This window comes from Sarcophilus harrisii, chromosome 5 (genome assembly GCF_902635505.1).
Source record: "Sarcophilus harrisii chromosome 5, mSarHar1.11, whole genome shotgun sequence".
NCBI classification, from domain to species: Eukaryota; Metazoa; Chordata; class Mammalia; order Dasyuromorphia; family Dasyuridae; genus Sarcophilus; species Sarcophilus harrisii.
Window position 1 is genome coordinate 266,710,924 of NC_045430.1, and position 249,757 is coordinate 266,960,680.

The 249,757-nt window shown below is 37.9% G+C and overlaps 1 protein-coding gene across 1 annotated transcript; it reads right to left on the reverse strand.

Moving 5' to 3' along the window:
- Window positions 1–9,951: 9,951 nt before the first annotated feature.
- Window positions 9,952–216,141, reverse strand: GADL1 (glutamate decarboxylase like 1). The gene is made up of 15 exons (XM_031940417.1): window positions 215,957–216,141; window positions 185,615–185,787; window positions 181,895–182,021; window positions 175,018–175,108; window positions 171,827–171,933; window positions 168,577–168,692; window positions 156,416–156,495; window positions 156,245–156,299; window positions 149,940–150,056; window positions 142,898–142,962; window positions 142,518–142,599; window positions 108,392–108,591; window positions 100,090–100,141; window positions 91,800–91,889; window positions 9,952–13,149 (listed from the first exon to the last, which is right to left on the reverse strand). Exons 1-15 carry the CDS (start codon window positions 215,961–215,963, stop codon window positions 12,976–12,978), a joined length of 1,536 nt encoding a protein of 511 aa, XP_031796277.1. The 5' UTR covers window positions 215,964–216,141; the 3' UTR covers window positions 9,952–12,975.
- Between the last annotated feature and the right edge of the window lie 33,616 nt (window positions 216,142–249,757).

Genomic DNA, 249,757 nt, shown 5'->3' on the forward strand with positions numbered 1-249,757 from the left:
GAGGGAAGGAATTAATAGGGGAACCAAGAAAAGCTTGCTGTAGAAAGTAGGACTTCAGGTGAAGGAGAGAATTGCATGCACAGGGAATGGCCAGTGAAAATGCCCAGTTGGAGAGGAACAGTAAGGGACCTAGTCTTATTGTATCTAACTGACAACACCTTTCCAGGATCCTTGCTGGGTCTTATCTAGGTCACACCCATTAACACTGGGGACCCAAAGGACTTAGTCCTGGATGTTCTTCCACTTGTAAACCTATCCACCTGTATGTTATTTCACTTGTAGATCTCATTAGCTCCCAAATAATCAATATGATGATTCTTAAATCTATTTATAAGGTAATTAATGTATTTGAAGGACAATCCTGCTTTGAACTTCCTCATCTTCCCTATTTGCCTTCCCTACCCTGGAGAAATTTCCATCTTGAAATAAGGAAGGAAACAAGCATTTATTAAACACTTATTTTCCAGGCACTAAATTGAGTACAGTATAACTATTATCTCATTTGATCTTCATAGAAATTCTGGAAGGGAGATGCTATTATTATCCCCATTTGGCAAAAACCAAGGCAAGCAGAGGCTATGTAATTTGTCCAGTCATAAACCTGCTCAGTATCTACGGGTTTCTGGCTCTGTCTCTTTCATTTCAAGTAATCCCCTAACTTCTCCCAGCCTCAGTTTCTTCATCTGTAACAAGAAGAGGTTAGACTACATGACCTCTAAGGTCCTGTCCAGCTCACAATTTACGATTCTATGATTCTTAGAGGGATGAAATGTATTCTCCTTGGCTCTAAAGACTGGAGCTAGGGACAATGAGTGGAAGTCTCGGGGAGGCTAATTAAGATAATGCTCAGTGAAAGTTTCCTGTCAATGAGAGCTCACCAGAGGGGGAATGGGCTACCTTGGGGAAGAAGCCAATTTGCCCTCACTAATAGTCCTCAAGCAACAGCTTCCTCTGGTCTCTGAGCTCTCCTGTCTCATCCATTCCTCATCTCTATCCTTGAGCAAATAATCTGATTAAACTCATTGTACATATGTGATAATTTGAGGAAGTCCTTGGAGCTCCTTAGGGTTTTGAGCTACATGTGTCATTTCACTAAGTCTTTCTGGGAAAAGTACTTCAAACACATCAGTAATTGACTCTTTGGTCTTTCTGGTGTGTTTGCACGAATTAAATTACATTTTAAAAATGTACAAAACAGGGGTAGCTAGTCGGTACAATGGATAGACTATCAGCCCTAAAGTCAGGAGGACCTGAGTTCAAATCTGGCCTCAGTTATTAGCTGTATGACACTGAGGAAATCACTTAATCCCAATTGACTCTGAAAAGCAAGATAAAATTAACATTAAAAAAATGCATGAGCCAGTACAGATGACAGAAAGACAGAGAGACAGAGACAAAGAGATGGGGGAAGGGCTGTTGTGCTGATGGTAATGGCTAAGGAGGATGCAATGAAGAAGCCATACTTTCTTTCCAAGAGAAAAGAGACATGATAGGTCCTTCCAACCTAATCTCTTTGGACATTCTCCACCTTCTCTATGCATTTCCTAAAAAGTGACGCCATCAACTGGATAAATTAATTTAGAACTATCCTGACATGGGCAATATAGATACAACAAAATTACAATACAACACAATATAATATAATGTACTCAACATATTACAAATATTATTCATGATATTATTACTTGTAGTACTAAAAACATATGTAACCTAATTCCATGGGGAATCACTTTCATAATTCAACTGGGGACACTTGGAATTCTTGTCTCCTGGCTCTTGAACTCTCAATCTCTCCATCTGTCAGACTAAAGAAGTAGAGAAGCAACATCTCCCATTTTGGAAAGCAATGCTGCTGATGGCTTTCCCTCCCTGGTGCTGGGAACTGAGATCCCAGATACCTTTCTTGTGCCATAGAATAAATGTACTATTCATAGGCCGCCTTTAAGTACAGGTTGCTCTTGAATATTAATCATTTAAAATCCCTGTTCTTTAAACAGGTGCTCTTCTATGAGAGCTGTTCCAGACCAGACCAGTGGGGATTTGTTGTAATGAATGCATTCCTGAAGCATTGTGTGTAATTTTTGTAAATCAAATTATATTTCCTCAGTGGTTTAGATTATAAGTTCTCAGATGTGCTCCCATAGGAAAACTAAAATAGGCCCTGAGCCATCATAAAAATAATCCTCTTTGAGAATGTGGCAAATTAACAGAAAACCAGTAATTTTGTAATAACATTATTAAATACTGCATGGAAGAGACAGGCAGGCCCCAACATATGAACAGTTTGTATTCCAAAAATCCAGCTGTTAAATGGATTGTTTGGAAGTCAGACCACATTTTCCCCTAGAAGTAATCTTACAAGTGGTGGTTACATTACTAGAATGGTCCAAAAAATATATTTAACCCAGAATACACCTGTACTCACATGGTATTACAGTATTACTCATGGCATTATTATTACGTGTTAGTATTAGCCATACGTAGCATGATTCTATGGAGAAGCATGTTTATAATTCAACTGGAGACACTTGGTCGAATTGTCACCTGATTCCTGAACTCTAAATTTCTCTATCAGGCAATGAGAGTAGAGAAGCTATACCTATAACAAGCCAGTGATGCTTACTGATTATCTGGCATAAGGCAAGGACTTCATTGGGGAAGAGGATGGAGAGGGCAAATAGGTTGAAAGCTGGTGAGGAACCACACAATCTCAGAATTGCAAAGGACCTCGGTTGCCAAGTCCGACCCAAATATGATGGAGGATGCCCTTTATAATATAGCCAGCAAATAATTATCCTCCTTTTGCCTAGACAGCGAGTAAAAATCCATTGCCTCCTGATATAGCTCATGGCACTTTTGAATATCTTTAACTGTTGTGTGCTTCAAGACTTCAATGGTTCTCCAAACGCATCCTTGTGGGAATATTCTCCGGTGATGTGAATCTGGACCCATCTCCATCAATACTATCTCATCCTGTGCAATCTTTACCCACATCCTTTCCACAGAAGGTCTGTCCAATGTTCTACTGTATTATTTAAAAACTTGATACCAGTGTAACCTGCTTAGGACTAAGCTACTTCCTTAGTGGCAGAATTCAAACTCAGATCTTCTTGACTCTGACTCAACTATCGAAGCACTGTGCCATTAAGCAGCCACTCATAGTGGCATCTAGATCTCCTAGGATCTCCTAGATCAGTAGTATTAAATTCAAACAGAAACAGTGGCCACTAAAGCACACATAAGAATCCCTCCAGGTGCTTATTGACTTGGGAAACCACGTATTAACATTATCTATGTTTCGTTGTATCTTTATTCATTTTATTCAATATTTACCAACATTTTGATCTGGTTTGCCTTGATTCATATGGCATCTGAGGTTGCATTTTGGAGCATGTGGGTCACGTTGATACCTCTGTCCTAGGAAACCTATTTTATATTAGTTCTTGTAGTAAAGTCATAATTGGCCATATGTTGTGACCCAAGTTACATTTCTCCAATATTCACTGCCATTTTCCTTCTATCAAGCTTAAACCTCTTCCATTATATGTTCCATTTCTTCTTCCTCGTTCTCTCAAGGTTCAAGGAAAACAAGTTTGCTGCCTCTTCCACTTGACAGTACTTTAAATACTTGCAGCCAACTATCATTTAATCCCTTATGTCTTCTCTTTTTAAGGATAATCATTTTTAGTTCCATCAGTGGATCCTCAAATGACATGACCTCAAGCCTTTTATAAGGGTTGCATTTATTTGGATGTTCTTCAGCTTCTTACTGTTCTTGCTAAATTTTCTATCTAGATATGAAGACAATATTTCAGATATGTCCTGGCCAGAACGAAGCATTGTGCAACTCTGGTCTCCCCCTGCAGATACAGTTATTATCATACAATTTAGGATTATTTTTGTTTCTATCTTGTTTTTTTGGTCTGTTTTGCTTGACATTTCAAACTTAGGGTTCCTTTTTTCACACAAACTGCTGTGTAGGTACTCTTTTACATCTTGTACTTCAGAAGCTGACTTTTTGAATCTTGCACTTTTCTCTCTTCTTGAATTGAATCTTGTTATCTTTAACCCAATCATTTGAACCTGTTGAGAACTTTTTGTTTTTGACTTGACTTAACGTATTAGCTATCCCAGCTACAATGGGGTTATCTGTAGATCTGATAAGCATTTCTTCTATACCTTTAACCCAGTCAATGATAAAAATCAGCAAACTGGTTAATAGTATGGGCCAATCTCCAAACCCTGGGAGACTTCATTACATAGTTCCTTCCATACTGACATTAAGCTATTTTAATAACAATTCTGGGGGTCCAATCACTCAACCAGGTCCTAATCCACCTATCTCTACTGTCAGGGAGCCCATATTTTTCCATCTCTTTAATAAGGATAAGAGAGGTATTGTCAAACGCTGTGCTGAAATCTGGAGAAACTCTATTGAGAGAACATTTCCTCAATCTGCTGGTCTAATAACCCTGTCAACCAATAAATGAAATTAGTCTGGCATGACTTACTCTCAATGCAACCAGGCTGGCTCTTTCTAATAAAACTGCTGAAAAATCTAATAGTGTAGCAAGCCCTGAACATGTGGCATAATACAGGAGTGCCCAATTTAAATCTGTTGGGTTCTAAAAGTTAATATGTGAAGGAGCAGATGAGAAGTGGGGTGGCAAAAGGAAGGCTGGGAAGTGGAGCTCCAGAGTCTAAGAGCAATGGGGTCAAGTTCTCCTTCCAAGGCAAACTATTCTCTCTGCTCAGCTCTTGACGGGCCTATTTCAGTAGTCTCCTGATTAATCTGTCTGCTTCCAGTCTTCCCCCTCTTCAATGGAAGAAGTTGCCAAATGGATATTTCCAAAGCATGCACTCTAACCTAACACTCCTATGACTCAAGAAGCTTCCCTGCCTCCTTCTTACTGCTAAGATAAAATGCTATTTTTTCTGTTTGTCATTTAAAACCCTTCATGATTTGCTTCCAACTAATCTTCCCACCCTTATTCCCTATTGTTCCCCTTTACATACTCTGTGTTCCAGCCAAATAGATCCACCTGCTTCTCCCCAAGGCATCACATCTTCCTTCCTGCCTTTGTATAGCTCAGGACCAACCCACATCATTCTCCAGCCTCCAGAAGCTTCGTCCATATTTACCCATAAGTCTCCCTGTAGGGGTCCATTCAATGAACTGGAGGCTTCTTTTAAAATTGTTGTTTACATCTGTGTTGGCTGCCAAAAAGCAAGTCTCCTGTGTGATCTAGTTCAAATGACCTCTGCCATCTTCTACAAAAAACCTTTCACAATCTTCTCCATTATTAACAGTACTCCACACCCCTACTCCCATTCCTTTGTGCAGGGATTATAATGGATTTCATTAAAATAAAATTCAAAAAGATCTCTCAAATGAATGAAATTCCTGTGTCAATATAGGTGTGCACCTTCTCTCTAAGTCATACTTTTGGAGAATTTCCCAGGGCACTGAAAGTTTAAGTAACTTGTCTGAGGTCAGTCAGAATCATCTCTTGAACCCAGGACTACTTGCCTCTGAGAGCACTTGTCCAGACACTACTTATTCATGTGCATGTGAAATGTAAGTTCTGTGAGAGCAGGATCTGCTTCATTTGTGTCTGTGTATCCCCAATGCTTAGCATATTGCCTCTCATATGATGGGCATGTAATAAACTCTTAATGAATTTAATTTAGTTGAATGTCCTATTTTTTTTGAAAATTAAGACTTCTTTTCCTCCTCTTCTTCCTCTCCTCCTCTTTTTCCTTTTCTTTCTTCTCCTTTTTTTCTCTTGCTTTTCTTTCTCCTCTTTCTCTTCCTCCTCTTCCAACTTCTCTTCCTCCTCCTCTTCCTCTTTCCCCATTTTTACTTCTCTTCTTTTTCTTCTTCCTCCTCCTTCTCTTCTTCCACCTGCCCTCCTTTTTCTTGTCTTCCTCTTCCTCCTTCTCCTCCTCCTTTCCCTCCTCCTTCTTCTCCTCTTCTTTCTCCTTCTTTTTCCTTTTTATCTTTCCTCTTCTTTTCCTCCTACTCCTTGTCCTCCTTTTCTTTCTCCTCCTCCTGGCTCTTCTCCTTTTTCTTCTCCTTCTCCTCCTCTTCTTCCTTATTCTCCTCCTCTTTTTCCTTCTTTTTCCTCTCCTCCTTTTCCATCCGTCCCCTTCCTTTTACTTTTGCTCCTCTTCCTCCTCCTTCTCCTTCTTCTCCTCCTCTTCTTCCTCCTTTTCCTCCTCCTCCTTGTCCTTTTCCTCCTTTTCCTCCTTCTCCTCTTCCTTTTATTTTTCCTCCTTTTCCTTCTATTTTTCCTCTTCCTTCCTCTATTTACCCTCAGGTTTCATAAGAAAATCTCTCCAGAATTTTTGTAGGAAAAGAACTGAGGTCAAAGGTATCTATTTTTAAGAGCAAAACCAGCCTTGCATTAATAGCTCCTTTAGAAGGAGGGAAGGCTGGCTTGACTCTTCAGAGACTGCTGGGATTCAAAGTGTTTGCTCGTCTACTGAAGCAAGGGAAGGTTTCAGGGCTTGGGACTGGGTTGAGTGAATAGAGTGAAAGGAGGACAATATAAAGGGTTGAAGAGGATGGCCATGTGGTAGACCTTACTCCTTTTTCCTGCCATCCTTCAGTGGGGTGTGATGGGTACCCATTTCCAGGCAGTTCCTATAAAAGAATAGGTTAACCTGATTTATCATGCGTAAGCCAGTTCTGTGAATTTCAGTGTCCTTTTGTTCATGGCACGAAAGTAAAGGGCAGTTCTGGGATCCATATGGGAGAGAGTGATCATAGGATCATTGATGAAGAGATGCAGATTGGCTATCATCCTTCCCCCTCAAAGAACACTAAAACATCACTGTGTCAGGGTTAAGGTACACTGTGTGCATCTCTGGCTGATCAGACAAACAGGAGCTCAGAAGGCTCTACCACCCGTCGCTATAAATGGAGATGTCTGTACATTTGTGCATCTCATGTTTCTTTTGAGCTACTGCAGTTCTGTTTTGCTCAGAGAGCACAGCACCTTCTTTGATGGGGGCACACCATGTGTGACAGCCCTGCACTCACATCTTCCATGTCTCATGGGAGATTTTGAGAGACCTGGGAAAATCAAGGAGCCTTTGAGGTCATCTAATCCAATGCCCTTGTCTTAATGATGCAAAAACTGAAGCCAAGAGGTCGAACTAGTTTATTCGAGGTCAAATAGTGTCAGAGGCAGGATTCAAATCCTGCCTCTGAATTGAAGTGTATTCCAGGGAGTGTATTCCAGGCATGGGATAATCTGAACAAAGCCACAGAGATGGGATAGTGTGGACAAAGAATAGCAAGTAATGAATGTGGCTGTGTGACCTTGAGCAAATGATTTCATTCTTTTTTTAAGTGATAATGGGATTGGATGAAGTCCCATCCTTGACCTAAAGTGCTGAGTTCCCCAGACTGCACCAGGGTTTAGCCTAGTCCTTATAGTATAATCTCACATAAGGTTTAAAGATTAAAATCAGATTGAAACCAGAGTTAGAGCAGGAAGCTCCTCTGCAGCAAGAAAAACTAGCATAAGCAGCATCACAAATGGCATACACTAGTTTTCTAATTACCTATCTTTAACAAGACAGCGCCTTGCATGAGCAGTAATGCTCCTGACCCAGTTTTCCTTCCTTTTTTCTTCATGGAAACGGCACATTTTGAGGGGAGATCTTTATCAATCCTATATGCATATTTTAAAACATCCTTTTATTCTAAGATGTCTCCAATTCTCTTGTCTATCTCACATCCCCAAATTGGCAATTACTTGTCAGGGACTGCTGCAAATTGTAGCCTGTCAGGATGGTAGGGGGAAAATTTGGAAAATCCAGTATACAAGTCTAAATAGTGTAGGATTTAATGCTGAATAGACAAATTCAGATGAGAAGTCTGCTCTGGAAGATGCTTTAAAATTGTCCCTATTTACTCCTCTGGGATCATGATTGCTGAGCGAGTGGCAGATGGGGAGTGAGGCACAATTTCCACCTGTCAGAAAAAATTAATAGTCTTTCAGGTACTGCCTCATGCCTGGGTGTCAGTGTTATAATACGATATTCTCCCCTTTGCTAAGCTGCTTCCTGATCCCAAATAATTCTGCAATCAAAAAAAAAAAAAAAAAAATGAAGAAATACTTACGTATTGGGAGCTCCAACAGAAATTCAAAAACTGTTTGGTTTAGTCATATCTCCTAATCATTGAAAGGAAACTGAGCAGTGACATGCCAGATGACACTCTTTCCAAGGAGGACATAACTGACATGTTGACTCTTTCATTCCCTACCTGCTTTTTAATTCTTTTCGACTTAAAAATCACATTCAGTTTCCATTTTGAACCATTCCATTTAGTGTCACAAGACTGGTGGTGGTTGGGGAGGATGTGGAATCCATTCATTTCAAGTAGCTATTGTTTTTACTTCTCCCTAAGATCAACCTGCCATCCTTGAAGAGGTACGACTGCTTCCAGGGATCCATGCTTTTACTGTTGAATTTCCCCATCTCCCACTGTTATGCCAAAGTTCCCTTTTAATGGGGTGACCAGTTCCTCCAATTGTCCTATTTTGTAATTCTGCCTTAGGCTATAACCGTCCCCTCTTAATGGTTGAGATAAAGGTTTTATAGACATTCCTTAATGTTTGACAAGATAAAGGTTTATCCATTTCAGATGTCATTAGAATATCAGTAATGTCATTGTACTTGTTATTCCATAAAAGGCTTGCTGTCCGGGGGAGACTCTTTGAGTTGATAGTCTCCTCTAGCCCTGGGATCAACATGGTTGCCTTGGTCCCAGTATTTCTCTCCATTTAATAAATTATTGAATTGGTCTCTAATCTCTGTCTTGCTCAGTTTCTTTGGCATTACACCACCTGATAATTCAGAAAGATTAGAGTAAAAAAGATTTTAGAACTTCAAGGGTCTTTGATTCAATTCATTAAGGTCAAATTGTTGAGAATACAGGCAAAAAATGAAACAAGAAGCCATTCTACTGCCCCATAGTAGAAAACAATAGTACCTAGACAGACACACACCACTAAGGCAAGCAGAAAAGGCCTCTTGTAAGAGGTATCACTTGAACTGTGCCTTAAAAGGAACTAAGAATGGAGAGATAGAACACCTGAAACATGAGGATGAACTCTGAAAAGTCAGAGAAATGGGAGATGGAATATGGGAAATGTTGCTCAATCACTAAATCAATAAACATTGATTAAATGACTAGTCAGGCACTGTGCAAAGTGCTGGGGATACAAAAAGGGACAAAAGACAGTTCCTGTCTTTAAGGACTTACAATCCATTGAGGAGAATAATATACAAACAAATTTTTACAAAGGAAGTTCTATACTGGATAAACAGGAATTAATTTACAGAGGGCAGTGCTACAATGAAGAGACATTGGGAAAGGCTTCCTGTAGAAGAAAGAGTTTTAGTGGAGACTTAAACAAAGCCAAGGAAGTCAGTAGTCAGCTTGGAGGGAGGAAAGTGCTCCAGGCATGGGGAATAACCAGTGAAAATGCCCAGAGCCCAGAAATGGAAGGTCTTGTCTGGAAAAGTCAGGAGGCCCATGTCATTGGATCAAAGAGTTCATGTAGGAGAATATGATGTAAGAAATTAGAAAATTGGGACTAGATTACAAAGGTAAACTTTGAATGCCAAAAAGGCTCCTGGGGGCCATAGAAAGCCATTAGAATTTATGGAGTTTACTGGGAGGGGGGGATAGGGAAGAAATAACATGCTCAGCTTTTAGGAATTTTAGTGGTGGCAAAGAATTGGAAAATGAGTAGATGTTCATCAATTGAGAAATGGCTCAATACACTGGCTGAATAAGTTATGGTAGATGAATGTAATGGAATATTGTTTTTCTATAAGGATGAACAGGTTGATTTCAGGCTTTAGTGGCTGAATTGAGGATGAATTAGGATGGGTGAGGCTTGAGACAGGCAGATCCTCCCAGAACAAGAGAGTTCAAGTCCTCAATTTTACAGAGGAAGCAACTGATTATAATGCTAAAGAGGTAGCAGAATTGGAACAAGAATTCAGCTTTATTGACAAGCAGGTCAGCTCATGACAACCCAAAAAAAAAGACAAACACATATTTTGTTTCTCTTGTTTAATTTTATTCAAATCAACTACAAGACAAGAAGTCTCATGTCTCTACTGCTAAAATGGCAGCCTAGTCCATGGGGGATGTTATGGTATATAAATGCTAAAATTTAGTAAACAGTAGATGACAGAAAAAAAAAAAAGTCAGATGAAAAATTTATGCTCTAATATTCATTTTGCATCATGAGGATGCAAATGTCGATTTACAGGAATATTATGTGCAGACTTAAAAAAAAAAAACCTCTTGTTCATGTTGTTGTTTAAATGAAAACAAATACAAACCATGTCATCATCCCATAGCTAGTAAGCATCTATCAAAATTTAGAGGCATGTTGGTAAACGTATCTTAACCATTCTGACATAATGGAAACATAAGACAGAAACAAGATGCTAAAATGAAAAATAGTAATGTTAAATATAAAAGAGAAATTCTTGATATCGGTTGTTGGATTTTCAAAGCCTACAATGATAGTACAGACTGTTTTGGATAACGCTGTCCTATCAACAATCTTATGAATACATTTTCAACTAAACCCCACTAAAAAGTCATAAATCCTATGTGTCAATCTGTCTGGCCATCCATCCATCCATAGCCTAGTTCCTAAGTAACATCATTTCACCTTACATTGTGTTTTGAAAAGAATCAATTAGTGTTAGATGGAGTATGTCTACTTAATTTTTGTCTTAAGGGAAAGAAACAGATTAGGTAAAATGCTAATACTTTTACCCCTTTCAATTCTTAAGCTTTTGGGGCAATATAACCCAGATCTATAAAAAATGGGAACACAATTCCAATACAGCCAATCTACCTAGAAGAGAGCTATAGTATGGCTTAGTATGACAAACTATGTATCTAAAGGGCCTAATTCTGTTCAGTCCTTTATCAAGGAAAATTCATAGAGAAAGCTAGAATTAGGCTTATAGATGGGATCAAGATTTTCCACTCCCAGGAACGACTGTGAAGGCATTTTAGTCTTTTGGTGAAGAGCTCCTGTTTTTATTTTTATCTATTATCTTCTGCCCACAATAAATTACTGGTATTTTGGAGCTCGTAAATGGGAATGTTGTACAACACTGGACATGTCAATTGAAGGCATTAAAGCACTTCATTTAGAGACAATTTTCAGTACTTGAGATGTGAAAGAGAAAAGAATGCATTGGTCATTGCTATCTTGATGAACAAACTAGGCACAAACAAGAAAACTTCTGCTTTCAGCTTCTCAGCTACTCACAGCATGGGAAAATGAATAATAAATAATATATGACCACATTGTTTAGTTTGCTCTTTAGCCTTCATAAAAACACACAACGATTATTTCAAAGCAAACTGACCACCAAAAGAAGAGAAAGTTGGAAGATAACAATTCACAGAACTCCTAAAACAAAAGGACTTTTTTTTTGCTAAGGATAATTTGCTAAAATGGCAGGATCTTCCAAAAGGATCATGTATCAATAGAATAAAAGCTCTTTGAGGTCAAAAACTAATTTTTTAATATTTTTGTTCCCAGCGCTTAGCACAGTGCCTAACATATAATAAGCACTTAATAAATCCTTGTTAAAAGGATGGATGGAATCCTTGTAGAGCTGTGTTATCCATAAATGGTGGCAACAAAACCAACCTCTGTGAATATGTGATAAGGAACAGTCTTGGGGATTAATGAAAATCTGTTATTGCCTTCCTTCTAGTGGCTTCAAGATATTTGATAGTCATTTAATTTCATGACCAAGGTTTTAACTTTTGAGACTTAAGTTAGGTCTAGCCTCTTGTTCCTATCCAAAGCGGTATCAGTGTGAAAAAAGGGCTGGGATTGGGTAAAACCCCAGATGTGACATTTACCCTCTCCAAACCTCTGTTTCTTCATTTGTAAAATCGATATAATATTTGCACTACCAATCTCAAAGTGCTTTATAAGCATTAAAACATGATATCAATGTGAATTAACGATTTTGTTTCTTAAGTGGCCCTCACCCTCTCAGGAGAGGAAGATGAACATTGTCTCATTGGTTCCTTTGTTTTATGGTGTAGAAGTAGATTCATATGGCTGGATTAAGCCAAAGCAAAATAATAGGATTTAGAGCAAAATAAGAATGTGGTCCAAGAAGACAAGGATGAAAGAACATTTCTGGGGTTGTTAATCTTTGATAGAAAAAAAAATCCAATAATAATATATGGCCTACTAAGTAATTTGAAAGTTTTTTTTTTTTTTTAATCCATAGGGAGATTAGATCAGTACCATGTTGAATTCCAATAATTTGCACAATCAGTCCATATAAAAAGATCTCTCTTTCACATAAACCTCTTTCATCATTCCTCTTTTAAAAAAAAAAAATAGCTTTAACATGCTTCTAGGGCCACCAAAGATCTAGGTGAGAGCTATCTATAAGGAGTCTATTTTTAGAGGAACCGGAGCAAGCTCAAACTCCCGGCTGGACAATGCCCAGCTTGTCTCTCATCTACTCCAAAGCTCCTCTAAACTGTTAAGTGTGAATCATTGATGATTATGAGGCATAAGAATCAAAATTCCTACATTTAGGAGTTCCTTGAATCCTTTAAAGAGGGGATGGCTGCTTAATACCCAGGAAGCTTGCTTTCCTCCACCCTCTGAGAATACTCCTCCCAGACAACCTTCCTAAAGAAGGTGTCCAAATCACAAGAGCAGCACTGATGCTATTTTCATTCTTCTGTTGCTCTTGCTTTTCTAGACTTTGGAGGTTTTTGAGGCACTTTTAAGATGTACTCTAAGCAATTCGATTTTAAAGTTACTACAGCATTTCCTAATGAGCATCTGAAGAACAACACATCTATAATAAGGCCCCAGATGTTCTTCATTGGGAAACTTCTGCTCAGTGCGATTTGTGCTCTGGGGCCTTTCTGAGCAATGGCTACATGTCTCTACCTAGGAGGTCAATCTCATCGAGGAGGAAGTCCATGTCCTCACGGCTCACTTGGGGGCTGATCACTACTTGACGGAAGAAGTTAACTCTTCCCTGATGTGGCTGGTAGCCCAGCATCACGCTTCCCTTCTTCATCATCCTCTCTTTGATGGCAGGGGCAACCTGAAAGTAGCAAAAAGGAAGAAAACAATAAAGCAAACGTTAAAGCTAGAAACTTCTAATCGTTTTGGAATACCTATCCTGGGTAGACCACTGTCCTCCCATGTTTTCTGCACTAGAAAGAAAGGAAGGAAGGAAGGAAGGAAGGAAGGAAAAAAGAAAGAAAGAAAGAAAGGAAGGAAGGAAGAAAGAAAGAAAGAAAGAAAGAAAGAAAAGAAAGGAAAGAAAGGAAAGAAAGAAAGGAAGGAAGGAAGGATGGAAGGAAGGAAGGAAGGAAGGAAGGAAGGAAGGAAGGAAGGAAGGAAGGAAGGAAGACATAATTTTTACTTTTGAGTGGCTTCTCTTAAACCCACAGAATCACACTTTGGAAAGAATCTTTTTTTTTTCCCTGAGGCAATTGGAATTAAGTGACTTGCCCAGGGTCACACAGCTAGGAAATGTTAAGTGTCTGAGATCACATTTGAACTCAGGTCCTCCTGACTTCAGGACTATTGCTCTATCCACTGTGCCATCTAGCTACCCTTAAAAGGAATCTTTTAAATAAGTATCAGGTCATATATTTATTTTTAAAAGCCACTTTCATAAATTTAAGGTAGAGATGATGATAATTCCTATGAAAACAATCCAGAAGTTTTAGGAGAGTCAACATGAGCCAACAGAATGAAATGAAAGGGGGAGACATTAAAGTTAATCTCAAACTACACTTAGAGGTATGGTGTCCAGGAGAGGATCAGTGATACTCTGTGTTGTTGACCTCAATTGGACCATTGTTTTCCATTCTAGGTGCCACATTTTAGGAAGGACATTGACAAATGTCAGTGACATGTCCAGAGCAGGAAGAGCTGGATGATAAAAAGAAAAAAGGTATAAGATCACAACATATTAGGATCAGTCAAAGAATGGGAGTTGTTTAGCCTGGAGAAGAATGAATTGGGAAGGAAACATATTTAACAGTGAGTTAGCATTCATATAGAACACAACAACAGACATGTCCTTTGACTACTGACATTAGACAAGGGGTAAAAAGAAAGGGAAGTTTTCTCACCAAAGATAATCACCGTAATCATGGACGTGATCTAGAACAGAATCTTACTTGAAGAGGAATAACCTGTTTATAATGGCGAAGTCTTCCAGGACTCGTGAATGAGATCTAAAACCACTCAAATGAGTTTGGTCTACTTATCTATCTGGGAAAAACCAATCGAATAAAAAATGGCTTGTCTGGATATTGATATGTAATTGGATAGAGTACCCACAATGATAAAATTACATTGAAGTTAAATGTGTGAATATATATATATATATATATATATGTACCTCCACACACATCCATATATATGTATGTATATATGCTGAGAATAAGCTTCCAAATTACTGACTAGAAGATATCCCCAGTTGGTAACTGAACCAAACAGTTACCATTTGAAACACGCTCCCTTGATCTATGTTAATTTATATCCTCCATAAAGCAAGAGATACCAACAATGAAAAATAGGGTTACAAAAAGTGAAAAGTGAAACAACCCAATTTCTTTGGCATTAATTTTTCTACCAGGCACCCACATGACAAAGGTCCCAGCAGTCAATTCCCAGGCCATTCATTCAGATACAAGTGTTTCATAGTGACATGATATTTTTAATAAATTACTGAGCCCTTCAAAGCTTGGAGCCCACGTCACTGTTATGGATGCTGTCTATATCCCTGGCTTACAGTCAGTTTTGCATTCTAAGCAGGCATGTTCTTGGCTTCAGCCTAATTTGTTTCTGCCTATTCCTGTTTGTCTTTTCCACGAGCTTACCTTTTCAGAAAATGTTGGATTTTTTTTTTTTTTACCTTATTCCAAGAACCTCAGAATTTTAATTACAGTCCACAATATGTCCGCACTATGAAATGAATTCATTATCATAATGAACAGTGTCAGTTATAATTTTTTCTTCTAAACAAAAAAAGGAAGATCTCATCTGAGAATTGAAACAAAAAAACAAAAGAGAGAAACAGAGATGGGGGAGGGAGGGAGGGAGAGAGAGAGAGAAAGAGAGAGAGAGAGAGAGAGGAAAAGAGGGAGAAGGAGAGAGAAAAAGAGACACAGAGAGAAAGACAGAGTAATAGAGATAGAGACAGAAACAGAGAAGTAGAGAGAGACAGAGACAGAGAGACAAAGAGGGAAGGAGGGAGTGTGGAAGGGAGCAAGGGAGAGAGACAGAGACAGAGAGACATAGATTCAGAGGCAGAGACAGAGAAACAGAGAAGAGAAAAAGAACAGGGAGAAGAAATAGAGAGAAAGAGAGTTAAAAGGATCATTGGAATTGGATGCTTCAGTAAAAGGGGACAGTATTATAGACAGATAGATGAATAGACAGCTAGAATATTTATTAAGCAATTATCACATGCAGGTAGTGTGCTAAGTACAAATACAAGCATACAAAGCAGGCTCCCCCCTCCAGTCTTTCCCATCATTCTCCATACAGCTTCCAAGATGATATTTGTAAAACCCTTGTCTGACCTGACCACTGCTGTGCTCAAAACATCCTTTCTACAAAGGAGTGATTTTCTTGTGCCGCTCCCCTGAGTTAGCACAGTGGATAGAAGGGGGGGGGGAGGGGGAAGGGGGGTTGCCAACAGGACATGAGTTCAAGTTTCCTCTGCCATTCACCATCTGTATAACCTCTGACAAGTCATTTTACCTGGTCTGGTATCAGTTTCCTTATTTATAAAAAAACAGGGTCAGCTCAGAGTACTTCTATGTTTACTTCGATATCTAAATGATAAAATTCTTTAGGCATTTGGAGTTTCATCCATGTGGATATTCCTATCAACATTCAGGAATCAACAATTTTGATCCTAGATCAAAATCTGGGATTCTGATTTTAGAACTGAGTAGTTTATCAACCACTCATGTGAACTTCAACAAGTCACATTCTCTCTGACCTTAGTTTCTTCACCTATAAAATGAAATTGTTAGATTAAGTAGCCTCCAGGTCTTTTTGAGTTCTACATCTATAAAACCCTGAAATCCTAAGCATCGTGTTGGTGTTTATTCAAATAAAACAACCTTCTATAGCTTGGTAGATCAACCCCATAAGCTGGTGGGTCCCCCCAAATACATCACATAGTGACCAATCTCGTGGTGACGACCCTCTTGAAACTGCTCTAGGCTGGTTCTCAGACAACATCAGTCCAATTTTGCATCTGACTGTAATGGGCTGAGGCTTGAGTTGATGCACTGAGGTCCCAAGCACGTGAGGCTAAATAGTAATTGGATTATACTCTATTAATATACATGCTTGGAGAAAGAATGGCCCCCGCCCACTTTCTGTGCAAGCCCTGATGTGTTGTATAGGAAATGACGATTTTGGTGGGTGGAGGCAGAGAGACAGGAAGAGAAGCTGGGAGAGATTTGGCCTGGGTTCTATGCTCCTAGCTGCTGGTCGTGTGGCTGCTGGCCTAGCTAGCTTCTTGACTCAGCTACACACATTGCTATTGTCCATTCTCTTCTACCTCCGATCTTTCTTCACTGAGAATAAAGATTGACGATTTTCCCCTAACCTGAATTCCTGACTCCGGCTGATTTTAAAATACGCGGTCTTCACATCTGACCTATACGCTTCTCAACTTGGTAGGATCAATCTACATGGTACTCAATAAGTGCAGAAACCTTTGAGAGCCTGTAAAACTCTTGAAAAATACAGTCCTATGAATATGTTAGAATTTGAACTTGGGTCTGGATAGAATCACTAATCCATCCTTGTCCTGGAAAGACAAGGGACTGCCCAGTGCCTTTTTTTTTTTTTTAACATACTTCAGGAAAGTGATCTCAATTCCTTTTATCCATTAATTTATTTAATGCAAATTCCCCCCACCCCTCAGTTATAAGCACCCTACTTAATATAGTGTCCCAGACTGAAGCTCTCACTAAATATCAGTTGAATTGCTATGGAGTTCTGAACACCATAGTCGGAGGTGGAAAGATTTTAATCTAATTGGAAAGATAAACAACACAAACAAATTAGAGATAGCAACACAGAATCTCAAAGGCCTTCTAGTCTAAGCTGATAAAGAATCCCCTTTGTAACCCAGTGAACAAGAGGGCATCTGTCTAAAGCCCACCAGGTTGGTGGAGGAACCCATTCCTCAGAGCATCATGATGGATGTTGGAAGAGATGCCCAACTGTAGATGAAACTGGAATTTACAGTCAAATATAGGAAATTTATAAATATGAGTGAACACATAGGTATGTGGGTGACGGATGCTGCTGAGAGAAGGCAATTATGAGGGTGGTCAAGTATAATTCAGTGAAGAAGGTGAAAAGTCAATGTCCTCTCAGTAACAATCGAATTCAATAAGCATTTTAAAATTTATTTTATTTTTAATTTATGAAATAAAACAAGCATTTCTGTAACACAGTATAATAAAAATGTTTGTATGTGAAACTTCCAATCTATTATGTACAACTTACTGTTCCTTTGAAATATATACTAAAGACTTAGTGTAAATTTCTTTTTTTTTCTTCCTTCCCTGCCTGCCCTGCCCTAGGGAAAGTTAACATTAAACACAAATATGGGGGGGGGGGGGGGGGGATGGTTAAAATCATTCTATACAAACTTCTATTTATCTGTCCTTGCTCTGGATGCAGATAGCATCTTACTTTATAGTTAATTTGGATATTTATATAGAGAAAATGATTTTTATTAAGCACCTGCTAGGGACAAGATAAGAGGTAGTCTTGCTCACTGAATAGAGTGCTGGCTTTGCAGTTAAGAAGTTTGAATCTTACTAATTGTGTAATTCTGAGCAAACTAATTTACATCTCTGGGTCTCGGTTTCCTCATCTATGAAGTGATAGGTTGGACTTGAAAGCACCTAAGGTCTTTTCACATTGTAAATCTAGGATTCGATCATCAGTATTGAAGGGAGTTTCCATATTGGGAAAAAACCTCCCTAAACTGATGGAAATCACAGGCAAAGTGAAAAAAAAAAAAAAACCCTAGATATTGGGGTGACAAGAAAATAAGAAAGTTTCTCCCCCCCCCAAGGTGTTTATAGGATGCACACTAGTGCCCATTTTTTTATGATCAGAAAAGGTATTGGATACGGCAAAATTTAGACCAATTAAAACATGAGAAAGTTGAATGTCTTTGTACTGGCCAATCACAAAAGATCATTACACGATAATAATTTAAAGAAAGTCAGAGGCTTTTGTGGCCATCTAGTCCACTCCGTATCCCCTGCCCCCAGTTCACAGATTAAGGAACTGAGTCTCAGATCAGCTCATGACAATCCAAACTCACAGTTAGTAAGTAGGGCTTCCCATTCAGAAAATATGAGGGCCAGCTCATGGGCAGGCAACTTGGGACATTTTTTTTTCCTCTAATTAAAATGTTTATTTTAGTTGACAACAGGATTAGATCACACTTGTACCAGATGCCGTATTCATACAAGGAAGGCATCTATATGTACAAACAAGATGCAGACCCCGGAATTCAGACCTCCACAGAGCATGTAGAGCCCGAGAAAGCAATTTGGCAGAAATGAGATTGCTTTTCCACCTCACCAATTACTCTACGCCTGGTTTTCCCTCATATTGTAAATCAAATTCTTCTTGTGTACTTCAAGGGACAGGTCCCCGCATTTTGAGGGGAGAAAGTTACTGAATCTCCATGGGATGGTTCAGTCTTCATCTCTGTATCTCCATCATTTTCTCCAAGGTTATAATTTGTAACAGTCAGGCTCTGACAATAACTGTGCTCCTGTGAAAAACATCCCGCCACCTCCCAAGGGAGTTCCACCTTATGTGCACAAAGTTTTATTGGACTTTTAAAGCTGCTTAATTCTGCAAAACAAAAAATAAATAAATAAATAAATAAAAGTCTCTTACTAAGTAAGAAAGAATCATTGACAATGAGTGAATGGCTCAGCAGTAACCTGACCAACTCAAGCTTTGGGGGTAAGACATCATTAAAATGGACATTGAAAAATATAAATAAGATAGACTTCTTTCCTCATGGGGTGGTTGGAAGAATCATATAGGACTGTGTATTAGATCTAGAGCTAGAAGGGATCTTTAGAAGATTTTCATGTCCAACCCCTCCATTTTATAGAAGAAGAAATTAAGACATAGAATTGAATTAAACATAGATTCTTGATCTAGAGTTAAAAGGGAACTTAGTGGGTCTCTCTGTGCAATATCCTCATTTTACAAATAAGAACTTCAGACCAACTGGCTTGCCCAAGCATTTACTTGAAGTCGTTAAGTGAAAAAAGTAGCATTTGAACCCATAGACTATCCAGTGCTTTTTCCATTGCTCCATCTTGCCTCCCAATGTCAGAGTTAGGATCTCATCCAGATTTCCTAACTTTAGGTCTCCTGACTTTTCCCATGATTCCATGGTACCTCCTTCTACAGCCTAGAAGAAGTATGGAAGTGAAGTCTCTATAGCCCATGATAGTTTATTCCCCTTATACTTATTTCTCACACACACCCCCTTCTCCTCAATGATCTGGGGATTCTGAGTTGGCTCCATTTTCCCATGAGGGTTTTAGGAGTATCTGATACTCCTAATTGAGATGATTCAACACTTCAAACCTTTGCCACCGTGCAAAAATCTGGTCAAAAATCATTTCAGCAAGTCAGTTTTAAATAGAATTTGGAATGGAATAAATACTAAGATGTCACAGAAAGAACTGTTAGTATAAAAACACACCCCCCCCCAAAAAAAAAAAAAAAATCTGTGATACATTCTATACAAGAACATCCAGAGCCTGGGGGAAATGGGACCAGGCTTAGAAAGAACATATGGCAGAGGGAAAACTCTCAGCTTGCGGGTGCTGGAAGCTACTTTCTAGGGGCACTCAGGAAATTCCCTTTAGGCACAATCTGTTTTCTTTGCTGAGAGTCCAACCTTTGGGCTCCTAATATACTCGGGACTGGGAATGACTCAATCAATTTTTGGCTCTCAATACACTTAACCTGACTGGGCAAGCACTACCAGTGATCCAGGGATAGAACAAGAATACTGAGGACAAAATGGAAGGTCCACTATCCTCTGAAACCTTTGAAGCTCCCAAGGTCCTCTTCCTGTCACTGGGAGAAGAGGGAAAGGAGACCAGGTCAAAGCCAAAGCCCAAGCCACTCCTTTCCCTCTCTGGAAGCAGATAGAAAGGCAAAGAAGGATTTTATGAAGCAGGTTTGAGGGGAGTGCATCTAGGCCTGGGGCACTCTGAGGTATGAAAGGTGGAACTGTCTGACTGATCGGCAGAGCCCATAAAGGAAGCAAGGGAAGGAATGGAGGAGAGACGAAAGGGGCTTTTAAACAGACGATGTCAAAATCAGTCCTGTGACTTAGGAAGCTGTTGGGGTATGGGGGGCAGTGTGCTCCCCTGATCTCTGCTTGTGGAGAAGTGGACTGTTTGAGCTTAGGGGTTCTGAGCTGCCGTGATGGCTAAAGTTGAATGGCTACACACACTATGGCACTGATATGGTGAAGTCTGGGAGTTGGGGACCATTGGTCTGCCCAAGAAGGATCAAATAGGCCTAGAAAAAAAGAGCTTTGAAGTGGGTCTCAGGGTGGTCACCACTTTCTAAGTGAGCTAAGGAGCTAAGGAGACCTAGTCTCAAAGGGAAAAAATAGGTTTTTTAGGGGATAGCTCTCAGGAGAACAGTTTGGAGAGTTCATATTGGGTAGTATTATATCGCACACAGAGTCCTGCACATAGTAGGAACTTAATGAAAATGTGAACAAATGATAATAAGTATCAAACACAGCCAGGCCTCTGCTTTAGCACTCAAGATAATTGTCAAGAAGAAGAAAGGAAAAGAAGGAGGAGAGACGGAAAGATGGAAGGAGAGACAGACAGACAGAGAGGAGGAGAGGGCGGAAAGGAAGGAGGGAGACATCCATGCTTTTCCTTTTAGAAACCCAAACCAGGCCCTAGTGATTTATCCGCTGTCTGCCCAAACTGGGTCATCAAACGGGCCAGTGTTTGCACTTTTGGACTTGCTAATGTTCCTATCGCCAAAACCTCTCAGAAAACCCAAACAAATTTTGCTTTTGTCTAGACTCTGTTCTGGGCCCACATCCCTAAACCACTAATGAATTTTTGTCCAAGAGGATGGCCTGCTTCTTCCTCTTGGGCTGCCTCTGCCCCTGTCCCTGAGCTGAGCACTAAAGACCCTCGGCAGGGAACCCAAGGCCCTGTGGATGCATCTCAGAGATGCTGGAACATCCCAAGGTGATTTGAACATGTTCTCTGTTACTATTTTGAAAGCAAAGTTCTGTTTGTTTATTTCCTTTTGAGTTTCAAGTCTTATGGAATTTAATTCCATTTCTCTGTCTTTTCTCCAAGCCCCAGGAGTTACCATAACAACAACAACAGCAGCACACTACACAGCCATGTATATGAAGAGACAGTATAGCTTAGTAAACAAAATGCCAGACAGAGTCAGAACAAGTTGAGGTCCAAGTCCCACATTTGGAGTTATCCTTAGCAAGTCTTTTGCCTGCATTTCAGTTGTTTTGTTCCAACTCTACCTCAGATAGCCTATTTTACTCTTTAAAGTGGCTATCATTCAAACAACTCTTCATCCCTCCCTTCCTCCCTCCCTTCTTCCTCCTCTTTTTTCTTTCTTTCTTTTCTTTCTTTCTTTCTCTCTCTCTCTCTTTCTTTCTTTATTTTCTTTTCTTTCTTCCTTCTTTCCTTCCTTCCTTCCTTTCTTCCTTCCTTCCTTCCTTCCTTTCTTCCTTCCTTCCTTTCTTTCTTTCTCTGTCCTCAACTTCATTCTTTCTGTGTCTACACCCAGCCTGTCTCCATCTCTTATCTACCCCCTCTTCTTTTCTCTGTCATTGTCTTTGTCATCCTTTTGCTGGCTCTCTCTACTCATACCTGAACCATCACAGGAGCTTGATGGAGGGATTACCCATTTTTCAAGTCTCTCCTCACTTCAGCCCATTCTCCATTCAGGTGTCAAAAGAATCATCCCAAAGCACAGACTCCACTGTGTGCCATCTTCTCTCTATCTCACTCTATAAACTTTTATAGCTACTTATCCTAGCCAAGACTCAAATCTTCTCTGGCTATTAAGTTCTTTCCTAACCTAGTTTCTTTCTACCTTTTCAGGGTCCTTTTTCCATATTTCCCTCCAAAATCCAGTAACTCTGATCTCTGTATTCCTTCTTGCACTCCATACTTTCTGTATTTCCCAAGTCTGTCTATTTTCACTATCTCCTGTGCCTGGAATATTCTCCCTCCTCATCTCCTCCTTGGGACTTCCCCAGCTTCCTTCAAAGCTCAGCTAGAAGTTCATATTCTACAAGAAGCTTTCCTGTGTGTTAGTGCTGTTAGTGCTAGCTAGTGTGTTAGTGTTAGTGTTAGTGCTCGCTGAAATTCTCTCCACTTTACCATTTGTACATGGCTGTTTGCATGGAGTCGCCTCTGTTAGAATGTAAGCTCCTTGAGGGCAGAGAATCTGTTTTTCTTTAGATCCTCACTTAGCACATAGTAAACATTTAATAAATACTTGTCAACTCACCGACTGAGGATTCAGAAAGGAATCAAGAAAGGAATGAGGATTTAAAAAAAGATCTAGAAAAAGTGTTATCTGGATTGAGGATCCAGAAAAGAATCTAAAAAGGAAGGGAAGATCCAGGAGGAAGGATCCAGAAAGAATCTAGAAAAGGGTAAGAATAGAAAAAGGGTACAAATAACATAGTATACGAGCATGTCTCTGTCTCTCTGCTTCTCTCTCTCTCTCTCTCTCTCTCTCTCTCTCTCTTTCAACAAGAGGTGCACATATAACTAGGATGTGATGAGGGACGATGAGCCCAATTCCTCCTGACTGGGGCCATCTTTCTTTCCATTTTGCTAGGCTATCAACCAACTAACAAGCATTTGTTAAGTCCCAATTATGGTAATAATAGACATTATATATATATATATATATATATATATATATATATAATAGACATATAATAGATAACTTAGGTATATAAAGATAAAAACGGGAAATAATTCCTATTCTGAAGTAATTTACATTTTAATGAAGAATACAAGTTCATATAGAAATGTATATACAGAAAAAACATACAGAGTCAATACAAATCATAGTAACTAAGATTTACATGGCACCTATTATATGCCAGACACTGTGCTGAGCACTACAAATATGATTTCATTTTATTCTTACAACAACCTTGGAAGTAAGTATCATTATTATCCCCATTTTACAGATGAGGTAACTGAGGCAACTAGGAGTAAAATAATTTGTATAGGATTATATAGCTTGTAAGTATCTGAGGCCAAATTAGAATTCAGATCTTCCTCACTATATAATTAATTGTGCTTACAAGGTAGATAGAGGAGATAGAAGCACAGGATATCTAGATAGTCTGGTTATCTACTATTTCTCCTCATTATGTTCCTTTATTTTTCAAAAGGGACAAAATAAGTATACTTTCTCTTTTCAAAATAAAAGAATTGATTTCTATCAAGAAAGAAATACTGAAAAAAATTCATTTTAAAGTTCTTATCTTCCAATAATTCATTCAGAAGACGGTGATGAATGAAACACAAAGCACCTTCAGAAAGCAATCCTATTTTTAAAATGCCTAATAATATAGAAAAAGAAATCCACCTTCAGACATTTGGAATGATTTTTCTACTGTCAATGACTTTTATGCCATTGACAGACTCAGTATGATGCTACATGGATTAATGTTCATAGTCATTCTCTGCTATATGTTGTTCACCAGTCCAGACCACAGCACAGGAATGAGACTGTGTTCATACTGACTAGATTAAAAGCAGTAGAGAGAGGCGGGAAGGAAGTGCAAATGAGTTTTTCTTTGCCCCCTTTTAAAAAGTAGATCTACAGACTTCATATCTACTTTGTGCCAATGGCAGAGAAGTGGTTTTCCTGGAAGTGATTAGTAACTTCAGTAAAAAGGGTTTTAATAATAGGATGGACCAATGATCCACTCACAACATTGAATGGAAAGCATGCTCTTAGAAAACAATAATTTTTTCAATATTGAATGCTCCAGGATAAGAATTGACTTCTGTTTCTCCCTTCTTTCTTTCCATTACATGGCAGGCTCTTCTCTCTCCCACAGCTGGATTTATCATTTATATCTCCTGAACGTTCTCTCTCTGTATCTTTCTATCTTTCTATCTCTGTGTGTGTGTGTCTCTGTCTCTCTCTGATTCTGTCTCTCTGTCTGTCTCTGTCTCTCTCTCTGTTTTTCTCTCTGCATGTCTTTCTCTATGTGTGTGTCTCTATTTGTCTGTCTCTGTGTTTCTCTCTCTGTTTTTCTCTCTTTCTGTATTGCTCTCTCTCTCTCTCTCTCTCAATCTCATGATTTCAACAAGAGGTCTCTCTCTCTCTCTCTCTCTCTCTCTCTCTCTCTCTCTCTCTCTCATGATTTCAACAAGAGGTGCATGTAACAAGTCTCAAGAAAACTGCTAGTCTGTAAGCCATGAAATCACATCCAGCTGTGGAACCATTTCTGGTTCTGAGAATCTGGAAAATGTGCAAAGCTATAGCAAGCCACGCCTTCCCAAGATGGAGATGTCTACCTAGTCTCCTTGGAGTACTTTTGAAAATGAAACACAGAAGAGTCCTAAAATGAAAAATCACCTCCTTGGCCAATGCCAAGGCATGGGGGGGGGGCGTAAACAATTTGGACTCCTCCAAAGCCTCCCCAACAGTCAGCATCACACTGAAGGTTTACAGAATAGAAACAAATGATAGGCATCTCAATAAACCAAATGATGCGGGCTATATATCCAAGACAACTGAAATGAGCACTCATAAAAATAAACCAAACTGAACCAAAAGCTTTAGCTTGTGAACCGGGAACAGTAAAAGCTTTACACACTCAATAAAGCAAAAACTTAATCCTCACTTGGATAGCAGGAAGTGGGGAAGTCACTAGTGTTGTCTCTGGAATAAAGAGAGATGCATCTTCCCAAGGACTGCCCAGAGCCAGAGAGAGAAGGGGCTCTTAGCAACTCCAGAGGCTCAGAAAATATTAGTCAAATCAATTCACGTTTAATTAAGTGCCTACTATGTGCCAGGCATTCTGTTCAGTGATGGGATACAACCAAGGGCAAAACAATCATCCTTGCTCTCAAGGAGTTTAAAGTCTAAGGAACTAGAAGAGAACTTGGTAAATGTGGAGTTCAACTTTTCTGAAATTAACTTACCTGGGAGACACTTGTAAGTTTAAAATTTGACAAAGATTTAAATAGTGCCTTCTGCATTTTAGGCATTAGGGGAAGCAAGCATAAAATACAATACTAGCCCACAGCCTCCAGCAGCCACCATTCTGTTGTCCATGTACACAAATAAATAAGCACAAAGCAATTTCAGAAGACACAGAACATTGGCGATTGAGGAGAGTGAACAGAAAAAGCAGGGAATCTTAGAGAATTAGAACCAGGTAAAAGACAGGAGGGAGAAGATTACAGGCATGGGGAATGTGTCATTTTTGCTGTTTCCCATGTCTAGAATGTTCTTCCCTTAAGGGAATTACAAAGAGGTCAGCCTAGTTTGAAATTAGGGGACCTAAGAGGAAGGATTCTGGGAAGGTGGCAGAGGAGATGGGTAAATTTCAAGCTCTCCCAATTTCCCCCACATACAGAACAAATTGGCACCTCAGGATGAAAATGGACTTGAAAAATCAAGACGACTTGGTGCAGAATAGGGGTCCTCCAGATATAATCTGAGAAGATCTGAAGAAAGACCCAGGCTGGGGATTAGCCAGTATGAAGTACAAAAACCTCCAGAATTGCTCTCAAGAAACATCAAGTGGGGGGCCTGGGGGCTAGCCAGGTGTGGCTGGAGCCTCAGCAGGAATCACAGAGACTTTCACCTTCCTGATTGTATGAGAAGTTGGGGTGTGAATCTAGAACAACTGCGGAAATCTCAGCTGATTAGGAATACCAAGCCCAGCTATGTTTCTGAGACATGGCCCTGGAGGAGAAGGAACCAGCACACCAGGAGTGCAGAGGTCATGGGGCAGGGATGCTGCTGGCTGTGGCCATTTGCAGAAGGGGAGAGCTCTTGGTTTAGGATTCCAAGCCAGAGGGGGAGAATTGAAGTGAAGCTAGAGGCACCATTACCCCACCCCACAATTAGAGGTACTTACACTAATTTTTCTTACTAGAAAAAAAAAGTGAATTGGGAAAGAAGAAAAAGCCCCACCATAGAAACTTACTATGGGAACAGGAAAGACAAAGGTTCATATTCAGAGAAGGAAACTGAAGTAAAAAAGTTTTTTCTCTATTTCTACTCATATGAAAAGATGCTCCAAGTCATTATTAATCACAGAAATGCAAATTAAGACAACTCTAAGATACCACTACACACCTGTCAGATTGGCTAAGATGACAGGAAAAAATAATGATGATTATTGGAGGGGATGCGGGAAAACTGGGACATTGATGCATTGTTGGTGGGGTTGTGAACGAATCCAACCATTCTGGAGAGTAGTTTGGAACTATGCTCAAAAAGTTATCAAACTGTGCATACCCTTTGATCCAGCAGTGTTACTACTGGGCTTATACCCCAAAGAGATCATAAAGAAGGGAAAGGGACCTGTATGTGCACAAATGTTTGTGGCAGTCCTCTTTGTAGTGGCTAGAAACTGGAAACTGAATGGATGCCCATCAGTTGGAGAATGGCTGAATAAATTGTGGTATATGAATATTATGAAATATTATTGTTCTGTAAGAAATGACCAACAGGATGATTTCAGAAAGACCCGGAGAGACTTACACGAACTGAGGCTGAGTGAAATGAGCAGGACCAGGAGATCATTATATACTTCAACAACAATACTATATGATGACCAGTTCTGATGGACCTGGCCATCCTCAGCAATGAGATCAACCAAATCATTTCTGAGATCAACCAAATCATTTCCAATGGAGCAGTAATGAACTGAACCAGCTACGCCCAGAGAAAGAACTCTGGGAGATGACTAAAAACCATTACATTGAATTCCCAATCCCTCTATTTATGCCCACCTGCATTTTTGATTTCCTTCACAAGCTAATTGTACAATATTTCAGAGTCTGATTCTTTTTGTACAGCAAAATAACGGTTTGGTCATGTATACTTATTGTGTATCTAATTTATATTTTAATATATTTAACATTTACTGGTCATCCTGCCATCTGGGGGAGGGAGTGGGGGGTAAGAGGTGAAAAATTGGAACAAGAGGTTTGGCAATTGTTAATGCTGTAAAGTTACCCATGCATATAACCTGTAAATAAAAGGCTATTAAATTTTAAAAAAAAGTTTTTTCTACTCCAAAGAGTAATGTTAAATGACTCCATGCCCAGAAAGAATTTATAGAAGAATTCAAAAAAATAATTTAGAATTCAAATGAGAGACATTGAGGAAAAGATAAAAATTAAAAAAACCATACAAGGAAAAAAAAAAGATTATGGGGAAAAAAGTTAAATAACTAGAAAAGGAGACACAAAGTCTTAAGGATGAAAATAACTCTTTGAAAATTAGAATTGGGCAAGGGAAAGCCAGTGAAACTATAAGAGACTAATAAATAACAAAACAGAATGTAAAGAATGAAACCATAAAACGAATGTGAAACATAAGAAAAACAGCAGATCTGGGAAACAGATCAAGAAGAGAAAATATAAGAATAATTGGTCTACCTGAAAGTTGTGACAAAAAAAGAACATTGACACAAGAACGCAGGAAATAATACAAGAAAATTGTCCTAGAGTGATAGAATGGGAGGGAAAAGTAGAAATAGAAAAAAATTTATCAAACACTCCCTCAAAGAAAGCTTTTATGGAAAACACATAGGAATATCATTGCCAAATTTTTTTAAATTCTCAAATCAAAGAGAAAATTCTGCAAGAAACAAGAAAAAATATTTCAAATACGCTGGAGCTACAATTAGAATTGTACCAAACTTAGCAGCAGCCACAATAAAAGAACGCAGGTCCTGGAGTCATATATACCAGCAATCAAAAGAACTAGGCCTATGGCCAAAAATGATCATATCCAGAAAAATTATATATAATGTTCAATGAAAAAAATGACATTTAACGAACTTGCAGAATTCTAGAGATTTTCTTTCAATCAAACCTGAACTTAATAGAAAATTTAATATATAAGAGCCTATATCAAAAATCAACTTCAAAAAACTTAACATGGACAAATTATTTGTGTTTTTAATGTGGAAATATATACCATATGGTTAAGATTGACTTCAGCAACTGAGTAGCTCAAAAGAAAGATTGGGGATGAGTTGAGTATGATCTGACTCTAAAAAGCAAAACTGTCTAGGAAAAAAATCAAAATAGTAATAATGTTATACAAAAGAGGTACAGAGGAAGAACAGACACAGAGGCATTAGAGGGAGGAGAAGGGCTTGAAGTTATAAAAACCTACTCAAATTGAGAACGGGTTAAATAGGCAACACTACATATATACCATGAAGGGTATAGCACCCTCCAAAATCTATAAAGAAATAAGGAGAGAGGGATGGACGGAGGGGGAAGCAAAGGATGGGGAAAGAAGACAAGAAAGTGATCCATAGGTGAAGGGAGGTTAAGTAATAGGAAGGCTAAAAGTTAAGGAGCAGAATTAAAGCAGAAGAGTTAGCAGGGATGGGAAAGAAGAGATATACATAAACATCACAGCAAGGATCAGGAATAGAATTTATTAGGAAAAAATGTACAGCTACTAATCATTGATCTTAGACAAAGTCAAATTTAAATATTCAATCAGGACAAAAAATATATATTATGTATATCAGCCGTACTAATATTGCTTTAGAAGTATTTTTACATATTGGTAAATGTGTATGTGTGTATATATGCATCTGAGTATATGTAGATATATATGCATGTTGCTCTGTATATGTGTATATAGAAATATAGATATGTGTATGTCTGTGGTGGGTGTGAATATACATTCACAAATATGTATGTATATATATGTGTGTGTGTGTGTGTGTGTGTGTGTGTGTGTGTGTATGTGGGGGGCAGGTGTATCTGTGTATGTGTATGTACTATAGCTATATAAGTATATACAAATATATCTGTGCTTAACTATAATCTGCTTGGAGAGGTGGGAGAATGAAAAGAAAAAGAATACAATGAAAACAAAAACAGGAGAGAACAAAAGAACAACCTATGAGAAGACAAAGAAAAGATGGACACTCATGTATAACTTCTTCTAATATTATACATCCTTTCTTGAACTAGTAATTTATTGTTATATATTTTGAATCCTCCCTAATGTTCTTCTGGATACATGACAATATTCTGTTTGTTGTTGTTGTTGTTGTGTTATTTTCCTTTTTTGTTTTTCTTTTTACTATTCTGTTTTTGAAAATATAACAATAAAAATAAAAATTTAAATTTAAAAAGAAAAACAATTGTGGTTCTTAGAGAAGTCTAATAAAATATATTTTAAAAAGGTAGGTATCGGCCAGGGTTGTGGAGAACTCAGGCTGAGTTATCCAAGAAGCAGTTGGGAATCAGTGAAGATTTTTGAGAGATAGAATGATATGGTCAAATTTTGTTAATTAGTAATTAACATTAGCACATATAATGTAAATATTATAAATATAATAAATATTCCTATATACTAATTTGTTATCTGTGGAGAGTATGGATTAGAGAGGGGAGAGATTGAGATCAGGATCTTTCAAGTTCCAGCACAACCTTCTCTTACTCTCTAAGCCTCTCCTCTGACATGACCTTGCATTTACTCTGTATAAATCTCATATGCAGTTATTTCATAATTATAGCATACATATACTATGCAAAGCCATTATCTTATATCACACACATTATCTTATATCTTATTCGATTCTCACAAAAACCCTTTGAAGTATATGCTATTGCTATCCTCATTTTATAAATAAAATGAGGCAAACAGAGGTTAAATGACTTGCTACTAAGTATATGATTTTCATTTATGTCTTCCAGATGCCAAGTCCAAAATTGTACTACAATACCCATATACCCATTGCTTATTATTGTTGTTGTTGTTTAAATATTATTTTTCCCATTATTAGACTGTAAACTCCTTGAGGGAAGGAACAATGCTTTTGCCTCATTTGGAGAAAGGTAGCTGATTCTTGAGTAAATAGAAGGGAATGGGGGTAAGATGGACTGCCCGCATCAAAATTTATTTGAATTTCCTTGATTTTCCCTCAAACATCCGAAATTACCATTTCTCTCCCATATTTCCTAAATACTCAAGATGTTTTTGACTCTATGGATAAACTGTTTTGAAGGAAATGTTTACAAGATCAATATTTTGGGGTGACTCAGAAGCATAGCAAGGCTTGGCTTGCTGGTTAAATGGATGGGTTAAAGGAGATGGAATGAACAGTGATGACTCTGGGTCAAGGAAAGCCTCTGAGAAACACCAGTCATCTCTGGGCCCATGTCAATCAAAGTAAATTTTAAGCTCCAAAATCAATTTTGAGAAGACTTAGATATTGAACCATTTTCCAAGCTTGTCCTATGCATGGATGATTCCGGAACAGATTTCTTGGGCCATTGGTTCAAAGCTGAATCCAGCATATTGATGAAGTTGTATTTGAAAAATCCTCACAGCACCAATCTCATTGAGTTTCTGAAACCACCTCCATTTGTGCGAAACATGAGAAAAGTACACCTCGGAAGTCAGTACCATATGCTACTCCAGGTGAGTTGATGTCTCTTTGAAATAATTTTTCAGAGTCTGGAAAGCCACATAAATGACATTTTTCTACTCATATGAGTGGATTATTACCTCATGGCTTCCTGAAATAATCTCTTCATCTCTAAAAAACAGTTCTAACTCAGTTTAGAAAAATAACCTATAATATCCTCTGCAACTTCACTGTACTCTAAGTGAAATAGCCAGAAATTTCCACCTTTAATAGGGACCTTTAATCTTATTTTTCACAAAGCATTCTATTTTCTTTAAAAAGGAACTTTCCGTTTATCATCACAACCAGGCTTTATGTCCTACCATATGCTCTGCAACATGTGGAAGATGGTGATTTTTCAATAACCCTGTGCCTTACTATAGTGGGTACCTAGTAATAGATGTGAGATCAAAACAATCTACTTGACCTTTTTTTAAAAACTTATCTGTAGGACTTGCTGTTGTTGTCTCTGACACCTTGTACGCCTTGCCATGAAAAAGAAATATGTAAGGATGCAGAAGGAAGATAAGAATTTGATTAAGTTTCAATGTAGGTGTGAAAAAGCCAGCCAAATCAATAGATGGGTGGTGAAAGAGTGGCAACAAACAATTTTTGGAATCGAGATACAAATGGCAAACAACCATGTAAAATGCTCCCAAAAAATCCAAATGAAATTGTAAAGGGCGGAAACTCTGAGATGATGCACTGAGGTCGGACAACAAAGCATTTAAGGCTAATTACCGATTGGACAATATTCTAGATAAGGAGGATATGAAAAGATTTGCATTTTCAGTGCCCAGCATTAACTTAGCTGAGTCTTATAAAATATATGAATGGACAGTTTTGCCACAGGGAATGAAAAACAGCCCTACTATGTGTCAAATGTACGTTGCTGCTGCTCTTACTCCAATAAGAAAAGCATTTCCAAAAGTAATGTTATTATTACATTATATGGATGACATATTGGGATGTGCACCTGAGGAGCAAATGTTAGAAGCATGTCTACAAAAGACCATAGAAACACTAAAGAACTACAAATTGTACATAGCTCCAGAAAAAATTCAAAGACATGCTCCTTTTCAATATTTAGGATATGAAGTATCCTAAGGGTATATGAAGTATACCCTAAGGTGCTTACAGTACAAAAACTTTCCTTAAGAACAGAGAAGCTAAACACCTTAAATGACTTTCAGAAATGGATAGGAGATATCCAATGGATGTGTCCAATGTTAGGCTTGACTACCTATCAATCACAACCATTATATGACATTTTAAGGGGAGACAGTGCCTTAAACTCACCATGTCAGCTTACAAAAGAAGCTCAAGAGGCTTTGAGAGAAGTTGAACTGGCTTTATCCATTGTGGTTGAAAGAGTCACTCAAAAACCCTTGGAAATATCAGTATTTGCTTCACAAGAGGCACTCACAGCAGTCCTTCATCACGGAGACAGTGTGATAGAATGGGTGAACCTCCCAGCACAACCAGAACAAAGCCTTACTCCTTACCCAGTGCTTGTGGTTAGAATTTTATTAAAGGCCATTAAGCGAGCAGTATAATTATCTGGGATAAGACCTGACAAGATATACACCTTTTATACTAATGCACAAATTACTGTATGCTGTGAAACCATCTCAAAGTGGAAAATTTTATTAGCCATTGGTCCAATTTTCACACACAGGTCTCCATTAAAGATAACCAGGCTATTACATAATTGGCGATGGATTCTTGAAGAAAAAGTTTCTAAAGTTCCTCTTAAAGGACCAACTATCTTTACAGATGCATCCAAACATAATATTTGTGCGGTATAATCCCGTGACTTAATTATAAAGAGAGTAGTCAGAACTCCTTTTCAATCCACTCAGCAGAATGAATTGTATGCAGTGATTCTAGCTCTTACTTATTATCCAGGAGATATAAATATAATATCTGATTTGGCCTATTCAGTAGCTGTGGTACAAAAAATCGCCACAGCCCAAATAAAATTTGCAGCCTCTAATATATATATATATATATATATATATATATATATATATATATATATATATATCAGCTCTTTAAGGAACTTCAAGAGCAAGTGAGAAAGCATCCAGGCAAGATTTATATCTTGCATGTCTACTCTCATAGTGGACTTCCAGATCCCATTTTTGATGGTAATTCAAAGGCAGATAACCTTCTAACTATGTTGGTCAATACTCCTTTATTCCAAGAAGCCCAGGAGTCTCATTCTAAATACCATCAGGCTGCTTGAGCTTTATGTTTCCAATTTGGAATAACAAGAGAGGAAGCTAGGAGCATAGTAAAAGCCTGTATGGCTTGCCTTCCTTTCCATGCTCCTACACTGCCTCCAGGGAAGAACCCTTGTGGTTTGAGACCCAGTGAAATTTGGCAAATGGATGTGACCCATTATAAATCTTTTGGTCGCCTGTCTTTTATCCATGTTGTGCTAGATACCTTTTCAGGATTCACTTTTGTAATAACAGCAGCAAAAGAGACAGCCCGAGTGGTCACTGAATTCCTTATACAAGCATTTGCAATCATGGGTGTGCCACAAGCAATAAAAACAGAGAATGGACCTGCATATACTTCTAAACATTTTGCACACTTTTGTGCACAGTATATAAGATTTTACACATCACTGGTATACCCTTTAATCCTCAAGGACAGGCAATAGTAGAGAGGAGAAACAGAGACATTGACACTTCTCCAAAAACAAAAGAAAGGGGGAGCCACAGGTAACCCTAGAGAACTTCTAAATCTAGTCCTTTATACTATTAACTTCTTGATTTTTGACAAAGATGCACTGGCTCCGGCAGATAGGTTTTATAACCCACCAGAAGGGCAGTGTCCAGTGCGAGTGGCTCCACTATTTTTAGATAATTGCCAGGTGATGTGGAGGTGGAGAGACCCAGAAAGTGGTGAATGGAAGAAACCAGATAGATTAACTGCTTGGGGGAGAAGATTTACTTGTATCTCCACAGATGGAGAAGGAATCAGATGGGTGCCAATGAGCTGTATTTGCCTTGTCCATCGCAGAGAGATGGAACAGACCCTTGAAACTAAGGAGAAGACCCAAGAAACATAGGGTAGTTCTGTCGCTGACTATGTGCACCACTGAAAGAGCCTGGCAGTTATGGCATTTGACTCATGGACATCAAAAATTGTTGGACTTCAAAACCCTCAGGAATCATTGGATTCTCTGAGAAATGATAAGACTGTTGCAAGACTTCAAAATCTGCAGGAATCACTGGATTCCCTAAAACATCAAAAGACTGTTGTAGGACTTCAAAAACTTGCAGGGATCATTGGATTCCCTGATATGTGAAGCAATGGATTGGTTTTGTACTACCTCTTGGCTTCTGAAGAAGGTTTACGTGTGACTGTTGTTTACATACCCTCCTTCTAGGACTTCTGGAAATCTCTTACAACACCATGTTGACTTATATTGTTTGTTATATCACGACTTGCATATACAATTCATGTTTGTTACACCATATTGAGCCTGCACTGGCTGTGGGGAGGGGCATCACTAATAGCCTGTGTGTTATTGATATGAGGTTGTGTAATACCTCCCATGCTGATGGGTTTGTGCATACCTGTTTCTAATAAGACCCTTCAGCCCAGAAACCAGCTAGCAATCCCCACTTCCCTTTGGTGCTTTTCATCTCCCTTCCTGAGCTATCAGGGAGGATGTGATCTTCTCCTTTTTAGTGCTTTCCTCTCCCTCCCTGAGAAGTCAGGAGGCATGATCACCTCCTTTTTGGGCTTCTCACCTTCCTGAGAAGTTAGGGATGGCGTGACCACCTGTGTTCTAAAGCAAAAGAAAGTGGGAGATGTAGAGGGCTGAAACTCTGAGTTGATGCACTGAGGTCGGACAATCGAACACTTAAGGCTAATTACCAATTGGACAATATTCTATTAGCATATGCTTGGAAAATGGCCCTTCCCACTATTCTGTGCTGGTTCAATCTTTTGGTGTATACAGAGAATTGTGGGAAGGATTGGGGGCGGAGTAAGACGAAGAGAAGGAAGGTCGTGGAGATCCTGTGTCCATCCTGTTCACTTCTACCCCTAAAGACCAAGAAGAAAGACCAAGGACTTTTGCTTATCCTGACTCCAGCTAATTCTGGGGCATTCAAGATGTTAACTTGGTCTTCACATAACACAACTCTCATTTCATCCTTTACCCTCAAAACATGGAAATTGCCAGTGCTGGAGGGGATAGATAAAAATTAACATATTAGTATACTGATGGTGGAGCCATGAATTGATCTAACTATTCTGGAAAATAATTTGGAACTCCATTAGAAATGAGACTAAACTGTTCAGATCCTGTATCCTAGCAACACCACTACTGAGCATTTACCCTCAAAGACGTTGGTAATGAGGGGCGGGAAGTCCCATATATACCAAAATATTTACAATGGATTTTTTTCGCATGTATAAGAACAAAAACTTAAAACTCAAGTGGTAGTTATAGACTCAGGAATGGTTGAACAAACTGTGGTATATGAATACTCTTATTATGCTACAAGTAAAGGTGGTTAAGAATAATGTTGATGAATTTGGGAAGTCTTAAATAAGCTAGAGCAGAACAAAATAAACAGAGCCAAGAGAACAATGCACGCTGTGACAAAATATGGCTATATCTAGGCCAAGTTCTATTGTGTTAGTGCCAATGAGTATAATAACTTATGGAAAGATTCACGAAAAAGCATCACAACGAATATAGTGATCAGAGAATCAATGATGATCTATTTCTTTTTGTTCTTGGGAGATGGGTGATAGAATACAGGGAAGAAATGAGCATATACTATCAGATATATCATTTAGTCAAATATATGTTTTTGTTATAAGTGAATATTCTATGGAGAGGAGAGGTAATATTAAGATTGGCAACATTTTTTTTTAAAGTAAAGTAGTCAGGGCAGCTGGATGGCGCAGTGGTTAGAGCACCAGCCCTGAAGTCAGGAGGACCTGAGTTCAAATCTGGTTTTAGACACTTAACACTTCCTACCCATGTGACCCTAGGCAAGTCACTTAATGCCAACTGCCTCAGAAAAATAAACAAATAAATAATAATTTTTAAAAAGTAGAGCAGTGAAGTGAAAGCTTTTCACAAATTCTCATCTCCCTAGCAATACCCATCAGTCAAAAAATTTTGAGTCACAGTTCTCCAATATGGTTGCATAGCAAGACATAACTATGAGATAAGATAGGTGAGGAGCATCCCTAATGACGCTCTATGCTTCTTTTTTAGAGGTTCTTTGTTCTGATGTGGAGTCCAAGTCTCACCTTCAGCTTCAGTCATCCTCACTTTGCATGATCCTTGGGGAACTCAGGAAATGGTTGTGAATTCAATTATAACTAGTCTTCCATGAGCTGGACTTGGAGGACGAACATCCAAAGGTGATACCAGTAAATCTGTGATCTTGCTGATAAGGGTATTCTCTCCAAGGTGGCAACCTAGCAACATCTTCCACCTTCTCATTCTGTGTTTCCCTCATCCACATTTTTCCTCAACTCCTAAAAATGTTCACTCAAATATTTTGCATGAGATTTGAAGGATCAGTGTTCACCATCAACCTCCCTAAATACAACCCCTATTCAGTTGATATTCCCATCTGCTTGGCTTAATGTTGATAGAACGAAGTTCTCATGCTATGTATTATGGGAAACCGTCCCTGATTTAAGTGGAGGTCAATTTCACGATTTATTGAATTCAGAGTGAGAGGTCAAGTTTGACTTCAAAGGGGAATGAGTTTTGATATTTAGCTTCAGCAGATGTTGTTCTCTGTATTATTAAATCTACTCAAGCCTCAATGATTAGGGTCAGATGTATTTATGAGCATAGCTGCCAGCATTTTCCATCTGTACCATGCAGGTCATAATTATTATAGTTCAGATAATTAAAACTCAGGATATTACATAAATCTCAATGCCACCAGGAAGAAAATATTTATTTTTCAAATAAATTTTCTACCTCATTTAACATTTTAAATTACTTTCCCTAGGCTTCTTATACAGGGCTTACCCTATCCCACCATCCTTTTCCACCCCCTCTTTTCATTTCTTCTGCTTTTTCCAGTGTCAAAAAGATGACAGAGTTTCCTGAGGCTTTTCTTTGCATGGTTGGATGATGTGAGGGAAGCCTCCTCCAGTTCTAGTTGTTATGTGGTAGTCTTTCTATGAGGGTATTTGAAAATGTTTCCTTCATTCATGGGGGCAGCAAACAGTAGCAGCCAGGCTCTTTCTTAATAGCCATGGTACTAGGTACCCAGGAGATCTCTAACAGAAACAAAAGGTCAGAGTTCAATCTAGGATAAGGCAATCTGGGATAATTCTCTGGGCCCCTTTACAAGGAGATAATGGGACACTTAGAGTACTAGATATCCTGCCTCTGGCACTTATTATCCATGTGACCTTTGGTTCCTCACTTGTGAAATGAAAGGTCATTTGCGAAGAAGAAAGGTCACAATAAAAGCTGGTTGAAGGAGAACTCCCTAAGGGAAATTAATGATATTTGTAGTTTTGATATCATCAACATTCCTACCACATAGAAGAAAATGCAACATGATGTATTGAATAAGAGATGGTCTTAAAATGCAGAAGGAACATTAGAAGTTCTTGAGTAAGGGATTGTTTTATTTTTTCTATTTGTATCTAGAACAGTGTCTTAGCATGCGGGAGGTCCTCAATAAATGTTCATTGACAAATTTCTATTTTCATTTTAATTGGATCCTCACTGCAGCAAGGAAATCTTTTTATACTTTTCTAATTACTTCACTATCCCACTCACTATCACAGTTTTCCCAAACTTTTTGATCCCTTCTTACATGGCTCTCCTTTTGTACCTTTCAGCTGATGACTTTGCCTCATAATTCATTAAAAAAAAATAAGGCCATTCATTGGGAGCTCTTTCTTAAGCTCTTCCCCTTTCCTCATCTCAAATCACTCCGATGTCTTCGGTCATTATCTCCACCATCACCTTGTAGGAATTGAAGAGATGGCCCTTCTCCTTGCTAAGGCAAACCTCTCTATATGCACAAATGATCCATTCCATCCCATCTTCCATAGCAGTTTGCTCCCCTGTGATTTCTAACCCCCCTTTTCTTTAATCCGTCCTTTTCTCTACTACTTACAAACATTCCCATGCCTCCCCTATCCTCAAAAGACTGTCACTTGATACCTACCCTTACTACCTAGCATCCATTATCTCTGCTCCCTTTTGTGGCTAAACTCTGAGAAAGTTATCTCCAAAGAGTAATTTCACTCCATCTCCTCTCATTCTCTTAACTCCCTACACCTACACTCTGGCTTCTGACATCACCATTCAACTGAAGCAGGTTTCTCCAAAGTTACCAGCGATGGCTTAATGGTCAGATCCCATGACCACTCAATTGGAATCTTTGACTTCTCTGCAGCCTCTGATACTGTCAACCTCCCTCTTTCTTGATATTCTTTCTCTCTAGGTTGCTTGGACATTACTGTGTCCTGGTTCTTCTGCTGCCTGACAACTCCTTCTCATTTTCCTATACTGGATCTTTGTTCAGGCCATACTCACTAATGGGAGGCATCTATTAGGGTTCTATCTTTGACCCATCCTTTAGTCTTCTACCTCTATACTATTTCACTTGGTGATTTTGCAACTCACACAAATTCAATTATCTCAATGCTGATGATTTTTAAATCTACTTATTCCAAACAGCCTCTCTCTTGATCATCAGTCTTCTATCCCCAATTGCTTATTAGACATTTACAACTCCATGTACTCTAGACATCTTAAACTCAATATATTCCAAATTAAATTCAATATCTTTTTGCTACTCTTTCAACTCTCCTCTATTTTTAACTTCCCTCTTACTGTCAAGAGTGTTAATATTTTCCCAGTCACTTAAGCTTACAGTCTCTCTGTCTCTCTTTTCCTCCAACTCTGTCTCTGTCTATCTCTGTGTATGTCTCTGTCGCCATCTGTTTCTGTTTCTGTCTCTCAGTGTGTCTTTGTCTCTGTCTATCTCCATCTATCTCCATCTCTCTGTCTCCCTTTCCCCTTCTTCCTCCTCTTTCCCCTTCTCTTCCCTTCTCTCTCTCTCTCTTTTTGTCTCTGTTTGTCTCTCTGTGTTTCTCTGTCTCTTTCTCTGCTTCTCTGAATCTGTCTCTTTTTTTCTCTGTGTCTGTCTCAGTCTCTCTCTCTCTCTCTCTCTCTCTCTCTCTCTCTCTCTCTCTCTCTGTCTTCTCTCTCTGTCTTCTCTCTCTCTGTCTTCTCTGTGTGTCTTCTCTCTCTCTCCTCTTTCTCTCTTTCTCCCTCTCTCTCTCCCCTCCCTGCTGATTAGGTTCTCTGCCTCAAGTTTTTTTTTTCCCATCCTATTCTATCCTCTTTCACTCAACTTCAAATTAGCCTTCCTAAAGCACAAATCTGATCAAAACTAAAATGGTTCGCTATTACTTTCAGGATTCAAATATAAAATCCTTTGTTTAGTATTCAAAGTCTTTGACCCCTTCCCACCTTTCTTATCTTCTTACATCTAGCTCCTTCATTCCATATATTCTTCATTCCAGTGACATTAATAAAAGACTCTATCCCCTGACTCCTTGTGTTTTCCCTAGTTGTCCCCCCTGACTGGAATACTGTCCTTTTTCATCTCTGCTTCCTAGTTTCCTTCAAGTCCTGCTAAAATCCCATCTTTGAAAGAAAGTCTTTTCCAGTCCTGTTTTTTGAAGATTGATTATCTTTGATTCATTTGCAGAGATCATTGTCCATTGGTGTTTACATCTTGTCTCTCCCATTAAACTGTGAGCTCCTCTTTAAAATTTCTTTGTCATGTCACTGTTATCATAGTGTCTAAAACCGTGGTCCAGGCACTTCTCTCTTGCCTCAGTTTCCTTACCCAGTAACTAGAAAACAAGAACTGCTTAATAAATGTTTATTAACTGACTATTGACTCATATTGACAGACTGAAGCAGATCTTGATTCTTGGTCCCATTCTGGAGATATGGCCATGAAAAACATTTACCACCTCAGGGGCCAAGCTAAGTTGAAGATGAGTTGCTGGTCTGCATTGGTAGAAGGAATATAGATGCTGAGATTTCAAAAAAAAATTACTACACAAGTAATATGTGCTGAGTCTTGTCCTAAGTGCAAGGGATGCAAAAATAGGAAAGTAAGACAGTCCTTGTCCTCAAGGAACTTAAGTTCTAATGGAGGAAGAGAATACATAAAGAAAAGATAGAGAAGAGAGAGATTACTGTACAGTCTGGAAACAGCCAAAATCTTGCAGCTCTGTTTCCAAGCGAAAAACTACCAGAGTCATCTTATAAAATGACTACAGTGTGCCAGGATGTGACTAACACACATACACACACACACACACACACACACACACACACACACATATGCATGGACCTTGGTCATTGTTAAAATTATAGCTGTCATGTACATATATGTATGCACACATGTGAAATAATATCTTTATACATGTATAATGTATGCACATATGGCATATATGCTTGTGAATGTGTGGCTATAACATTGGCAAACCATTTTATGAACACTATCTCATTTAAGCCTTACAACTAATCTGTGAAGAAGTTTTTATTATCTCTAGTTTATGGATGAAACAGTTGAGTCTAAGACTTTTAGAGAAATTCCACAATTTGCTTGGATTTGAAGTCAGGAGTTCCTATCTACTTATATGATGAAGCTTCTTTCTTGAATTAACATGTTTAGAAATTCTTTAGGTGAGATTTTATCACTTTACTTGCTCAATTTTTACATTTTCCTCTATAATTTTGAGGTTCCTTTTATCTTAAAATCAACTATGTGACCTGTAGATATAAGGATGCCAGAAAAACATCAGGGCAGGAATCCTAAGAATTCATCTGACCGACTGCCCCCTTTCCCCCCACCCCGGTATCATTCTCTGTGACCAGTGATGTGTTTCACCACTCCCGAGGTAAGGAATTCAGGATAATGAAAATGGGTCAAAGCCGCATGAAATAGGTACAATGGATTCTGGGAAACCCTTAAGAAAATGCCTGACAGAGAAGGGGTATTGTCAGTCATGTTTCATGCTTTCTTTTCTTATTTCTCTACTATTTTTGCAACAGAATATGGCACTTGTTTGCAGGATGGATTGGAAAAGGAAAAAAATGAGGCAAAGGATCCTATTTATTTAACAAAAGAGGAAAGAGACCAGAAAAAAGAGCCTGGACTAAAATCATAACTCTGAATCTTGGGACTGAGACTCATATAGTCATTTATTCCAATGTATAAATGGCCAAGAATATTCTCAACGGCATTTCCAAAAAGGGGCCATCCAGCCTTTGCCTGCAGGTATTCAAAGTGAAAGAACCTGCTCCTTCCCAAGAGAGTCCAAGGCAGGCCATTCTGCTTTGGTACTCGGGAAACTCGATCTCTAAAAACTAATTTCAATTTGTTCCTTTGCAAGTTGCATTCAACCTACCTAGTTTTGCTTTCTGAAGTCAAGAAGAACATCTCTTGTCATCTTATAAAATGACTACAGTCATTTATGATGTGACTAACACACACACACACACACATATATGTATATTTATATATATTTGTATTTATACACACACACACATACATACATACATATATAGATGTTTGTGTGTCTATGGTATATATGTGTGTATGTGTGTGTGTGTATGGTAAACATATATAAAATATGCATATATGGTATATACCATATACACATATATGTATATATATATGTGTGTGTGTATATATATATGTATATATATACATATGTATGTATATATATGTATGTGCATGTATGTATGCATATAAATAATATACTATATATATTAAAACACATATAATTATATATTAAATTATACAATGACAAATAATTGTTTACATAATTATATATGATATAATATGATAATTATATAATACATATAATATGAATAATGTATACATATATTCTAAATTAACCAGTATTTTTTCTCCCTGCCATATTTCAAATTGAAATCTTTTATTCTTCAAGTTGGGGTAAAATAAAAAGGAAAATCAAACTCTAGCAACAAATATGCATGTAAATCACAGGGTTTATGAGTCTTTCTTATGCCCTTTATATTTTCCACAATGATAAATCTGAGTTCATGCCTTGACCATCAATCACGCCCACCTTATAGGGGACTTGATTTTGCTCTGTCTCTACTGTCCTAGACAGCTAAGAAGATCTGTCATGAAGAATAAGCTGGCAGTCATATCCCAGGTTCTTGGCTGTCTGAGACTTTTCCAGTTGGCCACATAACCTACAAACCTTGTGTGTGTGTGATTAATTCCGTGCCAAGCCTTGACCTTAATTTTCTGTCTCCCTGAAGGTTGACATAGATGAGTCAACTGTGGCAACATCTTTCAAAAATACAGAGTTGGCTGCTTATCCAAAGCAATGCAAGTATGGGGAGGAAGGCTGAGGGGCAGTCAGTAATTGCATGGATTAGGTTGTTGTTATTGTCGTTCAATCATTTCAATCATGTCTGACTCCTCGTGACCCCATTTGGGCTTTTCTTGGCAAAGATATTTAGTAGTTTGTCATTTCCTTCTCTAGCTCATTTTATAGATGAGAAACTGAGGCAAACAGGGTGAAGGAACACAGGAAAATAAATTTTTTTCTAACTCCAGGCCCAGTACTCTATCCACTCTGCTATCTAGCTAACCATAGATCATAATTTTGGCTAAAGTTGAATAAACATCTATGTATTAATTTACTTAGACTAAGAGTTTACAAATATTTCCTTTTCTGCTAGTTCCCATCTCCCCCCGTACTGATCAATAATCACCCCTAAGTTAGATATTTTTAGTCAACTTTTAACAAAGAAATGTTAGATTCATTTTTTTTTTTTTTTTTTTTTTTTTTTGCCTTAAAAGATTTTTCTAGTGAGAGGATCCAAAAATTGCCTTGGTACATTATTCCCCTTATTAGCAACAACTCCGGTCATCAAAATATGAGGATTCTGATGATGGAAGGGTTTATCAGAAAGAGAGGGACCCCACAAATTTTCAATCATGCCATCGGATTCTGTAAATAGTCCCGACTCCCTCCACACCCATCAAGACTACCAACAAAAGCATGTCTACAGGTCACATCAGGACTGCAGACCTATGAGGCTAGATTGACTTCCTCCATTAAGGAATTCAAATAAATTTATTCCTAATTCACACCAGCAGCCTGGTTACCAGAGACCACTAATGATGGGCTCTGTGAATATTTCATACAGACTATATTGAGCTATTGAATGGCGGTAAGGAGGTTCACCACAGTGGAAGCTACAATTATTACAGCTCTGTGACAAAATGAAAACCACAGTCAGAGACAGAGAGGTAGAAAGGACCTGACAGATCATCTAGTCTACCTCTCTTATTTTTCTGTATGAAGAAACTGAGGGCCGACCAAACAATAAGCATTTAAAGAAGGCCTGCTCTGTGTCAGGTAATTATGGGGGACACACTTGAAATGAATACAAGAGTCTTTGTCCTCAAGGAGATTATATTTCATCAAAGGGGACATATATGTAAACATAAAATAAATACAAATGTTGTTGTTGTTTTTTTTTTTTTTTTTTTTTTGAGGGTGGGGGGAAGAAGGGAGGCATTAGCAATAATTATCCACATTATCCAAAACCAAATGAATTGTCCAAAGTCACACATGGAATAGCTGGTCAAAGTAGAATTTTAACCAACAGGTTCTAGTAATCTTGCATAGGTTCATAGCTATAAAAATGAAAGGGACCTTGGAGGCCATCAACTCCAAACTCTCTTTTTATACATGAGGAGCCTAGATGTGTAATAGTTTGTCCAAGATCACACAGTTAATAAATGGTAGGGGCAGCATTCAATCCCAGCTCACGTTTGAATCAAATTTCTGTTCACTTTCCATCTGAGCCAGCCACATCGCCTCCTAGTCTGTGAATCATTTTGCAAGTACAACTCAAGACTTATAGAAAATTGTAGTCCCAGAGCTTTTATAATAAGTTAATATGATAAAACCATAGTTACTGGGAATTCTCATTGTTCACACCTGAGCACCGCGAAAGAGCAAGGTCATGTCCAGTGAGATCTTGTCTGAGCAGCAGGAAAGAAATTCAAGGAAAAAATTAGCCAAGCTGGGCAAAGACATAGGTTACATATTCTCTCTTTAATCTAAGCACGGCTATGGGTCTCGCATATGGTGTATGGATTGAATTTGATCACCATCTAGTGAAAGAATTAAGTAAGTGCACAAATGAGTAGGAGTGATAGCATGTGTCTAATATGGTGGTGGACGGGCTAAAGTTGTATTTCCAACTTTTTCAGGACAACCGAAACAACCAAGCCAAGAATGATCAAGTTGGGGCCAAAGTAAAACCAAAAAGACTCATGTGGGTTTGGATTGGATCCAGTCTGTCATGATCATTCATGTCTTTTGCAATTTGATGATTGTATTTGCTTTATAAGAACCATGCAGGCTGGAAACCTTAAGAGTGAAATACTGGGCCAAACACCCATTTTCCTGGGGTTCAGAAGTAGTGCCAATGGACCAGCTCTGAGAAAGTACCTTGAGAAAGTTGAAAAGAATGAAAAATTTACAGTCTGAGGACATGGGTTAGAATCTGGGGTTCAATTACTAATTAGCTCTATAAATGATCTGAACAGGTAAAAGTCTTGGATTTATATTACTCTGCTCCAAGGCAAAGTTAACTTTTCTTTCAAAGTTCTGGTCATTGGTTATTTCTATATGCTACTTAGAGTTGTTCCAAAGTGAATCGCACTGTCCTAGAGAATAATAACATAGAATAGAAAATAGTTTCTCCTCCTCGTAAGAGTTCTCACAAAGGCTGGGAAGCCTTTTGTCAAAGATGTGAAATGGCAGATTGTCTTTCTACGGGTATGACTTGGATGGCTTGGCTCTCAGATCCCTTCCAACTTTGAGATCCTGTTACATATAGAAGAGAGATGCTCTTGGCACTTGCCACTTCAAACACCTGTGTTTGTTATCAAGCTTCCAAGATTTTGAATGACTGGCATAGTTTGATAATTCATAGGCAGGATCTTATGTACCTTAGTCTTTTGTGCTGATCCTAGCTTCCTATTGTGGGACTGACAGGAAAGTTTTCATCCAGCTCTACTACCTCTCCTTTCAGGTCAGGGCTTCTTGTATGTATATACATATACCCCCCAAGGGTACATATGCATTATGGACTCCTTGGACAGCCTGATGAAGTTATGCAGTCTTCAGAATGTTTGTAAATGCAAAAGGAAAATTCATGGGATTACAAAGGAAAGCAATGGTATTGAATACACTCTATCTGTATGTATTGTGTATTTGTGTTTTTTAAAAGTTCACTGATTGTAGGTTCAAGCAAATCTATTGCTAAAAACAACATGGCAGTCACCAAACCTCAAGTCACTTGCCCTAATCATTAAAAAAATAACATATTATTAAGTCTACCAATCTTGCAATTTGCTTTCTCTCACCAGTTGCTAAGTTCCTTATCCTCTATTCTCCAACCTTTCTGATACATGGCTAATTAACATTTAAAATAACTTTACTAAACTCCATTAAGTGACCCCTACCTAAAGCTAGCTCTTTCTAGTTTCTAAGGTGAATTTTACAAGGGATATTCTTAAAGGAGCCAAAACTTTTTACTCGATTTAAACATTTTGAACATACAGAACAAATTCATCTCTAACCATGTTTATAAGCAGTTTCTTTGCAAATCCACATGAACTCTGCAATTGGTAACCCACTTTATACAATTAACTCTGGGAGATGCTTTCTTGCTAGTCTAAATCTTTAAAGATGATAGAAAAATCAAAGTCATAAATTGGGAAAGGAGCAGAGATTGAGTTTCAAGTTAATTTTCAGTCTCCTAGGGTACACCCTTATTCCCCCCAATTCCCCCAAAAAAGTATACTTAAAAGGGTAGAGTTGAACTGACAACTCTATTTTGTTATTTATAGATATGTAAATAATGCATATTGAACTTCGAGAATCCAAACAAAGCATACTGTGTGAAGTTTACTAAAGTAGGAATGATCAATATGATAGCTAACATATATCTATACATACATATTTAGAAATACAGATAGTATACACATATATATGCATATATACATATATATAACTATGTATGTGAAATCTAAACACATAGATAATTATTTATTTATATGTTATATGTTATATATAGCACATATGAATTACATAATTGATATAATATTATTTTGACCATACCTACTTCAGATATCACCAAAAAGATCAGAATGCTGTAAATAAATGACTAGTGGCTGACCAGAGAACTACTAGGAATCTATTTAAACACTGTTATAAGCAATTTCCCTGCAACTCCAAGAGGATTCTGCAAGGGCAACTTCTTTAATCCAATTAAGGGAGGGATGGCAAAGGAGAAAGGATGCTCACTTAACAGTCTAATCTTTGATCCCTTGGAAATTTTGCCCAGATCATGGAAGTGGCAAAGAGGGTAGATGTGACTCATAGGTCTACCATTCCCTGTCTTTGGGATTGTGGGAAGAGAAGCTCTGCGGAACAGAAGGAGAGGGAACCACATGGGAACCCAAAGAGGAGCAACCAGAGGACAGCTGCTATGAGCAAAGGACTCTGGGATTCTTGAAGCCAAGACAGTGTAATTGAATCATATACGAGACACAGATAGACTCTGAACTGGTAAAACCAGTTAGGATTCAAGATTAGGGCTTCCAGTATTTTATTTCTCTTTTCTCCTTTCCCTCATTTTCTTGTAAGAGGATGAGCCTGATGTCTCCCCGCCCTACCCATCTCAGATGCAGGTTTACTCTGCTTCTTAAGTTTCCTTTCCATACTATGTTCAAATGTTTATTTAGCCTCTTATTCCAGTAGTTATAACTAAAGTATCAACCATTCTACATTGCTGATCAGTACATATTGTTATTGGAATTTAGCTGAGAGTGGCTGAGAGCATCCCAGAAAAGTAGAGAGACTGAAGGATTTTGCCAGAACACAATCTTTGGCTGGGGGCTCAGAATCATAGAATGTTGAATTATTTTTCCAGGATAGCGAATGTACTTATAACCTGGTACCTCTAGGCAAAAAGTTAATGACAGAAAGACCAGATAGGCTGGCATTGAGGCTAGGCTCCTCCCATTTTTCCTGAGTTTGGCTTAAAAGGAAAGCCATTCTTGAAGGGGAAGGGACTGGAGAGAATTCATTTTCATAGGAAAGTAATAGCTTGGCCCACCAAGAGGCAGGAAGTATGTGAGTTAAGAATGACTGACAGCCCTGCCTGCCGGCCAACCACCTTAGCATGCATCACCTGCTAGATAGATACAAAATAAAAAGTAATTTGGAGAAAGGTACAGGAAGCTCTGACAGTTAGAACACCTGATTAGGTGAGTATTCATGCAGAAGATGGCAATTAAGCAAAGTATGGAAGAGTGGGGATGCCAGTTTTGTTGGACTCTTTTAATTGGGATAGTATTGAATAATTCTCGATAGTACTAATTATACTGATATGAAAAATGTGTGAAGAGACTTAAAAATATAATAAGGCCAGAAAGGTAGTTTGGAATCAGGTCATCAGTCCTTAGAAGCCAATCAGAAGAGTCTTTTTAATTCTAAGGGGGATCTTCTATAGAGCAAATGCTCCCCAATCTTTTCCTAACATTGCCACTATATGGGCGATTACAAGATAAACCAGAAACCCAAAGCACCCAAGTGTTATTACATGATTCACTTAAATAGGTAAATGTAATAAGTGAGAGCTTTATCTTCCTCAGTATAATTCCTTTTAGGTTTGATTCTAGTTTATTTTTATCGAAAATTTGACTATACATCTTCCCCTCAATATAATTCCTTTTAGGTTTGATCCTAGTTTGTTTCTATCAATAATTTGACTAATTTTTAGTTACTTAATGCGTGTTAAATGGAATTCACTGGATCTCAGTTTATTTGTAAAATTAGAGGCTTAGGAGAGACAGTCTCCGAGCTCCTTTGCAAAGGATGGCACAATTTCGTGCACAATTTCCAAACTGGGAGGGAACTAAGTCATCATGGAGTCCAAGGTCAGTCAGTGATCAGTAGACATTTATCAACCTGCTGCTGTGTGACAGGTACTGTGCTATGTCCTGAGGATGTCAAATTGAGGAAGAATATCTCTTCCCACATCAGTGTTCAGTAATCTTTGCCTGAAAGACCTCCAGTGAAATGAGAATCCTTACTCCCTTTCAATTTTGGGAAAGCTCTCATATTCAGGTATTGTTTCCCTGCCCTTAATCCTAAATCTGCCTCATTTTACTCTTGACTCCTGACTTAGTCAATTAGTTAATAAACATTTTTAAACACTTACTATGTGCTTATGCTAAACAAAGTCCTGGGAATATGTTGCCCTCATGGAGCTCATACTCTAATGGGAAGACAACATACATAATAACTATGTAGAAACAAGCTTCTGGATCCTCCTCCTCCCCTTCTCCATTTCTTTTTCTTTCTTCTTCTCTCTTTTACTTCCTCCTCCTCCTCTTCCTCTTTCTCCTCCTTTTCCTCTCCTCTTTTTCTTCTTTCTTCCCCTCTCCTCTCCTTCTTCTCCCCTTCTTCCTTTTCCTCCTTCCTTCTCTACCTCCATCCCTTAACAAAAGCAGGATATAGCATGAGGTCAAGGACGAGATGTACCCAAAGGGCAGGCTGGTACCATGAGGCTCTGCAATGGAGCCCAAAGTGTGTGTGTGTGGCGAGGGTGTCCTGGGCTCTTGAAGCCCGTTTCTTTCAAGATTTTTTGTCATTTCTTCTTCCTTAACATACAAAAAGGTTCCAGATGAAGGAGCTGAAGCAAATAACATGGAGTTTCTCACAAAGCTTCCCCTCAGAATTTCAGGGTTATTACTAAGGACCATTTTTTCCTTCTTTTCTCTTCTCAATTTAAAGAGGACCAGCACCTTCTTAATTCAAAGGAGACCAGACAGAACCATTTTAATCCTCTTTCTACACAATAACCTTTCAGGTGCTTAAAGACAACTATGATCCAGCACTCTAAGCCTTCTCTTTTCCAGGCTAAAATTCCCAGTTCCCTCAGTGGAACCGCATAAAATCCAGACACAAAGCTCTCTCCTGTCCCATCATCCCTTCTCAGGCTGGCCAGGTGGCCTTCCTGAATAGGGGCGCCTGGATTAAACTGAAGCAGTTAATGAGTTGTTACCTCTCCAGCCATTCTGTGACCCAGATCCTAGGGCTACCTCACGTAGCTGCCTCAGAGAGTCATTGCTCTTATTTACAATGGAAACAGGCCTCCGGCTGCCTCGGGGGTCTCCAGTCCCTAAGCCCCGGCCCAGCGTGGAGGCTCCAGACCTGAAGGACAACCACTGACCTTTGCAATAAAGGAATAAACTCAGAAATGGTGAGAGGGGACAGGAAAAGAGCTGTTTCCCAGAGAGACAAACACAATGCACCACAGGCCCTTTCTTACAAATCTCCGAGGCAGTGGCCACATCTCTGGGAGACTGGACTACTCTGGAAAGGAATGGAAAGGTTTGGAGGGGAGAGGGGGAAGATTTCTCCCAAAGTCAGATCTGGCAACCACAGGGCCCAGCATCCATTAAAGGGATCTAAACTAATTAGACTCCGCAACAGATTTCTGCTGTACTGGCTCCCCCCAATGGCCTCCTTGTCTCATTGCTGGGCTGGGCTTTGAAGGAGAGCCCCCTCAGGAGAATGGCAGCCAGATTTGGGCAGTGGCAGGGAGAAGCTTTAGGGACCCAAGCCCCACCGCTCCTTTCTCCAATGCTCTCTTCTCCCTCCTCTGCCTTTTCCTCCTCCTCCTCCTCTTTCTACACCTTCTTTTCTCCCTGTCCTCCTTGTTTCCCTCTCCCTCTTCTCCTTCCTTTTCTCTTTGTCTTCTGTTTTTCTTTCTTTCTCCTCTTCCCCTTTCTCCTCCCCCTTTTCACCCTGTCTTCCTCCTCTTTTTCCTCTTCCTCTTCTTCTTGTCTTTTTTCTTTCTCCTCCCCCTTTTCCCCTATTTTACTCCTCATCTTCCTACTCTTCCTCTTCCCTTTGCCTTCTTTTTCTCTCTCCTCTTATACTTTCTCCTTCCCTCTTCCTCCCTGTCTTCCTCCTCTTCTCCCTCTTCCTTCTTTTTTCTTTCTTCTCTACTCCTTTCTCCTTACCTTTTCTGCCCTGTCTGCCTCCTATTTCCCTCTTCCTTTTCTCATTGTCTTTTTTCTTTCTTTCTCCTCCTCTTTTTCCCTATCTTCCTCCACCTCACCTTCCTCCTCCTTTTCTTCTCTCTTCCTCTTCCCTTTGTCTTTTTTCTTCTCCTCTTACCCTCTATCTTTCCCTTTTGTCCATCTCCTCCTCTTCTTCCTCCTCTTCTTTTTGTCTTCTTTCTTTCTTCCCTTCCTCTTCCTTTCCCTCCTCCTTTTTCCTCCCCCTTTTCTCCCTGTCCTCCTCTTCTTCCTCTTCTCTTTGTCTTCTTTCTTTCTCCCCTTCCTCTTTCTTCTCCCCCTTTTCACCCTGTCTTCCTCCTCTTCTCCTCCTTCCTCTTCTCTCTTTTTTCTTTCTTTCTCCTCTACTCCTTTCTCCTTACCCTTTTTGCCCTGTCTTCCTCCTATTTTCCCTCTTCCTCTTCTCTTCTCATTATCTTTTTTCTTTCTTTCTCCTCCCCTTTTCTCCCTATCTTCCTCCTCCTCACCTTCCTCCTCTTCTTCTCCCTCTTCCTCTTCCCTTTGTCTTTTTTCTTCTCCTTTTACCCTTTCTCTTCCCCCTTTTCTCCATCTCCTCTTCTTCTTTTGTCTCTTTCTTTCTCCTCCTCCCCTTTTTCCTCCTCCTTTTTCTCCTCCCTATCTTTCTCCTTGTTTTCTTCTTCAACTTCTTCTTTCCTCTCTCCCCTTTTTTATGTTTCTCACTCTCCCCCTTCCTCCTCTTTTTCTCCCTCCCCTCTGCTCATCCTCTTTCTCTTTGTCCTCCTCCCCACCTCCTCCAAGCCTAGACAAGAGCATGGGATAGTACAATGAGGCCGAGGATGTCATGCATCTAAAGGGCAGGCTGAGATCTAAGCAGACGATGCCGTGAAGTTCCGTAAGGGAGCCCAGAGTAGGAAGAATGTGTCACGGACTCTTGAAGCCTATTTCCTTCAAGATTTATATCATTTCTTCTTCCTTAACTCACAAAGAGGCCCAAGTGAGCAAATGATATGGAGTTCTCACAAAGCTTCCTCTCAGAATTTCAGGAGTAATATGGACTCTGAACTACCTTGGATTTGTAAGCCTCTTAACCTTTCCTGGTCTCCGTTTCTTTATTGGTAAAATGTGTTTGCTCATAATTCCCAAGGTCCCTTCCATATCTGAATTTGTGGTTATAATATCCTAAGATTCTGAGCAGACTATTTTTGTCTTCCCCCATTTTATTTTCTTCATCTTTCACAAAAGGGGGTTGCACTCTATGACCATTCACATCCCTTCATCTCTAAATCTGATTTTACTCTTCCCACAAAAAAAGCAGAATTTTGTACAGAGTTTTATGATTAATAAAGTCACTTATGTACAGATTCATTTAATAATGATAGTAACAAGCATTTATTTAAGTGCTTCATCATTTACAAATCATTTTATTTGCCATTTTATTTGATCCTCAGAACAATCCACCAAGACAGTACAATTATTATCCCTGTTGTATAAATGAAACTATTTAAATTGATATAGATTTAGTGATCTGCCCAAGGTCACACAGCTATTAAGTGTTTGAAGGAGGATTCAAACTGTTTTCTTGATTCCAAGTGAAATGCTTTAATCTACAGCATCACCTAGATACCCAAACAACCCTTTGAGAAAGGCAGTATGGGTATCATTGTTTCCACTTTGTAAGTAAAGTACGAACAGGGAAGTGGATAGAGCACTAACCCAGAGTCTGGAAGGCTTAAATCCAAGTCCATCCTCAGACACTGACCCTGTGGACCCAGACAAGTCAGTTAGCATCTGTTCCCTTATTTTCCTCATCTATAAAATGGGGATTACAGCACTTTCCACCCGAGTTTGTTATGAGGATCAAATGATATAATATGAATGTTACTATGTATATGATAGCTAAAATTATTAATAAGGAAACTGAGTTGAAGGTAATTTATGACCTAAATGAGAGAAATAATATTTGAATCCATGGTCCCTTTTATTATGCAATGTTTGTTCCCATCTGTCACAGCAGAGCTGAGTTCAAATGCAGGTATTACTACTTTTTTGGTTGTATGATCCTTTTAATCTCTCTAATCATCAGTTCCCTCATCTAAAAACTAAAAATAGTATATGAAGTACATTGTGATCCCTCATAGGCTCTTTATATACCAAAATAAACTAGCAATAAATTTTATAATAGCAAAGACCTAGAAACAAAGTGGATACTTATCAACTGGGGACTGGCTGATGTGGTATAAGAATAGAATGAAACATGGTTGCACTCTATGAAATGAAGACCATGAGGAATAGAGAGAAGCATAGGAAGATTCATGTGAACTGATACATAGAGAAGAAGCAGAACCAGGGGAATTATATACAACATAGTAATATAGATGAAGACAACATTGAAAGTCACCAACTATGATTAATTGCAAGGTCTGATGGAGGCTACAGAGAAGAGATTACGAAACATTTCCCTCTCCCCAGTGAGAGAGGGCAATGGTATTTATGGGTTGTGATATGGTTGTTCTTTCTGATATGCTTTGAAGTTAAAATTCTTGGGAATCAGATGAAAGGTTGTGTATAGTAAGATCACTCTTTCATGAATATTACCATGTCGATTTAGGATCATGTAGGCTTTTATTTAGATTCTTTAAATCACTGGAACAATTCTGAGAACAGAAAGTAAATATTTGATTTACGTCTCTTTTTCTCTTTCATGTTTCTCTCTTAACCTCTTCTTCACAGATAATCAATTCCCACTTCACAGTGACTCGGGGTGTAAATTCCACAACTGACAATACAAGGTCCTTCTTAAGAGGATAAAGGATTCAAGGGAGTGATTTTCTCAAAAGGAGGCAGTAGAAAGTGACAAAGATGATAAATGGGTTGTTTCAAAAAGAAACCTTGCCACACCTTTAGAACTCACCCATAATTTTCTTCTGAGCTTAAGTTCTGTATTTGATTATGTTTTAGACCATCATTTTTCTTTGAGAAGACTGAATGTCAGAAAAAAGAGATGTTTAAACGATCTAAATGGAGAGAAAGGAAATAGGAGTCTTCATTCACCTTGATTGACTAAGATGATTATTTCCAGAGGCCTGCAGAAATAATACCAAAATCCATAAGACCAAGGGAAAAGAGTACAAGTAAGAGAACAGAGGGTGGAAGACCATAGAATTCATCTTTGGCTTCTGAATCATTCTATTCCAATTAATTTCTTTCCAATTAATTTAGAACACTTTCCAATATGAAGTATAAACTAGACGAGAGGTTTCTGACTCAGAGTGTGGGAACTCTGTCTGAGGACAAAAAAGTGACAATAGTTACATTGCTAATAACTGTGGATTAGGAAAATACATAGTGACAAAAAGTTATTGAAAATCCAGTAGTACTTTTAAGTGAAATTCTGCTTCCTTAATCACAACAGTACTTATATATATTGGAAATTAGGATGTGTGAACATGTTGTAAAAGTACATTTGCCTGTTTATGGATTCAAAGTTCCTTTATAAGAGCTTACCAATGTGTCCATTTTCCTCTTCTCATATGATTGCTATTCTACTTAAGGCCCTCATTACTTCTTCTGTCCTAGCCTTCTATTAACTTCCCTCTTATAAGTTTTCTTCCCCTTCTACAATTCATAGGCCAGGTAATTGCCATAATTATCCTTATATCAGTCCCTTTCCTTTTAGTCTTTCTTCTCCAATCCACAATCTAGGTGGCCACCAAATGAATGGTTATATTAGGCAAAGCTTGGCCGTGACATTCTTATGTTCAAAAACTTGTGTTGATTCCCCCTTTCCACCCAAATAAAATATAGCCTCTTTGTCCTAGCATTAATGGCCCTCTATCGTCTGACTTCCATCCTGCCATTCCAGCTTTATTTGATACTACTCCCTTTAATGAAATATAATTAATATCACACCTCTTATTAGTTACTCTTCCTAATTCAGTATCTCATCTTCCTTCTCTGTGCTTTTATGCAATGTGTTCCCATACCTCCTCGTCACCTCTAAAAATCCTCGACTTGCTTCATCTATTTTGGCAAGCCTTGTTGATGCCCCTAGATGTCAGTTATCACAAATCCTTTGATTTTCTTTCTATTATACTGGCTTCTGCAGGAATGGACATTTCTTGACAGGAGGGATTGTTTTATTGTCTGGTTTTATAATCACAGAGCCTAGCATAGTGTCTGTCACGTAGTACCTGCCTAATAAATGTTCGTCAATTGATTGATTAAGAGAAGAGATTGGTTTGGTTTTTCAGTTGTAACCACAGTGGCTGGCATAATGCCTTGTATATAAAAATGGAAACCAAAGTAGTGATTTCAATAGCATTTGGAGGCCTCAGGTAAAAGAAAAAAATCTTCCTTTTCCAACATGGAATCAAAGTTTTTCTGCAATTTATAATCTTACAGAGCTGCCTAAAACACTGAGGGTTAAACAATTGCTCAGAATCACAGAACCATGTATCACAGGCTGAACTGGAACACAGCTTTTATTAATTTGAAGGATGTCTCTCTATCTTCCTTGCCATGTTTTCTTTTCTTGGCTATAGTAATTACTTAATAAAGAGTTTATTGAGTTATCTCCACTATGCTTCTTAGCTTGGAAACTACCAAACAGAAGGACTGTATTGTAAAAGGGTTCAGAAACAAAGGGAACACTGTCATTTGTCTGTGATGTTAGTTCTTTTTAAAGATGACCATTAATAACAAATAGTATATTTATTGCTCATTGGTGACATGAAGAACTTACTTTCCCTTCAATTTCAGACTTACTAATAATTTTATAAAATAAATTTTCAGAAATATCTACAAAGACTCCTTTTATCACTGCTAAAAGTGGAAGGAGATCATTAGGATTGTATGAACTGAGACAATTTCAGTTTGTATCATACGTTAATTATCTAGCAATACCAAAAGGAGCATCTCTCTTTCCAGGAATCCTTACTTTAATTAAATTTTTCCTAGTCCTTAATTCAACTGTCCAAATCTCATTTATTATATTTGCATACAATTTGATTCCAGTTTCTTTTTGTTTAGTTTTTAATTTTGTCTGATGGGCTTCCAAGATGATCAACTTCCATAATTAATTTACCCCCCCAAAAATGCTCAAAAATATTGACAGATTCTTAACACGGGAAGGAACCTTGGAGATCACCCTATTAGAGATTATTTATTCTTTACTTAAAGACTTCTTGTAAGAAGTAACAACCCACCCACCAAAATAGCTATTTGGTCTAGTTTGATTATATTATTATGTTCTGATTATAAGTGTGTTTTTTTCTGACATGTAACAGAAACTTGCTATTCAAAAATGTCTAACAATCGATCCAAATTCTCTTCTTGGGGACACGCAGACCAAGTCTAAGCCTTTTTGCCAAAGGACAGCTCTTGAAATAATTGATGATGGCTACATTTTTCTTCTCCATGGTAAACATTCCTAGTTCCTTCAAGTTCTTCCCCTATGGTTTCTGGTTTGCTCACTATCTTGGCAATTCTTGTCCAGAAGTGTTATAAAATGCTGCAGATGTTAGACTTCTTATAAAGAGCTGCTCTCTCCCTTCACTTCTGAATCTCTCACACTTTACCTATCTTTGGAAGCTATCTCAACAAAGCTAACTGAGGTCTCTTTGTCCATTTGGCCATTTTGATCATGAATCTTCCGCTGTTGTGGTGATTCATAGACTTTTTTGGGGGACACCCATCCTGGCTCGGTCTCTCTGAGCATTCTGCAAAGGTTGAATGGTTGCTGCTTGTGCCCTAGGCTAATAAAGTTAATATCCAATGCTTTCAAAGAAAATAAAAGAAATAAGCAAGATGGTCTTTAATGCTTCACTCCAGCTTCCTCTCTCTCTTTCATCATGGGTCACTGGTCAAGTAGGATATGGATGGCATGAAGGTGGTTCTTTTCTTCCCTTGAGGTGCATACAAGAGCCAAAATACTGAATTGTTTTTTTTTTATTTACAAAGAAATCTCTTTTGGCTCGAACAAATTGGGAAATCACTGTTGCCAAGTGATTCGACCTCTCAAATTCTTGCAAGAAAACTAGCAGCTTTGTGTCTCTTGTGAGATCTCATTAAGCAAAGGTGGTGACCATTTAAAATACCAGACTCCTGAAGGAGAAAAGAAATAGGAGAGTGGCTGTGGAGGGAGCCTTGATGATAATAGGCACAGTCACAGAAGTCTGGTAGCATGAAAAATCCACAACCTAGCTTTAATAGTGAAGCTGACAGATGATAAAGAGTATATTACCTCGACAGCTAAATATTTAAGCTTCATGGAGTGGAAGATATTAGACTATAAATGGGCCAAGAATTAAAAAAAAGAGGGGGGAATGATGAAATTATACTGCAAACATAAAACCTCCACTGCTGGAGAGTTCTGGTTTTTAAAAAGCCAGAGCTGACAGAGCAAATTAAGCCATGAGCTGTTGACTATGTTTAACGGAGATAAACTGGCAAATGGAGAAGACATAATTATCTAGCATGTTTTCTTCTAAAAATGAATTCTAACTTTGTTAGGAGAGGACAGCCATCACATCTTCCATTTTTTTATCCTTCTTTGCAAAAATAACAAGTTTCAGGTATTCATGCAAATTAAATATATATATATATATTACATAAATGCATGTATACATATATTTCACATATTGTCCAACGACTGCAGTAATGGGCAATTCCTTTAAAACTGATGCCCTTTCTTTGGTAAAACATGTAGGGATAAAGGTATTCAGTCATTCACTATCCAGAAGGCTTTGTGTTTCTTTATTTTGAAATGATCAGACTACATTTTGGGACATGTCAGGTTTCAGTAACTTGATATTTCATATCAAGCTTGTTTTGTTCATCGATCTTACTAGTGTGGATTTCCTCCATTCTTCATCCTTCATGATATAGACTGTAACTCATCCAATCTTACCTATTCAAATCTTACCCATGTTCTAATATAAGTTGGCAAAAAGGTATCTATTCAAAGTTTCTTGTGACATATGACCAAATCAGTTTATATATATGTATGTATGTATATATGTATATATATGTATGTATGTATGTATATGTATGTATATGTGAGGATGTCCACGAATGACATAGTAGAGTAGAGCCCTAGACTTGGAATCAGGAAGACCAGCTGAAATTTTGTTTTGGATTCTATGCTAATTAGCTTCATCATAATGCTGAGCAAATCCCTTAATGTCTTTGGATCTCAATTTCCCATATTAGAGTCAAAAATCTCTCCGATACTTTCCTAGTCAAACTTATGACCCTCTGATGTTTTATGAGAGGTACTCTGTAGTTCCTTATTTGCTCTCCATCATCTTCTCTCCCATGGGAGAGCAGACACTCTGCTCTCCCATGGTCCTCTGAGTGACACAATTTTTTAATTCTTAGGATACTGTGATATTCTAAGAGTCACAGGCATTTAACAACAGTGGTGGAAGATTACTTGATCTTCAATGACTTAAAGTTTGTAGTGTTTAACAGACACGATCTCAAAGTTTCAAAGTGATTTTGTCAAACAATGTTTAACAACTGACTCTCCAAAAATTATGAATAATTCAATTTTAAATTTAATCTGTACTGCTAACATTATCTCCATTATTTTATTAAATCTAGGCAATCCACAAAACAATAAATAAAGCCATGGTTTGTAAAATTTGCTGAGATTCCCAAGGCACACATATTAAAAATTTAACAATCAGCTCTCATGAACTCAATGAATTGATTTTAGACTACTACTGTACAGCTGGCAAATGTCAGAAGTCGGAATTGATTCTAAGTCTTCCTGGTTCTGGATAAGTCATCAAGCCATTAAGTCTCACTTTCCTCACCTTTTAAAGATGTGGGAAGGAGGTTGGAATTATCAAGCTCTAAGGGGTTTTCTGGCTCTAATATTTGACACCACATTCACAGTCCTCTAGTTACTATGCCAAATGGTTTAACTATTTTGTTGATAAAATCTGTCTCAGAAGAGATATTTAATAAACATCTGTTGATTTAAAGATGTTTTATGGAGAAAGTCACACTATGGAACCATAGTGTTTTACTAATGGTTCCCAAAGTAAAGGTGTGCATAGGTGTGCATATGTGCATATATATATATGCATATATGTACATGTATATGCATATACATAAACATACTTACACCTACAGATGCATATACACATTTATATTACATGCTATATACATATACATGCATATGTATCCACATGCATGTGTTTATGAAATATGTATAATACACATACATATGTATTTATATATTATATACTACATACACTTTTGTAAAAAATAAAAGAAGAAGGTTTCATTATCTTTGGCAATTTGTTAATGTGGGCAATTTGGCAATTGGCATATTTGACAATACTAACACAACTCTTGGTCAGGAACAGCAGACCATTATCAAGGGTCTTATTTAGAATATTTTCTCATAAGCCAGTGAGAGGGTCTTAATTCCAGCAATTCAGTCCTGGCTCAGTAGAGGAGCAAATCAGGTTGTTTCCTAAAAAAAAAAGCAGACAAAGCTACCCCCTACAAACACAAGGGGCCCCCCGTGCTCAAAGGCAAGGCTCAGAGCCACATAGGAAGCTTGAGACAGCATCCACTTTGCCCCAGGAGCAGAGTTTCAACTACAAAAGAAAAAGAAAGAAAGCGAGCAAGAAACAGAAAAGAACCTTGATCACAAAAAACTATTATAGTAACAGGGAAGACCAAAACACCAACTCAAACAAGGATGAAATGTCCACAGAGGAAATCTCAAAGAATGATATAAATTGGTCTCAAACCCAAAGAGGCTTCTTGGAAGTACTCATAAAAGACTTTAAAAGAAAAACAAAAGAAGTAAAGGAAAAAATGAGAAAAGAAATGTGGCATTTGAGAGAGTCAACAGCTTGGAAAAGGAAGAAAAAAAATTGACTGAAGAAAACAATCCTTAAAAATACAATTGGTCAAGTGCAAAAAAAAAAAAAAAAAAAATGGCCAAGTAGTACTACTACTACACCTTCAAAAGTATAATTTACCAAATGAAAAAAGAGATACAAAAGCTAACTGAAGAAAATCACACATTAAAAACTAGAATGGGGCATATGGAAACTAATGACTCTATGAGAGCAAGAATCTGTCAAACAAACTAAAAAGAATGGAAGAAAAAATGGAAGAAAATGTGAAATGCCTCATTGGAAAAACAGCTGACCTGGAAAATAGATCCAGAAGAGACAATTTGACCTGCCTGAAGACCATGACCAAAAAAAGAGCCTTGATAGCATTCATTAAGGAAAATAGCCCCAATATTCTAGAAACAGAGGGGGAAATCCTCAGTGAAAGAATCCATCAATAATCTTTGGGAAAGAGACGACAAAGAAAATCTCAAAGAACATTGTTGCAAAACTCTAGAACTACAATCTCAAGGAAAATTACTGCAAGCTTCCAGACAAAAACAATTAAAATATCAAGGAACAACAATTAGGATTACCCAGGATCTGACAGCTTCTACAATAAAGGATCAAAGGGCCTGGAATACCATATTCCAGAAGGCAATTGATGTGGGGTTACAACCAAGAATTAACTACCCAAAGAGACATATATACATGTATGCACAATCATATTTCAGAGAAGCAATGAATCTTCAATGAAGTGAGAGAGTTTCAATCATTTCTATAGAACATATTTTCATTCTGAAAGGCAAAATAACTCTAGGAAAGACAGGGAAAACTACAAAGGGCTTTATTGGCATGTATAAACCTGTATTAAGTCAAGTAGAAAGTTGTTTCTTTTATACCTTTGATAATCTTTAGTCTTAGAGATTTAAAGCAACATATCCCATCTCTCCACTTTAGAGAATTCTTCAGATCAGGTTACATTTCTCCCAGAACATGTCATGTGGAATCTGCAATGGTAGCCCCATGCTTATGGAAAGGAAGTTGTTGTGGGCAGCAGGGTGAAACCACAATAGTCTGTCTGCTTTGCACACAGTAGGTGCTTTAGGCATGTTTGCTGAATTGACCACTGTTGACCACTGAATTTCTCTTCTGTTGCTTCATGGGGGTATAGAGGGCCATAGATTTATGCCCAGGAGGTTCCTTAGATATTATATGTAAAGAATTTAGTTAGAAGGGATCTATAAGGTCCCAGATTCAAGATAGAAAGAACTTGGGAGCTCAAAGGGTCAGGAAGGTCCTTTAAAGGTCCTAGATTTGGATCTTGGAAAGGATTTTAGAGGCCCGTAATCTAATTCCTTTTTCTGCAGATGAGGACTGGCACCATAGAGGTTATCTGAGACCATATGTAGAGAGCAGGTAAAACCCATGTTTGGAACCAAGCAGTATCATCATAGAACTAAAGCTAAACAAACTTCAAAGTCTTCTTATTTTGCAGGTAAGGAAATAGGCTGAAAGACTTTTTAGTGTCACAGAGCTTGCATATATCTGAGGCAGGATTTGACTACCTCATTCTCAGTTCTCCGACTTTAAATCTATTTATGTTTCCATAGAACTATGCCGCCTTCCCAACTCCATTTTACAGGAAAGGAAACTGAAACTTAGAAAGCTTAAGGTGACTTGTAGGAAACATTAGAGCTAGAATTATATCCCAGGTCTCCTAGATCCAAATGAAGTCCTTCTGTTGTTAATGGCACTGCGTGGTGGCAGAGTTCTTTGGTAAGGATCTCCTTTTACTTTGTGCTACAGCATAAAAACAAAGAAAAAATAATAGCACATTTTGTTTCTTACTAGACTCAAAGGTAATGATATTCACTGCCTAGATATCTTAGAATAGTGCAGACAAAACTGCTTCAGTCTCTTCAGTGAGATTTATTTATTCTCTCTCTCTCTCTCTCTCTCTTTCTCTCTCTCTCTCTCTCTCTCTCTCTCTCGGCATACTGCACTGAAGAAAATATCAAGGGCTCACATGCCTTTCTGTAGTTTGTTTTTTTTTTTTTTAAATCCAGTACCTAAATCAATATTCCTTGTCTGACCTTTAAAAAATTAGCCAATAAGAGGAGGGGAAATGAAGTTAATTAGAAGAAATGGAAAGAAGACTAGATCAGGGAAAGGAATGGAATTAGAGAATATTCTGGGAATAGTCATTCTGTAGTTTGACCATTGAGTCTTTCCTCCTTCTCTCCTCTCTTCCTTCCCTCCCTCCCTCCCTCCCTTCCTTCTTTCCTTCCTTCCTTCCTTCTTTCTTTCCTTCCTTCCTTCCTCCTTTACCTTCTGAAATTTGCCTTCTCATCCTGAAGATTCAGGAATCTCTGATCAATGCAGGGAGAGGAAGGGTTATACAAATTACTCCATATTCCTTTTTGGTAGTTTTGAAAAAATCTGATGGGGAAATGAGTGAAAGCTACATAAGGAGTCATGTAACAAATACTGCTATAATTGCTAACTATTATCGTTATTGCTATTACTCCTACTGCTGTAGCTGCTACCACTACTATTGCTGCTGCTGCTTTTGCCACTATTACTAATTATAATAATACTATTGCTACTACTACTATTACTACTATTATTACTACTGCTACTACTGTTGCTGCTGCTGATGACTCTACTGCTGCTGCTGATGCTACTGCTACTGCTATTACTACTATCACTATTGCTACTGCTACTACTGCTACTACTACTGCTAGCACTACTACTATTACTGCTGCTGCTACTACTACTACTACTAATGATAATACTATTACTCCGGATGGTTTATATTATTATAAAGTTTAAAGTCTAAATCCACTCATCTGTAACTGGCATTTGTTACACCAAACTTTACTCCCCATAGCAATATAAATTTAACTTTGATACCAAATGATACCAAATTTTTCCACCCATTCTCTAATTCTCTTTCCAATATTCTACATTGATCATTATAAGATATTTATAAGATCAACCTTATAAAATTATCTCAAAGCTCTCTTCCTCTGGGTATTTATTGATTATTGTTGTTGTTGAAGCATTTGAATAATTTAGGATTTTATTGGCAAAGATACTGGAATGGTTTGCCTTTTCCTTCTCCAGCTGATTTTGCAAACTGGGAAATTGAGGTAAAAGTTGTTGAGTGACTTGACCAGGGTCACACAGCCAATCCAGATTTGAACTCATGAAAATGAATCTTCTTTACTCTGGCCTCAGCATTCTGTGCACCATGGTGCCCTTTACCCCATTTTTATCAATAACCTTCTTAAAATGTGCCAGAGATAACCTGACATAGTGGATAGAGAACTAGCTTAGAAAGCTTAAAGATTTGCATTCAAATCCCACCATGGCAGGTGCTGTCTGTACGATGCTGTAAAAATCCCTTCACTTCTTTATATTCTGGAGCAAGAGTCCATTACTCTAAAGTGGAACGAATTTGTTCACCCGCATTGTTAGAAGGAAGTTCCTCATACGGGACTTTCTTACATCAATGGAATCATGGGGCCAGTTCCTATCCCTGCCTATCTTCAGATATGGCAGCTAAATGCTAAAGACCAATATTTAGTGTGGGCTGAGGGGAATTGGATTTTGGATATAATTATCTATATCCAAGGGAATCTAGTTAATGAAATATCATGAAACAGAACAAAAACAAAATATCAGCTTTTTTCTAAATAGTGCTTTCCAGTTGACAAAGCATTTTCAGGAATTTAGGCTCATTATCTCGTGGCTTCGAAATTAGTTCTTACTTACTACCTGTGTGCCCTTGGGACATCTCTAGAGACCTCAGTTTCCTCATCTGTAACATGAGCAAGTTGGACCAGATGGACTCTAAAGGGTCTCCCAGCTTTAAATGTCCCTTCTTCTGTCATTAATTGCATGGAGCAGGAGTTAGAGGGAGAAATTCCCTCTATATTCATTTTTATCCTCTCTATTCTAGCAGAAATACACAAGGGAAAAAAGGGTTTGTGTGTATGTGTTTGTGTGTATGCACACACATATATATGATAGAAATATAAATAAATAAAATATATAAATTATTTTAAATAATATGGAGCCATATTAAATGTAAATCTATATTAAAACAAAATACATCTAAATATTTTATAAAAATATGTGTATCAAAATATATACATATAATGCACATATTTTATATATACAAATACAAATAGAATTATCTTGCTAGCTAGCTAAAGATAAATAGATACATTAGATAGACAGATATTGGCTCCTCCACAAGAGTCCATCTTTGCTAGAGTTTTAGCTAATGAGTGCCTTTGATGTAGATTTGTCATTATTGAGTCATTTCAGTATATCCAATTTTTTATGACCCTCTTTGGGGTTTTCTTGGCAAAGATACTGGAATGGTTTGCCCCTTATTTCTCTGGCTCATTTTACAGATGAGGAAACTGAGGCAAATGGGCCAAAGTGACTTACTCAGCACCACATAGTTAGTATCTGAAATCAAAATTTGAACTCAGGAAGTGAGTCTTCCTGATTCCAGGCCTCGTACACTGCACAGCATGGTGCCTCCTACCTGTCCCAGGAGCTCTAGCCCCTGTGAGTCAATCAGAAATTGTCTTTGAGTCATGGAGGGCATGTAGTAGATGGGCATCTGGACCTGGAGCCAAAAAGGGATGAGTTCAAATCTTGCCTCAGATATCTCCTAGTGACCCTGGTTTCCTCAACTGTAAAGCCAAAATGATAATAATAGCTCTTTTTTCACAGAGTTGTTTTAAGAATCAAATAAGATAATCTCTATCCAGCACTTTCCTATATAAATGCTATTTATCTTCTTCACATATCCTAAAGGAAGGTTGATTGTTTGGACTCCAAGACCCCGAATAAGGCATTCTTCTCTCCCTGATAGCTCAGCCTAATTGCACTCAGAGTTCCTAGGAAGAAGTAAATGAATGAAAAAGGTCTCCTGAGTGCAAACCCAAGCTCTCAAGCAACTGCAGCCATCTTGTACTTTATAGCTATCCCCCATTACCACAGATAATTGAGATTGATCACTGACAGCTTAAAATGTGTAACCTCCCCTCCATCACTGTCACAGATAATCTAACAGTGCTTATAGTTAACAAGGATACAGCCTCAATGACCTTCCCAAGTGTTCACATCAGCTCAAATGTTCTTTGGATCCCTTCTCACTTGGTGGTGAGCCAAAAGCCAAAGACTCTGCAATGACCAGCTCGCTTCTTCCTCACCTCAAGGCATTTTGCTTTCCAGGTACCCATCTCCTAGATTACCAGGATATCTTTAAGAGAGTTCACGATCAAGTGCCACAAATGTGCTAAAGATGAACAATAGATCTCATCAAGGTTTCCCCCAGTTCTACTCTCCAGAGAGCCCATTTTGTACTTACGTCACATGAAACATTTTCATAGATTCCACTTCCTCATGCTGTCATCATCAAGATGATCATAATAAACTACTTTTTATAGCTGAAAGTCTCTGTACTCTTATTTTATCCTTACACTTTAGTCTGATAGATAAGGGTAGGTGGTATTATTAACACACTAAAAAGGTTACCATGGCAAGGACATACTACCAGAGGAAAAATACCAGTTAGAACTGAATGTTTAGTGATTTTCTCAGTATTTCTGCTCTGGGTTGTACTGGACAGAATATTTTAATAGGAAAAAAAGAGAGGGAAGGAATAATCATTTTTAAAAACCTACTATGTGCCAGTTCCTGTGCTAAGCATTTTATAAATTTTATCTCAATTAATGGAAGGAAGGAATATGAAAGTTGCTAGTATATGACATCAGATTAGCCAATATAATTCTGCAAGTTGCAAGAGCTTTGGATGTAAGACATGAGGATGAAGACAAGACAAGCAGAATTCTCAGACAGCTCCAGGTGACAATGGTCTGCTTTCTTGGGTTTGTTTGTTTTTTCTATACCAGTGGTTAGGAGACTTTGGGGATTTGTGTTTCCTGGGCATTTTGTCAGTCTGTGAAAATGTTCCTTAAGAGCCAGGTATACTTTAAACCCTAGGGAGTAGTCTGTGATGATATGTCCTCCAGAAAGAGCAAGCAGTCATATTCCTGGGATGTCTGGGATCACTTCTCTGTTGTTAGAATGCTGACCATCATGGAGCTAGACACATGCCAGTTACACTGACGCTGCAGAACTCATATCTGTCTTTGAAAGGCTACTTTCCCTTGAACAAGGAAGCTTTCTCCTTTAAGATGTAATCCTGTACTTTTGCAGCACATCAGGGGCAAATGATATTTATTAATGACAAAATGGGGGAGTGAGAAAAAAATGACTGCACACTACTGGGCTGTTGTTGTGGAGCCTTTGTTTTTGAAGAGGACCAGTACATCATGGGGTGATGTCTTGACTTGCATCTAAATTGGATTTAAGTGAGTCAGAGTTGCACAAAGCCACCAGTCTCACTCTGTCTTCCAGGGTCATCAAAATCCAGTTGTAATGGGCTGAAGCGCAAGTTGATGCATTGAGGTCCCAAGCACGTGAGGCTAAATAGTAATTGGACCATACTCTATTAATATACATGCTTGGATAAAGAATGGCTCCAGCCCACTCTTTGTGCAAGTCCTGATGTGTTGTATAGGAAATGACGATTTTGGTGGGTGGAGACAGAAGGGTGGAGAGAGGAGCGGAAAGAGAAGGCTGGCTGGCTTCTGGGCTGGCTGGCTTCTGGTCTGGCTGGCTTCTTGACTCAGCTACACACATTGCTACCGCAATCCCCCCTTCACCTTCAATCCCCCTTCACCTCCGATCCTTCTTCACCTCTACTGAGAATAAAGATTAAAGATTTTCCCTTAATCTGAATTCCTGACTCCAGCTGATTATAAAATACGCGGTCATCACATCCAGTGGGAAGACAAAAGCCTGGGATGGACAGGATGATTTTGACCTTTCTAAATAAAAGTCTTTCTCAGATCTCAGTTTGTCTGAACTGATGCTCAATGACCAAGGATCAGGTAAGAACTGAGATGAAAAATGGCCTAATTTGCCATCACAAAATATCAGTCTGGGAAGGAAACTCCTTCAAAGTTTTTGAACAGAACAGAAAAAAATTGCTATTTACTCTCATTCTAAGCCATCAAAAACTAAACAAGGATATAGAATGATAGAGAAAAAGAACATTTGCCTCCTCTGTGGGAAAATACTGGGCTTCAAATAGAAGTTTCTGATCGACTTTGAATAAGTCAAAAGAGGTAAGACAAGGTGAATGACTGTAATATTTGGAATGTAATAGAAATGGAGGGTGCTAATTATTTCTACAACTGGATCTAAGTGCTGATTTTTTTTTAATTACAACTTTTCAACATTAATTCTTTAAAATCCATTCTCACAAGAATGCTGCAGGATCTAAAATTTATGTACGTACATAAAAAAAAACCTTCCAAAATAAGTTAAGAATGCAGAAATGCCACGTGATGGGCTATGTAGCATGAATCAGGAGACAGCACAGTTTTATGTTGTTAGGGAACATATTTGAAACAACCTTGAGCTTGGTATTATCTGTGGCAAAATATGCTAAAATAACACAAAATTCTCAGCTTAAGGAGACTAATGTGCGTGCCATATTCTGCCCAATTCAGGTGACCCATGGTTATATTCAGCAACTTTGGCTCATCAACTGTTTGGCAGCATATGAAATATACCTATTACTTGGCATAAAAGCTGCCAAGAAAATTCTGATATGAGCATAACAACTGGGAAGATGGTGAAGAAAAAAGGTCACCTTCCTAGGGCCTGGGCACCTAAGGTAGGGTTAGGTAATATCTAACCTTCTTGTACAAGATCCTTCATAAAGCTAAACCAGGAAGTGCTGAAGACAATCTGAAAATACCTCATTATCTCAATTAAATCATTTATGAAATTACATTATTTAGAGTCCAGAAAGGATATGTCTTCTATACTTCAAAATTTGTATTATAACAATGGGAATGAACAGTGTACCTTCATGAAGGCCACAAGAAAATTATGATTATAACCTAAGACATCTTAGAGTTGGAGATGCTAGTATTAGTCAATTGATTAGATGGGGACATAGCCCACAAACCCCAATTTGGAATAGATGAAGAGCATTCAAATACTTATTCTTTTGAACTAGGCATCTGGATGATGCTTTGGATAGTGCTGGACCTGAAATCATAATCACTAGCTATGGGAGTCTGAGTAAATCATATAACGTGTATGTCTCAGTTCCCTCTTATGAAATAAGGATAATAACAGAACTTGTCTGCCAAGATTGTTGTGAAGTTCAAATGAAACACAATTTGTTTAATGCTTTGTAAACCTTAAAGTGTTATACAAATGCTAGCTAGTATTATTGTTGTTATTCTTGTTGTCGTTATTGTGAATAGTTCTAACCTCCAGGATTATTGGGAGAATCAAATGAGATAATAATAGCTTCTAAAGGTCATTTTCCAGGACCATGGAAACTGCTCCATGAGGAGTTACATGTTGTGATCCCCACAAGATCTTCATGAGCCATTCTATGTTTTTCACTTAGGAATGCACTTTTATATTCTTTAGTCAAATCTTTCCATAATCTGATTTCAATAGGGACAGACCTCTGTCATTTATATTAGCTCTGTACCTTGGACAAATCATTTAGACTCTCTGAGGTTCACTTTTCCTATCTGTGAAAACCAAGGGAGATGGAGAAAATAATCTCCATTTAAGCAGCTGGCTTAAATGGCTAGAGTCATCAACTTGGAATCAGGAAGACCTGCCTTGAAATCCTATTTCTGAAACTTAGCTTAATAACCCTGATCACTCGACCTTTTGTGCTTCAGTTACCTCATATGTTAAAATGAGAGGAGTGGATCTGATGACCATTATGGTCTCTTTCAGAGCTAAATCTATGATCCCGCAGTCTCTCAGGGAGCCAGTATATCTCTAACATTCTATGAATCTCATCATTCAGTGGTTCAGGCTAAAGTGAGCTTAGGCAGCAAGCAAGTCACTTACCAGCCCTGGTCCTCAGCTTCTTCATCTGCAAAGTGCGTGAGGGAGTTTTGGATACATGTCCACCAACATCACTTTCATCCCTGATTCTATCATCCTTGGATTAATATATAAACTATTTCACTAACTCCCTTATGAATCCCGGTAATTCTCCAATTAAAAAACAAAAACGATAAGCTGTGCCTTACTCTTTCCCCTAGCCAATATACAGAATTATCTGCAAATCATCTTATTATTTTTCAGTGTTCTATATGTTATCATTATTATTTTTAGCATATATTTGAGATTGGCATATAAATTAGTGCTTAATTGAATGCCTAGGGCCCTACAAGAATCAGAGAGTATTCCTGTGCCTAACTCTGCCTCTCCTTTTCATTACCATCTTCAGGTGTTCATCAGAATTTGTATTTTCAGGGAATGGAGTTTATTTGCTTCTAGCAGATGCTTGTATTTGATTAGAGTAGTGATACGTGCAGCAGCAAGAGGGATAAGACAAGCTGATGATGGCCGTGGATGCACTAGGTAAATATCACATTTTATTCACTCGGTTTGGTCTATTTAACTGAAATACATTGTATTTACCCAGCATCTCTGTCTGGGCGTATATTACTGCAGTACAGCCAAACCTGACTGAAATGGTCCATCAGCTCAGGCCAACAGATGACAGCTCCTTAGGTGAGGTAGAAACTGACTGAAGAGCACTGGGGTTATTTATAATTCCATCTCAACCAATCACAGCCTATCAGGTCTCTTGTGGGTATCCCATTCTGTGAGGGCTGGGAAAAATTGTCTGTCTCTTTCCACATACAGTGTGTTTTATTGAAAGGGTATAAATAAAAATTAGAATTACATTTTGAATTAAAATAGGAAGCTCACTATTCAAGGAAATGCTAAGAAGAATTCTTTTATGGAAACAAATAATATGCAAGCAACTATATAATCCCTTCTGTAATGTAATGTCTTCTAAATTCAAGTCAGTAAGTATTTATTAAGTGCCTGCTATGTGCTAAGGGCTGAGTGTAAAAAAAAAAAAATGTAAAAGTCAGTCCCTGCTCTCAAGGAGCTCCAAGTCTAATAAGAAAGACAACATGCAAATTTACAAAAAAAAAAAAATGGCAAAAATTTGATCTAATTTCAAAGGGAAAATCCTGAGATTATGGAGGACTGGAAGCAGTTCTTTGCAGAAGCTAGAACTTCAGCTTGTTCTTGGGAGACCCAGAAGATCCAGGCAGATTCTCCCAGAGGGGAGAAGAATAACAGCATGAGGAATTGGGGAAAATTCAAATGTTTTCATATTGTTATATTTTTTCAAATTGGGGAAAGAAGAGGGAAAGTAGGACTTTATCTATAAAAAATGAAACCTATCCAAAATGTGAATTAAGAGAATGATTTCAGGAATCATCTTGGCATTTTCTTTCTGCCCTTTTTTATTGGGAAGTGAGGGTAAATATGGGAGGAAGAACTATTTTAGTGAACAACATGTATAACCAGGCCTGTTGAAATCAAGATCTAATAAGAGTAACTAAAATATACTCTATCAAATCTTCCTAGCAACAGGGGAATTAAGACTTAGAGAGCAGAACAGAAGTTATAGAAATATTTTGCAATTGAATTTTTTCATTCAGAAATGACATGATAGCATTACATGAAGTTAACCAGAGATTTAGTAACATAAAATTGTCTTAATATGTGTGTATAGAGATACATACATATATTATATAATTCTATAATATATATGTATGTGTCTATACAGAGAAAGGAAGGAAGGAGGAAGGGAGAGTGAAGAAGGAGAAAAAGAGAAAGGGAAAGAAAGAGAGAGAGAGAGAGAGAGAGAGAGAGAGAGAGCGCGCAAATGGATGTAAGAGAAAAAAGATAACAACAAGAAAAAATGGAGACATAGAGAAAGTCATACTTGGAGATGGGAAGACCTGAATTCAAGTGCCCCCACTGAGCCATTCTTGCTATTTGATCTTGGAAAAGTAACCTTCAAATATCCCTAGTCAATTCTGTAAGATATTCATCTCAAAATAGTTGCCAGTCTTCATTAGTAGGGGCCATTTCCTCCTTGAGAGTTTCCTTCACTTCCTATACAATATTATTGGTTTGGAATATAGAAGTATGGGGAGAATGTGGTGGGGGGGGGGTAGAGGGAGGGGAGTGTGTGTGTGTGTGTGTGTGTGTGTGTGTGTGCATGTGTGTATATGTGTGTGTGTGTAAAACAAAAATGACCCTTTGCTTGGGTCTTTTGAGAGCCTCTACCTGAGCAGAGCAGGTTTAAGCTTATTGGCACCTTGTTAGAAGAACTAAGGAGATCTTGTTAAGCATCAATGATTAGAGCTACCTCCAAAATGAATTGGTTGACTATCACAACCATGCTGCCTTATCAAATGAACTATTTGTAAAGCACTTGTAATAGCTAGCGTATAATAAATATTTCATAAATGCTTGTTCCAATCATTTTGGAAAGTAATCTAGAATTATGCCCATAGAGTTATTAAACCCTACAACCAGAATTACCAGTTATTAATATCCTACAACCCAGAAATACCACTATTTGGTGTATTTCCAAAGATGATGAGCAAAAAAGGAAAAGAACCGATAAATTCTAAAAGTATTTACAGCAATTTTCTTTGTGGTGGCAAAGAACTGAAGATTGCTGGGATGTCTATCCATTGGGGAATAGCTGAACACATTGTGGTATAATTGTGATGGAATACTACTGTGCTGTAAGAAATGATCAGTTCAATGATTTTAGAAAAACATGATAATCCTTGCACGAAATAAGGAAGAGTGAAATGAGCAAAACCAAGAGAACATGATATATAATAATAATAATAATAGCAACATTGCTTTCAGAATGACTTTGAACAAATATGTTATTTTGACTATTCTACATGCCCAAATTAACTATGAAGGATATATGAAGAAATATACTATCTGCATCCAGAGAGAGAGATCTGATAAGTAGAAGTGTGTACAGAGCAATTTTATAACCTATATATCCATTTGTGTTTACTGGAAGCCATCTTGTGGGGGAGAAAGAAGAAGAAAAGGAAAAAAATTTACATAATTTTGTTTTATATTTGAAAGAAATAGCAAGTTGGGCATAGTAGATTTGCAGTTTCAGGAACAATCATCTTTTTATTGTACTATCTTATGGAAATGCTTGTTTTATCCCATAAATTAAATTTTTAAAAATACTTGTTCTTTTCTTCATTTAAAAAGAAAGCATACTGACTCTTCTGCTCTTTTTTTATCCCTTTTACTTTTAGTGAAGAAATCCTGAGAGAGCTGCAGAGCTAGAAACCAATTACTGCTTTGAGGAAAGGCATATAATAGAGGCAGCCATACTCTGACTCCAGAAGACCCTTGTTCCTATACCTACCCCTGAATACTAAGAGGTTCTATTGAATAATGACTTCCTGAAAGAATATCTAGAGAATCTTAACTCTAGGCTTCTGGATATATGAAGGGATTTCCTGAGCAGCACAATCCCGAAAGTTGGCTTTCTTGGGAGATAAAAATGATTTCCTTACATCAACAGCAAGAGCAAGTATGGCCCTTCTTGCTCTCCCGAGTTTGATAGTTATGGATTCCAATCTTCTATAAGACAGTTGGGAAATACTGGGCAGGCCTAGATTCTTAGAGAGATTAGAAATACACATACAAGCTGAAGCTGAAGGAAAACCAAGTTAATAATGTCATGAGAAAGGAGTGTAATATTGCCTTTCCTTCAGGGGTAGCCTCTGTATATTATGATAAGTCTGGGTGCTCCTATGGGTCTTTGGAGTTAAAGGTAAAATTCAGTGGAATGGGAGAGGATTGGCTCTTTAGTGTTTCTTATTTGTTTTCATTTCTAAGGTGGCTCCAACCTGGAAAATGGTAGTTGTGAGTCTAGACTGCTTTGGGATGTTTGTGTAATGTGGAACTTAGCAGAGAGTAAGGAATTATTCATAGGATACATCAGATCCTTTATTTTTGCAAATTTGCAGGGTGCAAATTTACAGAATTGTTTTGATTTCCATTTTTCTCATTATTAGTGTTTTGAAGTATCTTTTCATATGGTTGTGAATAGTTTTCAATTCTCCTTTTGAAAGTTATTTGTTTATAATTTTTGACCGACTGGTCAATTTGTAAAGTCAAATTACATATCTCTGAAATCAGTGTTTTATCATGAAAATGCTCATAGATACCTGACTATGGCAAAACTCAAAATATGAACTAGAATTTTCCAGAAGACAATATGTGTCTTCATTCAATACATTCACTTCTCCATTATCCACTCTGTCTTCTCACCACTTTCAAAATATATCCCTAAATCCTAAGAAGAATTCATTGGCAATCTGCTTCCTGGAACTAGTCATAAGTAAAATAATTTCACACCAACTTAAAAATTAACTAATTTAATTCTTTGAATGAAATCTATCAGCCAAAATTTGACAAGCAAATAAAATTAAAGCTGGTTGACTACATTGAAATAGTCCAGGGAGACTTCTTATTGAAAAACTTTGTGTTAGCAAACAATATGATTCCTTTCCTAGAAAAATATTTGTCTGTGCTATTAGAAAATAAAGACATAAAATAGGTAGAAAAGGTGAAAACACTATTCAATTGACATATTTCATGAAAACTAATCCTTTAGGGGCTCCAACTCAGCCAGGACCCAAATTTTATAAGTTAGAATGAAAGCAAAATACTGGATAAATTCTCGTAGTTACCTTACTCTATATGGAAATAGAGTCCCAAAAGTCTTAGTGCTGCTTAAAATCTACTGGAGTATCATACATTTCAGGTCACTGGCAATCCTAACAACATTTTCCAAATATATGTTTTTGACTTATTCTCAGCATATTCATTTCCACATAAAAAGCAAAATAATTAGGGAAGCTTAATAACATTTTCAAATTGCAAAAAATACAACTTAAAATCAAATTAAGGAATTTTTTTTTTTATTTATAGAAAGGTCCACAAAAAAGAACTTATCAAATGCCATCTCTCAAGACACAGTTTAAAAAATACTCTTGGCCTGAGGTTTCACAGAAAAAGTTTTAGTTTGAAAGGCATTTTCTGGGGCTCCATTATAAGGGATTACCAAGAAGAAGTTTGTTTAAATGACAGGATCAGAGAGTTCTTAATGTTTCAAATGCAGTAAAAATCATTGACCAGTAGTTCAATACTCCTACTAAATGAGATAATTTAGAAATATAGGAATGGACAAATATAAGAATATGAGGACATTGACCATAAGGACTTATGAGCTAATATAATTTAAAACTGACTTGGGTTTTGCTTTGGGGAAACACTCTTTATTGTGGCAAGTACAATAAGCTTTCAGTTGTTGGTTATGAACTAGAGAAGACTCAGAGGGGACATGATAGCTGTCTTCAAGCATTTGAAAGGCTGTCATCAGAAAGAGGGATTAGTCTTGTTTGGTCTGGGCCCAGAGGACAGAACAATGAATAATTGGTGGAAGCAAGGAAGCTCTTTGCTCCTCAGTAAGGAAAACCACCTGACATAAAGAGTTCTGCAAAAGTGGAAATGGGACTTGGGAGGGAATGGGATTAGCTCCCTAGAGGCCTGCAAGCAAAACCTACAAGACCATTTGTTAAGGATATTGAAGAGAGGATTCTTGTTTAATTATAGATTTGGGCTAAGTGACCACTGAGGTTTGTCCCAACTCTAAAATTCTGTGTTTAGGTTACTTGAATTCATCCATTCATCTTAACTCAGTCTTAGAGCCATAGATGATCAGATTCCAAGAAAGATCCAAAATGAATTAGAAAGAGCCTTGGGATGAATTCAGGGTCAGATGGTACAACAATCGCAGCAAAGGATTAGGAAAAAAAAAAAAAACTAGAAGTCATCAAAGAAAGCCAAGTAGGATTATAAAAGACCTGGATAAAGTGCCACATGAGAATCATTTAAAGGAACTGGGGATGTGGAGCCCGATAGTTGTCTTCAAGTATTTGAGAGGCTGTCAAGTGGAATTTATCTTTCCCTTTTAGCCTGTATAAAGCCAATTTTTCATATACATATATATCATTACAAATATAATATATATCATATATACAATATTGAATATATATGTATTATGCAATAATATAAACATATATATTATATATGTAATGATGCCATGATCAATTTGGCCAACTGCATTACAATTGGAAGAATTCCATGAAGGCAACCAGGAGGTATAATGAATAGAAGACTAGATTGGGAATCAGGAAATCCAACTCCAAATTCTGCCTCAGATACCTTTGCAGTCATTTAACCTCTCTCTGTCTCAATTTCTTAATGATCTGAGCTTGATTTTGAGTCCCTGTGAGCTCTAAATTATCTTATAAGGCACAGAAGCGTGTGAGAAACAGGAATTGCTTGGTTTGATTTTCTTCAGATGGACAGTGTTACACTCCAGCACAATTCTGTCTCACCCATAACTAAGTTGACCAAAAGAGTCTATCAAGTGGAGAAGCAACCTCTCAGTTTTGGGGATAAACAGGTCATTCAGCAATTGACAAAATCTCCAAGAATTTTCATTGTTGTGTTATCCACTTCTGGACATTCAGGGCTGAGCTATCACTTCTCTTGTTCCCAGTCATGATGTGGGACACAGGACACATAGTCAGAATATTGATAAGAAACAAACCAATCAGAGGAGATTCAGTCAACTGAACCCAGATCTCAAAGTCCTGGAAGTAAGCTTTTGCTTTACACCCTAGTGTCAATAAGTGGAGAGAAGGGAATTGAGAAATTATCCCAATTTTAGCTGTCAAGTGTATACAAGTATGTAAACATACACCCCCGCTCTTCTATATGGATCAAGCAGGATGGACTTTTTTAAAGAGTATTTATAACATTCTCAAGAAGTTATGATCTTCATCTGAACCAGACTCATGGCTTCTTCAGGTATTGAAAGATTATCATTATAATAATTCGCATTATTTATTCATCATAAAAGGTTTTTTTAATATACGAATAACATCAAGAACTGTTACTACTGGCTCTTCACTACTTTGTGTTAATTCTTTATATGCATTGTCACTATTCAGTTATGATATTTTTGGCAAAGATATTGGAGTGGTTTGCCATTTTCTTCTCCATCTCATTTTACAGATGAGAAAACTGAAACTAAGAGGGCTGAGAAACTTGCTCAGGGACACAAAGCTAGTTAGTGTCTGAATCCCGATTTGAACTCAGAAAGATAAATCTTCCTGATTTCAGGTCCAGCATTCTATCTATCCACTGTGCTCCCTAGCCCCTTCTGTATTTTTCTCACCAGACTTCTACCTGGTGCCTAAAATTCTTATTTTATTCTCATTCTTTGGGGTCAGGTATCACATGATTCTATTAGGCCCTTTTAAACATGCAAATATATTATCCAGGAGAGCTATCATTAACTGTTTGGTATTGTCTAACTCCTTCAAGGCAGGATGGTGTGGTGGGTAGGGAGTTGCCTTTGACACATAATGTCTGAGGAATCCAGGACAATTCACTCAGGGTCTCAGAAACCCCCAAATAACTCCCTTAACCTCTAAGTTTCAGGCACTAATCAACACTGGTAAAGGTATTCCCTCATTGGAAGTTCCCTATACTTATGAAATTGCATGTCTAGTTCTCCTTGAAACAATTCCCCCTCCAAAGCAAACATATTTACATGAGTATCTTTATTATAGGATAATAAACTTGGAAAGTCAGAAGCTCAAGCCTCTGCTTTTATGGTTGAAAGGACCAAGACACAAGGAGGTTAAGCTACCTTCAGGGCTACATAGCTCCTGAGTATTTAAGGGAGGATTTGAACTCAGATCTCTCCAACTTCAAGACCGGCACTAGATCCACTATGAAAAATTGACTTTCCTATCAAACAGGGAAAGCACAGAAGCAAGGGCTGAAGGGATGAGACAACTTTTCAGAAGATGCGAATGGTCAGCAGCATCTGACATTGTCTGTGGGGGTGGGGTAGGGTGGGCCAGATGGGGGCTCAGATAGGGGTATAGAAATTACCCAACATCTGGAGTAATAAAGATAGAAGAAAGATGGTGGAAAGAATGAGGGGAGAAGGTGAAAATAATGACACAAGCTGGGTATCTTCTGCTCCAAAATTTTATCTACTGAAAGCTCTGCATGTATAGACACACAATGCACACACACACACACACACACACACACACACACAGGGTGCTTTATTTAAGATGATTCCACTGACATTAATTATTCTCTGTCTTGGAGAGATGCAGCTGAAGAGACCAAAGTATTTGCAGTCTTTTTTTCAACTGAGAATAAATCCCTGTCTAAGCCATGCAAACATGTAGCTCGAGTTCTCTGAATCTCTCATGCCCCCCCAATTCCCCACTAAGGGGTCCTTTCTCTGGCTGACTCAGGCCTGCTGGCCGGAGTGAGACTGTGGCTTCCCATCCCAGTCCCCCGCTTCAGTTTTAAGGCATTTTACAGCTCAAAGCTGGAAAGGACCAAAAAACACCACCAGGGGGTGTGATTGGCACTAACAAAGGGACTCAAAAATGGAGGTGAAAAGCCTGATCCAGCCCAGTGTAGAAAAGCTCTCCCCCTTGCCTTGTTGCACAATGTCACATATTAGCCAAAGTCCCCAGGAATGTCCCAGTTGGTGGTAATTACAATCTTCTGATTACATGCTTGAAGACACATGGATGGTTCTCAAGGACAGAGAGACAGCCGGTGTCTGCTGAGCTTCCCTGGCAGAATAGCCAGGCGGCAGCTGGGGAGAACATGAGTGCCAGGGGCAGGCACGACACTGCATGCTGTGGGCTCCACCAAGAGAAATGGACCTGACCTCAGGGTGTTTATGCTCTTTGTTCTGTCTACAAGAATCCTTGCAAAGGAACACTGAATCCCAAGGTAGGATCATAAGATCAGGATTAGGATCAGGAATGACTACATGGATGGATGAGAAATTGTGAAAGTCTTACCATGTGCTATAGTGATAAATATTAGGGATGTAGGAAATGCAAAAGACAAGACAGATTCTGCCCACAGAGAGCTTATATTCTAAAAGGAGAAGCAATGGTGGTGATCACAAGATCTGATAGGATCATAAGATCAGAGGTTTTGCACCAGGAATAAATAGATGGATGGTTGGTTGAGAGATCATAAAGTTGTCACCATGTGTTATAGTGCTGAATGCTAGAGATATAGGAAATCCAAAATACAAGGCAGTTTCTGCCCACAGAGAGTTTATATTCTAAAAGGAGAAGCAATGGTGGTGATGGTGAGGACAGAGAACAGTGTGAGCATTATTGATGCTTAAGAAAAGAAAGAATGCCAAAATATTATGATGAGATAAAGCCATTTCCAAGTGGTGCCCTTGTTGGTGATGGGAAGGCTACAACCAATTCTGTGGGTAACTGAGGTGAGGAAGTGGAACAGAGCATGGCAACTGAGTAGATGGAGGAGTGAAGAAGTTAGGGCATCTTAAGGAGCATCAATATGTGTTCTGAAGTCCCCTTATATGAGCACAGGAGAGAGGGAGGAAACACAGATTGTGAGACAGAACTGAGCTCATTGAGGAAGAAAGGAGAATGTTCTAGGATCTCTAGGATCTGGATTGTGGCTGAATTTAGTTAGCTGCTTTGCACTGACTGTTCCCAATGCCTGGGAAGCTCTCCCGCCTCACTCTTAAATCTTAAACTCCTTCAACACCAGATTTCTTCATAAGAACTTTTCCAATCCTTTCAGCCACTAATGTCATCAATTCTAAGAGATCCTTTAATCTGCTCTATTGTATAAACATACATATGTTACCCAATGTAAGCTCCTTGAAGACAAAACCTATTTTGCCTTTTTTTTTTAAATCCCAGGCTTTAGAACTGTACCTGACATATAGTATGTATTTAAATCATATTTGATGATTGGTAGGAGTTAATCAATAAAAAAGCATTTATAGCCTTAAAGGGCCCTTCAGGGTTTAGCCAGCTTCTCTTATTTTGTGGATGAAGACACTGAAGTCCAGAAAAAATATAATGTCTTGGCCAAGGTAGTAAATAGGAGAGAGAGGAGTTTGATTCAGACACTCTGTTTGTAAATCAAATGCTTTTTCTTTTATATTATGTTGTTTCTACGTGAGAATCCTCTTCCTAGTGCTGATCCCACCCTCTCCCTGACTTGGTGATCAATCTTTTAAAACTGCTATGAAAAAAATCCATCCTCTTGTGGCCAGCCCTTTGACAAACTTCACAGAACTCAGCTAGAAAGATCCACAGAGGATGCACTTTGCAGCTAAGACTAGATTCAAGAGTATTTGCATCTTGTAGAACCTGTCAAAGCTGGGGTTCTGCTAGCATTGCCTCAGTGAACCAAGTTGAGTGGGAAATCTCTGGGCTTCCTAGAAGTACATACTAAGTGCTCAAAAGTAGAGGAGGGAAGGAAAAGTGAAAGAGAAAAAAGGGGGAAAAGACATGGAAGGAAGGAAGGAAGGAAGGAAGGAAGGAAAGAAAGAAAGAAGAAAAGAAGGAAGGAAGGAGGGAAGGAGGGAGGAAGGAGAGAGGGAGGAAGAGAGGGAGGAAGGGAGGGAGGGAGGGAGGGAGAAAAGGAGGAAAGGGAAGAAGAAACACTGAACTTTTTAGAATGGTCAACTAAGCTAGGATTATATCTAATGAATGATTTTGTATAAATGTTTCTTCATAGTTATAAAAGTATAAGATCATAGAATTTTGGAGATGGAAGAAACCTAAGAAGTTAATTAGTTCAACTTCTACATTGACTTGTCCAAAGTTACAGAGGTAGCAAATGGCAGAGTTACCGATGATTAGCTGTATGCAAGAAAATATCATCAAAGGTATTAGGGACATATGAAAGTGGGCAAGAATGCTAGCCAATTTGTGCCATATTTGAAAGGGTGTTTTTGTTCAATTGTTCATAGGATTCTTCATGATCCCAAGGCCCACAGCATGCCAACCCTTCTGTTCTCATTACCTCTTGGATTCTGTTAAATTTCATTTTTCCATGACATTATCATCCATATCATCCTCTGTCATTCCCCTTTCCTTTTGCCTTCAATCTTTCCCAACAACACAGTCTTTTCCAATGAGTCCCGTTTTCTCAATATGTGGCCAAATTATTTAAGCTTCAGCTTCAGTATTTGTCCTTTCAATGAATGGTCTAAATTATCTTCCTTAAGTATTGACTGATTTGATCTACTTGCTGTCCAAGGAAATCCCCAAAGTCTTCTCTAGCAGTACAATTTGAAAGCATTGATTCAGCAATGTTCAGCTTTTCTTACAGCGCAAGTCTCACAGCCACACTTGCTATTGGAAAAACCATAGCTTTGACTATACAGATCTTTCATAGCTGGGTGAAGTCTCTGCTTTTTAACATACTGTCCAGATTTATCATAGCTTTCCTTCCAAGGAGCAAGCATCTTTTAATTTCATGGCTGCAATCGCTATCTAATGTGATCTTTGAACCCAAGTATATACACTCTGACTCTGCTTCTATTTCTTCTCCATTCACTTGCCAAGAAGTGATGGGACTTGGACCTGGACCACAGCCTTGTTGTGACAGAAGAGTTTTCAGAGCTTAATGAAATGAAAAATGAGCTATCCTATACAGGATTACCCAAGATGGACAGGTCATAGTAGAGAGTTCTGACAAAAGGCATGGGGAGATGGCAAACCACTCCAGTATCTTTACCAAGAAAACATCATCACAGTTAAATATGACATCAAAAGACTAGCCCCTCAGGTCCAATACACCACTGGAGAAGAGCAAAGGATACTGGCAAGTAGTTCTAGTACTAATGAAGCATTTGGGCCAAAGCCCAAAGAAAGCTCAGCTACAGATGTGTCTGATGATAAAAGGAAAATCCAATACTGTAAAGATCAATACCGCATGGAAACCTGCAATCTAAGATCTTTGAACTAAGATAAACTAGATGTGGTCAAACAGGAAACGGAAAGATTAAACCAACATCTTGGATATTGGTGAACTTAAATACATGAGAATAGGTGGATTTAATTAGATGATCATTACATATCCTACTGTGGGCAGGAACCCCTTAGAAGAAATGGAGTATAGCCCTCATAGTCAACAAAAGGGTAAGAAAAAGCAGTTCTAGGATATAATCTAAAAATAAAAATTAAAACCGGGTATAATGTAATAGCCCAAATGCTAATATTTAAAAGACAGGCTTGTAATGAATTGTGGGAGGGAGTCTTGGGAGTTGGAGTAAGGTTCTGAAATGATATGGATGGGAATTGGAGAGAAGAAGATGTGGATAGATTGACATGTTACTGGTGGTATCCACACCAATGAAACTACCAATCCATCAATTTTCAAAGCACAGCTTTCAAAATACCTTTGTTTAATGCAACATCTTTTTTTTTTTTTTACACTTTCTATTTAAACCCTGTTGGACTGGGAGAATGAACTGTTACAGAACATAGAAAATTCATGGGGAAAATCTACCAGATGTAGTATCTTTTGTACCATCAAAATGGAGGTAAGCCTCTTACCTGTACTCTGGAATGCTTTTTAGTCAAAAGTATGTTAAATTTCTCTTTCAATACATCTTTTAGAGGGTGCATTTTCCCTAGAAAATGGAATTCTCTGCAATGTACTAGCACTTTCTAAATCATGAGGACATTTTATTACATAAATTGGTTTTAATCAAATAGTTTTCATCAAGGCCAGTTGCCCCAGCAGATACAAAACATTGCTGGAACCATATGCAACTAGGTAGTTGTTGGCTTGTGTTTGAACTTGGGTCAATCAATACTCCAATCTTGAAAGGCATATAGTTAGTCAAAACAGCATAGCCATAATTACAAGCAACACAGAAACTCAGCATAGAATAAAAATATAAAGCCCAAGACAAAGAATGAGAAGATGCATGGAGGTGAATCTCAAGCAAATCGAATTTTAGACAAATTCTGACTGACTCTCTCTTAGCCTCAAATTCCTCACCTGTAAAATGAGGGAATCATAATCCCTGAAATCCTTACTTCACCAGACTACCGTGATGATCAAGTGTAATAATGCATGTAATGCGATCAAAAAGATCGCAAAGATGTCAGTCATTTTCATTGTTAAAAAATGGAGGAATGGGATGAGAAATGGGCATGGCCAAGAATGGACAAGAAAGTTGTGCCCCAGAATACAGGCAGCCATATGTGAATCAGGCAGGGCAGGATGACTTGAGTGAAATAACATGTGGAACCTGAATTGTGCAGCTTTGGGACCCAGGGCACTTAATCAGGCACTTTTCATGAACGGCACTAAATTTTCCCTAAAGATATTTAGAATATCGCTTCAAGCTATACTGCTGAATATATAATAAAACAACAAGCCCATCAAGTGGGTTCGATGAGATTTATTCTTTCCCTACTGTTGAAAAGAAAAGAGCCTGCTCTTATAAATGACCAGAATTAGTCACAAATCTGCAGGTCAGCAAAAAATAAAACAAAAAATATTTTAAAAGGCAGAAATGACCATGTTTAAACCTTAGAAGACAGATTGTTAATTACTTCAAGAATGTAAATTATAGAGGAATAATACAGACCTACTTATGAAATGCCAATGGAAAAGAAGAAAATCTTATGCATCAGAATACTGAATAATGGTAGAGCAGAGAAAACTAATGGAATCCTCAATTAGATTCTCTATATCTTTAGCTTCCTCTCTCTCTCTCTCTCTCTCTCTCTCTCTCTGTGTGTGTGTGTGTGTGTGGGTGTGTGTGTGGGTGTCAATGTATCTCTTTCTTTGTCTCTCTGTCTCTTCTCTCTCCCTCTTCCCCTCTCTTTTCCATCTCTCTATCTTTGCTTCTCTTTCTCCCCCCTTTACTATATTCCATATTGATACCCATAAGCCTTGGAATGAACAAAAAAGATCCCATGAGTTTGGGATGGCCAAGAGGAAAAGAAAACTCAGCTGCCATATTGAAAACCATCAGACAGTCATTCTCTGGCATGATACAATGTGGTAAGGACTTAGGAGACTGGACCAAGCTAAAAACAGAGTAGTTTGAACAGAAGAGAAAGAGGGAAGGATAAGAAAGAGAAGTATTGGAAATAATTGACAGTTGTTAACAGTTTCATTTTTTTAAATTTTTTTTTTTTTTTTGGCTGAGGCAATTGGATTGAGCTTTTTGCCCAGAGTCACATAACTAGGAAGTATTAAGATTTGATTTGAACTCAAATCCTCCTGACTTTAGAGGTAGTGCTCTATCCATTGCATCATCTAGCTGCCCCTCTTGTTAATATTTTCTGTTCCTGAGAGTGAATCAGAGATGGAGTGAATTTGCCCCATGATGGATACTGCTGATTTTCGAAGGACAATTACAATGGCAAGTCCAATGGGGGAAGAGGGAAAGAATTTTAAACTAACATCCTTAAATAACATTGGGTTTTGTACTTCTCTAAGTTATTGTCTAATTCCCTCTTCTAGACCACAGAAACCTTGAGTGACAATTGGAAGGAATAGATTAGCAGGCAGTAGGATCTCACCTCATAAGGAAGTTTTCAAACAAAGGAAGAATGACTTCTTTGGTATCTTGTAACAGGGATTCTTGTCAGGTGTGTAAGAGTTGGCCCACACAGCTTTGGCTGCCCTTTCTTGCTATGACATTCTACCTCCAGACTCCATGCTAGTATTAACTGCCTCTGACCTGAAATGTACTCCCTCTTCACCTTCACTTCCTCGGGGTCATCTGGTTAGTAAGGGTCCTCCTGACTCCCAGGCTATTATTTTATCTGCTGTGACATTTGACTGCCTCTAGGTGAGAGGAACAAAGCTGATGTGTACACAAGATGTGTCACTTAAGGATAATTCTACTATTAGAAGAAAGAAGGCCATAAGGAAAGATAGCCATTTGAGGCTTTGCTTGAGATTAATTTGTTTTGGGAAATACTGAATTTAAGGTGGAAATAGAAGTGGCCACAAAGTCAGTTGGAAATACAAGACTGAAACTCTGGTGAGAGATAAGAAGAATATATACACTTGGGCTTTATTCACTTAATGATAATACTTAAAACTATAACAATGGGTGTGTTCTCTTATGGAGAGATTGTAGAGTGAGTAGAGGGCTAAAAAGCAAAGTGAAGTAGTATAAGGACAGTTGGGTGTGTTAGGAAGAGGTGTAGGGTGGAGAAGTGAGTTCAACCCTTCTGAAAAACACTATGGAATTTCCATGTTTTTAATCATTAACTCAGAAATTTCCCAACTGGCAGAAAGCCACTGATAGCAAGGAAAGAATAGTATTGTCAAAGGGATTCATAGCAGAATTATTCACAGACACAAAATAGGGACCCCAAAGTTAAAGTCATTGCATAGATAATGGTATATAAAGATAATCAAATATTATTCCATTATTTCACAACTGGCGGAAAGACACTGAAAGCAAGGAAAGAATAGTACTGTCAAAAGGATTCACAGCAGAATTATTCAGACACAAAATAGGGATCCCAAAGTTAGTCATTGCACAGATGATGGTATATAAAGATAATCAAATATTATTGCATCATAAAGACAGATAAAAATTCAGAGAAGTATAGAAAGACTCCTATGAAGTAATAATGATTGAAGAAACCAGTACAAAAACAACCCATATATAATCATATAATATATGTAAACATGAATATTTATATGATATAGAAATACAGATATTTATATAAAATATATAAAAATGTCATCAAAGTCAACATGAAGAGGTAACAAAAATCTGGTCAATTACAAGCATCAATATTAATATCATGTCATCAAAATTAAAGGGTACATCCCTTTTATATTGTCAATTCATAAACAATTTTTCAAGAAATGTACATCGTAAGGGAGTTGGCTTGGATGTTAGAAAGTATCTATTGCCTCAATAACAACAGTGACATAGTAAGGCAGTGATACAGTAAGTCAGAGAATCACAGACCTGGATCTGGATTAGACATTATCTTGCCCAATCCCTCATTTACATATGAGGAAACTAAGAATTGAAATGACTTGCCTAAGGCCATACTAGTACTAAGTGGCAAAGTGGGGACTTGAATCTTCTTTTGATTGCATCATCTTTAATAAGTAGAAGAAAGTACATATATCTCTGGAGGGATCTTAATTGCTACCAGGAATAACACAAGCATTTGGAATTCTGGTACTACTGCATTCTTATGTGCTGTGTGACCCTGGGCAAGTCACTTAATCCTATTTACCTCAGTTTTTTCATTTGTAAAATGAACTGAAGAAGAAAATTGCCAGCCACTCCAGTATCTCTCTCAAGAAAATCCCAAAAAGGTCATGAAAAGTTAGACATAATTGAATACGACTGGACAACCATCACAGCCTCCTCAAGGGCAGGTATTGTCTTTAGTGAGGCAGTTAAGTAGGAGACAGAGAGGTAGGCTTGGAGCTCCAAGTTTATAAACAGCTTCAAGTACTTACTAGCTGGTTGTATGGCCCAGGACAATTCACTTAAACTCTCAGCTTCCATTTTTTTCAAGAGTTTGATGGAGAATAATAATGGCACTTAAATTATAGGGTGGCTGTGAGGATCAAATGAGATATTTGCAAAGCACTTCCCAAACCACAAAGTACTTTATAACTACAATTCTCCTCCTCCTTCTCCTGTTCCTCCTGTTCCTCCTCCTTCTCTTCCTCCTCCCTAAATTCTAGCACACTCCCTGGCACATAGCAAGTACATAATAAATTACTAAATTGATTTAAGCTGGATTGGAAGAATTAGGTTTTATAAGTTTGTTTTTAGAAGCAAGGGTATAACGAATGGTTGGAGCACCGGGCTGGTAGGGAAGGAAAAAAACAACGCATGTGATTGTCACATGGCTGATCAGTGTTGAATACCCTAACCCAACATATTTTCTGAGTATTCTCAAGAGCCACCTGGTGCCATCTCCCTCTGCACAGTCGGAGATAAATTCCCCCTCTCTTGTCTTGCCCACGGTCACCAAGAGCATTCATTATACTGTGGGTTACAAGAGTTGACAGTTCTGCAAGACACAAGTCTACATCAGAGAACCAAAGTGTTCTTTCAGTTTATTTATTTCTTTGAGCTCCTCAATCCAAGATAAACCCCCAAATAAATTTCAAGGGTATTTTAGCAGGCTCCAAGCTATAAATCACATACATGGGCTCTCACAGACTAGGAAAGAATGCCATTGACATAAACTGCAGCCATATATCTCCATCCCACATGTGCGCACACATGTGTAGACACACACAAAAGCACACACACATGCATGTACACATACACTGACAAAGTGTTAAAAAAAACAATTTAAGAATATATGAGCTAAAAGAAACACTTACATTGTTGATCTTGTTTGAAAATATCAACCAGTCAGAAGATTTTGGTAGATGTAATGACAAGTAGACTTTCTGCTAAAAACTTGTACAGTCTAAACTCAGCTAAGATCCGAGTTTGGGGTGGGGTTGTCTCTGTTCCCTATTGATTGTCGCAAAGTATCACAATCCACAGAATAGATACTTGGTGTTGGCAAGAACTTCAGAAACCCCTAAATCCCACCTGCACCTGATGGAGGTTCCCCTGACAGCTACCGCTAGAAATGGGCATCTGGCCTCCGACAAAGGCTGGCCCACCACCACCCCAAGCAACCCATTTTACTTTGGGCTAATATTAATCTTTAAGATATTTTTCCTGACAGTAGATCTAAACTTTTGTCCCCAGTTCCATTTTGTGCAGCTAAATAAATTCTTTTCCCTTCCTTGTTGTGTCAATCTTTCAGATGCATGGAGGCAATTGGTATATTCCCATTAAATCATCTTCTCTCCAATCTTACCATGGTACAGCAGCTAAAAGTACTAGATTTGGGGTCAGGAAGATCTGAGTTCAAATCCAGACTCAGACACTCACTAGCTGTGTGATTCTGGGCAAGTCTCTTAACCCCTGACTCAGTTTTCTCATTTGTAAAATGGGATAATAATAACATCTATCTCCCAGGGCTTTTTTATGGATCCAATGAGATAACATATACAGCATTTTGCAGAACTTAAAATAGTATATCAAAATATCCTACTACTACTACTATGACAATGATGACTATTACTACTATACCACCACCACCACTACCACTACTATCTCAAGGCCCTTTAACTATTCTTGTTACATTGTTCTTTGCTGTTGTTCAGTCATATCAATCATGTCCAATTTTCCATGATCCCATTTAGGGTTTTCTTGGCAGAGATATTGCAGTATTTTGTCATTTCACTTTCTAGTTCATTTTATAGATGAGAAAACTGAGACAGACAGAATTACACACAGGGTCATACAGCTAGTGTCAGGCTGGATTTGAAAGCCTGAAGATGAGTCCTTCTGACTCTTGGTTCAGGGTTCTGTGTGCTGCAGCGCTCCCTAGCCATTTTGTTCTAAATGTTCCTTAACCTATCAATGCACCTATCTAAAAGGGAGGACCCAGAACTGAACAGAATCCTTTGGATTTATTCTGACCAAATCCATGTACAGTGAAGTAAGCAGCTCCCTGGGTCTGGACATACCAGCTATCTTAATTAGAACTTAATTAGAATTGTTCCTTTGACTTCACTAGTACAGACCTGGGTGACGTCAGTCCCTCAGCTATTGCAGGTTGATTCTCTCTCTAACTTGTAGTCATAGAGCAATTTTCAGAGACTTGAGAGGCCCTGTTTCCCAGGGTCATATATCTAGTGTATGTAAAGGTGACACTGGAGGTTCTTGTCTCTGAGATCAACTCTCCATCCTCTCCCCCAAAGCCCCTCTAAATAGCCTCTCTAAATTTTATTATTAAATTATTATTTTTTAAATAATTAATTTTATAATTAATTTTTTTTTTAGTTTTCGTGGTTGCCATCTTGCACTGTTGACTCATAGGATGTTTTAATTTCTCTAAAAAAACCTTAGAATATTTTCAGACAAGATGGGGACTAGCCAAGCTTCCTCAATCATTTTCTTGGAAATTTGGATCTGTCTCCATACATCCCCATCATATTTCATGTTATTAAATTCAAGCCAAATTCTCTAGCCTCTCAAAATCTCTCTGAATGCTGGCTCTGGCATCCATGTGTTATCTCTCCCTCTCAGACTTTTGACTTGTACAATCTTTGCAACTATGCCATCTTTGCCTTTATTCAAGTATCAATCCATATGTTGGCTGCACTTCATACTCCTTACAGTAGATTTAGACATTCCCTTCTCTCTTTTAGCTTCTCTCTCTTCCCTCTTAGGAGATTTATAGTTGTTCAGTCATTTCAGTAATGCCTGACTTTTTACAACCTGGTTGACCATAGCCATGCCACGGGGTTTTCTTGGAAAAAATACTGGAGCAATTTGCCATTTCCTTTTCCACTTCATTTTACAGATGAAGAAACTGAGGCAAACAGGATAAAGTGATTTGTTCAGGGTCACACAGCTAATAAGTGTCTGAGATCAGATTTGACACAGGTCTTTTTGAGCTCTATCCATTGTGACACCCAGTTTCTCTCAGGAGAAGATGTCATCAAAAAGCATATTGAAAAGATATAAACTATACAGCACCAACTCTCTCTTCTTCTCAATTCTATACCTCAAAACCTTTAGCATATTATCTTATATTCTCTTTTACTTCACTCTAGTCTTTGACAAAGCAGTGGTCCTTCTCTTTCCCAAGTTCAGTCCTACAACTTGTGCCCTTGAGTCTAGCACTTCCTGTGTCCGCCCTTCAATCACCCTCTTTCACTCTCAAATCTCCATTCTTCCTTTATCTACTGGCTCCTTCCCTGCAGCCTACAAATATATCTATGTCTCTATTTTTAATCATTTAAAAATTCCTTCACTTCAGGCCACCTCAAGCTATGATCTTTTATTTCTTCTTCCTTTGATAGCCAAACTCTTAAAAAATTTATTTCCCTCATTCTTCTCTTCTTTCTTTCCTCCCAGTCTTTTAAACCCAGTTTTAATTAGCTTTTTAGCTTGTCACTAGCTTGACAATCTCTTTCAGTGTTAACCAGTGGTCTCTTAAATGCCAAATCCAGCAGCCTTGTTCAGTCTTCCTCCTTTCTGATCTTTAGGAAGCATTTGCACCTTCCAACTTCACTGCCAAGATATTCTCTTCTCCCTGGACTTTTATGGTACTATCTATTCATAATTCTCTTTTTGCCTAGAGAAGTGCTTTTTTTCTCACCTTAGTTGGACCAGCATTCATTTGCTGTGCCCTATCAATGAGCATCCATGAATCCATGCAATTAGTTCTTTACTGGTTGGCTTCATCCATCACCTCCTATGAGGTCAATTACCACCCATATACATACAAATCCCAAATCTAGATAGGGCAATTATTAAATATTTACTATGTACTAAGGTATCATGTTAAGAAATGGAGCTACAAAATATAGGAAAACAAAACGGTGCTCACTATCAACAAGCTTACATTCTAATAAGACAAAAATAGAAAGACAAAGCAATAATATGTTAGATATCTTCAATGTATCTCAAATTTAACACGTCCAAAATATAACTCATTGTCTTCTTTTACAAACCCAGATTTGAAGACCTAACTTTCCCATAGGATCCCAAATTTCAAGCCATGTAGTTTCCTCTTATCTTTCCTAACCATCTCACATCTCCCTGCCATCCCATCGTTACCATGTCTCATAGAGTTTTCTTTAAAAAAAAAGGGAATTCACACACCAGCCACTCTGGCATAGGCCCTCATCTGGACTAAGGCAACAGCTTCTTACATGGTCTCCTGTTTTCCAGCTCCCTTTTGTAGTCCTTATACTATACAATATGCTATATTCCCAAAGCCCATACATTCTACCTCCTGCCTCCCTACCTCGGTAGCTGGAATGCTTTCTCTCTTCATCTCCTTGAGGGCATTAATGTGTTTGTATCCTCAGTGCCTAATATAGTGTCTGATCGACAGTTAATTGCTTAATAAATGCTTATTAAATTGAATGAAATGACACTCTAGGCTTTTCCCTCTTTGAACTTCTGTGGGGAGTTGTATCTCACTTCTGTTACCAATCAATTCCTACTTTGTAGTTTACATTGTCCCAAAATTCTGAGTTGTTTTCAGCAAGTAAAGCTTTAATATAGCTATTTGTAAAAGATATAAAACAAATGTAAAAGATATAGTTATATTAAAATCATGTTAATATAACTATAATCCCTTAAAACTATAGTCCGACTTGGGATATCTTGTATTTATTCCAATACATGTCACATCTTCTTACTGGCCTGTCAGCAACTTGAGACCAAAGATTGTATTTCTTCAGCTCTGGATCTCTCATACAGAGCCCTCAGTACTAATGCTTAGTAAATGGCTGTTCAATGAATGAATGCTACTGGAAAAAGAAATAGGAAACCATAGTTTTTTAAAAAGAAGACAAATATTTCCCATCTGACCAAATGAATAACTTTAGTAGGTTATTGAATATAGCACTTTTTAAGTCTTACAAAACATTTTTTTTTTGCAATTTGTAATGTCTCCCAATAACCTTGTTAGTTACCATTTTTATCCCCATTTTACAGATGAGGAAATGGAGGCAGACACTGATTATGTGAGTAATCCAGAGTAAGACAGTTACTCTGGATTTGAACTTGTCTTTCTGATTCTAGAGTCTAACATTTTACTCTCTGTGCCATCATCTGGTATAGGGGTCTCAGCTGGTCAAATGCTTAGGATACAAGATATATCTCATAGTACATTGGGTTCACAAAATATCAATCGCAGTAGGTGTTTAGTCAATGGTTATTAGATCAATGGCTCTTAAGCTGCTTTTTTAAAAGTTCTGTTGGAGAAGAAGACAATCTCATGGAGTGCTAAGCAGCCTTTGTTTTTATTGAGTGTCCTGGTCTATATTTTTATTATGAATCAGTCCTCTATAAGAGACTGTATGAGGTAGGGAATAGAAAGCTGGCCTTGGACCCAACTTTTGTTCTTGACATAGACTGGCTGTTTGACCCTGGGCATCTAATCATTGTCCTAGGCTAGCCTGAGTAATTGGAAAATATTTAACAAAATAAAAACAAATACAAAACATAGATAATGTTAATATGTGGTTTAAGTTAATATGCTGCCCACACGGTTCTTTAAGTACAATTTAGCGTATTTTTCTATTGGAGTTTACATTACTACCCTAGACATCTTTTTTATGATTATAAACTGCATCCAAAGTGGCAACCAGCACTGGCAGAAGGAGTTTCATCCTTTGGGGTTTCCTTATACCAATGAAATAAAGGTCTGATGGAAAAAATAGAAATATCCAGAATTACTTCTTTGTAGAATTACTTATTTAAAAAAAAAAAAAAAAACACGTCACAATCTTTACTTCTTTTGACTAGATTCTAACTACTCTGTACAATGGAATATTTCTTAGTTTAAAAAAAAGCAACACTGATTTTTCTCTTAGCTCCAAGTATTTCCACACACACCCCATTCCTCAAGAAATGTCAGCAGCTTTCCATCAAAGTGAAAAATGTTAGCAGAAAGATCACGATTAAATTCTCCCTTCCTCCCATTCTGATTTCTTTTTATGGGTTGCTTACCATCAGAAATGTATTCTTAAGCACTTCTCTGCCTACATTATCCGACAGTAATGCAAGACAAGTCCCAAGGACAGTGCTAAGTGCCTGAAATAGGTAATGAACGCTCTGTCTAGACACGGATGCAGTAAATGCCATTCATCGTTTCTCGACTCCACCATCTGCCGCCAGTTTTGATAGTAAGTAGAGTATTTGTATAATGTCCATGTCCATTATATTAAAGAGAAAGAAGCTTAATTAGTCATGCATAAATAATGAAAATGATAAACTTTCCAATCTGAGGAACATTTTCGGAGTAAAACGTAGCAGAGCAAATGGGGCCATCAGTGGATTTAGCCAATATGTCGTGACAAGGGAAGGCTGCCGTGAAGATCACAGTAGGCCACTAGGTGGCACCATGGTGCACAGAATGCTGGAAGGGAGACCCAAGTTCACGATTTGGCCAAGACTCTTACCCCCATGTGACTGAAACCTTAGTTTCTTCTTCTGTAAAATGGGAATAACAATAGCTCCTACCTCTCTTTATTCTTAAAGGGTCCGAATGAGACCATATATGTGTAAAGAGCTTTGTCAATCTTCGAGTCTAGATATTATTATTATAATCAGAGAATCCCAGAGTCGAGGGCAATGCAGCATTAATGTAGTCCAACCTGAAACTGGATGGAAACCTCTCCATGATCTTCTCAAAGAGTGCAATCTAGCTTTTATTCAAAGATCCTCCAATGAGAAGGAAGACCCTCCTTTTTTTCCTTCTAACTGCCTTCAATGCTATCACTGGAGCCCTTTCTCCCTTCTGAAAGGACAGGCAGATAAGGTATCCAATATTTTCTCGATAAGGAACAATGTTTGACTCCCCATTGATTTAAAAGGTTCAGTGGGTAGGGATAGAGGATTCATCAGTAGGGGACAGCAGAAAGAGAAAGCAGCCAGACACTCTCCCACTTTATCACCAGGAATCCCTAGGAGTAGGGGGGAGAGGGAAGAAAGAGCCCACAGCAAGGAGACTGACTTGGAAAGTCTTCAAGATCAAATGGTGCATTGTAATAATGTTCTGCTGGTCCTTTGGACTGTAATTTGGACTCTTTGAAACCTAAGTGTTCATGATTTCATCTCAATTTGCTACCAACCCCTTCATGACCTGTTGCAGAAGCATATACTCTGGGGTTCCCACCATTTTCCCAACTAGAATATTAAGGAAGAAAAAAGAATTTAAGCTGAAAGCGAGACTGTGGGAGAGCTCCTGAACAGCCACAAAAGTGCCTCCTACCCCATGCCATCTCCGCCATTCTGCATGGCTTCTTATTCCTCAGCCTTCTTAAAATTACAGCCTCTTCCTACCTGCATAGTTGTCTCCTGTACTTAGGATGTACACCCACAAGAAATCAAAGATCAGATCTTAAGGAGGTTTGTTTATAGTGCCCGCACACAGGGGCCACTGAATTATCAGTTCTACCAATGAATAAAACTCAGTTCACTCACCAGGTTCAGCTTTGCCCAGAACTCAGGTCCTTCTTCCATCTTCCTTAAACTTGGCGGAATGTACCAAAAGCAAACATTAGCAAACTCGGGCTGCGAAAGGAGAAAATGTACAGAGTTTCCATTAACCTAGAGGGCAAATCTATATACAGTGCTCACTGCCTAGCAAGGATTCAAGACAGAAAGTATAAATATATCTCTCCATTTTTACAACCCGCTTTCCTTAGCTGTTTTAATGCATTTCTTGTTTGTGAAGAATCGCAAGCCAAAAATTCCCATTTTACATGTAAATTCAATTCAATTCAATTAACATTTATGAAAGGAGATAACACAGGGTGGAGAGTAGATAGAGCAGTGGACTTGAAGGCAGGAATACCTGGGTCCAAATTCTGCCTCAAGTGCTTAGAAAAGAAAAGCCAGAAATCTTTTTGAATACTTCTCTCATAAGGATGAGAATATAGTCTGCACAGACTAGGAAGGATGAAGTGAGAGGACACTTGAATCAATGGAAAACTCCAGAGCTGCAGCTACTACTATTTACTACTATTTACCTTGGCTAAATGACTTAACCTGTGCTAGCTTTTGTTTCTTCATCTGTGAACCGAGGGAGTTGGACTCAATAAAGTTTAAGGTTCCTGTGGGTTCAAGATATTTGATCCTATAAGTGAATGAATGAGGCAAATACTAAACATATACTATCAGCAAGTGTATGGGTACTGAGTCAGGGGGATGCAGTTAATGAAGTCAATTTGATGGAGAAAAGAGGAATATGAAATAGGACTGGAGAAAATACCAAAGCAAAAGCTGGCTCTTTGGCTTCCTTGGAAGGAACCTTAAACAGGAACTGGTACACACCTTAGCAAAGCATGAGTCCTGTCTATAACCTCTCCATCAAATAATCACCATGTTTCCTTAAAAATGCCACAGCTAGGTGGCGCAGTGGATAGAGCACCAGCCCTAAAGTCAGGAGGATCTGAGTTCAAATGTAGTCACAAGCACTTAACACTGCCTACCTGTGTGACCCTGAACAAGTCACTTAATCCCAATTGCCTCAGGGGAAAAAAAGATCTGAAACCAGCTAGTGACTCACTATTCCTCAGGGGAGCCCTGTCCACATTTGGATGGCTGTCATAGGATGTTGGTGCTTTTTACAAATTGGCCTTCTTGTAAATTTCTTCCTCTGGATCTGTTTTGGAACCTGATCAGGACAAGGCTAATATCCCTTTTCTGGTTGAATTCCAGAATCTCAGATTCAGAATGACCAGGCTATTTGCTCTGCTGCTCCCTATTTTCCAAGCCTTTTTCTTTTCTTTTTTTAGTCTAAACAGTCCCAGGTGTTTTAACAGATCCCTTCCTCTAAAGAACTGGTTTCTGGTCCCTTGACCAACCGGGTCACCTTCCTTCATATCTGCTTTAGCTTGCCAATTTCTTTCCTTAAATCCTTCACTCAGAACTGGAGAGAACACTCCAGCTATGTCCCGGTGGACCCAGAATGCAGCAGAACTATTTCCTTACTCAAAGTACAGTTGGCCTAAATCCACACTGGTCATTTTGACCTCTCACACTATTCACTTATGCTGAGTTTGCAATGCACTAAAACTCATACAACTTTTTCTTCCTCATGGGACGTGCTTTCCAGTAATCTCTCTCTCATTTTCATTTGAAAACCAAAAACTAAAAAAACAAACAAAAAAACCCTAGATATGGAATTTTGCATTTTCCTCTTTTAATTTCTTCTTGCTTCAGTCCATTATGCTAATCTGTTGAAGTCTTTGAAGGATTTCTATCCCCTGATTCGATGGCTATTCCACACAATTTTCTGTCACAATGTTTGAGGAGCATGCATAGATATTCCTTAATTTAGGTCATTGTTCATAGGCTGAATAGAATCAGGCCAAGAATAGAGCCCTGGGGCACTTCACTAGAATGTTCCCTCCAGGCCAACATTGAACTATTCATCAACATGCTAGGGGATCAATCAGTTCCAAATGTTCCCAACTCTAAAATCCTGTTGTCCCTATCATTCCCAGTAGGGAGGGATTTTGGTGGTCTTGTTGACTTCCAGATTTGTTGTGTTCATGGAATTTCTTTCTCTTTTTTATTAAAGTTTTTTTTTTTTAATTTTCAAAATATTTGCATGGATCACTTCAACATTCACTCTTGCAAAACCTTGTGCTCCATTTTTTCCCTCCCTTCCCTCCACCCCTAGATGGCAAGTAATTCAATATATGTTAAACATGTGCAATTCTTCTATACAGATTTCCACATTTATGCTGCATGAGAAAAATCAGATCAAAAAGGGAAAAAATGAGAAAGAAAACAAGATGCAAGCTAACAACAACAAAGGTGAAAATACTATATTCTGATCCATACTCAGTCCCTATAGTCCTCTCTCTGGGTGCAATTGGCTCTCTTCATCACAAGACCTTGTGGAAAAGAACCACATCAGAACTGATCATTATATAATCTACCTGTTATGGTGTACAATTTTCTCTTGGTCACTTCACTTAGCTCCCTCAGTTTCCCTCAGTTCATGTAAGTCTCTCCAGGCCTTTCTGAAATCATCCTATTGATCATTTCTTATAGAACAATAATATTCCATAACATTCCTATATCATAACTTATTCAGCCATTCTCCAACTGATGGGCATCCACTCAGGTTCCAGTTTCTTGCCATCACAAAGAGGGCTGCCACAAACATTTTTGCACCAATAGGTCCTTTTTTCCTTTTTTGATCTCTTTGGGATAGAGACCCAATAGAGATACTGCTGGATCAAAGGATATGTACAATTGGATAGCCTTTGGGCATAGTTCCAAATCATAGCATTTCTTTCTAGTGCATTAGTGACTGAGAGAGGAGTAGACTTGTGATGTCATTGGTAGATCAGTTATTGTGAGTCAACAAGTTTAAGCACTGCTAGCCACCAGGAGAGTACTGGGGGTACAAAGAAAGACAAAAACAGTCCTAAGAGACAAAAAATCTTCTATCAATACAAGTCAGGATCTTTTTTTTTGCAATTTATAGTGTTAGTGAGTTACCTAGATTATTCTGAAGTTAAGTGACTTGTCTATGGTCCTGAAATCACCGTGTCAGAAACCAGGTGTGAAACTAGACTAATCTAAGTCTTTTCTAGATGACCTTTGTGCCAGGATCCCTCAGGTCTTGTTGAGCAAACTTATCAGAAAGGGACAAGGATCTGATCTGGCTCCTCATGTTCTTAATGACTCCATGATGGTCCCTCATCCTTTACCAAGTCTTCCTTTAATAATGCTTGCTACTCTCTTCTCTTCCCATCAGGAACTGACTTCAAACCTACTGGTCAACAGTCTGAATTATCTCCCTTCCTTCTCACTCTGAAAGCCAAAGCAGTGTCAGCTCCTTTCTGGTCCCTTTGGCTAATATAACACATTAACAATGGTTTAACAATCACATTTGCATATTCTTTCAGCACCAAAGGAAAGCCAGGGTACAAATTGAGGTTACTAAATAGCTCCTGCCTCAGATTTCTGCTCATTTTTGTTCACTGTGCATCTGATGCCTGACACCAGGACTCTGGTATTGATCCCTGAATCTCCCTTGTGGGAAAGCCCTGCCTCAAACTGCCATTGCCTTCCAAGTTGGCTCTTCCTGGTTCACCTTTGGTTTCTCAGTGACACCTTCCCAGGGGAGCTATAAGCACCTTCTAAAAGTATCTTGTCTGTATCATTTTGACTTTCTTTACCCATCACATTTCATGAGACCCTCAGTACTTACTATATAAAGTATTGTTGGGCTCATCTCAGACATTGGGAACACTCAGATACTATTCAGACTGACTTTTTAGAACTATGAAAGGGATCCAGAACTCTTGAAGAAATAAGATGTCATATCTATTCTATACAAAAGGGATGAATCCAACATCAGACCTGTTGAAAGACTTTCAAAGCGAATATTCTATCAGGTTTAGCCAGCATGGGTCTACTATGAACAAACTCTGAAAAGCTAACTTTATTTCTAGGATTCTTTTATAGGGTTTCCAGACTGTTAAAGCAGAACAGTAAAGATACTGATATATCCGGTAGGGCATTTGGCAAAGTCTTTCAAGAAAGAATTATTGGCTTGATGATAATCTATCTATCTACAAGGAGGAGATCAGGGGGATTTACTACTACAGCAAAATCATTTCCAGAGTATTGATTTAGAAGGAATGATAAGGTTAGAATAGATCATTGATTCTCCACTGGTGGAAAAGGATAGTGCTATCTGAAGTGCTATAAATGGGGACAATGAGGTGGCCAGGGCCACTCAGTGGGGCACGGGACACTGTCAAAAATCCATAATGGCAGGATGAGATTAAGTCTAGAGACGTAAGATCTCAAAAATCCAGAGATCATGGGAATCCAACAGCCAAAGTGAGCAGCCAATGGCCGGGAAGGAACAGAATCAAAATTGAGATGTCACATTGCACCATATTCTTTTTTTATTGCGCTATATCTACAAGTAAGACACTTATGATCATAACTTATTACCATCGCTCATTATCTTTTTTGCTTTATCCCACATTAAACTTGAAGCACCTGAGGGCAGACACTTGGTCTTATCTGAACTTTATACCACTACCAACATCCAGAACAGTGGTACGCATCAAGGAGATACTTAATAAATGCTGAATTGACTTGAAGGGAATTGAAAGAGAAGTATAAAAATAAGACCCAGTCCACAAATTGGTCCTTATCAGTCCATTCTCATTAGCCTGCCTAACTGATGAATGGGCTAAAGGGATAGGGAAGCTGGAAGGACAGATCAGAGGTCAAGTTACAGAGAGCCCACCTCTTCTTAAAGTGACTTTGGTACTTGGTATTTAGTTTCTTCATCATCATTACAACTGTTACTTTATGGCACTCTTAGATTTGTAGAAGGCTTCATGTACCTCACCTTATTTGAGTCTTTGAAGGACATTGCTGTATGGGGTTGACAGGTATTATCAATTCTCTTTTTCCTAGTGGGAGGCAAAGTGATTTGTCCAGATCACGTACTGAAATATGAGCTTAAGGCAAAACTGAAAACCATTCTTCTGATTCCAAGGCCAGTATCTGTCTCACACATCTCCTTACATCTGACTATAGAGATGCTATTTAAGGCCATTCTAACTAAAAAGTACTAATTTAATTCAACATGCATTTATTTAGCACCTACTCTGTCCCAGGAACTGTGCTAATAATTAAAGATAAAAATGAAACAGTCCTTGCTCTCAAGGAGTTAACATTGTATTAAAAGAAACAACTTTTTTTATATCTGTATAAACTATATCTTGAAATGACCAAGGTGATACAATAAATAAGAGCATTTGGTTTAGAGTTAGAAAGAACTGAGTTCAAATTCAGCCTCAGAGTCTTACTGGCTGTGTAACCCTGACCTTAAGTGTTTTGGTCTCACTTTCCTTGTCTATAAAATAAGCTAGAAAAGGAAATGGCCAACCACTCCAGAATCCATTCCAGGAAAACCTCAAAATGACATTTCAAAGAGTCAGTTACAACTGAGACTACTAAACAACAACAAAACAAAATCCCAATTAACCAACAGTGTTTATTGAGTGTTTATTATATGTCTAAAAGTATCTAAGTGGCCCAGTACACCAAGTAATGGACCTAATTTCAAATCATGACTCATCCTCTGATTACTTATATACTTCATTTCTCTAAATCTCAATTTCCCAATCTGAAAAATAGGGTTAATAATAGTCCCTCCCTTACAGAGTGGTTGTGGGGAGCCAATGAGACAATAATTGTAAAGCACTTCACCAAAATTACAAGGCTTTATGAAATCTATGGTAATGATGATTGATGGTGTTGAAGATGATGATGATGATGATGGGAATGGGGATGATGAGACTGATGGTGTGCCAGGTACTACTGTGTTTTGTTGGGAGCTCATACAAAAATGGAAGTTTTTCCTGGCTTTAAATAGCTTACATTCTACTGGGTTTCTACTGCCAATACAGAAAGATGGGGAGAAAGGAAATCCAAATGGAAAGAGCCAGGGCTCTCCCACGAGCTGGAAAAGAAGCCTGGGACTAATAATGTAAGAACAAAAACACCTAACAAGATATATCTGCTCAGAATCTCAAATTGAACACACAAAAAAAATTAAAGATGTGATCTTCAGGTGCCTGAAAATAATGAGCACTCCCTTTGAAATGGTAACTTCCTTTGCTGTCAAGATAATATGTATTATTCTTGCTTCTGACAGTAAAAAAAAAAAAAAAAAAGAAAAAGAAAAAAAAAAGAAAAAGAAAGAAAGAAAGAAAGAAAGAGTAAGAAAAAAATTTCAAGTACTTTGCTCTCCACATTGAGAGCAGCTCCATAGTGTTTTCAATATTTCACTTGACATTGTCAGCCTTAGAGCCTTAACTACAACCTAGAAAACAGTGACGATTACTGCTATTAGCCTTTTTCTTAAGAAAAACAATTTTCCATTACATCAAAAGCATTTTCCAGAGAAAAGGGAACCGTTCACATTATCCATCCACTTTACTATAGAAAAATGCAGAAAAAAATTATTCTAACCATGCAAGGCAGGATTCTGCTCTCCATGCCCTCTCACAGCCATTCAGTGAAAATCTACCTAACACATGGAGGAGACTTCTTGATAAATCATGGATACCAATGAAGCAGTAAAATTTCCCTCAAGTATTAGAGGGCCAAGTTAGAAGCCTAATCTTTAGTTCCACTGAATCTGACAACTACTTTATTGCTTTATGTCAAATGCTAGGTAAAGGAAGGGGTGTACTAGTAAAAGGTTTAACAATCTGTTCTCTGAAAAAATGACACGTACCCATCACACATTTTTAAATGTAATCTGCATCAGTAACATTTTCTCTATCATTTTAGTAATCTTAAACATTCAACAAAACAACAAATTAGTCCTTGATTTGTAGGGCTGGAAAACTTATGAGGTGAAAATGCACCCATTGAAAATTTAGCAATGATGTCTCACAAGCCTGGAGGATCCAGCTCTAGCAACCACTGGATATAGGGCATACAGAATGAAATAAAACAGTCCTGCCCTCAAAGAGCTTATGTCCATCAGACATTTTCAAACTGTATGTTCTCAATTTATTATTGCTACTGTGATATACATTATTATTGTAACATCTGAGAGACAGGGCAAGATAGTAGATAAATTCTGTTTCTAATCCTGATTCTGAGGGAGGAAGAGATTGCCTCTGTCACAGCCTAGCTTTGTAAGGGTACATAAGTCATCATGTCACTTAATTTCTTGTGGCTCTTGTTGTCGTCGCAGCTATTGCTGTTCAGACTTCTAGGCAATTTTCTAAGTCTACTGGTCAAAGAAAAACTGCTGATCTGGATTAGAGATTCACAGATTTAAAGCTGGAAGGGACTATTTAGTTTGGCTCCTCCATTTTATAGTGGAAGAAACTAAGTGCCAAGATTTTAACTGACTGACTCAAGGTCAGATAAATAGTATTTATCAGAATACTGATATCAGAATCAGAATCATAATTGAAACTCATGTTTTCCAACTCCAAATATCAGCACTCATTGCATCATACCACTATCAAGAGAGAGATTCTATGCTGGCGGGGGGGGAGGGAGGAGGGTTGCTTACAGTATCACATTATAATGCTTTCCACCCAGCAAATGTGGTAGAGTACAATTATTATTTCTCCTATTTTGCAGATATGGAAACTGAGGTTGGAAGACATGATGAGTTATTGGAAAAGTCAGAACTCCCAATACAGGGCTTCTAACCCCAACATCAAAAGTTATCCCAGCTGCCTCCCTATGTTAAAGCACAAGAAATACTGTTACTTATTTCTTAACTTCATGAACAAAAGAATCTCCATTTTATTGTAGCTCAAATCTGATGGGATGGGAAAGAAAAGTAGTTCACTCCTTTAAAAAGCAAACAGAGGGATAAGAATCTTTTCCCATTCCCTTAAGGAATTGTATCCTAACAGATTTTACATATTTTTATAGTCTGAATAGTCCGTGGAGTCAATAAGCAATTTGTATATAATAATGTCATAATTTATTCTGCAGAATCCTGGGTTAATTATTAGCGACCACTTTGATTTCCATTGCTTAAAAGCATGTGTGTGTTCTCAGTAGATCCTACAGAGGAAAAGTATTCCGTAATAGAGTAAATTAACATAATGGACTCTCTGAATTAAGCTAATGATTGATTTCCACCAGCTATAACTCCAGCAAAGAATAACAGAAGAGAAAATGGCCACCTTTATCCCTGTTGATTGACAAAAATCACTAACAAAACAAGCCTGTGTTGACTTACCTCTAAAAGCAGTCGGAATCCTTCTCTTTTCTTAATTTCCTCTACAAGGTACCTGTAATTAAAAAACACAACTGCCTCAGAAAGGGAAACTCCAAAGCCAGGAGTATTTCGGGCCCAGAATATTATTGTAATCACCGTTCTGAACATATAATCTTTGATCTAGAGGTATAAAAGTTCTTGAAGACTATTGATACTGACCATTTCATTTGGCAGATAAGGTAACTGAGACTCAGAGATGTTAAGTGACTTGCCCAATATAAAACAGCTTATTCTAAAATGGGATTTAAATACAGGTGCTGCTGATTATATGTCTAGGTCTCTATCCACTATGTGAAACTGCCTCATCAATGGACAGACACGTTATTCTAGAAACTCAAATACTTCTTGGATTTCTTGGAAGGTGAGTGAGAAGGTAGAAATTTTGTCCAGAACAAGGAAGACAATCACAGTCATCTCTGGGTGGGGAGGGGCAAGTGAGATAAATGGACTTGAAGATAATAATTAGCAAATTAAATGTGGTAAGACTCTTCCAAGTCATAGGATCTTAGACCATAGAATCATATTTTCAGAACCAGAAGAAGCCTGACAGATCATTGAGATTGCCACTCTTTAGTATGCTATCTGGGGGCACTGTCCTGACCCCTAACTTTAATATTGTCTACTAAGAAGCCACCCAATGCTACCCATGGACTAGCCAAGCATCTCCTGTCTCTCCATGCATTTATAATCATAAATCTTCTAATCTCACCACAACTCTGTAAAAGTCATGGGTCTCAAATTCATTTTCAGCTGTAATATTCATTGGCAGAATGGAATAACCTTGCCCTGTCTTTAATCGCTTTCTGGGTCAGCTGACATTTAGTATTGATCGACTGATAAAAGGAGATCCTGGAGACCCATTCCCAAATGGGCAGTAATATTTGGATCCAAACTGTGCTCTATTGCTTGCCATGCAGATATTACTTTACTTCTCACATCTGTAAAGTAACAGGATAGACTAAAATCTCTTAAACTGTGATCCACAGATCAATGGATAAATTTTAAGGGGCTGATGACCTTGGGTAAAAAGATTACAACTTTTTTTCATGAACTTTTGGTTCCTTTTGTAATCATTTGTATTTTACTTTATTCTTTTAAAACATTATTCTGAGAATGTTTCATCAGATTGATAGAGGGGTCCATGGCACCCCCCAAAATGAAGAACCCTGGCTTAGAAGATCTTTAAGGTTCCCTCCAGATGATTTATGAATCTTTTACAGTTTCTCACCTTCTCCTGCCAGTTTAAGCTCTTGCCTTTCCCCAATGCCTTGGCTCCCCAAGTCTGACCACAAGTATTGGGGCCCCTCTTTCCCTCTTCCCTCTCCTTACTAGTCTTCATCATTTTATTAAAGGATACCCTTGGGTTCACTGAGCCACTTCAGGCTTCTGAAATCTGTCATCTGTATTCAGCCTTGCCTGCAAATTTTAGTGCAAATGTGGACTTGCATGATTCATCACAGATACCCACCTGAGTATAGGTGTCTTTAGCATGGGTGATTTATTCTAGATTTCTCCTCTTCTCAGTCACAGAAATATAGACCCTGCTACAAAAGCCACATCATTTCCCACCTAACCTTTTTCTCACTGGCAACAATAAATCTCTCAGTCTCCTTGTGAGTGAACAGAATGCATTCCTTTGTTGGAGATCTTGGGCCTAGGGAATAGATAAATGAGTCCCTAGGGGTCAGCACCGAGGAGAGCTGCTGAGTTGTTTGCTGTTGCTATGAAGACTGATGCCCATGATTCTTCAGTGTACCGCTTTAAAAATCACCCCATGGCGAATACCCATTTAGCCTGATTGCTGAGACATACCACAGCAGGCCAGCCTTCCCAATGGGTAGCTGCAAACGTGGCAAAATGCTTTTGTTTTTCTTCCCCTGCTGAACTGCAGCAAGTATAATTCTCTGTCTTGTGTCAAGCAGAAGTGGTATTTTCCAACCTGTGAGGTTCAGAATTGTTTTCCCCATTAGAACTGAGCAAACATAATGTAGTGGAAAGAGTGTCATGAGTAATGGGCATGAGAGTAAATTCTGAGTAAGGAGGACTCGGGTTTAAATCTCATCTCAGATACTTATTAGCTGCATGATCCTGATCAAGTCACTTAATCAATTTGTATCTCAGTCTCCCCATCTGTAAAATGAGAGAGGGTAAAGTTGATGGTCTCTTCCAGTTCCAAATCTATGGTCCTATGATTTGGAATTTGATAAATTTTGGGGGAAAAGATTACATCTTTGTTTTCATTAATTTTTAGTTCCTGGATTCTGACATTTGTCATCTCTGAAAGCAGGTAAAGTCATAAAGCCTTAGCTGTGACTCAGTTCCCTCATCTGTAAAATGAAAGGGTCAGATTCAGTGGTCTCTAATGTACTTTCAAGCTCTGAGGATCTAATACCTGATAGGAGAATTTTACTTTGTATTCCCCACTTCAGTACTCACCAAGCAGGCCAGAGACAATAATGAGTGATGCTGAGAGGGAATTATATCTAGTACTTCTATGTTTGTAAAACATTTTACTTGCCTTATTTCATTGGATCCTCACAGGAGCTTTTTTTTTTTTTTTTTACATATCATAGGTTTAGATAAAGAGTTAGTCGAGATCTCAAAGACCATAAAATTATGTCTTCTTTTACAGATGAGGAAACTAAGGCAAGCACATGTGAAATGACTCACTGAACATCACAGAGTTCACACATTGTTGCCATTTTTCCTTCATTCTCAAAAAGGATCATGACATCTGGAAGGTGATGACAGGAATTGCAAGTGAATTAAATGTAAGTGAGATAGGGCTGTGCAAAGTCACCAGCTGCTATCTTTCCTCCTTTAAAGTTTCAGAAATGGAATTCAGGTCTGAGTTTCCCTTGGCCACACTCTCTTATTGTCAAAGCTAACATTTCTAATACAATTTCAAATGGTAATAGTGGGCAACCTTGTTCTACCCCTGATCTTATTGGGAATGGTTCTAGTTTATCCCCATTACATATGATGTTTGCTGATGGTTTTAAATAGATGATATCAGTCCATTTAAGGAAAACTCAATTTATTCCTATATTCGCTAGTGTTTTTTTTTAATAGGAATGGGTGTTGGATTTTGTCAAATGCTTTTTCTGCATCTATTGAGATCATCATATGATTTTTGTTAGTTTGGTTATTGATATAGTTAATTATGCTAATAATTTTCCTAACATTGAACCAGCCCTGCATTCCTGGTATAAATCCTACTTGGTCATAGTGTATTATTCTGGGGATGACTTTCTGTAATCTCATTGCTAATGTTTTATTTAAGATTTTTGCATCAATATTCATTAGGGAAATTGGTCTATAATTTTCTTTCTCTGTTTTGACCCTACTTGTTTAGATATCAGCAGCATATCTGTGTCATAAAATGAATTTGGTAGGATTCCTTCTTTCCCTATTTTTTCAAATAGTTTGCATAGTATTGGAATTTACTGTTCTTTAAATGTTTGGTAGAATTCATATGCCAATACATCTGTTGGCCACACTAGCCATTGTTTGTTATTATTATGGACAGAGGCTTTGGGGTTATTATTTGAAGACATTAGCAGCTGAAAGAAATAACTGATGAGAACTGATTAGGTTGCTAATACGCATTGTTAAAGGAAGTTTCTTTACCAGAAAATCCAAAACCAACTTTGTGGAATAATAACCCATGAGTTTCACCTGATTCCATTGCAAAATGCATAAAGTTACAGAATCCATTCCAAATGTTCATAGGGACTATTTGTGTCTGACCTATGGCAGAGCATTCCAAGCTCATATTTGTCTGATCAGTCAGTCAGTCATACTAACTTAACTAACTTGACTAACATAGTGATGCCATTTTGTCCTCTTCAAGAATGTACAATAACAACCAATCAACCAATCAACTAGCAAATCTCATTATTGTGCACAGACTGCGTGAGAACTGCTTAAATGATCTTCCAGTTCCTTTTTTTTTAATTTTATGATCTGAACCTCTATCAGTGTAGCCTAAGGGCCAAGGAATAGCCTCAATATTAGGAATCAACAGGAGAAGGTTGAGAGCTAGATAGTAATGAGTAGCTAGAATTTATATTGTGTTTCCCATATATTACCTTTGTACATGTAGCTTTACATTATCTCGTTTGATCCTTAATGTGAGGTAGTTGCTATTATTTGCCCCATTTTATAGAAATGTAAACTGAGGCAAGCAGAGTTTAAATAACTTGCCATGAATCATACAACTAGTGAGTATTTGAGGCTGGATTTGAATCCAGTTCTTCCCAGCTCCAGGCTCAGAGCTTTGTGCATTTTGGTGCCACCTATCATTGTCATCATTGCTTATGGTGGTGGAGCAGTTTAAAACTGCTGAAACTGACAAGGGGCTATTAAATCATACATAAGGATTTGTGGGACCTCAAAGTGACTTAGCTTTAAATTTTAATGTTTTTGTCCTTTTATTTAGAGAGGGGTTTTTCATGATATTTTTGTCTAGAAAGTTAAATATTTTCCAGTTTTAATTGACCATTTAATATCAAGTCCTGTCCTCACATCTTAGATGGAAAGTGTATCTAGGGCTCCTCTTCTGGATGTGTCACAGAAGATATTTCCTGAAATACTTGCATTTCTTTTGCAAACATTTACGAGGCACTCTCCCAATAAAATGTAAGATTCTTGAAGTCAGGGACAGTTTCATTTTTGCCTTAATATTGCTGATGTCTACTACCATGCATAGTACAAAGCAAGGAACTTTTAAAAACATTTATTATATAGATATAGGTTATATAGATAGATAAATAGATAGATAGATAGATAGATAGATCTCTTGGACTAGACTGATCTACCTCTTGGGTAGATCTTAATCTGGGGCTTAATCAAGGGATCTTAATCTGTTTTGTGTTACTGATCCCCTTGGTTGTCTGGTGAAGCTTGTGAACCCCTTCTCAGAACAATGTTTTTAAGTGTTTAAAATAAAAGCAATTTTATTACAAAGGAATTACAAATGAAAAAGGAAGCGAAGCTCTAAATACAGTCATCACAAAATATTCCCAGATCTCAGGTTAAGCACTCCTGATTTTATCTAGAACCACAAGATTGTCCTTCAGGAACAATATATACAGAAAAAAAACCCTATAATGCAAGTATCACAAAACTTTGCCAGTGGAAAGAAATATGTTCCTTAAATCTTAAGGTCAAGATGCTATTCCTAAATTAAGCCAAGTCTAAATTCAGTAACATTGAAACATTATCACTGTGGCATCCGCATAATCCCCACTGTAACCTATCAGGAAGAAAGGAGACACAGCTGGTCAAGCAGTTAAGGGGGCTGGCGCAGTGCCCAGGGAAACTGACAGCTCATGACACGATGCCGCTAATGCCCACTGAAGCCGCCAAGAGATCACCGCGTGGAATATGCCTTATCCTTGAGACGCTGCCTGGGTAAGGCAATTCTGCTTCTTGAAGAAACAATGTCACTTTCACTTAGAAATGAGCCCAGGTAAATCCTCACTATCAAAAATGTGGATCTCTCTATTCTGTATCCTGGGAACTCGCTTACCTTGGGCTAATATGCTGGAAGGAAATTACTTTTAACTACCATCAGGCAGCAGTTTCAATTGATTAAGGATGCCTTTTGCCCAAAGGAATAACCTCCTGGGCCACATGTGCAAATGCATACAAGAAAAGATGGCCCCAGAATGAAGAAAGGACTATAGCTTCCTTGGGAGAGGGGACCGTGAACCCTCTGAGCAGCTTAAAAATAAAAGCAAAATATTAAAAGGAAGAGCTCTCCAGCATACCTTCCAACACTTGGTAATTTAATGTCCCTGTGAAGTGAGACTCCTAAAAAGGAGCTCGTGTGGGTTGGCCCTGAGCACCAGCAGAGGGCCATGGTATGCCTTTGGCCCATGTTAAGGATGATGTGTCAGATGTCAGTTGTATGAAAGGTTAAGGCAGGTAGCTGGCTATAATTTGCATTTGGAAAGAGGGAGATTCTTTTTCAAGCATTGGTATTTCAGTCACAGAGCCCATAGCTGCACTCACTGAAATACGTGGGGGCAAGGGAGAGGAGTCCTGGGCAAGGAATCAGAAAGCCTGAAGACTGGTCCTAGCTCTTCTTCTAAGTGACATATGGCTCACTTTCCTCATCTGTAAAATGGGATTATTAATCCTGACTCTCATGATTCCTAAATTGTTGTGCAGATAGAATGGGACTGTGTATAGACTTTCGGGGACAGCAAGTATAACACTTTGAGATGTGCAAAACACTTTAGATATTATCATCTGGATTCTGACAACAACCAGGTGAAGTAAGTGTTATTGTTATCCCCATTTTATTGCTGAGGAGAATAAACCTGCCTAGAGTCACACAGCCAATAAATGTCTGTGGCAAAATTTGAACTCAGATCTTCCTCACTCCAAATATAGCACTCTATCCATCACACTATACTATGTAAGTATAAAGTAGGTTGCTAATATGAATTATATATTAGAGGGGGCTTCTTTACCAGAAAATCTACACCAATGAAATAATAGGTCGGAAAAATTTATCCATCTCTACCTGTGTTTATGTATATGTATGTATGTATATTTAGAAGCTCAGCCATGTATATATACATCAGATTTAACCTCCAGCAGAAAATCTGCATATATATTGACTGAAAACAATAAAACCAATCTGAGACAGATGTAAACTTCAAGATAAATATTATTATTATCTATGTATTTCTAAGTAGCTGAAGCACTACCCATTCAATCAAAAGTATTTAAGAAAAAAATGTAGGATCATTGAAATTAGCATTGGAAAGTCCCATAGGGCTTATATAGACCAACTCCCTCATTTTACAGATAAGGAAATTGAGAACCAGATTATGAGAAGCCACTAGTGAAATGAAATATATGACTTCCAATCTAGGGCTACCCCACTGCAGTGTCAACCTCAGCTATATTTGAATCCCCTAAGGCAGGATGGGAAAAATTATTTACCATAATTTCTAGGAGGGTTTTTTTTTTTTTTTTTACAGCAGGCTAAAATACAGTATCAGCATGACATATCTGGTCAGTAATCAGTATTCCTTGATACAGAGATATTTTCAGAATCCCTCTCAAATTATCAGAAGCATTCATCCTAAATGTTGTTCCCATAGGGACACAGCCTGGTCTGAAGTATTATTTCACATTTTAAAACCCCCATGTGAGTGATGTTCCAGAAAAGATAAATTCAAAAACATAAGGAAAATGGCCTCCTTGAAACTCTTAAAACATGCTTTCCAACAGTCTGTTCTCATTGAAAACTTTTATGACCATTGACTGGGATATCTCATTGGACAGCCCTTCTGTCAAGAAGGACCATCTTCAAAGTTTTGAAATAGGTTAATAATGGATCAGACACTGAAGTGTATTTTATATTAGCTCCAGTGATTTAAATTCTCGGAAAACTGTATTTTAACAGAAGGAAATTAGGGCAGCATGGTATAATAATAGCTATTATACTACACTAATTATATCATATTATTATCATAACTGGCATTTATGTCGCATTTTAAAGTTTGCAAAAACACTATATGTTATATCATTTTAATCCTCATCACAACCCTTAAAGGTAGGTGGCATTACACCATTTTTATAGTTGAAGAAACTGAGGCACATTGAAGCTAAGTGACTTGCCTGGGATCACACAGCTAGTAAGTAGCTGAGAGAGAGAAAGAAGAAGAAAGAAGGAGCAGGGGGAGAGGAAGAAGAGGAGGAGGAGCATCAGCAGGAGCAGGAAGAGGAGGAGGAGCAGGAGAGAGAGACAGAGATAAACAGAGATAGAAAGACACACAAAGAGAGAGAAACAGAAAAAGATGGAGGGAGGGAGGAAGAGACAGAGAGAAAGACAAAAAGATTGAGAAGGAGAGAGTCAGAGAGACAGAGAGAGAAACTGGCTGGCAGCAACAGTAGAATCAGTGGCAAATAATGGAGAGTTTAAAAGTGACCAGAACTTTTGAAGACCAGTTTTCTGGAGTTCATTGAACCATAGCTTAGAGGTCATAGAGTGACCTCTAAGTTCACTAAGTTCAAAGATCTCATTTTACAGATGGAGAAACTGAGACACAGAGTGGTTAAATGACTTAACACTTACTACCTATATGGGGAAGGATTTAAGTTCAGGGCTTTCAGGCTCCGGACCTGGAATTCTAAGACAAAGGGCTCCCAGGAGGCCTCTCTGCCTTACTGTATCCTTGATTATATGCCCATATTACAATCTGTGATATCAGCACTCATATCAATGTGCACATGTGCATACCTCGCTAATGCAAGAGCCCGGTTCACTCTTTCTTCAAGACCCAGCGTCCCCAGGGCCTTCCAGGTCATCCAGAACTTGAATGCATCAGGCCGGCGACTACATTGAATCGACTTGTCTCCTGTGTCATAGCTAACATCATAGAACTTATCTTGTTGGAAGAGGTAAGATGCCTTTGCAGAGTAACATCTCTTCAGAAGGTCCTATGGGGAAAGATAAAGGAAAAAGAAATAAAGCAGCTGCCCAAGGAAGGGTCTTTTAAGAACCATTTTGTTCATGGCCAAGAAACAAGCAAAATGTGGGACATTTGAATGTTTTGGTTTGGGCTAATCCCCCACTAAATGATGGCCTTCCACCAGCTCTGTGTCTTGTATGCACTTCTTTATTACCTACTATCTTTCCTGTTAGAATGTACATGTAGAAGCTACATGAAGGCAGAGACTATGTTTGCACTTTTGTCTTTTTATCCCTACCGCTTAGCCATGCTTTGCACACAGTGAGTGCCAAATAAATGCTTCCTGAATCCTTAAAAGAAATTGATCAGTATGCGTGGTCAATGAAATTTAGCCCCTGGGCTTTGTAAATGCTCAAGAGCATGATAGCAAATCTCTAGATTACCAATGGACAACACCAACACTTACAGTAGAGCCTTGGAGGCTGCCATTTTGAAAGTCCTGAAAGGAACTAAAGCCACCAATGTAGCAGGAAGATTTCAATGGGCATTGAACCTGATAACTTTTGATACGAGAGCATTCTGTGCCCACTGTCTACTTTTCACCCAAGTCTATGATTTTATTGGTATAGAAAACTTCCTCTAAGGGAAGTCCTTTTATCAATTCAGTTCAACAATAGTTGTTAAACTCATCATCTTTCAAGAGTCCTGTAGGACACTGAGAGGTCAAGATGACTTGTCCCAGGTCAAACAAATAGGATGTGGAAGAGGCGGAGCTTCAATAAGCCCAAGCATAGGACACTTTACAGAATGTCAGTGGCAAAGAAAAGCATACAATCTGCATTTTCTTCCCAACCCATAATGAAAGAATCAGGAATATTGTTCCGGTAGCTTTCACTATAGTCCTACTCTTCATAAGCCCATTTTCTGGTTTCTTGACAGAAATATTGGAGCAGTTGACCATTTACTTTTCCAGCTCATTTAATAGATTAGGAAAGTGAGACAAACAGTTAAGTGACTTGGCCAGAGTCACACAGCTAGCAAGTATCTGCAGCCAGATTTGAATTTCCTGCCTGCAGGTCTGGCAATCTATCCACTATAGCACATAGCAACCTTATTAGAAATGATATTCATATAAAAATAAACACAGTACAAACTAGCTACACATGGTTATTATATTGGAAGAAATATGTCTGATGGTGAAACAAAGAAAACTTAAGACATTTGTGAATGACTTCTCTATCATTATAATCTATTTTTTAACTTTTTATATTTTTTTTCATCTAATATTTATTTTTAATTATTCTTGATACAAAAGGAAAGGAGACCGTAAATGCCATTTCTTTTTTTCTCTACTAAACTTCTGAAATACAAAGTCTGCACTCCATTTTCCCTACCTTCTTATCTCCTTTTAATTTTGAAGATTTTCTTAGCTCTTCTACTAAAATGACTATCTTAAAGGTCACTGTGCCATTCTTACTACCAAAATGAACAAGTTTTTCTCAGTCTTCTCTCTCTTTGACCTCTCACCAACATCTGATACTTTTGACAAGTCCATCCTTCTTAATGCTTTTTTTGTAAAACAAACAAATAAACACTATGTTCACTTGAAGACATTGAATTAAATTATTCCTTTTTGCAGATGAGGAATCTGAATTTTGGAGAAGTCGAATGACTCTGACAGCTAGTAAGAGATAAAGCTGGAGATTTGAAACCAGGACTTTGAACTCCAAATTTATTGTTCTTTTCACTTTACTTTGCTGTCTGTCTTGAACAAGCTTCACTGGGCCTTCTACATTCTGGTCTGAACCCCTCTATCCTTCCTCTTTACAAACCCATTCATTCTAGTCAAACTGGTATCCTTTACTGTTCATTGAACATACAATGAAATAGTACTGCCTCTGTGCCTTTGTTCCTGCCAAGAATGCCTTTTCCTCCTCCATAATCCTTACTTTTTTAAGCCTAACTTGACTCCCAACCTCTTTATGATGCTTCTTCTACTGATCTTTATTTTTTTATTTTTTTATGGTTTTCTCTTTTTTATTAAAGCTTTATATTAACAAAAGACATGCATGGTTAATTTTTCAACATTAACCCTTACAAAACCTTGTGTTCCAATCTATTGAGCTATACTAAAATGATTTCCACATCTTTTTCAAATCTTAAAGCATTTATTGTCCATATCATTAATCTGGACCAAAGCATCAGCTAATAATTCTCCATCCCCCTCCTTAGTATGCTTGTCTGCTCACCACTCAGATCACCACCACTCAGGTGGCCTATTGGAAGGTAGACACTTCAGGCTGCCCATTATTCCACTATCTGTACCCTGACAATCAGAGTTTCTGATCTAGATACTATCTACCAGATAGAAAGTCATTTTGCCTTCCATACTCCCAATCATTGCTATCTGACATACCTGTGCACTTTAAAAATAAGATTTCTAAAAATTATTTCTTATTTATTTTAAATATTAATTTCTTTTTAAATTTTGAGTTTCAAATTCTCTCCTTCCCTCCTAGCCCTTCTCCCAGCTACTAAGAAGGTAAGCAATATATGAATTACACATTTGAAATTATGCAAAATAAATTTCCATATTAGCCATATTTACAAAAAAAGCAAGAAAAATAAAGTAAGAAAATGTACTTTAATTTGTACTGAGAGTTCATCAGTTCCCTGCTGGATAGCATTTTTTCATCATAAGTCCTTTGGAATTGTCATGGATCATTGTGTTGATCAGAACAGCCACGGCTTTCCCAGTTGGTCATCATTGTAACTTTGCTGTTACTGTGAATTGTGCCAGTGCACTTTAAGGGTTGTGGGCCTTGCCATCTGCCCTGTAGCTGCATGCTTAGAACCACTGGGACATTATATCTGCTTTGAAGGTTGAACTTCAAGGGGCTGTCTTCCTCTTCTATTTGTATTCTCAGTTCCTGGCACATTGTAAATCCATAATAAATGACTTTTCATTCATTAATCCATTTGTTCATTGCATTAGTACTTATCTTTTCATGTCTCACCTAATAAGTAGTTTGCAGAGTGTGAGATCTTCTCCTAAACAGTCCAGTGCTGACCATGATGCCTTGACCAGAGAAACTGCCCAATGAATAGCTCCCACTGATGCTACTGATGGGGACATTCTTTGCACTCTCAACACCCTTCCTGTTCACATAACATTTAGTCCATATGGTATCATCTCAGCCAAGAAATTTCACATTTTGTACATCCCCCAAAATGGAATTTTTTCAAACACAGAGTGTTTTTAGCAAGCTATAGAGTCACTCAAAGATTCCTGAGGTCGTCCCAAATTACATTCTTGGGAAAAAGGGAAAATATAGTTGTAGAAGAAGTGGAAATGCTTTATTTCAGTCACTGATTCTACTTGGCTATGAGTCACCATCTCTGAAAAATTCAAGTTGTGGATCACCCAAAAGGACAGTGGTAGACACAGAAAGGATAGAAGCCATCATCTACTCCCAGCAAATAATAGTGTAGAAGAGAAGCAGCATACAAAGGATGTCATCAGAGAGATTTATTACAGTAAACAATGTAGGTTGGTTGTGTGGTGAGACTGAAGGATCAACATTCCCAGAAACCCATTCCCAGAAATAAGGAAGCACTAGCTCAATTCTCCTCTGCTTGGTCAGACCCTACCTGCAGGAAAGTGTCCAGTTTTGGGGCCACGTTTGAGTAAACACATGGATTAACTAGAGAGTGTCTGAAAGGGACATGTCATATGAGGGCAGGTTGAAGGAATTAGGGATAATTAGTCTGGAAACGAGAAAGTTCAGGGGAGGGAGGAGGAGGGACAAATATGATAGCTGTCTTTAAGTACTTCAAAAGCTGCCATGATATTAGTGACAGGTTGAGTATCTAGATCTGTGATTTCATTGATATAGGGGAGTCCCACATGAGGAAATTCGCTCTAGGAAAGCAGGTTATCCTTTCTTGTTGCCTAGGGCTTTAGTCAAACTCAAAGAGAAACTGATATCTGGGGCTGTGTATTGACTCAGAAAACCATAAATTAATATTATCTATGATCTATTATGTTTTATTTATTTTGCTAAATATTTCTCAATTATATTTTAATTTGGGTTTGCCAGCAGCAGATATTGACATCTCTGGCCTGGAGTACTGGGAGGAAAAGGATGTAGTCACTTGTCCATATTCTCCAGATGATTAGCTTGAATTCTTCAGAGATTGTGACATACAGTATCAGGGTCATACAGCTGATATGGAGTCAAAGGGAGAATTTGAATGTGGAAGAGAGATTAAATTTATTTTGTCTGCCCCCAGAGGGCAGAACCATTAGCAACATGTGGAAGATGTAAAGGGGGAAATTTTAGATGTAAAGTCAAGTAAAACTTCCTAACAATTGTATCTACTCCAACATGAAACAGTAGATTCTTGCTCCCTGGAGGTTTTCCAGCAGTGGCAAGAAAAACACTGGTCTGGTGTGCTGTAGTAGGGATTTGGGGGATTTGTGTCTTATAGATGACCACTGAGGTCCCTTTAATTGAAATTCCACGAAATGTCAAGAAATGTAGAACTTTCCTGCTATTTATATTTTCTTACCTCCTCCATCCCACACTGAACAGATCCCTTATTGAGAATTTGTAAGAAGACTAGAAAGAATTCTACAAGATAGGAAAGCATGGCTCAGCTGCTATGTGCATCATAGAAGAGCACATATGCTCCCATCCATTAGATCACGGATTTCTCAATGTACTCTATTATTTTTAAAACAATCCAGAAACAATTCTGATTGGGTCAAAGGGAAGGGAAAAGCATTTGTAATAGCACCTATTATATGTCAGACACTGTTCATCATCTTATTTAATCCTCATAATAACCCTGAGAGGTAGCTACTATTGTCATCCCTATCTGACAAACAAGGAAAACAAGGGAGACAGAGGTTAAGTAACTTTGTCTAGAATCACCCCACTACTAGGTGTCTGAGGCTGAATTCAAATTTAGATCTTCCTACCTTCTGTCTTAGGCCTCTATCCACTGAATCCCCTAGCTGCCTCCAGGAAGAGAAAAAAAAAAGTATTTTCTTTTTTTAAATTTTTTTTTATTTAATAGCCTTTTATTTACAGGTTATATGTATGGGTAACTTTACAGCATTAACAATTGCCAAACCTCTTGTTCCAATTTTTCACCTCTTACCCCACTCCCCCTCCCCCAGATGGCAGGATGACCAGTAGATGTTAAATATATTAAAATATAAATTAGATACACAAGTATTTTCTTTTTATGAAGAAAAGATATTATTGCTTTTTACTTTTCAACCATAGTTGCCTCCCTGTACTCCCACCAAAGACACAGAACTATTCTTGATTACAAAAATAATATTTAAGAAAGACCAATTGATAGAACTATCTGAGCATAAGCCAGCTTCCTTATCTGTAACCCCCATTCTTCTGCTGACACCATCATCACTTCTCTGGAACCCATATGGTCCATTGTATGGAAAGCTGTCAGTTCTATAGTTCTTTTCCTTATCTCTCCAGATCTTGACACTTTCCTCAACCACAAGGTGAATTGACTAGAAATTCTCCACAAACAAAAATCAAGACATCCCCAATATATCTAGAAAAAAGTGACCAAATTTCTCATAGAGAGTAAAACTAAGAAAGCAGAGAGGGATGTAGTATTTGTCCAGACTTATATTAACAGGCTAGTATAAGTCCATGTTCACAAGATATTAAATGTTTCCCTCACATATGATAAGGAGATTATACTCAGCTTCCCCCTCTCTTGATAAAATGGTTACTGACATACTTATCTTTCAAAAAAAAAATTGCACCAGCAATAACTGCCCAGTACTGCTATGGACAAGTGTCTTGTCCCTGCTTTTGCTATAAATCCCCTTCACTAAGACAAATCTCAGCTGGATAGGCAAATAAAGAAGGACAGAGTCAATAACAATGCTCTGGGCTAATTAACGGGCCAGTTGGTCATAGCTCTGCTAATTTCTGCTTGGGGAACATTCTCTCTGCCTTAGGAAGGTTTCATAAAGAACTACTGGAGGGTTAGGACTTGTTCTTCAGAAAACAAATGATGAACTTGCTCATCCCTTCCCACCCAACTCCCTCCCACCCAAAGTCCCTGCTGTGCATTTAATTTCACGTTCTAGCATTAAAATAAATAAAACATCTTCACTTCTAAACTGTCCTTCAGCAGAAAGAAAGATCAGATTTCTGAGGAAAATAATGTTTTGGCATAATTACAGCAGCATGAACAAGTTTAGGGATATTGTTTTTAATAGTTTAATGAAACATCTTCGTACCATCCAATAGAGACAAAATACAGAGATTGGGAACCTGGTAAGAACTATCACTTGAGGCTAAAAATGAATCAGAACCATTAACATGTGACAAAGTTAATTAAGTATTATCTCACAAAACAAGAAAGGAAAACACTCAGGGACTGAGTAACTTGATCTGCTTGACAGAAATAGGGAACGTAAACTATGTAAACATTTGCCTTATGTTTCAATGTCAGTATCTCTTAAGCAGCTTGTGCACTCAAAATGGTAGATGGAAAGACATCAGACTCAGGGGGGAGGGCATGGAGTCAAAAGATGGGATCAATCTGCATAATTATTGTTAGTTGAGTAGAACTCGTTAATTAGAACTCATTGGCCTCTGTAAGAAATCATAGAATTGTGGGATTTTATCTTCGTTTAGGACATCAAGAATCATCTAGTATAATTCTTCTCTGAAATATGAAGTCTCCAAAAATTGGGTACCTGGCCTTCTTGGAGGATGAATCATGGTTCATTGGGAAAAGCTGGATTTGGGCTCCATTCTCACTTCTGCTTCTTCGTGTCCATGGGAAAGTCAACTAACATCTCTGAGTCTTGGTTTCCTTATCTGAAAAAGGAGACTAGATGCCCACTGAGGTCCCTTCTAAGTCTAAATCTTTGGTATCCTGATATGACACTTTCAGGTTCACAGAGTTCTTTCCATATATTATCCCATTTGACCATCACAATAATCTTATGAGGGAGGTACTAGAGGTATTATTATCATCTGGATATTATAGATTAAAAAAACAGGCCCAGAGAGTTTCAGTGATTTTCTCAGAGTCACATAGCTATTTAATGTCAGATAGGTTTTGAAACCAGATCCAGGAATCATCTACCATGTCACATTGCCTCTTTATGTTTCTCAGGAGTATTGATTTAGATCAGAAAAGAACCTTAGAGGATATCTAACCCACCACCACTACTACCTTTGATTTTACAGATGAAGAAACTGAGGCCAAAAAAGTCATGTGACTTTTCCAAAATCATCCATATAAAGTAGCAGAACTGGGATTTAAACACAGATCCTCTGACTCCAAAGATAGCACTCTTCTCACCAGATCATTTTCCTATCTATGTGCTCCATATTAATTCCACTTCTGTTTAGCATTAAGGAGCCCTGAATGGTGATCATCATTTAACCTTGAGCAGTATAACTAACAGGTTAATTATATTTAGGAATGTAGGATAGCAAGGCAACATAGTGGATAAAGTACCAGTCCTGGAATAAGAAGACATATCTTTCTGAATTCAAATCTAGTCTCAAACACTTACTAGCTGTTTGACCCTGGACAAGTCATATAAAACCCTGTTTGCCTCAGTTTCTTCATCTGTAAAATGAGCCGGAGAAGGAAATGGCAAAGCATCCTAGTATCTCTGCCTAGAAAACCCCAAATGGGATCACAAAAAGTCAGACATTATTGAATAATGTCTGAACAACAACATTCGGGGTGAACTGGAAAATTTTTAACCACCAGCTCTTATCATCATTATCACAAATGTGTACAGGGAACATTTTTAAGTTTAATGTTGATTAAACATTATTAACATTTTCTCTATCACTTTCTGAAATCTAGATAATTAACAAAATAATAAATCAACCCCTGATTCATAATCTTTGCCAGTTTCCAAGATGAAAATGCTATCACTGAAAATTTAACAATCAGCTCTTATGAGCTAATACTAATAGACACCGACACTCTACTCCAGATCTTCACCAGTGGACATCTTATATCAGTAATTGAATGATTGACCTCTGTTATGATCTAGCTAGAGACTACCTCAATGTCTGATATATGTATCAAATTTGTGCAAGACACAAACGTTAAAAGGAATAGCTGACAGAAAGGGTGAGAGAATCAGGAATCAAAGAAAATTTCAGTCTAGAATGTTGGTCCAAGTTTAATCAAATAAAACTGAATGGAAATAAACGTAAATTCTTAATCTTAGGTGCAAAAAATCAACTTTACAACTCCAAAAAGGCAGAAACATAAGGAGATTGCAGTTGATATAGCAATTATCACTATCTAAAAATGGAATCAACTGCTTTAGGAGGCAGTGGGCTTGTTGCACAATGATTTAGTAATCTGCTTAAAAACAAAACAAAATAAAACAGAAATCAAGGTGGGGGATTCTCTGCTAAGTCACTTAACTTTTCATTCTTCAGTTTCCACATTTGCCAAAGGAAATGATATTGCTCTGCCTGTTTAAAAAGAGAATTAAATGGAAAAGGCACAGTCACCAATACCTGCTGGGTTTGTGAAGATCACACTGGTTTTCTTGATTCCTTTTCCAGAATCTTTAGGTAATAAGCACTCATCTGGTAGTGTGACAGCAAAATCAGCTTGGTGAAATCCTTAGGCTATGTCTAGGATGCTTAGCACTTAACTACTTGGTAAGATCAAGTTACTGCTACTTTTCTAACAGCACAACTCTGAAAAATTTATAGGATTTCTGAAGATAGTAAAAATCTCCTGAACAAGAATTTCCCAGAAGAATAGAGATGTGAAATGCAAATTTGCAATTTATTTTGTTTTTGTTTTATTCTGTTCCTAACAGAAAAGTACACTGCAATCTCATAAAGTTTACCCCATTTCAGACTAGGGAGAGGGCAGTCTGAAAGTGAAAAATAAAAATTAGAGAAGCCTTTAAAAAAAACATCATGGAAATCAAGAGTGGGAGGGGAAATTTGTCTCAGAAGCATCTAAGTGCTTTTATAAATAGATGAGACAAATTTGATATCCCAGTCATTGTTGAATGCCATCTTTGTGTACAAAGTGGTCTTGTCCTGGCTTAAAAATAGCTTGCTGATCTTCCCTCTCAAGTCAGCTGAGTGGAGTTAAAAGGGAGCCCGTGTTGTTTAATATTGCTATATCAAAGGTGAGAGGCAGCCTGAGATTGGGAGACAGATTTGGGTTCAAATCCCATCCACTCAGAATCTATGAAACCTTTGGACAAGTGTTTTATGCCAGCTTTCAATTTTCTCATCTGTAAAATAAGAGATTTGGATTAGAAGATCTTTTCTAACTGTAGAGCTATGCTTCTATTGTATCATGATGGATAGAATCTCACTATCAGCTAAGTCCCAAACTGAACTCTTCATCCCATTGTTCTTTAGCTTTCACTGAGCTATTAATCACAGGAAAGAAAGATTAGACTTGATATCCTTGGTTCCAGAGAGCAGAACTCGGTGGGCTTTGTAAAAATGCAAATTGTAGACTGATATAAGGAAAACAAATTTCTAATAATGAGTCACATCAAACTAGAATGTGCTGTCTTAGGAAGTAATGAGTTTTTTCTGAAGGTCTTCAAGCATACACAATAACTTGTAAGGATATTTGGGGATTATTTTTTCTAAATATGGCTCAAACAAGATAGCTCAAGAAATGAGATCCACTACTGAGATTCTGGGCTTCTGAATGTGCTTAACAAAATCTCTATTATCTTTTTCAGCCTAACCATTTCCAAATTTCCTTCAATTTCAAATTGGTGAAGTCTAAATGGAAAGTCTTTTGGCTATGGCTTGACTAGAAACAGGAAATGATTTGTTTTTGAGGAGTAAGGAAATATAGTGGCTAGAGGACCAACTTCAGAGTGTTGAAGATCTGGGTTCATCTATCCTCAAACATATAATAGCTTGGATGACTATAGATAAGTCACCTAACCTTAAGGCAGTTAGGTGGAAGAGTATATAGAGTGATGGACTGAGTCAGAAAGCTCCAATCCAGCCTTAGATGCTCGCCAGGTGTGTGATCTAGAGGAAAATCATTTAACTCCTATCTGCCTTAATTTCCTTCATCTGTAAAGTGGAGCTAACAATAATACTTACCTCCTAGGTTGTTCCAAAAATAAAATGAGATGTTTCTAACTCAGAACTTAATATAAATGTCAGTTCTGTTATTCTTATTACCTAACTTCTTAATACCCCAAGCAATTATTTAGGAATATAAGTTGCAGAGCAGGCACTGATCTGTTTTGGGAGAGATAAGCTTCTGATGAGAGAGCGGTTTACGTGGATATGACAGAAACAGCTTTGAGAGCCATCGGTCAGTTTCTAGATTCATTTGCACCTCAGAAATCAGCAAATACTATAAACTGAGGCTTGACTTGTTTTGTTGATTGTCTAGACTTGCAAAAGTTTAGACACTATCAATAAAGCAAACTCAAGTTAAAAGTGTGTTATGGCTTCTTCTTCTCCTTCTCCTTTTTCTCCTCCTTCTCCTCCCTCTCCTTCACTTTCCTTCTCTGTCCTCCTTTCTTCTCTTTCTTTCTTTCTTCTTCTTATTCTCCTTTCTTTCTTTCTTCTTCTTATTCTCCTTCTTTCCTTCTTCTTATTCTCTTTCTTTCCTTCTTCTTCTCCTCCTTCTTCTCCTTCTCCTCCTTCTTCTCCTTCTTCTTTTTCTTCTTCTTCTTCTACTACTACTACTACTACTACTACTACTACTACTACTACTACTACTACTACTACTACTACCACTACTACTACCACCACCACCACACCATCTACACCTATCTACACTACTTCTTTTCTTTGAAAAGCCATTTATTAAATATTTATAAACATCCACCACCACCACCAAAAAAAGCCAACCAACCAAACCAAAAAAAAAAAGGAGAACTTTGTATTTGCTTATCCACATTTCATTTCCTCTCTATAGTAGAGTGGAAACTCTTTGAAGGAAGGGATTTCTGCTTTTTCTCTGGCTCCCTGAAAGGTACTTTACCCCTAAATAAATGCTCATTAAGTTAAAGGCACATAACAAAAACAAGTTCAACTGTACTTCCCCAGAGATGGTCATAAGTAAAACACATACAAAACTGTCTGCTTTCCAGGTTTCCTGAGCTGATAAAAAGGGAAAGCTTGACTGCACTGAAGTTCAATGAATTCTCTCCCGCCCCCAGTACAAACACTTAACAAGATCAGGTGGGGGCTAATGCTTATTGTGCTGTTGTTAACAAGACCTCAGGTCTAGCTTAAATGGAATTTTCAACCTACTGTGAAAAGATCATAGGCCTCTATTTCCTAGAGTTGGAGCAGCCTCTAGAGTTCTGGCCACTGTAGCACAGAAAAGAGATGAAAGATTGATTTTCAGGCAAATAAGAGGCTTTGTTGAAAAGCGATTTCTGAGCTAAACTTGACCAGGTCTTCCTTCTTTTTTAAATTAGTTTTTAGGAACTTTTGGAAACATTTGAAAATTCCCTAAACATAAGCAATTTGGCTAAATAATTTTTTTTTCTCAAGTAACTCCAATTGAAATGCTGTGGAACTCGTCCTGTAAAATGGCATAGAAACATGAAAGACTGGCATACTTTTTACATTTCAAAGTTTTCCTCATAAAATATGTGAGGATCTAAAAAAAATAATGAGTTCCTAATAGCAGACATTTACATAATGCTTTAAAGTTTGCAAAGCATTGCACATATATTATCTCAACGAATCCTTACCGCGATCCTTGGTACTCTTATTTTACCCATTTAACAGATGAGGAAATAGGCTGAGAAAGAGGTTAAATAACTTGTGTGGTACACAGCTAGTATGCATCGGAGGTGGGATTTGAATAAGAATACAAAACTGCCTGACAGTCATGTCCTCCTAATAGGCTTTGATGATAAATAGGTATTATGTTACAATGGTGCTGGAGTACAGGAGAATTATAAGACAAACCCTTCATCAGGGTTTGTTACCCTCAATTCTGTGAATGCTTTTAGGCTCAGAAATTTCAGTGATACTTATTGAAAGAACTAGGACTTTAACTTAAACAAACTGAAAGATACATTTTAAATCTTATTCACAAAGCAAATACATAGTTACACCAAGGGTGTAGTAGTTACTTAAACTAACCACAGGAGTTTCTGCTTAATTTTTTTTCCCATGATATGTTGACTTCTCCCTTCTCTCTTAATGACACTCCTTTTTCTCACTCTATATCTCACTTTCCTTTGACTTGCCATCACACTCGTTACATTAGGTTTTCTTAGAAGAGTGATTGCTGCAAGTCACTATTTGCAGCATCATAGGGGTAACCCTTGTGAATGACTACTCCTACGCTAGCTAAAACCCATGAGCCCCCATTGGTGTATTTCTGATGAACAAATCAGTCACAAATAATTAGCCTTAATTAAAACAGAAAATACAAAGCAAAACATAGTATTTACATAAAATTCTACTCACAAATTTAGATCATGCTCTTCTACTAATTATAGAAGCTCTGTGGGGACAGTGGACAGATGCTTAATGCTTCAAAGTAATAAGGCATACTCATAAGAAATGTATATGACCTGGGCAATCCACAACTCTGGAACTATAGGATTGATTTTTTTTCTGTCTCTGAAATTGGTCGTAAAAGCTCCTTGATGAACATAGCTTCTGTATGAATGCATGTTTCTACTGCTAAGTTGTTCTCTTCTTATACTTTATTGTTTTCTACATACTCGATGACTCAGGAGCACTCAACATCATACTATCTCATTGGCTTACTCCCATGCCTGGGATTCTCTGTCTCCTTACTTCTTTACTTTGACTTCCCTGGTTTCCTTCAAGAGTCAGCTCAAAACTCACCTTCTGCAAGAAGCCTTTCAAAATCCTCCTATGACCAGTGCTTTTGCATAAACTGTATATGTCCATATGTACAATTTTGTAAATGTTGTTTCCTTCATTAGAATATGAGTTCCTTAAAAACAGACTCTTTGTAGCATCAGTGGGTAGTACAGTGGTAGGTATACAGTAAGAGCTTAATAAATTCTTATTGAATAACGCTAAACTAAGTACACAGTCTTAGCTGGATAAATCAATATATGGTGTTTTTCCTATGATGCTCCATTTTTAAGCTGCCTTTTTGATAAGGTGGGCTCAGTCCTCAAAAGCCACAATGTTACATCCATCATCTCCAGCTTCAGTCTTAGTTTATTTTTTCAAATGTGAACCTCATCCTCTATTTGGGAAAAAAAAGGTTCTTTCTTTCTAAAATTCTTCTACTTTACCTCTAAGCAATCAGAAGGGCCAATGTGGAGAAGTACTTTCTGTCTTCTACTCTACTGCTCTCATTGACAGAGGGTAGTAGGGAATAAAGTATATCTCCACTCTTTTTTTTTTCTTTTTTTTCCTTAGCATGTGACAATCAAAAGTCATTTATAGCCTCACTACTTCTTGTTTACATCAAGTAGCAATACAGAGTAAACATATATCCTCTCCCCTCTTTCTCCTCCTCCTCCAATAATAATAAAGAGAGAATTTCAGTCACTCTTTTGCCAATTCAGTCTGTTCTGTAATAAATGATAGTTTATGGAAATGGTCACAGCTTCTCTTTGACAACTCTGAAATCTGTTCTTTTACCCGCTGGTCTTTTTTATTCATCAGTTAACTCGTCTCTTTGAAGGACTTCACCTTATTATATAGTTTATAATCAAATTCTCATCTTTTGTAACTATGTCATAATCAGGCAAAGAATATTTGTCCCATAAATATAAAAACAACCCTGGTGCCCATAGTTTCCCACTCATTAACTGTACAAGGACTCTACCTTTTCCTCTGCAAATGAACCTTTGAATTACAAAACACTACAGTTTGCTACATGCAACAACCTACATAAACACAATTTTATCAGTTCTCAATTATACCATTGCTAACGACTCTTAATGCTTCCACTTTGCACCCCATCCCCTAAAATAATCTTGCTCAAACATAAATTTGACCACGCTACTTCCTGCTCAAGAACATTCAGTAGTTCACCATTGCTTCTAGAATTACAATTTCCTCAGTTTGGCACTCAAAGTTCTTAACAATATGGCTTCCATATATAGTTTTAAACAGTGCATATTACTCACCTTCATATAAACCACATTATAACTGAAGTGGTGTATTTGGTGTTTCCTGAACTTGACATTCTATCTCATCTCCATGTCTTAATACAGGCTGTTTCCTGCTCAAGAAATAAATTCTCTCTTCAACTATAGCTCTTAAAATATCCATATTCCTTGAGACTCAGCCTAGGTGTCTTGGAAAGCATTTTCTGATTCCTATGGCTACTACTATTCTTTCCTCAAATTTTATGATGTTTATTTATCTCTACCTGATAAACCCATTAAGTGGAATGTAAATTCCTTGAAGTTAGGACCTGTTTTTCTCTTTTCTTTTATCCAAAGTGTCTAGCACAGTGCCTGGCACACAGTATTTAATAAATGCTTGTGACATTACAGTTAGCTGATGGAAGAGATTAAAATGCCTTCATTCTCTATCACTTTATAAAATCCACACTTAATTTAATTCCACAATGATTAAGCACCTACTGTGTTCACAGGAGGCACTGGACATGCTCATCTTATGATATGTTCTATAATACCATGACTTTACATATTCTCAATAGTAATCAAAGTAATAGGTATATTTCTAAAAACAAACATCCTCTCTCAGACAAGAAAAACTCAGCAGTGATAAATCAATAGATTCATTGTTTTAATAATATCTAATGGAAAGACCATTTCCATAAACTACTATTTATTACAGACTGAATTGGCAAAAGAGTGACTGAAATTCTCTCTTTATTGTTACTGGAGAAGGAGGAGAAAGAGAGGAGAGGGTATATATTTGCCCTGTATTGCTACTTGATGTAACATCCAATGCTCTTGATTTTCCATGTCTATTCACTTGCTCTCAATGCCCACTAACAGGTGAATGACTCCAAAAGTCGTAACTCTATTCAACAAAGAAAGCATTTGCAGGATACTTTCCCCAAGGCTCCCTCTCATGTTTCACGGAATGATTTAACTGAAGGCTAAGCTATCTGCCAGTTTTCCTAATTGGAAAATGAAACTATTAAAGTGGACAGTGCTCAAAACTCAGCTCAATGCCACCTTTCCAGCTGAAAGCAATCCTTTTTTATTACTATTAAATATAAGTTTATAGTTCTCCCTGGCTCTGAAAACTGGCTTTTTTCATTGTCTTTTACTGTGTTTCCTGGCAAGTTTGATAGTGAAATGGTACAAAGAATCTGACAGCACACCAAATGGAAGCATCGACATCTCTACAATGAAATCCTGATGGTTTAATCTGTTCTACAGAACTGTCTTTCACTAATAATAAAACTAAGAAATATTATTTCAAGACATAATTCAAAAGACATACAACAGTGGGCTATATTATTCAGCGATACCCAAATAATGAAATAAACAGAAAATGTGACTTGATACAAAAGGAACCAAAGCCTGTTCTCCTTGCTGCTCAATCTATCAATCAATAAACATATATGACGTGCCTTCCATGTGCCAGACACTTAACTAAGTGCTAGGGACATAAAAAGAGGCATGATACCGAATCTCCTAATTTTGGGTATTTTCACTGGCTGTTCTCCACGCCTGGAATTTTCTCTCTGCTCATCTCCACCATCTGGCTTCCCAGGTTTCCTAAAGTTTCAGCTAAAGTCCAGAACTCAGCTAGTGACTGAGAAAGAAGCCTTTCCCAGTCCTTTTTTATAGGTGCTTATAAATTATCCCCTCCAGTAGACTGAGAACTTCTTGAGAGAGAACTTCTTCTCATTTCTTTGTATATACAGCATTTAGCATGGGGCTTAACAAATGCTTATTGACTTCTTGGCTAATTATTTATGTCTATTTCTCAAGAGGAAAGAATAGTACAGACCTAGTTCCATCTTTCTTTTCCATTTCTGTTTTCATGTCAGTGCCCAAGCCCTTTCTTTTATCAATGAGCCTAGAATAACACAGAGTCAAATAACTGAAATTCAGAGTTAGAAAGACCTTCAACAATCATGGAGACAGCTTGTATCTTATAAAAGAATTCTCTTTCCAAAATAATCAACAAGTGGTCAGCCAGCCTTTGTTTGAAGACCAGCACTGAGGATCTATAATCCCCCCAAATGCAGCCCATCCCATTTTTGGAGTTCTTTGGTTATTAGGAAGCTTCCTCTGACTTCAATTCTAAATGAGTCTCTTGGAAACTTTTGCCATTGCTTCTCATTCCATCCTCTGAGACTAAGCAACATGTCTAATCCCTTTTCCATGTCTTTCAGTTGCTTGAGCCAACTCTTTTGTCCATCCAAAATCTTCTCTTCTCCAACGAAGGCATTTCTACTTCCTTCAGCCAGTTCTCACCTGTTATGGACTCAGGAGGGTTGCCTACTTTCACTTAACCCAATCCTTAGTGTTATAATAGCACTTGAACAGTGGCAAAGAAACAGATTAAAGACTAAAGGATTTATGAACCTTATACTTCCGATTTCATTGTAAAGATTGATAAATTATAAACTCCTTGAGGACAGGGACTGTTTTTTGTCTTTTTTTCTATATCCAGAGTTTAGTATAGTGCCTAGCATACAATAAGGACTTAATAAATGTTTATTGATTGACTGCACAAATACATATACTACAATAACAAAAATCTAACATTTACATGGAGCTTTGACATTTTTAAGTACTTTACATTTTATGTCAAATATCTAACATGAAAATATACACATAAAATATGTTGTTGTTCATCCTTCATTCTAGAAGATGACCAGTGACATCATGGCGATAATGTACTGATTTACATCTGAATAGGATATGAATGGGACAATTCGTGCAAAGTCATCATGTGTATGATTATCAGCCAAGGACAAACCCAGTCAATGTCCTGAACAAATGAATATAATTAGCAAATTCTTACTTGCATTTGGCCTTCTTTCTCTTTCCAAAGATAATCTAGTTTTTTAAGCAAGGATGCCTGCCCTGATGAAAGCCACTGGCCAATAGCGCTCTCCTGTACTAATCCTGGTTCAGATTCCTCTGGGAGAGATGGTGACACAATCTGCTGAGTTGTGTTACAATCTGTGCTAAGACAGAAGGGATGAAATCTTTAAACAAACCATTGGCTCACAAGACAGACACTTTTTTTATTTCAACAACTTTCCCACAGGAACTTCAAGCAATGGAATAAAAGGACTGGCTGAACATTTTCTCACCCTTAAGATCACAGATCTAAAATCTGAAGAGATCTTAACAGTCAGTCATTGAATCCTGTCCCTTGTTTTACAGATGAAAATTTTTCAGAGAGAGAAAATGATTTGTTTAAGATCAGCTAGTATTTAGCAAAGCCTTAATTCAAACTAAAATTCTGAAATCTGCACTTATGGACAGAATGCATCCCATGAATAAAACAATAGATTCTTGAAAATTAAATGGGGATTGGTGGTGCTTTTTTGTTTTGGAGGGGAAAATGATTTAGAAAAAAAGAACAAAATTCAGTCATGGGATTGTGGAGTTAGAGGTTTAGAGTTTTTGAAATTATCTAATATACCTGGACAGTTTTGAAATTAGGGAAAAATACGCTTTTATTTCGTCATATTGGTTTTCTTTGTAATCTTAGGTGTTTTACTTTATACAGTCAAAAGTATTTTTCACAGAAGGGGTCCTCAGGTTTCTCCACACTGCTATAAGGACCCATGATACAAAGGTGAAGAAAATCAGACTCCTGTCCCACTCCTTCATTTTACAAATGAGAAATCTGAAAGCCAAGGTGTTGAAGTGACTTGGGCAAGAGAAAGTGGCAGACTTAGAATGATAATGGAGGATGAAGATAGATTGTGTGTGTGCGTGTGTGTGTGTAACTTGAACTCAAAATTTGCTTCCTCCATTTATTATTACCCATATGACCTTGGGCCAATGTGCAACCTCTACGTGATTTAATTTACAGTCTGTAAGAGGAGCTTGGATTCAGTGGCTTCTTAGGGTCTCTCTAGCTCTCTGTAATCTTTTCCTTACTTTTTTAGAGTCTCATGGATAGGCCAGATTTTAAAAGAGTAGATTTCCAAGATGTAAGGTTCCTACATAGTTCAGATTGATCTCTTTTTGGGACGTCCATTTCCTTAAGTGCAAAAGAAAGCATTAGAATAGATGATTCCCAAGGTCTCTTCCAATGTTACATTCTATGAGAGCCTCAGATTCTACATGAAAATGGCCTTTTGGGGAGGGCCTGGACCTTCCCACTGGGAGAGACTTTGATTCCAGTTGGAACATTCAGAGCTGTTCCCTAGAGCTCATTGGGAACTCTCTGTGATTCTAATTGTTGCCTTCTGAACCTACATTACAGCAGGGAGGTTGACATTCCAAACGATACCTAGATTTAAGCATATGAGGAAAAGAGAGCGATTCCCTGCATGAAAAGATGCTTTGACACAAAACACGGCGATTATCACATTGTTCAGAGCTTTCAAACCACTTAATGGTACTTCTATAAGGCCTGGAAGAGTAGGAAACAATAACCAAACCACCATTTGCTTTTGTTTCTCTGAAATGTTCCATTTTCTTTTCCCTCCCCTTATTCCACTCTGCTCTGGCTTTTATAAGAGCTGAAATAGAAGTCTAGCCATGTTATGCTCCAAAGTAAAAAGCCATGTTATGTTCCCCCCAAAAAATACATTTTATTTGTTTAATTTTCATCTTAATTTAATCTTTTACTGATTTTTTTCATATTTGATTCTAAATATATTCAGAAATATATTGATTCTTGCTGATTTTATGCTGATTTTATTTTAGAAAACATATTTTCAACATCCTATAGAATTGAATGCAGTCAGATTCCAGTAAGACAACGAAATTAGAGATCTGGACCTTGAAGTAATCTGTAAGGTCCATAATTTCTTAATTAAGAAAACCCTGAGCCTCCTTCACAGTCTCCAACCAAGGGGAAAGAAAGAGGCAGGGAGATCTATTATGGTTATAGGATTGGTTCAATAATCATAGTGAGTTACTTATATAGAGGCTGTCTGGGGGCAGCTGCCAGACAATTAATTGGCTCTCAGAGCCCTGCCAGGCAGTCTAGGGCAGTGGCCAGACTATTCAATGGATCTCCACAAAGATTCCCCCAAAAGTCCCATGGTAATTATAGAAATCAAATAAAGGGAGGAAGTGCAAAGCATCATTATATATGTTATTAGGGAGTTGCATCATACTTACCACACTATTCTAATTTGGGGCCAGGGTGCCAGTGATTAGATGACATGCCAGCACCCTTGGGTGAGTGCCTAGATGCTCAAGGCTATGTGATGGACACAGAAAAGGTGATGTCCTTGTTATGTCTTGCTATAGCTTGCACCTGGTTACTATATTCTTTTTATGGCTTTCTGTAATATCCAGGTTAACTTTCTTGAGGATCACTGGATGGGCCTTGGTCTTAGCAGGAGAGTCATCATGAGAATGGTCAGGGATAGAGTCTGGAGTCCAGAGTCTGGAGTCTGAGATCTAGCTCTAGCACACACTCACTCGAATCTGCTTATTTCAAGTCCTCTCAGCCCTCAAATACCTTAGTACAATTACATCACTACGGAACACTGAGCATGTGCCAACTGTAGAACCATTACATCACACTAAATACTAAGTATATGTGAACTAGAGAACCATTATCTCATCAATCACACTGAGTAAACACCCTGTTGTAAGTATCCTTGTTTCAAGTATACTTTTCTAGAGTTCCTGCTCTCTACAGCTTTCAACCCAGTAGAGACACCAATAAGGCAGTGGGCTACTCAGTTTAAGTATGTACACACATACACACACACATACACACACACACACACACACACTTACTTGCTAGGCATAGTATTCTTGCAATAGCTTTCTCTCCCTGTCCCACTCTTCCACCCCAAATGGCTTTCATTAACTAATATTGGCTTTCACCCTAATAGCACGGTTTTCACCAGTTGGTAATCCATTTAGAGGCCAATGGATATAACTCACTTATTTTACAGTTAAAGAAAATGACGGTAAGAGGATAAGTGACTTGCCTAGAATGACATAGCTACGATTCTCTGAGGTGGGTTTAGAATTCAAGTCTTCCTGATGCCAAGCTCAGTATTCTATACCTTGTGTCACCTAAACTTAGACACTGTGACCCAGTAATCCCAGTATTAGTCTAATGCCCCAAAGAGTTTAAAAAAAAAAAAGGAAAAGGAAATGACCCATATGGCAAAGATATTCCTAGAATTCTTTTTTTTTTTGCTAGTAAAGAACTGGAAATGAAGAAGGCGAACATCGGTTGGAGTGACTGAACAAATTATGCTATTGGGTGTGATAGAATAATAATTATTATGCTTTTGAAATGAAAAAGAAACAGTAGATTTCTACAAACTGATGCAGAGTAAGCAATAGCACCAGGGGAACGATTTATACAATGACTAAAATGCTACTACAAAAAACAACTTTGAAGGGCTTATAAACTCTGATCAATGCAGTGACCAAGCACAGTTCCAGACAATGATGACTGATGAACCATTCTACTCATCTTTTGATAGGAAGATACTAGAGGAGCAAAAAACAACATTTCTTTTGGAACATGGTGTGACCTGTTTTGCTGATTGTGCTTATTGGTTATAACATTTCTGTTTCCATTTTAGCAGTTTGGTGATGTTATCAATGTTTTTTTGTTTTGTTTTGTTTTGTTTTAATCTTCAAGGGTTGGGACAGAAAAGGGTAATGATAGATGGAAGAGGATGGTTATTCTGATTGGTGCATTCCATCATCTTACAATTATTGTTTTATTAAAAAAAAAACCTCCTGAAAAACCTATGCCAAATTTTCAGTTAATTTTTTTTTTCTCACCGAAGTGCAGGTTCCCTCCAATGATGTAGATTGCAACCCCATCCAGTCCTTCCAATTCTATTTGACTTCTTTCTCCATATACAATTTCACTTCAGGGTGTGTTTTGTTTTGTTTTTGTCTTTTTTGCTCATTTTCTCATGACACTGGGATGATACTAGTGGATCATAGCTGACTATTAGTCATCTCTCACTCTCATCACACTATCAGATCAATTTCCCTTTTGATCTTCCATTTCTTGACAATATGCTTCACTTCTGGTTTTCTTCAAAATGCCTCATTGGCTCTATACGGCAGGCCCACTATGGGCCTGTCCATTACTCTTTGGCTAATGCTCATTTTCAAACCTTTGGAGATTGTTCTGCTCCATGTCTCTCGGCCAACAGCAACACCAGTAGAATATTGATATATTTTTTAAAAGCAACTGAAAGCAAATACTGACACTCCTAGCATATAGACCTAGTTTTCCACTTAATAAAGAGAGAACGAAAAAGTGCTTAGATTTGCTCCCCTCTATTCTATTGAATTTTTAAAATATCTTGACTTTTCTGTCAGATCAAAGCATCAAAAATTATTTGATCCTAAAATATTATCTATGTAGATCCAGAATTTACATCTGAAGTGAACCTATTTAGAATCACAGACATTTTTTGTATCCCTAGTTTTCTTTTTATCCCTACAATGCAAAGGAGGTTAGTGATATTACAATTCCTAGAGCAAGGAGCTCTGCTTTGTTCCTGCAGTCAGTCCCACCCCCTCCCCAGAAGATTGCAAACAGCCACTAGCTAATCAACAGGAAAAAGGAAAGGAAAAAATCAGCCATGTTACCATTGGAGCTTTAGGGTACAAATGAAGGAATTCATTTTTTCCCTATGATGCATGAAGACATTCATTACTAAATAATTTGCATGATATTAATGAGAGCATACCTGTGTATCAACTAGGGGCTGGATTTAGGATTTCTATTCATTTTTCCTGCCAGGAGGCTAATAACTGAGTCTATCATAATCGCATTTTAATCTTCATGGTCCACAACTCTCCAAGAAGGAACCGTTTGGGAATTTGATGGCCAACTATTTGCAACTTCAGTTCAATTCAATTCAATTTATCAAACTTTAATTAAACAGCTTCTATGAGACAGGCAATATGCTGGATTCTTGAGATTCAAAGATTTTTAAAAATGTAACCTTCCCTCGGTAAGCCTCAAGGAGATTACATTATACTAGGCATTATATTATACATTCTGTACACACCCCACCTTTCCCATCTGCTTATACTTTATATCCCTCCACACTTCTACCCTACTTTGTTCCATAAACTGACATCCTTACTTTGTTCCATAAACAAAACATGTTCTACCCATTTTCTCTGATCGTCCCCCTAGCTTAGGATGTTCTTTTTTCATCTTTGTCTCTTACCTTTCTACAAGTCCCTCCTAAGATCTCACTTTCTACAGAAACCTTTCTCAATCCCTCTTAACTTTAGTCCTTTCCCTCTATTAATTTGTTGTTCATTCATTTCAATTGTGTCTAATTCTTTGTGATCCCATTTGGGGCTTTCTTCACAGGAATACTAGAGTGTTTGGCCATTTACTCAGTTTATTTTAGAGACTGAGAAACTGAGATAAACTTGGTTAAATGACTTGTACAGGGTCTGAAACCAGATTTGAACTTAGGAAGAGGAGTCTTCTTGACTCTAGGCCTGGAACTTTACCTACTGCACCATCTACAAAGTAGTTGGGGAGGAAGGACCCAAAAAATTTTTGAGAGGGAAAAGGGAGGAAAGTCTTCATGCAGAAGGTGATGCTTGAACTGCATCTTGAAGGAAGAGATACTATGAAGGAGGACATTCCAGGTATGGGGCAGGACCACTTCTGACAGAGATGAGAGATGCAGGAGGAGAAGCAGAGAAAGGGGCAGCAAAGATGGAACCTGAAGTGCACGAAGGGGAGTGTTTTATTAATAAGGCTGAAAAGGTTCAATCAGAGTCAAGTCCTCCTGAATACCACGCTTCCCTGAGCTCATCCCAAGGTTAGATTCCTTTTCCTAATTGTCATCTCACATTGTTGACTCATACTGACCTTTAAGTTCTCTAAAACTCTGATATTTGTCAAATAATACCTGTCCGGCCATGCTGTCCCTTCATTGTCCTTGTAAAATTGATGTTTTACATATATTGTATGTAACATATACTTTAACATATTTAACATGTATGGGACTACCTGTCAGCTAGGGGAGCAGGTCAGGGGGAAGGAGGGGAAAAGTTGGAACAGAAGGTTTTTCAAGGGTCAATGTTGAAAAATTATCCATGCATTTGCTTTGTAAATAAAAAGCTATAATAACAAATAAATGAAGGAATGGATGGATGGATGAATAAATAAATAAATAAAATTGATGTTTTAAAAGTTGAGAATAAGAATTCCCATTTGCCCTTACCTACTCTTGTAACCAATAAAATTGTATAAGTATGACTACATGGAGAATGTGTTCAACTGGACTCAAGAAATCTGAGTTCTGGTACCTGTTCTACCCACAACTTAGCTGGGGGACCTTAGCCAATTTACTCTACATCTTCATGGTTCAGTTTCCAAAGAAGGGTGTACTACGTGATCTCTAAGTTTCCTCCCAAGTTTTTGTTTATATAATTCTATGCAAGAGCAGACAACAGCTGCTGCACAGCAAAGAAATGGGAGGAGGCTTCTAAAACCCAATCCCTGGGAGAGGATGAAAGAGGGATATAAAGGTGTAAAGCTGCTGGAAAGTGTATTTGAATAAAAACCTATTTACATTGGGCCAGCTAGAAAGTTACAAATTATTAATCAACTTCACCTTCTCTCCAGAGAAAATACAGGAAAGTACAGTCATTGAGCCTCAGGAGCCAGTAGACTCAGGCCACAAGAGCAAACTGTTATGGCCAACAGGTAATACAGGTTTGCCAAGGGAATTGGTCACAAGATCTACCAAAGAGGACTGAGGAGCTCACAGAATGCAAATTTAAAGGGCGAGTAGAATTTTCCAATTTTCTATAGAGAGTTCAGGATGTTTGTCTTTCTGTTATAGTGAAACCATTTTTACATATGCAAGAAGTTCAAGCTGGTTTCTATCCTAGAAAAGCAGATAAAAGGCTGAAGGAATAATTTTCTACTTCCTATGTTCTCCCAAAAATATTATCCTTGGGGAAAATAGAAGGATGCAAGGAGAGAAAGAGAAACATAGAGGGAGGGAGGGAAGGAGGGGGAGGAGAGAGAGAGAGAGAGAGAGAGAGAGAGAGAGAGAGAGACAGAGAGAGAGACAGAGAGAGAGAGACCAACAGAGATACAGAGATAGATAGAAATGCAGATAGAGACAGACAGAGAGCCAGAGAGGTACACACAAAAAGACAAAGGGACACATACACAGAGAAGTATTTGAATCCTGTTCCATGTTAATAGATGGTAGGAAAGAAGAATATGAAATAAGAAGAAGGAAGGAGGGAGCCCAGAATAGAGGAAGCTAAGAATTAGATGTAATTCACAAATCAACAAAAATTACTTAAGTGCTGATTATGTTTCAAAGACTGTGCTGGGCACTAGGGACACAAAGAATGGCAAAAACATAGTCCCTGTCATCAAGGAGCTCACAGTCTGATGGTGGAAACAACATAAAAATGATATTTAGATGTAATATATATGTGGTGTAAACGGGAAGTAATTCTAAATAGATCATGAAGGTCTTTCAATGTATATATGTCTTGAGGAATTTGTAGGGATGAGGGGAGACATTAAAAAATGTAACTAGATTCTAGAGATCCAAGAAAGACAGGAACACACAGAGATAGAGACAGAGAACCAGAGACAGAAAAAATTACAGACAGAAACAGAAAGAGACAGAGAGACAGAAAGAAACAGAAACAGAGGGGGAAAGGAGAGAGACAAATGGAAAGAGAGAGAGAGAGAGAGAGAGAGAGAGAGAGAGAGAGAGAGAGAGAGAGAGAGAGAGAGAGAGAATGAATGATAGGGAGGGAGGAAAAAGAGAGAATGGAAGGAAAGGAGGGAGACCACAGGGAACACCAGGAGTAAAGGTCTGAGAAAGAGGAGAAAAGTGAGTGGTGTTGGATGACTCCCCACTGGCATCTACAATAACTCATAAAGAAACTGGTGGTCTTTGCAGAGCACGTATACAAGACATGATGGAGAAACTCCTGAGCCTTGTCAAATCTGACAACCATTCTACACTTTGCTAGTTCACATCTGGACAATAATACTGCCAGAAGGAAGAATGAAATGATTGTCAGGGTTGAAAAAGTCATGGACAAGACTTTTTCCACATCCTCACAGTGACTAAAGGTCAGGGTTTCCATAGAGAATGGGAGATTTGAGCAGTGAACATTTGGCCAAGGAAAACTAGATATGAATTTCTGGACCACATATTTAAAAATCAGAATAAAGAGTTTTGAAAAACAATTTTGCCTGTAGTCCTAAAAATCTGTTCAATAAATCTTTGAGCTGAAAAGGGAGGTGTGGGGTGGGGGTAGAAAAATACCTTTTATATCCCTATAAAAATGGATAGCATGATGACTGGGAGCTGTGACACAAGTTTGAAAATGAGGAAAAGAGTCAGCAGTAAAACCCATGGCCTCCACACACAGCGACAGAAATAGACAAAGTGTGGGGAATAAGAATATTGAGCTAGATAACCTAAGCCAGGAATTCAAATAGAATTCGACTGGAATAGAGCTCTGGAAGAGCTTGTCTTATTGAAGGCCATGAGAAAAAAGTAAAGATGGGGGAGAAGAGTATTGTAGAGTAAGAAAATATACTTTTGTGAAGGATATCGGGAAAGCAAGACAGAAAACATTTCTGCTCAAAAGCAGCAGATGGAGAAAGCAAAACAATTCTATCATGGGAATGCACAAAAGACCACTTGAATGAAAGGCAGTCAATACGAAGAATTCAGAAAGCAGATTGCAAGGCTGTCACAGAGGTGTGACATAGCAGTAACAAGGGACTTTCAAATTATCTGGACAGCTGCTGGAGCTTGCTCTGCCAAATGCCAAGGAACCATCAAGGCTTTGATTGGCCTTAAGGATAATTTCATCCTTTAAGAAGTGAAAGAAGTAGGGCAGCTAGGTGGCGCACTAGCCCTGAATTCAGGAGGACCTGAGTTCAAATCGTCTCAGGCATAAATAACACTTTCTAGCTGTATGACCCTGGGCAAGTCACTTAACCCCAATTGCCTCAAGGGGAAAAAAGTGAAAGAAACAGATTTAGATCTGCTTCTGATCTGTGAAAAGGAACTGATTACTAAGGTCAAAATAAGGGGAAACACGGAAAGACATCAACCCCTTCCCCTATCGTAGAATTCATGATGGAGAAGCATGGGCTACCATGCACTCAAGATTTTGGATGAGTGGGTCTCAAAAGATTGAATGGGCTCCCATAGCTTAAAATCATTCAAGGGAAGCCAGCCCAACCAGGAATTCAATTGGATTCAACAAATGATTTTTAGTAAATGCAAGATACTGTACTAGCTGCTGGAAACTCTCTAAAGAGACTGATGTGGACATTGTGGGAAGCGATTCAAATGGATCGTTAAAAAAAAAATGTATAGAAAATGGTAGCAAGTATAGTAAGAGAAGGTGGAAACAAGAGCTTGGCATAGGATGATAAGAACAATCTTAGTTCTAAAACCTACTAAAGTTGCAATAAACAAGAGGGGTCCGAGGGTCCTAGTGGACTGGATGCTCAAAATGAGTCAACAGTGTGATATAGCAACCATTGAAGCTAACAGAGTCTCAGGCTATTTTGTTGTTTTAGTTGTTTAGTCATTTTGTTGTTTAGTCATTTTGAATTCTGTTCAACTTTTTGTGACCCCTTCTGAGGTATTCTTGGTAATGATACTGGAGTGGTTTACCATTTCCTTCTCCAGCTCATTTAACAGATGAAGAAACTGGAGTAAATAAGATTAACTGGGGTAAATAAGATTAAGTGACTTGCCCAGGGTCACACAGTAAGTATCTGAGACCAGATTTGAACTCAGGTCTGCCTAATTCCAGTATTAGTACTATCACTGTGTTAACTAATTGCTCTTGCTGAACATCATCAGGAGGACCTGAGTTCAAATCTGATCTCAGACACTTAACACTTCCTAGCTATCTGACCCTGGGCAAGTCACTTAACCCCAATTGCCTCAGGAGAAAAAAGAAAGAAAGAAAGAAAAATAAAAGAAAATTATCCCCACTTAATGTAACTTAGGGTAGTTAGGTGGTACAGTGGATAGACCATCAGGCCCAGAGTAAGAAAGATTTGAATTTAAACCCATCTTCAGATACTTATTAGCTGGGTGACCCTGGGCAAGTCATTTAATCCTGTTTGCCTCAGTTTCCTTATCTGTAAAATGAACTGGAGAAGAAAATGTAAGACCATTTCTTGGCAGTATCTCTACCAAGAAAACTCCAAATAGGATGAAGAAGAATCAGATATGACTAAAATGATTGGATTACAAACAAGAAATTTCCAGCAATAGGGAGATAATTATTTCACAGTTCCCAAACCACATCCTGAATATTGTGGTCAATTCTGGGCATCAGAAATTAAGAAGAACATTGATAAATTGAAAATATCCCAAAAGGTGCACCTAAGATGGTGAGAGACATTGAGTTCATATTATAAGAATCTCTGTTAAAGGGGTTGAGAAAGTTTGGCCTGGAAAAGAGAAGGTCAGTGTGGGGATGTGAATTCTCTTCAGATATATGAAAAACTATCCTGTGGAGGAGGGATTAGCCTTTTTGGATCTAGAGGGCAGAACCAGGAAGAGTTGGTGGAAGTTGATATTTAAGTTGGATATGAAGAAAAAACATTTTTTTAATTAAAAGTATAATAGACTACTTCTAGAGATGGTAGGTTTTCCTTGCTTGGAGATCATAAAGCAGAGGTGGATATGCACTTGTTGGTTATGTGATGGCAAGGATTCTTAGGGGTTGAATGTGATGGATCCTGAAACCCCTTCCAACTATCAAATTTTGTGATTTTTTTTGTGATAGAGAAGTGTGTAAACAAATCAATGCAACCAGGATTGGAAGGAAAATGGAAAACTGGGGGAGTGGGGGATTTTACAGCCAGTGTTTCTGAAAAAGCCTCATTTCTAAATTATATAGAGAACTGACTCAAATTTATAAGAATATAAGATATTCCCCAATTGACAAATGGGCAGAGGATATGAACAGATAATTTTCAGATGAAAAATTAAAGCCTTTTCTAGATTTATAAAAAAAAATTGATTTTTTGATTAGAGAAATGTAAATTAAGATAACCTTCATACCTCTCAGATTGGTAAAACTGACAAGAAAATATAATGATAAATATTGGAGGGGGTGTGGGAAAACTGGGACACTAATACATTGTTGGTGGAGTGGTAAAATGATCCAACCATTCTGGAAAGCAATTTGGAACTATGTCCAAAGGGCTATCAAACTGTGCATACCCTTTGACCCAACAGTGTCAAAAAGGTCATAAAAGAGGATAAAGGACCCACATGTGCAAAAAATGTTTGTAACAACTTCTTTCAGCAAGAAGCTGAAAATTGATTTGATGCCCCTCAGGAATGGCTGAATATGTTATTGGATATGAATGTAATGGAATAGTATTGTTCCATAAGAAATGATGAACAGGCTTATTTAAGAAAAAACCTGAAAAGACTTACATGAACTGATGCTGGGTGAAGTGAGCAGAACCAAGAGAATATTGTTCACAGTAGCAACAAAATTATGTGATGATCAACTGTGATGGATGTGGCTCTTTTCACCAATGGGGTGATTCAACAACAGACTTGTGATAGAGAGAGTCATCTGCACCCAGAGAGAGAATTATGGAGACTGAATGTGGATCAAAACATAGTATTTTCACCTTTTATTGTTTATTTGCTTGTTTTTTTCTTTCTCATGTTTTTTTTTTTTTTTTACTTTTGATCTGATTTTTCTTTGACAGCATGATAAATATGGGAATGTATTTAAAGGAATTGCACATGTTTAATCTATATCAGATTGCTTGCTCTCTTAATGAAGAGGAAAGTGAGAAAAATCTGGAACTCAAGATTTTGCAAAGGGGAATGTTGAAAATTATTTTTGCATGTAGTTGGAAAAATAAATACTATTAAAAAAAAAGTACAGGGGTGTGATGACTACAACTCTCAAAAATTAAGAATGATCTATAAGAATGATTCTGGAAAGTTGTAGAGTAGATCAGAAAATTCTAAGCTCTCCAGAGTTCCCCCACAAAAAAAAAAAAATTGTGCCTTAGCATGAACATAGATTGATGAAAAACAATAAAACTTGGAATAGAACAGGAGTCCCTCTAGAACAATCTGTGACGATCCCTAGAACTGAACTTTAAAAAGTGTGAAGTTGAAATACCTCCAGCAAGGAGGGAGTTTTGGGACTAGATGAGGTCAGAGGAAGCCTCAGCCACAGCCATAGGAACTTTCAGCAACCAGACAAGTCAAGTATCTGAGCCTGGGAAGACTGAGGGAACTTCTATTGATTAGGAATGACATGCTCAATTGTGCTGCAGAAATGGCCCTGAGTGAGAAGAAACCAGTACACCAAGTAAGTGCAGAAGCAGTGGGGAAGGGATGCTGCAGGCTTTGGGCACTTGCAGGAGGGGAGAGCTTTTGGTTTTGGATTCCAAACTAGAAGGGAAAACTGAAGGGAAGCCAGAAGTGCCATCCCCTCCACACCAGAATCAGATGTGGTTGTATTAATAAGATCTCTTTTATTAAGTTGAGCAAAGTAGAAATAACCCAAACATAGTAACTTACTATGGGAATAGGGATATTCATCATCAGAGGAGGACCTTGAAGTGAAAAGACCTCTCCTACTCCAAAGAATAATGTTAAATAGCTACCTGCCCAGAATTAATTTATAGAAGAACTCAAAAAAGATTTTAAAAATCAAATGAGAGTGATTGAGGGAAAACTTTTTTTAAAAGGTAAGAACCATCCAAGGAAAAGCAATATTATGAAGAGAAAGTCAACCAACTGGAAAAAGAAATCCAGAGTCTTACAGAAAAAAATTTTTTTAAAAAAAAAATTAGAATTGGGTGAGGGGAAGCCATTGAAGCCATAAGAGACCAAGAAATAACAAAACAAAATATAAAGAATGAAAAAATGAAAGATGTGAAACATCATACAAGAAAAACAACAGGTCTGAAGAACAGCTCAAGAAGAAAAAATATAAGAATAATTGGACTACCAGAAACCTTAAGCCAAAAAAAGAAGAGCTTTGACACAATATTATAAGAAATAATCAAAGAAAATTACCCTGAAGTGATATGAGGGAAAAGTAGAAATAGAAAAAAATCCACTGATCACCACCTCAAAGAGATTCCTTAAAAAAAAACACATAGGAACAGTATTGCTAAATTTTGAAAGCCCCAGATCAAAGAGAATTTTTTACAAAAAACAACAACAATAAAATTAAAACAAATCAAATATGCTAGAGTTACAATTAAAAATTGTATAGGATTTATTAGCAGTTACAATAAAAGACCACAGGTCCTGGAATATATATCAACAATCAAAAGAATTAGACTTGGATCAAATATATTGAATCCAACAAAACTAACCACAATATTGAATGGGAAAAAATGAACATTCAATGAATTCATAGATTTTCAAGATTTTGTCTTACCAAACCTGAACTCAAGAGAAAATCCAACATATATGAGCCAGCATCAAAAACTAATTTCAAGGGACTTAACAAGGACAAAATATTTATGTTTTATATGGGGAAATATGAATAATACATCTAAGATTGACATCCGTAACTGGATAGTTCAAAAGAAAGATTGGGGCAGAGCTAAGTATGATCTGACTAAAAAACAAAATCATCTGGGAAAAGATAAAAATAGTAATTATGCTATACAAATGAGGGATAGAGGAAAAACTGACACAGAGGTACTAGATGGGAAGGAGGCTGGTAGTTCTGAAAATCTGTTCATATTGGAAATGGTTTAAATGGAAAACCGTATATACATACACACATACATATATACCATATAGACTATAGCACACTCTAAATTCAATAATGAAATAAGGAAGCAGAAATAAGATGAGTATAGAACCATATGTAGATTTATGGTAGTAGGACAAGGTATACAGATTAATGGGGAAGGGATAAAGAGGGAAGGAAAGAGTGGTATAGGATAAGGTAGGATACAGAAAGATGTTTAGATTAATAGGAGTGAGATAAAATATGTAGATTAATGAGAATGAAATAAAGAGGGAGGGAAAGAGTGGAATGAGAAGATAAGGGAGGTTAAATAATCTCATGTTTAACCTATATCAGATTGCTTGTTCTCTTAATGAAGGGAGAGAGTAAGAAAAATCTGGAACACAAGATTTTGCAAAGGTGAATGTTGAAAACTATTTTTGCATGTACTTGGAAAAATAAAATACTATTAAATTAAGTTAAGCAGTAGAGCTAAAGTAGAAGAATTAGCAGGGATAGGAAATATGAGACATACACAAATACAATAATGAGGATCAGAAGTAGAATTTATTAGAAAAAAAAGTAGAGCTAGTAATTATTGATCTTAGACAAAGTCAAACTTAAGGATTCAATCAAAAGAAAAATTTATATTGTCAGCCATATTAATATTGTTTTAACATATGTCTACAAATGTATAAATACATATGTATATATAGTATGTGTCTATAAGTATATGCACATAGGTGTATGTGGGTATGAATCTAGATATGTATGTAAGGGTATCTGTGTATGTACACACACACAGACTGAGATATATATATATATATATATATACACACACACAAATATATGCCTATATATACACACATACACATATATTTATATATAAATATATCCATGATTAACTTGTAGGCTGTTTTAGGAGGGAGGGAGAAAAGGGGGAAAAGGAATAAAACAAACAAAAAAAAAAGAACAAAAGAATAACTACAAAACAAAGATGGATAGTCATGAAAATAATGTCTTCTATTATTATATATGCTTTCTTGAAATGGAAATTTATTGTTACACAAAATGAATCCTCCCTGGTCTTTTATTGAGCACATGAAAATGTTTTTGTTTTTGTTTTTTAATTTCCTTTTTATATCTTTTTTTTGTTTTGTATTTAGTTTTAAATAAATAAGTATTTTTAAAGTGTGTGTATGTGTGTAAGGGGTTGTTGAATATTTATCTATGTTCCAAAAAAAAATACCAGAAAAGGCTAGGTTGATTGCGAGGTGTACAAAACTAGGTAGACGACTAGTTCTTGGTCATTTTGAATTGGATGCCCCATTAAATATCTCAACCTCAACACAATCAAAAGAGTACTCATTGCCAGGTTTGAACTCATGAAGCTGAGGCTTTCTGATCCCAAGTCCAGCACTTTTTCCACTGCATCACCTAACTTCCCTTAAGTAGCATGTAACAGAAGCTTAATCAATGTTTATCAAATTGACATGAATGCTCTTGTTTTTTAAGTTCTTTTATAGTTCTTTCATTGTTGCTTTTACTTTTATACCAATCATATCCCCTCAATAGCCCTCTTGGCAGACCCTACATTGACACTTTACTTCAAACAAAGAAGAAATATTTCAGTAAAGCTAATCAACACAATGACCCAATCTGATGGACAATGCATTCTATATCTATCATCCCTACTTCCCTCCTGAAAAAAGAAAGTATTTTTCTTTGCCAGTTCTCCAGGACTGAAATTGTTCATTAAGATTCATCAGTATGTGACTGCTTTTAAACCTTCCCCCATAGTTGACATTTGTGTAGCCAGTGTGTCTATTGTTGTCTTGCCTTTGTGTCTTGTACATGTAAGTACTCCATAAAAGTGCTTTAAAACGAATGAGCACTGCATCAGTTTAACCTTAATCATCAGCTTAACTTGCTTAATCTTGCATCAGCTCTGACATGCCTGCCTATGTCTCTCTGAATTCCTCATATTTGTAATTTCTTATCCAATTCCATCACATTTCAATATGAGGAGAGTCTCTTACATAAATTCTCCCAATCTTACCAGACCTCCACCAGTCATTAGCATGTCTCTATGACAGACTCAGCAGATCCATATGTATGCCAGAGATATAAGACAGGAACAGGAATCTTAAAAGTTCTTTTAATTTTAAATACAAACAGAAAATGAATTGAGCCTTGCCAAAGGAAATCATTTCATCCGAGAAACCCAGAGAAAGAAATTTAAATTTATACCCAAGTCAAAGGCAGATCTCTTACTCTGTACCACATACCTATGAAAGCACTTTCAGAAATAAGCATCTGAAATATCTCCCAAATGGATTCTTCTCATTTTCCTAGGGATGCACATGTGCTCATGGGAACAAATTTTGGTGAATGGGGAATCATTTCATTTCTTCTTTTCCTCAGACAAAGAGGAAATTCAACAACACCTTGTGCAATGGCCATCAACTGGTCATTCTCCAGAGTTGTTACCAGTCATTTCTGATCTGATCTTGACTCCCATTGAGAAGCTAAATATCGATCATTTGAACCACCCAATAAATCATCCAATGATCAAACTTCAAATATCTTTTCACTAAACTGGGTCATTAAGGCTTAGCTAAGCATATTAAGTATTCTGTGTAAAGCAGAACAAAACATCTGCTCCCTTTTCACAGTGAGCAGTAAGCAGTAGTTTAAAGAAAATTTAACTCCCAGATGTAAAAAGAGAGAAACAAATCTCAGTAACATTTGAAACCAAGCTTTTAAATGTGTGCCCAAAGAGCACCAGAGAGCCTGTCTCTAGAAGTCCTGGTATTCAGGCTTTGTTTCATCTAAATCAAAGCCATCAGTGACTTCAGCAAAGATACCAGCTGTTTTCCTCAGGCTTTTTTTCTATTTTTTTTGGGGGGGGGTCGTTTCAGGTATTTCCTTCTGCCCTCTACTTGGTACAATACTAGATACTTTTGATATTGGTCCCAAACTCATTTCTGAATTTTTTGTGTTTTTCCATCCCATTCTGATCCATCCTTCAAGACTCCCTTTCTCTCCCTACCCCAGCCTGCAACAACTGCAACAACAACAAAACAGAGAATGAAACTCACCGAGCTATCTTTCACAAGAAGAGCACAACACTGGATCCCAGCCATAAGCATCTTATGTGGGTTCCAGGCTACCGAATCAGCCCTGTGAGAGGAAGCAAAGAAAGGGGAGAGGAAGGGGGTAGAGAAAAATACAATTATTTCCCATTCACCAAAGGCTGTTCTTGTGAGCAGATTTCACAATGTTAATCTACAATTTAGCGTTCTGAGTATTTGGTTGTTTCTGTGGGGATGATTTTTGTGTCTGCTTGCTTACTTTGGGGTGGTGGTTGTCTTTCTAAAGTTTTATTTCTCCCATATCAACACATTAGTTAAAACACAAAATCCAGAGGGGTGTCCCTTCTGAATGAAGGTGCCACCATGAACTGGGAAACTACATTTACCTGTGGATGCCATGCAGAAGCTTGCGATGCTTCCTTGACATCAAAGCTGAGCCACCCCAAGATGCCTGTTGAGATATTTATATATAGAGATGTTTATGTCAACCAAAACAATGTCATTTGTACAGGTGATTACTGGTAAAACATGAGCACCAGCCCCAATCTGATTTATTTGAAATGACACTTTAGAAATGAGTACCCAAGTTTTATTACAATAGCTGTCCATCCTTCCAAAAAATATCAAGTGCCATATTCCAACTTTATAGATGTCGTCATAAATGGAAACTCAGTCACTGTGTTCTGATGTTCAAACTGTAGCCTCACTAATCAATCAACAAATGACTATTCAGTCCTATTATATGCCAGGAAGTTTTAATGTTGGGGACAGAAAGACAAATAATGAAACCGTTTCTATAATAAAGAATCTTAGAGTTTGCAAATGACACAAAGGGCTTAGTCAAAGCCTTTACACCAAGTATCAAATGAAATCGACATAATCTTTGCCTCAGGAGGTTTCCAATCCAAAGGAGAAGCCATAAATGTGGACTTTCATGGAGGGCATCTGATATACTAACCTGGTGCTAATATTGGCACCGGACATAAATTATATGCATGATGAGCAAAGTATAAAATAAATGTTTTGTGAGAGGGGGATTCACCTTTGGACAGAACAAGTTTGTAGGAAATCTTTTCCTTGCATCCAAATAGTCAAGAATAGTGACATGGAAGAAGGAGGATTTTAAGAGCTATCACATAATAAAAAGTTGAGATATTCAAATAGGGATGAGAGGAAGAGGTCATGTAGAGGGAAGTTGGACATTTGCCCAACAGGGAGGGTGTTAAAAGCAAAGATAAAAGAGGAAATTGGGAAGTAAATAATTTTGAAGAAGGTTAGAACAAAGGAAGCAGCAGTAAGGGAAGCAAAATTGGAAGTGGGTGTGAATGGGATTCTGAAATGGAATGTTGAGAAACTGCCAAAATGCCAGATTTGGACAAAATTGGAATCTTGACTCAAACCTTTATGTGAATCCTGGAGCAACTTGTAAGCAACTCATTTAACCTCTCTGGGTCCTATTTTCTTCATCTGTCAAATGAGGGGTTTGGAAATTAAATGCCCTCTAAGTTTCCTTCCAATTTCGTATTTTATCTATCTATCTATCCACCCATCCAACTATCTTATCTATCTTCTCTCTTATCTATCTCTATCTTAACTACTCACTAATCTATCTATTCTATCTATCCATTTGTTTTTTCTATCTGTCATCTTATCCATTCATCTATTCCTATTTCTGTATTCATCTATCTTAATCTACCCATCCAACATCTATCTCTAGTTATCATCTCTATTTTATCTGTCTATCCATCAATCTCTATGGTATCTATCTATCTACCATCTATAGAATTTCAGGAATGATTTATTTAATTCAATTCGACAAAGAATCATTTTATACCTACCAGGACCTAGAATCTACGTTCAATGCAAAGAAAGCTGTTCTCATATAGAAGCAGCAGATGAAAGGTAGGGTGAGGAATTGAACCAAGACATTGAGAAAGAAAGTTAGGGAACAATATTAGAGTTGAAAAAGTCCAAGGAGGAGCCAGTTGTCACAATTCTAGAACTAAACAAAGTTATAGCTATAGAGTTAAAAAGGAAAAAAAATAAATCCTGCAAATTTTTAGTTGAAGAGAAGGTGGGTGCTGAATCATACATATGTCATCAGACAAAGTTGATGATAAATTTTTAGTTCTGCAGCTAATTTTTTTTTTTTGCTTAGTGATTTTATTTCAAAAGGACATTAGTGTGTGAGGTATAAAAATCATCAACTAAAAAAACACAAGAAAAAAAGTGTTAAGATTTAGAGATAGAACAGAGGTAAAGACTTAATTTGAAAAAGTCAAGTACTCCAAATGTTCTTCCAGGCTGGCAGTCCATTTCTTGGGAAGGGAATGCAAAAAGAAAGAATTTTGTTTTCATAGTCTTACAAGGTCTCATATTTGTGAGATTTCCTCCTTTTTTCTTTGTTTCTTAATTTCTCTGTCTGTCTGTTTCTCTCTCTCTCTTTCTCTCTCTTTCACTCTCTCTTTCTCTCTCTCTCTCATTGTTGTTTGTCCTTTTTGTCCCTCACCATCATAATCTATTTACTTGTGGACCTGATATATTCCCCTACTGGACTGATGGTTCTTAGAGGACTGGGATTGTGCCATTTTCAATTCAGCATCTTTTTGGCACAAAGCAGACATTAAATTAATGCTTATTATATTGTGGAAGTCCATAGAATAGTCGCTATTAAAAATGTAATATCATGGCTCAATCAGCCATCTGAATAGGTGATAGAGAAAATTAAAGATGTCCAGGATCAGTCCCTTCCACAAATAAATCCATCTTCAGAGAGATAATAACTAAGAAGCTACAAAATTGGCTAGTCCCTGTAAACTTGTCTCTCTTTTTCTGAGTAACCAATGATACAAGTGTAGATTAACAGATGGGAAATAGGAAAGAGATAGCAAGCCACATTCTATAATTTACAGAGGCAGTGTGCCATAATAGATAAAGAAATTGGTATCTTCCTGATAGATTAAAGTCCTACTTCAGTCACTTATTATCTGGGTAGCTATTTATTATATAGTGGATAGAGTGCTAAATTTTCAATCAGGAAAACATGGGTTCAAATCCTATCTTAGGTACTTAATAACTCTGAGACCCCAGGAAGTTTACTTGACCTTACTGGATAAAAAAAAATAGTACCCCTTTTACCTAGGGGTGAACTTCTACCTAGTTGCCAGAATTAAATGAGATACAGTTTAAAGCATTAAATGAGAGATAATAGTGTATAGTGAATAGATAGATAGCCAGTCTTGGAGACCAGAAGTCCAGGGTACAAATCTCACAAGTGAATCAAAGTAGCTATGACACAGGATAGGTCACTTAACTCTCAAGTATCTAAGGCTACAAATCATAGAATAATGCTTTATCTGATTGAGTAGAGGGAATTTCCTCATTAGTAGTTCCCTACACTTATGAAATCACAGAAATAACTGAATAGACACACATATCATCTATATATATTCCTAGCATGACACTTAAAATTACATATATATATATACATTATATATCCACATACATACATATATATTTATACATATATGTAAATATATACATATGTGTATATATACACATATGTGTGTGCATGTATATATATGTATATATCTGTGTGTGTGCATGTATGTGTAGTCACCCTAAGAGTTTCAAGAATGGTAGAGTCATTTTTTCCAGAAACTTCCTCACTTCCACAAAAAAGAGACAACAAAAATAAACCATATAAATATTAGCTTTTCCCAACTTTTTTACAGTATATCCATTCTGGCGTAAAAGTTGGATGGATCTAATCACCACAAAGAAAATGGCAGCTCAGTGAATACATGCAAAAAAAAAAAATAGGAAAAAGCAGTAGAGATGCTCTCTGAAATATCTTTCTCTTGTTATAATAATCATCTGAATAATACTTAGCATTAAATATTTCTAGTGCCCAATGCAGTCAGTTTGGAGAGAACAAACCTCGGTCAAGGAGCAAAATACTGCTTGGGAGGTAACGGTTGTCTAACACTATCAAGATCCTCAAAGTCTCATGTCATTTAGTCTTTAAAGATTCTAAGACTGAAATTTAATTCTGAGACCACATTTTATTTAATTCTATTCATTGAGGGAACTGATAATTAATAAAGTGATCTTTGGGGAGGGAGGAAAGGGCAATGAAAGAGCCCCAGGCTTACTGTCAGAAGGCTGACAGACAGTAGATATTTTAATCAATTCTGGTTGAAGTCAAAGGAATTGAAACCTTTGGGCAATTTATGAATCTCCCTGAGTTTCAGTTGTTTCTTGTATAAAAATAGGAGGGGTCATCTGTAAGGTCCCTCCCATCTTTAATATTCCATGAACTTGTTTAATACATGCAATAGTATGTCAGTGAACCATTGTGATATATAGGGTATCTCAAAACTCTTAGTGTGGGCTTATTCTATTGAAGTTTTAAATGGTACTAAGACTTTTGGGACATCCTATATGAGTTTTCTAAGAGAATTTGTTAAAGAAAAAAGCAGCCCATTATTTTATTTTCCTGGTTGTATTTATAGATTTTTTTTTCACATATACAAAACAGTGTTTACCTAGCACAATCACCCCATCTTCTCCACTAGCCCTGACTCTAATTGACTTTTGCCCATTTCCCAAAATGAAATCCTTTCAGTAAGCCTGATGGTTATTAACAATAATAAACAGCACCTATATAATACGTTAAGATTTGCAAAGTGTTTTCCAAATATTTCTTCCTTTTATCCTCAAAACAATGACAATAATCTTTCTTAGAGAAAGTTCAGACTAAAATATCAAAATATATAAAGTATTAAATTATATGTTGAAAAGTAATAAACCATCAAATGCACAGAAGAAATATTTCAGGCTTAATTTGCCTTTCTGCAGTTGTTCATTCCTGGAATCCCAGGAGAACACGGTTCTGATGGACCACAACACATCTTTACACTGATAGTACAGTGAAAGCTTCTAGGCAATAAATGAATCAGAGATTATAATAGTCAGTCTGGGCTACTGACAATCTCAAGAATGAAGACAAGGTAGGCCAGTGCTTCACTAATTCTGTCAGTCAGCCTACCCAAGTCATAGACTCAAGATGTCAAGACCAACGTATCAGACTTACTGGCCAGTAGTCAAACTGGATGAATGAAAAATAAAAGAAGTGGTCACTTATATAACCAAAGAAAGTCTGCTAGAGTCTCCTTCCCGGAATGAGCTTGTATCGATTTTATCTACATTGTGCATAAGAGAAGCAGAGATCTGACTTCAGAGTGAGGGAAACAAGTGCAAAAGCCACTTTTGACCTTGATCAAGTCACATAACTAACTTCTCAGTGCCTTCAGGCCATGTTCTAAGTTGAAGAATATACATCGATCTGCATTGGTAGAGGGAGTTTCCATATTGGGAATTTCTTGTGCCAGTGAAATCACAAGAAAGAACCTAAATAGTTTTATTGCTATTATTAAGTTGTTTTTCAGTCATGATTAACCCAAAGATAAGAGAGTACTTTGTCATTTCCTTCTCAGGCTCATATTATAAAGGAGGAAACTGAGGCAAAAAGGATTAAGAAGTTAAGAAGTGCCTGAGGCCAGATTAGAATTCCTAAAGATGAGTCTTCCTAATTTTAGATCTGGAACCCTATCCATGGAAGGCAGTATTTAGCACACAATAGCTTGTGAGTCCTTATATGCTGTGTCCTCTAATAGATTATAGGTGCCTTGAGGGCAGCTATAATTTCATTTTTGTCTTTATGTCCCCAATAATATGCCTGGAACACTGAAGAAGAGCCATACATGTTTGCTCATTGACTGTAATATAAAAATCAATCCAACAAGAATTTCTTAAGTGTCAGGTGCTATGCTCAGTGACAAAAGAAAAAGAGGAGGAAGAAAAGCAGAAAGAAGTGGAGGAGGCAAGACGGAGCAAATGGGATTTTAATTTTGCTCAACCAGAGATCATAAGGAAAAAAGTTCTCCCAACTCCACTTTATTTTGCTGTTCTCAAATCAAAGAAGCTTCTTTCAAAAATTCAACTTTAGACATTAGAGATTTTTGCTCATTCTTCAGAATTCCATCTTTTGCTAAGCCCTAAGAACCTCTAAGATCATCCCTGATTTAGAAATGCCGATCGTTCCTCTTTTTCATAGAATCTATATAATCCATATTTGATATTCTTTTGATGAGAGTGGAACAGATAAGAATTACTCAAGAGGCTTTTTGGGGTTTTATTGTACTTTTGTTACTGCAGATACAGAAATCCTCACTTCACATTATTGCTATGGAAATAGTGGGCTCTTATTCTTGTGAGTCTATAAAATCAGTGAAAATTAAGTTTTTAAATGAATATCCATAAATACACGTACATAAAAAATTCCATTTAAAACTTGCCTGAATGATCTTCTTGAAATGCCAGCAAAGGCAAGCTAACAGAATCCCTGACATCTGCCTAATACTAATTATTGGTCTTAATACAAAAAATAGACTGTTTCCTTGGGAATGATGGTCTTAACAAGCACAAACGTGCTCTCGGTATCATCATACAATTAATTTTACATTTAAAAAAGATCAAGTATCTTCCAAATTACAAAATCTCCATGTTTATTCATGCTCATCGAATGTTCAACCAGAAAATCGAAATTTATTGGCCATCCTCCTACCTGCAAATAGGATCTAGTCACTCATTTAACAGAGGAAAGTTCACTAAGGAAACAGCTAATAATGTTAAGTATTCCCTCTCCCCATGTAGAATCAAACCAATTAACCTTCCATCTTTATGGAAATTAGTCAATGGCTACTCCTAAGTAAATGAATTTAACTTTTTACCCTTTGCTTTATAGACTTTTCAGAATTTTTTTATTAAAATGAAAAATGATTTCTAAGCAGTTCTAGGACACTTTCAAAAAATCAATAGAAAAACCACAAGACTATAAAGAAAATTAATTATTCCTTTCAAATAATTATCCTTGTTAGGGCCAGAGGAAAAGGTCTTTAATTAAAGTATGTGATTATTTTGCCTTTCCAGGATATTGGAATCATCATATTTTAGGGGATATTTTGCAGATAGAGAAACAAAAGCCTTGGGACATGAAGTGACCTACTCATGTAGTTAATAGCAAAAATTGCACTGGAATCCAGGTGGTGGTTTTTTTTTTTTTAATTTTTTTTTTCCTACTGCCCCATCCAGCCTTCCCATTTGCACATTTAGAGAACAGAGTAGGAGGTACAAATGGGACCTGGACCTTGGAAGATTAAAAGAACATCTGCCTAACAAATCAGGGAGACTTCTTTGTACTCTGAAATAATTTACATATCTACTTTCCAGTTATTTGAAATAGACTCAGACGTAAATATAGCTGAAAGTTTACTCATCTGTTTTACATAAAATGAAAACACAATTCTGGCAAAACAAACCAAAGAGTTGAGAGTTAGGTGTATTTGGATATGTAAGGGAACTTACATCTACATGGAGCCATAGGTTGTATCTGGTGCAGATATCTGCTATTTCGTCTAGAGGATCAAATGCCCCCAATACAGTTGTCCCGGCCGTGGCGCTGACGAGAAATGGGGCAGCCCCCTGTGAATAAGTCACACAAAAAACAAAATGTCTAAGTATATCAATGTCACCATGATCCACACACTGTAGGGATGACATGTTTTTGAATAGTCACATAATGTCCTGATGGCCAAATAGAGAAAGGGCCCAGCAGAATTGATGATTTTTGTACTTATTTTTTGGCAACATCTTTTGGGCCATCCACTTCCTTTCCAATCCTTCCTATTTCATGATATCCAACCAAGACTTTAAATCTCAACCCCCGTCATTCATACAGGACGCCTTACCCTAGTTCCTTTCATTGATACTAACTCTTCTCTTTCTCATCTACTTATTTAATTCAATTCAATAAACATTTAAACACCTTCTACATGCAAGGTTAGAAACAGTTTGATCTGTAGAGCACAGTGAGCTGCTCCCAGAGCCAGAAAGTTATGGGTTCAAATTCTGTTTTTGACAAACCAAATATGTGATTTTGGTCAAGTCAGTTGACTTTGCCATACTTCTGGGTCTCTCCCTATGGCAATAAGTTGAAAAGTGGCTGAATAGCAGTGGTAGAATGTGCATCATCACTCAGATCTCACTACAACAATGAAAACACAGGTTAAAAAAAACTACAAGATCTTATACTAGATATCAAAGCTATAAATGCCCCCTAAATGTTGTCCTCAATTAACTTAATTAATAACTAACAATTAACAATTTCACTAGGTTTTCCCCTCCATGACTACTAGTGATTTAATTGGTGTAGAAAATTCCCCATGTAAGGAAACTCTCCCAATACAAATAAAAAAGTAAATGTTCAGCAATTTATGATGTAATGGATAATTAGCTTCAGAATCAGGAGTATAGGAGTTCGGTGACACATAATGACAGTACCTTGAGTAAGTTAAACTCTTATTTACCCTATATTATTTTATATTTTAGTTATTTGTGTGTGTTTTATCCTTTTATCAAACTGTAAAATTCATGTGGATCAGGACTTTTTTTAAATTTCTATTTCATCGAGCTCTTGAGACAGTGTTCTACATGCAACTGGTGTGTAATAAATGCTGAATAGTTGAAATGTTCAATTTACTTGGAATTTTGAAAAACCTGACTTTTCCATCTCCATGTGGTATCTGGTCATCAGTGAAACTTAAAAGGAATAACAATTACTAATCTGGCATTACCTAACAATGAATCATCCTTTTGAGTCCTTTTCTTGCTATTTTTATTAATGATTCCTTTACATATTCTCTTTCTACAAGTCAAGAAATTAAGTCTTCAAACCAAATGGAAGAGAAACACTGGGTTCTCCTATTCCTTCCTGTGGAATGGATTTGACCGTCCCCCATGCTTCCCTATTTATCTCCTTAAAACTGATAGGAGTCTAGTAGGAAAGCAGCAACTAGAGTTTTTCTCATCCTTAGTCAGATTTTCTGTGAGATTATTGGGATAGGAAATATTTATCTCCTTCTTCTGGAATCCACCAAAATGGCAGCCAGTCATCCACAAATCCTCTATTCCTCATACAGGAAGGAGATGCCAGGAAGTCCTCAAAAAAGTAACATTGGATTAGGCAACGATTCCAAAAGGAAGCAAATACTGCAAGGTATAGAAAGAAGAATGGAAAAACGAAAGGAAGGAAATTCAAGGAGAATGTGGAACTAAGGAAGGGAAGGTTTCAGAGGTATTACTTAGCTAGCTCAATGGATAAAATACTGGGTCAAGAGTCAGGAAGTCATTGTTGTTGTCCAGATATCAAGAACTCTATGAACCCCATTTGGGTTTTCTTGGCAAAGATACTGGTCTGGTTTGTCATTCCTTCTCTAGCTCATTTTATAGATGAGGAAACTGAGGCAAGCAGAGTTAAATCACTTGCCCAGTGACACAAAGCTAGTACATGTCTGAGGCCAGATTTGAATTTACCTCTTCGGGACTCAAGCCGTAGCACCCTATCCGCCATGTCACCTAGCAGGATGGTTTTATAAAGAACAGAACACCTCATTTAAAGCTCTTCTGAATCACGTTTCTGACTGGATGTACCAAAGAAAATCTAAGAGTAATATGAAAACATGAGTGGCAGGCAGCACATACCTGCTAAAGAAAACATGTGGTAGAAACGGGTTCCTGACAGCTGTGTGAGACAGCTGTGACAAATGGAATCAATCAATAGATAATGATTCAGCAGAGCAATGAGCCTGTCGATTAGGGAATCCCTGGGGAGGCATGGGCTCGGAGAATTCCTCCTCTCCTTTCTCTAGAAGTTGCCAAAAGATTTCTTCTTTAATCATTTGCAGTCACAGCAAAATAGTTTTTACAAAGAGGCTGAGCTTGGGGAAGCCAACTGGATGCACCCTCATTTTATGAAGGCCAGAAAAAGGTTGATCTGCCTAAAATGATGACTCCAAAGTCAGAAAGAGTTTTAAATGATCTCTCTCTGCGCTTTGGTGTGGTGGGGAAATGATGCTTGTTTGGTTCTCCCTGTCAGCAGAAAATTGTATGACTCCTTTCTCCTGCAATTCTCTGGATCACACCAATCCCAAAGGAAGATGCTGCCTTGCTTTGGCTCAGGTCCTACCTAGTCTGCGGGGTCTTGATCCTTCCAATAGCTAATGCCATTTCCCCATCTCAATTCACATATACATACATACATGTGTGTGCTATGTGGCCATACACATATATACTATATATGCTATATAGTATATATATATATATATATATATATATATATATATACAAATAGGTATATATACATATTTATATAAAATTGACATATATAGTGTATATATATATATATATATATATACACACACACAAATAGGTATACACACATATTTATATAAAATTGACATATATAGTATATATATATATATACACACACACACAAATAGGTATACACACATATTTATATAAAATTGACATATATAGTGTATATATATATATATACACACACACACACACACGCAAATAGGTATACACACATATTTATATAAAATTGACTTATATGTGTGATTTCCACTGAGAGAATGTAAGAACCTGGAGGGTAAGGATTAGTTTGCTTTTAAATTTGTTTTCTCAGCAATTACCACAATGCCTGGAACCTAGCAGCCATGTAATAAATGCTTACAATGAATGAATGAATGGTGATTGCACAGATATAAACTACATTGGACTACTGGCTATCTTAGGGAGCTGGGAGACCAGAGAGGGGTAGAATTTGAAACTCAAAACTTTTTTTCAAAAGTTCAAAAATTGTTTTAACATGTAATTGGGGGGGGGAGATTTTTTTTTTTTTTTTAACAAATGAATGATTTGCTTAAACCTCCAAGTCCAAACTAATTGGAAGAACTAGGAAGTAAATCTTTCAAATCCTGATTGAATGGGTTGGGATGTACCAGGGAATCTCTTCTCTGCACCTGGAACGATGTAAATCAAAGGCTGAAAAGGAAATACTTCTGCCTAAAGCCAAAGGATCCTAGTCAAAGAATTACTCAGAGCAAACTCTTGTTAGAGGGGTGCTCAGAAAAGAAAAGTAAATAGGAAAAAAAAAAACAGATGAGCATTTCCCTACTATCCATTGAACTTAAAACACAGTTTAACCATTTTTGGGGGGTTCAGTGTTGTTAACTCAGTAAAAATAAATGAACAAAAACCACCCCTCTTCTACTCACATCATCTGATCCCATCAACTCTTAGATGACATGACTGAGCCTTTATTAAAAGGGATCATGGATTGTAGAAGACTCTAAATTCCAGGACAAATTTTATTTTATCCTAGAGGCAACAGGAAGTCAGTGAAGATTTCTGGGTAGTGATGTACCCTGACCTGTGTTTTGGGAATATCAATTTAGTATATGTGTGCAAGATGGATTTTAGGAAAGGAAGATAAGAAGCAAGGAGACCAATTAGGAGGTTATTTCAACAGTCTAGGTGAGAGGTAGTGAGGCTCTGGTTTAAGGTAGAAGGTGGTTCAGTGGGAGATAAGTGGTGGTTAAAAAAGGATATTTTGACAGTAGTATGATAAAACTCAGCAAAAGACTGGATATGAGAGTGAGTGAGGGAAAGGTAAAAATTAAGAATGATTCTGAGAATGAGCAGAACCTGGAGATCATTATGTACTTCAACAACAATACTACATGATGATCATTTCTGATGGACGTGGCTCTCTTCGACAATGAGAGGATCCAAATTAGTTCCAATTGATCTGTAATGAACAGAACCAGCTATACCCAGAGAAAGAACAGTGGGAAATGAGCATGGACCACAATATAACATTTCCACACTTTCTCTTAATGTCTGCTTACATTTTTGTTTTTTTTCTTCTCAGGTTATTTTTACCCTCTTTCTAAATCTGATCTTTCTCGTGCAACAAGATAATTGTATAAATATGTATACATATATTTTATTTAACACATATTTTAACATTTTTAACATAAATGGGACTACCTGCCATCTAGGGGAGGGAATGGGGGGAGTAAGGAGGGGAAAAGTTGGAACAGAAGGTTTTGCAAGGGTCGATGTTGAAAAATTACCCATGCATATGTTTTGTATATAAAAAGTTATAATAAAAAATAAAATTTAAAAGAAAAAAAGAAAAAATAATAATAAAAGGGATCATGGAGATGGAGTTGGGCTGGAAGGGACAAGGGGGTAGATTGTGGATTGGAATTCTGCATCACTTACTAGCAACGTGACCCAAACAAGTGAATTAGCAGTTCAGAAGCTCAATTTTCCTATCTGTAAAATGGGGAAAGTGGATACATTTACCTCAAAAGGTTTTTGAGGCTCCAGTGAAATAATCTACATAAGATGCTTTGCATTAGTATAATAGCAGCTGTTAAGTCTATTATTCATTTTGAAGAATTCTCTAAGGAAGGCTGTGATTCACAGAGTAACGCCTGCCTCTCAAATGGAAAACTAGCATTTCACTCAAGATGAAAAGAACTTTTGATATTCAAGGGGGGTATCATCAGGCGACTTTCAAATCCACTTGTCATTCGAGTTTTAAAAATAAACAGCATAAATGAAGATCAGAGGATGCATATCTCCAGCCCAAAGATGAAATAAAAATAAGGGTTTTTTTTTTGTTGTTGTTGTTCAAGTAAATTTTTAAAAATTCTATCCATTCCAACCAAACAGATTTTGTCAAAACACAACCCACTGACACAGGATTTTCTTAAAAACATAGCTCATTAGAACAACTAAGGAAGGACCCATTTTTTTTTTAGACCTATTGGTCCAGGATGGGCTAGTGGGCTGTTCTGCCCACTAAAGACCATGGTATTTTTCTCAGCTGTCCCGCCTGACTTTTGCCCATATCCTTTTTGCCTACCTGTTGATAAGTCATCTGAGAGAGGTTCTGCAGCTCCACTTGCAGTGGGGTTTGGGGCAGAAGGTAAGCAGGATGCCTGCTTTTACACTGCTGTAAGTCTTGAGGGTGGTTCTTGGTCCAAGATGGCGCTCAGCAGGGAGAGTTGGCTGGTATTAGGAACTAGGGCTGCACCCAGAAGTCGGGTCTATGGCCATCCTGACCGATGGCTGCCCAGACAAGGGCTTTACTGCCCAAATGTGGGAAAGGGAAAATTTACCAGGTTGAAAAGGGACCCTGAAGGAAAGGTTAGGATCCTAAACCTACAGCCCATCCTTGGATGTCAGGTGATTAATGATGTTTGGTTCTGCTGGGGAAACCAGTGCAGCCTATGAGACTAGGGGATTGGTCAAATAAGCTCAATTTCCTTCAAAAGAGCCCAGAGAGAGGGCACATTTGGTTTGGGTTTAGGCAGCAGGACTCTTGGAGGCAGGAGAGGTAGAACACAGGGCAGCAATACTTGTCCTCATGGCTTAGCACTAGGCAAGGACACAGAGAATGAGGAGGTCAATGTTTGTTTTTAGTTTGTGTTTTTTTTAATTGTCATAGCTGGAACATCTGGACAGCTCCACAGAATATGGAGAGCCAGCCTGATACACCTGTAAATAGAACATCTGGATATGAGCATCCCTAGTTTAATTTCCCCACTCTGCCCTCTTTCTCTGGCAGGAAGAGGTGCTCTGTGAATTCATCCATGCTGATATCCTTGATACTCTCCTGCTTTCTTTCTCTCACACATACCCTACTACAAGCATATATAATCACATTCATTTCTCTCTCTCTCTCTCTCTCTCTCTCTCACACACACACACACACACACACACACACACACACACACACACTTTCTCCCTCTCACCTCTTTCCTGGCTCGTTGGACTTGTTTCTCCAGTTCCTCAGGTATCATCTTACCTCTAAGGGACACAGATTTAAGACTTTCAGTTATTGTTTCCCTAGATCACTCCCCATCACTAATGCCTTTCAGAGGCACCGATTCTTTCCCTCCCTCCTACGAATACTTTCCCAATACCTTGAGTCTGTCTCCACAAAGTAAATATTCTGCGTACCGATTCCAAGGAAAGATGCTGCCTTCTTCATGGAGTAATGGCACTGGATTTGTGGGGAAACAGGAGACAAATGGGAAACTGAGTCAGCAAACTAAGAAAACAATACTATGTTGATTCCTTAATAGGATTCATGGTGTGATCTTTGAAACCGTCCCCCCACCTTTTTTATTCCCTGAGCAAAGAGAAGAGTCCAATTTTCTTAAGATGCTTACATTCAGCACTGGAAAAACTGCTGGCCCTAGAGAAAAGAACCTGCATGTTCAGTACCTCAAATGTTCTAACAGAGCAGCTGCTTAATTCAGTGGAAAGAGTGCTGGGCTATGCATTAAGGGATATGGGTTCACACCTTAGTTCTGCCACTTAGTATCTGAGCAACCTTTAGGAAGACACTATGTCTTGGAGCCTCAGTTTTCTCATCTGTAAAATGAAAGGGTAGGACTAATTCATCCCTAAAGTTCCTTCTAGTTCTAAATCTAAGCTCTTAAAATCTTGTGATCTGGGGTTCAATCAGTCATTAAAGCACTGATTCAGACAGCTAAGGGGCAATAGTGGAAAACATGCCCTATCTGGGGTCTGGAAGACATGAGTTTGAATTTTATCTTAGATACTTGCCTGCTGAGTGACCCTGACCAAGTTATTTAATTTCTTTCAGTCTCACTTTCCTCATCTATAACATAGAAATAATAATAGTGCCTACAGAATTTTTGTATTGATAAACTGAGATGCTACATGTAAAGTATTTTGTGAGCCTTAAAGCAGTATGAAAATTCTAGCTTCTGTTATTTTAATGAAATTTCATTTTTTTTTCAGTTAAGGAGTATTTATTTTCTTTCCCTCCCATGATTCTCTCTTCCTACCTTGTTTAGTAGAAAAAAAAAAAAAAAAAAAGGAAAGAAAAACCAGAGTGTTGAAGCAATTCTACAGAGTCCTGAAGCAATTCTACAGATTCCTGAAGCAATTTTACAGAGACCTGGAAAACAAATTTTCTCACTGAGCAAGTCCAAAATGTGTGTGTCATTTTGCAAAGTGGATCTATCAGTTCTTGAGCAGGAAGTGAATAATAGTCTTCACCTTCAATGGAGCTAGCCATTACTCTCATTATTAATACTAGCTAGCATCATTAGTATTATTACTAAGTAACAATAGCAATAAATATGTTCCTGCTACCTAGCACAGACTGAATGAAGGAGTGGGGATGCAAAGAGCATATCTGCCCTATATTTTATGTAAAACATTCTATGTGATTATATATAAAACATAGGTATAAATGCTTAGATGTAGCCAACCAACAGGCAGGTTACACAAACAAAACATATAAAACCAAGAAAAAGGAGTCATAGAGAAAAGACTGGCAAATTAGAAAGGACCAAGTCTGCTATGGCTGCCCCATAGAACTTTGGGCACATTTTATTAATACTGTTGTCATTCAATCATGTCAGTCATGGCTGACTCTTTGTGATTCCATTTGAGGTTTTCTTGGCAAAGATATTGGAGTGGGTTGTCATTTCCTTTTCTAGGTCATGAATATAGTTCAATTCAATTTAACAGACATTTATTAAGCACCTCTTCTATACCACACACTACACTAACTGCTGGGATGCAAAAGAAAAAAAAATAATAGTCTTTGCCTGTTCATGTTCTGTTGGAAAATGAATATGGATAATTAAAATAAAATTAATAAATGTTTAAAATGAAACTTGGAGATCATTTTTAAAGAGTCTTCTGATTCATGATTCTAAGCATCTACAGGTACCCTGGCTATTGTTCTCTAAGCAACAATAACGAACATATCCACAAGTAGGAAGGCGTCTATTCATGCCTGCTATGCTCAGCTTGATGTATTTCTTTGACTGCGGTTATTTTTCTTCTTTTTTTGTCAAGAGACTTTTTTTTCTTTTGGCACTTTTTTATTTCCTTTTGCAAAAACAAATGTAGAAATAACACCATTGGGGAGGATGAAGCCATCCTACATATGCCGGTAAACCGCCTTTATTTCCGCTTGTTGCAAGAGCAGAATACCCATTGACAAACAACCAGGTCCAAAGAAAAGTAATTAAGTTGCTACGACATCGACCTGTATCAGTGCACGGTCAGAGGCACAGCCAGCTCAGGGGAGCCGCTGCCCACCCAAGGTTTGGGCCCTCAACCAACAGCTATTGATTTCAGAGTGATAAATACTCGCCCACACCACAGAATTTGCCTATTAGGCTCTCGGAAAAGTCTTGTGGGGCCACTGGGAAATGTCAGCCCACTCCAGACTCAGGAACCAGCAAGCCCACAGAATAACTAAAGTGGCAATCAGAATGCGAATGTCGGCAGAAGCGGAGGCTGAGCAGCGGTACCCAAGGGCAGAATAGACAGCGATGTCAATGTGAACTGTATGGGGACACATAAAAGATGGGACGGGCAGAGCTGAAGAGAAGCAGAGAAGAAAAGAAGCCTTGGGAAGGGGGTGGGAGTGGGGAGAAGAAACCTTAGAGATGTTTCAGACATGCTGGGCTTATGCTTAGAAACACATATTCTCTCTCTCTCTCTCTCTCTCTCTCTCTCTCTCTCTCTCTCACACACACACACACACACACACACACACACACACAAGCTGAAGTTTGGAGAAAGCAATTGCAAAAAAATGCTTTTAATGACAAAAAGATCACGCCTGGTACCAGCAAAAAAGAAAAGGAAAAACTTGTCCCAGTTCTGTCCCCTGTCTTTCATAATTTTCTTTAGGACACATGCAAAGACCCTTCACAGCTTTTCATTCTTCCTTTAAAAAGATGGAAAAATCCAGAAGAGAGAGCACTGAACTAAAGGCTTGTCATTCTGAATTCCAGGCAAGGCTCATTTCTTCAGTGATCTTGGGCTGTTCTGCCTCTACTTTCTCATTTGTAATAATCTTCCATAGGAAGATAATGTTGGGTTTTTTTCTAATCCTGTCACATTCATGATTTCATTTGATCCTCCAAGGGCAGCATGAAGGAGTGAAATAAATGATGGAATTGGAGTTGGAAGTCTTGGGTCTAATGTTTGGTCATGGTCTCACTTTTTGGGGACTCGCTGAGATCAGTTTTTTTATGAGTAAGATCAAAAGTCATGCGTGCTCTGTACCAAACATTATGCTAAGTATTGAGGACATAGAGAAGAAGAAAAAATGGTCTTTCCTTTCAATGTGACATGCCAGCGGGGACCAACATGGATGTCTATGTATGTATATACATATGTCTATACACACATAGGTACAAAAACATACACAGAGACACACCTCTTTGCTTGAAGACCTTCACTATAGAGCTAGAAGCAATATTATAGAGCTAAAGCAATATTTTCCCTTGGGGTATTTTTAGACCCTAATACTGAATTGCTTCAGAAAAATGCCAGGTATCTTTTCTACGGAGTTGTATTAACTCTGCTCTATCCAGAACCCAGTATATAGTTCTGAGTGCTCCATTTTAGGAAAGGCAAGGAGAAAAAATGCTCTCAAACTCATGACCTCCACTGCTAGAGCCTTCTCTCCAATAACTATCTTTCTTTGTATAAATATACACACATTTAATATAGACACACATGTATAGACAGAAATCACATGTTTATAAGTACACAATACATACATAAATGAGCACATGTGTACACATATATGTGTGTTGTATGTGGGAAGGGATGAAGTCGAGAGGGAAGGAGGAAAGGAGGGAGGGAGGGAGAAAGGAAGACAGAGACACAGAGAGAGACAGAGATGGAGAAAGGGAATGAGACAGAGAGAGAGGAAAGACAGAGAGAGAGAGAGAGAGAGAATATGTATGTGTTTCTTATAAGCTCCTTGAGAAAAAAGTCATTCCACTTTTATTTTTGCATTCCTGGTATCTAGCATAGAATCTGGCCCATAGTCAGGGTCTGAGAAGTATCTGATGAATTCATCAATTGCTGTCCTGAAGATAGAATCTAGGAGGATGGGAGAGGAAGAACCCACTATCTTTAACAGCATCTCCATTCCATTTGGGGTTAACTCCTCCTGTTAGGAAGTCTTTCCAGTGTCAAACTTATATTTTTCTTTTTGCAGTCTCTCCCAATACTTCCAGATCTGCCCTCTGGGACAAACAAGACATAGTTAATCTCTCATATAACAACACTTCACATGCTTAAAGACAGCTGTCTTTCCTTTCCCCCATACCCTCACCTTCTCTGACCCTCCAGGGGTCCTCCAACTTTTTAAATAGGGGGCCAGTTCACTGTCCCTCAGACTGTTGGAGGGCTGGACTATAGTAAAAACAAAAACTTTTGTTTTTTGGGCCTTTAAATAAAGAAACTTCATAGCCCTGGGTGAAGGGGATAAACATCCCCAACTACCGCATCTGGCCAGCAGGCCGTAGTTTGAGGACCCCTGATATAAGCAATAGACTCTTAAGTGTTTAACATAGATCTATAAAGAAATCCTCTCTCCACTTCCAAAAATTAGCCATCTAGCCTTTGCTTGATGATCCCTAGTGAATCTATGATCTCCCAAGGCAGCCCATGCCATATGTCAATAGAGACCTAATAGTTAAGAAGTTCTTCCTTCCAGAAAACCTACATCTGTCTCTTGGAGTTTCTCTCCATTGGTTCCTCACATAAGCATTTCTGCCCAAGGAGAGGGTCTACTAAAAGAGGAGAGAAGGATTTTTGTGCAGACCCTCTATGCCAGAAGATTCTTCCCCGTGTTAATCCTCCAAATTTGAAGCCAATGACTTTGATATTTTCTTCTATAGGTTGTATATCCTCAAGACTTTCAATCAGTCTTCACCCTTTCTCCAGTCCTTTGACTCCCTTCTGGACATCCCAAGACTTTAAATCTTTTCTAAAGTTATGGGGCCTGATCAGAGTAGAGTTAATGCGCCTTTGCATGTAAAGTCTTGGTGACTTCTCAAAGCTAAGCAAGCTTTGGATCTTGATAAACCTGGACACGTGATATCACTTTACATGTCAACTAAATTATGCAATCTGAATCACCTTTGGATCATTATCAATAGCTCAATGGAATCTCCAAGTGTAATTGTAGCTAGGGAAGATTTCAAAGCATAGGCTGATTCTGCCTTAATAAATGTTTTAATGATTATTGATCAATACCACACCTTAAGAGCTTAGATTTAGAGGTAGAATAGACCTCAGACATCACCTTGTTCTACCATTTCATCTTACAGATGAGGAAACTGAGGCCCTGAGAAGAAGGGACTTCTCAATGGTTGTCCAGATACAAGATCAATGAAGGGGGCCAACATTTTCTCCTAGACCAGGCAGTGCTGTACAAAGAGAAGGAAAGGATCTAACTGAGAAGTTACCATTTCTAGGTGATACTACGGTGTCATGAAAATGGTCTTCAAGGGCAGCCAAGAGTTGGCAACTCTGCTATTGTCCAGTTTTCTTTATCTCAAGAAAGTTACTTCCCCTCTCTGGACCTCAGTTTCCTTATCTATAAAATGGAATGAATTTCAGTCCAAGCACTTACTACATGTAAAGAACTAGACATACAAAGGCAAAATAAAAGAATGGCTGCTTTTTAGTCTTCCATTCTAAGAGGTAATGGTAAAGGAGCAAAATGTTCACATTTAAATAAATATAAAAGCATTCCTTATACTATACTACATCTCCCATCTCTAGACCTTTACATGGGTTGTTTTCATGCATGGAATTCTCTTCCCTAACCTCCATCACTGAAGAAAACATCCATTTGCCTTCAAGGCTCAGCATTAACGGCATCTTCTTAATGAAGCTTTCCCTCAGTGCCCTCTCATCCCCCAGCTGCCAGTGCTTTCTACCCAAATTGCCTCATTTCCGTTTTGTGCCTGTTTAAAGAAGGGAAACTTCTTGGGACAGGGACAGTTAAGCTGTTATCTCTATGCCCTTGAGCCCTCCTGATTCATACAGCTGATGTTGTTGACTGAAAAGTTCCTCTTAGAAAGAGTTTCAGAACATAACTGACTGTATGATTTCAATCCCACAAAGTCTCAGGTTGCCTGTTGACCCAGTTAGGAAAGTAGCAGTGTGGAAAATAGCAAACTGACCCAATAAGTACCAGCCCACAATGCAGGATCATGGAAAATAATAGGGGAAGTTGAAAACCTTCTCTATCGGAGGGCTTGAGTTGATTGAATAGACCCACTCATGCTCCTCCTTTCTTTACTATCTGGTTCTCCTGGAATTTAGCAATTCTTGGGCTCCATCAGGGTAGCCAAGTGTGAGTTTATGTGGCCAAATGGGTGATAACTGTAATAGTGAGAAGGATGAGTGGACCAAAGTGAAATTTTTAGCCTGAATACATTTTGTTGAGGAAGAAAAGGGAACAGAGTTTCAACTCAGTGGGAGAACTGAGATTTGGCCCACAGGTATCAACATGGGGGAGACATTGTTTCTCAAGACAGTCCTCTGGCTCTAAACTACATCTGATTCTACCTCCTCATTCTCAAGGTTCTGTTCCTAGATTGTCATCTTCCCCTCTCACCTCCTGAGATATGGGAAGGATCAGGTTTTATGCTACTGCACGGACGGTGACCCATACACCAGATTTTTGTCATCTATCGAAGACAGACTGTCCCCTGTCTCTTGCATCATGCTGCTGTGTCTAAAGATCCCTTTCTTACAAAGGGCACAGCTCAGATCACAAGCAACATCAGGGCACATGACAAAGATGGTTACCCAAGAGAGTTTTCCCTAATCTTGCCTTTCAGGTCTCCTCCCTTGAGTCACCTTCTCATAAGAATCAAGGGACAGTAATATGAGATCTCGCTCAGTTTTGTATATGCCAAGAGATTTCATTCTTGCTCTCCCAAATCCTATGTCATTTTCCCTAAAAACAATACAGGTTTACCTGAGTTCCTAATTATAATTCTAAATGAGAAAATAAACATATTAAAATAATAATAAAATAACCAATTTTCAAAGCTGTTCTCTCAAAATGACATTCTTGAGAAAACTGGGTCTATTACCTCTCTGTTTTCTGACTCTCTCCTGCTAGCAAGAGGAACAAAGCCCCTTTTCTGCCTTTCTTTGCATTTAGTCTTCTCTTGAGATACAAAAGTCAGTTAGCCATGTTTCATAATGGCGTAGTGCTCCAATTTCCTTTCACTCTGTTGAAACTTACTAGCACCACCTTTGTCCCTGAGCTTTCCCAGGCATATCCTTTATTCTCCCTTTCAATGGAGTTGTCTTTCCTTTTCTAGAGTTATATTTCTAGGAGAGCTTAGGCAAGGTTTAAATACAATGAAGAATAGAAAGGGAAAGGGAATAAAGCTCAGCCATTAGCATATATCCCACTTAGGATGGCTTTCTCAAATTTGAAAACACCTGTCCAAATGCTGAAACAGATTCTTAACCTTTTTGGTGTCATGGACTTCCTTTCGCAGACTGATGAAACCAAATGACTCTTTCTTAGAAAAAATGTTTGTTGCTGAAGGAAATGTTACAATTTCAATTTGAGGTAAGAGAAAATAAAAATGTGTTTGTTTCTATCCAAGTACAAGGATCCTCTCAAATCTATCCATAGATACCTTGGAGGTCAAGGGACCTTTGGCTAAGAATTCTTATTTTAAAGATTTTGCTAGTTGCTCTTGATTCTGATCTTGCCCCAGTCCACCAATTAGGGGAGAACATGGTTATTAGAAAGGGGAAAGACTCCTGAGAAAAAATCTAAAGGAAAGAGGAGCATCTTCGTTCAAATACACCAAGTTTCTATGTGCATCTTCTTGGGAAGCAACTTATATTTTCTTTGTTTTGTCACTGAAGGAAGACCCCATGGAGAAGCCCTTATTGCAATCTAAAACCAATTTCAGAAACCCAGGCCAAGTGGTCTAGTGAGCAGCTGCTCTAAGCTCTCCTTTGCCCTTCCTTATATGGCATGGAACTAACCAAAAGCAAAGGTCAGAATCTTCTCAGGAGATCAAGCTGAGAGAGCTGGTTCTTAGTGGTAATCTCCTATTGGGCAACTTCTCCTTTTCCAAAGTAGTTTTTGGTTATAAAAGAAAATAACTGAGAGAGATGATAAAGTGGCCTTTAGAGTGAGTTTAAGTTGTTGGGTTACTATTTTCTTCATTTACTTGACCATGACCTAGATAACCTTCACAAGGGGGGCTGGGTCAGGAAGAAAAACAAAGGCAAGAAAAAATTCCATAGGAGAGAGTAGAAGAGAATTTTAAGAAATCAGTCCCCCTTTCTCTGGGAGAGACTAAGCTTTAGTCATCCCAGGCAAAGTTTTCCCCTCTTAATATCACAGAATCCAAAGTTGGAAGATTCTCTCTTCCAAGGTTTATTTTGGAGGAATGAGTTTTTAAAAATATTTTCAAAGCTATTTCAGTATAATTTGTTTCCTTTGTAATACTATGTATTAAAAATATTATTCTGGGAAGGGGTTCATAGGTTGCATCAGACTTCCAAAAAGGAGTCCATGACGCATAAAAATCCTTGACCCAGCTCAACCCCCTCATTTCTACAGATGAGGAAACTGAGACTGGGGAAGATTAGTGATTTGTTTAAGGTCACACAGAGAAAGAGAACAGGAAAAATTTGAACCCAGGCCTTTCAACTATAACGCCTCCAGAACTCCATGTCATTAGTTATCATCCATTTTTCTTCCTCTAAGTCACTCCACCCAGATAGATCACCCAATCTAGTTTCTGGCAGTAATTACAAACCAGTCCCAAGGTCACCATCCTTTCTTTCGCAAAAACTGCAGAGCTTGGTTCATGGTCTTCCTCTCTACTCCAACCACTGCCCTTATACTTAAGCACTTCAATATGCATATTGGTGTCATGTCAAGAAAGGCAAGGTGGCATTTGCATCCATAAGACCTGGGTTTGAATCCCACTTTAGATACTGACAAGTTATTTAACCTCTCCTGGCCTCAGTTTCTCATCCAAAAAATGAATGGGTTGTAATAGATGTCCTCTATGCCTTCTTCTAGGTTTAAAGCAATGGCCCTATGAGTCTATGCTCAAATAACCTGGATCTTCAGTTCACCAAGTTCCTCATTTCCCATGACCTTCACCTTCACTCCACTTCAGCCACATATAGAGATGGTCATCCTTTGATCTTGACATAAGTGTTTCACTTTCAGGTTCAAGATTCTGAAATTCCTCTAAACATAACCTCTCTATGCTTCTATAGTTCCTCTAAGTCTCACTCCTCCAAAGCTCACTTATTTATTATCTTTATTATCGTGACACCTATTTACTCCATTCCTCAGCCTTCTCTAAGACCATCATCCCTTCCCTGACTTTATTTTCCTTCCCTCCCCATCTTGATTCCATTGTTAAATCAGTTCAATTATACACTGTCTTCTCTACTCAAATCTCTTGCCACCTTATCTAATCAGCACTGATGCTTGGCCAAACTTGAAGTTACTCCCCCCATCCATCTTTTCTGCTCTTACTTGGGTGCTACTCAATGGTGTTGGAATAAGTTCCATAACCATACTGACTCTGGGCCCACTATAAATTTATCTTTTTTTAAATTTTACTTGAACCTTCACTGTAGCAAGATAATCCTTGTATTCCTCCCTAATTGACTCTCACCCACAGTGACTGCTCCAAATCTACTCTTCCTTTCTTGACATTTCCAAACCATTCTCTCCTATTTTTATAGCAGAAAATCTTACTTGATATCTCACTGACTAAAAACGGGCCATTTGTCATGAACTCATTCTCTACAGCTTTTCTTCATCTAAAAAAGAGATTCTCTATCATTCTCTCATCTTTCTTCTTATGTTTTATGAAGAGATAGTCTTTTCCCTCATGTCCTTGATATTGTCCCCTCTTACTTTTTCTAGCAACTTCCCCCTCTACTCATTCCCTCCTCTCTCTAATTTTTAGTTTGTCCTCCTTCCCTTTCATGTATAAATGTGCCCAAGTAACCATTTTTTTTTAAAGTCTCATCTGATGGTACTTATCTCCTCAGGCTATAACTCCTCTCCATTTCATGCCAAATTTCAAGGATAGAGCTGTCTCATTATTTCTAGCTCTTCTTCTCTTATTTACATCTCACGCTCTTGCAATCTGGTTTCCAACATTAGTTAATTGGAACTACATTCTCCAAAGTGCCAGTGGAACATTTATGGGTGATAGCAAGATCAAAGTGATAACCATCCCTTGGACATGACTGAAACAGAGGGAAAGTGAAGGTCATGGGAGGTGAGGAACTTGATTAAGAGTGATCTTGTAATTGCCAATTCTGCTAGCCCCCTTTAATCTTCATCTTTTTTGTTACTGTTGGCCATCCCCTCTTCCTAAGAACTCTCTACTTCCTGGGTTTTCTCTGTAGATTCTCTTCTTGCTTTCCTCCTTCCTGCCCTGCTACTCAATCTCAGTCTCTTTTTTTTTGGATTGACATCCATATCCTGCTTTCTAAGGATGGGTTAAACCTGGGTTTAACCTGGGCCCTCTTCTTTTTTCTTTCAGGAATCTATTCAGCTCTCAATACTTCAACCATTATTTCTAGGCAGATATCTCCTAGATCTGTAATATATATCCAGCCCTAATCTTACCAAAGCTCTGAGTCTCATCTTCAGGTGTCTATTGGATATATTAAATTCAAAATGTAAAAAATAGAACTCGTTATCTTTATTCTCAAGCTCTCACCTCTTCCTAGCTTCTGTTTCTGTTGAAGGCATCATTATCTTTCCAATCTCCCAAGTTCACAATTTAGGAGCAATCTCTGACTCTTCACTCACTCCCACATCTACATCTATTCTCTTTTTAAAATCTTGTCATTACTATTTTCATACCACTCCTGTCCATTGTCTTCTCTCCACTCACACCATCTTAGTCTAGACTTTCAGCTTCTCTTGTCTGTCATTGTAATAGCTTCCTAATTTATATTTCTGCCTATGGTTTCTCCCTTCTCTGATCCATCTTCATATAATTGCCATAGCTGCCAAACTGCTATTTTTAAAGGCTCGTATCTCATTACTCATTACTCTGTTCAAGAAACTCTTGGGGCTTCCTCTGGCTTCTAGGATGACAATCTGCTCTGTATGGCAATTAAAGTCCTTCATAATCAGACTTCGGTCTACTTATTGCCTATTGCATAGTTTTTTTTTTTTTTTCTTGGACACACAGTGTATGTCAATCAAATTGCTCCATTTGCTGTTCCTACACAACATTTAATTTCCCACCTCTATACTTTTGCAGGCTGTCCCATAGACCTAGAATGCTCTCCTTCCTCAACTCTATTAAAAAGAAGCTCTATATTCCTTAAAGACTCAGCTCAAGTTTCACTTTTTATTCCCTTACTAGCTATAAACATGCCTTCCCATGGAAAAATCACCCTGTATTTATTGTTTTTTAAATTTGTATTTATCTAGCTGTGTTTACATTGTTTTCCTTCCCAATAGAATATAAGTTCATTGAAGGCAAGCCCTCTTTTGGGTTCATTTTTGAATTTCCATTACCTAGCATACAGAGGATATTTAATAAATACACATTGAGTGGATGGATGAGTACACATCCTTCCTAATAATTGGATTATTTTCATTCCAATTCTCTGGAGAAGGGCTTAAGCTCAAAATCAGAGTTGTCCACATCAGACAGGTGCTGCCATTTGTATTTGCTACAGAGTCTATTAATCCCCAAGGGAACCTGGGAAGATGAGCAGCACAGCCTGAATGTGTCACCACAAATTCTAACCTCAGTCATCTGAAATCCCATTAATAAGATGCTTAAGGAAGACACTGCCCTGAGAGAGAATGTGCTATCTTTTAAATTAAATTTTTCCTTTTCTTGAAAGAGAATTTTATAGATTAGAACACTTCAAATAAAGGTGATGCACAGCATTCATAAGTGTGTGTGTGTGTGTGTGTGTGTGTGTGTTTGTGTGTGTGTGTGGTACCCATGCAAATTCAGGGTTTTTTGGGAGAAGGGATTGAGTTAACTATTAAAATTCTTTCTATACCTCATGTTGATAGAAAGAGTGATTCTATCACCTCTTGTTATTTTGGTCATCAGTTATTAACACACAGCTACAATAAATCATATAGTATATAGAGCAATATAGTATAACATTATTATATAAAGTCAATAGTATTAACAATAATCATATAGCATTAAAATCAACCAACACTACTGAATCAGACTTTTAAAAAATAGTCTTGGTCTCAAAGCAATTACTTTACCTCTGATGATGTGAAAAGAACTAGTCTGGGCAACCCAAAGAGTCCCTTTTCCTTAATCTCAGGATAGTATTTGTATCTTGCCAAATTCATGGCGTACATATTGGACACAGAGCCACCTGTTGAAACAAAGTGAAAAGACATCTTTGAAGCATCTTTCCTGACATCCAGCTTTTTAGCTGCCAGCACATTTTCACCTTGGAAATAACCCCATGAATTATCATTTAAGAGGATTGTAGCCAGGGTCCCAAGAGACCTGGCTTAGGACCTAGGTTCTCTACAGGCTACAAATTCTCCACTTAATTGTCATTTTAATGGCCAACAACAGAGGTAACGAAGTATTGCCTCCTCACTCCAAAGTTTTCTTGACCTCTGAAAAGTTTCCCTTGTATGGTGCAAACCCTTTTCTTTTTTAAATATTGTGTCCAATCACTTGTAAATGTTTTTAACATTCATTTTTGAAAATTTGAGTTCCAAATTGTCTACCCCTCTTTCTCTTTTTCTCCCTCATTGAGAAGACAAACAATTTAATATAGGTTATACATGTGAGGTCATGCAAAATATAATTCCATATTAGTCATATTGTGAAAGAAAACATACCAAAAAGAAAAATAAAGGAAGTAAAACAGAAGTATGCTTCTGTCTGCATTCAAACTCTGTTTTTCTTTCTCTGGAGTTGGAAAAACTTTTTATTTCATCATCAGTACTTTGCAATCATCTTAGATCATTTTATTGCTGGGAATGGCTAAATCGGTTACAGATGATCATCCATACAATACTGCTGTTATTGTGCACAATGTTCTCCTGGTTCTGCTCATTTCACTTCACATAAGTTCATGTTAAGTCTTAGCAAGTTTTTCAGAATCCATTCTGCTCATCATTTCTTATAGCACAATAGTATTCCATTACAATCATACACCACAACTTGTTCAATCATTTCCCAATCGATCCCAACTGAGGCCATTCCCTCAATTTCTGATTCTTTTCCATCACAAAAAAATAGTTACAATAAATATTTTTCCCAGTTTGGGGAGATCTCTTTGGGATAAAGACCTAGTAGTTTTTCTTGCTGGATCGAAATATATGTATAAATTTATAGCCCCTTTGGCTATAGTTCCAAATTTGCTCTCAAAATGACTAGACCAGTTCACAACTCTAACAGTACAATAGTGTCCTGTTTTACCCATATGCCCTCCAATATTTATCATTTTTTGTCATCTTAGTCAAGCTGATAGGTATGAGGTAGGACCTCAGAGTCATTTTAATTTGCATTCTCTAATTCATGGTGACTTAGAACATTTTATATGACCATAGGTAGCTTTGATTTCTTTATCCCAAAAAATGACCTGTCTTTGACAATTTACCAATTGGAGAATGACTTGCATTCATATAAATTTGACTTATTTCTCTGCATTTTACTCTTTTCTGCTTTCTTTCCAATCTTGATTGCATTGCTTTTATTTGTCCAAAAAAATCCATTAATATAATTAAAATAATCTCTATAATGCTCCTTATTTCTTGTTTAGTCAAAAAAACATTTCTTTACCTAATCCATTTGCAAACAGACTCATTTCTATGCAGTGCATGTAAACTTAGTGAATGGATGAGTCAGAGTCTCAATGGATGAGTCTCTCTTCCATTGTATTTATATACATGTATATGTATACAATATAGATTGATAAAGTAAATATCCACTTAAAAAAAAAACTCAGTGATTTCATGGAGAGAGTAGACTCTTGGTGGGGAAGTTTTTTTCCAATAATACAACAACTATTAGTGTGAGAAAATTGCCTGGGCTACTCATCAGGTAAAAGATTTATAAGAGTCAGTGTTTTTTAAGTAGGAGTTGAACAGATTTTAACTCAAGACTAAAGGTTCAATCAATACACTGCTTCTATTAGTGGCCTCATTTGTAAAGTAGTGATAATAATACTCATTCTATCTTTCTCATATGGTTCTTTAGGTGTTATGGGCCAGAACTCGAAACAAGGTGCTAAGTAAATGGAATTGAGGCGACAATGGTTAAATCTAGTTTAGCATTGATTTAATCCTACAACAAATAATGGTTTCCTAGTGATATAATGATTGGTGTGTACTCAGTGTGGAACATATAAGGAGGAGCTGTCAGGCCAGAAAGGAGAAGCCCACTAGAAGCTCTCAGAGGAGGAGACAGATTCATCCCATCTTCTACCTTTGTTCTGGCTGGAGGCTGAAGCGGGCAGAGGCAAAGGACTAGCGGCAGGAGCCCTCGGAACCAAGGAGAGAGATAAGCCTCTAAGAAAACTAGCCAAGCCCCAAGTGAAGGAGACAAGACTTTGGAGGAAACAATAAATGATTTGGACTTTAATTCCTGGCTGTATTCAGGGTGATTACACTGAACTGAAACTAAGGCTGCTCCCAGAAGCCCCCCAAGAAACCTGCTCCCTGAGAACATTATATTTTAGAGAAGAACATTACATTTAGGGACCTAATTGGTGTCAATTTAATTGACTTGACCAATCATACTGCTAGTATCTGAAGCCAGATTTGAATTCAGATTCCTGACTGCAAGCAGTGCTCCTAGCCATCTATGTGTTTTGAATCCCAGCTTTTCCTTTCCCTAGGGAGCTACCTCAGGTTCAGAGAATTTGTCACTTACCAGAATCACACAGTGTGTTAGATATTTAAAATATGAACCTCATATCCTGACTGATGAGTGTCTCACATGGGCAACTTTATCTGAGCTATTTCCAGACAGGCTTCTCCCAGCCATCTCTTCTCCCTTTTGCTTCAATCTCGTTTTTCAAATGATTGAACCTAGAAAGAATATTTCAATCCACTCCCTTATAGCTTGACTTCTTACATCTGTAATTTTCCAAATTCAAATGTCTCTATGTGTTGTCTCCTCCAGTTAGAAATGACCTCTTCACTTTTGTACCTGTCTCCTCATCACTTAGCACAGGACTTGGCACATTGTAAATAGGTTTTCCCTCATGTGTCCATCCATACAAGAGTTGAAGATGAGAGATGCATCACCAACAACTCTTGAGAAGACAGAATGGATTTCATTCCATGGGGCTACATGCATGAAAGCACACACAGCTGTCAATTTCAGGAAAACCATGAGATCAGTCTTTGCCAAACAGCATCATTAACATTCAGTGTTTTGCATCAATGCCCAGTACATGAAATTTTGTTTTTAATGTAAAAGATGGGAGTGATGTATTCTTAAAATGTCGGGAAAGGAAAAAAGGCAAAAACCCTTATCTCTTACCTGGGTTAAAAATGCCATCCCCTTCTTTCCAGCCAATGAATTCGATCATCTTCTTCAGAACAGCTTCTTCCACTAACAGAAACACTGGGGACACCTCATAGGTATAACTAGACAGATATAAAAGAAATGTCAGTTCTAGAAGTACAATCCAAATGTCTCTCTGTCTTCTCAGCAACACGTACACACAGTCCTGTAGGCAGTAGCTTCAGCAACTCAATCAAGCACCAACAGTTACATGCTGTTTTTTCAGCAGAAAAAGGCAAGGTTGGATTTACTGGTTGGTGTGGTTCTCAGGAAATTTCCCCATCATGGTATGGAAATATATGGGCAAAGAAGGTATTATTTACAGGTAGATAAATACTAATAGCCAATGAACAAAGAAAATTTGGAGGTTTGAGTTATGGGTCCTTTGTGATAGAAAATAGGAAAATAAGATTATATAGTTCAAAGCTAGAAAGTCTTCTGTTGTTTTTTTTTGTTCTATTCTCTCTTTACACACAAACATACACACATATACACAGAGGAAGAAACAAGAACAGGAGGAATTGCTGGCACTTGAAACTAAACCAATGACTGCTTTATTCTGTAAAATGAGACCCTCATGAAAGGATTTTTTCTATGACAAAGTCATTCTTCCAGAGGGCTATCAGTCCAGTGGTCAACTCTCATGAGTTTATCTTCCTCCCAAAATAAAACAAAACCCAAATGAGCACCTCGATGACCAGCTTCATGGCAGTAAGGGTTCAGCTCAACTGGCCTTCAGGTCCCCCCCACACACAGAACATCCCTGAGCTATTTCTAAAACTCTTTCTAACAGCTTATAAAAGGAGGTAAAATACAGCAGGTCTCAGAAGTCAGTAGTCAAACTCCTCTATTTTATAGATGAGGAAAACAGCCTCATAAAGGTCATGGAATCATGGACCTAGAATTGTAAAGGACTCCAAGACTCAATTATAGTCCAAACCTTTGTTTTCCAATGAGGAAACTGAGGACTTATGAGATTGGTGACTTGTCCAATGTCAGCCTAGCAATGTCAGAAGTCAGATCTAGAAATGTAAGTCAATAAATTAAATTAAAGCACACTTAAAATATATCATCTCAGAGATAAGAACAAAACTATGTCACCAACTTTATATTATGGAAATTCTGACTGCAGCATATTCAGAAATAGTAATACTGGCAGTGTAATGAGGACATTAGTGATTAGTGATGCTTATGAGGAAAGTGAAAATTCACTCAGAGATTTCATTTTTGTGGATACAGGTATGTAGACATTTGCCTAATGTGTGTGTGTGTGTGTGTGCATGAGTGTGTGTGTATATTGTGTAAGAGTCTTTTAGTTTGCTTGTTTGTTTAGAAGAAAATGGACAGTTCACAGTGTCTTATTTTGAGAGATCTGGTGCTATATGGATTGGCTAGAGTATACTATCAGGAAGAGTCAAGAAAACCTACATTCAAATTCTGCCTCAAATCCTTCCTAATTTCAAATCAACTAACTTCCTTGAGTCTTCATTTCCTCATCTGCAAAATGGGAATGAATATTTCCAAATATCCAAATATATTCAAAGCTCACAAAGTTTTGTGAGGTTGCTAATGATATTGATAAGGTTTAGGTTTTGGGGTTCCCTTTAGTGGGGAACCAAATGATAAGGTCTGGATTTAGGGAACCAAAAGGAGATTAGGGTTTCTGGTGGTCAGGTTGTTAAATGATAAGGTCTAGTGGCAGGTTCAGGGTTCAGGGAACCAAATGGAGAAGTTTGGCTCCCCAGCACCCCCTTGGGATTCGGGTAGGGAGTTTTGGGAAACTCCCTTCTGGTGGCGCAGAGATTCTCTGTAAAGAATTTTACAGACCTGAAAATCTAGATTGATAAAAGAGGTTTATTATGGGGATTGGGAAGTAGGGTTAGAAATCCTGACAGAGGCATAAGGTCTCGTTAGGGAAATAGTTGAGGATAAAGAGAGGGTAACACTGGAAAAGAATATTATTCCAGCAGGCAGAGGTTTCCATGACATAACCTAGCATGGCATAGCAAGGCATGTTTGGAACCTCTGCAAAGAGGATTTTAGTTTGGCTGCCAGCTGAAGGGGGATCGTGGGTGGAGTCCCAAGTTGGGTTTCATCTTGAGCTGGAATTCAATGAGTTTCTTCAATTCAATAGGATTGGAATTCCTTTTGCTAGATAACAATGAAACTGTCTTTGTTTGCTTTCTTTTGGGCAGGGTCCCTCACTGAAGCAGAGTTGAAGGAGATTTTCTCCTTCAAGGATTTTTAGACTCTCAGGAGTCCCTTCTTCAATATCGTATATATGAAGTAATTTACAAAATTTAAAGTGGAATATTAAGTACAAGTTATTATTATTATCTGCTAGTACAAACAAAAAGATGGGTATGAAGAGAGCTGACAATAGAAAATTCATTATGGCTTCCCCACATTCTATCACTCAAAAGACCATAGTACTTAACTAAGACTTAAGAACCTTTAAAAATTTCCAATGCTAAGTCAAAAAGCTATTGTTGAGTATCTCCACTTGTGTCTGACTCTTTGTGAAACCATTTGGGTTTTTCTTGGTAAAGAAACTGGAGCGATTTGCCATTTCTTTCTCCAGTTCATTTTATCGATGAAGGAACTGAAGCAAACAGGGTAAAGTAACTTGCCTAAGATCACACACCTAGGATCTGAGGCCAGAATTGAACTAGGGTAGATGAGTCTTCCTGGTATCCAGTGTAGCACCACCTAGTTGCCTAAGTCAGAAAGACCACTGTTCGTGTGTGTGTGTGTGTGTGTGTGTGTGTGTGTGTACTCATTGTGTGCCCATGGGCAAGTGTTTTTTTGTTTTGTTTTGTTTTTTTTAATCTCTCAGTTCCTTACTTTCTTCGTGTGTACAATGGGGTTGGGGATGGAACTCAATGGTCTCTAAGATCCCTTTCATGTTCAGAGCTATGACTTTATGAAGTTTCCTCAGTATCCACTGGAGGGATCCATGGAGGGAGTTTCCATATCATGAGTCCCTATCAGGGAAATCATAGATCTGTGCCCTTCTTTATCCCTCTAAAAATGAACATGTGAAGATCAGCAATTATGACTCACTTAGGACAGAAATGGAACCATACACACACATTCAGCAAACGCTCCAAATATCTGAATGGAAAGAAATCCACCTCATCACCCAATTCCAGAAGAACTTCACTTACACACTTGGGTTCAAAGCCTCTGTGATGAAGCGAGCAACCAGGGAATAGTAATCAAGGCCAGCATACAGCTGATTGAAGAATCTTGGGTGATCTGTTGATTCAAACACAAGTCATTTTTAATTCACAAATTATGAATTTTAATTCAATATGCATGCAGAGGAAGAGAGAAGTTTCTCTCTTCTCCTTTCTCAGACAGTTTTCCTGGAAGAGGCAAATTGCCCTCAGGCAAACAGGCAATTCAAGCAGGAACTTTCAGCTCATTTCTGGAGAAAACATCCGCCTCCCACTTTTGTTATTGTTATGTTCATTTTATTCTATTAGAAACTTCCCTTTGATTGTGAGAAGCTTTCCCTCCAACTGGAGAAACTTATTCTCAACATGAACCCTAGATTTTAATCTTATGAACAGACATCAACAATGTTACCCCGCAGGGTTTTATGAGGGACAGGCAATGAGGAGTTGCTCTCATATTCCACAAATTTCTGTTCATTAGAAAGTCAGTTAATCATGTTTAATATGTATTGGTCTATCTGCCATCTAGGGAAGGGGGTGGAGGGAAGGACGGGAAAAATTGGAACAAAGGGTTTTGCAGTTGTCAATGCTGAAAAATTACCCATGCATATATCTTGTAAATAAAAGGCTATAATAAAAAAAAAATTCCCCATGCATGTTTTGTCAATAAAAAGCTATAATAATTTTTTTAAATCATTAATAAAAAGCATCAATGGCTTGTAAACAGGCACACCCTGCCTCGGATATATTCCAGTTGTTGTCCATGATTTCTCTAAGCCTCAGTTTTCTTATCTGTTCAATGGCAAAAAAACAACAGGGACAGTAATTATCTCTCAAGGTTGCTGTGAAAATGAAGCAAGATAAAGCATATAAAGATCATGCATTTAAACCTGCAAGGAAGCTTGAAGGCCATCAAGTCCAGCCCCTAATTTTGTAGATGAGGTCACTGAGTTGTGACTTGGCCATGGTCACATAACTAGTAAGAATCTGAGACAAGATTTGTGCCCAGGAATTTAGAAAATACAAAGCACTAAAAAACCGTTACTATTATTATAAATCTTCATAAATCACTCTCGCCATATTCAGATTCCATTAGTTGATTAGAGGAAGAATTTTTCCACAAATTATTTTAATAGTCTATTTCTTTTTTGATTGTCACTTTTGGGGGGATTTGCATGTTTCAATGGCATAAATTTTAATAATGGATTCCAAGAATTAAAAATTAGGAAGGAGGCCTGTAAGAACACTCTGCTTAAGCACTCTGTGTTTCCATATGAAACAGAATGTCCAGTGAGTTGATTAATAATAAATATTAAGTAGCAGTAATATCAATGGTATTATTATTATTATGTGTCATTCTTGGCAAATCACTCATATATTTTTCAAATGAGACCACATAACTGACAATATCAATCAATAAACATTTATTAAACACTTAAATGCCTGCTATACCAAAATAAATCATTGTCTTCAAAGCCATACTTGTGATGGTTGTTGGACCAATGACATCGTGAGGATGATGTCTTGCATTGCACATGAATAGAGGCAGGGCTGCCTCATTTTCCCTTCCATAGTTGTTGAAGTCCAATGGCAAGACCAAGGTCAAAACAACTCTAATATAAGCACAATTACTGAATATAGTTAAAATATCAATGAGAGATGCTAAACTTTCAAAAGTACAATGTACAAATGCATCTAGTACTGGCCATCATATTAGAGGAAGACCATTGAATACCTGGAGATGACCTAGAGGGTGTCCATGACGGTGAAGGGACTTCAATATAGAACCCATGAGGAATATTGGAGGAACTGAAGGGAAGGCCATCTAGTCAAGCCCTTCATTTTAATTGGGATGAGATGGAAGCTTAGTTAAATCAAGTGACCTCTTTGTGCAGACTAGCTTACATCTGACTGGGAGATCTTTCAGGGCAAAGACTGTTTTGCCTTTTTTGTATCCCTAGCACTTAATATGGTGCCTGACATATATTAACTGCTTAATAAATGCTTTTTGGCTGACTGCTTGATATTAGACTGGAAAAAGAGAGACTGTAAGCTTTTTGATGGTAGAAACTTTCATTTATGAAAGTTATTCACCATACCTGGACTATAGGAGGCAAGTTAACAAAGTAAGTCAATAGCATTTATTTGGTGTTTACTGGATACCCGACACTAAGCTAAGCACTTAATAAATGGTTGTTGATTGATTTAGAGGAGAACAATGTAAATTCCCCTAATAGAATCAATGAACAAAGCATTTGTTAATCACTTGATATATATTAGGCACCACGGTTAATCCTAGGGACATAAAGACAAAGAAATGGCCAATCCCAGGGAAGGAATTTCTTTCCTTGTGTCTTTGTGCTCTGGAGTGTAGCAGATTCTCTGATTCCAAGTCCATTGTTTTTTCTCTTATTTTCCATTGCCTCTTATAATAAGCATTGCCAAGGTTCTTAGCTTTATCTTGGGAATGACTTTTCATATCCATAACTTATAGGACATTTGGTTTCATGTGTAAGTATGGAATGTCAAAGAACAACTAACATTTTCCGATTTGGGGATCCATAGGTAGTCATTTCAATGTATGATTCCAATCACAAATTAGTATTCTCTCCATCAGACTTTCTTTTTTGAAACCAGCCCCTCCCCGATAAATGATAACTAAAATAAAAAATGACTATGAAAGTAGGACATGAAAACTTCTTCCTCTGATCCACCAATGGAATCTGGGCATGGCTAGGAGCCATGATTGCACAAAGAATTTTTAGAGTTCTCCATGTTAATTTATGAGTGATTTCCATAGCAACAGCATGGAACAAGTCCAGTAAACTAAGAATCCCTGACATTAAATGTCATTCCACCCCTTCTGACACAGACCATAATAATAAGATATGTATCTCTGCTTCCGAAATGCTAACGGGGCTTTTGATAAATACACCAGCCTTTCCCAAGGGGATACAATCCAATTATTTTTAGCTGTAATTTGATTAGATTCTTTCCACTAAATTTAATTCAGTGTCAGAATTCATGTGACATCAAGCTAGGTTGGTCCTAAGCAATGGATTAACTTTTTACTGCATTTAAAAATCCGTATCTTTCATTTTAAGTGATTTTTTTTCTCCTTTTGAAATTTGGGAGCTCAGTATATGCCCAGATTTTATGTTTGCAGTCAGTTAAGGGGAGGAAAAAACCACTTTATCACATAGGCATAAAAATGTGGGATCCATATAATCCAAACTTAATCTATATAAAGTCAGAAGGTCAATACATTAATCAACAAACATTTATCAAGTATCAAAGTACCAGACACTGTGCTAGATGTTAAGGATATAAGTAAAAAGAGTAAAACAGTTCTTGCTTACATTCTAATAGGGGAGATGTTCAAATGAACATACACACACACACACACACATATATGTGGATATATATACATATGCAAATATATGCATATTTATGTGTGTATATTAAAGTGACTAAATACAAATAAAGACAAACACAAGGTGGTTTTAGGAAGAAGACTAGCAGCTGTGTCTCAAAGACAAAGTCCCTCAAAATGAGACTCCATGAAGTGAAGGAAAGAGAGGCTGCATTCCAGCCATATACAGAGATGGATAACAGAGGGACATGTGTGAGGAATAGAAAAAAAAAATAAAATTTGACTAGATTGTGGAGGACAGGAGGAAGAGTAATGTCCAAAGAGATTGGAAAGATAGGTTGGGACCAGAGAGTGAAGAATTTCAAAAGATAAACAAAGGATTTATACTTTATTCTTATTCTAGGTAATCATGCAAGTAATTTTAAAATGTTGTCTCAGTTTCTTTATTTGTAAAATGACCTGGAGAAGGAAATGACAAATCACTTTAGTATCTTTGCTGAGAAAATCCCAAATGGAATTACAATGTGTTGAACACAACTGTACAACAACAAGGCTGGGGAGCACTGGGAAACCATTTGAATTTATTGAAACAGTGACTTCATCTGAACTGCACTTGAGAAAATGCATTTTGGTTACTGTGTATAGGATAGACTGGAATGGAGAGCGAAAGGGAGAGTTAAGAACAGAAACCAATTATAGTAATTCTAGTGAGAGATAATGAGGACTTGAACTAAAGTGGAAAGTCTGTGAGAAATGAGAAGAGGCCTTGGGCCTATATACAGAATTGACTCTAATTTATAAGAAATCAAGCCATTCTCCAATTGATAAATGGTCAAAGGGTATGAACAGACAATTTTCAGATGATGAAATTGAAACTATTACCACTCATATGAAAGTGTTCCAAATCTCTATTGATCAGAGAAATGCAAATTAAGACAACTCTGAGATATCACTACACACCTATTGGCTAAGATGACAGGAAAAAATAATGATGATTGTTGGAGGGGATGCGGGAAAACTGGGACACTGATGCATTGTTGGTGGAGTTGTGAATGAATCCAACCATTCTGGAGAGCAATCTGAAATTATGCCCAAAAAGTTATCAAACTGTGCATACCCTTTGATCCAGCAATGTTTCTACTGGGCTTATACCCGAAAGAGATACTAAAGAAGGGAAAGGCACCTGTATGTGCCAAAATGTTTGTGGCAGCCCTGTTTGTAGTGTCTAGAAACTGGAAAATGAATGGATGCCCATCAATTGGAGAATGGTTGGGTAAATTGTGGTATATGAATGTTATGGAATATTATTGTTCTGTAAGAAATGATCAGCAGGATGAATACAGAGAGGATTGGAGAGACTTACATGAACTGATGCTAAGTGAAATGAGCAGAACCAGGAGATAATTATATACTTCAACAACGATATTGTATGAAGATATATTCTGATGGAAGTGGATTTCTTTGACAAAGAGAAGCTCTAACTCAGTTTCAATTGATCAATGATGGACAGAAGCAGCTACACCCAAAGAAAGAATACTGGGAAGTGAATGTAAACTGCTTGCATTTTTGTTTTTCTTCATGGGTTATTTCTACCTTTTGAATCCAATTTTCCCTGAGCAACAAGAGAACTGTTTGGTTCTGCACACATATATTGTATCTAGGATATACTGTGACATATTTAACATATATGGACTGCTTGCCATCTAGGGGAGGGGGTGGAGGGTGGGAGGGAAAAATCGGAACAGAAGTAAGTGCAAGGAATAATGTTGTAAAAAAATTACCCTGACATGGGTTCTGTCAATAAAAAGTTATTATAATAAAAAAAAAGGAAGGAAAAAAATGAAAAAAGAGAGAGAGAAGAGGTCTTGGATTCAAGACATATAATACAGATAGAAATGGTGAGATTTGAAAAAAAAAAGTTGGATATGTGGGTTGAGGGAGCATAAATAATTGAGCATAAAGCCAAGTTCATGAATTTAGAAGACTAAAAGGTTGATGGTGCTTGTATCTTGTATAAAAATGGGGAAGTTTAGAAGAGGAGAATGTGAATTTGATTTTGGACACATTAAATTTAATATGCTCTAAGATATCCAGTTCAACATATCTAGTAGGAATTAATGACATGGGAATAAAGCTTAAGGGAGAGATCTAGGAGTCATCTGCAAAGAGAAAACAGTTAAATCCAATGGAGCTGATGAATTTGCTACAAGAGTGAACATAAAGGGAGAATAAAAGAGGGAAGAGGGCAGAATGTTGGGGAACATCTACCACTAAGGGGCATTTATGGATGATAAATTAGAGAATAAAAAGAATCAACAGAATAATGTCATTAAAGAGGAGAGAAGAGAGAATATCCAAGAGGTGAAGAGTGGTTGACAGAGTCATAGGTTCCCAAATTTTGGGTGAGAAAGGAAATTTGTATTCATCATGTTTAACCCCATCATCTTATCAATGAGGTACTTGAGATTCAGAGCAGGAAAATAACTTGCCCCAAATCACACAGGTAGCAGAGCAGAAATTTAAATTCAGGGTCTTTGACTACAAAACCAAAACCAATGTTTCTTTACTTTAGACCATAATGTAAAAGTCGGCTATTTCACTGCAGGCCACTGCCAGTTATCTTGACTTTTGTCTAGCCACTGGACTTCTATGACTCTGGAAAAGAAAGTAAGCTTAAAACTTCAGGTAACTCTGTATCACTTAAATCCAATTCACTGGCAAGTCAAGACATCACCCATGATGTCATTGGTACCCTTTGAAAATGAAGAACATTTATCATCATGTGTTAATCATCCAAGAGCCAGAAGATACTGGGTATTTCTGCTGCTTCCAGCTTGTTAAGCTTTTTGTGCTTCTGATGGATCTTTTTTTTTTTTAAATTCAGATATGAGATATTGGTCAAAGCTATCCATCTTAACAATCAAAGAACTTGTAAGGAGACTTTAAAGGCACAACCTTTTACTAGTACTCATGAGTACTTTAGAGAGCCATCCTATAGAATTTTTAGTTCTTGCTAAAATTCACATGACCAACATGGAAACCTAAATTACATGGCAGATTTAAGCTGCTTACTTCTGAATACCGGATTGGGATAAAGAGGGAAAAGCTGTCATGGTAAATATTTTTAATAGGAACATTAAAAAGAGCTAGACACTGTAAAACTACAGTCCATTTCCAACCGCAGCCAGCCAATCAGCTACTTTGCTCTTAACTGAGAGCTTTTTTGCTTCACAGCAGATTTCTGCAAAAATCAATTGGTTTGGTCAGGGAGTCAACTTTGTTCAATCATCAAAAATAAAAATAAAAAAAATGCCAGCAACCGAAGCTACTTGACATCCCTAAAAACAACAGATCCGTTGTTTGTTTTAATTTCCATCTTTTCCAACGCATAAACCTAGTTTTAATCTGCTTTTCTCACTGACAACCCACTTCTAAGAGAACACGTTGCATTGTCACTGAGCTAGAGGTCAGGAGACAAATTAAGAGCCTTACTGGTTTTGACGCTGTATCGGATGACATCCTGGCAAAGTTTCAAGAGTCTCTGATGTGGTTCCCCAGTGTCCCTCATCTCCAGATCAAGCAGTTGCTTCAGCTGCTCCGGAGGCTGCCATTCACAAACCTAGAGACGGAAGGGGGATATAGGGAAGCATGCTATAAATACTGCATGAGGTCAAGAGAAAGCAGAGGAAATCAAACAGTGACATGGAAATCACATCCAGCAAGGCAGAGGGGAATCAGAAATGACTGAAAAAAAAGTGTTACATTTCACCAGCAGGCAGCTTGCTCAGCAAGGCCTTAGAAATATTAGACTTGCCAACACTCGTGGGCACATTTTAACAACCTCCAGTCAACCAAAAGAGCAGAGTCTTTTAGGTGCCCCTTACTTGACTGCCTAATGATAGTTATATCCTATATGGCTAGTCAAAGAAAAATATCTAATCTCCCCACCAAAATAGCTTTCAATTCAACAAGAAAAGAACTTGGGGGGAGAGGGAATAAATTGTGAACTGCCGATAGTCAGCTCCTTGCTGTTCCTCACATTCAGAATGCTATCTCTCACCTTTGGACATTCGAAAAGGCCATTATTCATGAAAAGAATATAGTCCCTCCTCAACACAACCTTTAAGAACTGATCTCTTCAAACATTGTATACAGTAATAACAATATTGTATGATGATCTATGAATAATTTAGCTATTCTCAGCAATACAATGATCCAAGATAATTCTTTAGAATTTATGAAAAAGGGCACTCTTCATCCCCAGAGGAAAAACCTGTAAATCATGACTATAGATCAAAGATACTTTTTCTTTACCTTCTTTATTTTTCTTTTTTTTTGTCTATTTTCTTCTACAGAATGAATTATATGGAAATGTGTTTTGCATGACTGCACATACATAACCTAAGTCAAATTGCTTGCCTTCTCACTGGGGGAAGGGAGGGTAGGTAACAGAGGGAGGGAGAGAATTTGGAACTCAAAATTTGCCAAAGAAGAGAATGCTAACATTGTCTTTACATGTAATGGGGAAAAATAAAACATTAAATAAAACTGACAATAAAATAATGATAAGAAAAAAAGAATCGATCTCTTTTTTCAAGGCTCAGTCAATGTACCCCTGTTAATTAAACCTTTTCTGATCCTCCCCTCTCAACAATACAAGAAAGTTGGGCCCTTGTTCAGGGATTGGATACAGCCAAAAAGGGCTGATGAAAATATATCTGCCTGGAGTTTTACAAATCCAAAGAAAAGGACATTGCAATAAAGAGCAAGGAGGACAGTGAAAGATATCTGGTACCCATCAAGCTGGGTGCCTTAGAAAGTAACAATAATGTCAGAAGAAAAACAGTTGTATACATGCCAAGAAACTCAGAGGAGACAAAATAAAAAAGAGGAGGGGGAAAACAGTAATAAAACCCATCAATTCAGATATCTGCATGCAAATGTGCAAAATGTGGGTAATAGAAAAGTGAATGAGAAAAGCAATGAAGAAAATTTTACCTCATTCAGAACTGGTGGGATGGAACCCATGGCTGGAAAATAACAATGAATGAGTAAGTCTTATTTTGCAAAAAAAGAACTGAATATGTAAAAATGGATGTAGATTGGCACCATTTATCTTCTCTAGCTATGTAAAGAATTCAGGAACCAGAAGTGGGATATCTGGGCAAAGATCAATGGAGGCCAAAGTGATATTGTCATTAGGGTATACTGTAGACAGTCAGATAAAGTAGAAATAGGCAACTTTGGGAAAGAGATCAGAAGTCTGCAGAGGGGGAGGAAGGGAAATAAAGATTTATCAAGCATCTAACAAGTGTCAGGCACTGTACTAAGCTCTTTACAAATATTATCTCATTTGTCTGGCATGGGGGCATGATGGCAGAATCTCAATTATGCAGACATCTGTTGGAGACTGTCTCCACCTAAAGAGGAGCAGCTAATGATTTCTTGATTTGTCTTAATGATAATTTCATCTTTCAAAAAATGAAAGAACCCAAAGTGACTAATGGGAGTCTGAATATGATTCACTTTAACAAGGAAGAACGATTTGCTTGGAGTAAATGATGGGAGTCTCCGGGACAAGTGACCATTGCATCTTAGAATTTGTAATCAAGAGGAAGAGGAAATATCTGTTGTGAACTCTTGATTGGGGGAGTGGGGAGAAGAATTAAAATCATCCAGTAAAAGGATAAAGAGAATCCTATTCTAAACTAAAATTCTACAGAAGAAGCAATCTCAGAAATTGATGGGAAGTTCTGAAAAATGAAATTCTGTGAAGATACAAAGAGAAACAGAATCCATTAAAGGAAGAAGTAAGAGTTGCCTAAAGAGACTAGTGTGGATGCACAAGGAACTCTTGAATAACTCTTTTAAAAAGTTATCTTTTAAATGTCGGGGTATACTGGGGGCATACAAAAACTCTCCCCAAGTTAACTTTTAAAAGACATGTATAGAGATTTAAAAGAAGAGATAGTAATGATGGATGAGTACAAAATGGAACACAAGCCAGAAGTCCTAAAGCTAATATTGAGCCAAAACTTCTAAGAATAGCTAGGGACAATGGAAAAGATTTCATTAGCTGTGCTAGGGAAAAGAGATGATAATGGAGGAGATAAGAACCATAATTAGGTTACATGGGATAGAAGAAACAGCAAAGAAAAGGTAGAGATGCTAATCTCTTATTTTGTTTCCATTTGATTCCATTTTGATCAGGAAAGGTTTCAACAACAACAACAACAACAACAAAAAAAAAGGATAATAGGATGATAATGAGACAGAAGACAGCACCCAGTTGCCCTGGATGAATTCTAATCAGGCAGTCCAGATATCCTTATGGGAGAAGGTCTGTCTGTACTCTAACATTTTTCAGCAATTATTTGGAAGAAGATATAAATAGCACACTTAATGAATTTTCAAATGACTTAGAGATAAGAGAAATAGTTAATATGTTAGAGATTCAAGAGCCAAAAACAACTCCACAAACTTGAACATGTGGGCCAAATATAACAAGATTACATTTACTCCTATTAAATTTCAAGTCTTAATAAACTTGGGTTCAAAAATATCAAATTTGCAAGGATAATATAGTTAGAGAGTATTTCATTAGAAAAAAATCTTGGGATTTTAGTGGATTTCAAGCTCAATTAGAGTCAACCATGTGACATGACTGCCAAAAAAATTAATGAAATATTGTTGCCTTATAATTGGCAGAAAGAGGGAGGGGATGGTAAGGCTGCTCTGCTCTAGTCCAAACACATCTGGAGTATTTTTTGAGTGCCACATGTGATGGAAGATATAGGAAACAGGAGGGCAACCAGGATTAGGAAGGGCCTCAAGATAATGTTACGTGTGGGTCCTTTGAAGGAAATTTGGGTGTTCAGCCTGGAACTGAAAGGGGAAAAATGGAAAATGAGAGTTATCTTCTAGTATTTGAAGAGCTGTTATAAGAAGTGGATAGATTTATTCTGTTTGGGTCCAGTGAGCAGAACAAAGGATAATGAATAGAAATTACAAATATCTTGGCAGAATTAAAAAAAAAAAATGCCTAACAGCAAAAACTCTCCCCAAATGGAATTAGCTCTTAAGAAAGTAATAGATCATTCCTCCTTGAAGGTCCTCTATCCCAGGCTGAATGACCACTTGCTAAGGGTATTATAAGGAAATAGATGTGGAAGTAGATAATCTCTGCGCATCTTCTACTCTGGTCTTAGTTACCTTCTCTGTGACATCTGGAGCCTTCAGGATTACTTCTTCCATGATTAAGCGACAGGCCTCTTCCACAAATTTTTCTCCTGCTTTTGGATCTGTTGTGGGACCATTGAGTACGACTCCGTCTACTAAGATGACATTCCTCTTATTTGGAACCATTTCCTGTTGTTCAGAATCAACTATTTTAAAAAATAAAAGAGAGAAGAAAAAATACTTCATATTTAAAAGCCTTTTTTGTGCTGCATCACCATTGTTAATGAATCCTTCTAGAGAAACACTTTCAATTTTTCCTATTCTTCTCCCTCCTCCCACTTTTAGTGCCTGCTGATGAGTGAAGTTCTATGAAAAACACAGGCTTTCCCTGTGCTATTAAAGAAAAGACTTTATATGCAAATGTCCCTGGGAAAGAAAAGTGAGATAGAAATGTTTATTATGAAGCCTTTCCTAAGAACATCAATGGTGGAAGGGGCACCGGGCAACCGAAAGTCCTAGGGGCAATGTCAGGGAGATGAGAAGAAATGGGTTTTGGAAAGGGAGATGGAGAGAAAAAGCAAATTTCAACCACTTATAAATTTTGCCTACAAGCAGGCTTTTGCATTTCCTAAACAGAAATGATGGGCATTTCTATAAAATACATTGTTCCCAGTTCTGCAGACAAGCAACATAACTGAGGGACCGGATGGAACAGGGAACAGAGAACTGAACTTGGTATCAGTGTGACCTGAGATCAATTCTGGTCTTGGACATTTACTGGCTGGGTCATTTCATCTCTGTCTGCCTCAGTTTCCTCATCTGCAAATTGAGATCTTAGCAACATCTACCTCCGTGGGTTATTGTGAGGATCAGATGATATAATATTCATTAAATGCTTTTCAACCTTTAAGTATTCTATAAATATCAGTCATGATAATGCTTTCTTTTCATTTCTAACACCAAACTAATCTTCTTTATGCACAAATCTAATTGTCTATGACTTAACCTACCTTGTATGGAGCCATAAGCAAATCTTTTGCTTCTACAGAGGATGTATATTTAAGCCACACTCACTATCCTCGTAAATTTGCAAACCAAAAAATCTTTCCATGGCCCAAAATATCTCTCCCAATAAAAACTGTCTCTTCCAAATAGGATATACGTTCCTTGAAGGTAAAGACTTATTACTTTTGTACTGGGTTCTCCAACATTCAACATAGTGCCATTTAATAAATAATTTAATTTTGTTTTATTTTTTCTATTCCTTCTTGTCACACTTCTGCTAAAAAAATTTTTTTCAGCGGTTTCCTGTTGGCAACAAAAAATAGTTTAGAATCCTCACCCTGGCCTTGAAGGTTCTCTGGAACTTGGTTCCAACCTCCCTTTCTACCTTTATCTCACATTATGACTCATGACACCCCACTCAAATTGAACCACTTCCTGATCATGCCCCATCCTTTCCCATGACCACATTTTACTTGATCCATTCCACATGCCCAAGAATTCACTTGCTGAAATCCAACTTATCCTCCAAGGATCACCCACTCCATCAAGGCTTTCCAGATCTTTTACCCATGTTAGGTACTTATCTTGTTCCTGCTTTGTATTTCAATTATATGAGGAGATTAATATTTTATTCCTTTGCTAGATTGCAATCCCCTTAGGGCTAGGCACTATGTATGTTGATAAGAATTTGTTGAATTTAATCAAATTGCTAAATTGAATTTTTATTGTAAAATAATACCATTTTTCTAAGACTTTCTTAATTCTGATCCACATTCTAAATCATGGGATCCATTACATCGTTCCCTTAAGATCAGGAATTATTTTTTATCTTCTCTTATATTTCCAGCACTTAACTGTGCCTGATACATATAGCAAGTGCTTAATAACTACAATATCATTACAACATCTTAGAGGCTATTTACCTTGGAGTCTGATTGAATTTTGCTCATAAATAAAAGAATCTGAGTAGAGAAATTTGAATTCTTCTTGTAGTATTTCCCCCAAGGACTATGTGATATTATTCCTGATGATGCTCTTATTCCATATCCTTAAAATAAGCTAGAGAATCAGAATTAGAAAAGGGACCTTTGCATACAGACAGGCAAAAATATCAAGTGAAAGCAACCAGAGATGTTTTTTTCCTTAAATTACTGAACTACATATATACATATATATTTATCTAGAACACATTTCCACACAGCATCATTGCAACATGTGACCACCATATGCCAGATTGATAGATGGTGGTGCTATTTAGCAGCTAGTCACCCAAAGCCATGATGTATGAGGAATCATATTTGAAGAACACCTCAATGGAGGTAGAGAGCACAGCCAGGATATTGCATATCAGCAACCAAAAATTACAAAGACCACGTGCCATGAAGGATGACATCAGAGCAAAAATAAAAAGGTAGATTTGTCACATTGGGATGGGGAAGAAGAACAACCTATGGACCACACATATGCTCCATGGGACCCTCAAAATGTCAAGAGGTCTATGGGAACATCTCGGCATTTTGAATGGACCTTCTATGGGAGATGTGGCTAAGTGGTATGCAGGACTGGTAGAGTAGGATAGGGTCCAATCTGTTAAAATGAAGAAAGAACCCATACCAGCTCAAAGCAGAAATATGCAACCCACATATACATATCTGTTTGATTCCTCTGCTTTGACAATATTCTAAGTTTCACATAGCAGCTACAGTATTTCCTCTCTTTTGTGCCCCTCTCTTTCTAAAAATTTGGGGAGCCCAGTGTATCTCCCACCCCCTGCACACACACATACACACACTTTCAAAGACACATATACACTTGCCTTCTTCTCCATGAACATACTCAATCAAGTAACATTTTTTAAAGAGAATTCTACTTTTCCTTTTCATAAATCATTCTTGAGCTAAAGAGATCAATATCAGACAATGCCCGGACTCTTTTTACCTGACATCACAAGTAGACATTTAAAATGAGCCTTCATATTCTAGGCACAGTCTCCCGCTCCAGACCCACCCTCATTTTCTTAGGGGTGGAGTGTAAGGAGGTGAGGTCAAAAATAACCTTATTCTTAACCATTTCAATCCTGACCTTTAAGCCAGTCACAAAGCAAGAGGGACAGGAGTGAGAATGAATAAAGACCAAGCAATTTTATACAAATGGCTCTTGTTTTAAAGCAGTTAAATGTGAGAACACCAACAATGGTGTAATCTAAATCAGAGATTGAAGATTACCGAACAGAGGGGAAATAGCCTTCAACAAAAATGATTCTGCCATTTAATTTGGAGATTAGATTGATATTTACCTTACAGGCTTTGTGTTGGTCTTATTCTTTTTTCCATGACCTAGTTCTTCTTTATAATCACATACATTAATTTCATTGTGTAAAGTTAAGCACCTGCCATCAAAGAAAATCATTTCCAGTGCCTAGCATATTGTAAGTGCTTGATAAATATTTGTGGAATGGAATAGAATAGAACAAGAACAGAATAGAGCAGACCGGAGAAGAAAAGAGATGTGTTGATTGATTTTTTAAGGAAAAAAATCTAAATCTATCTTAAACTATTGCAAATATTTCCTTTTTTCACATTAATAGCATTAACATTTATTAGACACCGGTATTCTAAACACTGTGTAAAATAAACCAATGCCCATCTCTCCAAAGGAAAATGCTTAGATACAATCCTCCAGCTTTCCCTTACCCCTTCAGAAAAATAATCTTATTGCCAGCACACTCAAACAGCATCCATGAGCAGATAAAAATGTCATGGGAAGATTTACTACTTTTTGCAACTTGAGAAAGATGGAATCTTGTGCAAAGGATGCGGTTTGCATAAGAATGTGAAAGGTGAGTTGTCAATAGCTCCCCCAAACTGAATTCCTATAATCTCATTTCTTGTTAAAGTTAAATTAGCTTTGGTTTTTTTAATGATGGATTTAAAATGCATTAAGGTCAAGTGCTCCAGCAGCTCTGGGACTCAACTGGTAGAGGAAAGGTCCCCACATTTGAATAGGTTTCCCCTAAGTACTGCAGGGTTGCCTCCCCAGAGCCAGATCTATCTAGGCAAATAAAAAGAAAATCTGCTGATTTTTCAGGGAATTTGGATTGTGTCCATAGAAGATGTTATCATTAAACACACACAGACACACACATACAGACAAAAACATACACAATCCTTTGAGAAAAGTTAAATAGTATAATGAATGAGCATCAGAGTCATACAATACAACTGAATTTGAATCCAGCTTTGGACGTGTGGACTAGCTGTGTGACCCTAGACAACTTCTTTCAGACTCAGTTTCCTCAACTGTAAAATGGATTAACATCTACATTAGAGATTTATTGTAAAGATCAAATGAGATGATGTATTTTAAAGAATTTTGCAAATCTTATAACCAGATGCAAATTTGGACTAACATCATTACGATTTCTTTTTCCTTAGTAACAGGATTTGGTATCTGAATTCATAGACAACAACATCTCCAAAAATCTGGATGGAATGATAACAGCATCCTGAAACTCCACGTGTCCTAAACCCACTTACACTTGGAATAATAGAGAAGTAAAATATTCAGTCTCCAAAGCATTGATTTCAGGAAACACCCAAAGCGTTTTCAGGACTATGGGGTCAAGCAGTTAGGTCAATAATATTGAGCAGCATGTGAACTAAATGATGCTTTTACACAGTTGGGAGCCTATTCTATATTGATGCATAAATTCACTTGTAGATGTGCCTTGTGTGAAATATTGCATCCCTTGTATTCATCATGATGGTCCAGTCAGGTCAGGATGTTATTTATCATATATTTTTCTATGATGAATTGTGCCTTAGGCAGGTTGGAAAAAACTGTCGTAAATCAGTAAGGGTTAATCAGTAAGTGGGGAAGGGGAGGGCAGGAGAGACAACATGGTTCTTGGTCCTAGGGAGAATAATAGGGCTAGGGGAGGTTGGAGAGGGGCAGCCTGATGGGAGGAGAAAGAGATGCATTAGTGGGGGGAAATCTGGGAATAAGACAAGAACCACTCCCCATTAAGTAGCCCTTCAAATGATGTTAAAGAGAAGAACTAAGGAAATGGGAGAAAAATTCAGTCTCTACAGAAATAAGCCACTTCAACATTTCAAAAATCTTAAGATGTTATTACTGGAGAGATTCCCTCTATAGGTGTAGATTGCTGGAGCTGAAGTCAAGAAGACTTGTGATGACCGCAGATTTTAAAATCAGTCGGAGTCAGGAATTCAGATAAAGGGAAAATCTTCAATCTTTATTCTTTGTGGAGGTGAAGGGGGATAGCGATAGGAATGTGAGCAGCCACGACAGGGACCTGGCCAGCAGTCTCTCTGCCTCTCTCCCCGCCTCTTTCTCTCCACCCACCAAAATCGTCCCTATGTCATTTCCTATACAACACATCAGAACTTACACAAAGAGTGGGCGGGGGCCATTCTTTCTCCAAGCATATATTAATAGAGTATGGTCCAATTACTATTTAGCCTCACATGCTTGGGACCTCAGTGCATCAACTCGAGCTTCAGTCCATTACAAAGACAAGTTTTGAATCTTTTCTCAGTCAGCGGTGTGATATTAGACAAGTCACCTAACTGTTCTGAGCCTATTTCCTCAGTTGTAAAATATGGTACTTGGATTTGATAACTTCAAAGCTCCCTTCTATCATTGAATATAGAATCCTATGGTTGACAGCCTTATGATGCCTATAACTTACAATCCTCAAGAGATGGTGTGGCTAGAAAACTCACCCTCACAGCTGGCGCAGTGAGGAACCATTCCCTGTGATCAGGACATCCAAGATGAGGCAGACAGAGACGAAGTGACCAATGCAAACCTTCTCATCTTAAGTGCTTCCTTTGTATGTCTATCAATTCTCCATAGATGATAGTGCTTATAATTATAAGAAAATGGGATGTTCCTTAAAGAGAGACTCAGTAGATGAATCAGAAAATGAGAGAGGTAAAAGTAAGAGAATAAGCCCTACATCTGTATCAAAGAAAAGTTGTACTCTCTCTCCCACTACCCCGTACTGCTAAGGAAGATGAAGAGAGTGACAGACAGAAAGACAAACAAGGTAGATATTTGTCTGCATTCTCACCTGTTCTGACTGAGAGACAAAAGAAGATGAATTTCATAATGGAAGAGTGCTGGAGAGAGTTTCACCAAACTTACAGTAAAGGTCACTGTTTTTCCTTAAAATGCATACCCTGACTTCATCTGCAAGCATCATTAAGGCTGAATCTAAAAGTGATAGCTGCTACAGTTGCTAGCATGGGGCAAAACCACTTGAGTAGAGGAACAGCTTAAAAAGTGAAACATCAGAAAATCAAATAAAGCTAGGTTCATAAGCTAAGATGCTGCATCCGGGGAAGTGTTTGTCCAGCAGAGCAGGAGCAGTTCAGCTTAGCAGTGGAAGCATTTGTTCACAGTGTTCACAAACGATACACTCAACATGGAGCTTTAACAGACGGTTCCTGAGAGAGGAAGAATGATATTAAAGTCTACAGTGCCAAAGTGGAGTTGCTCTGACCTCATACCTTTACTTAGACACATGTTATTATAGGACTTTACATGTGTACCCACTTTCCCCATGAGTACATGGATGGGAGAGCAAATCCTGGTTTCTTGGTAGAATAATATATAAATAATTCACTTTGCATTTTCCTAGAATATTTTGGTTAAGGTTAATTGAGTTTTAGTGGTTGATTTGTTCATCTGAAATACATCCGTGGAAGCTCCTAGCTACAGTTTTGGAAAGCAAAGTCACCCACATGGGTTGCCCCTAAGACCCCGAGAATACTGAGTTGTAATGGTTACTCTTTCCTCTGGGAAACCTCAGCTGGCTGATGTACAGGAAAAGCAGAGGAAAATAAGCAAAAGAGAGAAAACATTAGTATCCCTGGGTCTAGGGGAGGTGAAAAGGAATCTATATAAGTGAATAATGAAACAATGCCTGCAGCTTTCACAGGGGAAGGAATATAGAATAAATAATTAAATCTAGAATAATAAATAACACGGCAGAAAATAAGAGGGCAATTGATTTGACCCTTTTAGTTAACAATTATCATTCTGCATTTGTCTCTCCTCTTCTGAGACATACAAGCAGTGTTTCAGAACCTGCTTGTTTGTTCTATACCCTCATCCCCAATATCCCAATTGCAAATTCAAAATCACTAATTATGCTGCTTCCAAAACTTGTTCCAGTGGTTTATTCTGATGTGGACCCGATCTTGGATTCCCAAAAGCTATGCCGAGGCAATGTAAATTCCAGTAGTATTTTTTTTTTCCCAAGCAAGAACTGTTTCAAGTACAGGACCGGTGATGGATGCTCATTCTATTATCTGAGGACCAGATTAGCCAAGCCAAGAATCCCATCACTTAAAGGGTTTTGTTGATTTCCCCTGATATTAGTGCCCACACCACACACTGTTTAATTGTTTTGTAGATCTTGTATATACTTAGTCTTTAGATTTATCATCCCCCCTTTAGGAGAAGGAAAAGATGCACCCCTTGAATGCAGGAACTATCTCACTTTTATATAGTATTACTTTGTTATTAATTACTAATACCTACTATGGGGGTCAGTGCAGGACAGACACATATTAATGCTTGATGGTTGATTGATTGGCTGTAGGGAGCATTTCTGAACCATACTAACTCTTACCCCCTAAGCTTTTCTAGAAAGGATGGGGAAAAAATCAGGATAATGGCACAGTGGTTAGTGTTAGGCTTGGAATTGGGAAGAATTGGGTTGAACTCCCATCTTGGAAATTGGGTGGGACATCTAATTTTTTGATCCTTTTTCCTTAACTGTGAATTGAGAATGATAATACTCAACAAACTCACATCATAGGATTATTATGAAGCCCAAATGAGATGTTCAGAAAATACTTTAAAACTATGACATAAATATCAGTAGTCACTCTTATGATTATCATTATTTTATAAGAGGTGCTCATACTAAGGAAATTGTAGTATTGAAATAATACTGCTTTTTCAGAGTGACTGATAAAATGGAAAGAATTTAGGATGATGAATTTGGAGTAAGGGATGAAGGTGGGGGCTCTGAACCTTTTTTGTGCATTGGACCACTTTGATGGTCTGATGAAGCTTACAGAAGCCTTCTTAGAATCATATTTTATTTTTTTTTATTTAATAGCCTTTTATTTACAGGTTATATGCATGGGTAACTTTACAGCATTAACAATTGCCAAACCTCTTGTTCCAATTTTTCACCTCTTACCCCCCACCCCCTCCCCCAGATGGCAGGATGACCAGGAGATGTTAAATATATTAAAATATAAATTAGATACACAATAAGTATACATGACCAAACTGTTATTTTGCTGCACAAAAAGAATCTGAAATATTGTACAATTAGCTTGTGAAGGAAATCAAAAATGCAGGTGGGCATAAATATAAGGATTGGGAATTCAATGTAATGGTTTTTAGTCATCACCCAGAGTTCTTTCTCTGGGCGTAGCTGGTTCAGTTCATTACTGCTCCATTGGAAATGATTTGGTTGATCTCGTTGCTGAGGATGGCCAGGTCCATCAGAACTGGTCATCATCTAGTATTGTTATTGAAGTATATAATGATCTCCTGGTCCTGCTCATTTCACTCAGCATCAGTTCGTGTAAGTCTCTCCAGGCCTTTCTGAAATCATCCTGTTGGTCATTTCTTACAGAACAATAATATTCCATAACATTCATATACCACAATTTATTCAGCTATTCTCCAACTGATGGGCATCCATTCAGTTTCCAGTTTCTAGCCACTACAAAGAGGGCTGCCACAAACATAGAATCATATTTTTCAATTCATAAAATGAAATATGTAGAACTATAGGAGAATTATAATAACTCTCATTTATATAGTATCTACAATGTGCCAGGCACTGTGTTAAGTGCTTTACAAATATTATCTCATTTGATCTTCACAACAAGCTGGCAAAGAGAATAGGTAGTATTATTATCCCCATTTTTCAGATGAAGATTTTGAGGTAAAGAGAGGTTGAATTACACACTGGTAAGTGTCTGAAGTCACATTTGAATTCGGCTCTCTAGTGACTCCAAGCTTAACACTCTGTAAATTGCACCACCTAGCTGTTCCCAACCTATTATACTGAAAGACATTTGTCAAAATTCTGTATATATATATATATATATATATATATGTACATATGTATATATATTTTAAAGTTCTTGGAACCCAGGTTAAGAATCCCTGAAGTAAGAACAAGTATCTGAAGGGCTGGCACATAGAGGAAGGATTATTTTTATTCTGCTTGGCCCCAGGGGATAGAAGCAAGAATGGATGGAAGTTAAATTGAGAGATTTAGGCTAGATTTTCTAACAATAAGAGTTATCTTGAAGTACAATAGGCTTTCTTGGGAAATAGTGAGTTGCCCCTCACTAGAGTTCTTCTGGCAATGACTGGGAGAAGATTTGGGAGGTTTGGTTTAGAGACGAGTCCTGTAGGCATAACAGCTGGACTCCAACACTGTCTCCACTGCTCCCAGGCTCAGAGCTTACTTCTGGCTCTGAGGGTCTGTGAATTGTTTCCTCACACATAGATCAGCTTTGCTAGCAGATGAGCTTCTGATATAATGTCTCACCAAGGATACCAAAAAATGCTAGGAAATAAAGGAATGAGCAAACAAATGAATGAAAAAAGCATTTATTAAGCACTTGTTATGAGCCAAGCATTGCTCTAAGGACTTTCCATATAAATATAAAAGCAAAGACTGTCCCTTTCTCAAGGAACTTATATTCCAATAGAAGGAGATCATAATTCATCTATATTAATTCTTGTGTTCCATAACTAACAGGTAAATGAATGATTTTTGGGGAATAAAGGGGGAAGCAGGGAAAGTCTTTTGGAATGATGATGCAAATTCACCAATCTCCAAAGGGTTGGTCTAACAGAATGTAAACTCTACTAGGGTGTAGCTAGGTGGCACAGTGGATAGAGTGTCAGATCTGGAGTGAGGAAGATCTGAGTTCAAATCTACTCTCAGACACAAGCTTACTTGACCCTGGGCAAATCACTTAAACTATGTTTGCCTCAGTTTCTTCAATAGGGATGATAATAATAGCACTTACCTCCCAGAGTTATTAAGAGGATCAAATTGTAAAGCATCCAGTACAGAGTTTGACACAAAGTAAGTAATTGATAAATGCTATTTCAGTCATTCATTTTCTGACTAGTTAGAAGTTTTTTGTATCCTGTTAGAAACAAAATTTCAGAATCCTATAATATATGATCCCATGTTTCCCTTTAAAGTCCGGCACAGGTAGACCTTTAATGCTTATGAAATCATCATGGAATTAGAAAGAATTATGTAAGAGCCTACTGAACTAGCACACAGAGCAGTCAAATTTACCCAAGCTTGTCCTTGATTCCGAAGCACCTGCTAAAGTACAATTTGGTGAGCACTCTCAAAATAGGCTGATCTCATCAGCCTCATCAGAAACTGATTGATTTCAGAAAGAAAGTCCTTGAAAAAGTCATTCAGTTTTTCAGAAACTTCAGAGGTTTCTGGGTATGTTTCATTATCTATAATCCATCTCCCCTGCCTACAAATGTTGGGCAAAACCCACAAATATTTAGTCTGTAAGACTAAAGCCAAGTGGTGCCCCCAGAAAAAAGGCTAACAGTTGAGAAGGTTTCTTTCTGCCTTTTCAACTTGCCAGAGACTGGGGTATCCTCTGATTACTATAAATGAAAATAAGCTTGGAATCTAATATCAAGCATTTTGAAAGTACCCACTAAGTGCAAGATCCTGTGCTAGGTTGGGGTAACACAGACAGTCTTTTACTTAGGTCATCTCAGCTATTCTCATTATTGCTAGCTGTTGAAGAACTAGAGTCTGGTTCTCCAAAGATAACATTTCTCTCAACAGAACCCTGGCAAGTGTTCACCCATTTTTGTTTGTGGATCTTCACGGTGGGGAAAGCCATAATCTCTCCAAGGAGCCCATTCTACTTTTGAGTAATTCTAATGCTTAGAGTATTTAAAAATAAGCTTAATCTGCCTCTCAGTAACTTCCACCTAGTTTTGCTCTCTAGTCTGAGCAGAGTAAGGCTAGTTCCTCTCCTATATAACAGTCCTTGAAAGACTTGAGGAAAGCTGTTGTATGTATGTTCCCCTCCACCACCATTCCCCAAGGTTTGTTTTCTTTGGTGCTAAATATTCCTTTTCCTTTTAACTGATTTCATATGATATGCATTCTAGACAACCCATTTTGTTCAGACCCATCTAATATGGTCCACCTTACCAATATTCTTCCTTAAATCTGGGCAATGCCTCTGTTACTATAACCTAGGAGAACATTAGATTTTTCACTAAGACTAAAAAAGCAAATCTTTTTAGATGAACTATTTTCCAGCCTTGCTTCTCTTAATCTGTATCTCTCTCCCCCCAAAATGTTGAGATCCTCCCAGTCCACAGCATTCCCCCAATCAACCTAGTTGAGTTACCCTATCCAAAAAAAGGAAATGAAGTTAGTCTTCATTTTTGATAAAGTCATACTAGCTTTTTAATCATCACTGTTTCCCTAAATAAATGCACACAAACCATCCCTCTAGTGAAGAAACCTAGAATTTGGCCTGGAATAGAACTAAAGGTTACTGGCCTTAAGCTTGTAGACTGCTTTTACTCTCTTTCCTTTTTTTTGTTTTTCTTTTTGTTTTTGTTTTTGAAAATCCAGGACATTTCTCTTTCTGCAGTCCTACAATATCTTTCTGAATTTTCATAATGATTCAAAGTTTTCTTACAAAAAGGTATCAATGACATTGTCCAATTCCTTTAGTAACTCTAGGATACAGCTCACGACTTGAATGCATGGAAGACATTCAGGTATTTAAACCTGGGTGACTGTGGACAAGTCATTCAGTTGCTTCATCTGTAAAATTAGGAAGTTGGAGTAGATGGTTTCTAAGGAGCTTTTTGAGTCTATGTAGATTTGTGAATCTGCAAGTCTTCTCACAGAAATCCATTATTTACCCATCTCCTTTGTACAAAACCAATTCTCATTTGATCTCCTTGTATTCAATGTGATGAAAGAAATAACAAGGAATAAACATGTTTTGTTGTTGCCACCCATAAGTTCAATTGATTTGGAGAGTTAGTATTCCTGAAATTATGCCTAAAAGTCCATCCTATTATTTGCATTCATCTATTACTTGGTCCTTCTGTCCATCTTCTTTTGAAAATTGGAGTTGATTGGCATGTCTTTCATTGTTCTGTTTAGACCTATTCCTCATTGGAATTATTTTGATGCCTTCAGAGTATTATTTTTGAAAGTTTTCTATCCCTATTGGGTTAATTTTTGGTTTAGTTTGTTTTGCCAGACGCTTCAGGTTTCTAGAACTCTGAACTACCGATCACGAAAGCATTATAGTACTGCCGAGGGAAAACAAGAAATAGAACTCAAATTTCTCCATTTCAAATATTGTTTCCTGAGTCTCTTATCAATTACAAAACCACACCGAACTATTTGAAAGCAATTTTAGCCTCCTAAAGGAATAAACAATTAAGTTTCTATGATCTATTAATTGCAGTGTACTGCACAGTCTGAGAACAAAATTATTCACGTGTTAACTTCAAGATTTGTAAATGTAACCATTCATCTAGTAATTTAAATATATGCTATAAAATCATGGGCAATTTGCATGTCCCCCCGATCCTTTTTCAAGAGAGGGGGAGCATCTATGTCAATACTTTTCATTTCCTGAAAAATATGATTTGGGCGTTTTGAAAAAGAACTGCAAACGTTAGCATAGGGGTTGGCAACCTCCAGCACAGATGGCGCATTATTTTATTTTTAATTTTAGAGGTGTACGGACTTTTTAATTATACCATGCCCCCTCCCTACCACCTATAAGTGCCAAAATGCAGCCTTAATCATTCTCCTCAGACAAGTTGTCTCCCACATATACATAAAAAATTGACAAATCATATTTCCTTTTTTGACAGGGTTATGAGACTGGTAGATCAAGAGAATGTAAAAAAGCTATCATGATTCACTGAAATCCAGATATGCTAAGTCTTTACCACTATCCCTTATGACCAAGAACAGGATGTTGCTTGGATGATGACACAGTTAGATTTAAAATGGGTGCAATGGCTGGACTCACCATTGTGCAAGTGTCCACTTGCAGGGAGTTCTCAATAGAATGTCCCAATGATTGATCCTTAGCCCTTTTCCATTCAACATTTTTTTCAATGACTTGTACAAAGACCTAGATACTCTAATTATCCAATTTTCAGAAGAAACCAAGTGGGAAGAGATTGCTAGTATGTTCAATGACTGAGTTAGGAGGTAAAAAGATTTCAGCTTTCTAGAAGGATAGAAGGAAGAAATTAATGTAAGATCTAACTCAGGACTCAAAAAATCAATGATGCAAGTAAACAATAGGGAAGACATGACTAGATATTGGTTTCAGTGTGAAAATATAGAGCTTTAATCAATTTGGGGTTTGAGATAATATGGAAACCAAACGTGTATGAATATTAAAAGTCATGATACCATGAATAAGAAAAAGTGATAGCACCTGTGATCATATCACATCTAGAGTGTTGTATTTCATTCTGAACAGCACATTTTAGAAAGGAGATTCACTGCAATCAAATGCCCCATTGACACTCATTTTTTTTAACTTAGAGAAAAATATCTACTAGAGTATTTTAGGAATTCATGAAATTTAAATGTATTTAAAATCTAATTTGATTTTGATAGTGGGCTTTTAAGTTATATAATAGACATATTCTAAAAACATTCTAAAAAATGTGAATCAAATATTTATGAGTTTGATATTTTTAAAAATATATCTTACAGATACCTGCTCTTTGTAGGATGTATCATCAATCTGTTTGGGTGTGGTTAAACAGTTTTTGAGAAATCATGGAATCACTCCTCACTGATACTATAAAGTAATATAATTGTATAAAGAATATAGTATAAATCAGTATAATAGTATAAAGCATAGTATAAAGAGTAGTTGACAATTATATAGGATTTTAAGATTATCAAAGAAATCTGCAGACATAATGTCCTTTGATTCTAATAGCAACCCTGTAAGGTAAGTACTTCAGATACTGTTATCTCTATTTCAGAGACGAAGAAACTTAGGCTCCAATTTAAGTGACTTTTCCAAAGTCACACAATAATTATCAAAGGTATAATTGAAATTCAGCTCTCTCTGAACTCCAGAGCCAGTGTTCATTTGATTGTTTCCTGCTTCCTCAAGTAGAATATATAGGTATAAAAGACAAGCATTCACACATCACACATACAAATGCACACAAATACAAATATATTTGTGTCTAACATAAATATATTGTGAACAACATAAAGCATCTAACAATAATAGCCAGAATGTATATAGAGCTTTTAGATTTTGATTTTAAATTAGATTTAGAATCTATATGCATATAGATTTTAGATTTAGATTAGGTTTAGATTTAGATTTACAGAGTATCTCATTTAATCTTTAAGAGAATCCTACCAGGGAGGTATTAATATTTTTTTTTTCTTTTTACAGATAGAGAAACTGAAATAGAAAGAGGTTAAGTTGTCTGCCCAGGATTATGCAACAATTAAATGTGTCTGAGACAAGATTTGAATTCAGGGCTTTTTCATTCAAAGTCTATCTATTAAATTTATTTACTTATCCAGGAAAGAAGGTGGGCCATTCAAGCAGCAAAAATCAGAATTTCCTATTAGATAGCCAAGAAGTACATTGATGTTAGAAGAAAGAAAGTATTTTGGGTGGAACTTCCCATGGAAAGTCATAGTTAAGACTCCCCTAGTCTGAGAGTTACAATTAGCATCAGTTTAAGGAGTAACCTATTCATTAGCGAATAAGTACAATCAAAACTTTCGGCACATTGCTCTAGTCAGTACCTATTTCAAGTTTTAGTTCTTGGTTCCACATCTACCAAAACATTCAAAGTAGCACTTTTTGTGGCAGAAAAAAAAAGTGCCTTCTCATCCATTAAAGAGACAGCTGAGCAACCAGTGCTACATCTCTGATCTGAAGGACTATTGCTCTGTTTGAAATGACAGACATCAGGAATTAAGAAAAGCATGGGAAGATTGCTCTGAACTGATGAAGGATGAAGTAAACAGAATTAAGAGGACAATGTAGATAATGACTATAGAAATAGAAATAAAAATGATCTTAAAAGGCAGATGAATTCAATTGATCTCTACTGTAATACAGACGATAGATCATATCTCCCTCCTATTCGTAAGACATGGAAGCTCCAGAGTGAAGTTCATTTGACTTAAGTAATTTTGTTTGCAACAAATAAGAGTTCAACTCAGGGAGAGAAGGCTAATAATGAAATGACTGAGGTGAGATTTAAAAAAAAAAAAAGAATTATGGTTGACGTAACAGAATTTCAAGTTTTTGCAAACCACATTATCTTCACAAAAGGCAATGATTTTTTAGTATTATTTTACAAAGATTTTCTCTGGTTTTTTTTTTTTAGCCAATGGCATCTACGTGAAAAGTAAAAATGTTTCCAAACAGCAGAAATAATTCATTTTACATGAAGATCTTGTCTCTAGCCCAGTTTTTTGCAAAATTGACATTAATAGTTACATTATTATTACAGCAGAATATTATTACAGAGAGTATTACAGCAGAACCAATCAGGGTGAAGATATTCACACAGTAAAAATGTAACTTGGGTGGAATTTTAAGCCATTTAAGACATTGGAAGTGAACAGATAAAACACAAATCCTAAACACTATCTATGTCTCTATTGATTTTGGAAGTCAATATAAAGTATTAGAAGATCAAAAAACATGGCATCAAAAAATACTGAAGTGGGAATATCATCACTTATTGAAAAAAACTGGAGCAAATGAAAGAAAAGGCCATAAATTAAAGAGACATAAAAATTAAAGCAAGAAATAATTTACACCCCAACAATACTGCAGCTAAATCACCCAAATAGGTTTTAATATTTCATAATGACACGCGGCTGTCTCAAATCATTTCCATAGCTCAGCACTCCACAATGTATTCCACCAACATACTTCTGAAAAACTTAAATTCTCTAAGCAGGAGATCAAGAAACCCCTGGTTGTGAAAGAAGAAATGTAAATACCAGTTTCCCTGACCTTACAGCTGCTCTGCCTGCTCATGCTTTGAATATGTCTAAATACCTTTCCCTGTTGAAAGAAGAGTCAAATTAGAGGTGAGCCCAAGTGGTTCTCGGGAGATGTGCCTCTAGTCCCAATTGATTCTCTGGGGGATCTGGAATAAATCATCCCCCTGTCCTTGAGATTTAAGTAAAATGAGAGGGTGGGTGGGAGTGAAGGGGGGTTAGAATACAGGATTTCTTCTTCTAGAGTTCTGTGATTACAAGACCAAAGCCTGCCTAATAGAAATCCTCAACCACTTAATTAGGATAAATCACATTAATATTGCTTTCTTTGTAATAACAGGCAATCACTTAATCTACCATCAGCATGTTAGTAAATCAGGTAGACAGAAGTAGGCAGCTATTTAGTTGGTGTATTACTGATTAACATTTTTTGTCCATTCCAGCCTCTCTATTTGTACCTGGAGAACTATTTAAAATGGTAATGATAACAATAACAATAATGAAATCGTTGACATTACCTAAAATAATGCAGAAAGGACTAATGGAATATAAATCAACCTAGGCTATGTGTATACCTTTCCAGGCCCCCTTGGAGCATATTTACTCCCAGTGTAAATAAAATCACTTCAAAAATTTGCATTGATAGCTTTTGGAACACTTCCTTTTCCAAATATATTCCTCTACTCTTCTTTGCTTTCTCTTCAAGGGAACAGGAAAAAAAAAAAAAAAACAGTTCAGCAAATGAACTAAGAGATGATCCACGTACAGCTGCACATGCAGTGTTCCACACCCATGGTCCCCCATCTCTGTAAAGAAGAAAAGGAGGTGCATTTTTTTTCATTTCTCCTTCAGATTCATTAAACTTCCCAATAACAGCTAGTGTTACTTTTTTTTTCAATAAATGGGGAAATTGAGGTTCAGAGAAGTTAAATGATTTCTTCATAATAATACAATTAACAAATTAAGACGGGAGATTCATACCTAGGATTGTCTTGACTCTTAGTCCAGCAATTTTTCATTATTATATCAAAAAATGTGTACTGATTGCAATAATAAGAAAAGACAAGCAGTCATTGAAATTCACTGAGTGCCCATTACATTTAACAAAAGGAAAACCCAAAACTTGGAAAACCTAAATCCAACCCTCAAAGAACTTGCATTATAGCCTTTCCACTCTTTCCATGCCCCATCTTCACCTAAATACTCTTCAGAACAATCTTTCAGCACCTCTGCCCAGAGATAGGAAAGAAGGAAATGAGGAAGGAAGGAAGAAAAGAAAAAAAGAAAAAAAGAGGTAAGGAACAAAAAAAGAAGGAAGGAAGTAAAGAAGGAATGAGGGAGGGAAGGGAAGGAGGGAAAGAGGGAAGGAGGAAAGAGAAAAGAAGAAGGAAGGGAGGGAAGGACGGAAGGAAGGGAGGGAGGGGGAAAGAGAATGGAAGGAAGGGAGAGAGGGGGAAAGAGAATGGAGGGAAGAAGGAAGGAAGGGAAGAAGGAAGGAAGGGAAGAAGGGAGGGAGGGAGAGAGGAAGGAAGGAAGGAAGGAAGGAAGGAAGGAAGGAAGGAAGGAAGGAAGGAAGGAAGGAAGGAAGAAAGGAAGGAAGGAAGGAAGGAAAGAAGGAAGGAAGGAAGGAAGAAAGGAAGGAAGGAAAGGAGGAAAGGAGGAAGGAAGGAAAGGAGGAAAGGAGGAAGGAAGGAAAGGAGGAAGGGAGGAAGGAGGGAGGGAAGGAAGGGAGAAAGGAAGGAAAAAAGGAACGAAGGGAGGGAGGGAGGGAAGAGGAAAGAGAACAAAGAAGGAGGAAAGAAGGGAGAAAGGAACAAAGAAAAGAATGAAGAAACAAAGGGAGGGAGGGGGAAAGAGAATGGAGGGAAGAAGGAAGGAAGGGAAAAAGAAAGGAAGGAAGGAGAAAAGAGGGGAGGGAGGGAAGGAAAGAGGGAGAGAAGGAAGAAGGAAAGAAGGAAGGGAAGGAGGGAGGGAGGGAGGAGGAAAGAGAAAAAAGAAAGGGATGAAGGAGGGGAAGAAAGGAACGGAGGGAAGGAACAAAATTCAATATCTTGTAGGGTTTCCCTGTATTTCAGAGTAGTCCAATAACATTGTGGATTCAGCTGTGCAGTCTTGGACAAGTCATTTTTCCTGGTCTGTGCAATACAGAGACTGAACCTGAGGATTTACCAAGTACAGTGGCCAGCCCAGCAATGCCTTCTTTGGAGTTGGCAGGATTGTTCCTCAGACAGACAAAAGAGCTCCTCACTGGCCATGTCTGTTCTTGAAGCCCTTCAGCCCAACCAGAGCTTGTTCTCCAACAGTATAACTTTCAAAACCCTTTTTCATTTCTGTGTCTTCCTCTGGTAACTATCCATAATTAATTCTATCTATAGCTTGCCTGCACATACTTGTTTGCCAGGTGTCTCTCCCATTAGACTGGGAGCACTTCTAGGACGGGAACTGTCTTGTACCTTTCTTTGTACTCCCAATTCTTAGTTCATAGTGCCTGATAAGGTGCTTAATAAATGCTTAACTGCCTATTATGAAGGAGGAGGATGACCCTTTCAGAAGAAAAAGGAAACATTTAAAATACCCAAGAATTGCCAGAAAGGAAATAGAATAACCTCTGAGCATGAGTTTTCTAAGGCCCTTCTTGACTGTAAGTCCTTGGAACTTATATTCATAATAACGACCTTATGTTATTCAATTTAAAGTATTTAAATTTAAATTTAAATTATTCAATTTAAGAAGTTAAATTATATTCACAAACTATTTAAAATGAGGTGTAACCAAATACATAGCACATTTCAGAAAGAAAAAATTTAATTTAACCAAAATGGTTATTTTTTTTAAATCGCAAATATATCATCAATAAAATTCCTTTTAATTACTCAATTTGATATAAGTATGGAAATACTCCAATGAATCTGGGACCACTGATTTGGGGAATTTACCCCAGTCACAGTGCATCCACTCCTGACAATACAATGAGACCTTTACAGCAATAATGGCTGGCATTTACATAGCCCATTGAGGTTTGCAAACTGTTTTATTTCATTTGATTCCCATAATGCCCTAGGAAAAGGGGGTGCTGTTTTTTATTCCTATTTAATAGATGAGGGAACTGAGACTTGAAGGTGGAAAGATATTGCATTTGGCATGGGAGGATCTGGGTTTGAGTTTCAATGTGCCACATGTTCCTCATCTGGAAAATGAGGCAATTGCACATGTGGCTTTAAGATTCCTTCCCATTTTAATCCATGATCTTATGATCTGTCCAGGGTCACATCACATGACTTGGAATGTGAATCCAGGTCTTTCTGGGGTCTTCCAATTCAGTACTATTGCTCATCTTGTTCTATCTCTCCCACATGGTAGAGAAACCCAGAGCTGCTTCTGAAAGAATCGGTAACTGGGTAACTGGGAGCAACCCTCCCAATAGCACACAATGCTGGGTACTGTTGAAATCAGATTTTTTAAAATGGAACATATTTTTAATGTCACACAATTCTCTTCTCCCAGACACTCAGATACAGATTCAAGGACATTTGTAGGGGGAGAGAATGGATATCAGAATCTCTGGTTGAAATTAATTCTCAAGAAATTCATTACCTGAACTGAACCAGCTACACCCAGCAAAAGAACTCTGGGAGATGACTAAGAACCATTACCTTGAATTCCCAATCCCTATATTTTTACCCACATGCATTTCTGATTTCCTTCACAGGCTAATTATACAATATTTCAGAGTCCAATTCTTTTTGTACAGCAAAATAACGGTTTGGACATGTATACTTATTTTGTATTTAATTTATACTTAAATATATTTAACATGTATTGGTCATCCTGCCATCTGGGGGAGAGGGGAGGGGGAAGGAGGGGAAAAATTGGAACAAAAGGTTGGCAATTGCCAAGGCTGTAAAATTACCCATGCATATAACTTGTAAATAAAAAGATATTTAAAAAAAGAAAAAGAAATTTATTATCAAAACATTGCATGATTCATCCATGCCCTGTCCTGGGTCTAGGGCCTGCCAAATTTAACAGGGTCTGTTTTCAGGGTCAGGATTTTTAACTTCCAGTTCATAGAAGTCTATGCAGATAAATTTCACATCATCTGTGAACATGGATAAGAAAAAAAATGCATCTTTCTTTTCACTAACATCTGAGACTTAGCATTTCCTCTGTCTGTGTGAATGTAGCCCACAAACATTATTGAAAGAAAAGTTCATAGATTTCACCAGTTTTTTTAAAGGGTGCACAACAAAAAAAGCTTTAAGAACCCCTGCTTGGGGCCAGTGAGGATGAAATCAGTCTGAATATTCTTATAAAGCAGGGATTAAGCTTTTCTCTGTATGTCCTGAACAGCCTGGCAAAGCAAATAATCTCTTCTAGAGTGATATTTTTAAATGCATAAAACACACAAGACTGCATAAGAAATGAATTATATTGAAATATAGTTATAAAGCTATTAAACAAAAAGCAAAGCAAGTTTAGGGACTCCAGGCTATCCCTTAGGGTCAATAGCTGTCTAATCATTCCCATGTCTTCCATGAAATCTTCCCCAACTAGAACAACCTCTGCCCCCATCTCTCTCACTCTTGGAATATTCAATGTTCATTAAGAAGAGATCATGCTCAATTAAGTTTATTTCATTTTTTTGCAGGGTACGAGCTTAGAAACTCAGAAGACTTCTGTGGATATAGTTCACCTTGGTTTTAGCCAACATTTGACCAACTCTCTCATGGGTCCATTGTGTAAAAATGGAAAGATAAGCTAGAGTTGAATTGGAAATGGTTGGATGGCCATATCCAAAGACTGTTCATTTATCATTCGATGTCAGGTTAGAATGAAGACTCCAAGGGAGCAATCCATCTAGACTCTGAGTTGTTTAACATTTTTATCAATGATTTGGATAAAGGCAGAAATGGCATGATTACAAAATCCACTCAAGATGTGTGTCTCTGTCTCTCTCTCTCTCTCTCTTCCCCCGTTTCTATCTCTTAGTCTCTCTGCCTCTCTTTCTCTTTCTCTCTCCTGGCAATCATGATTAAGTGAGTTGCCTACAGTCACAAAACTAGTAAGTGTCTGAGGCTGGATTTGACCTCTGACTTCAGGGCAAGTGCTCTATCCAACTATACTACTTAATTGCCCTGAGAATGAAAATTCAAAAAGATCTGCTGAGATCTTGAATTGATTGTTGAATCTGAGACATTGTGCCGACTCTAATAAGGCATTTTGTCATCTACAGAATTCAAATAATAATAGCCACTGCTTCCTAGAGTTGCTATGGACATATAATGAGGCAATGATTATAAAGCACTTTGTAAACCTTATAGCATTATGTAAATGCTAACTCTTATCATCGCCATCATTTTCATTATAGACTTGTATTTGAATTAAAAATTAACTTTCAAAGCACATGACCAATGTGGAAAAATGTTTAACATGGTTGTTCATGTATAACCTATATCCCATCATTTGCTATCTTGGAGGGGCAAGAGAGAGGGAGAAAAATCTGGAACTCAAAATCTTACAAAGACATATGTTGAAAACTCATTACATGTGATTGGAAAAAATAAAATAATATTAAGTAAAAAAAAATCAAGTTAGAGTAAATAGGATAGAAGGGTAAAGGGTTTTTAGTTCATGGCATATAAGGGTTGAATGAAAAAATACTGCTGCAGATATTTACGCTGGAAAAAAGGAAGCTTGGGAGAGGAGGGGCGATCCCTGCCCTCCAGTATTTTAAAGACATGTCACATAGAAGAAGGGAGATTTGTTCTGTTGACCCCAGAGGACAGTTTGACGAGTCAAATCTTATCTTACTATCGATAAAACCTTCCTACCGATGAAAGCTGGCTGGAAATGGAATTGGCTGCCTTGGGGAGGTTTCCCACCTCTGAAGGTTTGGGAACAAAAGCTGGTTGATCACTTGTCAGATATGATGGCCTCTGAGGTCCATTCGCACTCAGAGATTCTGAATTTGGATTATCTCTTAAGCCTCTGGTTATGGCTTTCATACCACAATCAATTTCATTTTCAATCATTTGCTCTAGTTTTGAGGGAGTAGAAATATCCCTCATCGGAAATCCTCCGGTTTTCATGATCTCCTATTATTACACTATATCTTTTTATGGAATTTCCAAGATGGCAGGGCTTTAATAAGTTATCTTTTTTTTTCCTGAGGCAATTGGGGTTAAATGACTTGCCCAGGGTCACATAGGTAGGAAGTGTCAAGTGTCTGAGATCAGATTTGAACTCAGGTCCTCCTGATTTCAGGGCTAATGCTCTATCCACTGGGCCACCTAGCTGGCCCTATATGTTATCTTTATAGCCTAGAGATTCCATGTATTTGAAGTGATTGTCTGACCTCATTGGGTTCCCTTAATAGTCAAGAGTTACCACATCTGTGTACCAATTCCTTCCAGAGAGGCAGTGTGGTAGAGGCCAGGGTTTCAGGAAGCTCTGGAGTTCCTTCCAACTCTTACTGAGTGACCTTGAGTTAATCAAGTCAGCTCTTAGCCTCAGTTTGCTCAACCATAAAAATGGGGATTTTAATACCTGTAAGACTGACTTCATAAAGCTGTTATGAGAAATGAATGATATAGAGTTTTGCAAAGCTAAAATATAGCTATCAAAGAGACTTTCCTAAAGTACAGGTCTGACCATCGTATTTCCCACTATTCAACAAACTGCAGTAGCTCCCTATTGCCTCCAAGATCAAAAGTGCAAATCTTCCATTGCTTTTTAGAGTTCTTCACAACCTGGTTTTTTCCTACCTTTCTGGTCTTGTTACATTTCATTCCCTTCTCCACACCCTACAATCCAACTACATCAGCCTCTTTGTGTTTGCTCCATTAGACACATCTTTTGCCTCAGCACCTTATCCCAGCTGCCCACCTGAGTCAGAAATGCTTTCCCTCTTAACTCCCTACATGTAGTTTCCTTAGATTCCATCAGATCCCACCTTTCACAGGAGGCTTTTTCTGTTCTCCCCCTTCCACCCTCCATTCCACCATCACCTCCTTCTCCCCAAGATGAACCTTCCACATACTCTATCTTATGGATATATGGTTATTTACACATTCTCTTTCCCAGTAAAATACAATGCCTTCAATACAAGATAATCATATTTTTGCTTTTTTGTATCTTCGATTCTTAGAACAGACTCACTCATAGTAAGTGCTTAATAAAAGCTTGCTAACTGGCTAAATGTTAGTGCTTAATAAATGCTTGTTGACTGATCAAATATCAGTGCTCAATAAAAGCTTGCTGTCTGACCATATATTAGTGTTAAATAAATGTTTGCTGATTGACCATTTGTTAGTTATTGCTTTTATGACCTAGAATTTAAATATACTTCTAAGTTTTTTGACTTAAAAATATTTTTCAAACAGGTAGACAGTTAATGGAATGAAAAGTTCTTAAGACTTAATAGTTAGCTAACTACAGCATTAAATTCAGAATCTTTTAGGTATCAGGTGGTGTGCTAAGAGCTAGCCGTGTGTGTGTGTGTGTGTGTGTGTGTGTGTGTGTGTGTGTGTGTGTGTGAAGCAAAGCCATCTCTGCCCTCAAAGCTCCCATTTTAATAGGGGGGAAAGGAATCTAAAAACTAGGAGAAAGGACTCCTTTAATCTCATAGCTGGGAAAAATCTGGGAAGTGTTGTACATGCCTGGAACTAAGCAAGACCAAGACAAAACTGACCCATTAAAACCCAGGGAAGTCAAGGAGAGAGTCCAATTTTATGGATTTTTCTTATGTACATTCAGTTTCCTGGCATCCAGATCTCCACAAAAGATTCCTAGCAACTGGTTTCTTGCCAATGTCATGATAATAAAACCTCCTAATAATGACCAGGGAAGCTCTGCTACTTTGCACTACAGAAAATGAAAGGAGTCATAAGACATTAAAGCAGAAAGGGAGTCCCTTATTTGACAAATCAGGAAACTGAGACCCAGAGACAATTAAAGGGGTTTGACAAAGTCTCAAAGCAAGTTAGTGGTAGAGTAAGAACTAGATACACAAAATCACAGATACAAAATTGAAAGAGACCCAAGAGACTGTCTGGTCCAATTCACTCATTGTGAGACCCAAGTGATTTGCCCATTGTCACATATTAAATGGCAAAGCCAGTGTTAAAACCCAAGTCCTAAGATTCCAAACCAGCAATCTTTCCATTCTACTACCCAAATAAATATTCAATTGCTCACAATATAAATTTAATATTAAGCATCTTTTCTCGCATATTTTCTTTGGGAAACTTGGTATAAGTAGCAATGCTTTATTAACCAAGACCCAGGATTACCAAGAGCATCTCACTTCCTGACCACATTGGCCTCCAGAATACACACGCTCCCTTTTCGTTCATCAGCGATGACATAGTACATTGAGCGCTGGTTCAGAAGTCAGAAGACCTAAGTTCAAATCCCATCTCTGGGACTTTGGGTTTGCTACTTAACTTTCCTAGAACTCAGTATTCTCATGGGGAAAAATGGAGCATTGAACTACATGGCCTCCAAGGTGACTTCCAGCTTTACATCCAGAATCCTACAATTTACAAATACAAAGGAACTTGAATTTCCTCATCATTAGAGCTATTCCAAAATGAAATAAGCTTGCTTCTGAGGTACTGAGTTTCCCATCACTAGAAATATTCAAGAAGATATTGCATGATAATGTTAGCAATATTGTAGAACATATTTCTTCATGGAGTAAAAACATTGACCTCTAAGACCCCTTCCATGTTATCTCACAGATATTCCCATTGAAATGATGATTAGTTGTAGATACCAAGGTGTCTATACAAAGTAGAGTCACTTATTCATAAACCTAGCCCTTTCTCCTCTTTAGCAAGTAGAAAAAAAAAAAATACTGGAGAATTCTACCACTAGTAGGAAATGCCAGGATGCAAAGCATGTCTCCTTGCTTTTGGAGGAACATGGAAGAGCTGGCCTAACAGGAAAGGTCACTTTCATCCATGGAGCACCCTGTCCATCCCAGCTTCCCTTCTACCTTGCCCCACCCAGAAAAGAGCCTCACAAGGGGGATCAGACCAGGGCCTCCTTCATTTTCCCCCAGTTACCTCCCTTTCCTTCCCAATTCAGTATTCCTTCCAGAAGCAACAGACAAGAGCGGGAAGGTCCTGCTCACAGTCCCCTCTCTCTTAATGAGGAACAATACACAGGAGGATGGTTCTTTCCAGCTTGCAACACAGGGATTTGGGCTTTCAGGTGAAGATGCAAGTTGTTGCATAACACAAGCCCTATAAAAAACACAAAATGTCCAGGTAAATCATTCCTATCTCCATCACTTGCTCAGCAAGGTGAAAATGGGAAAGGTGAGCCTTGATTCAAAATGAGCAGAAAAATAACATGTGGCTTCTCGTGGCACCCCTAGTTTCTCTCAGGGTTCAGCCCAAGAGTCAACCCTGATCAAGTCCTCATCCCACTAGTTAGCAATGACTTCTTGCACACCTCAAAGCTTCCTGCAATATTAAAATTTGCTAGCTATGGGTCATGGTTAAATCATACCAATCCTCCCAATATCACTGACCACAACCCTGTCAGCTGTCTTGTACCATCTACATGTCTCTGCCCTCTCAGTCTTACAGCTCCTGCCCAGTTCTGAAGCTATAACTAAAATAATACTGTCCAAGGGGTGTCATATTACTTCCCTATGGCACCACTCTTCTTCCTTGCAACTTTCACAACCAGAATAATCCTCTTTAGCCATCTCTTCCCTTAGATGTTATCTCCTCCGTAAGAATGTAAGCTCCCAAAAGTCAGAGACCGCCTTCCCTGTTATAATTTTTTTATACCCAGAATTTAGCATAGTGCTTGGTACATATAATCATCACTTAATAAATCCTTTTAATCTTCTATTACTTTTGTATATTTTGTCTTACCCATTTTGTATTTATGTTGTTGTTGTTTTTTTTCCCAATAGAATATAAGCTCACTAGGGGCAGGGACTGACTTAATTATTTTTTGTCCTTTGTAGCTTTCATCACCTAGCACAAGAATCTGACACATAGTCACTGCTTAATAAACACCTGATGAATGAATCAATAATTCAGATTCAAGAGAATGCTTCATCTTCTTTAAGATAAATGGACTTTTTTTTTTGCCTTGATTATATACTTAAATGCTTCCACTTGAATTCCACTTCACGTCAGTAGACAGAGACAAAGCTGAGTCTAAAAGTCCGTACCAGCCATTAAAGGTAGGAAAATTAAGTCAGTGTGCAATGGGAACCCCTATCTATTATAATCTTACATAATTTATAGGCATGTCATTGATATTCAAGAAGATGGTATGATCAAGTAAGACAGATCATTTAACACACTTATCAAATTTCAGATTGCACTACCTTGCCAAATGTATTTGGAAAACTACTGAGGGCTTGGAGCAAATGTGCCTGTGCCCTGTACAGTTGGAATGTGCTTTTCACAAAAAAGGGCAGTATTTTCCTTTCCTTTTAGTTGTAATCAAACCTGGACCATCACATATTAAATGGCTCTTGGACATAACAGCCATCAATCCAGGTCTGGTCTGCTCTCCCATCATCAATTTCAGTCCTATTCAGGATGCAGATCCTCATATATCTCTGCTCTTAAAGGCACCTGGGCTTTCAGTCATCTACTGAGCAAGGAAATAATCCTGTAATTATAGGGCAATCATGAAGCTAATAGAAGTGGCTGATGGGTTTTCACAGGAAGGTTGGTGACAATTTCTGAGCTGATTGGAAATGCAATGGGATTCAACAGAAAGTTCACTGAATTTAGGGTAAGAGAACTTCCCTTACTGGCTTTAGGTGAGAGAACTTCCATTAAGATTCCCAAATGGTGACTTACTACCCATGTGTTTCCTCAAACAAGTTGCTTCCCCTGTTGGAGCCCCGGTTTCTTTATCTGTTAAATAAACAGCACTGGATGAAAGGCCTCCTCTGGACCTAGAATTATGATCTGAGCAAATGCCCAAATGGCCTTTTCATTTTCCACCTGAATTATGGGCAAAGCCTGGGCAGCTAAGAGGCTCAGGGGATAGAATACCAGCTAAGGAGTCAGTGAGATTCATCTTCCTGAGTTCAAATCTGGTCTCAGACACCTATTAGCTGTTTGATCTGATTCTGAGCAAGTCATTTTATCCTATTTGACTCAGTTTCCTCATCTGTAAAATGAGAGGGAAGAAAGTACTCCAATACCTTTGCCAAGAAACCGCCAAATGGGATCAAAATGAGTCAGATGATGTAGATAAACTCACATACTTTGGAAGAGACTAAAACTGGTTCAGCCTCAGGCACCCATCTCTCAACTCTACATGGATTGTCAGAAAGGCAGGGACATTTAAATCAAGGGAAGTTGCACCAAAAGCGATTTGAATGACAAATGAGAAGAGGGAAGTGGCTCTGATGGCTAGCAAGCCTGCCTGCCAGTTTCACTTGCATGAGGGCCCTGGTAGGAAACAACCAGGGTAGATATAGCATGGGTTCCGTGTTACTCCGAGAAGTTCCAAATTAGATCCTGAGCTTGGAAACAAACATTATGCTCTTGCAAGAGTTCTGTCTGAGAAGTTTGAACTGTCGATTTTTTACATGTGTTATTAGGTTTCTGTTGGTCACCATGACTAGGAAGTCATCAAGCCCCATCCCTTCCCTTGCCCCACTTTATCTACCACCATAAAATATTATCAAAAATTAAATAGCTACTCAAACAATTAGACAGCATGCTAGGCTTGGAGAGAAAGGTCAGATCCTATCTCTGACAGGTATTGAATAAGTCACCTAATCACAAAGAGTCTCAGTTTTTTTCATCTGTAAAGTTAGGATAATAAAACTTAGAGATTTGATCTGACAATTTCCTTATTAAGTGAGCTCATACCCATGAGGTAGTTTACACACTTGGAAGCACTGCATAAATGTGAGGTACTGGGAGACAGAATAGTATTGTAGATAGAATTAGCCCAATAGTCAAGTTCTGGGTTCAGGTTCTACCTTTGGAGTATAGTGCCTGGGTGGCCCCTGTGCAAGGCCTTTCAAGGCTCAGAAATCCAGGAATCTCTTCAAGTTACTGAGCAGGGTCATATCTGCAGTGGTAATAGAAGTAACTGCTAATAATTATAAGGGGCATTCGAGTTGGCAAAGCATTATATTCCAGGGATCCTTCCTTTAAATGAAGAGCCTAGGAAGAGAATCTTTTTCTTAAACCCATTTTCAATGGAGGAAACTGAGGTTAAGAGAAGTTCAGTGATGTGCTCAGCACATCTTGATTTTGAACCCATTTCTTTCAGACCCCAAGTGTAACATGTCAAAAACCATGTCACTCTCTAGTTAGTATTTCCTCTCCCAGAGAAATTGTACATCTGAACCCCCCAAAAATCAATAAATGCCAGCGGTTCTTTAGCAGAACCCTTGAACGTGTGAAAAGAGAGATCTGGCCAAATCCAGAAACTTCGCTTGAATATCAGCAGGCCACTGTGTCTTTGTTTTAAAGTTCCCACTCGCAAGCAGAAGCCATGATTTGCAGGCCGGCCGCTAATGAGCAGAGACAAACCTCCCTTGTTACCCAAAGCTCTCCGGGGCTTCCGGTGAACAAGGACTCATTAGGAAATTCTCAGTGCGGTCGGAGATGCTCCTCGCTCTCATACAAAGGCAAGTTTATTCCTAGAGGAATGATCCTCTGTAAAGGAGCCTCAGCAGAGAGCCCCAAGTCACAACAACAAGCTCGGGGACCAGCTCTTCAAGCTAGGCCGGCAGGCAGAGCCGAAAAGCACCAAAGGAAAACTTGCCACAACTCTGCCCCGCAGTTTCCCCCCTTTGGCCCAGTTGCTCCCTCTCCTTCCTGCCCCCTGCTCTCACCCCTCTCCCCCACCCTCCGAACTTCAAGCATCTTCAGCCAATTTTCAAAGTCTGGCCTTCTCTGGCTGACCACCCCAATGGGCCAAATTGCCTTTGGAGGCTTGCTAAGTCATTTATACCAGCAGGCCCGATAGGGGACTGTGCTCACACTGACAAGCTGCTTTCTTCAATGAGGGAGACAGAAAGACAGACAGAGTTACAGAGAGAGAGAGAGAGAGACAGACAGACAGAAAGACAGAGAGACAGAGACAGAGACAGAAAGAGAGAGACAGAGACAGAGACAGAGAGAGACAGAGACAGAGAGACACAGAGACAGATAGAGACAGAGACAGAGACAGACAAAGACAAGAGACAGAGACAGAGATAGACAGACAGAGACAGAGAAAGAGACAGAGAGACAGGCAGAGTGAGGCAGAGAGACAGAGAGACAGAAAGAGAGAGACAGAGAGAGAGAGAGAGAGACAGAAAGAGAGAAAAATATAGAGACAGAGGTGAAGGAAGAATGAATGAATGAGAGAGAAGGAGGGAGGGAGGGAGCAAGAAAAAAAGAAAAATGAGAAAGAAAAAAAGAAGAGAAAGAGGGCAAGAGAAAAAGAGAGGAAGAAAGAAAGAAGAAAAAGAAAGAGGAAGAAAGAAAAAAGAGGAAGAGGAAGAGAGAAAGAAAGAAGGAAAGAAAGAAGAAAAAAGGAAGAGTGAAAAGAGAGAGAGGAAGAAAGAGAGCAGGAGATAAGGAAAGGAAGAAGGGAAGAAAGGAAGGAAGAGAGAAGTAAAGAAAAGAAAGGGGAGAAAAAAAGAGAGAGAAAGAGAACAAAAGAAAGAGAGAAAGAAAGAAAAAAAAGGAAGGAAGGAAGGAAGGAAGGAAGGAAGGAAGGAAGGAAGGAAGAAAGAAAGAAAGAAAGAAAGAAAGAGAGAGAGAGAGAGAGAGAGAGAAAGAAAGAAAGAAAGAGAGAGAGAGAGAAAGAGAGAAAGAAAGAGAGAAAGAGAGAAAGAGAGAAAGAAAGAAAGAAAGAAAGAGGGAAAGAGAGAAAGAAAGAGAGAAAGAGAGAAAGAAAGAAAGAAAGAAAGAAAGAAAGAAAGAAAGAAAGAAAGAAAGAAAGAAAGAAAGAAAGAAAGAAAGAAAGAAAGAAAGGAGAGAGAGAAAATCTTCTGACTGGCTCCTCGCACCCCCCCCCTACCCCTTTCCCCTATCAAAGGCAGGAAAAATCTGTGCCTTTGGGCTCAGTCTTCACCGCCTCCCCCTCCCTCAAACACAGAAAGGGGAATATCGATAAAGACTGGGGCAGTGGGGGCACAAAACGAATCTCGGTGCAATCCTGCCGGGAAGGGAACATGGGCCCCAGGGCTTTCTTCCCTGGCCTCCTTGCCTCGTCCAGGGTTGCAAAAAGAAAGGGAAAGTGCGCACGGTTACCCTCCATCTCGCAGGTGCTGCTCTCGCCGCAGTGGCCTCGGTGGTGGCTGGCGAAGCCCGTGCTTGCAGTTCCCGAGGAGGACGGGAGGGCTGGGTCACTTCCCCGCCGCGGGCTGCTGCTGCCTTCGCAGCTGTCTAAGGGCGGCGCCTGCTGCTGCTGCTGTTGCTGAGGCTGCCCCTGGGATCCTCTGGGCGTCCCCGAGCCTGGTGACAAATAGCTGCAGGTGGAATGGAACACACACGTACACACCCCCCTTCCCCCTCCTTCTCTCCCTTCCCACACGCGGGCTGTGCGTTCATCGTGCGCGACTTTCCCTGCTGGGGTGCACTTAGTACTCTGTCCCTTATTAGCAAGTGGCATTCAGCCCCTGCTGCCCCTTTGTTGAAACTCCTTTGCCTCCCAAGATGCATCAGCTTTCCTGGACACGGGAAAAGTGAAGGATCTCAGACCTGAAGCAGTCTAGCCCCTTTGTGTTTACAGATGGGTAAACTGAGGACCAAAGAGGCTAAGGGACTCTATCTAGGCAGGAAGAATTTAAACTCTGTTCCTCTGACTCCAAGAGCAAATGTTCTTTCCACTTTACTTTGACTTAATTGGAGAAAGCTCTTGGGAAGAACAAGCAGTAGAAGGAGAAATCCAGAGCCAGACTTCTTTAGGGGTTTTTTATTAGGAAGACCTAGCTCAGTGCCTGGCACAAGTAGTTAGAGCTTAATAAATGCATGTTGGGTGGTTGGTTTCTTCATCCCTAGATGGGAATGCAAGTCACAGAGTGAGTAGGGAAGAGTGGGGATGGGAAAGGTCAGCACACAAACTGCCTCCACCCCCACTCCCAGTCACCATACAGGCGGGAGGAGGGAGGGAAGAGCTCTGGGGCATCCGAGGCTTTGGAAGGGGAGGGCTTTGGACCTGAGCTTTTTTTCAGTCTTTAGGTGGAGGATTAGGCTCAAGAGGCCGGGAGCTCACGGACATTCCCACCTGCTCCTCAGCTACGTGGCCAGGGTCCCAGGCTGGGTCTGCTTGCTTTGCAAGATGAGCCCGTTGATATTTAGGCCCTGTGGCCATGCCAGCTTTGGCCAGCTTGCTTCGGAGAGGCCTATTTTAGGGCTGGGCAGGGCCTGCTGACCATTCAGTACTTTTTGTTACCTTAGGAACTCTAAAAGTGAAGCTCTTGCTCAGGATTGAGTTTCAGGCTTTTGAGAATGGTTGGATAGCAAGACCTCTGGAGTGCAAGGGAGAATGAGTGGGTATAAATGTGTGTGTGTGTGTGTGTGTGTGTGTGTGTGTGTGTGTGCATTTGAGGGTGGGGGAGAGGGAATTTGATAAGGAGCAGAGGAGAACCTGAGTCAGAAGCATGTCATACTGACCTTCAGAGGATCATGGAGCTGGAAGGTGGAGAGGACCTTACATTTAAGGATGGCAGGGACTAGACAGGACTTCTCATTTTCCAGATAAGGACTTAGCTCTTTAGAGATTGACTGAATTGCCCAATGTCTCACCTAGGACAGGCTTGAAAAGTGGGATTTGCTCCCAGGACCTCTGACTGCAAAGACAGTAGAGAAGATGGTCATATCCATGTGGTTAATAAGGATCAGGCTAGAATTTACACCTAGATCTCCCCACGAGAAATTGACTGATGATTCTTCTTCGAGTATGTTTCCTTTTCGCCATTCTTAAAACTTAACTTGTAGGTTGAGGGGAACGATTTATAAATGTCAAGGAAAAAGAACACTGATTTCAATTTATGATTCCCATATGAAACATTTGGGTACAAGGTACTGTAGGGTTTTTTTCCTATCCTGTGACAAATGAAAAATGACCACAATAGACAAAAAGATAAATGAGGTTTTCTGGTCAGCAGCATGGAGTTCCCTATTCCCCCGGGGAAGAAACAGGCTGTCCCTAGCCTACATAGGCCCTAATATTAACATTTTAAAACTGGCCCAAGGATAATTCTGTACATTTTTGACATCAAAACTAAAATTCTTTCATGTTCTTGCTAGTCACCATATCCAGATCTTTTAAAGGTAAATAATCAGAGGATCTCTGATCTGGAAGGAACCTCAGAGGTTATTTTCTCCAACCTAGACCTGACTAAGATTCCCCTCTATAATATACCCAACAAGTGGTCAGCCAATCATTCCTGGAAGACCTCAAGTGAAAAGAAATTTACTACCTCTCAAGCCAGCATTTGCCATCTTGGAATTTGCCTCTTCTCTCTCAGTTTAATGGAGAGAATCCCTAATCTAATTCAATGGGAAATTCTCCAAAGTCTCTAAGAAATAAACTGGAATCTGGGGACATGTAAAATAATCGGCTTCCCCCTCCAAAATCTGGTCTACCTCCAAAATCTGTATCTTTCTCCATGAGTTTCTCCCTGAAGAGAGAGACAAGAATCATCTGGTTCTTCTCTTAAAGCAGTTTCTCCTCTCCTTAACTCTCACAATGACACATAGTACTGAGACATCATTCTCTCTACCAGTAAGGAGAATCTCATGCAAATGCTCCAGTCTCAGAACCTAAATTACCCTTATTCTATTTCCAACTTCTTTCTTTTCCACCTCATATCTCCAATCAGACACAGACTCTGAGATTACTCTTCACATTAACTTTAGCAATTGTCAAGTCATCGAGAAAAATGAAAATCTGGTTTCAAATAATACAAAATGAATTCACTTGAAAACATTGTGCAGGGTTTTCCTTCCTCCATCCTCCTACCCTCCCCCACCTAATATCTTAGTCCAAAGTTTTCATCATTTCAAGATACTGGCCCAAGAGAAAGAGTGATAGACCATTGGCAGAATGTGAGCTACCATTGCCCAAAGTCTCTTCATAAAAGGAGCTTTTATTATTCCATGTATTATCAGAGATAGAGTCAATGTAAAACTTGGGTCCAGAGTCATCAGGCTCCAGTGTGTTCTTCATTTTCCCATTCTAACATCTTCTCCCCCTCCTGTGGCACTTACCTTTTAAGCCCCTTCCTCAGTCAAAGCTGGAAAGGAGCTGATATCATTTACACCTTGGCTGAAACTAATTCACACCAACATATTAACTCTCTAAGGTGGTTGCATTTAAGCCTTTTATCTCTTAAGTGTGGAATAAAAGACTGCCTCTTATATAAGTAATTTCAGGCAATAACTAGCTGAGTAAAAGGATTTGGAAAGAGGTGCAGAAAATCATTTTGGTCCTTAAATCAAATTGAGCCTAAGGCTGAACTTGAAGAAAAGCTGGTCACCTCTCTTTTAGAGTGTCTAGAACAGCTATTCAAAAAGGGGAAGGGGAACCAGACTGGTTCCTTCTTGTTATCACTTCTTATTTCTCATTTCCTGGATTGGAATATTGAAAGCTGGAAGAGCTTAGAGACAAGCTAGTCCAATCCTCTCAAATTTTATATGAAGAAACCAAGACCCACAGAGAGACTTCAAATCCAGGGTTTTTAACTTCCCTTTGAGCATTGACTTAGGTCAGAGAACCTGACTGCAAATATCACTTTGATGTTGAATTTCTATTAATTAACCAAAGTGACCTTAAACAAATCCCTTCAAATCTCAAGGTCTCAGTCTCTTTGTTGAGAAAATGGGGGAGGTTGAACTGCATAACTTCTAAGTGATCTCCAGTTCCAAATCAATGATCTTATGACATTTTAATGCCATGTCTCTGTTCTAAATCAACCAGGATTCAAAGCCCATTGTCATTGACCTTTCCCTTGCCTCATCTGGCATGAGTCTTTGCAAATCATTCTACGATTTCCCATAATTTTAGCAAAATTGATCATTCTTCCAGAAATTTGAGGTCTTCATGGTCCAGTTTCTGCTGCCTTGAGTTTTCCAGCACTTAAATCAGACAACAAAGAACTCAAGGAAAGGTGGGGGTAGGGGGGATGGGGAAAGGAGAGAATTCTCAGTTTCTCCAGAAACCCTCAACTAGAAAAAAAAGAGAACAAAAAAGCAAAGAAGGAAGAACTCACTGGCAAAGTCCAAGCAACTTCATTTATATGGAATGGAAGGAAAGGATAGTAAACGAAAACCCCAGCTGCTGGGATATAAGATTTGGGACTTTAAAAAATAATGTGTGAGGATCATTATGTGAAAGAGGATTCTGTATTCTAAAGAATTCATGAGACCTAGTATGGCTTAGTAGCCATAGATTTGAAATGTGAGATATGGAATTATGCCAAAAGTTCTGCCAAAGTTGATATAGCAGACAGATAGTTGTCTTTCTGAGGAAGATCAAAGTCAACCTTAACTGGGATCTGACCACTTCCAAAACACTTTTTTTTTAAATCACTTAGAACAAATCAGGACTCTAAGCAATTAAGACAATTGTATTACAATACAATTGGTTTCTTTTGTAATTGTGTTTTATTTTATGCATTTAAAAACATAGTTCTTAGAAGTGCATACATTTCACCAGACTACCAGTGGAGTCCAAAAAAGGTTAAGATCCACTGCTTTCAGATTATGGTACTGATGATTTTATATGGATTAATTTTAAATCCTAAAAATTGCTGAAAATTATTGTTCTTAACCTTCTTTGCCAGATCTTGGCTACTATTTGTTCCCCCAAATTCAAGAAATCGTCCTGAGGAATTGAGGTTTTTCCAACGTTCTTGCTCGTAATCCTACTTGTAAGTTTCTACCCCTGGTTACCAAGTGACATCAATTAACCAACTAGGCTTAATTTGCAGTTAGGCATGGCTATTATATGCTAAAGTAGTATAATGAGAACAATTAATATGGAAGTAAACTATTGCTCCACCAGTACATAGAGTCCAGGGGAAAGTGGTCTTGAGCTTAGAGAGAGAGAGAAAGCAAAGAGAACCATAGCCCCTGGTTGCTGGAAGTCCTTCCTTCCCTAACCTTTGTGGAGTGCTCAGGAAGTTCTCCCCAGACAAGCTGAAGATTTTTTGCTGAGCTTTGAAGTTGCTTTCCCTCATCACATGTAGATTCCCAATGCAGACACTTCTGTCAAGTATTCTGAGAATACTGCTAGAATAGTAAAGAAAAGTACAAATTCTCAGACTTCTGGAATATATCTAACACTCCTCCAACTGCAGGTAGGGGGCGGAGGAACTTGAAAAGGAGACCAAGGTCAGAATTTTTATCAGCCCCAATCCTATGAGGTCTCGTTCTCTCTTCTTTGTGATCCCAGTTGTTTAAATCTTGGGGGCTCCAAACTGATTCATTATTTTATGCCCCTAGGATATGACCAAGTTTCCTCAGTCAATTTGGACATGGTTCCTATGAAGTCCGGATTAGCTCCCTGGAGGCCTCAGAATTGACCTGAGTCAGGATAAGCAAAAGTCCTTGGTCTTTAGGGGGAGAAGTGAAGGGGATCAACAAAACTGCCACACTCTCTCCACCGACCAACCTCCCCTCTCCTCATCCTCCTCCAAAGTGACGCTGTCTTGTCTTACTCCACCCCCTAATCCCTCCAATGATTATCTGTATACACCAATTATCAAGCCAGCACAGAATAGTGAGAAGAACCATTTTCCAAGCATGTGCTAATAGAGTATTGTCCAATAGGTAATTAGCCTTAAGTGCTCAATTGTCTGATTCCAGTGCATCTCTTCAGAGTTTTAGTCCTTTACAGGTTCCTATACAACATCACTCCAGTTCATCTGATGGATTTCAAAAATTGACTAATAATTTTTTTTACACAATATAAATCAAGTATTCTTAACTCAGGGTCCAGATATCCCCAAAGCATCAAGGGCTTTGTGATCTTGGGTGAGAAGAAAAGCTCATGTCTTAATTTTTGCTAACCTATTCCTGAAATTTATCATTTTCTTCAGTTGTATAAAACCATTATTCTGAGATAGTCAAAGGAATTATTGATGCAAAAAGATTTTAAGACTCCTGGAATAGGATCTTAGGACACCTAGCTAAGAGAGACTTGATAGAGCATTTCAGTGAGAGTCCTAGAAAGCCAAGGCACAGGGGAAACACCCCAGATCAGTGAGGACAAATCACTGGGACAGATCTGGGACAAATTAATGAGATGATGGATGACACATTCATATTTTACATCGGCCCCGCACTCCCCACTGGAACAAATTACAAATGCATTTATAGAGTACTACAAAGTCAACACCACACACAGAACTTGAGCCCTGGCCTTCTCACCCCAAACCAAGGGATCTTTCATTTATACCATGTTGCCTCTTTCCAATCATAGCACACTTCACTAGAAAGGGTAATGATTCTGAAGTCTGGGGGCATATATTTAAATCCCACATTTGATATTTACTAATTGTGTGACCATAGGTAAACCACTTCACTTTGGAGGACCACAATAAAATGTGAGGGGCAAGGTATAGATTGATGGCTTCTGAGGTCCCTTTCGTTTTTAGACATCATATCCCCATCCCTCATCAATAATATCAGAAGTGACTGTCAAATCATTGCTCTGCACATTTTCAAAAGGCTAAGGAGAATAGTCTCTTATGAGTATCTTGAAGCTTTGATATAATTTAATTTTCCTTCCCTTCTGATGCTTAAAGCCCAAGGAACTTAGACACTGAGTGGATAATCATGTAACAACACGAGTTTTGAAAAGAACAATATAATAAGGAAGCCAAGAAAATAGATTTAGAATAAATGTGAAGGAAGAAAATTGTTATTCTGTGCCATATCACATCCTTCTGGAAGTCTTGGGGACTTGAAGACTTCAGCAAACTACAGTTGCCAGTGTTGGACCTTAAGTGCTAATGTATCTGTGTTAATGAGAGACAAGAAACACTCACTTACACAGTGAGTCTAGGTTTATAGACTAGATAGAACTTGATTTTGTTAAATCATCTTTCAATCATTATCAACTCATTATAACCCCACTGGGGGATTTCTTGGCAAAGATGCTGTAGTGATTTATCATTTTCTTCTTCGGCTCATTTTACAGATGAGGAAATTGAGACAATCAGCACTAAGGGCTGGCTCAGCATCACACAACTAATTAATGTCTGAAGTCAGATTTAAATTCAGGTCTTCTTGGCTATCCACTGAGCCACCTGACTGCCCCTTGCACTTTTCTGAAACCCTTGCAGATATTGCCCATGGCATGGGAATAATGATCCTGTATCCAGCAATGTTGACTTATGCATCCTAAAGATCCAACATCGCAGTGGTGTTTGGTAACTTGTTATCCCACTGTTTGCAGTTTCCCTGTATGGACCTTGATGCCAGGGCCAGGCTGAACTCACAACCTCCCATCCCTGGTGATGGGACTGTTTGTTGAAAATGTTTTTTTTTAACATTAAAGAAATCATTCTTGTTCTTTACTCTGAGGTCTCAATGATTTGTTCTGGCAGAGGACCAATGATTTGTTAAGAAGTACAGGATCTAAATTGAGGGGATTTACCAGAAGATGGGGGCAGTCCCTGTGAGATTAACTTGAATCAGGGGATAAAAAGGGGAAATTGGTCAAAAAACCTATAAAGAACTTAATGATTAAGGGTAAAAAGCATTTTTTTCAGTTTTGGTCAAAAACCTACAGTCTTTCCCTCCTAGACTGATTATTTTTTACTATATAAAAGAAGTTATTCTTTGCCTTTTTTCTTACCTGTCCTTAAAGACTGATTGGGCATTGCCTGAGTTAAAGTGATACCTGTTAAAGACCTTAGCTTAAAAAGGCCAAGGCCTCCTACTACATGGCATCTTCTTCAGTCATCCTGATCTATAATTGACCACAGAACTCAGATGGCTCAAGAGGGGAAAGTGAGGCTGGTAACTCTGCACAGCCCTGCCTCACTAAATCCAATTCACTTGCATGTCATGGCATTACATCCCTGACATCGGGGTCTACTTGAAGGACAAACAACAACAAAGAACCTAGTAATCAATATTATATCCATATCCTCTACTGCCCTTCTTCTAGCTATGTCTACATTTGGAAAAGATTGAATTTAGGGATTTTTCAGACCCTGATCCACATTTGGAAAAGGGAGAACAATTAAAATTAATCTGTGGTGATTTTAGAGAGAATATGAGTTCTTAACTCTTATTTAAATGAGTCAATTATGTACCATAATTGCTTCTGATATTTTGAATAAAATCTACTAAAAAGATGCATCTTCTGTACATGTAGTAGCTGGGTTTCAGTTACTGAAAGTAAAATCTTGGGAATATTTATGGACCAGACTTTTCATTAGCTTTAGTCCTGATATTTAAAAAACAAAAGGAAAGGAACTCAAATGCAAATATCAGGAAAGAAGAAAGAGGCAGGGAGGAGGCAGGAGGGAGGGAGGGAAGGAGGGAGGGAGGCAGAGAGAAAGAGGGAGGGAAGAAAGGAAGGAGAGTTGAACACTGACTTTCAATTGACATTGAAGGGTCACTTTGTGTCTTTGAATTTCCCCCATTTGTTATTTTCCTCTCTCTTCCTCTATAGTTGTAGATTCAACAAAGCCTTACAAAAATCCCAAAGTGCTCTGAGCTTGTTTTATAAGCACTAGGGAAAGAATAAGAACTCAGCACTGTGTTGAAGATTTATGGGAAAGCTTGTTTTATTCCATAATTTAAACATTTTTTTTATTTTAAAAAGAAAATGTGGAGTAATGATATCAAGGGTGGCTGCAGAGAGGAGGAAGGAAGGAAAGAGTCTATCCCAGGAAACTGGAGTCAAACAAATTGGTTTGGTCTGAGACTCCAGAGACCAAAGAACATCCCAAGAGATCCAAATTTTTTAATTTTTTCTATCTTTAAAGTCTACAAACATTTGCTCTGTGCAAGGCCTTGAGCCTGGAGTTTTTACTTTATAATATTCATCATCATCATCATAGTTTCCATCATGCTTCAATGTTAATATGGTTCTTTCAATGTTATTTCATACCTGATCATTATTTAGTATTTATTGCTCCCTATCCTGCCCTTATCTGCTGGAGGATACCAATACCTTCATGGAAGAGAGGCCACAGGACAACTATAATTTTTCCTTTCAGTAGCAATTGAAAAGAAGCTATTTACCACCCTCACCCTCCCTTCTCTTCTCCCCCTTACTACCTTATATGAGCAGAATATGTCTTCTCCTTTTGGGAGAAGCAGAGTTGTTAAATAGAAAATTAATTGCTTCTACTGAGTTTTCCCAACCAAGTCCTCCATCAAGTTGACTGTTTTAGAAAGTTCAGGAAACTCAATCAAAATAAAAAGTTTCAGTCCTATCAAGCAAACCACTGTGAGACCTTGGGTAAGTAAGCTCACATTTCAGAATATCTGAATTAGAATTACAATAATGGTATTACTTAACTCGTGGACTTATCAACATCTTTCTTTTGGTTTAAAGCTCAGCTCTTTTAGTGAGAATGTTAAGTCCTTCTCAGCTGTAAAGATGTAATAGGACTCTGTGTCCCTCTATCTTTCTGGAGGATGGGCCACCCGGCCTGATGAAATTCCTAAAAATGATCCCCACCCACCTGGATCTCCCAGCTCTGGGAAAGCTACCTAGTTCCCAAGATTCTGTACTCAAACCTTTGCTATCTTCCAAATCAGGAAGTGGGTTTTTCAGTGAAATAAACCATTTTGCCAAAAACTTCACTTGCAGACTGGGACTGTGAAGTCTTTCACAAAACCCACAACACTGGCCTGGGGACCCCCCTCGCTGTTAGGGTATCTCTCTAGGGTATAATATCATATACATTGTTGGTGGAACTGTGAAAGGATCCAACCATTCTGGACAGCAATTTGGAACTATGCTCAAAAAGTTATCAAACTGTTCATACCCTTTGATCCAGCAGTGTTTCTACAGGGCCTATATGCCAAAGAGATCTTAAAAGAGGGAAAGGGACCCACATGTGCAAAAATGTTTATAGCAGCTCTTTTCATAGTGGCAAGGAACTGGAAACTGGATGGATGTCCATCGATTGGAGAATGGCTGAATAAGTTATTGTCTATGAATGTTATGGAATATTATTGTTCTATAAGAAAGGATCAGCAGTATGATTTCAGAGAAGCCTGGAGAGACTTACATGAACTAGTGCTAAATGAAATGAGCAGAACCAGGAGATCATTGTACATGGCAATAACAAGACTATATGATCATCAATTCTGATGTACATGGCTCTTTTCAACAATGAGATGATTCAAACCAGTTCCAATTGCTTGGTGATAAAGAGAGCCATCTACACCCAGAGAGAGAACCATGGGAACAGAGTGTGGACCATAGATAGCATTTTCACTCTTTCTCTTGAAATTTGCTTGCATTTTGTTTTCTTTCCCAGTTTTTTTTCCTTCTTGATCTGATTTTTCTTTTGCAGCAAGATAACTGTATAACTATGTATACGTATATTGTATTTAACATATATTTTAACATATTTAACATGTGTTGGATTACCTGCCATCTAAGGGAGGGAGTCGGGGGAAGAAGGGGATAATTTGGAACAGAAGGCTTTGCAAGGGTCAATGTTGAAAATTTTCTCACATATGTTTTGTAAATAAAAAGCTTTAATAAAAAAATAATATCATAACAGATCAGAGAAAAAGAAACCCCAACCATTTTCTTTACATAAGCAAGGAGAGACGTATCAATTTCAAATCTTAGTCATAGGCAGCTTTTTTTTTTCCATTCAGAAGGACAATCTTTGTTTCTAGAGGAAGGGTTATTTTGTAACACAGAATAGTCAACTAAAAATGTTCAAACATTTGAATTGTCTTTGAATCTATAGTGTACAGGTTGAATTGGTCCCATAACTCTGATTTAGAGCTAGAAATGCAATATTCCACTGTTCGACATTTTATAGGGATCGTACAGCCCCAAATTCCAGTTAGGGAAAGTGAGGAGCTCTGCTAAAGAATTAATAAAGAGCTGCCTAAGTTTCAAGCCCTGTGTATTTTGATTTATCATATATTTATTTTTCATTTTATATATAATATATATATATATATTTCTTGGTAAATGTTTAAATATACACACACCTACAAATACACACACACATGCATCTTTTCTTAAAACAAAGAAAACAATTTGGCAAAAGTGATCAATGAATGCATTTCATGGCAACATTTCCCGCCTGTAGTCTCCTATTTCTGCAAAGAAGAATAAAGTGTGTTTTGCTATCTGTTTTTCTGGATGAGACCTGTAATTATAACTAATCAAGATTTGGTACCATTTAGTGTTGATTTCACTGTAAACCAGATTCTCTGTATTCATCTCCTTTTACATTGTAATAATATTCCGATCGTGTGGGATGAGTGCTAGATCCCCTTACCCAATTTAACTAATCAGAAACATCTTCAGATACAAAGAGAAAGAATTTATTTAGTTCCTGCAGGGAGAGACCCAAGAACACCCAGGAGGCATCTCAGCTCCCAACATATGCTCGACCTGACAAGCCAGTAATAGTAAAGCTGATTAAACAGCAAAAGATCCAAGTCTTTTCATTGGATGGACTAAAAAGGAAGTAATCTTTATTGACCAATGGCTCACCAATGTTGTCTGCTTCCTGTGGGTCACATCACTTCTTGTCACTTCCTGAAGCTGACCTAGAGTCTGACTTTTAGAGACCTCTAGGCCTAGAGATCATGTGATTTTCTGTAACCTGCAGATCTCTGAGAATAGTGTTCTAAGGTCTGATCTACCCCATCTCATAGACTTTTTTGAGAAAACTTCACCTGGTCTCACTCACGATGGTACATTTTGTTCAGCCATTCTTCTAGTCACTGGGCACCCACTTTTTTCCCATTGCATAAGTTTGAGTTCTGCTTCACACTGTAGTTCTGTGTCCTTGGACAAGTCATTAAACTTATCTATCTGTAAGATAGGAATAATAATAGTACCTAAATCCCAAGGTTGTTGTGAGAACATTTGTGCTTACTGCCTCCTCCCAAACCAGCAAAATCTCATATTTCACTTTTGTCTTCAGATATCCACACACCATACTCAGCACATAGTAGGTCCTTAATACTTCTGAGTGTTTTCACCTTTTCCCTCCCTCTGAGAGCTAATCCCAGTGTTTTGAGGATTTGGCTCTTCACCAGAGCTGAATGTTTTAACAAAAGAAGAATGCTCTTTCAAAGCCTGATGAAGCTCCATTAAATTTTTTTGTTAGGTTTGAGTCTTCTCCTGGCAGAGCTCACTCATCCCTGTGCTGATGACTCAGTAGTCCCCAGGTGATGAGATGATATCTTCCTTTCTGCATTGTGTTAGGAAGGACATTCAGTTTCCAAATGGAATGGAACACAACAGAAAACAAATGAAATGGACCATTTGAATCTTTTCCAATGTCAAGGAGACACTTTCAGGCTGGATTCCCTATGTTCTCCTGCATCACTGCTAATTATGACTTTTCAGGGATTCTGGCTTCCTTTAACGAACATTCAGAAATTTAATGTAAAGGTTAATGATTTCCCCGTAATTGTACCATTTCTGGGAGTGAAGCAATTAAGCTGTTTTCAATTTCTGGACTGGAAGGAGAAATGCCAGCCCACGTTGTTATATTTTGTTTTATAATTATAGTTGTATTTAACTTTATTGGTACATTATTGCTAAGGACAGTTTGGTATTCTGCGCATCCCCCACAACCATCTCTTACCACCACCAAACTCTCTGGTAGGACAATGTGAGCTTGGGCTTGCAGACCACCAGAGGTCACCGAATTTGACCATAAATCGGCAAATAATTATTAAATAACTATTATTTATGAGACAGAGTTGGCAAATCATTCCTAGCTTATAGTGTTGAAGAAATCAGAACTCCAATAATTAAAAAAAAAAAAAAACAAGCAAAAAAACAAAAAATGAGGCACAATTCTGGAAACTGTGGAGCCTTTATGAAGTATGACTGGGAGCGTATGATTGTGTATGGGTAAGAGTACTTGTAATTGTGGGAGTGTGTGAGCATGTGTAAGTGTATGTGTTATTATGTGAATGTGACAGTGTGAGTGTCTGAGACCCTGGACAAGTTCCTTAACTTGTTGCCTAGGCAACCGTAAGACCATAAGTCTGAAAGCAGTTACTGATCAGCTTTGTTAGAGGGAGATTTGAGAATATTTGGGAAAAGAGATTGGATCTAGGCCTTGATTTTACTAGTATAGTGAAGAAAATGAGAGAACAATTCAAGTTCAATTGAAGAGTTAAAGTCATGACAGCTGAAAAGTTAAATAAGCTTTTCCAGGGTCACATAGTCAAAATGTGTCAAAGGTAAGTCGGGAACTCAGATCTTTCTGCTTAGGAATCCAGCCCCCAATCCACTATGCCAGGCTGCTTCTCTGCATATCTTTAAATACAAGGAGACCCCAAACTCTTGTGCAGAAAATATACGTAGCCTTTCAGAAGTTCTATGCCACACAGGAAAAAATGGACCCAACTGTAATGTTTCTGACTGTATCCCTGGAGAAAGCATTTTACTAAAAATGAAAAAAAAGAAAAAAAAAGTTGGAGGAGAGAGCAGTAAATGTAAAATGAGCCTGACTATTTGTTCCAAGATAAAATGCACCTCCAGGTAAAATGTACATGTCCTCTTCCTCTCCATTTCTCTCCTTCCCTTTCCTCCTCTTCTCCTCTCCTCCTCTTCCTCCTCCTCCTTCTTTCTCTTTCTCTTCTTCTTCCTCTTCTTCTCCTCTCCTTCTCTCTCTGTCTCTGTTTTTCTCTGCATGTGTCTCTCTCAATATATCTGTGTCTCTGTATCTATTCCATCTGTCTCTCTTTTGTCTTTTTTAACTTTTTTATTTAACATTTTTATTTCATTAAATATTTCCCAATTACATGTAAAAAATTGTTAACATTCATTTAAAAAAATTTAATTGCCAATTTTTTCCTTCCCTCCCATCTTTCCACTCTCTTCAAGAAGGCAAGCATTCTGATTTCAATTATATATGTGAGGTCATGCCAAACATATTTCCATATTAGCCACATTGCAAAAAAAAGACAAACAAAATAAAATAATAAAAAGAAAGAAAATTTAAAAATATGCTTCAATCTGCATTCAAAGTCTATCAGTTCTCTCTCTGGAGAAGAGGAATATTTTTCATCATGGGTCCTTTTGAATTGACTTAGATTCTTGTATTGCTGAGAATAGCTAATTCATTCACAGTTAATCACCGAACAATCTTGTTATTACTATGTACAATGTTCTTCTGGTTCTTCTCACTTCACTTTGCATCAGTTCCTAGAAATCTTCCCAGGATTTTCTGAAACTATCCTGCTTATCAGTTCTTATAACATAAGAGTATTCAATCACAATCATATAATACGACTTGTTCAGCCATTCCCTAATTGATGGGAACCCCTCAATTTCCAATTCTTTGCACTACGAAAAAGAATTGCTATAAATATTTTTATACAAATTGATCATTTGCCTTTGCTTTGATCTCTTTGGGATACAGAATTAGTAAGGGTATTGCTGGGTCAGAGGATAGGCATAGTTTTTTCTTCTTTGGACATACCTCCAAATTATTGTCCAGTATTCTTGCATCAGTTCACAAGTCCATCAAGCATGGATTTACGTCCATTTTTTTTTACATTCTCTCCAGCATTTGTCATTTTCCTTTTCTGTCTGGCTAGCCCATCTGATAGATGTAAGGGTATCTAAGAGTTGTTTTAATTTTCATTTACCTAACTAGTGTGGGTTTAGAATATTTTTTCATGAGATTATTGATAGTTTTGATTTCTTCTTCTGAAAATTGCAAGTTCATGTCATTTGACCATTTATCAACTGAGAGATGGCTCTTGTTTTTTCTTTTTTTTTTAAAGCTTTTTTTATTTTTAAAACATATACATGGATAATTTTTCAACATTGACCCTTGCATAACCTTGTGTTTCAGATATTCCCCTCCTTTCTTGCATCTCTCTCTTAGATGGCAAGCAATCCAATATATGTTATACATATATGTAAAATATTTATAAAATTCTCTTATTGCACAAGAAAAATCAGATCAAAAAGGAAAGAAAATGAATAAGAAAACAAAATACAAATGAACAGCATAAAAAAGAGTGGGAATTTTATGTTGTGATCTACATTCAGTTCCCACAGTCCTTTCTCTTGGTATAGATGGCTCTCTCCATCACAAGATCTTTGGAACTGGCTACACCCAGAGAGAGAACTATGGGAAATGAGTGTGGACCATAACATAGCATTTCCACTCTTTCTATTATTGTTTGCTTGCATTTTTGTTTTCCTTCTCAGGCTTTTTCCTTTCTTTCTAGATCCGATTTTTCTTGTGCAGCAAGATAATTGTCTAAATATGTATACATATATTGGATTTAACATATACTTTAATATATTTAACATGTATTGGACTACCTGTCATCTAGGGGAGGGAGTGGGGAGAAGGAGCGGAAAAGTTGGAACAGAAGGTTTTGCCATGGTCACTGTTGAAAAATTACCCTTCCATATGTTTTGTAGCAAAAAGCTATACAAAATAAATAAATAAATTTGGCTCAGTTCCATATATAAATGAGAAATGAGGCCTTTATCAGAGAAACTTGTTGCAAAATCATACATATCTACAGTTTCCTGTTTTCCTTCTAATTTTGGCTCAGTTAATTTTATTTGTGCAAAATATTTTTGTGCAAAGAGATCAAATTTCAATTTTTTCCCTTAGTTTTTCCTCACTATCTCTTATTTGATTTTTAAATTCTTTTTTGAGTTCTATAAATTCTCTCTGGTCAGAGAGATATTTCACATTAAACCTTGGGGTAGAAGCTTTTTTTTTTTTTTTTTTTAACACTTAAGTATCTTCCTGTGAAGATGAATTCTGGTCTTCCCTATTCCCATAATATGTTTCAATGGTGGGATTCTTTCTTCTTTACTGGTTATTTTTTTTTAATAGCAGGTATTAAAGTAAGACACCTCTTTTTGTCTCAAGCTTCTCTTCAGCTTTCCAGTCTGGCCAAGAACCCCAAACCAAGAGCTCCACCCTCCTGCAAGTACCCACAGCCAGCAGTGCCCCTGCCCCCCCTGCTTTTGCACTCACAGAGTGCTGGTTCCTTCTCACTCAGCAGCACAGGTGGGCCTAGTGTTCACTCAGTCCTCCTCGACTCAAACCCCAACTTGACAAACATTCCAGGAGGTGAAAGTGTCTGTGGTGCCTGCTGAGCTTCCAACCACACCCAGCTAGCCCAAGGATCCCTTGGTGTTTCCCCAGAGCTATCCTGAGGTGTTTGCACTTCAAACAGGTTAATCCTGTCCCTGGGGATTTTCTTCAGATCTTGTTGGATTATATAGGGAGGACTCCAGTTCTGCCCCAAGTGTTCTTGGTTTTTCACCAGTCTGTATTCACCAAGAGGTGCAAATTTGTTCAATTTCTGGAGGAAATCGGGAAAGCATGAAATTTACCAATCTACTCTGCCATCTTCCCAGAATCCTCCCTTCTCTTTTTCTAAGATAAAGTTATTTAAATTTTCTGTTTTCCCTTCTGTAGCTCTAGCAGTTTATAGTTTTAAAATATTCATTCATTTTATCTTCACAACTCCATGAAGTAAGTTTTGTTATTGATGGATGAGGAAATTGAGGTTTAAAGGAAGTGGAATAACTTGCCCAGAATCTCAAGTAATGAGTGATGCAGGATTTCACCTCAGGTCTTCCTGACTCCAAGTTCAATATTCTATTCCCTGATTTACATAAATCTAGAAAGTCTAGATTCAAGTTCCACCCTTGACCTAAATGGTTTTGTGACCTTTGGCATGCCACAGCTCTGAAGTGATCAGTTCTCTAAGACTGTAAGTTGCAGTGGAGGTATTAACCTACACTGGTTGAGGGACTTTCCTATTTTGGAGTTCTCTGTACTAATGAAATTATAGGTTTGGGTTTTTTCTACATTAAGCTATTTTATAGAATCAAGACATCATCAGTTCCTTTAGCTGTACAAGATAAACACTTGTTTCTAGGTAGGAATAATTGGTGCCAGTCCCCACTGAGTAAGGGAGTGGTGACTTCAGAGAAACCAGGAGAAAGGTGATAAGTAGAAATCATATGCCAAAGTTCTGGAGTAGAGGGACTTCCTTCATTCTGGAGCGCTTGATACTAATGAAACTACAAGTCCAGGTTCTTTCTACATCAAGTTATTTTGTAGAATCAATACATTATCAGTACCTTTATCCACACAGGATTAACACTCATTTCTAGTTGGGATAATTGGTGCCAGTCCCCTCAGAGGAAGGGGGTGGTGACTTCAAAGAGACCAAGGAAAAGATGATAAGAAAACCTTTTCTGTCTTGCAAAAGACATTGGCCAAAGCTCTGAGGAAGAGGCAGTCAGAGGGCCTTAGTTAGCTATTCACATTATTTTTAGGATAGTGAGTAGTTTGGGGGAGTTCCAGTTGAACAAATTTATAAAGAGACAAAATAAACAAAATGTTTTCCAGCTCCAGAAAGACATTTCTCTGACTTCTCTCCCACCTGTCCAAATGTCAGGGGCGTCCACATGGTTTCTCCTTTGTATGGAGATAAATAGGCAGCAGTGTTTGGATTCTGGCTTGGTTTGTTTTCCTTGCATGCTCCCAGTGTGTGATTTTCATAGCTCCAGCTGTTATCCTTTTTAAGACAAAAAGACATTTGAAAAGATTTATGGCCACTACCCTCACCTCCCCCACTGTCTGTACATGTGCTCAATAGAAGGTAAAGTAGTTGAGAAGCAGACAAGGGACATCTGTGATGATGAGTTGTATCCCCCCCACACACACACATCTCTCCCAGTCCTTCAATGTGACCTTGAACAAAGCACTTTTGTACATGACTTTCTTTTATTGATAGAAGCTGGGGAGAATAACTTATTGGACTATTAAGGAGAATGTCATATGAGAGCCCATGAGAGGCACTATGTCACTGCCTTGACCACTGGCATCCATGAGGATTTTCCCCTATGGACGCCATGAAATTGTATGAAATCATTAATGATCAATCTGTATAGAATTCACAAGTGAACATTCTCATCTCAGGAAATTGCCAAGTTAAATGGTCATTCCTTTTCCTCTTAAAAATTATAAATTGCCATTCTTGTTTGGAGTAGTAGGTGGATTTGGTCTTCAACTTAGGAAGACCAGGGTTTGAGTCTAATTAGGTATTTATTATCTCCAGAACTCTGGCCAAGTCATTTGCTGACTCTCAGCTTCAATTTCCTTATCTGTAAAATGGGAATAATAATATTGCACCTATGAATTGCTAATTAATTTATGAGATAGGACAGCTGATTCGTTGGATACTTATTGGGAAAAACCAAAATAATAGTGGGAAGTGGAAATGCATTCATGGCTTTGGTTTGTTTTTTTTTTATGTATTTATTTATTTATTCTTATTAAAGTTTTTTATTTTTTAAAACAGTGGACAATTCTTCAACATTAGCCTTTGCAAAACCCTGTGTTCCAATTTGTTTGTTTTGTTTTATTTATTTATTTAGTTTTACTAAAGCTTTTTATTTTTTAAAACAGTGGACAACTCTTCAACATTAGCCTTTGCAAAACCCTGTGTTCTAATTCCCCCGCTTCCTCCACATCTTCCTCTAGAAGGCAAGTTGTCCAATATATGTTAAACATGGCAGAAATAGATGTTAAATCTAATATATGTACACATATTTATATAATTATTGTGCTGCACACAAAAAAGAGAAGCAAAATAAAATGCAAGCTCACAACAATAAAATGAGTGAAAATGCTAAGTTGTGAACCACACTCACTTCCCACAGTCCTCTCTTCATCACTGAATAATTGGAACTAGTTTAAATCATCTCATTGTTGAAGAGAGCCATGTCCATTAGAATTGACCTTTGTATAATCTTGTCACCGTCTACAATGATCTCTTGATTCTGCTCACTTCACTTAGCATCAGTTCATGTAAGTCTCTCCAGGCCTCTCTGAAATTATCCTGTTGGTCATTTCTTACAGAACAATAATGTTCCATAACATTCATATCCGATAACTTATTCAGCCATTCCCCAACTGATGGGCATCCACTCAGTTTCCAATTTCTTGCCACTACAAAGAGGGCCGCCACAAACATTTCTGCACATGTGGGTTTCTTTCCTTCCTTTAAGATCTCTTTGGGATATAAGCCCAGTAGTAACACTGCTGGATCAAAGGGTATGCACAGTTTAATAACTTTTTCAGGATAGTGCCAAATTGCTCTCTAGAATGGTTAGTTACGTTCACAGTTCCACCAACACTATATCAGTATCCCACTTTTCCCACATCCCCTCCAATATTCATCATTATCTTTTCCTGTCATCTCAGCCAATCTGAGAGGTGTGTCGTGGTATCTCAGAGTTGTCTTAATTTACATTTCTCTGATCAATAGTGATTTAGGGTACCTTTTCATATGACTAGAAATCATTTCCATTTCTTCATCTGAAAATTGTTGGTTCATATCCTTTGACCATTTATCAATTGGAGAATGGTTTGATTTCTTATAAATTTGACTCAGTTTTCTATATATTTTAGAAATGAGACCTTCATCAGAACCTTTGAATGTAAAAATGTTTTCTCAGTTTATTGTTTCCCTTCTAATCTTCTCTGCATTAATTTTGTATGTACAAAAACTTTTTAACTTAATATAATCAAAATTATCTATTTTATGATCAATAATGATCTCTAGTTCTTCTTTAGTCACAAATTCCTTCCTCCTCCACAGATCTGAGAGGTAAACTATCCTATGTTCTTCTAATTTGTTTATAGTATCATTCTTTATGTCTAGATCATGAATCCATTTTAACCTTACCTTGGTATGTGGTGTTAGGTGTGGGTCGATGCATAGTTTCTGCCATACTAGTTTCCAATTTTCCCAGTAATTTTTGTCAAATAGTGAGTTCTTATCTCAAAAGCTGGGGTCTTTGGGTTTGTCAAGCATTAAATTCCTATAGTCATTAACTCCTTTTTCCTGTGAGCCTAGCCTATTCCAGTGATCAACTACTCTATTTCTTAGCCAGTACCAAATGGTTTTGATGACTGCTGCTTTATGATATAGTTTTAGCTCTGGTACAGCTAGGCCACCTTCATGTGCATTTTTTTTTTTCATTAATTCCCTTGAAATTCTTGACCTTTTGTTCTTCCAGATGAATTTTGTTGTTATTTTTTCTAGGTCAGTAAAATAGTTTCTTGGGCATTTGATTGGTATAGCATTAAATAAATACATTAGTTTAGGTAGTATAGTCATCTTTATTATATTCACTCAACCTATCCAAGAGCACTTAATATTTTTTTACATATTACAAATTACAAATATTACAAATAAATAATTATTTGTGTGGAAAGTGTTTGGTTTGCTCATATAATTCCTGACTTTCCCTTGGCAGATAAATTCCCAAGTATTTTATACTATCAACAGTTATTTTAAATGGAATTTCGCTTTATAGCTCTTGCTGTTAGATTTGTAATCACAAGTTAACAAGGCACAGAAGGATAAGCAATGTAGAAAAGAAAGGGACAAGCAAGCCAAAAAAAAAAAAGTGCACAGGCTGAGGGTGTGAAGATAGGATAGGGTGGTAAAATAAGGCATGCAGTGTAAGAAATAGGAGGGGGAGGGAAGGGCACAGAGTAATCATAGATTAAAGTTGGGAGCACTTGGTAGAAATGGTAGTAATGGACCCAATGACGGTAGAAAACTGCTTGAGGACTAGAAGGGGATTTTTATGGGGTATTTTGTAGGGAGCAGAGTGATTCATTACTTAAATATTAGTTTGTTAATATATTTAGAGTATCTCAGTTACTGGTAAAACTTTAAAGTTAATACATTAATATCATCTCAAAATTATCAGCACTACTTGGTGCTGTTGGCCTTAATGCAGATGTCTGGAACTTGTCTGAGATTTATATATCATAGGACCAAAGGGCCCTTAGAGCAAAACCTAGATTGCTTGCCCTGAGTCAGTGGACATGTTGGATTTAGCAAGACATGATTTTTGATTGATAAATGATATAGTTTCAAATTATTCTCTTTTGATCTTTTTATATGATGTCTGGGCTCCCCCTAACAATCTTACTTTATGTTATTTTTGGTTGTTGTTTGTTGACCTTTATACTCAAAGAGGACCTAAATGACATCACTACAGCAGCTTTTGCTACTTTATCCTGGCTACTTATAAATGTATTATCCCAGAAATGGGAAGCAGATGGTCAGAGAGACCAAAACAAGATACAATTTTGACATAAAACCACCTCATAAGATTGGTTTGAGGTTCAAAAGAGAGTCAACTGAGTGGTACAAGTGATAGGATGTTGGGTTGGAGATAGGAAGACATAGCCTCAGCCACAAACACTTATTAGGTATTGTATTAGGAGTTCATCTGATGAACTCACACAGCATATAGGCAGTAGTAGCATGCCCATGGTATTCACTTCAGACTGAATTGTGCCCCAAAGGCCCATTTATCAAGGAGTCAGAAAACTTCTGAAGTTCAAGGACCTTGAGCAATGGGCAGCAAATCAAAGGCCCAGACTTGACATCTTTACTCTGTGACCTGTGACCGAGTGGTTATGGGCAACTTGCCTAATTTTTGTGGGCCTATTTCCTTATTTGTAATGGGAGGATGTCAAAGGAGAAGGCAACTGACAGCTCTAATATGAGTTCTGCCATTTGTAAGACAAAGTTTAAAGCAGATTCCCTCATGGAAACATTTAACTCACAGTCAGGGTCCCAGGAAGCTCATGAAAGCCAATTTATAGAATCATAGCAAGGAAGTAAAAAAGTTGAAGCTGACCCTCCACCCCAAACATTTAACCTTCTCTGAATTTGAACTGTCTTAGTCATGGACAAATATTTTGTAAACTTCGTCATCACTCTTTCTCTGAGGAAACTTCTCCTAAGGACAGAAGCACAATTCTCACCTGGGAGGGTTAGGTAATCCATCCCTTGCCCTTCCCTGTTCTATATCAGCCACAAGAACCAGAACTCAGGCAGAATTCTCGGGTGTCCCAAACATTGGAGAGAGCTCAGCCCACATCTTGGGAAGGTGATGGGACTGGATCCTCACAAGTCCCAGGAATGAGCGAGAACTGGCTATAGTGGATTAATCCCAGAACCAGGGGACTTCAGTTCAAATTCAGTAGATATGTACTAGACAGATCACTTTCCCAGCCCCTTATTTCCAACTCTAGGCATGATATTCCTTCCATAAGATGCTATAATGCGTAGAAACTTCAATCAGGAAGGCTCAAATTCTGCCTTTCTCACTTACTAGGTATCTCCATAAGTGAGTCACTTCACTTCTTTGAAGAGACAACTCTCTAAGGCCCTAAGAAAGGTTGGGCTCTGCATCAGGAGAAAAGGGGGATCCATATTGGTAGTTCCAATTAATTTGTCCCTAATCACAGTAGTGACTAAGAGAATTGGTCCTAGAGAGAGTTGGAAGAGGAGCTTCTATGTTGACATGGTAGATAAGAGGGAAATCTCCAATGGAGGGAATCTGGAGTTCAGATAATTAGCAGTCCTTAAATATTAATGATCACAGGTTTTTCTTTAATTCTTGATATCTTATTTTTAAGGAACAGTATAAGATAATGGATTCTAGAGGAAGTCTGCGTTGTGAAGACCTGCTGATTGTGTCACATATTAAGCTTGGTGTCCCCCAGCAGGTCTAAAAAAGTGAATGACAAAGTAGGGTCTGATTTGCTGTGGTAGAAGGAATGGCCTGAGACTTCCTTTTGTGGATAAAATCACAGGGCTGATCAAAACCAACCAACCAACCTAATTTTGCATCATCTCCATCTGCAAACATATCCCCCTCTCCTCCTCCCTACCCAAAGACCCCTCCCTTGTAATAAGAAATAAAAAAGAAAACTACAAATGCATCAACCAAACCCAGAGACGTGTTTTAAATGAATAGCAGGAAAATGTAAACACCAACTACAGTTCTATACAGATTTACAGGGTGAGTAGATGAGCAAAGTTTTACTGAGTGATTTGAACACTGATACACTGTACTCTGAGAGGCAGTGGAGGGTGGAGAGCTGCCTCAAGCTGAGGAAGACCTGGGTCCAATTCATGCATCAAACACAATATGGTTGAGTGAGCTTGGACAAGCCCCATTCTTTTCATGTTCTGTAGAGAAATTTCTCAAAGAATACAAACCTCAGAGAAGGGGCTACCTACTCTGGGAGTTCCCTGTTCTAATGAAAGCAGAGACCCAGTCTCTAGCTGTAATTAACACTGTCTTAAAAGATCAAGCCCTGATCACATGGGCTCACTTTTTTTTTTTTTTTTTTTTGTGTGTGTGTGCTGAGGCAACTGGAGTTAAATGACTTTCCCAGGGTTACACAGCTAGTCAGTGTTAAGTGTCTGAGACCAGATTTGAACACAGGTGCTCCTGACTTCAGGGTTGGTGCTCTCTCCGCTGCACTATCCAGCTGTCCCATGTGCTCACTTTGTTCTATTATCTAGTTTTTCTATATTATGATTACTCAGACAACACTTAAGACTTTGCAGCCAGAATTTCAATAGACTTGTAATGGAAAGAGCCATCATATCAGAGAGAAATCTATGGAGACTAAATATGGATCACAACATAGTATTTTCACCTTTAAAAAGACTGCAGCAGGCTAGTAAGCATGGGATGAGGTGATTTACTCCAAGGCAGAGCAGGAACTAGGGCAGGGTAACTGAGGCTTTGTCCCAGGTGCTGCTAATATTTAGAAGATACAAATAGCATCTACCATCCTCCAATAGTAACAATTGCCTTTTGCTCCTGGTTCCCAAAAAGAATTAGCTGAAATAGAAAGCTTCCCAGTGGGAACCCTCTTATTGCTGGCTTCTGCCCTATTCCCCCAGTTCCTGCCTGGCCAGGTTCCTCCTAGATATTTTCCTGTCCTCATCACTGGCCTGGCAGTGGCTTCCTGATGTACACAGTCTCTATCATTACTCTCTCTCACACTTGAACTTGCCCTGGACACATTTTCTAACAATTAGTTCTGGGTCATTCGGAACATTGAGGCTACTTGGCATTTCTGTGATTCCTTTTTAGAAGAGTCTCCATCCCAATCACCCCAAGAATTATCCCCAAAATTTCCACACCCTCCCCCCAACTCCCCAGCTCCACCCTTTCAGTAGATAAACATCTTCCCTACTTTAGGTCCATGGGCAATTAGGTGATACAGTGGTTAGAGTGATGTGCCCAAAGTCAGTAAGACTAATCTTTCTGAGTTCAAATCTGGCCTCAGATATTATGTGACTGTGGGCAAGTCACTTAACCCATTTGCCTCAATGTCCTCAACTGTAAAATGAGCTGGAGAAGAAAATAGCAAACCGCTCTAGTATCTCTGCCAAAAAAAAAACCCCTCAAATCAGGTCACAAAGAATCAGACATGACTGAAACAACTGAATAACAACAACTCAGATTAAAGTGTTTCAAGGGAAACTGAGTCAATCTAATCCAAATATACACCTAAACAAGAATCTCCTTTGCATCATATCCACCAAGTGTACATTCAATCCTTCCTTGAAGATTTCCAGTGAGAGGGACCACACTACGTCTTGAGGATTCCCACTATACTTTTGAATAGCTCCCATTGTTAAGATGTTCTCTGCAGAAGTTCAAATTTGCCTCTTTGCAACTCCTACCCATCATTCCTCCTGGGGTCAAGCTAAGGAAATCAGTCTTGAAGAGTTCTCCCTGAAGAGCTCCCTAAGAGAAATTAGGAAAACTAAGAAAAGGAAGAATATTCCAGTCATGGAGGACAACTAGTACAAAAGCTTGGGAATGGAAGATGGAGTGTTGTGTCTGAGGAACAGCAAGAAGGCTGGTTTGGTCAGATCAAAGAGCTAATGGATTGTAAGAAAACTGGAAGGATTGGAAGGCACCAGGTGAGGAAGATTTTAAAATTCCAAACAAAAGACTGCATATTTGATCCCAGAGTCAGTAGGGAGCCACTGGAGTTTATAGAGAAGAGAAGTGTTATTTGACCTATATTTTTGGAAAACCATCTTGGAAGCTGAGTGGAAGATATCGTAGAGCAGAGAGATATTTGAGACTGGAAGACCAGTTAGAAGACAATTGGTGAGACATGATAAAGGCTTCAACTAAGATAGTGACTGCATGGGTGGAGAGATTATTTGCATGTGTGTGTATAAGCAAGCATAGGCACCAATAAACATAGGCATAAAGAGATATTGGGAAAATATAAATGAAAAAAATTGGCAATGGGTTAACTTTGTAGGGGAAGTGAGAGTAAGAAATCTAGGATGTCACCAAGGTTGTGAACTGAGGTAAGCAGGAAGATGATAGCGCTCTGGACACATAAGGAAATAGAGAAGAGAGAAGCTTTTAGGGGGAAAAATAATGAGTTGTGTTTTAGACATGTGGAGTTTCTAATATATATGGAACATCTCGTTCAAGGCATCTAAAAGGCACTTATGGGATTGGAGTTCAGAGAGACTAGATATAAAAATGTTGTGTACATCAAGATAATTGAAACCATGGAAACTGAGGAGGTCACCACGTGAGATAATATAGGGAAAAAGGAAAGAGGATGCACATGGGCAACAACCTGGGGGGGAGGCATTCCTGCATAGCTGATGGGAAAGGAATGAGGACTTAGAGTTAAAGAGACTGAGAGTGATCAGAAAAATAGGAAGAGAAGCAGAGGAGAGCAGTGTCTTGAAAGCTTAGATTCATATTCAGAATGAAAACTAAGTAACACAAAGGCTACAGAGTGATAAAGAAAGTTGGGGGCTAAGGAAAGATTTAGCAATGAAGACATGATCATTAATTTTGGAGGGAGTAATTTCAGTTGAATGATGAAGTCAGGATCACACTACAGAATGTTTAGAAGGCAATGAAAAGAGAGGAAATAGAGGAACCAACCAAACAGAATTAGCCCAGTGGCAAAATGTAGTGCCAGTGTTCTTTTAAATTAATTCAACAAGTATTTATTGAACACTGTCCTAGGAGCTGGACTTAGAGGCAAAAAATAAACATATACTGCCCTAAAGAAGCTTACTTTTTTTTTTTTCTGGGAGTGGTAAATAATATGTATACTGTCTTAGGTAGTTAGATGCTGTTAGGCAGTTGGATTTCCATTCCCCTTTAGGTTTGTGCTACTACAGGTACCCAGTGCCTTTGTAATGCCATTTAGTAAACCCCAAATTCTCTCCATGATACCCCATCTAAGATGTGGGTTCCTTTATGGCTCTCTTCTTTTTCTTTCCCATGAAAATTTCTGCCTTCTGTGCTTCTCCCTCAAGACTCTGCTCCACTCTTTGCAGATTAGATCAACTAATTTGTGCTAATGAATGACAGTATAATATATCACCCTCAAAGATAATTATTTTAACATGAGCTTCCCATGCCTTAACCTAAAGTGATGGCTGTGACAGAATAGAAAGAGCTCTAGATTTGGGAATCAAAGAATCAGGGTTAAAATCCTGCTTCTGCAACTTCTTGGCCAAGTGATTTTGGGCAAGTTACTTAGAATCATAGATTCAGAGTTGAAAGGGGGACCTTGGAAGTCATTTAATAAGGGTAGTAAAGATGTCACATTAAGGACAGTGACTCAGCTCCCAATATTCTCCTCCAAAAAACTTTAAAATAACTCATCAAATCAAATTTTGAAGCAGAAGTTCAACAAAAAGTTTGGGGGAGACATTTTTCTAGCCAGAAAATTTAAGAGGTCAGCAAGAGAAAACTGTGATGTTGGTATATAAGTCTCTTTGGATCCCACACGTGTGATGATAGCAATAGTGATTTCAGCAGCTTTGGGAGCTCTTATTCCAGAGATGGTAAGAGGATCAAACAACTGTTCAGAAAACTATCAGAGGAGCCATGGCTGATACTGAATATTGCTGATTTACAACTCTATTGCCCATATGCATTTTTGGATTACAGTCTCAGCAAAGAAGAGCACTGGTCATTTGGTCACAAGGGAGCAGGGGCCCTGATCACACTATCAAAGCAGAGAAGAACACTACTGCTTGCGACCATAGGGGTCAAAGACCCTCCCTAAGTGAAGACCAGAGAACCGGAGAGAAGCTTCCAAACCTCTCCCAGGATCACACTATCTTAGAAGCACCAAAATTTTGCATATCCCCAAAACTGGCTCTGAAAACAACAGCACAAAGCCTGAAGCTTGACACATTGTCAAGGTGAGCAGATCCAACCTTTAATATAAAGTTCAAAGTAAAGAAATAAGTTGTAAAATGAGCAAAAAACAGCAACAAAAAGACTTTAATTATTTAAAAAGTACTATGTATGAATAGGGAAGAAAAGATATAAACTCAGAAGAAGACAACAATGTTAAAATAGCTACAAACAAATCATCAAAGAAAAATATGAATTTGACACAAACCCAATAGAATTTCCAGAACAGTTAAATTAAATGATAAGGGTAGTATAAGAAAAATTGGGAAAACACATAGAAGTGATACAAAAAGAAATGGGAAGAGACAATTACTAGCTTGAAGAAAGAGGCACAAAAATACTGAAGAAAATAATACCTTAAAAATATGGTAAATGGTGATGGTTGATAGTAGAAAATGCACAAATATCCAGGGAAGTGAACTTCTTAAAAATCAGAACTGGCTAAATAGAAAAGAAGGTACAAAAATTCAACAACGAAAATATCTCCTTACAAAAGCAGAATTGGCTAAATAGAAAAAGAGCTACATAATCTCACTGAAGAAAATAATTCCTTAAAAATTAGAATTGAACAAGTAGAAATTACTGAATTCATGAGGCTTCAAGAAACAATAAAATAATAGAGAGTAGAAAATTTGAAATAAATCATTAGAAAAACAATTGACTTGGAAAATATAGAGGGAAAGTTTGAGAATTGTTGAACTACCTGAAAGTCGCGATCAATAAAAGAGCCTAAACATCATGTTTCAAGAAATTGTCAAGGAAAATCTGATCTTATATTTTAGCTCCAAAGAGTAAAAAATAAATTGAAAAAATCCATTGTAACTAGTATGTCAGAAACAAGACACTGACCCACACTTAACACCCTATACCAAGATAAGGTCAAAATGGGTTCATTAATTAGACACAAAGAATGATATCATAAGCAAATTAGAAGAACATGGGATAGTTTACCTCTCAGATCTGTGGAACAGGAGGGAATTTGTAGCCAAAGAAGAAATGGAAATCATTATTGAATGACAAATAGATAATTTTGCTTATATTAAATTAAAAAGCTTTTGTACAAACCAAACTAAAGCAGACAAGATCAGAAGGGTAGCAATAAATTGGGAAAATATTTTTACATTAAAGAGTTCTGATAAAGGCCTCGTTTCTAAAATATGTAGAGAATTGACTCAAATTTATAATAATTCAAGATATTCTCCAACTGATAAATGGTCAAAGGATATAAACAGACAATTTTCAGATGAAATTGAAACTATTTCTAGTCATATGGAAAGGTGCTCTAAATCACTGTTGATCAGAAAAATGCAAAGTAAGACTGTTCTGAAGTACCACTATATACCTCTCAGATTAACTAAGATGCCAGGAAGGTGATGTAGGAAAACTGGGACACTAATACATTGTTGGTGTAATTGTGAGCTGATCCAACTATTCTGGAGAGCAATTTGGAACTATGCTCAAAAAATTATCAAACTGCGCATACCCAGCAGTGTTTCTATTGGGCTTACATCTCAAAGAGATCTTAAAGAGGAAAAGGGACCCATATGTGCAAAAATGTTTGTAGCAGCCCTTTTTCTAGTGGCAAGAAACTGGAAACAGAGTGAATGCCCATCAATTGGAGAATGGCTGAATAAATTATGTATTTGAATGTTATGGAAGATAATTGTTCTGTAACAAACGACCAGCAGGAGGATTTCAGAGAGGCCTCCATGAACTGATACTGAGTGAAATGAGCAGAACCAGGACATCATCGTACACGGCAACAGCAAGATTATACAATGATCAGTTCTGATGAATGTGACTCTTCTCAATAATGAGACAATTCAGGCCAGTTCCAATGATCTTATGATGATGAGAGCCATCTACACCCAGGGAGAGATCAGTGGGAACTGAGTGTGGATCACAATATAGCACTTTCACTTCTTTTATTGTTTGCTTGAATTTTATTTTCTTTCTCATTTTTTTTCTTTGTGATCTGATTTTTTGTGCAGCAAGATAATTGTATAATATGCCTATATTAAATTTACATATATTTGTATCATGTTTAGCACATGTTGGATTACTTGGCATCTAGAGGAGATAGTGGGAGGAGGGGAAGAAATTAGAACACAAGGTTTTGCAAGAGTCAATGGTGAAAAATTATCCTTGCCTATGTTTTGAAAATAAAAAGTTTCAAGAAAAAAAAGAAAAAGAAAAAAGAAAAACAATAAATATTTTTAAAAAGAAAAAGAAATTAAGTAATCCATTAATGAACTCCCTAGGAAAAATCCCCAGGGGCAAATGGTTTCACAAGTGAATTCTACCAAACTTTTGAAGAACAATTAATTCTAATGCTATGTAAATTATTTGGGAAAATAGATGAAAAGGGAATCTTATTAAACTCCTTTTGGGATACAAAAAAGAAAGAAAGAATCCAATGATGACCTCTTGAAAGAAATCCCAAAACCAAAACTCCTAAGAATATTATAGTCAAATGCCAGAACTCCCAGATCAAGAAGTTAGAAAAAAAAGAAAGAAAGAAAGAAAGAAATTCAAATATCATGGAACTATAATCAGGACCACAAGATTTAGTGGCTTCCACATTTAAGGAATGACAGGCTCACAATATTATATTCTGGAAAGCAAATGTAAAGGAGAAGAGTATTTATTCTGCTTGGGAAAACTGAATGTTTTCCTTCAGGGGAAAAAAAAAAGTGGACATGCAATGAAATAGAGGACTTTCAAGCACTCCTGATGAAAAGACCAGAAATGAATAGAAAATTTAACATTATAATATAGGACATAAGAAGCATAAAATAAGTAAACATGAAACAGTAATCATAAAAGACCCAATAAAGTTAAACTGCTTACAATCACATATGGGAAGATGATATATGTAATTGCTAAGAACTTTATTATCATAGTGCAATTAAAAGGAGTTTACATTGACAGCGAATAAGGGCGTGAATTGATTGTGTTGGAATGATCTCCAAGAAAATGAAAGAGTGAGAAAGAGGAATGCACTAGAAGAAGGAAGGAAGAGATAGAGTGGAGGAAATTTTCTCACATATAAGAGGTGTTCAAGGAAAGTTTTTGCAGAAAAGGGAAAAGTGAGGGGTGACAGACAATACTTGAATTCCATTCTCATAGGAATTGGTTCAAAGAGAAAAGAAATACACATACACTTACACAGGCAGAGTAATATATAGAAATGCAATTTATCCAAAAGGGTAACAGGAGAAAAGGAAAATAATAGAAAGGCAAGGGGATGATAAAAGGGAAGGCTGATTAAGGGAGGCAGTGGTTAAAAGCAAACTAGAGTTTTAGGGAGGGACAGGATAAAAGAGAGAGAGAGAGAAGAAGAAAATAGGATGAATGAAAACAATGCAATAATCACAACTGTGAATGTGAATGTGATGAGCTCAGCCATACAATAGAAGCAAATAGTAGAAGAAATTAGAAACCAGAATCCAACCATCCATTGGGTTTTTTTTTTTCAAGGAGATACACTTAAAACAGAAAGACAACAAAGTTAAAATAAATGACTATGGTAATAAGCTTTAGCTAAAGTAAAAAAAAAAGGCAGGGGTGGCTCTCATGATCTCAAACAAAGACAATAAAATATGGCTGGTTAAAAGAGATAATTAGGGAAATAACATTTTGCTAAAAAGTCCCCTAGACAATGAAGTAATATAAAAAAAAATAGAGCAAGTTTCTCTGATAAAGGCCTCATTTCTGAAATGTATATTGAGTATATAAATGAGTCAAATTTATAAAAGTTAGATTCACCTCTGTAATTGATAAATGGTCAAATAATATAAACAGGTAATTTTCAGAAGAAATTAAACATATCTATAGTCACATAAAAACATGCTCTAAATCACTATGGATTAGAAAAAGGCAAATTAAAATAACTCTGAGGTACCATGTCACACCTATCATAAACAGTATATGCTAGAGGGTCTCAGGACAAAATAAGGATGCTAACAAATTGTTGTTGAAGTAGTAAACTGATCCAAACATTCTGGAGTACAATTTGGAAATAGGTCCAAAGGGCTATAAAACTGTTTATATTCTTTGACCTAGCAATATAACTTCTAGGTCTATATTTCGAAGAGATCAGAAGAAAAGGAAAATGATTCATATATACAAAAGTATTTGTAGCAGAACTTTTTGTGGTGGCAAAGAATTAGAAATCAAGGGGATACCCATCAACTGGGAAATGGCACTTGATTGGACTGAAGAAAATGACAAGGGGGTTTTGTTTAAAAAAAAAAAAAAACATGGAAAGATCTTTATGAACTGTGGGAAAGATATCTGAGTAGAACTGGGAGATCCTTGTGAACAGTAATGTTGTAATGATAATCAGCTGTGAAAGACTTGGCTACTCCATCAGTACAAGGATCTAAGACAGTTCCAAAGAACTCATGATGTAAAATACTATCTACCTGCACAGAGAGATCTGATGAACTCTGAGTGCAAGTTGAAGCCTAATTTTCTCCCTTTATTTTTCTGATTTTTTTTTTGAAATACGGCAAATATGAAAATGATTTGCATGATTTCATTTGTGCAATTGATGGCATATTGATTGCCTTCTCAGGGCTTATGGGAGGGAATAGGAGGAAGGAAGAGAATTTTGAACTCAAAATTTAAAAAGAAAAAAAAAGTTAAACTATTAAAAATGATTAAAAAATAAAAAAAAAAGTTGAAAAAATTTAAGAAATTAATCCAAATTTGACAGCTTTGATATATGAGGAAACTTACTTCATAAATGAGACCTACCCATGTCTCATAGGTAGAAGTCTGATTTGATTCCAAATCTATTACTATCCCCACCATGCTGCCCCCTTCCCAACTCCCAATTTAGATGGCTGACTGCAAGACCTTTTGATGTTCCTAAAATTAGACCCCAGAGATGGCAGCCATCCCATTGTATTCCACTTAATCGGGGAGCTTTGTCCAACAGTGGCCAAAACAGGGGTCATGCCTATGGAACTTCAAAGGACCTCTGACATCTCATGGTGGGTATTGTATCAGGGCCTTCAGTTCCTTTTCTTTACCAGACTCCTCCCCTCAGCCTTTCAGCCTGCTGCCTACCATTGCTTTCTAACTTATTTATTTACAGTGCCTCATAGCATGCTAGTAAATATAAAGTAATATACAATTTGTAAGAATAATGAAGCTTGAGGAGCAGAAGGGTGTTCTCTGGCCTGCCACTATTAAATCTTCTCTGAGGGGTCACAAGAGACTGCTAACGCAGCAGAGCAGCCCAGAGCCTCTTCCACTGTAGGGAGCACATTAGCCAAGTAAATGTACTATGAAAATGGATGGCACAAGAGTCAAGCATAGGTGCTGGAGTCAATTCAGTCACAACATCTCAACCGTTTTAGTCATTATTTGCCTAAACAGTTAATATATGCACTGTTCTATGGAGAGCTGTTAAGTAAGAGCCACTTGATTGTTGTTTATAGATACATCTTAAGTCATATATTTTGCAGTCTGATTGTAGTAGAAATGTGCTGACTTTGGATTTGGGGGAAGTGTTTGTTATTCAGTCATTTTCAATTGTCTGACCCCATTTGGGGTCTTCTTGGCAAAGATACTAAAGTGGCTTGCCATTTTCTTCTCCAGCTCATTTTACAGATTAGAAAACTGAGACAAACAGCATTAGTGATTTGCTCAGGGTCACATAACTCCCAAGTGTCTGAGGTGGGATTTGAATTCAAATCTTCTTGACTCCAGGTCTGACGCTCTATCTACCAAGCCATTTAAATCTTATCTCAGACACTCACTATCTAAGTAACCCAAGGAAAAATCACTTAATCTAAATCTCAGTTTACTTAATTGTAAAATGAGGAAGTGGAACTTGATGGTCTTTCTAACTTCAGGTCTAAGATCAATCCTTAAGTCTGGGATCAAATCCCACTTTCACCATTTATTAGCTGTGTGGTCTCAGGCATGTGAATTCTCCAAGCCCCAAGTTTCTTTAGCTTCAAAAATAGCTATAAAATATCTAGCATCCAAATCTTTTGACATTGTGGTGAGGAGCATAGATGAAATACTTAGAAAAATTATATGCAAGTCAACTGTTTTCAGTAGAGTTGGGAGACCTGGAGGAAAACATGGACATTACACTGGTACCAGGATGCTCCAATGGATGTGTGACTTCACTGAATAAAGGAGTCCTTCCATCAATATGGGTTGCGACCTACCTTTACCTTCTCATCCTTGAAGATTCTTGTCCACATCTGACTAAATAAGATAACTGAGGAAAACAATGGCAAGTTCGAATCCAGCCACAAGGGTGACTAGGATAGTAAAGACATTAGAGACCATTCAATAGATGAACATTTAGTAAATAAGCATCTGCTTTCTGTCAGAATCAGTTAAAATGCATGAAGATGTTTAGCCCAGAGAATTCCTGGCGTGGACATTGTAGCCATTGAATTAAAAGCTCTTCTTCAGCATTGTTTGAGACTCAGAGAGGTTATATCAGTTGCCCAGGATTTTTGAAAAGATTTGATTCCAGGTCTTTGTACCCACAAATGTGATAGAATAACAAAATTTGAGAACTTGAAGGGACTTCAGTGACCAGCAAGTTCAATCCACACCCAGAAGGAAGGTCCAGTGTAGATTGCCTGAGAAGTGATTATACAACCTATTCTTGAAGACCTCAAGTGAGAATGAACCTCCAAGCCCATTCATTTCCCTTTGGGACAGCTCTAATCACATCAAGCCAAAATAAGCTTCTTCAATTCCTTCCTTGGACATCTTCAAGTAGAGTTGGATCGTCATTTCTCAGACACGCCACATCAAACATCCTTCTCAAGGTTGACCTACGG

What these genes read in the sequence shown, in the direction of transcription:
- GADL1 (XM_031940417.1), bottom strand. An exon ending in CCGATACAGCGTCAAAACCA is followed by an intron (nt 175,109 to 181,894) that starts GTAAGGCTCTTA and finishes TTGAATCAACAG; the next exon opens with ATCACCCAAGATTCTTCAAT. An exon ending in GAGGCTTTGAACCCAAGTGT is followed by an intron (nt 171,934 to 175,017) that starts GTAAGTGAAGTT and finishes ATATCTGTCTAG; the next exon opens with TTATACCTATGAGGTGTCCC.